This window comes from Copadichromis virginalis, linkage group LG1 (genome assembly GCF_057382275.1).
Source record: "Copadichromis virginalis isolate Kocher_CV1m ecotype Utaka linkage group LG1, C_Virginalis_male_GT1.1, whole genome shotgun sequence".
Classification (NCBI taxonomy): Eukaryota; Metazoa; Chordata; class Actinopteri; order Cichliformes; family Cichlidae; genus Copadichromis; species Copadichromis virginalis.
This window is the reverse complement of record NC_140618.1, coordinates 24,418,890-24,698,865: the sequence shown is the minus strand read 5'-3', so window position 1 is coordinate 24,698,865 and position 279,976 is coordinate 24,418,890. Positions and strand designations below refer to the sequence as shown.

At 40.1% G+C, this 279,976-nt stretch overlaps 13 protein-coding genes across 18 annotated transcripts; 3 read left to right on the top strand and 10 right to left on the bottom strand.

Moving 5' to 3' along the window:
• Nucleotides 1–8,683: 8,683 nt before the first annotated feature.
• LOC146718817 (BTB/POZ domain-containing protein KCTD12-like) lies at nucleotides 8,684–10,245 on the bottom strand. Its single transcript, XM_085455982.1, has one exon. It carries the CDS (start codon nucleotides 10,109–10,111, stop codon nucleotides 9,314–9,316), a length of 798 nt encoding a protein of 265 aa, XP_085312108.1. The 5' UTR covers nucleotides 10,112–10,245; the 3' UTR covers nucleotides 8,684–9,313.
• Nucleotides 10,246–17,079: 6,834 nt separating this feature from the next.
• LOC146718816 (uncharacterized) lies at nucleotides 17,080–20,080 on the top strand. Its single transcript, XM_085455996.1, has 6 exons — nucleotides 17,080–17,275; nucleotides 18,274–18,364; nucleotides 18,821–19,065; nucleotides 19,170–19,228; nucleotides 19,356–19,395; nucleotides 19,498–20,080. The coding sequence occupies exons 1-6, from the start codon at nucleotides 17,080–17,082 to the stop codon at nucleotides 19,620–19,622; spliced, it is 756 nt and encodes a 251-aa protein (XP_085312122.1). The 3' UTR covers nucleotides 19,623–20,080.
• A 25,684-nt stretch (nucleotides 20,081–45,764) lies between these two features.
• Nucleotides 45,765–48,274, bottom strand: LOC146718815 (uncharacterized). The gene is made up of 5 exons (XM_085452046.1): nucleotides 48,069–48,274; nucleotides 47,810–47,946; nucleotides 47,394–47,452; nucleotides 47,099–47,159; nucleotides 45,765–46,003 (listed from the first exon to the last, which is right to left on the bottom strand). The coding sequence occupies exons 1-5, from the start codon at nucleotides 48,158–48,160 to the stop codon at nucleotides 45,882–45,884; spliced, it is 471 nt and encodes a 156-aa protein (XP_085308172.1). The 5' UTR covers nucleotides 48,161–48,274; the 3' UTR covers nucleotides 45,765–45,881.
• A 4,275-nt stretch (nucleotides 48,275–52,549) lies between these two features.
• Nucleotides 52,550–78,118, bottom strand: LOC146718812 (uncharacterized). Of its 2 annotated transcripts, none has more exons than XM_085455941.1 (6): nucleotides 77,944–78,118; nucleotides 77,160–77,247; nucleotides 53,690–53,964; nucleotides 53,527–53,585; nucleotides 53,360–53,399; nucleotides 52,550–53,257 (listed from the first exon to the last, which is right to left on the bottom strand). In XM_085455941.1, exons 1-6 carry the CDS (start codon nucleotides 78,104–78,106, stop codon nucleotides 53,133–53,135), a joined length of 750 nt encoding a protein of 249 aa, XP_085312067.1. In that variant the 5' UTR covers nucleotides 78,107–78,118; the 3' UTR covers nucleotides 52,550–53,132. The 2 variants fall into 2 exon arrangements, with proteins under 2 accessions (XP_085312067.1, XP_085312075.1); XM_085455949.1 differs by lacking the exons at nucleotides 77,160–77,247; nucleotides 77,944–78,118 and adding exons at nucleotides 54,421–54,490; nucleotides 55,293–55,444.
• Nucleotides 58,053–61,156, bottom strand: LOC146718814 (uncharacterized). The gene is made up of 3 exons (XM_085455962.1): nucleotides 61,099–61,156; nucleotides 59,364–59,519; nucleotides 58,053–58,937 (listed from the first exon to the last, which is right to left on the bottom strand). The coding sequence occupies exons 2-3, from the start codon at nucleotides 59,487–59,489 to the stop codon at nucleotides 58,704–58,706; spliced, it is 360 nt and encodes a 119-aa protein (XP_085312088.1). The 5' UTR covers nucleotides 59,490–59,519; nucleotides 61,099–61,156; the 3' UTR covers nucleotides 58,053–58,703.
• LOC146718813 (SUN domain-containing protein 3-like) lies at nucleotides 74,892–76,975 on the bottom strand. Its single transcript, XM_085455973.1, has 7 exons — nucleotides 76,840–76,975; nucleotides 76,677–76,735; nucleotides 76,434–76,569; nucleotides 76,220–76,344; nucleotides 75,933–76,106; nucleotides 75,744–75,833; nucleotides 74,892–75,555 (listed from the first exon to the last, which is right to left on the bottom strand). Exons 1-7 carry the CDS (start codon nucleotides 76,856–76,858, stop codon nucleotides 75,445–75,447), a joined length of 714 nt encoding a protein of 237 aa, XP_085312099.1. The 5' UTR covers nucleotides 76,859–76,975; the 3' UTR covers nucleotides 74,892–75,444.
• Nucleotides 78,119–86,952: 8,834 nt separating the features above from the next.
• slc5a7a (solute carrier family 5 member 7a) lies at nucleotides 86,953–94,368 on the bottom strand. Of its 2 annotated transcripts, XM_085455923.1 has the most exons (9): nucleotides 93,362–94,368; nucleotides 92,397–92,622; nucleotides 92,056–92,169; nucleotides 91,594–91,749; nucleotides 91,311–91,459; nucleotides 90,975–91,118; nucleotides 90,170–90,323; nucleotides 89,042–89,259; nucleotides 86,953–88,928 (listed from the first exon to the last, which is right to left on the bottom strand). In XM_085455923.1, exons 2-9 carry the CDS (start codon nucleotides 92,578–92,580, stop codon nucleotides 88,254–88,256), a joined length of 1,794 nt encoding a protein of 597 aa, XP_085312049.1. In that variant the 5' UTR covers nucleotides 92,581–92,622; nucleotides 93,362–94,368; the 3' UTR covers nucleotides 86,953–88,253. The 2 variants fall into 2 exon arrangements, with proteins under 2 accessions (XP_085312049.1, XP_085312057.1); XM_085455931.1 differs by having other exon boundaries at nucleotides 92,397–94,368.
• Nucleotides 94,369–98,091: 3,723 nt separating this feature from the next.
• arl6 (ARF like GTPase 6) lies at nucleotides 98,092–106,816 on the bottom strand. Of its 2 annotated transcripts, none has more exons than XM_085455900.1 (8): nucleotides 106,755–106,816; nucleotides 105,703–105,856; nucleotides 104,928–104,989; nucleotides 104,704–104,772; nucleotides 104,531–104,625; nucleotides 104,211–104,340; nucleotides 103,050–103,105; nucleotides 98,092–99,244 (listed from the first exon to the last, which is right to left on the bottom strand). In XM_085455900.1, exons 2-8 carry the CDS (start codon nucleotides 105,820–105,822, stop codon nucleotides 99,219–99,221), a joined length of 558 nt encoding a protein of 185 aa, XP_085312026.1. In that variant the 5' UTR covers nucleotides 105,823–105,856; nucleotides 106,755–106,816; the 3' UTR covers nucleotides 98,092–99,218. The 2 variants fall into 2 exon arrangements, with proteins under 2 accessions (XP_085312026.1, XP_085312035.1); XM_085455909.1 differs by lacking the exon at nucleotides 106,755–106,816 and adding an exon at nucleotides 106,540–106,669.
• A 1,910-nt stretch (nucleotides 106,817–108,726) lies between these two features.
• On the bottom strand, nucleotides 108,727–195,654 carry LOC146718809 (ephrin type-A receptor 6-like). 2 transcript variants are annotated; one of them, XM_085455887.1, is made up of 20 exons: nucleotides 194,989–195,653; nucleotides 179,120–179,184; nucleotides 152,660–152,788; nucleotides 151,467–151,616; nucleotides 151,224–151,385; nucleotides 150,895–151,123; nucleotides 134,093–134,248; nucleotides 133,102–133,452; nucleotides 123,174–123,298; nucleotides 122,670–122,832; nucleotides 120,455–120,560; nucleotides 117,438–117,508; nucleotides 113,793–113,918; nucleotides 113,029–113,214; nucleotides 112,865–112,926; nucleotides 112,559–112,768; nucleotides 112,311–112,460; nucleotides 111,959–112,152; nucleotides 111,235–111,384; nucleotides 108,728–109,559 (listed from the first exon to the last, which is right to left on the bottom strand). In XM_085455887.1, exons 1-20 carry the CDS (start codon nucleotides 195,065–195,067, stop codon nucleotides 109,445–109,447), a joined length of 2,979 nt encoding a protein of 992 aa, XP_085312013.1. In that variant the 5' UTR covers nucleotides 195,068–195,653; the 3' UTR covers nucleotides 108,728–109,444. The 2 variants fall into 2 exon arrangements, with proteins under 2 accessions (XP_085312004.1, XP_085312013.1); XM_085455878.1 differs by having other exon boundaries at nucleotides 108,727–109,559; nucleotides 112,865–113,214; nucleotides 194,989–195,654.
• A 38,429-nt stretch (nucleotides 195,655–234,083) lies between these two features.
• Nucleotides 234,084–240,505, bottom strand: nsun3 (NOP2/Sun RNA methyltransferase 3). Its single transcript, XM_085455853.1, has 6 exons — nucleotides 240,079–240,505; nucleotides 239,101–239,204; nucleotides 238,502–239,019; nucleotides 238,067–238,221; nucleotides 237,282–237,403; nucleotides 234,084–236,423 (listed from the first exon to the last, which is right to left on the bottom strand). Exons 1-6 carry the CDS (start codon nucleotides 240,238–240,240, stop codon nucleotides 236,090–236,092), a joined length of 1,395 nt encoding a protein of 464 aa, XP_085311979.1. The 5' UTR covers nucleotides 240,241–240,505; the 3' UTR covers nucleotides 234,084–236,089.
• Nucleotides 240,506–241,113: 608 nt separating this feature from the next.
• Nucleotides 241,114–243,819, bottom strand: LOC146718807 (ATP synthase F(0) complex subunit C3, mitochondrial-like). 2 transcript variants are annotated; one of them, XM_085455831.1, is made up of 5 exons: nucleotides 243,736–243,819; nucleotides 243,356–243,448; nucleotides 242,837–242,908; nucleotides 241,897–242,096; nucleotides 241,114–241,462 (listed from the first exon to the last, which is right to left on the bottom strand). In XM_085455831.1, the coding sequence occupies exons 2-5, from the start codon at nucleotides 243,392–243,394 to the stop codon at nucleotides 241,348–241,350; spliced, it is 426 nt and encodes a 141-aa protein (XP_085311957.1). In that variant the 5' UTR covers nucleotides 243,395–243,448; nucleotides 243,736–243,819; the 3' UTR covers nucleotides 241,114–241,347. The 2 variants fall into 2 exon arrangements, with proteins under 2 accessions (XP_085311957.1, XP_085311966.1); XM_085455840.1 differs by lacking the exon at nucleotides 243,736–243,819 and adding an exon at nucleotides 243,594–243,698.
• Nucleotides 243,820–246,240: 2,421 nt separating this feature from the next.
• Nucleotides 246,241–249,297, top strand: rrad (Ras-related associated with diabetes). Its single transcript, XM_085455820.1, has 5 exons — nucleotides 246,241–246,344; nucleotides 246,623–247,013; nucleotides 247,627–247,700; nucleotides 247,824–248,028; nucleotides 248,350–249,297. The coding sequence occupies exons 2-5, from the start codon at nucleotides 246,641–246,643 to the stop codon at nucleotides 248,625–248,627; spliced, it is 930 nt and encodes a 309-aa protein (XP_085311946.1). The 5' UTR covers nucleotides 246,241–246,344; nucleotides 246,623–246,640; the 3' UTR covers nucleotides 248,628–249,297.
• A 786-nt stretch (nucleotides 249,298–250,083) lies between these two features.
• cdh16 (cadherin 16, KSP-cadherin) lies at nucleotides 250,084–275,297 on the top strand. Its single transcript, XM_085451945.1, has 17 exons — nucleotides 250,084–250,128; nucleotides 250,226–250,324; nucleotides 252,040–252,174; nucleotides 252,438–252,567; nucleotides 253,202–253,360; nucleotides 255,225–255,421; nucleotides 259,198–259,323; nucleotides 261,355–261,505; nucleotides 262,490–262,702; nucleotides 263,106–263,182; nucleotides 264,759–264,950; nucleotides 269,266–269,507; nucleotides 269,585–269,715; nucleotides 269,907–270,146; nucleotides 272,184–272,300; nucleotides 274,296–274,412; nucleotides 274,599–275,297. Exons 1-17 carry the CDS (start codon nucleotides 250,084–250,086, stop codon nucleotides 274,697–274,699), a joined length of 2,472 nt encoding a protein of 823 aa, XP_085308071.1. The 3' UTR covers nucleotides 274,700–275,297.
• Nucleotides 275,298–279,976: the final 4,679 nt, after the last annotated feature.

Here is a 279,976-nt window from a genome sequence, read left to right as displayed (position 1 = left end):
TTTTTTTCCCCTTTTTGCCATGATGTTTGGAGCGTCAAATAAGCAAAACCTGTGAGGCTTTAACAAAAGGCCGCATTCAGTCACCAGTGTAGCAGGTACCAGGAAGAATTCTGGACCACAAGTAGACAGCTGAATGATGTGGAATTATTTTTAAACTAAAAAGCTTTTATGTTTTTAAATCTGACAAATCTTTAAGTGGCCATAATTAACCTAAGGATGCATGATGGGAAAAATCTGCTGAACATCACTATAGTGTATGACAAGGGCTACAGCTGCAGTTTTTCTTTCTTAAAAACAGGATTTCAGAGTGGCCAAGTGGAAAATCGTGACCCTGGTCTTTGTCAAGAAATCTTAAGAATTCTTAAGGCTTATTGCTTCCTTTGGGTAAAGGGAAAGTACCTCGAGATGTCCTAAGGCTGTTATTTATGGTACTAATTTAAAATTGCTTCTGCCGATGGTTTCGGAGGACAGGGTTTTTCATGCAAAACTCTTCCCACAAAATTTCAGAGTGCTTATTTGTTCAGCTGGACACATTTAATCATAGCGTGCAGACTACTACTACTCTCTTTGTTAGATTGGCATCTTCTTCCCACACAGTTTTGTACTCAAATTCCCCGTCTGACAAATATACAAAACTATCCCAAGGCATAGGACCAGAAGAAATGGGGTCATTTGTTTTCATCTCTGCAAATGGTAAAGTTAAAAGACCATCGCTTAATCTCTGAGCTTTGTGATGTTTTACAACACAAAAACTGGTCTTTCTGAGATATAGCACCTGTCTCATAACTGCTGATGTTTTTATAATAACACAGCAAACAGCTTGACAGTTAAACATTGCCAGCCTGCTGCACTGAACAGCCAGTGTTTGTGCAATCTCACAGGAAAGATGCTGACACGAGGAAATTTAAGCTACAAATATGCCACAAAACCACCTCCTTGTCTACATGCAGATCATCTGTTACACTATGACCCCATATTTGGCTGCCTATCTGGGCAACACAGGAAGCACCCAGGAGGAAGAAGTGGGCGGGCCGACGCCTTGCAGATATTGAAGCATCCTATGAGTGAAGCGTGCTGTAACATTATCCCAACCGACAGGCACAGAAATCAAGCTAAACAGATGGCCTCCAGGCTGATCTGGAATCTGTTTTGACAATCCTCATTTCATCTCTGATCATGACTGTTTTTCAGCTGTGATTCTAGTACATTTATTCAGATGATGAACATTTATGAAGGTTACATTTCCTCGCATGTAATTAAGGACCGTCATAAAATTTTTGGTTTCATACTTTTTTTAAACTGCACTTAAGATTTAAGAACAGTTGTTCTTAAAGCTAAATGCTACTATACTTATGGCAATCCTCTGCTGATGCTGAGCATGTATTGCTTGTGCTGTATTTACAATACAAACCTGGCAACCTACCAAAGGCTGCGTTATTCAATTAATTTAATCAAAGTACGTCAAAGTAGTGGAAAAATTCTTGTATGTTGATTTAAAAAAAAAAAAAGGTCTGGGAATCATCCCCTGGTTACCATAAACATGTAATTTTCATGGCAGGCTTTTTATTATTAATGACCAAGTTCACTTTGGACTGAAGTGTTGGTCGAACCGGCAGGCACACACTTCACAAAGAGGATGAACGAGCTAATACTTTCTGAAAATATATATCGGTGCATTTAAATAAAGCAGAATATCATGAAAAGGCAGAAATATTTCAAGCCTTTTATTTTAATTTTGACAATTGTGGCTTATACAATGGGGAGAGACCACAGTCACCAAGAACACCATTGGTAACACACTATCAGTAATGGACTGAAATCTTGCAGCACCCACAAGGTCCCCAGACTTCAGTCCTATAGGAAATCTGTGGAGGGAGCTGACACTTTGAGTAGGGAAGTGTTTTCTCTGGTTCAATAGTGGCTCCGTATGTGACAATATGGAGCCAGGAATGTGACAGTTGCAGCTCCTTTCCTGTCCGTGCCTGCTCTTGCTGCACTAGCAGTCCTTGTGAAGATCTTCCAAGTTTTTCAGTCAACTCTTCTTAACAATCCTCCCAAGGTTGCAGTCATTCCTCTCATTTTCCCTTCCAGTCAACTTTAGTAATATAGCACTCTGACAGCCAGCCAGCTTTGCTTGCATGTACTGAACTAGACTGAAATATGTACAATAGTACAAAACCAGCCTGTAAATAGAAAGATTGATATGAGCCAAGTGAAACACCCAGGAATCCCCTCAGAATCAGTTACTGACAGGAAAAAATTTTTTTGTTGAAACACATTACACCAAGTAAAAAAATAAATAAAAAAGCACTATCTTGCAACTGAAATGGCGGCATAAAGGTTTAAATTAAAGTGACCTTTGTAAAAGTCTTAGACACACTGAGAATAAGACAGTTCAGTGATGGACTTTGAATCAGCTCCTTTCACGTCTTGCCCTTTCCAATAGCCCCTGAGAGAGAGGGAGGGAGAGGGGAGCTGCACTTCTTGTGAAAGGAAACACACTGCAGCAACAGCAGGGGAGGAGGATGCTCCCTCTCTTCCTCTCTATACCCTGCAGCTGATTGATGCTGGCAGCCTTTTACCTTTTAGTTTACCGGCACAGTGCAAGGCTCAGCTTTGTCACTGGGAGCTGCACCAATCTCCGGTCTGCTGCTGGGTGCTGAGAGCAGCTCAGCGGAGACTGGCGACATTTACTCCCCCCGCCACACTCCCAAAAAAAGAACTCAGAGCAGATGAGGAGAAAAAGCTTTGTAGTCAGAGATAGGGGGGTAATGTCCTTGAAGACACATAACATGGCCACTAGAGGATCACAGATTTTAATCTCTCTGTCTGTAGCTATACCTGGCTTTTATCCTCCTCCAGACTCTCGATTTGATGAAGGCCAGCTTCCATGTTACCTAGCTGCAGTTTTGAGTTGTGTTTGTCACCCGAGTGCACCTAGAGAAGCGTCTGTAATTGCTTATAACCAAGAGACATTAAAGCCATTCTTAGCTTTTTGCATATTTGTCACAATAAAATGTTTCAGATCATCAAACACATTTTAATATTGGGGAAAGATAACACGAGTAAAGGAAAAAGTTATTCAAACCTACCACAGTCTCAAAAATTACTTTGTCACATATTAAACCCTGTTGTTTTTGTCTAATATTAAAACTTGTTTGATGATGTGAAACATGTAGGTGTGACAAATGTGAGAAATCAACACTAAACAAAACTACAAAACTAGGAAGGGGAGCAGCGCACTTCTGTTGCTCCACTCGTTCAAGTTGACAAATGAAATAGTTTTAAATGGCCTCTTGCACATCATAGCTGGCTGTAAAACAATTCAAGCAGTTTAGGAAAGAAGAGAAAACGGGCTTTATGGGGATGTTTATCACATTAGAACAAAGCATTCAGATTATCATATGATAGCATAACTTTGGACTACAGCAGGGGTGTAATTTCCAGCGGGTTTAGGGGGGTTATGACTTTACTCCTTTCAGGTATTACCAGCAAAATAGTTGCATGTTTAATCATCTGGGAATTTACCCAGATTTATTTATTTATTTAGACAGAGATCTTGACTCCCACAATGTTCAGCACAAAGTTACGCTGATGGACTATCGGAGAATTCCGATTGTTCCTGACAGATGAGAATTATTTTGTAATTTTACAGCCAAATGTACAACAAGTCCAGCAAAAAAGTTCGTTGGAGTTTTTGTGTAATTGTTTTTTTTTTTTTTTTAAACATTATTATTATTGTGTTACCGTGCTCATATTTGCATCTAATGCCATAGAAGAACAAAAGCTTGTCTCCAGGTTCCATAAGTACATCTTACTGCTGGGAGTTCGTAAGCTGAAATAGGCTTATGTCAGGCTTGTAGAGTCAGAGCCGAGTTCTGACTGGAATGTATTATTCCTTTCATTTCCTGCATGTTACCTTTCTTGTGGTGTATCTGAAATTTATAGTGTACTTGAGCACAAACATGTACTGCCCAGCTAATCTATCACAACTGAAGAGAAAATCGGTTAAAAAAACCCCCAAAAAAACCCAAGCTGCAATCCAAATGTCGCATTGTAAAACTGCACGACAGTACAAAATGAAAGATATCAGTATTAAATTGTTGTGGATTAGAGTTGCGCAATTCGAGAGCGTAGTACAGCTTTCAGATGATGGATTGTGGCAGTGTTTTATTGCTTCTGCCACACTACTGCTCCGGGGAGGGATTTGTGAAAAGGAGTGTTTGTTTTCCTATGAAAGCACCAGCGTACTAACAGAAAAGTTCACTTATACATATACGTATAATGAAACACAACTGCACGTAGAGAGAGCCAAATTCTAAATGTTGGGGATTTAAGGAATGCGAGGACCTTAAATTGATTCATTCCTTAGTAACACAAACACTTAATGGTGTTAATTATGCTGTTAGGGGGTTAGCAAACACTAAATGTCTGTAGTGAAGCAAGACTCTGCTGATCTGTTACATTAGCCATCAGTGATGGAAAGCCTCCTTAGGCTTATTCAAACAGTCAAGTATTTATTCTACTACCAAGATTAGTGAAGAGATTAAATGGCTAAGATAAAGTTGCAGAAAAAGTGGAGCTTAAGTTGTTTGCTCAACTGCTGTTTCTAAAGTCAAGAATGGAATTAAAACTTTTAAATAAATTACAACTTTTAAATAAACATGGTTAAGGAGTCTTGGATTTCATGCACACTCATGTAGCAGGTTTGGATTAAGACTACTGTCAGACTAAAGGAAAAATCCAATGGAGAACACCACTGAAAAACAGTGTCATACTAGACTTGTCCCCCTGTGGCTATGACAAAAAAAAACTTGCATACAAACTTTTTGAGTATGGAAATAAACTAGTTTGTTATTGTTTATAGGTCCAAGGTGGTATGTATCTTAAGAAAAAAGAAGAGGATTGCCTCATGCTGAACTGGCTACTTTTAATCTGAGTTAAAAATGGCCTACACCGCTTTATGTAGTTATATAGCTATGCTGTGACCTTGAACTGCATGGGTGGATGGAGGTTTTGACCTTTATACCATTACAAATGCTGAATTTGTTTTGTGACTCACTGTGGACTTTTGGGTCAACAGTGCCTTGCTCAAAATAAGCACTTTTAAAGGGCACTGACCCATCCTAAGGACTATGGAATTAAGCAGTGTTTTTCTGGGTAATTGCCCTTGACTATGTGTTTTGCAGCTGAGAAGGAACTATGTCATAAATTGCCCAAGTTTATAATTGAACTGTTTATAAATGAACTTGCAGGGTCTCTATGTTGCTGTTTAATATATTTGCTTTTTTTTTTTTAGGGTAAATTAATAAGAAAAGTTCTATTCAATATCAGTCAGTTCACCTGCAGGAGACCATAAAAGGAGTTCTTCGTACTGACAAACACACTTACCTGTAGATGTGTTGAGGGAGGATGACAGTATCAAATTGACTTTTGTTAAGCTACAGCCACAGCTGAACAAGATGTTTAACTAATTAACCAGTTATTTATTTGTGAAACCTGCAGCTACAGAAACTTAAGTAAAACAGTCGATATGTTTGTTTTAATTAAGTTATTGTGAGCAAAGCTAACAGTTCTCCTTTCTTTCCATTTCTACTCTGTGCTAAGCTAACCTGTTGCAGGCGTTAGCTTCACGTTTAAAACCGGCCACTTTATTAGGCACTAGCACCAAGTTGGACTCCATGTTTCCTCCAGAACTGTCTTATTTCTTCATGGCATAGATTTAACAAGGTGTTGGAACCATTCCTTAGCACCTTCCTCATTTTGGTCCATGTTAACATGATAGCATCACACAGTTGCTACAGATTTAGCAGCTGTGATATTTCATTCCAGCACATCCTCAAAATCCTCTATTGGACTGAGATTTGGTGACTATGGAGGCCATCTGAGTACAGCAAACTCACTGTTATGTTCAAGAAAGCAGTTTGAGACTATTTAAGCTTTGTGACACGGTACAGCCATCATGCTACATCCCTTTATCACTGCAGTGTATGGTGATAAACAGATGACCATGGTCAGCAGGAATAGGTTATCTTTTTAGACCATTTTCTGAAAACCCCTGATGTTCAGTTTGAACTTCACCAGGTCGTCCTGACCGTGTCTGCATACCCAAATGCACTGAGTTGCTACCATGTGATTGGCTGATTAGATATTTGTGTTAACAAGCAGTTGAATGGGTGTACCTTTCAAAGTAATATTAAAAAGTCTAAGACAGAAAAATACAGTTAGACGATAGAAAACTAATTGATGTCAAACACCTGGTATAGTAATATAGATCTTGTAATACATCAGTATATGAACAGAATATGTCCATTCTGCAAACAGTTTTGTTTGTTTGTTTCAGAGATGTGGTCACATATTTATGCAGATCTGTTGCTTTTCTTTTTATTGCTATTGTCAAAATGTCTTAAGGATTGTGGAGCATTTTGCAGTGTGCTGGTTTTTAGTAGTGGCCATGCTACTTGTTTCAACCTTCAGAAAATAAATGCAGAAAAATTATATGATTACTTCTTCCTGTTGTTTAATGGGGTTTTCTTTTGTTATTGTTAAATGAAAAATCATTTAGGTTTAATGTTACATTTCTCATTTAGGTATTACTTTAGCATGAGCTTAAGCGCCTATAATATATGTCACAGTATTGATATATATAAAAGCAACAGAGCAGCCGTTAATGTGAAAACTAGCAGCGAAGGAGCTCTAAAATAAACGTTTCAGATAACACAGAGAATGAAAGGAAAATAGTCTTACACGCACCTGAGGGCGATCATTTTTTATACAAGTTCTCACACCAGATCTAAACAAAGACAAACACAGCTTGAATTAATAATTTATGTGTTGTTCTCTCTGTGCGAGCAGTGTGATGTGTCTATATCAGAGGAGCTGAAAGCAGTATTAAAGACGAGCAGGTCACAGCGAGCTAGAAGTAGACACTGTGATAAAGTGTGAAAGATTTAGCACATAGAGGCTGATATGAAAAAAAGCCAGCATGCCTGTTGTATCTCCAGCTCCTCAAATTGGCTAATTTGGCTGGCTTCTCCCTCCTGCGCCGTGTGTATTCATGAGTGTGCGTGCACATTTTTAGCGTGTGGTGACCAAGTTTTCTTACTGAGACAAATTAGTGTGCGTCGAGGGAAATGTGTTTTGGAGGTGTTTTATCACCAAGGACACAGACCACACACACACACACACACAGAACGAGAGTTCAGTAACAGAAATAATTGTTAGGCAAAGAAACTCGCCATTGTCTCAGAACATAAAAAGATGGCTTAAATTCAAGTCTTTTGAATGTGTGTGTGTGTGTGCGTACGTGCTTTCACTCTTTCATATGATTTCAGTCCAAAGCAGAGGATGTAATTTGCCTCTCAGAGCATTTTTCAAGCATATTGTTTCTGCATAATAACAAATTTAAGGGCAGACATGTGGGTCTGATTATCCTAAGCTGTGTGTTTGTTTCATTTTGCTTGAGGACAGTGAGTCCTACGTCCTGTTTCTGGGGATAGCACCAGAGGAAGAGTCGCGGTCTATCCTTCCCTTTTCCTGTCCAGATGGCAGCATCAGCTGACGACAGATACGAGCTTTCTTGTCAATCCTTAGAGCTCTTATGAAGCTTCTTGGTTGCAGAATAGTGCGTGGGAGGTTGGAGAAGCGAGAGTGTGTGTTTATGAAAGAGAGAGAATTTGTGCCTATTTGTGTTAATGTATATTTGCTTAGGGAGATTTAAGGAACAAACCCATTATAAGGTACAGTTTCCGATGTTTGTGGGCATCTGACAGATGATTCGCTTTGCTGTTTTTTCCTTTTTTAGTACATTTGTATTCAAGTACACTCTCATACAGCCCACACAATGATTTTTTTGTATTAGACTGGATCCTGGGATAGCTTGGATTTGTGCCTCAGGATCCCACAAGGGAACAGACATTTGATTACTGTACTTGTCAGCCAAACAGAACCACCCCCCACCTCCCCCATCCTGCCTAGGGGAGATAACAGACCTCATCTGTGTTGGAAAGGACGCTGTGGTCTGCCTGATCAGCGAACAAGCTCTCGTTCTGGTTCATTCACATTTAGCAAAACTAAACACTAAAGGAGAAGCCAGGGAGCTGAAATCTTAAACATAGAGTAAATTATTTATAGAGGTGTGCTTGACGGACCTCTTTAAAAATGAGAATGTGGCATCATTCGATTGGGCTGAAATTGCGTTTTGTTTGCATAAATCAGATAACTCATAATGGGGTTTGAAATCAAGACACCATCTTTGTATTTTAGCACATCTCGCGTGTTCGGTGATGTCAGCCTTTTCCAGGAAACACGACTCGGAGGGAGATTGCGTCTGATATTCTGCAGTGTGCAACAGCTCATCGCTCTCTTCTCCATTTAGTGACCTTTGAAAGTGTGCTTTGTTCACGTCACATTTAATGTTAATAACAATACTGCTGCAACCTTATTCGGGTCCGGTTTTCATCAAACCTCTTGTATCAGGCTACCGAGGTCAGCACCCGCTCAGCAGGGGAGGTGTGTTTGGTCTTTGATGTGCCCACACTTGTAAAAGTATTCGCAAGTAATGTTATAGATGATTAGGATGCTGGATAAAATTATCAATTTATTTTGATACTGTGGATCCGATGAGAAAGAAACCTTGGTTGGAAGACGTAATACACTTAAGTTAACAGGATGAGGAGTTCAATCTTGTTACACTGTCAGACTTTATTGGATGCACCAGAGAAAACATCTACAGCAATGTATGCACAGTCAGTCTGAAGGAATTCAGCATAACCAGTAAAAACAAAAACCCCATGAAAGGAATTCACTGTCAATGCACGAAATAGACATGAGAGTTACAGGAAGAACACAAGAAGAGGTGCATTAGAGTATTTACAGCGCATGTGCATGGTTAAGGTGTTCAGCAGTATAGCCTAGTAGCGAGAATATATCAGCCCAGATCACTAAAGATGAGAAAAAACAGGAGCTCCTAACATGTCTGCAGTCCCATGGAGCAATTTATGACATTTACTTAAGAACAACGCAGGCTTTGTGAAAATCAGGAAGGCCAAACTGGAGCATAAAAATACCCTAACCAAGACCCAGGGCCATCAGAAAGGTCGCTGTCTTTGTTTGTTAAGCAGCCAGCAAAGAAAATAGCAGAAAGTTCATTCTAGCTGCACCCTGACCCAACTGCACAGAGCAGAGAGCCACAGAAACAGAGAACACAGAAACCGAAGTTGACAAATCGACAGTTTTTGGATGGAAATGAAACTACTGTAACCTTGTAACCTATTCATTTCTCCCCGGGTCAACCGTACGCACTCCTGCCAGTTCACCGGGAGAAGATATACTCGGTGTAGCTGGTCCACAGCTTGTCCTCTCCGGGGTCATTACTGCCGTATGAGCAGGTCCCGGTGGAGTTACAGGCCACCATGTGGAAACCAGCCTCGGCCAGCCGGTCAAACGCCTGCTCCAGAAAGTTGTACTTGAGGTAATACCTGGAGGTGTACTTGTCAGGTGGTCTGTCCGGGTCGCGGCTTTCGTTCAGGGTTTCCCCAAACACCTCCTTAGCCAGCGAAATTTTGCTGCACACGGTTATTCTGGCCACCCTGCGGAACTTGGCGTCCGCCTGGATGTCTCTCCCGATGGTGTAGCTGCCTCTGTAGCCGATGGTTATGTAGCCGGAAGTGGCTCCGGGGGACCGCAGGGTTCGGTCCGAGGAAGAAGAGGTGACCGGGCTGCAGAGCTCAGCCTCCTCCGGCTCCCCGCTGTCCTCCGTGTACGAGCTGTCTTTGCTCACCGTCGCCAGGCGCCTCGACAGCTCGGGCAGCTGGAAAAAGTCCGCTTCTTTCTGCAGCCTCCGCCTCTCTTTGAAAAACTCCGGCAGGGAAAGCTCGGAGTCCCGTAGATAATCCAAAATGTACCGGAAGAGAAAGCCGTCCCGGTCGAAGAAGAAGCGGCCCTTGCTGTCTTTCGGCAGGGCGGCCGGGGAGCTCTGAGTGAACTTGGTCCACAAGAGAGAGTTGGGCACCGCAGTGAGAGTTTCAAGACGGGTCACATACACCTGGCCGCCCACGTTTAGCTCCACTATCTCAGGAAAAGTTGAACTTTGGCTGTCGGTTAGTGCCATCTCTCTCACTCTCTCCCCCTTCTGTCTCTCTCAGTCTGTCTGTGTCGCTTTTAGGCGACCTAACAAGGAAGGATAGTTGGGGAGTATCCTCACTGTACAGAAATGTTTATATTGGTTTGGCTGTGTGGGAGGAGAAGGAAAAGGATGGCCAACAGAGACATTAACTGTTCGGCGGAAAGCTCTGAAAAAACAGAATGCTGCTTTTAAGGTCTGCATGTAAGCCTCGACTTCCTAGATTCATATCTATCTGTGATATTCTAGCAGGGGTGCAAAGTGACACAGTTTATTTGTTTAACACCGATCTTAATCTCTGAAGCAACAAGTTTTTTTTTCTTCTATTTTCTACTTGTTCTTTGTTTAACTGGGAGCGAATGACTTGAGATAAACCCTTTTTGCAAGTGTTTTCCACCCAAGATAAGCAACAAGAAGTCAAGAAGCAGAGTAAAATACAGAAATCTCCTAGAGTGTATAAAGATCAGTATAGTCATCTTTTAAACCCCCTACTGGCCTGTAGGCTTGCATTCTGAAGCCTCGATTTTAGCACCGAGGCAGATTCGATTTGTTGAAGCCAAGCCTGGCTGTATTTGAAAGAAAGCGTAAAGCATACTAACAGTTAACATTGGAAGGCTTGATTTGCTGCAAGTGTGCATGGTACAGGCTCAGACTTGCCAGCTGTTGCAAAGTAACACCAAAGCTGCAGTACAGACTTCTTAGACTGTCTGTTAGCACAAATTAGTATATTTGACATATTTAGTTACAATACATAAAAAATAAATAATAATAACAAGCCCAAAGGCAGCAAAATGAAAAACACAGTGAAGCAGTCCAGTTGAGTCCAGCACTTGTCAGTGGCAAGGGCTCCAATAATGCAAATTTTAAGCCTTAATGCAACTCAGACCTTGATACTGTTATCTGAGGTAGAGAATTTGGCACAGAGACTTAAAAGTGCAATTTGTACCAGGCTGTAAACATGTGTATTTGGCTCTAAAGTTTGCTGTTTTAACATAAAAGTCTGCAGGGACTGCCTTTTTTGAGTTTTTTTTTTAAAGTAAGTAAGTAAGTTTTATTTATATAGCAACTTTCAAGACAAAGATCACAAAGTGCTTTATAAAAAAAAAAACTGAGTTTTTGGCGCTTTCACACGGTTATTTTTTTAACCCTTGAAGGGGTAGTGATAATCAGGAAAAACTCTACACCCTTCCACCCCCACCCCGTCAGTGTGATTGGACTATAACACTGTTAATCTTACGATGCCCAACACCGTTGGATGAGAGCATGGGTAGGGCCAGTATGAATGGAAATGAGTACATCAACTCAGCAGTACTTTGTGCATAGTTTAATTATTTCTGTTTTGCTACTTTCTGCTTTTACACCCTTATGCCCCCCTTATTTATTTTAAAGCTTTAGTCGCTTATTCTTTTTGCACATTAATTGCATGATTACAGATCAATCAATCGCATATAGCACCATTTAAGATAAAAAGTGTCATTCTGTATAATGAGTGTGTTTACGTTAAGTACTTTAAATCTATTTTGAATGTACAACTTGTGCATTATTAAGCTACTTAAGTAGAATTGTACATTTTATGTTTCAAGTATAAGTCTAAATACTATTTCCACTTTGCAGAATAATAATCCATCTTATTTCTTATGAAATATTCTGATTTGCTACTCCCTCACCCCCATTTCTGTTGCTTCTTCCATGCCGCCCAATTTAAAAAAGTCTGGAAGCACCCCTGCCTTCAGCTTGTATCGCTGATTTTACAACTGATCCCAAGCAGAGAAAGCAGCATATTTAGATGCTTGTTTAACTTCCAGTAGACCTGTAAAACGGTGTACGCTAATCATCTTTCAAACATAAAAGGGAAGCAATATTTTTTTTAAAAACCCTTTTATTTTATTAACGCTACGCAAACAAAATATTATGTCTTACAAGATTTGCCTTAGGCATCGTGCAGGTGAATGAATGGTGAATGTTGTGATCACCTGCTCTAATGCCTTTGCAGCTCACACACTGCTTTAAGTATTGTAAGTTAAAAATGTTTTGATATCTCTGACAACATTCAGAAAGGCCAGGATAAAACTTATTTTTATATGTGCAAGCAGTATGCTTAGCTGGGACCGCATGCTCCAGTGGTTTTCATACCCCATCATTGAGAACCAGCAGCAGACAAGTTGTTTTTATGAACAAGTTATTATGACATCTACAACAGCCCTCTGACTCCATTATGTTTACATGGAGCTCAACAGTATTAATAACACTTTATTTAATCTGTCACATAAAGTAAGTGGCATGATTACAAAAAGCTACGATAACTGTAAACAGTTTGACCCGAGGCTTCTGCCCAAGCACTTGTTTTTCCTGTTTTTTGCTTATTAATGGCCTCTTGTTGGCCTCTGCAGAGGGTCCCGGTGATGTGGAAGACATCATGCCTCGTCCCTGTACCAAAGACGCCCCGTCCCAGTGGCCCCCAGGATTACAGGCCCGTGGCACTGACCTCCCACATCATGAAGACCCTGGAAAGGCTCATCCTGGACCAGCTGCGACCCATAGTAAGACCACATCTGGATCCCCTTCAGTTCGCTTATCAGCCTCGTCTCGGAACAGAGGACGCCATCATCTACCTGCTCAATCGTGTCTACACCCATCTGGACCAGCCGGCGAGCACTGTGAGGGTCATGTTTTTTGACTTTTCCAGTGCTTTCAACACCATCAGGCCGACCCTCCTGGGTGATAAGTTAGCAGCGATGCAGGTGGATGCTTCTCTGGTGTCCTGGATTGTTGATTACCTGACAGGAAGACCACAATATGTACGTCTCCCACAGTGTGTGTCTGACAAGGTGATTAGCAACACAGGGGCACCACAGGGGACTGTCCTCTCCCCCTTCCTCTTCACCCTCTACACCACAGACTTCAGCCACTGCACAGAGACCTGCCATCTTCAGAAGTTTTCTGATGACTCTGCGGTGGTTGGATGCATCAGCAGGGATGATGAGACAGAGTACCGGGCTGTGGTCGACTCCTTTGTCACGTGGTGTGAGCAGAATCATCTGCAGCTCAACGTGGCAAAGACCAAGGAACTGATCGTGGACTTCAGGAAGACCAGGAAACACTTGACCCCTGTTTCAATCCAGGGGGTCAGTGTTGACATTGTGGAGGACTATAAATACCTTGGAGTACACATTGACAATAAACTGGACTGGGCTAAAAACACCACAGCACTTTACAGGAAGGGCCAGAGTCGTCTCTATTTTTTGAGGCGACTGAGGTCCTTCAACATCTGCCAGAAAATGCTGAGGATTTTCTATGAGTCTGTGGTGGCCAGTGCGATCCTCTATGCTGTTGCATGCTGGGGGAGCAGGCTGAGGGTCGCAGATGCCAACAGACTTAATAAACTGATCCGTAAGGCCAGCAATGTTGTGGGGATGGAGCTGGACTCCCTCAAGGTGGTGTCGGAGAGGCGGATGCTGTCCAAGATAAAGACAATGTTGGATAACACCTCCCACCCACTCCATGACATGTTGGTCAGTCACAGGAGCTCGTTCAGTGAGAGACTGAGATTACCGAAAAGCACCACTGAACGACACAGGAAATCATTCCTGCCTGTGGCCATCTCCCTGTACAACGCATCCACTTAACACACTGTTTGCTGCTACAACTACACATGTTTCTTTTCCAAATATTTATTTATAAGTGACTTATGTATGTATGTATGTATATATATGTATATATTGTACTATTCTTAGTTAGTGTATTGTCTGTCTTGTCTTAATGTTGGTTTAAAGTGGAGCACTGTAACAAAAAATAATTTCCCCCAGGGATCAATAAAGTATTCTGATTCTGATTCTGATTCTGATTCTGATTTGTTGATGTTGGCTCAAAAGCTGCACTCACAAAATAAGTTCAACAGCTTTTGTAGTTTCATAAGAGCTGGATTCATCTGCAGGAAGCCTATGTAATGTAACTTTAATATATTTAAATATGTCTTGTAATTATTATATGTAAATTTGATGTTTAAAAAATATGATTTCATTAAAAGCATTGTTCAAATGAGTGGTGCTTGTGGCTGTAGTTTGTAGATTTCTTGTCATAGAAGAACTTTCTCCTCTGGACTCTGCAGAATTTAAAGTTATCTACAGACCTCCCCAGTTAAGAAATTGAAGCAAAACAGGAAAGGTCTACATTGATGAACGATCCTTGAATTGGTTCCAAAATGAGACAGTTTATTTGTGCCTGGGGTCTTGGTGTGTTCACTACCAGACTAAAAGTAGAATTAAGCAGGAATTCAATATAAATGATGTACCAACATAAGCCCAAACGCTGCACTGATTTCAGCTTAGGACCAAAGACCTCTTTGATGTAGTCTCGAAGCATGCCGAAGGCTGTATCCATATTTCAGTCCACCCTCCATTATTACTTCAGAGGACGACCACTGACACTATTGCACATAGTCTTAGAAGAAGATGTAATTGGTCTGTTATCTCAGATAATGAATTTTGTTTGACACACAAACTGTTCATAGGAGAGACTGCTGATTCAGATCAACCTGTGCTGCTGAAAAGAACCGTTGTCATAAAGTTTCTTGGGAATAAGCAACATCTGAGAGAGAGCACAAAGATTCAGAAATATGATGCACATAATGTACAGTATCAAGACCAGTTGAGATAATGTTGCACTAAATTTTGTTTTACATAAATGTTATGTAGCATGAAACATAGATTTCAGGTTTTCATACATGAAAACATGAAATTCTACCATCAGCTTTCTAAACAAACTACTACTTTTGAATACAGCTCTCTAAGTGTCCGGCTCTTGCTGCTGAGAGCACATGAGCTTTTCTGGCTCTTAAAGTTCTTGATTTTACAGGAAAAGCTTCATTTTGTCACCCTACTTTCTCTAAAGCCAGTTTCAAACTCTGGACTAGAGTGACATCTAGTGGACAGTTAGAGAAGAAGCGGTTCATCTTGATTTTCTTGCTCATTGTAGCTGTGGGGTTAAGCAAAATGGGTTCAAGGTGTTTAGATGCAGTTACATCAGCAGTTATTACGTCTTTCTACCATCTTTGTCCTGTTAGACCCACATGTCCAAAATCAGATTTTTATTCTAACACCATAAAGAAGGATTGAGGAATGTGCCTAATTAGATGACGCGATTAATTCTTCCATTTTCTTCTGCTATTGCAATTCAGGGCCAACACAGAACCATTCACAAATTAACATTAATTCCAGTAACCGCATGTCTTTGGACTGTGGACCCTGGAGTACAAAGAATATGCTTACCACACGGAAATGCTCTGGCTAGATGGTGGATTTGACCCAGGACGTTCTTGCTGTGAGGTAATAATGCTAAACACCATGCTTTAGTGGTGACTGGGTGGTAGGGTAATCATCTTTAATATAAGTACCCTAAATATTTGAACAAATATAACCACATTTTATGAAAAGAACAATATTTATTAATATTTGAAACACACTTAACTTGGGACACAGGAATGATTGTAGAAAAGTTTTCTTCAACAACTGCAATACACATGTATATTTTCAAAAGGTGACATCTCTGGCCCCTTTCTGGCCCCGACACAGTTGACTACAACACTTTCTTCTGGATTAAGCATCTCATATTCTCTTATTCATCTCTTATTCTGTGTTTCTCTTCATCCACCAGGATTGATTTTCAGTACTGGAGGGCTGAAAATGGACTTTCCCACCCCGTTCATGAGTGAGGTATGAAAAACATATGAAGCTAATTTTGTTAAGCACAGTGTTATTGTGAATTGCCCCTACTTAAAATGAATTCAATTGGGCTGAATTAAATTTCTTTAAAACATAACAACATCGTCCCCTTCAGAAAGCCAGCATGATTGTAGCTAAAAGAGCCTGCAATCACCATCTCTCCCCTTGTTTAGGGTTTGGCTATGTGACAGGATTGCATGTTTGTGTATTGAAGAGGTTTGCTATCATCTGGCTGACACTTTTGAATTTGTTGAAATCTCTGACCCTTTCCTCAATCATATTAACAGTGATTCAACATAATCTGTAACCCATTTGACTACACTTTGTGTTTATGTGAAACTACACCTCTGCCAGATACTGATTCCTTCCTGGACTTGTTCCCCATATCTTCTGGGCTCAGTGAACTCCCTGTCTAACTTCACACAGAAGATTATTTGCTTTAGACTCTAGCATTTCTCTTGAACTTTTGATTTGGACTGACTAAGCAGTCTTTCTCTTTGCTTAGATGTTGTTGTTTTTTCACCCTTTGTCTGCTGTGATTTTATGGTAATTTGAAACATAAAATCTTATAACTAAACAGGGAGAACCATGAGAAAAAGTGTTTTTTAAGAGTAATCTGGCAAAGAGGATAGCAGAAATTGCAACAATAAAGATGTTTTAGATGGCCTAAAAGAAGTAACGTATTTTACCAAAATAAATAAGACATTACAGGCTCTGTAACGGATCCGCGACCCGGGTCCGGATCGGAGTCCACTTGCACAGCGAGTTTGGAACAGATCATGACTGGACCCGATTTGGATCGGTCGCTTCCCAGCTCATCTAGCCCGGATCCTTTGGATCCGTTGTTGATTATAAGCTAGAATGATGCCCGCTAATGTTTGGCTCGAGTCTCCTAAAACCACGCTTTCCCTCTGAGAAACAGTTTCATTACACTTTAATACCGTATTTAAATGACCGTGGTCTTCCCTCATTCTCATATACGTCACAATTTTCTCACAGCAAAATCAAACAAATTAGTGACAGTGAATATGGAAAAGTTTCCTTCATTCACTGCAACACACCTTTGCACATGGGCTCGTGAGCGCATGTGTTGTGCTGTATGAATTTTGACAATATGATGCGGTGTTTATAAAGGGACTGAGAAGGAAAGGTAAATTTCGAGCAAATTTCATTAAAAAAAGACAAAACAGATCTACGCTCACACCTTTGCGCGTGCGCACACGAAGTGCTGCTCTTATGGAACGCGCGTGCGTCATATTCGATTTGTGCATGTGTCTGTTTGTAACGTCGCTGAAAAAGCTGCGGTTTGAAATTTTTCTTCTGCACCTAAATTTTCTGGTTCAGATGAGTTCAGTGAGAAGCGCTAAACGTCCAAATTTACGGAAAAGCACACTTAGCGATTCAGTTTCTTCAACTTTCGTTTTAAGTGAAGGTAAGTGCAATCTTTAGACTAAAAATCAGCAAGTACAAAAACAGAGTATGTTTTGGCTTCACATCTTACTTTTAATATATGTGTTTCAAATCTAAACATTTTAAAAATGATATCCAGTTGATTATGTCAGAAAAGCACTTTTTAGTAGCTACATTCTACTGTAAAGGTGATTTTACTGCTTACCTGTTAGACGCAGCTTGTCTGATAAAAATTGATTTCCTTTTGTATATTAACTATAAAAACAAAGAGTTTTTAATTCTTAAAGACCCTTTTATACGATTTTAGGCCAAATTCTATATTAACTATAATAAATATCTATCTATCTATCTATCTATCTATCTATCTATCTATCTATCTATAAACAATGAGTTTTTAGTTCTAGTGTGAATGTCTCTAAAGACTTTGACAGGATTTTGGGCCAAATTCTATATTAACTATAATAAATATCTATCTATCTATCTATCTATCTATCTATCTATCTATCTATCTATCTATCTATCTATCTATCTATCTATCTATCTATCTATCTATAAACAATGAGTTTTTAGTTCTAGTGTGAATGTCTCTAAAGACTTTGACAGGATTTTGGGCCAAATTCATTTAGTTGCTTTGAGTCTTTCTTTACTGCTGTGGTGATTTCCTCTTTTTCTGAATTTTAACAGCTACATTGTGAACAAACAAACTGACATGTGAAAGAGATTTTTTTGCAAGAAAATGTTGTGATCTGTTGCTATGATATGAATCATAACAATATCACGCTTTGTTTTTGAAGACACTGGGAAAATAAAATTCTGTATTAAGAGCGGATTTCATAAATGGGTGTGATTCAAATATTATTCTGTTCATTAAAAAGAACAAGCTGGCACCGTGAAGTTTATATCTAAGAGAATCTGCACTGATTTGCTTCTGATGGAAACATGCTCAAATCATAGTTATGAAGTCTGATAAGCTTTGTGTTAGAGACTCACTTAACCCCATGTTTCCCTTTCATTTTACAGCCATGTTGAGAAGAAGCCAAAGACTTCAGTCTAATGGCTATTACGGCAGCCAAGGAGAGCCGTTAATCTCCTACAAGGAGACTTTACACAGGTTAGTGCTGGTCTACATGTTCTTTGTTGTCATCCACTGACATAAATGGTAAATGGTAAATGGCCTGTATTTATATAGCGCTTTACTAGTCCCTAAGGACCCCAAAGTGCTTTACATATCCACTCATCCACCCATTCACACACTGGTGATGGCAGCTACATTGTAGCCACAGCCACCCTGAGGCGCACTGACAGAGGCGAGGCTGCCGGACACTGGCGCCACCGGGCCCTCTGACCACCACCAGTAGGCAACGGGTGAAGTGTTTTGCCCAAGGACACAACGACCGAGACTGTCCAAGCCGGGGCTCGAACCGGCAACCTTCCGATTACAAGGCGAACTCCCAACTCTTGAGCCACGATCGACATAGATGCATGTTTTGTAATCATAATCCATTTGTTCCTCCATGTACATTTTTTCTTACATGATTTTGTTTTTTCTATTCTGAATTTTTAAAAGGCGACAGCCCCGTCCAGTCCCTGACAATAACGACCAAGACACAGTTGAATACAACACTGATGACTGTGACACTGTGGACTACAACTACGATGACTGTGACACTGTGGACTACAACTACGATGACTGTGACACTGTGGACTACACCACTGATGATTTTATTGACTACAGTAGTGGCAGCAGCAGAGGTCTCTTTAGAGCCATCAAGGCATTGGGACTTTTGGTCCTCATGCTGGCCTTGTGTTTTGGTGAATGATCTCCTTCCACAAACAATTACAGTCTTTCTAGTACTATGTGCTTTTCTTCTGGATTAAGCTTCTCTTCTTATTCTGTGTTTCTCTTCATACACCAGGATTGATTTTCAGTATTAGAGGGCTGAAAATGGACTTTTCCACCCCGTTCATGAGTGAGGTATGAAAAACATATGAGGCTCATAATATGAAATGTACTTTTTTGCTGAAAATTTATTTAGATAATGCCAGTTTAATATTGTCATAAAGCTGTTACGTAAACGTAAATGGTCTCTTCTCAATTGTAGTACTCGGTGGACAGGCAGGTACAAGACATTCAGGATACCCGTGAGTACACTCTACCATTAGACACATGCACATAGACTTTTCTTACTTTGCTATCTGTATATCCTCCCTCATAATAATCACCATCTTTTTTTTGTCTCTCAGGACCACAGTGTAGATTTCATCCGCTACATCACGCTGCATCTACTGAACAAGTGGGGCAATTGCGAGGATTCGTGTCTACGCAGCTTTCGAGTTCAAAGAAAGCTGGCACAACCAAATTCCCATGAAACCATCTTTAAAAGAAAAGAGAGGAAAAATGTGAAAGTGAATCAGGCTGCAACACATATTTAAATATTGTATAAGGGAAAAAATGTCCATTTAACCCATTTTTTTCCTCAAGCGAATGTCCATCCTACCAGGTAAGACATGTCTGATTAAGATGTTTGCAGTCTGATTCACCTCACCCCCAACCAGCCGTGGCAGAGGGCTTGCCCCTCCCTGAGTCTGGCTCTGCCAGAGGTTTCTTCCTGTTAAAAGGGAGTTTTTCCTCTCCACTGTTGCCAAGTGCTTGCTCAAAGGGGATCATCTGATTGTTGGGGTTTTTCTTCTCTTATATTGTAGGGTTTTTACTCTACATATACAGTGCTGGACTGAATTAAATTTCTTGTAAAACATAAAAATTCTCTAAATTGTCTCCACTGGAAATTTAGAGATATTTTTAAAACAACACGAATAAAATTTTAAGAAGAAGAAATTTTTCATGTCTTTTGGTATTCTTAATTGTCAGTGTATATTAAACAAGCGTGATAAGGCCGGGGTCTTTCTGTGTGGAGTTTGCATGTTCTCCCCGTGTCTGCGTGGGTTCCCTCCGGGTACTCCGGCTTCCTCCCACCGTCCAAAGACATGCAGTTTGTGGGGATAGGTTAATTGGATAATCCAAATTGCCACTAGGTGTGAATGTGCGAGTGAATGTGAGTATGAATGGTTGTCTGTCCTTGTGTGTTAGCCCTGCGACAGACTGGCGACCTGTCCAGGGTGTACCCCGCCCCTCGCCCCATGACAGCTGGGATTGGCTCCAGTACCCCCCACGACCCTGAAAGGGATAAGCGGTAGCAAATGGATGGATGGATGAATTTTGCAGATTTCACTGGAAATTTTTATTTAATAACCCCAAATTTGGACTTATTGATAACAGAAACAAGCTTCTACACTCATTTTATTTAGTTCTGTTAATTTCAAAACAAAGCTTCTTTTCCTTTTTCTTGACTAATGGTGTCACCTCCTGTAAGTTGGCATGACTTTTGAGTCATATGTATAAATTCTAAATGAGTGAAAGTCAGGGACTGGGCCAGATCGGACGGTCTGAGGCAGCTTTGTTCTGGTCTCCACCTCTGTGTGGAGCTGCTTCCTTTAGCTCATCCACTCACATCTGCAGGTAGTTTGAAATCAAGAGGCTGTGCATTTAGGAGCTGTGGTGATAGATCTCCACCAGTTTGTATTCCTGCCATGGTAGTAAATGGGCTCTGTCTCTTGTCTTCATTTCTCTGCGTTTACTCTTTAGTAACTTTTGTATATTATCTTCTCTGTAGAACTACACACCTGCTACTATATAACTCATCTGGAAATCTTACCTCTCCCGTCTCAAAGAAGACCCACCCAGCTCCCCCTCTTCCCAGCAGCACTTTGAAAACAAATACTGAAAACACGAATCCCACCATCTGGCTCTGTTTTTGGGGCTCAGTAACAGTCGAATCATGGCACTGAAAATTCTTTTTTAATGGTATCCGTCATGTTCTCTAGGAAGTGGTTGGAGAGCTCAACCTCACAGCTGTGTAAACTTTCATGTGCTCTTTTACTAAAAACACTTAAAGTGCTTTACACAACTTGCCTCATTCACCCAGAAGATCCATTAGAGCTGATTGAGGAGGATCAGGGTGCAGAAGTAAGCTTGAGAGAAGGTGAGAAAGAAAAGACACAACCAACATGAGCACAGGGACAAACTAGGGTCACACACAACTTTATACAAGTAAAGACACACATACATGTACAGTAGTGCAAAGAATATTATGTAAAGCCGCTCGACAATAGTGGAAAGTATACCAATAAAGTGTATCAATATGAGTCAAAGTGTGCGTCTGCAGTTCAGCATCAACAAATAAAGTTAACAGGAGTTCATGTGACTAGTTCACATGACATAGAAATCAGCTTTTAAACAGAGTGCAGTTATGGGTTTCTTCAAATATTAACTAGGTGACAATAAATGTCCTAAAACCAAAATTAATTTGCAGGTGACAGACTAACAATTTAAAGACTGAGCTGGCACGTTGAAGCTCCAAAGACACACCCACAGATCCACCAATTAAACTGTAAACAAGACATAATCATTTTTTAAAGAAAAAAACTTAAATGAAATTAAACATGAATTGTTTTTGAAGTTTTTCAAAAAAAAAAAAAATCCATGTTATGCAAAAACATGCAGGCAGAAAATGCATTACTTCAAAGATCAATGAGGAGAGAAGCAGAGGCCCCGACTTCTGAATCAAAACAACAACACATGCAGATGTTTGACATCAACGCCAACTACAGAAGTGACTTAACAGCAGTGAATCTTTGCACTCTGATGTAGTAAATAACCGGATGCTTGGACGTGATCACTAATCTTACCACACTCTTACCACACATTTACAGATGATTAAATACACAACTTCCTAACCACAGAAATCTGTGTGAGGTGGCATACATGAGATAGTGGCTTCAGTCTTTCCTACTTGCTGTTTTTGTTACAGTGAAGGAGACACAGGGATGATGCCTTTGTTGTTTTGTCATAGATGATGTGAAGGTAATCATTTTCATCAAGGCCTCATTCTTAGAACAGATTGCAAATGGTAAAGATGAATTACACTGGACTCACTGTTTCTTATACGAAGTAATTTTGATTATTAATTACATTATTGATTAACAACTGACTGAAAATCAGTATCAGATAATTAAAGGTATTTACAGGTTTATCTGACTTTTATACATCACATACACAGCTTCAGCCAAAGTGCCCACTAGAGGGCACACTTGTTCAAAAGTCTACAAATATTCTAAATCACAAAACTAATGAGTCATAATTCTGGTTTGTTTTTTTCAGATGTCAAACAAATCCAGATGCAACCTGAGAAGGGAACATGAAAGAGCCTGTGCATCAATCATCCAGGGATGAGGGAAATCTCAGATGGTTGATTCTGTTCATCATTACATTTATCACTGAGACATAACTTTCATCATACTGGTTACTTAACAGCCTTTTGGAAATGATTTTCATACTTTCATGTTACAGTAAAAAAGAAATAATCCCCCCTTTTGTTGTAGATGCGTAGTATTAGATGGTGGGCTCAAGCCTGAAGCTATCAAATTGAAGAGGTGGAGGTGGAAGGACGTCTGGTTGGTGTACTACAACCCTCCTAGCCGCCTGTGGATGCTGGGAGGAGACAGCACTGTCTTATGAAGCCAAGTCAACCAGTGATACATGCAAACTTGTATCCTGGTGATAATTGGAGAGATGTCTGCCAATAAGTCTTTTGTGCAATATGAGAACATCTGAATAAGCAGCTCCCCCTACAGCCTCCTGTAAGGTATACACCTTTAAAGAATATACTCTCATATTTCAGAGTTTAAGAACAATTTCAACCAAACAATAATCAAACACATAGAGAGGAAGAAACAGAGAAACACAGGAAACCCTAACCACCATGTTTGGAGGATCAGACTCTTTTGTTTTTGCTTTTTTCTTCAGTAATCAGACATATCATACTGCAATGTGTGCATACATGTACACAGAATAGCGTGAATGAAATGAAACCATAACAGTAGTATTTAACTAAAACTTCTAAAGTACCCTATATTAAATAATATTAACGCTGTGTTTTTCATGTACTTTAAAATGAAAATAATGTTTAATGTCAGTTTTAGCACATATTCGTACATGAACATGGCCGTTGTCGTCTTCTTCTTCTCTCATTCTCTCTCTGTCTTCTCTCCTGACGATTTCCTCCTCTTTTTCCTTATTTCAGCACCTCCCGACAGTACCACAGTCCCACTCTTGGATGAGAGCTTAAACAACAATGAAGTAGGACAAAGGAAGCTTTTATCACAAAAAAGTACATTTGGGATGTGTCCACTAATAAAAGGCACCTTTTTCTTGTTAAAAACAAAAGTGAGAAATAAACTAATAATGCAGGTAAAACAGAAATATTTCCTGGATTTTTGCTTCTATGGTAGTGAGGTGCAGCAGGGTGTGTACTGATGAGGGCAGCCTGACTCCTTCATTTAAATTTGGTTAGACTTTGACGTCATATTGTGAGTTGCTAACCTCTGGATTAGCTCACATGTCATCACACAGAAGATCTCAGAAACTGTAATGTCAATGTCAATGTTTTCATCCTGAATTGACTGAATAAAAATGGCAGTTTTATAAAAGTTACACATCCCCATTTTTGCCGTTTCCTGTCTTGGCTGCTTCATTCATGTTGGAAATATCATATCCACTAGCAAGCTGACTCTGAGGGAGACCATCAGCCTCAGCAGTGAAGGGCAGAAAGGTGCATGTGGAATACACATTACAGTATATCTCTATGTTTTGATAATAGTTTTTCAACATCTAATATTTGAGATAATTCTGATCTTTTTGTCATTAATCTCTTGGATGAGCCCCCAACTGTGCATGGCCCCCTGGGCAAGTGTCCAGCATGCCCTTTGGGTGATCCAGCCCAGCCTGGATAGCAAAATGACTCTGGACCGGTGCTGTACCAAAAAGTGATTGTCTGTTCATATTTATTCTACTGTAAAAGACTTGTTGGTATAGAATATATGAAACATATGTCAAATGTTTCCTCATGAATGATATCATCCCTTCTATCCCTTTGAAGAAGTGAGGCTCCATAAATGCTAAAGAGGTAAGTATTATTTCTCAGTTGCAATGAATAGAAAATAAACTGTAGAAAAATAAACAGAAGAAAGAAGAAGAGAAATAACAATTTAACATAAACCAGTGACACACTCCAGGGTAGGGCTGGGCTATATCATACCGTTCTCGATAATACCGGTGTAATGTTGGGCAATGATAAGAAAATGAAATATCGTGATAGAATATGGGTAAAACGCGCATGCACAGTGCCTTTGTTTACATACGCACATGGCGGCGACGCGGAATGAGAAGAGCGAAAGTAGATCGTTGAATGAAATTGGTTCGGAAAAATGCTGCAACTTCAGTGGTGTGGAACTGATTTAGCTTTCGTCCGTCAGATACACAACAAAACACTATTTTTGGTAGCGCATGCTAGCGGGCTGTCGTTATTACCGTGTTTTTTGGAAAATACGGCACACTTAAAATCAATCCTTTGATTTTTCTGAAAATCGACAGTGCCCCTTATAATCCTGTGTGCCCTATGTATGAATTCTGGTTGTGTTTACTGACCTCGAAACGATTGTATGTGGTACACGGCGCTCGAAAATCTGTCAAATGTTTTAGTACGGCTTTGCTAAGCTACGAAGCCGCACCGCTTGATGGATTGTCGGAGCATTACGGCTATCGTAGGCAGGAGCCTTGCGGAGGCTGAAAATGGCCGAAACGCCCGATGAATCCAAGGTCCACTACTGACGATATGATAATCTAGATCAGATCTCTAATCCCTAAACCTATCCAAGGAAGAAAAAATGACAGATTAGCCTGGGTAAAAGACTGAAAGTTGAGGCACACAACGATGTGTGCTGCTGGGAAAGTTTCTGGGCTACCTTTCCTCATAACAGCCATCCCTCAAGCGTCTCTCCATTTAAATCGATGCATTATCAGGGACTGTAACATCTAGTCCTTTTTACTGAATCAGCAAACATCATTCCTGTCACAAGGCAGAAGCTGCAACCACCTTTTGCCAAAGTTACATATCTTATATTCATCCAGTTAAAAAGTGTCATTGACATTAAAAAGTGTTTTTTAAGAGTGATCTGGCCAAAAGCAGGGCTCTAGTACGGTGTACGTTTTAGGACATCGTCAGGTCTCAGGAAAAAAGTTGTCAGGCATCAATCTCAGACGAAAAAATGTCAGGTCTCAGACTCAGACGAAAAAATGTCAGGACTCAGACTCAGACGAAAAAATGTCAGGTCTCAGAACACGAGCTATCAGACAGAGAGAAAATCTTCCTGCAGGTGGCTCCATGACATTTTTTCGTCTGAAACCTGACATTTTTTCGTCTGAGACTGATACCTGACAACTTTTTTCCTGAAACCCAACGATGTCCTAAAATGTACACCGTAGCGGTGACGCTAATCAGAAGGCTGGACCGTCCAATTTCCCCAGCCGTTTACTTCCGGCCTACCCGACCTTCTGAGGACCCGGCCCACGTAGATCGTGTAGGAATGTTTAGCTTATTTTAGAGTTTAGAAATGTTAACATAGAATGTAGAACTATTGTAGAGACATTGACACTGCCCTCTATGTAATAAAGGCCTCATTGTGTTGTGAACTTAGGAGTAGATTGTAGGAGACCCCTCCCCCACTTGAACTGTGAAAGTAAAACAGAGAGGAGTTAATGCTGAGTGGAAATTCCCCAGAGAATGTTTGGGTGGGGGTCTCAACATTTGTAACTGGATAACTGTGGTCTGGAAGGGAGATGGGCATGACCTGTTTATTTTCAAACCGTGCATATTGTTTAAAGCCTAAATTATCTGTTCACTAAGTTGAACGTATCGCAGTGTAAATTCACTCAGTATGTTAAAGAAACGGTGTGTGATCCGTCTTAGTTATTAGGAAAAAGTGGCGGTGTGTGATCCGTCCCCGTGCGTTAAAGCAGGAAACGTGTGTTACTATTAGTTAGAAAGCGGGGTTTAAGGCCTCGTCGCCGGCTGAGGGCTGTGTGCGCTCCGAGTTTGGCAACTCCACCCTTGGTCGGACGCGTCCTTGGGATTTGCCGAGGTGGTGACCTGGGCACTGGGGGCGCCCTAAATAACTAAAGCTAGGTGTTGGATCCTAGTCACGGTTGATAACCTGCATGAGAGTGGGGGCAAGTTGCTTTGTTAGTGAGAGAACGACTGCTTGGCTCGTCCCACTGACTGCAGTGTGTGTAGACTGTGTAGTTGTGTGAAAGCGCCGTTAGAGTCGGCGTCTCGTCTGAAGTACGGGAGTCAATTAAAGTAACAAAAAGAATTTGTGTCTAAAAGTGTGTGTTTGTGGTGTGCAGAAATTGCAGCAGGAGGGCGTGTCGCGAATTGTTGCAAACTGTGAAGTCAATTGGGGGGTTTAATTTGGTTTTATTTTTTATGGGGAAGAGAAACTGCGGTATCCAGTCCGTGGCGCAGTTTGAATAATTCGTGAGGCAAATGTGGCGCGATCTGAAGATCGTGAGCCTAATTGTCCTAGTTAGGTTGAGGTGTATAAAAGTGGACGGCACCTGCTCTGTGTGCTGATCAGGGCGTTGTCCTGAATCAGCAGAAGTGTCTCGCAGAATGTTTGAATGGGACTGCGGGTTCACACATGGAACGAACGAAGAGTAAAATGTGCGTGTGTGTGAGAGAGAAAGAAAAGGTGGGGGCGAGTGACCAGCCTGTGAGTGTGTGTGAATTGCTTGATGACAAAAAGGGAGACAAAGTAGATTAGTTGATTTTCTGTGAAAAATAATAGTTAAGAAATCGTAGTGATCAAATAGGAGAAAATGAACTAAAGTAATTAAAAAATAAACAGTGGATTAGTGTTAAAGTAATGATAAATAAATTGATAAAATTAACAGTGACATTTAAAGGTGATTAAGTACTCAAGGATGAATGGAGAATTTGATTGCTGACTGTATGAGAGCTGTTGGGGTGAAAGGAAGATGAGGTTGGAGGAGTGAGTTAACAGGTTAATGTGTGGGTGTAAAACAATGGGGTAATAAAAAAAGAGAAAGAAAATCATGAAAACAAAGAAAATAAAAAGTTTGGAAGTGTGAGTGGGAAATTGTCTCCAACTGGGGGAAGCAGTGATGCAACAGGTCACCTTCTTCCCCTGCTGGACACAAAAGAAAACATAATTTGGAGTGTTGTGGATGAAAATAATTATTAACAACATCAAGAAGATTTTTGTGTTTGCGGTTAAGAACAAATAAAAATTTCATTTTTGGGGTTTAAAGTCAGAGTTTAAAACAAAATAAGTAGAGATGTGTTGCTTTAGGAGTGATGAAAACATATGCAGTCACAGTGAATAATGAAAGTCTCTCAGTCTGTCGATTACAGGTGGGGAACGGACCTGGATCAATTCTCCATGGGCAGCAGTCGGAAGAAAATTATAGGTTAAAATCATTAGAAAAAATAGAAACACCCAGCCAGAATTTATTGGCTGAATTGTTTTGCAGCTTCCCGTCCTCATCCTGAACAAGCAAGCTCCAAGGAAGCTGATCTCTCCCTGAAGACACCGAGTGCAGTTCCAGAAGCATAAGCATGAACATCAACAGTGGACAGAAGTCCAAGAGACAATACCAGAGTTCTGAGCAGAGAGGTCCAGCAGCGCTGTGGGCAAACGGCATCAGAAAGAGAAGAACCACCATCTAGATTGGATGGATGGAGATGCGTTTCCAGCAAGCTGCAACCTCACTGTGTGCGAAGGACTTTTGAGAAGACTGTCTGAGTTTGACACTTGCCATGTTTGGAGCAAGATGGCAATGAAAGAGACGGTGGGACAAAGAGAGACACGGGACAAAGCTGAAAAAAACTGACTGCCATTGGACTGAAAAGTGGGAGAGAAGAAAAGGAGCAGAAGAGGGCTGAGGCTGCTGTTTTAGTGTGGGCAATCAAATTGGGTTAAGGAATCCGGGGAGACAAACGACTGCCTGGAAGTGGAGGATTGACACAGTGTCCAGACCACCACAAAAGGGGGAGGAAGACAAGCACTGAGGTATGCAAGTGTACTGTTAGAAAAATGGAAAGGTGACACCACACATGCAGATAATATGCACCAGAGATAACAAAAAATCATACACAAAGTGTTACACATTAAAAGAGGGTATTTGTAGAAGGGGTTGACAACACTCAGCGTGGTTGCCTATGGTAACCTGCAAGCATTTGTGGTTTAGCTGTGCCTGACTATGACAGTTTTTCATTTAGATGTTTCTGAAACAAAATTTGGAGTGAACGGAGTTTTGTTTCAGAAAAAAGGGGGAAGGTACATAAAAGGATACATAAAAACAGAAAATGTATTAACCCGACTAACACACAGACACACACACATGTAATGAAGATCAAACACAATTTTAAGTAGGCAATACTGTTACCATCATCCTGTCTGGTTTATTGAGTGGGTTGAGAACTGATACATAGACGACTGAATTAGTATTATTTTGGGGAACATGATAGCAGGGGTGAACAGAATCCTGCAGCCAGAGTTTAAATGAGTGAAACTAGCAGATTTTTTGTTTTTGTTTTGTTTTGTTTTGTTTTGTTTTTTGTTTTTGTTTCTGAAGTATGGGGAAGGTTTTACCATGGCACCAAGTTTTACATTTGGTGTTTTCTCACCTATAAGAGAAAGAATATTCTGTGACAAGTCTTAAGACCGGGCTTCTGTATTTTTTCTTTTTCTTTTGTTTTTCAGTTTTATTTATCATTTTTCATTTTATTTTTATTTTTTGAACAGTGCACTGATTTCTGTTTGTGAATTTCTTTTCTTTAAGCAGATCTGCACATCGGGAATTAAAAGTGCTACACGTCATTGGGAAAATTGTTGCAAGTGAGTTTCTCCACATTAAAATGGGCTCTGGAGAAAGCCACTTATTTGGGACAATTAGAAAATGAGAGTCCCTCCCTAAAAAGGATTCAGCGAAGTAATCCGATCTAAAGTTTTTCTTTTTCTTTTTGAAATGACGTCATTTTGCTGAGAGTGGAAACTAAATGCGACGACAGGTTCCACTATCAGCAAAGAAAGAAAGAATGGATGAATGAATGAATGGAAATAAAAACAAACTGACTGACTGGTAAAAGCTGACAAGACTTGACCACGACTCAAGGTTAACCTCCACCTAGACAGGATAAAAGGGTGGATGAATTTATGTGTTTCTTTTACAGGAGCAGAAAGATGACAGCAACATCTGAGGTTGCATGACGATTTAACTTTTAAATGCCATTTTCTATGTTTGTGAATCTACCAGGGGTGTGTTGCTCACAGAAGTTACTGTGAGAAAGTGTGTACACACCTGCGCAGCGCTAACATTTGCATTCTTTTTTCTACAGCATTACAGTTCTTTATGTGATTTGATGATGTGATTTCTAACAGAACAATTGGTTGGTGTTTGTTTCTCTACTACAGGTTATGAGTTGGTGATGCTGTTACACTGTGTTGTTGGGAAAATGTTGAAGGTTACTTTGACGATGTGAATAACGTGAGAAATTTCCTGTGTTGAAACCAGTGTCATTCTTTTTACAGCAGGCTTAATTTTATGGTCTTTTACGGCACCTCTGGAATGTGGATGGCCGACGCCTGCCCACCAGGATAATCCATGTGTGCTCCTAATGTTTGTTTTCCTAAGAGTGCATGTAGAGGATTCAGCAGAAAACAGACAAGTGACATGAGAAAACAAATAAGGGATGCAGTGTTTATGGAATAGTTGAATATGGGCTCATTAGCCTGCCACTATTGAACTCATAGTGATAAAATGGGTGGAGTGACATTGTTTAAGGAAAGTCACAGATTAAATTGTGGAATAAATTGGGATGATTCATGATTTGGGACAAATTATGGTAATAATAGTGATTTAATGATTGGAGAAAACCTGCACATGATACTTGTCTGTTATGCTGAGTACGTTATCACTCTCATGATCTATAGTTGGTTGCAAATGTGAAGTTTGATTTAACAGATTTGTGTTCCAGGTTAAACAAGTTAAACAAGCTTAACATGTCACTGCTGATTAATGTTTTTACACAGGGTTACAGGTTGGAGTATGGCTGCTCCAAGTGGGAAACCCTGGAGATTGTTTTAGAGAGAATGTGCAACATTCTTGTGCATGGCTCATTGGGGAGTTGACACATGGTGAAAGCCATGTGGCAAGAGGAGTGTTATTTTTAATCTGTAGATGTCGTGAGGTGCCATGACGAGAAGGAGTGGCTGAGAGGATCGTCCACAAGATGAGAGCTGAGGCCAGGAGAGAGGCTTCAGGAGGATCAGAGATCATCTTCAGCACAGCAGACATCGCACACAGAGCTGTGCTACTGAGCTTCCAGGAGATCAAGAGGAGACTTCCCACAGTAAAATCTTAAATAAAATGAGAGATTCAATGTTGACGCTGAGGAAGACAACTAAGGTGTACGACGTGCTCTGCCTTAAATCTTCAGCAGCGTTGGAACATGAGAACCTGAGGGATGGAGAGAGCGTGCCAAGCTCCAAAAGTGACAGCGCAGCGGAAGTCCAGCGATAGAATTGTGATTCTGTGTGAGGCACAAATACTAGGAGACTGGGAAATAGTTGACACCACTTTTCCCAAGGATGAAGATCACCTGAAGTGTGTCACTTTGCCATGCAGATTTGATGCTCTGCAGAGAAGCCTTCTGTGAGGGAGAGATGTAAACAGACGAGCCTTTTATCTACATTTAACTCATGTCAACTTCTCTAGGCTGGTTGAGGGGGAATTGGAGAGAAACAGTAGTGTTAGGTGTGACTGTGGTTATTGTAACTGTGATTTTTCTTATAAGTGAATTGCCCAGAGACAGACCTGAATCCATTCCAGCGACTCCACCATCACAGGCCACGGTGAAGCGAACCAAACGTAGTGAAACAGGTAAATCAGATGAGTGTTTTGATTATTATGGCGGTGTAGAGTTGGACTACGTTAAAGGGTCCACAATCTCGTATACATTTAATCTTTGTGCTGTCATTAAATGCAAGGGCTTGCTGAACAGTTGAGTCCAACATCTTTAATGGCAGTACAAAATCAGATGGCGTTAGATATGTTGTTGGGAGAAAAAGGGGGCGTTTGCGTGATGTTTGGGGATATGTATTGTACTTTCATTCCAAATAACAGTTCCCGACGGCTCTGTGACCCGAGTTCTGGAAGGCCTAAAGATGTTGTCCACCACAATGTATGAGCATTCGGGATTAGATGACCTGCTGGAAGTGTGGATGACCTCTGTCTTTGGGCAATGGAAAGATTTCATTATGTTAATTATGGTTTCTTTGTTTGTTTTTATTGCAGTATTAGTGACATGTGGGTGTTGTTGTGTGCCTTGTATCAGAGCCTTGTTCGTAAGACTCATCAATCGTGCTGTGGGAGAATCTGATACAAAGGCAGACACCATGATGCCACTTTTGGGAAATGGGGAGTCACAGTATGAAAACATTATGGTGAGCGATTTAGTTTAGTTTTATCTGCCATAGGGCAGATAAAAAGGGAGATTTGTAGGAATGTTTAGCTTATTTTAGAGTTTAGAAATGTGTTAACATAGAATGTAGAACTATTGTAGAGACACTGACACTGCCCTCAATGTAATAAAGGCCTCATTGTGTTGTGAACTTAGGAGTAGATTGCAGGAGACCCCTCCCCCACTTGAACTGTGAAAGTAAAACAGAGAGGAGTTAATGCTGAGTGGAAATTCCCCAGAGAATGTTTGGGTGGGGGTCTCAACATTTGTAACTGGATAACTGTGGTCTGGAAGGGAGATGGGTTTTATGACCTAGGGAGTTACCTACACCCACAGTGTTTTAACTGTCACGCACACACATCCACACGCACACTCACTCATGTGCACACACATACACACAGGTATGCGTACACAGTCACACACGAGCACTCACATAGACACGCAGGAATGCGCACATGTAGGCATTCATGTGCTCGTGCACATAGACACAGACAGAGTTTGCAGCACACCGTGGGGGGTTTTATGATGGGGACGCCTCTATAAAGCTGGCTGTAGAGGGACACACCGGCCTCGTCTTCCCTTCTAGAAGTGCATGCTTAAATGAAGATGAATAAAGATGAATAAAGGTTTTGTGAAATGACTACTGAGTTCCGGTGCCGTCTCTGGATGCCTCGACGAATAAAAGAACCGGGGTAAAACTGATTTCTTAACAATCGCGAAGGCCGGGTCCTCAGGAGGATGCAGCCCATGAATTTGGACACAATCATAGTTTCTTTCCACTGTGTTCCTGTTAGAGATGGACCGATCCGATATTACGTATCGGTATCGGTCCGATACTGACCTAAATTACTGGAGCGGATGTCGGAGATAAATAAAAAATGTAATCCGATCCATTAAATATCAAAAAAGCACCTCACAAAACTTGCGACACGGCGTAACTCGGCTCATAACCGTAGCACTCAGAGCAGTGTGCTCACGTGATAGAGCGGCTGTGTGTATTTGGAGCCTTGCTACCAAACTCAGAGGAAGTTATCCCAGAGAGAAGTTAAGCAAGTGTGTAAGTTCATCTCTGAATGTTTGTAAAGCATTCCCACGTTAAGCTTATATGGAGCGACTGCCTCTTCTCTCTCTCTCTCCCTCCCTCTTCTGCTGCTACTTCAATCATGAAACTGCTTAATGATCAGCTGATCGACTTTTCTGTCACGACTCCCGTTTCTCTTGTTTGTTTTTGGCCCACTTTGCACCAGAAAGAGGAAACCAGCGACTGAATAACAGCAGCACGTTTAACCTTGATAAGCTGTTGTTAGAATTTATTTAATATTACTTTCTACACCAGGATCCTTTTCTACGTAGCTGACGGCTGGTAACTGTGCAGGGGCGGATCTAGCAAAGTTTAGCCAGGGGGGCGATAAGGCATTAACAGGGAAAAGGGGGCACAAAGACATACTTTTCTTTTTTATTCTCATTTAAAATGTCTAGCTTTTAATAAATAATTATCTGAATCTGACACCCAAAATTTTAATCTGATGTAAAATGTATAGAAGTCAATTACTGTATATAGTAACTATTAAGTCTAATATACCCTAGCAAGCTATAGTACTTTTTCCTTTGGGAAGGGACGATCTGTGCAGTCTGCAATTCTGTAGAAGAAAGATGTTGAATCTATTTAATTATTCTTGAAAAACAATTGATTTCTGTACATTTTCTTTTCACACTGCATCAAATTAAAGTTGATTACTTCGATTAAGCATCATGAGGTGGAGGGTGGGGGGGTGGTTCGCATACTTTTTTTTTTTTGCTGGGAGTTGCAAGTTAGGTTGCTTAATATTTCTGCTAAGTACTCTTTAAAATACCAGAATAGGGAGGATGGAGTAGGTTTAAGTTTATTAGATTGATCAGTTTTGCTGAACTATGAAATATTTTGGGTGCAGTGTATTTTTCATATACAGGTATAACTGAATAGCTTTAGTGTTGTTGTTTATTTAAACTTGAGTATGAACTTATACAAAATGCAGCAAGATATTAAAAAACAGTTTTATTGATTAAAAAACACACTATATCGGATTCATATCAGTATCGGCAGATATCCAAATTTATGATATTGGTATCGGACATAAAAAGTGGTATCGTGCCATCTCTAGTTGCTGTTAATGATAAACTACAAATTTACTCTAAATGACTATTGAATATCGATATTTTAATGTGAGAATCGATTCTAGAACATAAATAATTGGTATTGGAGGAATCAATATTTCAGGATCCATCCGCACATCACTAGTTGGGAGCCGAAAGGTCCTTTTTACGGTGGCCCCTAGAGACAAAGCACGTACAAACTCCAAAACACAACGAAAGTGCTCCAGGACGCTAGGGGCAGTGTTGAGCTTGATTTGCAAAATAAACGGCAAGTTTGTCTGTATGGGACGGTCTAGTCTTCCCAGGTTGCCTAGCAACCATGATACTAACCGCTGGAAACGTGTCATACAGCTTTGTTTGACAGAAATGAAGGAGAACATATTTTGTTCATTTGTTTGTTAAAACATGATTTTTGGGCTTCATTTCTGGACTGAACAGTCATTTAAGATTAGTTAGTAAATAACAATTAGCTAATGTTGTTCATGAGACTAAAGTCATATCACTTTGGTAATGTAAATATAATATGGCCAATATTATAGTTATTATATTAATCATTATTAGCTATTACAGCAGTGAACATGGACTCTGTGTCAAATACTGAGCTTCAGTACAGATTCAAGTTGCAGCTATTTATATGTCTTATCACCTTAAATCTTCACTCAAAGACAAGTATCTTTGACAGTGCATATATAGGTGTATCATATATAAGAGACAAATGTTGTTCCTTCAGTATGTTGGCATTACTAAATTTGGCTCATTGCTTACATATATTTATAAAAAGAAAATGTACAAGCTGTGATAACTGTTTCTGATAAAATGAAGAGTAGACTGATATATTAAATATTCCTTTATTGGGTGAGAAAATCAGACCATGTCATAACTGCTTTAAGTCTATACAGAATAGATATCAGAGCCTTAAACAGGCTGGCTTCTGCTAAATGGGTCAAACTGGGCAGAAAGTCTACAAACACATAACATCCTTATAGAATATGATGTAACACTATAGATCAACTTACCTCAGAATATATAAAGCATATAAACAATTACAGCAATATGATGCAACAAACACAGCAGTGCTACTAATCAAAAATACTCAAAGCTTCATAGAACTGAAACAAACATTTATTTTTAGGTCCATTCTGCTGCTGATACATACTTTAGGTTTCTGAATATTAAACTTGTTGCTGCCTTTCATAGTGTGTAACTTGAAGGCCCTGAGTACTTTCTCCCACACTGAAAACACTGGAATGATAATATTATTTGAAAATTACCTAATAAGACTGATTCAGGACAGACAATTAGGTATTTTAAACTTTTCTAGCAGTCCTTCACAAACAGGGAACAGTCTGTCTATTCTCTCCATCTGTCAGCTGCTGCTGGCTCTTCCTCCTCCTCTTCCTCACACACTGCTGAGTTTGTCCTGGTGGATCATCAGGGGTGCAAAGCCTCACAGATGATGTGCAGCAGTGGGTCCCTCAGTCTGTCCTCACTCTGGACACTTGCAGTTGTCACACATGGAAATCAAATGTGTGATAAGCTGCAGGATTCAAACTAGAGATGGACCGATCCGATATTACGTATCGGTATCGGTCCGATACTGACCTAAATTACTGGATCGGATATCGGAGAAAAATAAAAAATGTAATCCGATCCATTAAATATCACGAAAGCACCTCACAAAACTTGCAACACGCCGTAACTCACCTCAGAACGTTAGCACGTCGGAGCAGTATGCATCACGTGATAGAGCGGCTGTGGCATGCGGGACCTGTCGGTGGTCTGGATAGCATTTGGAGCTTCGCTAGCAACCCGGCATTTCATCTCCGACAAAGTTATCCCCGAGAGAAGTAAAGCAAGTGTGTAAGTCCATCTCTGAATGTTTGTAAAGCATTCCTGCGTTAAGCTTAACAAGCGACTGCTTCTTCTTGCTGCTACTTCAATCATGAAACTGCTTAATGATCAGCTGATCGGCTTTTCTGTCGCGAGTCCGTGTCTCTTGTTTGCTTTTGGCCCACTTTGCACCAGAAAGAGGAAACCAGCGGCTGAACAACAGCAGCACGTTTAAGCTTGATAAGCTGTTGTTAGAATGTATTTAATATTACTTTCTACTCGAGGATCTTTTTCTATGCAGCTGACGGCTGGTAACTGAGCAGGGGCGGATCTAGCAAAGTTTAGCCAGGGGGGCCGATAGGGCATGAACAGGGAAAAGGGGGCACAAAGACATACTTTTCTTTCTTATTCTCATTTAAAATGTCTAATAAATAAAAGCTGTTAATAAATAATTATCTGACACCCAAAGTTTTAATTTGATGTAAAATGAATAGAAGTCAATTACTGTATATAGTAACTATTAAGTCTAATATATATATATATACCCTAGTAAGCTATAGCACTTTTTCCTTTGGGAAGGTACCATGTGTGCAGTCTGCAATTTTGTTGAAGAAAGATGTTGAATCTATTTAATATTTCTTGAAAAATAATTGATTTCTGTGCATTTTTTTTTAACACTGCATCAAATTAAGGTTGATTACGTCGATTAAGCATCATGAGGTGGAGCGTGAGGGGTGGTTCCCTATTTTTTATTTATTTATTTTTGTTGCTGGGAGTTGGAACCCTATTAGTTAGATTGCTTAATATTTACGCTAAGTACTCTTTAAAATACCAGAATAGGGAGGATGGTGTAGGTTTAAGTTTATTAGATTGATCAGTATTGCTGAACTATGAAACATTTTTTTTTGCATACAGGTATAACAGAATAGCTTTAGTGTAGTTGTTGTTTTAAACTTGAGTATGAACTTATACAAAATGCAGCAAGATATTTAAAAAAACAGTTTTGTTGATTAAAAAACACTATATCGGATTCATATCGGTATCGGCAGATATCCAAATTTATGATATTGGTATCGGACATAAAAAAGTGGTATCGTGCCATCTCTAATTCAAACACAAGTGTAAGTTATACAGTGGGGCAAAAAAGTATTTAGTCAGCCACCGATTGTGCAAGTTCCCCCACTTAAAATGATGACAGAGGTCAGTAATTTGCACCAGAGGTACACTTCAACTGTGAGAGAAAGAATGTGAAAGAAAAATCCATGAATTCACATGGTAGGATTTGTAAAGAATTTATTCGTAAATTAGGGTGGAAAATAAGTATTTGGTCACCTCAAACAAGGAAAATCTCTGGCTCTCACAGACCTGTAACGTCTTCTGTAAGAAGCTTTTCTGTCCCCCACTCGTTACCTGTATGAATGGCACCTGTTTGAACCCATCATCTGTATAAAAGACACCTGTCCACAGCCTCAAACAGTCAGACTCCAAACTCCGCCATGGCCAAGACCATGTGAATTCATGGATTTTTTTTTCACATTGTGTCTCTCACAGTTGAAGTGTACCTCTGGTGCAAATTACTGACCTCTGTCATCATTTTAAGTGGGGGAACTTGCACAATCGGTGGCTGACTACATACTTTTTTGCCCCACTGTAAATACATGTTTATACTTTTATTCCACAATCAGAGAGAAAGAAACAGAGAGTGAGTGCAGGACAGACAGACAGGTGACAGTCTCAGGTGTATACACTGCTACAAAACAGCACAAGAGAATTCAGTGTTTGTGTTATTATGAAACAAGAAGAGTTCCCAGATGGTACAGTGGACACATGTGTGACTGCTGTGATTAAAGCATCTTTCTTTCAGCTTAACGAGTGAACCATCAGCTCATTCAAACACACGTTAAAGTCCGTTTGGCTCGACACCACCGAACAGAGGCAGCAATATAATATAGCTAACATTAACAGTGCAGTGAATCCTGCTTGTGCTGTGATATTCAGGACTGCAAACCGAGCAGCATCACTGAATTTTAGCTTGTTGTGTTTGTGGATATATGACTGACTTTAATTATCCATAAAATCATCAGATTCTCTGTAAGATTAAAGTCAACTATTGAACGGCATATATTTTTGAAGTAAAGGCTTTAAAACCAAGTTAGTACAAACATCGCTAAAGTCACATAACTTTCCCGACATGTGGCCAACAGTAATGTTTTAATGTTCTTCATTATAAAAACATTTGCGCATAAATAAGTGACATAATATTCAGTACTTACTTCTGAAAGTTTACTCTTCGGCGGCTCCGCTTCCGACGTTTTTTTCGGCAAAATTATCCACACCACCGCCGGGCTATGAAATCTGCGATATGTTGGGCCATGAAGGCTACACCAACCCATCCTTAAAATTCAGGGAAATTAAGGACGCATTTGAGGGCCGTATTTCGAGCAGCCTTTGAATTGGGACAGCCTTCGTCGTGTCACTGTGACGTAATTGGCCTTAAAATGCGGCCTTTAAGGCTGCAGACAGTCTACCACAATGTTATCTTTTATGTGATTCCTGTTTTACTTGACTGTATGTCTAAAATGTGATAAATAAAGTTAAAAAAAAGAAAAAAAAGGCTGCAGACAGTCCAAATCCAGTCATTGGTACTTCCTGGCTTATGTAGTTACTAGGTAACAAAAGCTCAACACTGCCCCTAGCGTCCTGGAGCACTTCCGTTGTGTTTTGGAATTTGCATGTGTTTTGGGGTTTGCAAGTGTTTTGGAGTTTGCAAGTGTTTTGGAGTTTGTACGTGCTTTGTCTCTAGGGGCCACCGTACCTTTTAGATCTTTCAGCTCCCATCACTAGCAGCATGGCCCTTTCTCAATTCTAAGTACGCGAGGACATACTCGTGTTCTCGGTGAGACTGGACTTGCCGAGACTGCACGGGAGTACCGACTTGCCGAGAACACGAGCACGGCCTTGCAATTTGTACAATTGGAACACCAGCGTACTTGATGATGTCACACATCTGGAGTTTTTACTGCCGTCCCCTTTTAATTTAACTGTGAGTAATATGTTATGAAGCTTAACTTTAATCACAGCCTAACCGATTTACTCAGGAACAAATAAAACACTGAAATAAACCAAAGTTAACATTTAGAAGTTATCTAATTTACTTATATATCATGTTTAACCTCAGTACCGAAATATCTATTAATAAAAATAGTGTACATGTATGCCTTAATAAAAACAAGCAAGTGAGATGTTAGAATGCTTTTATTTTTAATTTTAGTGGACACTCAATACAATAGACAGCTGCTGAGGTTTGGGGTTTGCTTAACCTTAGTAGCAAAAAGACCGTGGGGGTTGAAAACGATGTGCCAGGAGTCCGCTGTTCTCGCCGGCTTTAGTGATCCTCGACCTCGCTGTCTGCTATGGAGCTGGCGGGTCACAGATGTCTCCGAAAACATCGGAACACGTTTGGAAATTAGGGCTGCCACGATTAGTCGACTAGTCACGATTACGTTGACTATTAATATCGTCGACGACTAATTTAATAGTCGACGCGTCGTTTGAAGCTTTGTAAGATCACAAAAGACGCAGGAATAAGTAGTAGGATTTAAGAGTGTAATAACGGACTGAAACAGAAGATGGCAGCACTGCATGTACAAGGATGCCAGCTGCCGTTAAACCCCGAAGAAGAAGAAGTAGCTCTGTCCCAGAATTCATAGCGCAGTTTCCAACAATGGCGGCAGCTAGTTAGTTTTAATATTACTCTTATTACTCTTTCTGGGTCACAAAATAAACGTTTAACATATTTTCAGGCGAGAATTTAGCTGTGTAAACCTCAAATATCTGCTCAGTTTATCAAGACACCACATATTTTCAAAAGCGCTCTGACGTTTTCGGAGACGTCTGTTACCCACTAGCTCGATAGCTAGCCGGGAGCAAGGCTCACTAGAGCCGGTGAGAACACTGGACTCCCGGCAAATCGTTTTGTTTTCAAACCCACCGCCGTCTTTCGGTACTCAGGTTAAACATATATAAGTCACTTAGATAACTTAAAAATGTTATTGTTTGGCTTTTTTTTTTGTATTTTATTTTTTTAAGTTATAGTTTTTACACAGCTGAATAAACGTCAACCAGACAACTGATTATCAGAAGTGTGAGATACTCGAGAATATACTCCGGTGTCCCGTTATATTTTAGATAGCAAGGAGTTTATTAAACTTCACCGAAACAATCTGCAAATGTCATTAAAATTTAATCAACTGTCATCTGGTCTTTATTTTTAGTTAGCACATACCTTAAACACTTAAAGCTGTAAGCTAATGATAGTTATATAAGAGCAGATGCATGCTGGTGCAATAAGCTGTACGTTTTACGTTTTACAAAATTCCAGAATCTCAGGTGAAACGTCACAAAATTTTGACAACCACCAAACATTTAAAACAGTAAATGAGAGCAGGTACAAGGATTCTGCACAGAGACGTAAACACAAAGCGCTGACCTGCGGATCAGAATCAGCCTTTCTCACCCGACGGCACGGACACGGTTGGGGCTGAAAGTCGACAGCTCGCTGATTCTAATGTTTCGGCAGGTCCGCGCTTTGTGTTTACGCCCTTTTTGTGCTGATTCTAAAGCTGTTAGTTTGATCTCTCTCCAAACAATATTGACCGAACCAGCAGCAAAAGAAGATCCAAACTAAGCTTCACATAAACATCGTCATGAATTCCCTCTTACTTTTGCTGTTTTGCTTCCACCACAATAAAATCACACTTCATGCACAGCTCTCTCTCTCTTTCTCAGTGCATTTCAAGAACAGTTTCCAGTCTATCCCTGAAATCTGTTTTCTTCATTATTCGCTTGCTTGTTACGCACAAGACTACCATTGTTTACAGCGCTGTCGGCCGATGTTTTTTTTTTCCTTTTACTTACTTCTGAAAAGAAAACCTAATTTCTGCCGTTCAATAGGCTTCTGAACAAATTTAAACTTTTTAAAATTATACAAAATGGAAAACGCTTAGCCGTGTCTCTAATAAAACCGCTGTAACTTCAGAGGTAATGTTCATAAATTGATTAATGGTTTTCTTTCGTTTTTGATGTACTGCAGAATATTTTTATAAAATCCCAGGCCAGGAAAATCACCTTCATGTTTTTCTGTGTTTTATCTTCAGCTACGTTGACACAAAGGCATCTGCTGTGATGCTCACACCTTTGATAAAGTCTGGAAAGTGTCAGCTTCCTTTTTATAGATACAAAAATATGTAAATTTACTGATCTGAATTATAATATTTCTGACTGTCTGAGGCAAAATTTCCCAGATTCAAATCAAATTGAATCGAATTGAATCAAATGGAATCGTGGATCGAATCGATTCAGGACCTTGTGAATCTGAATCGAATCGATTCTAGAAATCAGTGACCATACCCAGCCTTAACGAGAACGCAAGTACGCATATTGAGAAAGGGGCCCTTTCTCAATTCTAAGTACGCGAGTACATACTCACGTTCTCGGTGACACCGGACTTGCGGAGACCGCACGCGAGCACGGACTCGCGATTTGTACAATTGGAACACCAGCGTAATGGATGATGTCACAGGTCCGGAGTTTTTACTGCTGCTTTAGTGGACACTCAATACAATAGACAGCTGCTGGGGTTTGGGGTTTGTTTAACCTGAGTAGCGAAAAGACCACGGGGGTGTTGAAAACGATGTGCCAGGAGTCCGTTGTTCTCGCCGGCTCTAACTCCTCAACCTCGCTTTCTGCTATGGAGCTGGCAGGTCACAGACGTCTCCGAAAACTTCGGAGCGCGTTTGGAAATATATGATATCTTGATAAATCGAGCAGATATTTGAAGTTTACACAGCTACTTTCTCGCTTGAAAATAACTTAAAAGTTTATTTTGTGACCCAGAAAGAGTAATATTTAAACGTTTTTAGTCCCACTCGTCAGCCATTGCCGCGTTTGAGTTTTGGACGAAATGCATTCTGGGATATTTAGCTGTACCAAGTCCACACAAGTCACCACCGATGCATGCTCGATAAAACGGGTGGAGTGAGAACACATCCGGGACTTTTGTGCGTTCTCGGCTTGATGCGTACTTCGAATTGGAACAGTACTTGGTCTCCGACTGATGACGTATCACGAGTACACGAGAACGCAAGTACACACAAGTACGCATATTGAGACAGGGCCAGGGCCCCAGTCTACATGCGGTGTCTCACTGAATAAAGCCCCACTACAACAGTGACATGTGGAACCTTATTATTACAAAAAAAATTAATAAATTCACATAATAAAAAAAAAAACAAAACGATATACAATGCATTTTTGATAATGTTCACTGTGACTCACTCAGTACATTATATCTCAGCTACAGAAGCACAGACCCTATTTACTAACATTTTACATTAAATCCTTCTGTCAGGTTGCACTGGCCAAGCAGAGTCTTAAATAAGAAAGGAGGGTATGAGCACCGCTGGACTGCACCCAGGACCAAACCGAAGTTGCTGGCTGCAATTCTCCTCTTGTGATATACTGAACTTTTATAAACAAAGACAAATTAAGAGACACAGTTAACTAAAATTTCTTGCTTAACACCTAACAGACTTAATTTCTGTCACGGTCCGGGGCAGCGGCCGTGTGGAGAGTGGAAGGAGGACTCAAAGCGCAGCACTCATTCAGGTGTGAGGGTGATTTATTGATAATAACAAACATAAAGAGGAGATGGCAAAACAGAACTACGGATGAACTAAACTGGGTGAAACTACACAAAGGAGTGGCAAACCTGAACACGAAGGGAGAGCACGCAGAGGATTTCACAGGGTAGATGCAGAGTACGCAGGGTAACACAGAGGATGAACACAGGTAGGAACACAGACGACACGACGAGGAGCAGAGGAAATCACACGCTATAAATACACAAAGAGACACTGGGAAATCACACACAGATGGGGGAAACAGCTGGACCTGATTAACCTGACGAGACAGGGGAACACTAACACCAGGGACCAACAGAGGGAGCACAAACCCAGAACCCAGTGTCTAAAATCCCAAACACAAACCATCCCAAAACAGCCATGAATAATAATGAAAGTAATAACAATAAGTACATAAACATAAAGTCACTGAGTCATGGTCGCAGGACCATGACAGTACCCCCCCCCCCTCAAGGGCTGGCCCCCGACAGCCACAGAAACACACCACCAGATCCGGGCGGGCGGCAGGGGGCCCAGGACGGAGGGACCGGACCACGACCACGGACGGAGGCCCCAGAGTCCCAAAACAAAGATGAACACAAAACCCACAGGGGAGCAGAGTCCAAAGCACAGTTCAGGAGGCCGTCCACGAAGAAGGCAGCGGCGGCGCGTAAAGAGTTCAGGAGGCCGGCCGTGCGGAAGGCAACGGCGGCGCGTAAAGAGTTCAGGAGGCCGGCCGTGCGGAAGGCAGCGGCGGCCACACAGGCGATGGCGGTCCGGGGGCCGGCCGTGCGGAAGGCAACGGCGGCCAGTCAGGCGACGGCGCTCGGCCAGTAGCCTAGCCAGCGGTCCAGAAAACGGCCGTTTAGCTCCAGACCCAAACGAGGCTGGGCCAGGCGAGGCTGAGGGCACGGAAGCCGGGACCGCAGCAGGCGGAGATGATGATGCAGACACGAAGGCTGGACCAGGCGAGGGTGCAGACACGAAGGCTGGACCAGGCGAGGGTGCAGACACGAAGGCTGGACCAGGCGAGGGTGCAGACACGGAGGCTGGACCAGGCGAGGGTGCAGACACGGAGGCTGGACCAGGCGAGGGTGCAGACACGGAGGCTGGACCAGGCGAGGATGCAGACACGGAGGCTGGACCAGACGATGGAGACACGGAGGCTGGACCAGACGATGCTGATGATGCTGATGATGGACCAGACGATGCTGATGATGCTGATGATGGACCAGACGAAGATGAAGCTGAAGCTGGACCAGACGAAGATGAAGTCGGACCAGACGAAGATGAAGATGAAGCCGGGCCAGGCGAAGATGAAGATGAAGCTGGGCTAGGCGAAGCAGACGCTGAAGCTGGGCCAGGTGAGGATGAAGCTGGACCAGAACCAGGCGAGGCTGAAGCTTCAGGCTGAGGCGTGGCAGTAGCAGGTGGTAGCGCTGCAGGTGATGATACTGCAGGAGGCGGCGCTGCAGCCACAGGTGGAGAAGCAGCCACAGGTGGAGAAGCAGCCACAGGTGGCCGGACGGGATCCTCGGGCCCCCCAGCAGGCGAAGCAGGAGGCTGGACGGGCTCCTCGGGCCCCCCAGCGAAAACAGCCGCAGAACCAGTGGGCACCGGGGCCCCCGGCACACATGAAACAAAGCCAGTAGGCACGTGGGCCTCTGGCACACATGAAACAAAACCAGCAGGCACGTGGGCCTCTGGCACACATGAAACAAAACCAGTAGGCACGTGGGCCTCTGGCACACATGAAACAAAACCAGTAGGCACGTGGGCCTCTGGCACATGTGAAACAAAACCAGTAGGCACGTGGGCCTCTGGCACACATACGGAGGGCTGCAGCTGCGCAGAGCACTGACCCTGCTCAGGCAGTGACAGCCCGGTGCAGTTCACAGCTGGCATCTTGGCCACCAGGGGTCCAGAGTAAGCTGAGGGCAGCAACCCCGCCTCTGGGGAAGCCCCGGAGTGAGTAACAGTCACTAATGTTGCCAGCTGTTGAGGAACAGGTCCGTAATGTAACAGTTTGTCTCCCTGCTCAGAAACGGCGGTGGAAAAACAGTGTGAAAATTGTGGCTTAAGGGAGGCTAATGGTTGAGCTACAGACTGGGAAGCTTGTGGCTGGACACAGAACTGAGCCGGAGAATGGTGATAGAGTCCTGGCTCAGAAGGAGCGGCAGAGAAACAGTCTCTCGGTTTCACAGAGGGTCTGTACACGCCCACTTGCGAAGGGTCCGTTACCACGAAGGTGGGTAAGCGATCCGAACAGTCTCCCATCCCGCTCTGGATAGCCCCAGAAAACAGAGTCTCGGAATCTGGGGAAGCCAGAACATGTCGCTCGCTCACCGCCTCGGACTGCTCGGAAGTAAAAGCAGACGGGGGGTGAAGACCGAGGTCCAGAAGGAGGAACTCCCGCTCCCACGAACAAAGCGAGCCCAGAAGCCATGGGAGACCGGTCACCAGACGCTGTAGCCGCCTCTCTACAGCGCGCTGGGACGTGCCACCCGGGCTTTCCAGCCACAGGTCGATCAGCTCCTGTGTGGCATCGATGAGATTTTCCCGTAGTTCCCTGGATGGATTAAGCGCTGCTGGGTCCATGTTGTGGTCGCGTTGTACTGTCACGGTCCGGGGCAGCGGCCGTGTGGAGAGTGGAAGGAGGACTCAAAGCGCAGCACTCATTCAGGTGTGAGGGTGATTTATTGATAATAACAAACATAAAGAGGAGATGGCAAAACAGAACTACGGATGAACTAAACTGGGTGAAACTACACAAAGGAGTGGCAAACCTGAACACGAAGGGAGAACAGCAGGGAGAGCACGCAGAGGATTTCACAGGGTAGATGCAGAGTACGCAGAGTACGCAGGGTAACACAGAGGATGAACACAGGTAGGAACACAGACGACGCGACGAGGAGCAGAGGAAATCACACGCTATAAATACACAAAGAGACACTGGGAAATCACACACAGATGGGGGAAACAGCTGGACCTGATTAACCTGACGAGACAGGGGAACACTAACACCAGGGACCAACAGAGGGAGCACAAACCCAGAACCCAGTGTCTAAAATCCCAAACACAAACCATCCCAAAACAGCCATGAATAATAATGAAAGTAATAACAATAAGTACATAAACATAAAGTCACTGAGTCATGGTCGCAGGACCATGACAATTTCAAGGCACTTTCTTACTTCAATGCATTCTTCGTTTGCCCAACTGTTGCTTCCTTGACCTGTTTCTCCTCTTCCTTAGACACAGCCAGTGATGCCAGTAAATAATTAGCCTTGTCTTCTGCTTGGGCAAATCGCAGGTTCCTTAGCACTCCATCAAATGTCTTTGTTGGTAGAGTCAAGATTTAAAGCAAAAGGATTTTAAAGGTTTTAATGGGACCAAGCAAACTTGACCACAGAGTAGACAAAGTCGAGTGTAGAGTACACAAAATACATATAAAATTAAAGTGGGGACAGTGGAGGCAAACACAATGATCTGTAGTTTACAGGAGTTTACATAACTGTATAATTTATACCATGTGTTAAAGTAAATATCAAATTCCCTGAGGGCCTTCTGGACTCAAAATCCACCCCATCCCTGTAAAACGCTGAAGTTTTGAGAGAGATGCCATTGCCCATTCTTTGTCCTCCTGGGTGACAGGTCTTTTGATTCCAGCTGAAATAAAATAAAACAAAAAATACTTTTAATAAGTAGTAATTTTAAGATCAGATACTATCGAGCATTTATATAGGACTCTTCACTTAAAGAACACTTTAAATTTTTTGATGTTCACTACATGTGTGTCTCAATATTAAACACAATGCTTTAAGTAAAATTAAGAGAATAATTAGAACAAAGAGTGAATTTTAAATGAATAACTGACCTTGTGTTGTTGATGGTGTCATGTCAGACACTCTCTTGGCAGTAATTTCTTCTGCTTAGGATAATTTCACGCTCTTCTATACACATTCCACATCAGTGCCATACACATTCTTCTCCACCCAAATCAACAATGCAGCCATATGATGGCACTTATCTTTGCCAATCGGGCACTCCCAGGAGCTGAACCTCATTGACTGACCCTCAACATGCACGTACATTGAAAGAAAGTTAATGCTTACCCTAAACATTCTAACAAACACTTGCAGTGCTGCTGTGTGTACTGGCACCACTGTAGCTAGTCACCTGGCAGATAGATAATCTCAACTAGGCTAACATAACTAACTCTCCAAAAAACTCTGTTATGGAGATTTTCAATTTTGTTTACTTCCACTGTTTTAGCAGTGTTGTATGTGCGTGTGTGCGTTTTATTAAATACATTAGCCGGTACAAAATATATCATGTCAGCTGGCTAGCTTACTTCTAACTCACCTCAACCTTATAAATCTTCCTTTTCATGGATGCCTGGATACTACCCTTTATAATACTGCCTGGGAGAACAGTTACACTGACCACTTTATATCATGGCCTGGATCTGGGGACCCAGGACTTATGTCTTTTTGTACTTACCTCGGGCTGGCGATCCTCATGGGTCGTCCTCCTCGGGAGGTCCTTATAAATATGTTTATTTTCCGTGTGTAGTGTTTTGTTGTTTTCTCTGCTTACCCCCTTTCTGTGTGTGTGCTTATTTGTGTTTATGCTTCCGGATGTTTTGGATCTAATACAATTATTTCAATATGTTTTGGAGTCTGATTCACTTTCACATTTTTCCTCTCTTTTCTTTTATACATAAGGAATGAACTCGGAAGCTGTACAGACAAGAATACTCACGATTGCCCCAGTTGTTCAACACATGCAGTGTGATGGAGTGGATGACATCTACTTTGTGGTCCTGAGAGACAAAAAAAACAAGATGGGTTAGTCGGACAAAAGTTTTTTAACTCTTGAAAGGATGGTAAATTTAGGAATACTGTGATTACTATGAGGGAGGATATACAGATAGCAGCGGGTGCTAATCTCGAAGTACTCTGGATTGAAAAGTCTATTTAATAATAATATATAATAAAACGGCATTATCTGAGTAATTTTCATGGAATATATTATGAGCTTAATATGTTTTTTATACCTCACTCATGAACAGGGTGGAAAAGTCCATTTTCAGCCCTCCAATACTGAAAATCAATCCTGGTGGATGAAGAGAAACACAGAATAAGAAGAGAAGCTTAATCCTGAAGAAAAGCACGTAGTACTACCACAAGGCCAGCAGGAGGACCAAAAGTCCCAATGCGTTCATGGCTCTAAAGCAGGGGTGCCCAATCCCGGTCCTCGAGAGCTACCGTCCTGCAGCTTTTAGATGCATCCTTGTTCCCACACACCCGAATCAAATGAATGGCTTGTTATCAGGCCTTTGCCAAACATGATGCCATGCTGAAGAGGTAATCAAACCATTTGATTCAGCTGTGTTGGAGTAGGGATGCATCTAAAAGCTGCAGGATAGTAGCTCTCGAGGACTGGGATTGGGCAGCCCTGCTCTAAAGAGACCTCTGTTGCTGTCACTACTGTAGTCAACAAAATCATCAGTGTTGTAGTCCACAGTGTCACGGTCATCAGTGTTGTATTCAACTGTGTCTTGGTCAATATTGTCAGGGACTGGACGGGGCCGTCGCCTTTTGGAAACTCTGCACAGAAAAAACAAAATCATGTAAGAAAAAATCTACATGGAAGAACAAATGGATTATGATTACAAAACATGCATCTATGTCAGTGGATGACAACAAAGAACATGTAGACCAGCACTAACCTGTGTAAAGTCTCCTTGTAGGAGATTAAGGGCTCTCCTTGGCAACCATAATAGCCGTTAGGACACTCGAGCCAAACATTAGCGGGCATCATTCTAGCTTATAATCAACAGCGGATCCGGTTCGGATGAGCTGGGAAACGACTGGATCCAAATCAAGTTCCAGACTCGCTGTGCAAGTGGACTCCGATCCGGACCTGGTTCGCGGATCTGTTAAAGAAGACATTACAGGCTCTTTATTTTGGTAATACACATTAGTCCTTCTATGCCAACTAAAATATCTTTATTGTTATATTTGTTGCCATTTCTGCTATCCTCTTGCAGGACTCTAGAGTGCGACCAATTTGGTCGCAAATGCGACCAAATTTTTCACTGGTGTGACTAAAAAAAATATTTGGTTGCACCAACTGTTTGGGTAACAAAAAAACAAAAAAAATTTATGCAACTCTCCGTGTGGTCAACAACAGACACACATTATGCCCCTCTCATGGACCAAACCAATCAGAGATAGTCAAGGGCGGGACCTCTCTATTTGGCCGTGGTCCAGTTGAAAGTGCAGATGGATAGAGGGAGGTGAGTAGCTTTAAATATAACTGTGTTTTGTCAGAAACGCCAGCTTCTCAGATTAAAGCTCACAAAACTATTTCAACAACCACCAAACAGCAAATGAGAGCAGGTACACGGATTCCACACAAAGACGTAAACACAGAGTGGACCCGACGCATCAGAATCAGCTTTGTCTTTCTCGGCATTCTCACCCGACGGCCCGTAGACGGACACGCTGTCGGAGCTCACCGATTCTGATGCATCGGGTCCGCTCTGTGTTTACGTCTTTGTGTGGAATCCGTGTACCTGCTCTCATTTGCTGTTTGGTGGTTGTTGAAATAGTTTTGCGCTGATTCTGAGCTGCAGGTTTTGTCTCTATCCAACCAAAATTTGCAGAGCCAGCAGCAAAACAAGCAGCAAACTGCGCTTCACATTTGATAAACATCGTCATGAATTCCCTCTGACTTTTGCTGTTTTGCTTCCACCACGATAAAAATCACACCTAATGCACAGCTCTCTCTCTCTCTCTTTGTACTTCAAGAACAGTTTCCCGTCTCAAATCTCTGTTTTCTGCATTATTCATTCTCTTATTACCCACCAGTCTACCGTTGTTTACAGCGCTGTCGGCCACTGTCGTTTTCTTTTCTTTTTCTTTTTTCACTTAAATGACCTTGGACAGGAAAGCCTAATTTCTGCTGTTCAATACTGAAGAGATTTAAACTTTTTAAAATTATGCAAAATTACAGAATATTTCAGAATATTTTTAAGGTTATCTGCTATAAAAAGCCAGGCCAGAAAAATCTCCTTCATGTTTTTCTGTGTTTTATTCTCAGTTACTTTGACACAAAGGCATCTGCTGTGATGTTCACAATTCTGATGAAGTCACACATGTATCAGTACTGATAAATGATCAGAATTATAATATTTCTGACTGTCTGAGGCTAAATTGAATCGAATCGGGACTTTGAGAACCGGAATCAAATGGATTATAGAAATCAGTGATGATACCCAGCCCTAGTGAGCAGCCTAGGCCCGACAGAAGTGGATGTAGCTGTGAGTAACAAGAAAAGATGAAAAGAACTATTGATAACTTTTTTGTTAAGTTAAGGCCTGATCCGTCTGAAATTCATAGCCAGTGCTCTGACACGGTGCAGTCAGTCTTTGAATGCTGAAAAAGCACAGTGTATCCAGAAAACACATTATATGCTGCAATAAATGCACTGTCCAAGTGTCCCCTCTCCCCACTGCCTTTCAGCAGCATGCAACAGCAAACAGGTTGTCAGAGGAGGCCGAGATGATGATTAAGTTTAACATTTTCTACAATATTGACAAAACACTTAAAGCACAAGATTGTTAGTTAATAATTTAGAAATGAATATTGTCTGTATGGACTGCAACTTCCCCCCCCAAAAAGTGCACATGTAAAACTGCGGTGTTAAGCAATGCGGTTGAAAAATTTGAGTGCGCCTAACTTTTGTGCCGGTGCGCCCCATGGAGAAAAGTTAGTCTAGAGCCCTGCTCTTGGCCAGATCACTCTTAAAAAACACTTTTTAATGTCAATGACACTTTTTAACTGGGTGAATATAAGATATGTAAGTTTGGCAAAAGGTGATTGCAGCTTCTGCCTTGTGACAGGAATGATGTTTGCTGATTCAGTAAAAAGGACTAGATGTTACAGTCCCTGATAATGCATCGATTTAAATGGAGAGCCTCTTGAGGGATGGCTGTTATGAGGAAAGGTAGCCCAGAAACTTTCCCAGCAGCACACATCGTTGTGTGCCTCAACTTTCAGTCTTTTACCCAGGCTAATCTGTCATTTTTTCTTCCTTGGTTAGGTTTAGGGATTAGAGATCTGATCTAGATTATCATATCGTCAGTAGTGGACCTTGGATTCATCGGGCGTTTCGGCCATTTTCAGCCTCCGCAAGGCTCCTGCCTACGATAGCCGTAATGCTCCGACAATCCATCAAGCGGTGCGGCTTCGTAGCTTAGCAAAGTCGTACTGAAACATTTGACAGATCGAGCGCCGTGTACCACATACAATCGTTTCGAGGTCAGTAAACACAACCAGAATTTATACATAGGGCACACAGGATTATAAGGGGCACTATTTTTTTTTCTTTAAAAAATGTTACAAAAACACACCTGCTGTTCTTTTTTCAGGTAGAGTGCTCTGATGTGGCAGATTGAATGAAGCAATTACTACTGTGAGTCACACTGTTAGTAATAGTTGTGACCATTTTTGCTCTTCCTTCCTGTTGTATTAGATTTAAACGTTGGTGTAAACAACTTTAACAACAGCTTCAAAAACATCTGTGTCACAGACATGTTATAACAAGGACTTTATTTTCTTTTGAAACAGTGAACAATTAACGCTGATCATATCTTGTTTGCAGTTTAATTGGTGGATCTGTGGGTGACATTTATTGTCACCTAGTTAATATTTGAAGAAACCCATAACTGCACTCTGTTTAAAAGCTGATTTCTATGTCATGTGAACTAGTCACATGAACTCCTGTTAACTTTATTTGTTGATGCTGAACTGCAGACGCACACTTTGACTCATATTGATACACTTTATTGGTATACTTTCCACTATTGTCGAGCGGCTTTACATAATATTCTTTGCACTACTGTACATGTATGTGTGTCTTTACTTGTATAAAGTTGTGTGTGACCCTAGTTTGTCCCTGTGCTCATGTTGGTTGTGTCTTTTCTTTCTCACCTTCTCTCAAGCTTACTTCTGCACCCTGATGCTCCTCAATCAGCTCTAATGGATCTTCTGGGTGAATGAGGCAAGTTGTGTAAAGCACTTTAAGTGTTTTTAGTAGAAGAGCACATGAAAGTTTACACAGCTGTGAGGTTGAGCTCTCCAACCACTTCCTAGAGAACATGACGGATACCATTAAAAAAAAAATTTCAGTGCCATGATTCGACTGTTACTGAGCCCCAAAAACAGAGCCAGATGGTGGGATTCGTGTTTTCAGTATTTGTTTTCAAAGTGCTGCTGGGAAGAGGGGGAGCTGGGTGGGTCTTCTTTGAGACGGGAGAGGTAAGATTTCCAGATGAGTTATATAGTAGCAGGTGTGTAGTTCTACAGAGAAGATAATATACAAAAGTTACTAAAGAGTAAACGCAGAGAAATGAAGACAAGAGACAGAGCCCATTTACTACCATGGCAGGAATACAAACTGGTGGAGATCTATCACCACAGCTCCTAAATGCACAGCCTCTTGATTTCAAACTACCTGCAGATGTGAGTGGATGAGCTAAAGGAAGCAACTCCACACAGAGGTGGAGACCAGAACAAAGCTGCCTCAGACCGTCCGATCTGGCCCAGTCCCTGACTTTCACTCATTTAGAATTTATACATATGACTCAAAAGTCATGCCAACTTACAGGAGGTGACACCATTAGTCAAGAAAAAGGAAAAGAAGCTTTGTTTTGAAATTAACAGAACTAAATAAAATGAGTGTAGAAGCTTGTTTCTGTTATCAATAAGTCCAAATTTGGGGTTATTAAATAAAAATTTCCAGTGAAATCTGCAAAATTCATCCATCCATCCATTTGCTACCGCTTATCCCTTTCAGGGTCGTGGGGGGTACTGGAGCCAATCCCAGCTGTCATGGGGCGAGGGGCGGGGTACACCCTGGACAGGTCGCCAGTCTGTCGCAGGGCTAACACACAAGGACAGACAACCATTCATACTCACATTCACTCGCACATTCACACCTAGTGGCAATTTGGATTATCCAATTAACTTATCCCCACAAACTGCATGTCTTTGGACGGTGGGAGGAAGCCGGAGTACCCGGAGGGAACCCACGCAGACACGGGGAGAACATGCAAACTCCACACAGAAAGACCCCGGCCTTATCACGCTTGTTTAATATACACTGACAATTAAGAATACCAAAAGACATGAAAAATTTCTTCTTCTTAAAATTTTATTCGTGTTGTTTTAAAAATATCTCTAAATTTCCAGTGGAGACAATTTAGAGAATTTTTATGTTTTACAAGAAATTTAATTCAGTCCAAATGAGTTCCAATTGAGGGCCAATTCACAATAACACAGTGCTTAACAAAGTTAGTTGAACATCACCTAATGTAAGAATTTGGGGTGTTCTTATTTCTATGACAGGTGATGTAATAAATTTGTTAAGCACTGTATATGTAGAGTAAAAACCCTACAATATAAGAGAAGAAAAACCCCAACAATCAGATGATCCCCTTTGAGCAAGCACTTGGCAACAGTGGAGAGGAAAAACTCCCTTTTAACAGGAAGAAACCTCTGGCAGAGCCAGACTCAGGGAGGGGCAAGCCCTCTGCCACGGCTGGTTGGGGGTGAGGTGAATCAGACTGCAAACATCTTAATCAGACATGTCTTACCTGGTAGGATGGACATTCGCTTGAGGAAAAAAATGGGTTAAATGGACATTTTTTCCCTTATACAATATTTAAATATGTGTTGCAGCCTGATTCACTTTCACATTTTTCCTCTCTTTTCTTTTAAAGATGGTTTCATGGGAATTTGGTTGTGCCAGCTTTCTTTGAACTCGAAAGCTGCGTAGACACGAATCCTCGCAATTGCCCCACTTGTTCAGTAGATGCAGCGTGATGTAGCGGATGAAATCTACACTGTGGTCCTGAGAGACAAAAAAAAGATGGTGATTATTATGAGGGAGGATATACAGATAGCAAAGTAAGAAAAGTCTATGTGCATGTGTCTAATGGTAGAGTGTACTCACGGGTATCCTGAATGTCTTGTACCTGCCTGTCCACCGAGTACTACAATTGAGAAGAGACCATTTACGTTTACGTAACAGCTTTATGACAATATTAAACTGGCATTATCTAAATAAATTTTCAGCAAAAAAGTACATTTCATATTATGAGCCTCATATGTTTTTCATACCTCACTCATGAACGGGGTGGAAAAGTCCATTTTCAGCCCTCTAATACTGAAAATCAATCCTGGTGTATGAAGAGAAACACAGAATAAGAAGAGAAGCTTAATCCAGAAGAAAAGCACATAGTACTAGAAAGACTGTAATTGTTTGTGGAAGGAGATCATTTACCAAAACACAAGGCCAGCATGAGGACCAAAAGTCCCAATGCCTTGATGGCTCTAAAGAGACCTCTGCTGCTGCCACTACTGTAGTCAATAAAATCATCAGTGGTGTAGTCCACAGTGTCACGGTCATCATAGTTGTAGTCCACAGTGTCACAGTCATCATAGTTGTAGTCCACAGTGTCACAGTCATCGTAGTTGTAGTCCACAGTGTCACAGTCATCAGTGTTGTATTCAACTGTGTCTTGGTCGTTATTGTCAGGGACTGGACGGGGCTGTCGCCTTTTAAAAATTCAGAATAGAAAAAACAAAATCATGTAAGAAAAAATGTACATGGAGGAACAAATGGATTATGATTACAAAACATGCATCTATGTCGATCGTGGCTCAAGAGTTGGGAGTTCGCCTTGTAATCGGAAGGTTGCCGGTTCGAGCCCCGGCTTGGACAGTCTCGGTCGTTGTGTCCTTGGGCAAAACACTTCACCCGTTGCCTACTGGTGGTGGTCAGAGGGCCCGGTGGCGCCAGTGTCCGGCAGCCTCGCCTCTGTCAGTGCGCCCCAGGGTGGCTGTGGCTACAATGTAGCTGCCATCACCAGTGTGTGAATGGGTGGATGACTGGATATGTAAAGCGCTTTGGGGTCCTTAGGGACTAGTAAAGCGCTATATAAATACAGGCCATTTACCATTTACCATTTATGTCAGTGGATGACAACAAAGAACATGTAGACCAGCACTAACCTGTGTAAAGTCTCTCCTTGGCTGCCGTAATAGCCATTAGACTGAAGTCTTTGGCTTCTTCTCAACATGGCTGTAAAATGAAAGGGAAACATGGGGTTAAGTGAGTCTCTAACACAAAGCTTATCAGACTTCATAACTATGATTTGAGCATGTTTCCATCAGAAGCAAATCAGTGCAGATTCTCTTAGATATAAACTTCATGGTGCCAGCTTGTTCTTTTTAATGAACAGAATAATATTTGAATCACACCCATTTATGAAATCCGCTCTTAATACAGAATTTTATTTTCCCAGTGTCTTCAAAAACAAAGCGTGATATTGTTATGATTCATATCATAGCAACAGATCACAACATTTTCTTGCAAAAAAATCTCTTTCACATGTCAGTTTGTTTGTTCACAATGTAGCTGTTAAAATTCAGAAAAAGAGGAAATCACCACAGCAGTAAAGAAAGACTCAAAGCAACTAAATGAATTTGGCCCAAAATCCTGTCAAAGTCTTTAGAGACATTCACACTAGAACTAAAAACTCATTGTTTATAGATAGATAGATAGATATTTATTTATTATAGTTAATATAGAATTTGGCCTAAAATCGTATAAAAGGGTCTTTAAGAATTAAAAACTCTTTGTTTTTATAGTTAATATACAAAAGGAAATCAATTTTTATCAGACAAGCTGCGTCTAACAGGTAAGCAGTAAAATCACCTTTACAGTAGAATGTAGCTACTAAAAAGTGCTTTTCTGACATAATCAACTGGATATCATTTTTAAAATGTTCAGATTTGAAACACATATATTAAAAGTAAGATGTGAAGCCAAAACATACTCTGTTTTTGTACTTGTTGATTTTTAGTCTAAAGATTGCACTTACCTTCACTTAAAACTAAAGTTGAAGAAACTGAATCGCTAAGTGTGCTTTTCCGTAAATTTGGACGTTTAGCGCTTCTCACTGAACTCATCTGAACTAGTGATGGGTCGTTCGCGAACGAAATGGCTCTTAGAGCCGGCTCTTTGACGTGAACGACGCGAGCCGGCTCCTTATCGCGAGCCGTCACGTGTGTTTTTTTTTTTTTTCTTTCTCTCACCCTCTCTCTCGCACTTTTTTTCTGCTTCACTCAGCATGCCAGCCTTGTGCTTTACGCTGGGCAGAGGGGGGAGGGGCAGTAGTTAAACTCAGTAGCACAGGAACAGATCCAGAGGGGGAGAGAGAGAAAGAGAGCCAGGGACAACAACGTCACATTAGAAAGGTATAGTAATCATCCACAACTATTTTCAGTTGCAGATGATAAAGGATTCAGAAAGTTTATTCATGCAGGTCCATTTGACAGAGAATGTGCATGTTTCTTTTTGTTTTCATATTTTAATTTATATTTAATTGTGTTGTGGTTTGCAGTGTTTTGTGTTGTTTCACTTTAAATTTGTAAAAGGAAAAAGCTGAAAATTTAAATAGTTAAAAGTTGAAATGTGAATAGTTGATTTTTGTATTATATGATTTATTTATTACATTTTATGTGGAGTGAATAAATAAAAGTATTTTTACGGTGGCCCCTAGAGATAAAGCACATACAAACTTCAAATCACGTACAAACTCGGAAGCATGTACAAACTCCAAAACACGTAAAAACTCTAAAACACGTAAAAACACGTACAAACTCCAAAACACGTAAAAACTCCAAAACACGTAAAAACTCAGAAGCACATAAAAACTCAAAACACGTACAAAAGACAACAGAAGTGCTCCAGGATGCTGGGGGCAGTGTTGAACTTTTGTTACCGAGTGGCTACACAAGCCAGCAAGTACCAATGACTGGATTTGTTGTGTGGTAGTAACAGGTAAATGAACATTTTTTTTAAAATTATTTGAATATATATGAGTGCCTGTGTATAAATACACAAACAATACACACATGCTTTCAATTGTGTAATTTAAGTGATCTAGTAGCTCTGCTTTGGAAGTTCAGTTCATGCTAGAAATGTGTCTTGGAGTTTGTACGTGTTTTGTCTCTAGGGACCACCGCATATATTTATATATAAACATATATAAATAAAACCACTTTTTTTACGTTAGTAATTCCTTTTGTGCATAATTTTATAATACTGTTAATAATAAATAAATTAAAGCAACAAAACAACCTGAAGAGCCGGTTCGGAGCCGAAAGAGCCGGCTCTTTTTAGTGAGCCGAACCGAAAGAGCCGGTTATCTAAAAAGAGCCGGAAATCCCATCACCAATCTGAAACAGAAAATTTAGGTGCAGAAGAAAAATTTCAAACCGCAGCTTTTTCAGTGACGTTACAAACAGACACATGCACAAATCGAATATAACGCATGCGCGTTCCATAAGAGCAGCACTTCGTGTGCGCACGCGCAAAGGTGTGAGCGTAGATCTGTTTTGTTTTTTTTAAATGAAATTTGCTCGAAATTTACCTTTCCTTCTCAGTCCCTTTATAAACACCGCATCATATTGTCAAAATTCATATAGCATATATCTTAATGTCACGGACCGGCTCTGGAGGACTCAGGGGTCCGAGAGCAGTGTCGTCTACTGTTCTGTCCACATTTGTATGTAGAGTGTGTGTGTGTGTGTGCGCGTGTGTCTGCTTCTCTCTCTCTCCCCGGTCCTCGGGGCTGTTGACGGAAGCGCGCGTCGTGGGAGAGGCGTGTCCGGGCGACTGTCGTCATCGGGAGTCCCTCTTCGCTGTTGCTGGCCCACCTGCAGCTGATTACCTGACCAGCTGGTGGTAATCATCCCTCCCGGCTAGGAAGAGGTATTTAACCTGGACTCGCGGCGACAGTCGACGTGGGATTATTACTCCTGACCGGTATAGTCTGTGCTAGGCGTGTGGCTAATTGTGGATTGTCCTTCTTCCTCCAGGAAAGTCGGGCGAAGAAGCGAGTTGGGGAGCACACACACTAAGGGAGCTACAGCACGGGACGCACTGGGAGCAAGGGATGAGCACCATTGGCAAATTGCATCTCTGAGTTAATTGTTGGACTAACCCGTCTATTCACTTTATTTAAAGTGCACTGTGGCATCGCAGAGTCCTGCGTTTTGGGTCCTACTTTCCTCATCCCCATGGTCTGCCAGCCAGAGCGTGACAATTAAATAAAAATTTCCAGTGAAATCTGCTAATTGAGTAAGTTAAAAAACAAGATGCAATATGCTCAATGGTCTACCTCAGGGGTCAGCAACCGCACCCAAAGAGCCAGTTGGACGCGATTTCCACGCAAAAGAAAATACTGGGAGCCGCAAATACTTTGACATCTAAAATGAAGATAAGTCTACACTGAAAAAAATAATCAGTGGGATAGAAGTGGTTATAGAAACCACTTGTTTATCAGACATGAACTTTTTGTGTTAATTGTATTGGACTACTATGTGTTATATTGACAAGATTATTTTATGGTAAGCTTATTTTATAACAAATTTATAATATATAATATATAATCTAATATATAATTGAGTGTTCAATATATAAAACTACATTAAGGCTGATTTTTCTGTATGTACTGTACACTTTCTCTCAATCAAAGAAATAAGCAAAACATTTTTGAACAATGACCTGTATTTTTGAAAATACTACACAGTTGTAACAATAGACTTTCAATTCAGGCTTCCAAAATATACATGAGTCATATTTGTACAATGCATCTCTTGAAAAACATTCCACAACATTCCTCAAAGTTACCTGCTGTAACCTGAATTCAACCTTGTGGGGCCTTATGACATCGCGCTTATGTAAAAAATAGTTTTTTAAATGTAAGAGCCATAAGGTAATATGGCAACAGGGGTGTAATTATTAAAATGACACAAAGAAGAGACTTAAAATATCATTATAACCCACAGGCACAAAACCAAGAGACCTAAACTGATTAGTATTGGCTTGCTTCTATCATTAAACATCACAATCACTAGACGATGCAATCTGTTTGTAGTGGTGCACCTTGGGAAAAAAATTGCAAACTGGTGAAATTGGTGCAAGGCACCATTTCCATTGAGAAAAATGGAAATTCAAAGTTAGAATTTTTTTTTAAAAGAGCCATGGCTTGAAAAGTGAAAACTGCAGTAATAAAGGCCCCAAGTTGAAAAGTGCCAGAAAAATAAGTTTCACTATGTACTGCAACTTTACCAGTGCTGGCTTAAAACAAAGGATGGTACATATTCGAAGAGGTAAACATGTTGTTCCCACATCATAACTGGAAAACTGTTCAATCGTACAGTCTGGTCCTGAAAACCTGGGCCTTCTTTGAAAGGCTGTTCCTTTTGAGCTCCATAACCAGTTTCTATAATACCTCAAAGGTATACTTTTCCAGTGGGTAGGTGAGGTTCAAAGTGTACATTAGTCCAAACAGCATTGCAGCTGCTAGGGTATAGTTATCCAAATCCTGCCAGACTCTCTGGCCTTCAAGGACTATCCTGATGTCCTCAGGGCTGCCATTGGCATCTCTTGACTTTATGATGTAAATTCCCATGGTTGTTTCCTTATTAGATCGTTGAATAATGGCTTCATCTGTGGCCTAGAAAATGCAGAATTCCAAAATTTAATTAAACAGAACACTGGTTAAAGAACATTATACCAAATCTTATTTTAATCTGTGTCACTATTCCAAAAAATATTAACATTAACACATTAGGTGAAAAAAAAAATGGATTCATTACAGCATGTGATTTGAGTCCTCAGAATGCTTAAAAAGGTAATGCATGAAGTGAAATCTCCATGCAAAGAAGCAGAATACTGTCAGAGCATAGAGAGGTGTTCAACTATGAACTCCACACATAGTTCTAATGCAGGTAAAGGAAAAAAACAAACAAAAAACGCACCCATGGTAAATTGTGAAAATCCCAGGTGATTTTCAACATACTCCGGCATAGAGTGACAAGCAGCATTTTGTTAAAATTATTATTTTCCCTAAAGTGTATACACAAATTAATTTTTTTCTTACCTGGGCCGTGGGCTCCAGAATGTTCTGAAGTCTTCTTCCTATTTGTCCTCCTCGCCTTTTGAAGACCTTTATTAGTTTGTCAGATAGCACATCTATCTGCGAGAGTAATATGGACTGCAGTGGCATGGTGGTAATGCGCTTAAACTCTGCATTTATCTAAAAAGAGAAGTTGTCACATAAAAATGCTGTCAAAATCTCAAATCTCACAAGGTTACATCCACACAAAGTTGTTATTTTTTGTCATATTACTATTTATTAGCTATGGGTCCCATGTTGCTGAGCAGTTCCATAGTTGCCCTTACTTCCATACCACCCAAAGCCTGTTTGCAACCACAGCAGTTGCCTCCTTCTGGCCATTTTGCAGTTCTGCCAAATGACCCATAAACTACATCTATTATTGTCATATACACATCAAGGTCTTTCATTAATACTTAGTTAAATTAGTTAATTTGACCTTTCCAGAAAATTTACCTTACAGAATGTGAGATAACATATGCAAATCTTCACTAGTAAATAAAATAATGTTATTAAAACATTAACTGTAACACCTCTACATAACAGCGCTAGAGAATTGTTCTGAAGCAACACCAATCTGCCCTTCAGCAAGGATAAGCATCATATATCGATACAGAAAAAATAAATTTAACATATTTATACTGTCATTATTTTTATCTCTTTAAGCCCTCCTCTCAGTCTCTCTATAAATCAGTTAAAATAATTTGTTGGGTTTTTGTGTGTCTGTAACATGTTATCAGTACATTACATTCACTGCCCCAGAACATGAAATAAAGCCCCACGTCACGCAGTTCCTCTCCTAATGAGTACTGCATAGGTGTCATGCCCTAAATAAACCCACTTTAGTGAAGACACCCCCCCAACACACACAGAGCACACCCCATGGCAAACTAGCTTATTTAACTGTTTAACTAAAACATTTTAGGTACAACCAGTTAACTAAATGGACACAAGTTTGTTAGTCTGTATTCACTGAGAAAAAACAAGCGAATGTGACTGGGCACACATTGAAAAAAAGATAATGCACATTAGCGGGGGGTGGAGTTTCAACAGAAAACATAACTATTTTCTGTTATTTTGATATGACTGGTTTTAAAAGACTGAACATCCTTCTAAAACAAGTGAAAGGCGTGAGACTTAATTATGTTTAGACCAAAAATATAAATGATTCATGTTGGATATATTTACTGTGTTTTTACTAATTTAACAACCTCATCATTGCATTAGTCGCTTTATGCTATAGCATTGCGCTTACATTAGCTTGAAGCTCAAGGCCGTCATTTTATTTAATTTCTTTTTCTGGGCTTACAAACAGGACACACAACATTTAGATAACCATTACACTGAATCTTGGGTCTGTGTTGAGTCTTCCAGCTGCTGACTACAGAAGCTAGATTGACCTTTCAGCATGTTTATAGCGGCTGTGGCTATGTGCTGGTAATATTACCGTGTGTGAGCAGTCACATTGGCAGCAGACATGTTTCAACAAACTAGTCATATACAAACAATATTAACTCACATTATATATGTTAATTACTAATTTGCTTATCGCATAATTTCGGTTACCATTAGCTAACTGGAGCTAGCTAACATTGGCCTTTCATGGTTTTCGATAAACAGCCCACATACCTGTAAAATAACAACACCCCAGTAAAAGTCCACATATATAAAGGGTCTACACTCTTTCTCACTGGTGTGTTAGCTTTAAAATCTTATTTACCTTCAAGTGTAAAACTCCAGATGGTAGTAGATTTTCCAAAGCGAGAGACAAAAATGGCGGACAGTGCAGCCGATTTTTCCTTTCCAGGGGGCGGAGCTTGAGGATAAAACACGACTAACTTGTTTCTTTTCAACATGATTTGTTCTAAAAGAATGAATATTCTTAAAGAATATGTGAAAATTAAAAGACAAAAATATGTTTAGATGTGAAATTTAAATTTGTCATGCTGGATATATGAAGTAATTCTATGCAAATTCAACAACCACCCTATTGCATTTTTTTCAGTGTATATATTGCTTTTTTGTCTTTATGCTTTGTGTGAACTAAAGTGTGTTGCTCATGAAATCCATGAACTGCTACAGAGAAAATGTAATTTTCTCTATATTTCTGTCATTGTAGCCGCTAAGACTGGTGGACCTAAATTTTCCCCACCACGTCTGTTCACATACAAGAGGAAGGGGAGTGAGCGGGTCAGCGCTCAGGGCACAGAAACTTAGCTGGCTTCAAACACCATTTATTTCCATAAAAGAAACTCAGCCAGAGTCACAAATACAAGATAAAATTACCCGTATACAATAAAAAAAAAAACTAAAAAAAAGTGTTGCAACCTGCTAAAAACCCTGCCGGCAGAACTAACTATACACTATTAAAACAAGGCTAAAACATGTTTTCCATATGCTAAAATTACCCTCCCACAGTCCCATAATCCCACAGTCCAGCCACACATGGGCGAATGGTCCTTATCTTTTTTTTTTTTTTTTTTAAGAACTTTATTTAGAACAATAACAATGACAATCTCAAAGAGACAAGCGACATATTAAAACAATCAGAACAGAATCACATCTCCTATACACCACAATGAAATCGACAATAACTAAAAGTAAACATATATACACACACACATATATTTGCATATACACATGTATACATACACATTTATATTCACACATCTACATAATAATAATATAAAAAGATGAATAACCAATACAAAAATAAATAAGAATAAAAAAAGAATGAAAAACAAGGAACAGAAATAAAGAAGACAAGGGGGATCATAAAATCTCTAAAAGTGAGGTTCCATAAACAAGACATATAACTTAAATAAGGGGCTAAGAAAAATCAAACTCCTCTAAAAATCTATGCAATTTGATTGCTTGGGGCTTATTTATCAGCTTAAGAGATTTACGGAACAGGGAGAGGTCGTTTTTAAGAGCAGGCCATGAAGGGGGGGATTTAGCATATCGGCATTTATGTATGTAATACTTTGTTAACTAAAAAACTCACTATTTTTGTCCATAAGGATTACTCCAATTTGAATATTTTGAAAAGACCAAAAATCAATATATCCATACTGGGACAATATTAGGACATGGAGAGATTTCCATAAATTCTGGATTGTCACACATCCATAGAACATGTGCTCTGTTGTTTCCGAAGTTGTTTTACAAATATAACAGTTGTCTAACACAAATTTAAATCTGTCTCTCATAAATTCATTGGAGGGGTAAATATTTTTTGTAGTCCTAAAATGGACTTCTTTAAATTTGGGGGGAATTGGAAATGTTAAATATTTGGTTCTGATCAACGAGATCTCAGATTTGTTATAATCTTTAAAGACGAGTGAATGTTTTGTCCTACCTGGATATAAGGTGTTAACCAAATACCTCCTCAAAAACTGATTATTGCATTTTCCATTAACCAAGTCAAGACCATCTAGTTTAACTTTATGCAAATTTGGAGTCTGTATATTTGAAAAATTGTTCTTTACCGTATTTACAAGGACTGTTGGGATATTCTGTGAAACCTTTTTATAGAGCTCGAACGAGCAACTCATGTCATATTTCTCATTAAGCCTGTTTAATTCAAGTATATCTCCATTTTCATCCATTATATGTGTCACAGACCAAATTTGTTTTGTCATCCATTCTTCCACAAACATAGATTTCCCCCGATTCAATATCACCCTATTATTCCACAATGGAACATTGTGGGGACTAAAGTTATGTTTAAACATTAATTTCCAATTTAACAGAACTTGTTGATGAAATTTGGAAAGTTTTATGGGTAGTTTAGAAATTTCAAAATCACATACTAAAAGGAATTGGATCCCCCCCAACTTTGTTGAAAATAAGAGATGGTATCAAGAACCAGATCTCATTATCATTTTTCAAGAAAGATCGTAGCCAATTAATCTTTAAAATGCCATTCATTATTTCAAAATCGATTGCTTTTAAACCCCCCTCTTCATAATCTTTTATCAAGTCCCTGTTACTAACATAATGATGTTTATTTTTCCATATGAAATTAAAATTCACCTTATTGATGTCTTTTATAATTCTTGGTGGGATGGCTAGGGAATAAGCTGGATAGATTAATCTGGACAAAGATTCAACCTTGGTCAACATTATCCTGCCAAACAACGTTAAATCTCTCTGTAGCCAATGGTTTAGAGTTTTTTTGCATTTGTCAATTGTATTCTGAATATTTTTTTCCTCACTATCAGCCATGCATTTAGTTATCCAGATTCCAAGATATTTGATTTCATTTTTGACAGGTATATCATACAAAGAAGAGTGAGAACAATTGTGGATACTCATGAGTTCACATTTGTCCAGGTTCAGGCGTAGTCCAGAAGCATCAGAAAAGATCTTTATTGTATCTAAGGCCAATGGAATTTGTTCTTTATTTTTTAGAAAGACTGTTGTATCATCGGCAAGCTGACTTATTATTAATTTGTGATTATTTATGTCTAATCCTTTGATGTTTGAGTTTATGACAGTAATAGCAAGTAATTCAGTGGCTACAATGAATAAAAGAGGTGAGATGCTGCAGCCCTGCCTGATACCTCTCTCCACCCTGAACCTGGGACATGTGCCTTCTAAAAGAGAAACACAACTATTAATATCAGTATACAACATAGTGATCATATCCAGAAATGCATCACCAAACCCAAAATGTTTAAATGTCTTAATAATAAAAGTGTGTTCAATAGAATCAAATGCTTTATGGAAGTCCAAGAACAACATAAAACCATCATCCTTAATTAGGTAATTGTAATCGATGAGGTCCAAAACCAAGCGGATATTATTTCGGATCAACCGTCCTTTGAGAAATCCTGATTGTGTTGGGCTAATTATTTCAGAAATACCTGTTTTTAGTCTTGTGGCTAAAACTTTTGTAAAAACTTTGTAGTCTGTATTTAAAAGTGTTATAGGTCTTAGATTAATTAGTTTTTTCTTATCTTTCCCCGGTTTTGGAATTAATTTTATAACTCCCTGTTTCATTGTTGTCATAAGCTCCTTATGATTTATACATTCATTTATTGCACTGAATAATAGTAATTTTAGGTCTTCCCAAAAGTGCTTATAGAAATTAGTTGTTATACCATCTGGTCCCGGTGAACGATCAGATGCCATGCTCTTAATAGCAAAATCAAATTCTTCTATAGTCAGGTCTTCATCACAAATTTCTCTAAAATTATCATCAATTACTGGAATCCAATTACTGATTTTGTCAAAGAAGGAGGTGACATTTTGTTCTGAGTATGAAGACTTATAAAGGTTACTGTAAAAAGTAAATACTTCATTTGAAATGCGTTTAGGGTCTGTACATTCCTCTCCGTCGATTATTAGGTTACATATTGAGTTATATTCTTGTCTACGTTTTTCTAGATTGCAAAAATAGGCAGTGTTCTTTTCACCCTCTTCTATCCACTTGGCTTTGGATCGCAAATAAGCAGCCTTGGCTCTATAAAGGTACATTTCGTCCAACTTAGATTGTAAATTATAAATTTTTCCTTTTTCTTCCCCAGTCCAATTCAATTTGGCATACAGATTCATAAGTTCTTTCACTACATTTGATTCCTCTTCTTTTCTTTGTCTGTTTAACTTTTTACCGAATGCAATTAAGGTTTTTCTGATTCTAAATTTAAGATATTCCCATTTGAGTATCGGTGTATTGATGGCTTCATCATTCTGGACATCTAAAATTCATTTTTTAATAGAATTACAATACTCCTCATTTCTCAGCATCTGACAATTAAATTTCCAATAATCCTTAAATGTGTTGTTTTGGTCTTTGCTTTGTAGTCTCAGAATAATGGCGCAATGGTCACTTAAGGGACTGTTAGAAATGACTGTTTCCTTAACATATTGTAAAATTGAGTTGGATACCAACCAATAATCAATACGTGACCTGCTTTGACCATTAGGTTTGTGCCAGGTGAATTGTTTTACATCTTCGTTTAACACTCTCCATACATCTATTAATTTATTATCATTAGCAAATTTTTCAAATATTGGGTTTTTATGTTCTCTTGAAAACTTTGAAGGCCATCTATCCAACCATTCATCAGGAGTCACATTGAAATCACCTCCAACTACTATATAATCATTAGGGAATTTGGTATAAAGTTCCTTTATAACTGTAGAAATTTGATGCAGCAGGTTCTTATTCTCTTGATCATTGTTGTATCCATAAACATTAACCAAAATAATCAGAGTATTATCAGTATTTAACACACAGGCAACCCAATGTCCATTTTTGTCTGCCATGTTGCACAAAAACCTACCAGGACATCTGTTGAAACAAATAGCAACCCCAGCCGACCTGTTTGTACCATGACTAAAAAAAATTTTATCTCCCCATTGTTGTGACCAAAATTTCACATCAGATTCCTCAGAATGAGTTTCCTGGAGAAAAAAACAATTTGCCTGTTGCCCCTTGCAGAACAGAAAAACAGCTTTGCGCTTAATTGAGTCTTTAAGTCCCCTTGTGTTAAAGGAAAAAAAAGAAATATTAGTTTTTAATTGGAACACGGAACACATGAACAGCTTTAAAGAGGAAGTTTAGGAGATGGAGTAGGAAAATCTTGAGGTAAAAGTCCCATCATCCGAAATGTTCCACTGTATATTCCTTTCGTAGTCAGATGTCAGCCCGTACCTGGAGTCTCTACCCTGATGCGTTTGCCTTCTATGAAACCAAAAGGGCCCCTGAAGCCTGCAGCCTTGCCTTCCTTCCGTGCCTGGTCGATTTTTGGCCACAATGCTTGTCTGGATCTCCAGTCCTCTGGGGTCAGGTCTTCAGCAAAGCGGATGCCTTCTTCTTTGCACACGGGAGAAGCCTTTGTTCGCCTCCAGATGTCATCTCTCACGGCACGTCTCACAAACAGAATAATGATTTGTCGATGCTTATTCTCCACTGCTCTTCCCACTCTGTGGACAACATCAACTGCTTCTTCCATCTTCGTCTTTAGGTCCGGAGCAATCCTTCCTAGAAGTTCCACCACTTCTTCTCTGATATTTTCATTTGTTTTCTCCTTTTTCCCTTTGATACGAAGACACCATCTTCTTTTGTATCTTTCCTGGCTCAATACACGATCCTTAATATCGTCATTATCTTTTTTGATTGATTCCATCTCTTTTTCCAGGTGTTTTATTTTCTTTTTGCATTCTTGCAGCTCCTCTGAATTAAACTGCACTGATTTAGCGATGGAAGCCAGCATGGCGCTATGTTGTTGAATTTGTTTGCTAACTTCGTCCATGCGGTCATCAACACGTTTTCCAAGACTCTCAATAGCTTTCAGTATAGTGTCAGTGGATGTGTTGGAGTCATTATCACTAGCCGTACCTTTTGCTTTTTTCTCCATATGTGGTTTCTCAGGAGTATTATCAGGGGTTGTTAACAGTCTGTCCCTCTTGTTGCTGCTGGAATTAGCAGTTTCCATCGGAGCTGGGTAGTCATGCTCGCTGTTTCTCTGGGTTGTAAAAGGGAGGTTTTTCACTGCCGGAGGTTTCGTGTTGTTGGTTTTCTTCATGTTCGGGCTGAAACGTCGTCAATATAGCTCAAAGGAGTGGATTTTATAACTTCAAGATTAAAACATCGGGACTTTAGTGAGGAGTTCAGACGGATGCGACTGCTCAGTTCGCCATCTTGCCCGCCCCCCCGAATGGTCCTTATCTGAAAGGGACAGGAGAGGAACTTCTCTTCCGGTATGATAATAATAATCAAAGTGTTTTTATTGAGTTTTCAGAAAGCATATCATTCATACAGAAAAGCTCGAACTCAAGTCCTACCGCACAGTGTAAGACAAAACTATACCCAGACAGAGGAAGAAAAGAAAAGGGGAAAAAAAAAAAAAAAAAAAAGGGGGGGGGGGGGGGGGGAGTTGCCAGTTATGGAGTGGAAGGAAACTCATCTTCAAAATAGGAAATGAAAGGCTGCCAGACCTTAAAGAATTTCTTGGTGTTGCCCTGTATAGTAAATCTTAGATGTTCTAATTTGAGGTGTGCCATCACCTCCTCCACCCAGCGTTTATGGGATGGCGGTGTTGCCTTTATCCAGTTAAGTAGAATCAATCTCCTAGCCAGCAATGAGGCGAATGCTATTGCCTTCCTCTGAGAGGCTGTTAGTTGAGTTTCCCTCGGTGCCACACCAAAGATGGCTGTCAGAGGCATTGGTTCCATATCCTTATTAGAAATGAATGAGAATGTTCTAAAGATGTTAGCCCAAAAGTCTTTCAGCCTGGAACAAGACCAGAACATGTGGCATAAGTTGGCTGGTACCTGTTTACATCTGGGGCAGGTCGGATCGGCCCCCTGGTACATTCTTGCCAGTTTCTCCCTTGACAAATGCAGTCTGTGCAACACCTTGAACTGTATCAATCCGTGTCTCACACATATAGAAGCAGAGTGTACTAGATCTACAGCCCCCCCCCAGTCAACCTCTGAAATGTCCAGCCCCAATTCTTCCTCCCATTTCCGTCTTACATTGTCCAGGGAGGGGGAAGCCACATTCTGAATATGTGTATATAGCGTGGAGATTGTCCCCTTAGCAGTCGGATCTGTGTCCATCAACTCGTCTATCCATCCGCTTTGTGGAAGCTCGAGGGAGGGGCTGAATGACTTTTTCACAAAGTCCCGAACCTGGAAATATCTAAAGTAATTAGTCTTGGAGGAGATTCCATAGTCCTTTTCCAGTTGAGCAGCAGATATAAAAGTACCATTTTTAAAAAGATGTTTGACACATTCCACCCCAGCTCTATGCCATTCCCTAAAGGCTGTTCCCCCGAGGGCTGGGGGAAACAAGTGATTTCCATAGATGGGAGCAGACAGGAGGGCGGTTCTGTTTTTAAAATGTGATCTGAATTGAGTCCAAATTTTCAGAGAATGAGATACCACCGGGTTGTTTGTGTAAAGATGTTTGCTCAAGGGTAGAGGAGCGCAGACCAGGGAGCGCAGGGACACTGGACTAGAGACATACCTTTCCATATGAACCCATATTGGGGTTTCATCCTCATCCAACTCTTTGACCCAAAATAACAACTTATGTATATTAGCAGCAAAATAGTAGTGCATATAGTTCGGCAGAGCCAGACCTCCCTCTTCTTTCTGTCTCTCAAGAAACTCCCGTCTTATCCTGGGGATAGTTTTTTTCCAAATAAAGGCAGACGTACATTTGTTCAATTCCTTAAAAAATGATTTAGGAATGAAAATCGGTATCGTCTGAAATAAATAGAGGAGCCGCGGCAGTATAATCATTTTAACAGAATTTACCTTCCCTGCTAATGATAAGGGGAGCGACGCCCACCTTTCCATATCTAATTTCGCTTTGTCCAGTGCAACTTTAAAGTTATAGTCCAGTAAATTTTTATACTTACTAGTTACATTAACAGCTAAATATGCGAATCTATCCTTATGTATTGCAAAGGGATAGGCCCGGAAAGAAAGTTTCCTCGCCTGTTTATTAATGGGGAAAAGAACACTTTTGTCTAAATTAATTTTATAGCCCGACACCCTCCCAAAATCTTTGATAATACCAAGGGCCACCGGGATACTAGTGGCAGGGTTTGACAGAAAAAGGAGGAGATCGTCAGCATACAAGGACAGCCTATGGTTTTGTGTCCCCCTTTGTATCCCTACCAATTCAGCAGCCTGTCTCAGCATCATCGCAAGGGGTTCAATTGCCACATCAAAGAGCAGGGGTGACAAAGGGCACCCCTGTCTTGTTCCCCGGAATAGAGAGAAGGGTTCAGGTACGATATTATTCGTTCTCACCATAGCCTGGGGGCTCGAATAAATTATTTTAATCCATGAGTAAAATGTTGGACCAAAGCCGAATCTTTCGAGGGCCGTAAATAGATAGTAATACTCTATTCGATCAAAGGCTTTGTGGGCATCTAAGGATATCACAATCTCTGGCATAATGTTATCTTCAGCAGTATATACTACATTGAACAGACGGCGGAGATTGCTGGAGAGTTGTCTACCTGCAACAAACCCTGTCTGATCAGGATGTATTATCTTACTTATGACAAGCTCAATTCTAGCTGCCAGTACCTTGGTCAGTATTTTATAATCACATCCAAGTAAACTTACTGGGCGATATGACTCACATTTAAGTGGGTCCTTATTCTTCTTAAGGAGCACAGAGATCAAGGCCTGTGACATTGTTTGGGGCAGAGCTTTTTTATCAAGAACTTCCTTAAATACTCTGCAAAGTAAGGGAATCAGTGCGGGAGCAAATGTCCTATAAAACTCACTTGGGTACCCATCAGGGCCCGGCGCTTTTCCTGTCTTCATACCCCGAATTGCTTTGTCTATCTCCATGACAGATAAGGGTTCCTCTAACCTATCTCTATCTGCTGCCTCTAGTGGTGGTATTTCAAGGTTTTCAAAAAAATTCTTCACTCGGTCCCTATCATTTATTTCTGAGGTACACAAGTCCTCATAAAAAGATTTAAATTGATTGTTAATCCCCTTCTGATCTGTAATTTTATTACCCACATTGTCTCCTATCTCTACTATCATACCAGCAGCTGCTGATTGTTTCAGCTGGTAGCTCAGGAGTTTGCCGGCGCGCTCACCATGCTCATAGAGATCTTGTCTCGACCTAAGGTATAAATCCTCCTCGCGCTGACTTGTCAGAATGTCATATTCGGTCTGGAGCAAAATCCTTTTTCTATGCAGCTCCTCAGATGGAGTCATAGAATTTGCCCGGTCAACTTCTTTTATTGCTGTCATTAATTCTGTGGTACGTTTCATTCTTCTTTTCCTTTCACCAGCACTGTATGAAATAATTTGTCCGCGTACGTACGCTTTTAATGATTCCCATAAAATGCCACTGCTTATATCAGGAGTATCATTAAGATCCAAGAAAAAAACTATTTGCGAATTGATGAATTCTTTAAAATCATCATCAGCCAACAATCTACTATTAAGACGCCACATCCTCTGAGGTGGTGTATAGTCAGGGAATTTAAGTTTCAGTGTGACTGGGCTATGGTCAGATAGTACTATACCAGGGTATTCTACATGCATTACCATTGGGGTCAATTTCTTGTCTAACAAAAGATAGTCGATTCTAGTATAAGTTTGGTGTGGCAGGGAATAAAAGGAGTACTGTCTAACAGTTGGATTTGCATATCTCCATGGATCGAATATACCATATGCTTCACAAAAGGAGTTAACGCATTGAGCAGATTTACTTAGCACACCGGGTGTTGGGCTAGAGCGGTCCAGAGTTAAATCTAGGACACAATTCAAGTCTCCCCCCAAAATCAAATTATGTGTGTCCAAGTTAGGTAGTAACGAAAACAAATCCTTAAAAAATTGAACATTATCCCAATTGGGTGCGTATATATTTGCCAACACTACTGGCATATTGAATAATTTCCCAGCTACAATAACATATCGACCGTGTTTGTCTTTTATGGCGGTTGTTTCTATGAATTGTACATTCCTGTGTATAAGGATGGCCACTCCTCGACTCTTACTCCGCTCCCTGGTCTCTTAAATATGAAAAGATTTTACTCCGTTTAGCCGGTTTGTTGATCGCCCTTACGTTCCAGCTAATCAAGTTCGTGCCCATTCCGCTCACAGCCATGTCCGGTGCCATGCCAGGAGTCCACAGCCCAACATGTCCACTACGCTCCCATGTCGTCCACCATCTGGATCACACCCTGAAGGTCTGGCAGCAAAAACAGAAAAAATAAAGGGACGGTGTCTGGGAAAAAATGGGGAAACAACACACACACATACACAAGTAACACAACACATTGCATATATGAATACGAACCCAAACACAGTGCTCATTAACAAGCACCCTCGTGGCCAACCGGTCCACCATCTCCTACACACCAAGCCCACCGTGTGTGGCTCCGTGCAAAATATCCCATGGTTCTAAAAATATAATATCACCCTCTAAGCTACCCACCTCCTAAAAAGAGGGGGGAGGGGAAAAAAAACAAAAAAAAACAGTCGGGGGGAACTTGTAGCAAAAAGATCCTTGAAAATAAAATCCAGTAATACAAAAATAACATGTAAGTAGTATAAAGCAATTTCTTAAACAAAATATTCAAATATAAAACAAGATGAGGTGGTACTTCACCAATATTGCAAAATCCAATCACCAATATCTTTCCTGAGACATTTAAGTCCTTACACCAGTGTAGCCCTTATACGTAGCCAAGCTCAGACCAGCCCATATGTTTCACCCGGGAGTCAGCGTCTTCTTGATGAACTCCATGGCGTCTTTTGGGGTCTCGAAGGTTTTCGTTTGTCCCCCTTCTGGTGTAATCACCAGCGTTGCCGGATAACGGAGCCCATATCTGACCCCCCCGTAGGTACGCAGGAGGCTCCTTGCTTCTTTGAAGGCTGCTCTCTTGTTGTTTACTTCCTGGGTGTAGTCTGGGAAGATATGAATTCGTCCACTCCGACCTTCCGGCGTTCTCTCCATTTCCCTCGCCTTCCTCAGTATCTCCTCCTTCTCTATATAGTAGTGGCATCTCACCACGAACGCTCTCGGTGGAGCCCCGGCTCCGTCTCGTCTCGCGCCGAGTGTTCGGTGTGCTCGGTCAAGCGTCGGTGTCACCGATAGCCCCAGTTTTTCTTTCAGCAGTCCAGCTATGAACTCCGACGGCGTCTTGCCCGTCTCAGCCCCTTCTCTTACCCCCACGATGCGTATGTTGTTGCGTCGTGATCTCGCCTCGAGATCTTCACTATGTCTCCTCAGCGTCAGCATCTCCTTCTCCAATTCTTTCAATTTCGTCTCCATGCTGGTTATACTGTCAGACTGGTCGTTCAGCGTGTCATCCACTTCTTTTTTCCGCGCTTCCATCTTGTTAGCCAGACTGACGGACGTCTCGCTTATCAGTCTCAACTCCTCACGTAGCAACTCAAACTGAGCTTTAGTGTTATCTTCCACACTCTTAGCCCACTTTTCCATCTTGGCTTTTGACTCTTTTCTTCCTTTTTCTATTTCCTCCTTGCATCACATGATCTCGGTTTTTGTCTCCTCTCAGTATTTTGTAATCTCAGCATTTGTTTTTTTGATCTCGGACATCATGTCTTGAGCCCACTGAGGCATGTTGTCGGCGCGTGCTGGGTTAGCAGTGGCCTTGCTAGCTGCGGCGGCAGTGTTGCTATCCGCATGCAACTTTTCTACGCCGGCACGGGTCTGTCGGTTGGACATTTTCGGTCATAAATTGCCCCATGAGCACCCTCATTCACTCCACAGCACGAATCGTATTAACCGAGCTTCCTCAAAATGGTAACAAACTGGCGATATCACTATTTTGACTACTTTTACACGGAGCCTCCGCACGCACGTCTTCACACGGCAAAGCACATCCGGAAGTCCCCCCTCTTCCGGTATGATAAAACTCGCCAGCAGCAGACCAGGGAGGAGGCTCCTATCGCAGACCTGTCTCATCCGGACAGCGCGTCGCCGCACAGTCCCGCCCTACTCCACACCTGAACACGGCCTCCCTCGTCTCACCGTCAGATGCAGGCAGAAGGGCATCCCTGCCCTGTTGTGCATTGCGGCCATCACCACCCACTGTTGCCGTTGGGACTGGATCGCCGAACGACTCGCGGCACCCCACAGTCAGGCAGCAGTTCGTTCCACACACGTGCGGGCTTGCACGCGTTCCTATTTCTCCTGCTCACCCTTCGTGCGTCGCTCCTTTTTTCCTGTCTCTGCGCTTACTATCCCCTTTAACAGGTCAACCTGGCGGCTGATAGGCCACCTTGGGGAACGCCCCCACCTCACAGGTGCCTACAATTGTCTGTTTAGTCCACAGTGGATTAAAGGGACATGGTACAACATTAACACACATAATATAAATATGAGGATAAAACCATGCAGTATAAATATCAATAAACAAACATGCAATATAAATATCACAATAAAATCATGCAAATAAAATCAACACTATGTACCAATACACAGATTGATAAAACATAAAAACACAAATTTCCACTGTGTGACATCATGACATGAATAAAATTGTAATTTTATTTAAATAAAATTTTTATTTTATTTATGTAATTAACACATTTTGAACTCTTAACGAAATATAACAAAAGGAAAGAACCCAGTTGAACTAAAATGATCCATGTAGCAAACAAAAACTGTTGTGAGCTGCCACCCTTATATCGTCGTTGGGCTTTTGGAGCCTTGACCTGACTTTTAAAAAATAATTGGAAAAAAAGCACTATGCTGCTAAAAATTAAAAAACAGATATTTGCAAAATTCTGCGTAAATATGTATTTCACCTGGTTAATGTGTGTGGCGGGGCGTGGTCTGCAGCGCTGCTGCAGGAGAGGCGGACGCACCTGAGCGGCACCCGCAATCACGCCTGGCCGCCTTAACGTCTGTGCCATTTATGCTGTTTTGTTGTTGTTGGTGTACGTCGGGCTGTGAGCTGAAAAGCTACAGCCGGCTGTACAGCAACTGTGTGTGAAAAGTGGTCAATAACGAGATGCTGAAAAACATGTTCATGGAAACATCGTGGAGTCTGCCGTGGTATGTTTACAATGGGACTTCTGCTCCTGAACCTCTGTGCACAGCGTCTGCAAATCGGGGCTGTACGAAGTCACTTTCATCTTTACGCAGGACTGTAAGCTGTCGTCTGTGAGGCGCAGCGGTGTTTGTTTTTAACATAATTCACGGTGGAGAATAGCTGCTGACATAATGTGGATCCGAAGATCCATAATTGGCCTACCTGGGGTTGAAAGTCTGGATAAATGCATGGCGTTTAGGCGGGTACACCGGCTTCCGCGAGTGTGACGCTTATTTTGAGTGATCAAAAAATAAAAGAATATAATTTTATGTTTGTATTTCAATATCACAATAATCTTCCAATTTAGAACTACAAGTTAAAAAAGAACTAACATGAATAAAATACACTTCAGCTAATTACTTAAAAAAACAAAAACAAATTTATTTTCCCAAGCCACATGGAGCCGCACTAAAAGGACTAAAGAGCCGCATGAGGCTCCGGAGCCGCAGGTTGCCGACCACTGGTCTATCTGGTGTCCCAACTACAAACACGTGGTTAAACCTGAAGTTACCTCACTGTAGGTTTGCTTATAATAATCAGTCCGCTGTAACTGTATGCCAGGCGTTTATTAGCAGCCAACATGAACGTTGTACACTCGTAACAGGAAGTACACATAACCCCCAGAGAGAACCACAGCGACACCTGCTGGAACTCTCCGTAACAGCAGCAACAGGAGGCAGTATGGACAACCATAACATTGCTGTTATCTACACTCACTAAACCTCAAAGCCTACATCACAGTGAAGGCTTTTCATATCACAGCACATGCAACATGGACTTTACTTTCTTTACTTTTGGGAGTTTAAATGTTCATTTTCAAAATTTAAATCCTCTGGCCATAGTGTTATCACGCTTGTTTAATATACTCTTACAATTAAGAATACCAAAAGACATGAAAAATATTTTCTTAAAATTTTATTCTTGTTATTTTAAAAATATCTCTAAATTTCCAGTGGAGACAATTTAGAGAATTTTTATGTTTTACAAGAAATTTAATTCAGTCCAAATGAGTTCCAATTGAGGGCCAATTCACAATAACACAGTGCTTAACAAAGTTAGTTGAACATCACCTAATGTAAGAATTTGGGGTGTTCTTATTTCTATGACAGGTGATGTAATAAATTTGTTAAGCACTGTATATGTAGAGTAAAAACCCTACAATATAAGAGAAGAAAAACCCCAACAATCAGATGATCCCCTTTGAGCAAGCACTTGGCAACAGTGGAGAGGAAAAACTCCCTTTTAACAGGAAGAAACCTCTGGCAGAGCCAGGCTCAGGGAGGGGCAAGCCCTCTGCCACGGCTGGTTGGGGGTGAGGTGAATCAGACTGTAAACATCTTAATCAGACATGTCTTACCTGGTAGGATGGACATTCGCTGGAGGGAAAAAATGGGTTAAATTGAAAATTTTTTCCAAGTACAATTATTTAAATATGTGTTGCAGTCTGATTCACTTTCACATTTTTCCTCTCTTTTCTTTTATAGATGGAGTTCGTGGGAAGCTAGTTATGCCAGCTTTCCATGAACTCGGAACTTGTACAGACAGGAATACTCACGATTGCCCCAGTTGTTCAACACATGCAGCGTAATGAAGCGAATGACGTCTACTTTGTCGTCCTGAGAGACAAAACAAAAACCAGATGGGTTAGTTGCATAATAGTTTTCTTGACTCTTGAAAGGATGGTAAATTTAGGAATACTGTGATTATTATGAGGGAGGATATACAGATAGCAAGGGGAGCTAACCTCTAAGTACTCTGGATAGAAAAGTCTATGTGCATGTGTATAATGGCACAGTGTACTCACGGGTATCCTGAATGTTTGGAGTGGATCTCCATTTTCATCATAGACGAATGTTCCCAGGTGGACACCACTGTCGTCTAATGCTCTCTTTCCCTGAAAAGACAGAAATAAATACAGATAAAGTTGTTCTCTATATACACATATGTAAAATGCAACAGTTGAACAGTGGTGCAGTGGAAATCTGTGACTTACAAACACTGAAAACATCCTGGGAGCACTGGAGACCTTTCCAGATGGTGACACCATCTTAGAAATGTGACCCAGTGTCACATGACTGATGGCGATGCTGTGTGACAGCTTAATTGTTAAATGTCCCTGGGAACCCGCAAAACTCCAACACACTGCTGGGAGCATGGGTGCTCGACCCTACAGAGAAAAGGAAACAAAAACAGAGTTCAGTTTGGACCGCTAGTGTTTGACTATTAAATCATGCAGATGTGTGAGATAGTATCTTGTTTTTTTGTGAAAGTAGATTATACCTGAATAACGACTCTTGAGCTTACACAGGGTGGTTTTGCGGGTATCAATGTAAGCCCCCACAGCTTCAATCCACCCTGTTCTGAAAGGTAGGATGCTGAAGACTGTTCTTTAACAATCTTTGCTCCTGTAGACAAAAACACAGAGTGAGAAAGGAATCGCAAAACAACAACAAAGAAATTCTTACGTGAATTCTGATCCGATTTCATGTCTTACCCAGTTCCTCCAGAGCAAAGTTGGGCATCCTGTCCCCAACTGGAAGAAGGAAGTCAATTCTTTTTCTTAAGTCCATTAACTCCCTTTGCAGCTCTTGTACCTTCCTTTCCACCTGTTCATGTCTATTCATTAAGTACTGCAAATGAGAAGAACCATTCGTGTTATAATATATATATATAATAATAAACTGTCATCCGATTAATTTTCAGGGAATATATTATGAGCTTCATATGTTTTTTATACCTCACTCATGAACGGGGTGGAAAAGTCCATTTTCAGCCCTCCAATACTGAAAATCAATCCTGGTGCATGAAGAGAAACACAGAATAAAAAGAGAAGCTTAATCCAGAAGAAAAGCACATAGTACTAGAAAGACTGTAATTGTTTGTGGAAGGAGATCATTTACCAAAACACAAGGCCAGCATGAGGACCAAAAGTCCCAATGCCTTGATGGCTCTAAAGAGACCTCTGCTGCTGCCACTACTGTAGTCAATAAAATCATCAGTGGTGTAGTCCACAGTGTCACAGTCAACAGTGTTGTATTCAACTGTGTCTTGGTCAATATTGTCAGGGATTGGACGGGGCCGTCGCCTTTTGGAAACTCTGCACAGAAAAAACAAAATCATGTAAGAAAAAATGTACATGGAAGAATAAAATGGATTATGATTACAAAACCTGCATCTATGTCAGTGGATGACAACAAAGAACATTTAGACCAGCACTAACCTGTGTAAAGTCTCCTTGTAGGAGATTAACGGCTCTCCTTGGCCGTAATAGCCGTTAGACTGAAGTCTTTGGCTTCTTCTCAACATGGCTGTAAAATGAAAGGGAAACATGGGGTTAAGTGAGTCTCTAACACAAAGCTTATCAGACTTCATAACTATGATTTGAGCATGTTTCCATCAGAAGCAACTCTGTGCAAATCAGTGCAGATTCTCTTAGGTATAAACTTCACGGTGCCAGCTTGTTTTGTTTTTAATGAACAGAATTATATTTGAATCACACCCATATATGAAATGCGCTCTTAATACAGAATTTTATTTTTCCAGCGTCATATTGTTATGATTCATATCATAGCAACAGATCACAACATTTTCTTGTTTTTCTTGCAAAAAATCTCTTTCAAATGTCAGTTTGTTTGTTCACAATGTAGTTTTTAAAATTCAGAAAAAGAGGAAATCACCACAGCGGTAAAGAAAAGCTCAAAGCAACTAAATGAATTTGGCCCAAAATCCTATCAAAAGGTTTTAAGAATTAAAAACTTTTTGTTTTTATAGTTAATATACAAAAGGAAATCAATTTTTATCAGACAAGCTGCGTCTAACAGGTAAGCAGTAAAATCACCTTTACAGTAGAATGTAGCTACTAAAAAGTGCTTTTCTGACATAATCAACTGGATATCATTTTTAAAATGTTTAGATTTGAAACACATATATTAAAAGTAAGATGTGAAGCCAAAACATACTCTGTTTTTGTACTTGCTGATTTTTAGTCTAAAGATTGCACTTACCTTCACTTAAAACGAAAGTTGAAGAAACTGAATCGCTAAGTGTGCTTTTCCGTAAATTTGGACGTTTAGCGCTTCTCACTGAACTCATCTGAACCAGAAAATTTAGGTGCAGAAGAAAAATTTCAAACCGCAGCTTTTTCAGCGACGTTACAAACAGACACATGCACAAATCGAATATGACGCACGCGCGTTCCATAAGAGCAGCACTTCGTGTGCGCACGCGCAAAGGTGTGAGCGTAGATCTGTTTTGTTTTTTTTTAATGAAATTTGCTCGAAATTTACCTTTCCTTCTCAGTCCCTTTATAAACACCGCATCATATTGTCAAAATTCATACAGCACAACACATGCGCTCACGAGCCCATGTGCAAAGGTGTGTTGCAGTGAATGAAGGAAACTTTTCCGTATTCACTGTCACTAATTTGTTTGATTTTGCTGTGAGAAAATTGTGACGTATATGAGAATGAGGGAAGACCACGGTCATTTAAATACGGTATTAAAGTGTAATGAAACTGTTTCTCAGAGGGAAAGCGTGGTTTTAGGAGACTCGAGCCAAACATTAGCGGGCATCATTCTAGCTTATAATCAACAACGGATCCAAAGGATCCGGGCTAGATGAGCTGGGAAGCGACCGATCCAAATCGGGTCCAGTCATGATCTGTTCCCAACTCGCTGTGCAAGTGGACTCCGATCCGGACCCGGGTCGCGGATCCGTTACAGAGCCTGTAATGTCTTATTTATTTTGGTAAAATACGTTACTTCTTTTAGGCCATCTAAAACATCTTTATTGTTGCAATTTCTGCTATCCTCTTTGCCAGATTACTCTTAAAAAACACTTTTTCTCATGGTTCTCCCTGTTTAGTTATAAGATTTTATGTTTCAAATTACCATAAAATCACAGCAGACAAAGGGTGAAAAAACAACAACATCTAAGCAAAGAGAAAGACTGCTTAGTCAGTCCAAATCAAAAGTTCAAGAGAAATGCTAGAGTCTAAAGCAAATAATCTTCTGTGTGAAGTTAGACAGGGAGTTCACTGAGCCCAGAAGATATGGGGAACAAGTCCAGGAAGGAATCAGTATCCGGCAGAGGTGTAGTTTCACATAAACACAAAGTGCAGTCAAATGGGTTACAGATTATGTTGAATCACTGTTAATATGATTGAGGAAAGGGTCAGAGATTTCAACAAATTCAAAAGTGTCAGCCAGATGATAGCGAACCTCTTCAATACACAAACGTGCAATCCTGTCACATAGCCAAACCCTAAACAAGGGGAGAGATGGTGATTGCAGGCTCTTTTAGCTACAATCATGCTGGCTTTCTGAAGGGGACGATGTTGTTATGTTTTAAAGAAATTTAATTCAGCCCAATTGAATTCATTTTAAGTAGGGGCAATTCACAATAACACTGTGCTTAACAAAATTAGCTTCATATGTTTTTCATACCTCACTCATGAACGGGGTGGGAAAGTCCATTTTCAGCCCTCCAGTACTGAAAATCAATCCTGGTGGATGAAGAGAAACACAGAATAAGAGATGAATAAGAGAATATGAGATGCTTAATCCAGAAGAAAGTGTTGTAGTCAACTGTGTCGGGGCCAGAAAGGGGCCAGAGATGTCACCTTTTGAAAATATACATGTGTATTGCAGTTGTTGAAGAAAACTTTTCTACAATCATTCCTGTGTCCCAAGTTAAGTGTGTTTCAAATATTAATAAATATTGTTCTTTTCATAAAATGTGGTTATATTTGTTCAAATATTTAGGGTTTCTCAGAGGTTTCTCAGAGTGTGATTTTAGGAGACTCGAGCCAAACATTAGCGGGCATCATCTAGCTTATAATCAACAACGGATCCAAAGGATCCGGGCTAGATGAGTTGGGAAGCGACCGATCCAAATCGATCCAAAGGTTGCCGGTTCGAGCCCCGGCTCCGACAGTCTCGGTCGTTGTGTCTTTGGGCAAGACACTTCACCTACCACGTACTGGTGATGGCCAGAGGGGCCGATGGTGCGATATGGCAGCCTCGCTTCTGTCAGTCTGCCCCAGGGCAGCTATGGCTAACTGTAGCTTGCCTGAGTGAATGAATAGTGGAATTGTAAAGTGCTTTGAGGGTCTTGAATAGCGCTATATAAATGCAATCCATTATTATTATTTAAACCAACTGTTAAGTATTATTATTCATATTGCCGCATTCATTGACCTTGTTTATAGGTAATTTCATTGTTTAATCACGTTAAAATGTTCCTAATTTAATGTTTAAAAGCACTTGAAAATCCCATGTAAAATTAGGGCAACAAACTGTATTGTCATTACTGAAAATAGCCGTATTTTTATGAGAAAGTTATTTTCTGGTATTTTCTGGTATTATTTTGGCACCCCAGCTGCCGGAATATTACTGTTTTTTTGTTCAAAGAGTCATTTACACCAGATTAAATATGAATCCACAATCATTTTTTGGTACAACACCGGTCCAGAGACATTTTGCCATCCAGGCTTGGCTGGATCATCCCAAGGGCATGCTGGACACTTGCCCAGGGGACCATGCACTGTTGGGGGCTCATCCAAGAGATTAATGACAAAAAGATCAGAATTATCTTAAATATTAGATGTTGAAAAACTATTATCAAAACATAGAGATATAATTTTTTTCTTAACACTTACATAATTGGTAGAATACCGTAATGTGTATTCCACATGCACCTTTCTGCCCTTCACTGCTGAGGCTGATGGTCTCACTCAGAGTCAGCTTGCTAGTGGATATGATATTTCCAACATGAATGAAGCAGCCAAGACAGGAAACGGCAAAAATGGGGATGTGTAACTTTTATAAAACTGCCATTTTTATTCAATCAATTCAGGATGAAAACATTAACATTGACGTTAAAGTTGTTGAGATCTTCAGTGCAATGACATGCGAGCTAATCCAGAGGTTAGCAACTCACAATATGACCTTTAAAGCTTATTCAGATGTCCTCATATTGCACAAAAGACTTATTGGCAGACATCTCTCCAATTATCACCAGGATACAAGTTTGCATGTATCACTGGTTGACTTGGCTTCATAAGACAGTGCTGTCTTCTCCCAGCATCCACAGGCGGCTAGGAGGGTTGTAGTACACCAACCAGACGTCCTTCCACCTCCACCTCTTCAATTTGATAGCTTCAGGCTTGAGCCCACCATCTAATACTACGCATCTACAACAAAAGGGGGGATTATTTCTTTTTTACTGTAACATGAAAGTATGAAAATCATTTCCAAAAGGCTGTTAAGTAACCAGTATGCTGAAAGTTATGTCTCAGTGATAAATGTAATGATGAACAGAATCAACCATCTGAGATTTCCCTCATCCCTGGATGATTGATGCACAGGCTCTTTCATGTTCCCTTCTCAGGTTGCATCTGGATTTGTTTGACATCTGACAAAAACAAACCAGAATTATGACTCATTAGTTTTGTGATTTAGAATATTTGTAGACTTTTGAACAAGTGTGCCCTCTAGTGGGCACTTTGGCTGAAGCTGTGTATGTGATGTATAAAAGTCAGATAAACCTGTAAATACCTTTAATTATCTGATACTGATTTTCAGTCAGTTGTTAATCAATAATGTAACTAATAATCAAAATTACTTCGTATAAGAAACAGTGAGTCCAGTGTAATTCATCTTTACCATTTGCAATCTGTTCTAAGAATGAGGCCTTGATGAAAATGATTACCTTCACATCATCTATGACAAAACAACAAAGGCATCATCCCTGTGTCTCGATCTTTGAAGTAATGCATTTTCTAATTCATTAGCATACAATGTTTCTAATGCATTAAACAATTTTAACAACTGCTTCAAAAACATCTGTGTCACTGACATGTTATAACAAGGACTTTATTTTCTTTTGAAACAGTGAACAATTAACGCTGATCGTGTCTTGTTTACAGTTTAATTGGTGGATCTGTGGGTGTGTCTTTGGAACTTCAACGTGCCAGCTCAGTCTTTAAATGGTTAGTTTGTCACCTGCAAATTAATTTTGGTTTTAGGACATTTATTGTCACCTAGTTAATATTTGAAGAAACCCATAACTGCACTCTGTTTAAAAGCTGATTTCTATGTCATGTGAACTAGTCACATGAACTCCTGTTAACTTCATTTGTTGATGTTGAACTGCAGACGCACACTTTGACTCATATCGATACACTTTATTGGTATACTTTCCACTATTGTCGAGCGGTTTTACATAATATTCTTTGTACTACTGTACATGTATGTGTGTCTTTACTTGTGTAGAGTTACTTGTGGCTCCAGTTGTCCTCGTGCTCATGTTGGTTATGTCTTTTCTCCGTCTCACCTTCTCTCAAGCTTACTTCTGCACCCTGATGCTCCTCAATCAGCTCTAATGGATCTTCTGGCTCAGATTCAGCTCGAGCACTGATTGTGATACTAAAGACACTCCAATACGCATGCATAAAGCACACGTAGGCCAGGGCGGAGCTGCGGGCAGATATACGTCACGATGAGCTCAGAGGTAGGATGACCCTTTCCTTCTTTCTTTGTCCTTTGTTTCGTCTCCTATGCTGCACCATTTCTGAACCACAGTGTTACTTTACTGCTTTGTATTGAATTTAATCAAATACAATCCCAATAATTATCTAATAAAACAATAGTTCATCTTGTTAAGCTACTTAAAATACCACTAAATCATAGCTGTAGTTAAAATTACAGGACAGCTGAACTGAATTTTTATCTAAAATGTGGCGTCTTTAGTCCTGGGTCACCCACCCCCATCCCCACTCAGGCTCTTGTGTGTTTAAGTGTGTATATGAAAGGTTCACATCAGTCCTTTCCACCCTCTGCGTCTTCATTCAAAGAGTGCACACGTCCCTTGGGGCTAATGTGTTTTTTTTAATGTTTGTGTGTGTGTGTGGAGTGTATGGCCACGACATTATTCTCATCACTGACTTTCTATGGGAGGAAAAAATGATGGTCCAGCCAGCACACCCGTTCCTTCCTGTCTTTAGAAAAGAGATGGGCTGAAGGCGAACCTGCTGTGAAGCAGAGCAGCCATCAGGAGATCAACAAGACATGTAGAGAAATAAAGATACTACAGACGCATCAGCATTGTACAGCTTGCTCAATTTTCCAAACTAACTTTGTCAAAGAAAAAGGTCCAACTCACATTTTTCTCAGGACACAATATTAAAATATACATTGTACATACATTGTATGCTTCATATGAGGGTGGCTGTCGATCCCCAACTTCTCCAGTCTACATATTGATGTATCCCTGGGGAAGATACTGAACCATGACAAGGCGATTAGGTACAGACATTAAAAAAAAAAATTAGTTGAATGTGTGTGATTGGGTTAATAAGTACCATGGTTATCAATACATCTGAACAAGAAAATATATGACTGCAAATTTGAAAGGACTGCCAAGAATGTGAGACAAATGTTCATTTTGAAGGCACCTGTTCACCAGGATCGACAAAGATGTCTTTGATTAAGAGAAGAAAAGTGGAATATTTCAGCCAGTTTTGGGTTACCCACCAGCAAAATGTTGTCAAATGTAGTCAAACCACATGTAAACTTAGCAGTATATTCAACCAAAACAAGCAAAAATGTAAAACTAATCATCATGTTGCACTTGTTTTTCTTTTCTTTCGTTGTTTTTTTGTCTCTACACACTGACCATGGTGCATCGGAACAATTTGATTCTCATTGATCGAGTAGAGCTGATGGCTCTCCCCTACTTGTAAAATCTGGATTTAAGCAAGTCTGTCAGCCACAGCTAGAATTCCATATTGCTGAAGCTGATTCGTGGCTCTGACTCATTAAGAATTAGTAGGTTTGCTGATTGCAGAGCATTTGTCTCATTCCTGCGGTGAGCTCTAGACAGTCTACCTGCAGCCAGCACGAATGGAACAAAGCTGCTTGTATAATTAAGTTCTCCTGGCTGATTCGATTAGAGCAGCCATTGCATTCATTTTGCTGCAGATGTTCCTCAGCTGCTTGGAGAGACTAATGGAGGAGATGGACAGATATATGGGAAACAATTAGACGTGACATTATTGTACGGTGTGTTTGTGTACACATCTGTTCATACATTGGAAAAAAAGCATCATGTTTGTACCTAAAAGCAGAAAAAGCATTATTTTTATTTCTTTATTTCAATTTGCATTACTACATCACACACACAGCACCACATTTGTCCTCAAATGGACATCGCTTGTTTGTCTTATCCCCTCCTCCCATGTTTCAATTAGCTCCCTTGTGATTAAATTAGGGGACATTACTTAAGAAGGACATAAATAGCAGACATGATAATGGTGCATGAGCCTTAGATAAGATATGAGCTTGTGTCACATTGTGTGCAGAGGAGATAGAGAATGCATGTCCAGATTTCATCAAAGGTTTCCTCCACAGTGTGCATTTTATATTATTACTTCACTTTGTATATCGGTGTATTTGACCATCACTGAGCAGGATGATGCACAGGGGACTCCCCCCCCTAAAAATAAATAAATAAATAAAAAAAATAAAAATGTTTTTTATAATACCAGATAATAAAAAACACATTTCTTTGAGGTATCAAGCATTTTAGCTGCTTTCTAGTCTGTGTTTCAGCACCAAGACAGGGTTAAGTGATTGGGGCTTGGAGCTTTACTAAAATAAGATTTCTCCTTATTAGATAGAGTCTTAATAAATGAGCAAAGGGCTTTTGAGATTGCCTTCACAGTGCCACGGCTCCAGATGATGAGGCTAGCTTGTATTCAGTTTTTATTAACTTGTAAAAATAGTTTAAAATGTGATTTAATCACTTCAGGGTTATTTGAATTTGTCTTCAAAAGTGGGTATCCTAAAATGCAATTCACTTCCTTCTTTGCCATAACATAGTTTTAAAAATATAAAAGTCTTAAAGTGAAAATTCCTTTGGCTTGATTATTTGCTGCATTACTGTTAGAAATACTCTGCCAGATAGTGTTTGTTTAATGTTAATGTTGTAATGTTTATATTTTTACTGTACGTTATTCTTGTGGCGCCGTGGCTTTACGTGTGTTGATGCGCTTTGTTGTGAGCTGTTTTGGTGTCACAGTATTGTTGTTGGTTGCTGGAAGCTCAGTCTCTTTCAGAGCTTTAAAAAAATAAATAATAACCAATCCTCACAGCAAATGGCATTTTCCAGCAAGCAGTTTGATACCTGAACAGCTACCTTACCTCGAGTCTGCTCTTTAAATTTATGCCCGACTGCAGCACGTGAGATGTGTATCTGAATGTGCCGTCTGTAATCTCATCTCCTTGTGTCCACATTCAGGGAAAGCGGGACCTTGATTCCAAGAATTCCTGCTTGTCTCTTCAGGTTGGTCTGGGAAAATGAGCTCACTAAGAAATCAGAGAAGACAGCTGAAGCAGATAAAGTGCAGTGAAGGAAAAGTGTCTTAAGACTTTTATAAATGAAAGAAATTTCCACCGGCTGCTGTTGGTAAGACCGACATAAAGAATGTTGGGGTCTCAGTACAGTAAGTGTTACTTGGGAGAAATTTAATAACAAGTCACATCACTAGACTACAGTGAGATTTGAAAACCTCTAATTAAAAAAACAACAAAAAAAACCCCTTTTTACTCCCCCAAAAATTATTGATCCCGTTTAGGGAATTCTTTGTTTGCTGGTCTCCTTTTGAGATCTAAGTGCATATTTTAACAACATCCCTTCGTAGAAGAACAGATGAAAAGAAACAATTAAAAAAAACATTAGAATTTCACGATGAAAACAAAGACCAAACTATCAATGACGCCTGCAAAGACATCCCAGGAGACTCTAAATATATCTAGTGCTTATGAATCAACAAATCTGTTTTGGTTTGTGTCCAAATTCTCTCCAGATGACAGTCCTCTGCAGAAAACCCTCCCCCAACAATCTCCTCCTCCCGTAAAGGCCTGGATAAATGGATTGACTTTTGGACAAGTGACAGTTCCCCCCCCCCATAATTGTTAATTATCATGAGTGCTCTCTGAGGTACTTTCTATGAATGGAGATGGAACTCGCTCTCTTTCTCCACCCTCTGTTCTCTTTATGGGATTGCTCCAAGTCCTCAAGGACGTCAAGAAAGGACACTGATAATGTAGGGAGGCGGTGTGGCGGATGGGTGGGGCACCTGCGTCATTCCTGCGCTATTCCGGAGCTGGTGAATTTTATGGCATCGGACGCCATTAAGGTACACCACCCAAGTCTTATCTGCCCCGCCTGATCACGAGCAAGTCTGCCCACCCTCGGATGGCTCCTCCCTGAGTCCAGATGACAGAGAGTCCAGCACTTAAAGTAATGTAAATAACCAGAGAGGAGAGCTATTTTAAGATGCCATCTTTCACTGTGGACAAGGAGGGGAACAAAGATGCAAGCCAAGCGATTGTAATTTCAGTCACGTTTTTGGACGTTTTCTTGTTCCTCAGTCTGCCATCCAGCTAGCTGAAGGGCCTAACAAACAACAACACGTCTGGAGAAGCAAATTCATGTTCAGCCTGTCCCTGCATGAAAGAAAGTCTACATGTCAAAATAACTGACAGCGGGGGGGTCGCAAGTGGTTAGCTCGCCAGAATATAAGGAAATGATTACAATTGGCTGTAATACTCTAAAATAACAGAAGAAATAGATATCTGAGGCTTTTTCTGGTCTTTGTTCCTTCTTTTTGTAAATTATAGGTTATTTTTTTCTAATTTAGTGTGAGTGAATAATAATCCTTTTGGTTGAACCCCTGCAATATGAGTCACAGCAATCACATGCCATTAAGGTTGGAAACCACTACCATAAAACCCCCACAACAAGACCTCATCCCTGAAAGCTCACGGTTCTCTGTGCGTTTCGTTCCCGACTGAATAAAACAGAGAAAGCAGCTAAAAGAAATATATAAAGAAATATAGAAATGGACGTGCTTAATGGAAATATGACAACTTCAAATATTCAGTATTGAAGATCATTAAAAAAACAGACAAGAAAGAAGTGAAGTGACAATTTTCTCTTCTTATAAAAATTATTTTTATATATTTTTATAATTTGCTTTTTTTATTGTTTCAATTTTTTATGACATCAAAAATAAATAAACATCCTTCCTATCGTATATGAATAATTTTAACCAGCATTATTTGTCATCCTTGATTTTTTTCTCCACTCTTGTATGTACATAAAGATACACATCACAGAGAAAATAATCTGTACACTGCTGACAACAAGCAAACAACAGATCCGTCTGAACCTGCCACCACATTGTTCTGCAACTCTTTGCAAATCATGAATAAAAGCTAGAAGTACACTATTGGATATAATCCGATTTTTTTTTTCTGTTTTTTTCTTTTTTGGTAGAGGTTACATTCATATTCAAGTCTTAGTTCACTGCAGTCTCACCGGCATCAGAGCTGTGGAAACGAGAGCATCTGTTTTACCGAGCTTCATTAAGGCAGCTGATTACAAGATCATTTTAAACACTAGTTTACATACTTTAAAACAGTGTCTACACCTGACATTAAAGAGAATATTAGCTAATGCTTCAAGTCTGCTACCATCACTACTGCTTGTATATTTTCTACACGGCGTGGCACGTGATTCGTGCCTTTCTTGATTCACAGTAATTATGAGTATAGGTTCATTGATCTATAACGAACATGAGAGACGTGACTTCCTGTCTGTCTTTATGTGGAATTGTGTGAGAACTAATTTATATATGAAAACCCAGTTTAATAAAAGAGAAAATCATATCCATCATCTCCTTTTGCTGATCTGTTTCAGTTACTCTCACAGGCGGCGCTCTGTAATCATTTCCGTACAGCTGTTAAGGTGTGTGTGTGTGTGTGTTATTGCTTTCATCTGATTTGTACATTGAGTCTAAACAGTGGTTGTGCTGTCAGTCTGTGTTGTACTTCTGATTGAATATTTCACCCTCTTTTGCTCTGTGTGAACAGTAGCATCTTTCAGCAAGTGAGTGCCTTTCTTGTTATCGATGGAAAATTAATAATCAATTAAAAAGTCTCTAAACACAGTTTTCACCAAACCAGTTAATAAAAAGAATGAATATATAGTAGAAACAGCTATTGATAAATACTCTGAGTGTATGTATGTATGTAGGCGTGTTTGCTTTACTTCACAGAAAGACCGCTTCATGTCTTGACAATCAGCAAGCTGCTACACTATATATCCTGGCACGTAGCTGTTATCCAGTCAGGCGGGGTGCTGTATTTGTAGTCCCGTAAGACGATGTTTCTTTGCTGTCTTTTGATTCTCTGTCAGTTCAGTCAATTGCTCACTTTTTGTTTATTTAATTTTCTTCATTTTACTGCGTCATTCTTCCTCGTGGTGGGAGGAGTCAGGGCTGGACTCTTCCTCTTCCTCCTCTACTGTTTCTGTTGGCAACGTATCACGGCGTGTAAAGGCAGCCGCCAAGGTCACACTCAGCCGCGGTTTCATGGGCGCCATCTCCGACAGCCCGATGGCGTTGCCACGAGTCACAAGCGTAGTTTTATCCATGATCTCTCCGCTGTGCTTGGACACCACGGCATCAAGAAAGTCGTATTTGTGTGAAATCTTGCCACTCTCAAACAGGTACTTTGCCAGGTATGAGACAGCAACGTTACCCAGAAAGGAGGCCAGCATCGATACGGTCTTGAAGGGGAACTTTTGGACAACGATTTCTTCCAGTTCTCCGGTTATATGGTGCTTCCGCTGCTCAGTCATCCAGCCGGGGTAGTAAATGAAGGGAGGAAGCTGCAGGTAGGGCTCACCTCCGCCTATACGCAGCACCATACCAAACAGATATGCAGCTACTGAGCCGTAAGTGTTGGTTCCTTTGACAAAGAGCACACTGAGCAGCTGGGGGAAGATGATGACGTAAACCAGATCTGAGCTCAGGTACCAGAGGCCGTAAACCGTGCCGGTTACCAGGGCCATCAAGGTGGCAAGACCACCGAATACAAAGATAGTGATACGCATCACCCACACAATTTCACGGTCAGATGCCTAAGCAGAAAGATAGAAGCGAAAAATACACGTCAAGATGAATTTTATTTAAACTTAAAGAGAAAACTGTTAGTGCATAATTACATGTGTCCAAGGACCAGACATGCACTTACTGACTGTCTGAAGGCAAGCTGGTAGATGTTCCTTGCAAACATGGAGCTTGCTGAAAGGATGGAGGAGTCTGCAGACGACATGACGGCTGCAGAAACTGCTCCCAGGCCAAAAAAGGAGACAAATGGAGGGCAAAGGTGTTGGAGGACAATGGGTAATATCATATCTGCTTCAGTTTTGTTTTTAGGGGGAATGGCACCGTAGGATGTCTGGTTCCAGTCTGAGGACGGCAAAATAAACATTTTAAAAGACATCCGTGATGAACAGAAGTGCAAAATACACCCACTAATATCTATAAATCTATACAAGCACATTCATGCAGAGAAATTCATAATTCTGCACCAACGAAATTCAACCAAATAAACAGAGAAACATTAAAGCCATAGCTGGACATGCACAACATGTTAAATATTAAATATATTTGCACTGGAGAATCACATTTGTTCTTTTAAATTTCTTGCTTCTGCAAATAATAGATATAAATAATATATATTTTAGTACAGGACAAAACAGAGCAACATCACCTGTTCACTGAGGAATCTGAAGCCAGAAAAAAATCTGAAGATCAAACTACTAATTCGGTCCCTTGCCTTCCTCTAATGTAATATTTACACAACCAGCATGGTTATTAAACTGATTGCTGTTTCATTATGGATGAGGCGAACCAGCTGCTATTTACCAGGTTCTCTCAGATCTAAGGGCAACATGGATCCATCCAGAGCAGTCCCAAACAAACACACACACACACACACACACACACACACACACACACACACACACACACAAACAGACATAGAATGACACCTTCTTCTGGCTTTATACACAACATAGAAGTACTTCACAAAAGACATGAAAAGAATATAAGATAGCAGCATCAGGTACTTGGCATCTATGGCTAAGTACTGGGAGGCAAACCCATGGCACACTTTGGCTGAAACACACTCATTGTTGAATCCAACCTTCGTTTTTCATCTGAAGGTTCTTGTATAGATGTGACACTATTGTGAAGTATCAACACCTGCCACAGTATTCAGGACAGCACTTCCACTTTACCATGATGACAGAAGACAGAGCTGCTGACCCTCATCATACATACATATATGAATACACCATACATTATTGTCTCTAACCTGTGGAGGCCCCGATGGCCCCGATGAGAACGGAGGGCACAGCCATGACGAGGCACCCGAAAGCAGCCAGAAAGGAAAGGACCTGGGCGTACGTAGCCGAAGAGGCTGACAGGACTCTCTGGAAATACACTTGCCAAGGTATTCCTCCTAACATCTGCAGCACAGTTCAAATCAAGTGAATAGCACTCACGGTCAATATAATCTCATTTATTATAACCCCAAATCATAAATCTGTACAACAAGCAAAATCCTCTAATCAAAAAGATTTTTAACTGGGGGGGATAAGAAAGTTATTAAAAGCACAAGATGAGGTCATGATTGAAGGAGAAAAATACTTTTAATCATTTGCATTTAATTTGTGTTTGCATAAAAACATTTAAAAAAAACCAAACTGTGCTATAAAGTAAAACCACATTACAGTCAACTATTACAGCTTCACAGCAGCTGCCGGTAAGCGGAAGATTCATTTTGAGAGTCTAATACATTTTATTGCTGCAACAAGCAGTTATTACTATGGCAAATTCACTTTTAGATGATTTATCAGAGTAATCAGCTGGCAGAATTTGTCTCCAAAATAAAAGAAGAAACTAATACAAATGTAAATCAGTGGTTACTATAGTTCACCGATTTTAAATGCCTCTGATTGGCAGCATTCACTATTTTCAGCTCATTTCAGTCATTTTGGAGTATTTGATCAACAAATCGTCTCACAATTTAATTTATCCATCTAATTAGTGTCAGTATTTTTCCAGGGTAATAAAGCAGTGAGATAAAACATGAGATCAACAGCTCGTGGTTACAGTACCAAGAGGCAGAAGTTGTCAATCCAGACCCAAGTGTCCCCCTTCTGGACGCTGCCTATCCAGGGTGACTGGTACAAGTGCTTCACGGCAGTAACAGTGATGTCTGACACCGCAGGGTTGATCAAAGCAAAAGGGACACTGATCCACTGCAGACAAGAAAAACAAGTATCGATGGAAAAGAAGATGAGAAGAGAGAGACGCTGCATACAAGAAAATCCAAATAAAAGAGGGTTCTTAAAAAAATATATAGAGGTGAAGCAGTATATATTTGCATGTTTTTTGTTACACTACCATATATTAATGAGGGTGATTTAATTTTCAGATTGGCGTGAACCTACCAGACCAACAAAGATACAAAACAGCTGCACAACATCTGTGTAGGCCACAGAGTAAAGTCCTCCAACCAGGGTGTAAAAGATTGCAATAAGCGCAGAGATGACCACGGACATCTTAATGTTGATGTCCACGATGACACTCAGAGTGGCACCTGAGATCGTGAAGAGATGAACAGATTGAAAGGATGTTATGATCACTGCAGCATCATGAAGTCAAATGATGAAGCTTGACTTCACTGACCACACCGATCGCTTATCTTGTACTGATTACAACAGTAAAATTTACCGAGGGCTGATAAGATGGCGGCAGACCAGAAAATCTCGCCCATGAGAGCAGGTATGAAGAGAAGGCCTCCCATTCGTTTCCCGTACAGCTGCTGGAACGGGTCCAACATAGTGACGTAACCTCGTGAGCGCATGGGCTTAGCAAAAAAGAGACCACCTGGTACAAAGGGTGCACACATTACATATTATGTCCACAGCCCCTGGCAGAAAAAAACAACAAACAAACAAAAAAGCAAACCTAAAGAGTCCCCCTCAGACTCTTTAGCAGAATAATACTTGTAGAGGTCTGATTAGCACCCAGTAAGTAAGAGCATTAAAGTGCTGCTTTGTTTAAATGTAAATGGGTAGAAAGATATCAGATCTGTGTCCAAATTGCCCCAAATCCTTTCTCAAGCAATATAATATCTCAGAAGCAATATAAAATCAGCAATTTGCATTATTTTAAACACAAAGAAACACTCACCCAGAACTAGACTGAGTGCATATCCAAATGGGGCTTGAGCCCAAGCCAAGCCATAATCTGGAAGATACACATACTCTGCAGTGCCATTGATGTACCCTCCTCCAACCCAGGTCGCTGGAAATTTTGCACATACACGCATCAGATTAAAGCTTCCAATATGAATTATAACGAGCAAAAATCTGAACACAAACTTGGCCAAAGTGAAATACATTTACAGAACTAATTAAAACAATCAGAAAATATTAATTTAAGCTCATTCCACTTATTAAAAGAAGAAAGTGTCTTTAAAAAAGACACCAATCTCCTTTGTGTCACTTAGTTATAACAAGTTAAAACCTCACCTGTCATGGTGAATCCACCCACAAATAATCCAATATCTCTCCCTCCGACCATGATGGTTTCGCTGCGGTCGGTGCCCTCCGCCTCTCCGGAGTGCTTGTTCTTCCATGCCGCCCAGATGCCGACGAACAGGATCAGCAGATAAAAGACCGCGATAGCCACAAGCCCCTCTACATGGATGGTCATCGTCGCAGCGGTCTTCCGCTAGGAACGGGAAGGCATCAAGACCTGTGTGGAGTCAAAGTAAAAAAAAAAAAGAAGTAATTATTTGGCTTTTATTTCCGACTTTTGGACAAGAAAGTGACAGAAGCAACATGTTGAATTGTTAGGTTGGTTTGAAATAAATGTATAAAAAATAAACATCTTTCTATGCTCGATTTGATGTAATGACTACTTTAACTTTTAAAATGGTAAATTACTTTTTATTCCCTGTTGCCGATACAGAAGCAAATTTCATGTGCTTTTCTACCTTTACAAACAAAAGAAAAAAAATCGAGGTAAAGATTAACCACAAAAACCTCTTTATAAAAATATGTTTTTTGGCTATTTTGGGGTAAAATCATCTCCACATTATCGCGTAAGATGAAAATGTATTGAAAATAAATACCATGTTTTCTTGGTACGGTTTATCAAAATAACATGATACAGCCCAAGGTGCATGTTGCCTTGTTGGGGAAAAAACATAGAAACGATTCTTTAAATAAAAAATAAACCAAACAAATTGTTCAGAATTCATTTTAAAAATGGTCAGCGGTCCTATGGTAATAGACTTTGGTCTGTCCTTTTCTTTGTCTGTCTCCTGTAATGAATCATGTACGTAAAATTCAATTTACGCACAGAGCGCATGAAAAAAAATCATTACCCATTTTTGACACGTTAAAAAAAACAAGAAAGCGTCCTGTGCAAAAAGCTATTTGCTAAATGCTTCTAAAAATGTAGGAAAACTTGAAAAACATGCAGAACTTACCTGAAGTATTTTTAGAGTCATGTGCTGGGGCACTTAAGGGTAACGGAGCGCGTAACAGACTTTTTCTGAAGACCCTCGACCTTCCGCCGCACAGTGAGGAACAGTCAAATTGAACTGTTGGTGGAGGTCTCCCGGGTGACTTACTGAGGCTTATAAAAGGGGGCAGGTGCCGTTAGAGAACTGAAACCTACGTCAGAGAAACCAAACGTCCCTCTTAATGAGCACCTTGTATTGAAACGCGTCACAGTGTAATGGCTGATGTGAGTGGTGGGAGGGCGGAAGAGATTCCTTTACGCCAAAAGGAGGATGGACGGACATCGTTCACTTTTTAAAGAAGCTCAATAGCCTGACATGAATTTGAATGCGGCGTTTTTACGCACCAAATAATCAATATGTTGTGGGGGAGTTTCAAGCTTCCAGTGGCTCCTGCTCTTCCAAACTCAAGTGATTGATAGTCACTTGACTGCGCAGCCACACTTCACGGCCTTTTGTCCGACGTCCTCTCCTCGTCTCACAATCGCAAACAGCTTTGCTCCGCGCAAGTTTTGAGCGTCGAGGACGTAGAAAGCTTGTCCGAATGTCCTTGCAGGCGAAAAATTATAAAGAGACAAATATCTGTAAATAAAAAATTACTTTAAATATATATCACTCAAATTTTTAATTCCTAAAACCTTCTTGAAGACACTCTCATCTTGGACCTATTAGAACTCGTTTAAGTGTGTCTGCCACTTGCCCTTCAGGATATACTTGAGCTGTGACCACTTAATGGCTTCCTCTGCACGAGCTCGTTTAATCTGGACCTCTTGCCAAAACGGAGGCATCCAATTAGGATGGATCCTGGAGAGCAGCGGAGAGATTTAACGATACGCTCTGACTGGCGAGCACACACATACACACGCGCGCGTATAAGTACAACTGATATCTGATAGAGGGCTGTGGTTTTTACCAAGACAAAAGCTTGTTTTAACTGCTACCCATGTACAGCGCCCTCTTTGGGAAAGACAACATTCTCGTTTCAGCACCAAGGACAGTGGACAATATTCTAACCGCTCAGACTGCGTGAGAATCTGATATGTATGATTGCTACTTCCTTTTAATTATCATAAAGTTAATATTTATATCAGCTGTTATTCCATGATTTCTCTTTGAGCTCTTTTATTTCATTTGATTAAATCATACGGTCAACAAAACAGAGTTAGACATTAGTAATATGACTTTGGAACTTACCCAGTCTAAGAGTAACAAGGGAGTCTAACATGGCTTTTCAATATACGGTTAATTCTGCAAAACACAGTCAAATACGGTTTGTTTAAAGGCCAAATTACGGCGACAATATATCACAGGAGCATGTGAAAAGCTGAGTACTTGTATGATGGCTGAATTAAAAGTATGTTTTTTTTGTTGACATCTAACTTGATTCTAATCAATATTGATGCCAAAAGCTAAAACATCCGGCAGACAGCTGGAAAGCTTTCTAACGACATGTTTCACAGATGGCTGGGACACAACCCCGATACATTTTCAAGCTAAACACTGAAGCTAAGACTCTACATTTTGTTTAATGGTTGAAGTCTCATTACATACACATTCCTAATAATATTGTTACCTAAAACAGATCAGGTGTGATATATAGCATAATAAGAGCAAGCCTAATAATTGTCATGAATGAATGTTTATGTTTAAAGAAAGTAAATTGGTCAGGGCCCAAGGAGTGGAGGTTTAATGAGCAGCTGTTGCTGGCAGAGCTCAAGATGTCTGAGAGGAAAATCAAGCGCTAAGGAAGTCAAAGATTCACAGAGATGTGTAGAGAGGATTTTCCATATGAAACATCCATCAATTTCCAAAACATGAAACAATTTTTTTCTCCACAAAATGCATTCTTTGAAAGTTAGCACATAGATACAAAAGATAATAAAAAAATAAATAAACAGAGCTTCTGTGAGACACACAGCTTGTTGGGAGGATCTAAGAAGTCTGAGTTTGAATCATAGTCTGGTGAATAAGAAACTTGATCTCTCAGGGAACATCTGCTTGTTTAGAAAATATGCAGGCCTTTGGAGAATTTGAAGAGTTGACCAAACTTATAAAAATAAACAGTCAAGGTTAAAAATAAGTATTCTATCTTCCATTTCTAAGGTTTATCAGAACTTGACAAAATCCTGTCCTTAACCAGGTCTTGAAACAAGATTAATACAACCTGAGATGAACATGACATATTACATATTATTATTTATTAAGTGTGCGCGCCTCTATGCAAGCAGAGGTTTGACAGTCTGTAAAGTCGCAATAAAGTTGCACAGAAAACGATAACATCAAGTTATTCTGCTACACGTGGTTCTACAAGCTGAGTCAGTGTGTATTTAGTTGTTGACACGCTGCTTTTGCTTCATTTTTGCCAAATTAAAAAATTAGATGGTGTAAAAAGTCATGTTTTATAAGTCATCTGCAGTTGTATTTAAATAATTATATTGTGATTATTTTTAATTTTATGTGCCGATACATGAAACCTTAAAATTGAAGGTAGTGCACTTTTTTTAACCATCACTATATTTTTTTTTTTTTTTTTTTTTTTTTTTTTTTTTTTTTTTTTTTAAATGACATCAGAAACAGCAGTATGCGACATTACGTGATGGCAGAGCTTCAGTTCATCCTTTGTCATTTTTTTTTTTTTTTTTTTTTTTTTTTTTTTTTTTTTTAATAAATAGGACAGGGGGAATGAATGAGAGAGAGAGGGGGAGAGAAAGAAAGAAAACCCAAGGGGAGAAGAGACGGTGAGAAGGGGGGGGAAGAGAGACAAAAAAAAAAAAAAAAACTCCTGGGTCACCTGTATGGAGAAAAAACAAACAAACAAACAAACAAACAAACAGAGGAGACAGCAAACAACAAAGAGCAACATAATAATAGAGAAAGCAAAGCACCATCACAATAAACTAGCTAGTCATAGATATCAGTATTTACTAAGTAATAAACGATATTGTGCAGCACGCAAGATAGACAGCGCACAGTGTGCTTTGAGGCAGCAGCCAAGAAAGCTTTAGTCCGCGTCTGTGAATACCCATGTGTGCATACCTGTGTGGATCAGCATGCTTGCATTCCAAAGGTTTCTCCATGTAATGATCTGCTAGGGAGTGTGGGGGGGCCACAGCCCCGTCCTCCAGGGTGTGAAGCGGGTATGGAGGAGATCAAAACTCCAGACATCCAGAGGCCCCCAGAACACAAGAGACCATGGAAGACCAACAGAGGGGCAGCCGCGCCACTGTCCCAGTAAGAGCTGAGGAGAGTCCCAGATGAGGGCTCACTCAGCAGCCGCGGAGCAGAAGCCAGGGGGGGTTGCAGTGACGCGCCCGTGAGCTCCGCCGGCCCCCAGCTGCGCCTGAGTGACCGAGCCCTAGGCCGAGAGGCCGGGGGCACCCCACCTCCAAAGGGGCCCGAGCGAGCCCCAGGCCCCAGGCCCCGACAAGCGGCCGCCAAGGAGTGAGCCGGTGTGTACCCGGACGCCCACCCCCAGACACAGAGAACCACCAACACACCGACACCTGAGGGAGTCCGCCACCGGCAGGGGAAGTGGTGGTGGGTGGAGATAGGCCTCCAAACCTTGGAGGGCCTGAGGTGTCCCCAGAGAGGTGGCGTCTGATACCCAACCTGACATATAGACACAGACATACAGGCACACACAGACACAAACATCCATTCCCACCCTCATGCTCTCATATGCACTCACTCCACACTCAACCAACGTGGAGACAGACATAAAGAGACGCTGTACACACAATCACACTCCCCAAGCGTACCCTACAAACCGGGTCTAGGTACCCTTGCCCCTGGAGGGGGGAATTGCACCCAGACCCAGGTGGTGTTACCCTTTTCCCTGCGGTGGGGAGAGGCAGACCACCCCGACTCCGCAGCAGCAGGGAGGCCCCACACCCCAGACCGCAGTCGGACGGCCAACTCCTCCTACTAGCCCCCCCGCTCCAGCAGGCCGCAGAGAATGGGGGTGGGAGAAGACTCCAAACCTCCCTCCACCCGCTCATTGTAGTGTTGATGCATATGTGTTCTAAGGTGCAATTAAAACCCAGGAGGGCATGGAGCTACCTGCCAAGGAGCAGCAGGTAAGCGCATGGTCCTTCCTGCTAGCCCTCAATGACTAAGTGTCACTATAAAGTAGCAATTCAATGTAATGTCCTTACAGCTAACATGAACCAGTACTCAGTGTCTGTGGAGACTAAGTGGGCTGAAAGTTACACATACACCAACTCTGTGCAGTGAAAAACATCACTGGTCATAGATTATTAAGCTCCTGATGTCAACAAGCTTGTTTCAGCTTGCTGTCCTTTTCTGTAAGCTAAAGTGATCAAATGAGGTCTGTTCTGCTTGCTTCATATCAAAACTGTCTGTGATGTTTTCTGTTATTTATTTACAACTCACAGGATTAAATTTGCATTCACATTCACAGCTGTTTGATATTGTCAACCACAGAAAGCTTACAATTCCTTTCATTTCTTTCATTGGATAATGCAAAGAATATTTTCTGCAGTACGTAACACCTGTATAATTACAATTTATAGAGGAAAAGCAGAACTCCAGACTGTGCAGTGAACAAAACAATATTTGGGATTTGTACCCTGAAAGCACCCAAAACACTGAAAATGATTCATTTTTAATTTAAAGCTCAATTAGGGGATGGATCCTGACAAACACACCCACAAACCCCCAAAAATGCAACCACACAGTCAGATCTGTACTTGTTTTTAATGCAAGCTTTCAGCCAGCTAAAGCACAGGACAAAAAGCTTGGGTTCTTGACTTGGTGCAGACTGAGCAGATGTTTTGTTTAGCTGGTCTGCCTTCTGATCACAAGTACCATCAGTCAATTCTAAGAAGCACAATGTTTGATACATTTTCCTTTCAGCAATGAAATAAGGCAAAAAAAGGAAAACGTTAAAATACTTTCAAACAAACATTACAGGCTAGCATTACAATCGTGTATGAAAATCATTTTACAGCTCGGTAACTGATCTCTAGACCCTACAGTTACTGTTACCCATGAACAAAAATACACACGACTTATTTTACAATTTTGTCACTTCGACTACAACTGGAACAATGGTTATCAAACACAAAGCAGAGCTGCATGTGATGTTAGCTGCAATAAGGTAACAGCTGTTGCTGTTTTCTTTTAATGCGGCAGTGAAATGGCCCTCTATGCAAACTTGAAAAAAGGCGACACACTGGAATACGTGAAAATATTTGGTATTAACGACACAAACAGCAGAAGATTTGCCTATGCTGAAGATATATATGAGAGCAATAGATTGAAATGTATCCTCAGTGGCCCTGAGAAACACAAAAAGTTGAAAATAAGAGAGCATTTGGCATATGTCAGAGGTGGGAAAAAAAATCTTTCACTTATTTCCCAAAATTGTTTGACTTTTAGAAATTTGTGTGATATATGGAGGCTCTCAAAAAGCGTCCATAAAATTTCAGAGCACAGCATTTATCTCCTGCTGTAATGGCGCAGTGGAAATGAATCGTGAGTCAGTGGGGAAAAGGACACAATAAGGGATGAGATAAATGGAAACAGACTTCTTCAGTGAGAGAATGCTTTAAATATTATTTTTCCTTTCAAAACGTCCATGAGGAATTTTAAACATGAGCACTTTGCCATGTCTTCAGTCACAGATTTCTCACTGACCTTTTCCTCACAGTCAATTCATTCTTTACATTTTTTTACTGATACCAAGTTTTTTCGACTGACAAAAATACATTAATGAAAAAAAACAAAAACCCATTCTAAACATTGAATTTTGGTACAAATAAAAGACTAGACTGCGACTTCTGGCCGATGCCCCTTCACGCCCTCATGTTCGCATTGTTTTGATTTGATCTGGAAAAAAGTGAGACGTATGGTTAAGAAGGAATATACAGCACAGGTTTCATTTATGCACTGCTATCACTTATGATGCAGGAAACCAGAATACTGACCAAGTCGTCTGTGGAGAAAATGGCATATGCTGCAGTAACATTGATTCTATGAACCTTCTGACTCCACGTTAAACTGACGACTCGATAATTAAGCGATAATGGTCAGAGCAGAGCATTCCTTTATGAATCTGACATCATTATTAAGGATATAGGAAAGGGTACACATCTAGGCATGGTTCACTGTTACACCCAAATAATCCTATTCTCCACTAACCAAGGCACACTGACAGTAAATCAGTAAGGTAGAACTAATTTTGAATAAAATCTACTAGACAGCATAACAATAAGACAACACAGCATTTAGTACTCACTGCATAATTTGATCTATGGCAGGATTTTAGCGAGAGCATTAAATGTTAAAAAAAAGAAAAATAATATGACGATGCAGAACACACTGTGCTTTGCTCAATGACATAAAACACATGACCATTCTGATATGCTGAACAAAAAGATATTTGAAAATTTTCCAAAAAAGGCATGAAAAAATAAGATTATCAACTAGTCGTGTGAACAAGACAGTTTTCTTAGGACTGTATGCAGTCATGTGAAGAACTAAGGCTACGTTCACACTGCAGGTCTTAATGCTCAATTCCGATTTTTTGATCAAATCCGATTTTTTGTCTGCTTCTTCACACTACAAATAAAATGTGACAGTAAACGCGCTCTAGTGTGAACCCTCAAAGCGGCCCGCATGCGCTAAAGAAGACGTCACACAAAATGCGCTCTGTTTAGACCCAGACCAAACAGTATTGTTTGACTGTTTTGGACTTTATGTTTCCCAATTTTGCTTTAAATTATAAGGTTATTTTGTTATTTAGATATGGCCTAATAATTATCCTTATTGCTGTTTTAGAGAGGAGCGGTGCTTCAAAGGATAGTTGCAGATTTCTGTAAGAATCTGCAGATTATACAGTACAAATAAAATGTTCACGTTTCTCCAACGTTGTTTTTCCAACAGTTTCACTGACATCTACACTGGATGGCCAGGAAGTGTTCACGATGTCTTCTCTGGAGCTGATAATTGGCGTCTGTCTTGTGTCAGTGATGTAAAAGACGAATTTAATGCGACATGACCGTTCAAACAGCAGTCGCTTTCTGAAACATCAGACATGTATCGGATTCAGTACCACATACAAAAGTGACCCAGATCGGATTTGAAAATATCGGATTTGTGCCGTTCACACTGTCATACTGTCATGGTCCCTGTGCCTCCCCGGCCAGCCCAGTGTGGCCACAAGTGTTTGTTGTTTTTCTCTCGCTCTCTCTCTCTCCTACCTGTCTGCCTGGGCGGAGCTCTGATTGGGCTCCTGCCCTTGGCCCACGCACCTGCAGCTGATCTCAAGCGAATTGCAGTTCTCTGGCTTTTAAGGCTGGGGCTCTGAGCTATTCGTCGCTGGAATATTGAGTAACTCTCGTTAGTATTGCCTGGCTTCCTTGCGATTCTACTGTTCCCGTGTTTGCCTTCGACTTACCCTCGTCTGTGTAAACAGGTTTACCTGGATCAGCCCTTTTGTGACCCCTGGACCCCGTGAGTAGGAAAGTGAGCTGAGCTGCTTGTGTGGAGACTGTTTGGACGAGGAGCAGAGCGAGTGCGAAGAAGTGTGTCTCCCCAGCCTATTGATCCCCGGGACCCTGGTGTTTCCCCCCTCCCTTCACGTGTATATAGCGCACCAGTGTGATTAATAAAGTGTCGTTGAACTGTGCTACCTCAGTCTGCGCCTGAGTCCGTTCCACCCCCGTGACACATACCATGATTGGATATGGGTTGCATAGGGTCAAAAAAGTCAGATTTGATGCGCCTTCACCTGCAGTGTGAACGCAGCCTAAGTGCACCCTTACTGCTTCCGTTAGAATTAAGAGGATAAGAGGCAGCCTGGTGCTGCTATCAAATACACTTGATTAATTGATGATCAGCAAGTGCGAGCACCACTATAAACACAGAAGTTTTTGGCAGTTGTTGTGCGTTAACAGCAGTGGATCTCCCAGTAAATTCACACAAAGGTCAGAGTTACATCTCAGATGCTACAGGCCTTAGTATACTAAATGTTAAAGTTCAACAGTAAAATTTGAAAAAGACTGAACAAGTATGGATTCCTTAGAAGGGTTCCCAGGAAAAAGCCTATTCTGTCTAAATAGAAAATTGCAAACTTCTGGAACAATGTCCTTTGGACATATCAGTCCAGAATAGAGGTGTTTGGCAATAATGCACAGCGCAATGTTTGCTGAAAACCAAAACACAGCATATTAGCACAAAAACCTCATACCAACTTTCAAGCACGGTGATGATGATTTAGGCTGGTTATGCAGCTACGATACCTTGGCACCTGGCAGTCACTAAGTTGACCATGAACGCCTCTCTATATCAAAGTTTACAGAGGAAACCATCTGTAAAAAAACTAAAGCTTGGCTGAAATTGCATCATGCAGCAAGACAATAATCCCAAGCACAGCAGCAAATCTACAACAGAACGGCTGAAAAAGAAAAGAATCTATTGAGACCTTAAGAGAGCTGTGCATAAAATGCAAGCAAACCTCAATGAACCAAAACAACACTGTAAAGAAGAGTGAACCAAAAGTGGACTGGAATTTCCTCCTTCATGTGAAAGGCCGATAAAGTCATAAAGAAAAGGTTTACTTCAAGTTACTCCTGCTAAGCGTAGTTTTACACGTGGCTGAATTATGGGGTTACCATATTTTTCAGACCATAAGGTGCACCAGATTATAAGGTGTATTAAGTGAAACAAAACAGTCTGATAAGTCAAACTTTATTCAACTCATTCTTCTTGCTTCCTCCACTTCGGTACGGCCTGTATTATTAATATACTGCAACAACATGCTCTATTCCCATGTTGTTGCAGTATATTAATAACCGACTTTATATTGTGGATGGATTATCTCAGTTGTTCTCCTGACTGAAGTTCGGTCCGTTTACAGCATCCTGCCATGCGACTGCATTTGTCTCTAACCATCAGGAACGTTCTTGTTAACTTTTATCAAGTGGAAAAAGTTAGCATTCATCCTCCAGCTTCACTGTGTTTATGTTATGCAAACCTAGCTGTGTCGCTAGCGATCACGTAGCACATCATTATAAACCAGCTAGTTCAACTTTAGTAACAACTACAGAAGTCACTGCTGTTTAGTTTTCTGTCTTCATTTATGTTGGAAGTGATAGCAGAGCTGTACGTTTTAATTTTTTTCAGAAATCTCTCAGTCAGAACATGCTATATCATATTTAGGTGGAAACTAGCAAGCTAACTTCCTGTTAACTTCCATCTCCGTTAAAATATAATAAATTCTGTTTTCATGGATGCCTAGATGTTAAACTTAATTGTTACACCTGGTAAAGCAATAACACTGATCATTTTATTAAAGATGAAAGAATTTAGACAGTTTTTAATGCCGCAGTGATCGTTTGACCTTGGGGACCTGAAGCGGAGTTTGGACCCTGATTACTCCGCAATGCTCCCGACTTCGGTACTGTACTGTACTGTTGGTTTTTGAGAAAATTAAAGGATTTTAAGTGCGCCTTATAGACAGAAAAATACGCCTGTTAAAAAAAAACAAAAAAACTAACTGTATAAATCTTGAAAGTCATTTAAAATGTATGTAATATGTACTCTAATGGTAAACAGTGAACTACACTGTGAGATGAACTCACTAGTGGATGTCCACTTTCCCCATTTTCATGTATATTCATTCCTACTATACCTTGTAACCAGTCGACTCCCTCCTGTAAACCGTCTCCTGTCAGAGCATTGGTGGCACTGAAAAATATCAAAATACACACTGATAAAAGCACAAAGCAGAAAACCTTCAAGTGACTGCTTTGCCAAATCCACATCCTTAATACTGAGGGTGCAAAGGCAAATCGAAAGAAATCCATTAACCACTGTGTAACAAATCCCTATTTAGGGTTTTTTTGTCAGTCTTGTGATTTAACATGGGATACTCTTAGTATGCTTAGCTGTGTGTGGTGTCACTTGCACAGAACATGGAATTAATTTCTTTCTTCCATGTTTAGATTTAACAATGTGCACCAAGTGACACTGTATAATTCATAATATATGAAGATAACACATATAATAAGATGTATAATATATCTTATCTGCAACCAGCATAAAAAAAGGAATAAAATCGCAGAAGGTTCCGTATATTTTTTGTTCTGGTGAAGGATAAAAAAATATTCATTTTCATTGTCAAGTGTTAACGAGCTTGTGTCAATCAATAGAGTAATTTAGTCTCAGGTCACTGAAGTAAATGTTCTAGTGTAACAGTGAAGAGATAGAAATATTTTTGCTGGGTTAATATGACATCTTGTGGCAGATGGCAGATTTATCCTGTCTTCCTCCCATCATCCTAACTGGTTACTTCCTGTTAAAGGGGAGTTTTTCCTTCCCACTGTCGCCAAAGTGCTTGCTGATAGGGGGTCAAATGATTGTTGGGTTTTTCTCTGTATGTATTATTGTAGGTTTTACCTTACAATACAAAGCGCCTTGAGGCGAGTGTTGTTGTGATTTAGTGCTGTATAAATAAAACTGAACTGAAAAATAGATGTTCATCAGAACTATTTCCAGTCATACAATATAAATATCCCAGTATTAATATCCTGGACTTCCGCCGAGAGGAAGTGATCAGTACAGTTTGGGCATCTTAGTTCAATATGATCGTACACCAGACAATAACAAAAAACAAACTTGCATGCTGTGTAATAAAACTTGTTCTGCCCTTGAAATGGACTTTCGTATAATGTGATGCATCAGGAAAACCGCGAATGGTGCTGGTATGCTCACATCAGACTGCAGTGTAGCTGTTGTGTCTATAATAACTACACTGCTTCAATGGCAATGACATAAAAGTAAAAGCTCGTACCAGATGTGCCAGGGTTTGTCTTTGATGTTCTCCAAACACAGCAGCTGTGAGACCTTAACTGAAGTCAGAGCATCCCTCATATCCATCTTATTAGCAAAGAACAGAATGGGGATCCTCCGGTGTTTAATATCTGCAAGGAGAGAGAGATTAAAGTTTCAGAGTTGTGCTGTTAATTAGAAATGTTATTAGCTTCAAATAAATGAACAATATTTTGAAACTAAATTTAAAAAGGCAATTAAAAAAAAGAAACCTTTAAACCTGATTTAATTTTACACAAAATAAATATGTGAACAAGTGGCTAAAAAAAAAAAAATCCTTACCAGGATGATTTAGTAATGTGTCCAGTTCTTCTTTGGCCACTACCATCCTCAGTTTGTCTGCGCTATCAATGACAAATATGATAGCCTGGCCTTCCCTGGGAAGAGATGAGAGATATTAATTAACGTATATCAAAACAAAAATCTTGCAAAGGCTGTTTTGGGATCACACTCACTTGTAGTAATGTTCCCAAAGGTTTCTGTATCTGCCTTGACCTGACATGTCAAACACTGTGAAAGAAAGACTAGAAGAAGAGAAGAAAATCACATGTGTATGAAGTTTATGTAAATAACGAGACAAGCAATAAAATATATTAATCTGTAACAGATGTTCAATAATGTAAAGGATGACAATACTTTATTACTGGGTTTCAATTCAATATTAAACCACAGCAGCTACCTGGATGTCTTGAACTTCTCTATGCTGAAGCCAATTGTTGGGACAATATCTTGTACCTGGGCCTGAAAAAGAAGGGCACCATGTTCTCATTAGCAGCTTCAGGTGGGGAAAACACAGTATTTAGTAGTAGCAACATTCCCTCTACAGTACTGTCTTTTTCTCATTGTATTGGCTACATCTCACCCTATCCTTGACATCCTCCTCTGTCATACCAACCCCCTGCACGCCCCCCTTCACTACATCTACAAATCTTCTCTGTGGTTTTTCACTTTTCCTCCTGCCTGGCAACTCCACATTCAACATCCTCTTTCCAGTATATCCACTATCCCTCTTCTGCACAAGTCCAAAGCATGTCAGACTTGCCTTCCTAACTTTGTCTCCGAACCGCTTGACCTGTACTGTCCCTCTGATGTAGTCACCCTAACCCTAACCCATCTTTAGCTGTGCCTCCTGTCTTTTTGTCAGTACCCCCGTCTCCAAACCATATATCATAGCAAGTCTGACTACCAGTGTGTGAATGTGTGTGTGAATGGGTGGATGACTGGTTGTGTAAAGCGCTTTGGGGTCCTTAGGAACTAGTAAAGCGCTATACAAATACAGGCCATTTACCATTTACCATCTTCTAAACCTTTCGTTTTACTATTGCTGGTATCCTTCTGTCATAAATCACCCCTGACACCCATCTCCACCCCTTACACCCCACCTTCACCTTTCTCATCAGCGTTATCAACATAAAGATGAGTGATGCAACATCTCTTGTATTAGAAAGACTTACATTCGAGGGCTTCAGTCTGTTGATGATGGTGGTTTTTCCACTGTTGTCCAGACCGAGACACAGCACGTTCACCTCCTTCTTTAAGCCCAGCCAACCCGCCAACTTGTCAAACAACCCCATTGGCTACTCAGCAACCATCAGCTGTCTTTATGACCTTCAAGTAACATAACATAAACACAGAAAGATTTAGAATACAGCAATACTTTACAGCAAGTGCTGGAGATTATACAGGGTACTTCACGTGTCCTGGAAAATTCACAACATGAGGACCTGCAACTCTAAAGAAGCTGTGGTCACGCACTGATCACCCACCTGTTGCTAATCACATGCAATGGCTATCAGAAACAAGTCAGTCCTAGGAACCCTTTTAAATGTTATACTTTAGCCTGGTGACCCCGAATGTAATCACACGGTAACTGGGCTGTGCGACATAATGTTATCTGTTGTTGTTCGATAACATTAAGCCACTTCTACAAAAATAATGAGTAATCTAGACTTTATGGGAATGGGAACGTGTCCTGTGTGGGAAACGTTTCATATTTCATTGCTAGCATAGTTACAGTACTCATCGTTAGCTCTGAGATCACCAAAGGGACAGCGAAAACTGAACAAGTTCACATTTCTGCTGCATAATTAGCATTCACACTCAAGTTGCTGCAATAACAGATGGACGGCATAACGCCAAGAAATAGCGTTTGTGTTTATGCCTCGCCAAACCCAACAACATTTAACCTTGTTATCGTTAGCCTCAGCTAACGTGCTTAGTGGGCTCTAGAATATAATTATCAGTCGCTACTGCTACTTCGTTAATCTCTTGTTGTTACTGAAGCTAGTTACCCTTAGCCAACCTCTTTCCACAAGCTTTACATCAGCGAGCCCTCGTAACGCGGTAGGCTTTTAAAGCCTAGTGCGGTACTCGATATTTAAATGAACAGTCTCAGCCATCAAGGCAATATAGTTCATCGTTGAGTTACCACGACAGCTAGTGATGCTTTAGCTATGGTTAGCTTGTATTATCCTGTGCTAAAGTGTATATTGAAGATGTACTTTACCTGTAATTTTCGCTTGAGTGCCTACGTTCGAGTCGCCCTTCCCTTTACTTCACTTTACTTAATATTAAGCAGCCGGGTTTTAGGCACGCAAGGTGTGTCAAACATAAGGCCTAGAAGGCAGATTCACCCCGGCAAAGACTGAAATCAGGCCCACTGGAAGGCTTTGGAAAATGTGAAGATTTTTGAACTGTATTTTACTGTATATATGTTTTACAGCTTTCTCTATTGATATGGACCTCCCCCACTGCCATTCACACTACACTAAAGTAGTGAAGTAATCGATAAAATTCCAAAAAGACAAAAAAATAAATAAATATCAAATGATTAAAAATACCTTGATTTTTAAATATATTATACATTATGGCTATTGTAAATACAGAACCGTCTGGGGAATGAGCTTTTTCTGTATTTTTACACATTTATCATGTAAAGAAAACTAATACTGCTGGAAATGTACTTCTTTTGCTTCTGTTTAAATATTTCAGGGTTTAAATGTTTAGTTGACTGTCTTTACATGGACAGAAAGGGGAGTTTCATTGGGCCAGCCCACTTAAAGATCAAAGTGGGCTGTATGTGACCCCGATTAAAAAGGTGTTTGACACCCCTGCTCATGTTCATACTGATCTTTACTGACAGTATCCACTTTCCAAAACAAGTTATTCTATTATCTAGAATAAGGGAACGAAACACACCAAAAACACAATCAAAGTAAATACAACCATGAAACAATTAATCTGAAATTATCATAAACAAGAAACATTTTTAAAAGTGAAGCAATAGTCTGTTGTTTGTCTTAATTAATCTACTGATGTCTTATAAGCAAGACATTACTAACATACTGAGAACCAAACTACTTTTATGTTAACCTTCACTGTCCAAAATATTGTGTAACTACATATTTTCACTGTTAAGTGCAAATCCCTGTAGACAGTTCTGATATAAAATAATGACTGTAAGCCATAAAAAAACAACATTTCTCACAGAATCTAAAACTGTCTACATACTGAACACCTACTTTGGCCAGACATGGCTTTCACCTAGCACCTTTGATAAGCACCCATGTGACAAACTCACCTGACAGTGACACAGAAAATGTGTCAGTCTTCTGAGTGACAATTAAGATAACTTGTTTTTGAGTGAGAGATGGCATCTATGGACATCTGTGTGTGTGTGCGTGTGTGTGTCTGAAATTGGCTCCCTTGCCACTTCATTAGGTATACCTGTTCACCTGCTTGTTAAGGCAAATATCTTCTCAGCTAGTCACAGAGCAGGAACTCAGTACAGGTGAATAAGACCTGCTGAGGTTCACACTGAGCATCAGGAAAAAAGATGATTTAAGTGAAGCATGATTTGGCATGGTTTTTGGTGCCAGACATGCTGGCCTGTGTATTTCAGAAACTGTTGATTTTCCTGCCCAGTCATCTCTAGAGTTTACAAAGAACCGTCAATAATACGGAAAACACCCAGTGATCCAGCCAGTTCTTCGGGCTGAAATGCCTTCCTGATGCCAGAAGAGAATGGGCACACTGTTTTGACCAGCTGGGAAGGCAATAGTAACTCAGATAACCACTCATTGCAACCAAGGTATGTAGATGAGCATTTCTGAACACACAAAACATCAAAACTTTGAAGCAGATGGGCTACAGCAGCACAAGACCATACCTTTTGTTACTCCTGTCAGCTGAGAGCAGAAAACGGAGGCTACAGTTCAGAAAAGCACCACTGAGACTACAGTTCACCAAAAGCAGAAAGTTTTTATAGATGTTAACTGGATTGATTAGTCTTGATTTCTGTTGCAACATGATAGAGTCCAAATTGATGTAAATAGCATCCTGTTTTGCATCAGCTATTCAGAAAACTTCTATTCCATATATCAAAATGTTTCCAACACCTTGTTGACTTAAGGTGTAATCCTGTACTGGCAAAGTGTACCTAATGAAATGTGTGGCGTATGTAGAGATTGAGGCCAGGGGTGGTTAAAGTCTGAGAGAAAACTAAGTATTAAAATAGGGTTGTTTATTCAGGAACCAACATACTGGATAAAACATACAATTTTCACAAGACTTTTTGTACAAGACATACTGCATCATCATGAAGAGAGAACATACATTTCTATAAAATCTTTTGACATTCAGCGGTCTTCAGTTCAAAAAACATGATTGTATTTTACCATCCGGTCAATCTTTATTCTTTTAAGTGAAGTGTTTCATAAACCAGCTGGAAAGGTAGTTATTAAAGTCACACACTGTACCACACATCACCAAATGATTTCTCCTGTCCTCATCTTCTCTGGTCATGAGGTAAGAAACTTTAGACCATTCAAAGTCAATACAAACCATTGGATTGTCACTTGGAAAGAGAAGAGGTATTGGTGAACACTTGAATAGACACTAGAGAAAAGAAGTCCTAAATTCAAGTGAATGCTAGTATTTGCTGAGATAATAAAGAGACCGCATTTGGCCAACGCCAGAGGTTGGTTGTTGTGGAGGCTGTATTGATAATGATCCAGATGATGATGTGTGTGCTAACTAGACCACATGTGGTCTAGCAGCAGACCGCTCTCATACGAGCAGCATGTGGTACCTGCTACACCTAAGAGTCTGGTGTTTTGTGCAATTAGTTGAATGACGATGCCAAGGAACTTGTTTCCAGCTCAGTTTGTACACACAGTCTGACTCTGTGCAATGGGCTCACACTTGAAAGCCACTCTGCTGAATGTGGTGAAGCTGCAGGCGAAGGGACTGTATGCTGCTTATGATTCTCCTCTGATGGCCAATCAAACAGACTCCAATACGTCTGATTTCACTGAAGAAAGAGGAGAGAAGAGATAAGAACAGCAAACCTACTTTCTACAACAAGGAAAACACAAAACTGTAACAAGCAAAAAGTTGACGGTGTTAACAATGACCACATTTAACGTGAAAGCACAATAGTGGCAGTGTTGTAGTTTATGTTACACAGTCAGCATATGTGAATAAAACTTGGCTTACAGTACTGTGTAAAAGTCTTGAGCCAACATTTCTTAATAATTTACATCCAAGGAGGCAAACGTCATTGTAATTTTTAAAGTGGTCTTGAGCAATAGTTCTCCAAAGCTCGTCTTTGGACTGGCTGCTTTATCACTCATTTTCAGTGAAGTCCTTTATTTTTTAAGGTGGTTTACACTGACAAATTGTACAAACATAAAAAAGCACCTGAATTAGTGTTGTGTTACTACCTGTATGTCGCAAAAACAAATAATTTGTTACAGTTTCTTTAGTTCAGTCTAAAAATTGTCAATGACAACACAGTTTGTCAAACATGAGCTTTTTTTGTACCAAAAAGATGATTCCCAAAGTGCTATTAGCTGAAAACCTGGCATATCTTTGCATAATATGCAGTGTGTTCTTAACAAATTAGAGGAAATTGGATAAGTGGAGTACAAAAGAAGAAGTAAAGGGCTTAAAAAAAACCCTCTACACAGTAGATGAACACTATCTGAAAGTAAATTTCTTAAGAATCAGCAAAAAGAAATTCAGCAAAGACAAGCAAAGAAGTGGTCTCAAATGAGGATGCCTGTCAAGAAGCATTCTTAACAAAGGGAAAGGAGGAGAAAAGCCTGAGGTATCAGTGTCAGTAGGTCTGATTGAGTGATGAATCCACATTTGAAGTTTTTGGTCAAACCAGCATCAGTATCTATGAAGGAGGTCAGAGAGGCACAACAGTAAGTGTGTACAACCCTGTGTAAAACATGGTGGAACCTGTGTCATGGTTTCTGGGTGCATTTCAGTCAGTGGTGTTGGGGATGTTTTCAAATGAAATCATGAAAACAGAAAATGCCATCCAGAAAATATCCGATTGACAACAGTTTCATTTTCCGCATGGCAATGATTCCAATCACACTGCCAATGAAGTAAAAGCATTCCTGGAAAGAAAAACACATAATGGATGGATTGGCCTCCCCAGAGACCAGACTTTAACATTATTGAAGCAGTGTGGGATCGTCTTTATAGAAAACAGAACAAAAGGCAGCCAACATCTAAAGACGAGCTTTGAAAGTCCTTAAAAAACCTGGAGAACTGTTCCTGAAGACTACTTAAAGAACTTACAAGTAAGCTTACCTAAGAGAGTTCAGGTTGTGTTGAAGAATAGGTAAGGTAGTCATACCAATATGACTTCCAAGTTTTTTTTTAAAAACTTTACATACTACATATTCCAATAATTCCCTATACCGATTTCCTGTTTTCCTAGCAAATTTAAGACTTTTAGCACAGTATTGCAGTTCAAGTTTCTTGACCGTGCTGTGGTTAAACCAGCAGGCACACACAGCATAAAAAATAGGATATTTAAAAAACAGCTGCACAGCACTGGACAAAACTCAATAGTTGAATCGTGTTTTTTTACAGTGTCAATATTTCCTGCTTGTTTTATGCAACTTAGTTTCCTTTTAGTGTACGTTTTGATAGTGTAACTGCTCTCTGTATAATTTGGCTCTGCTCACTCTATGCTCATGATTGAAATAGAATCCAGCGTCGTGTATCCTGCTGCAAGAAAGTTGTTCTTATACTGGCTCATTTTGATGGAGTCGAGCCAGTCGCCGATAGAGATGAAAAGAGGGTAATCTGGCATGTCGTCTGGGGAGTCAGCGAAACTGATATGGCAAAGAGAAAAACACAGGAAATATTCTTTGAATAAACAGTTTAGATGCATAAGAATTACCAGTCAATCAAAATTATACCTTTACCTACCTATTCTTTTCTGATAGTTTCCTTCAGGTTCAACATTTTTATTGGTTTATGATGTGATGCACTGGGACGCTACAGTAATATGCAATACATGTCAAACCTCATAATTTTAGTAGTGTAATTATGTAGCTATAATTCTTAGACATTCCTTTCTGTGTAGTTAAATGCACCCATTCTGCATCCTGAATGTTTATGCTGAAATGCTTTTAACCGTGGTTATATGTGTCCTCATACTTTTGTGTATGTTTTTTTAAATGCATGCATAGTCATATATGCCATCATGATTGCATGTATTTTTTTCGATGTTTTTTATGTAAAGCAACATGCTATAGTCGTAACTGTACTCAAGACCAGGAAAAATGAATTTGCCTTATTTTCAGTGCAGAACAGCTCCATATTTTCCAGATTCTACACTATCTTAGTGTCTGTATATACTGTATATAAACAATGGAAACAGTCTCTGCGTTATCCGATACTTACCTCTGAACATCATTGGCTAGATTCAGCAGCCCACTGGGATTAATTATGAGTTTGTCGAGGAACGACAGCACATCACTGAAGTGTGGGCGCTGGCTGTATTCCTTTTGCCAGCAGTGTAGCATGAGCTGATGCAGCGTCACAGGACAGCCCATTGGTGCTGGTAGACGATAGCCTTCTTCAATAGATAAAATGACCTGAGATGAATGTCAGTAAACATACTGTTGAATCTCAAATAAAACAATGATTCATTCATTTGTTTAAAGAGTTACACTCCTCATACAAGAGACAGAATTGCAAGAAATTGAATGAAGTGTTGACTATACTGAGGAGTTTAGAGCGAAAAGCAACTTACGTCTTGATTGGACATCTCCCAGTAGGGCCTCTCTCCATATGACATCACTTCCCACATGACAATGCCATAGCTCCATACATCACTAGCTGAGGAAAACTTTCCATAAGCAATTGCCTCTGGTGCTGTCCAGCGTATTGGTATCTTTCCTCCCTAACGCAAAATAGAAACACAGGATCCTCTTGTTAGGGCGATATTCAGACTTCAGTATCATTATTGATGCTGTAAAATCTTCCAGGAGCTGCACTCACTGTAGCTGTGTAGGCTGCTTCGGTGTCATCTTCAAGAACTCTGGACATGCCAAAATCGGAGACCTTACACACCAAGCTTTCATCAACCAAGATGTTGCGAGCAGCTAGGTCTCGGTGAACATAACCCATTTCTGAAAGATAGGTCATACCAACTGCGATGCCCCGCAGCATGCCAACCAGCTGGAGCACTGTGAACTGACCATCACGTGCCTGAGGTGGTATTAAGACAGAGAGGGTACAAACAGCGTGTGAAGAAGACAATCTTCAGGAATGCACCATACCAGTGTGAACATGCATTCCCCTTACCCGGAGGAAAGAGTCCAGTGCTCCATTTTCCATGTACTCCACCACAATCATTATTGGTCTGCCTGAGGAAAAGGAGAAGGACTTGATTTGACAGCTCAACGGAAAGAAAAGAGACCAACTGCAAAAATGCAAGAAATGGAAGTCAAGCTGTGTAAAGAGCTTACTCTTAGTGACCACTCCCTCCAGCCTGATGATGTTGGGGTTGTTAAACTGCCCCATGATCGAGGCCTCACGCAAAAAGTCTCGTCTCTGTTGGTCCATATAACCACCCTTAAGGGTCTTTATTGCCACAGAGATGTCCATCCTGCCTGGTACACGCAAACGGCCACTGCAGACTTCTCCAAATTCACCTACAGAACACAGTAGATTTCCTTTCACTTACATAATAAAACATATTCAAAGTAAAAACTAGAAAACAGATTAAATGCTGGGTATTGTTCCTGAATCCTTACTCTAAAGTGAAAACGACAGACGAAATAAAAATGAACATGACTCAGATAGACATGCAGCCTAATCACTGGAGGAGATATATGAAATTCATCACCACTAGGCCTACTGCACAGTTAGTTGTCTGACATATTTAAAACCATGCAACTGCACATGGGTTCCACCAGATGGAGCTCATATTACAGAAACCCCTGAGAAGGGGGCACCTTCATAATTACTCAGGGGTTTATAAGCCGACACAATCTGTTCAAATTAATGAACCATCAAACTCCATTATTCAAAGCCTGCAGTGTTAGCATCTCTAAGGTCCAATACTAATATGCTTCAGCATTTCTTTTTATATAGCAGACAAACATTACTGGCAAGTTTTGCAAATGCCTATGTATCACTTTCTTGGAAAAAACACCCGGGTTGAAGTCCGATTTCATCCGTTTCATCCGATGAATTATCACGACTTACTGATTTGTATTAGTTCTTTTACCTGCGCCTATCACCCTCTCGATGCATATGTAAGAGGGGTTTATCTCTTTGGCAAATTCCTCCACAGCCTGAGTGGGGTCTTCATATGTATCTGGATCCACATAGGTCTTTATTCCAGAAAATGGGACTAGAAGAGAAACAGACAATATAATGTATTCTTTTATGTATATTGTGGAGTAGCACATAAAAGTTAGAAATGAGGTTGAACTGCTTTAATACATGAGTACAAGTTGGATAAAGTTCTTACACATTTCTCCACAACAAGGACACACAACCAGACAGAGAGAACAGTGTTAAACACATGTGCTCAGAAGAGATTGTGAAAGGGTTTTTAAACACAAACTGAACTAAAGATGAATTCTGCCCAGGGAAAAAAAATGATAATTTTTATTGATTGAGTGAATGATTGATTTTTACACATAAGGTATGGAAATTCTCATATCTAACATTATCTAATCAGGTCCAGGAGGGTATAAAAGATCTCTTAACTTTGTCTCAGAGTGAGACGTTGAATGATAGGTTATTTGATTATGAAACAGATATTAGTTTTATCAACCACAGTGCATATTTTGTTAATCTATTCAAAACCTGAAGCATTTGCAAGCATAAAGTCATTATCTGGCTTCTCTAAGCCTGCAGGACATTCTGTTATACTGAAGCCAGACTGTGCAAGAGAAGGTGATTCTTTATTCAACTGTGTTAGTCCATAATTGGTCGACTATTTGCTTCTCTTATATTGTGAGGTTTTTCTGTTATTTTGTCAAGGGATGGAAAAGGGGGCAGAAAAAGAGAAAGAAAGAGCTGGGAAAAAAAATCCCCAGAGCAGTATAAAAAGACATTACAGACAGTTAGAATTCTGCATCTTCCTCTCTGGCTGAGGCTGGGGATGCTGCTGCAGTGGTGTGCATTATTACTGGCACGAATGATAACTGTACACCTCAAGCAGATGAGCTTGGGACTAAATGTACTTTATAGCTGCGTCAGCTTGTGTTGTGGAAGCTTGAAGGCTTCGTCTACCCACCTCTGTCTCCAGGGTGTCTAAGCTCAGCTCTATAATAGAACAAGCCTTTTCTACCAGTTTGTTGAGCCTGGTGGCATCCCCCCACCTGGGTGATGGCTCCCAAGCACACACGAGCAAAGAACAAATAGCACAGAAAAAACTGGTGCGACTCATATAGATTTCATTCTACTGGATAGAAAGAAATGACTCATAAAAGTACATATGTATCAGCAAGGCCATTGTTACTGTTTGGCATAAAGTAAAATTAGACTCGTTCTTAAATAAGCTGCTGAAAAAAATCTCTGTCCAACTTCCAGCACCATCAAGGAAAAGACTCGGAGAGCAGTATTAGGACAGCAGATGACTGAAATAATTATCAAATGTGGACACAAGCACCAAAATATGAGTGTTTGTTCCTCTGCAAAATCCCATTAGCCACTTAAATTTTCAAAATGTTCCAATTTGGCCATCCTTTGCATTTTATGAAACAACATTTTTCACTACAGAATGTCATATAACTGATCAATTTTGGAAGTTTTACACTTAATTTTGAATTATTTTAACAAGTCAGATGTGTTACTTGAAAACTTCCTCAGAGCTGGTTTGTTTGAAGTAAAACAAGATAACTGCAGATACACATAATATGTTACATGCTGCTCCAGTGGTCCAGTAACAGTGCTGTCCAGCTTGACGGATTACCCTTTTACTCATACATACAACTAGATTCAGATATTTAACATTCATCTGGTGCCAATGAGTGAATTTTATGAATTCAGTGCATGAAGGCTTCTTTACCCTTGGCTCAGCTCTCTCACACTGGCGCACTCTGTCATCAACGTTTTTAACGGCTTATTTTTTCACCGGCTAACACAGAGAGATAATCATGTACCGCCACACCAGCAGACGCTTTAGAATCACCCGATAACCTGACAAGCATGTCCTTGGATTGGTTCCGGCCTGGAACCCTCATGCTGTGAGGTGACTGGCGGCACCACAGCGGTGTTGTACTGAGTAAGTCCTGTAACTAATCTGACTGTCGTAAGTTCATTAGTGTTTTATCCTTTCCCAGTTTAGTCTATGGTAAACTGACTGCAATTATTAGAGTGCTTTATTACTCTCACCTAACACTCAAAGTACGGCATGAGCTCCATCCATAAATGCATTTTTAACATTAACATGCAAACCTAGATGGATGCTTCAGAGGATTCAGAACAAACACGCAGTATTAATCACAGTAAGTAAGTGATCATAAAAGAGTATATGTACCAATTTTAGTTCTCATATCACCTGTAAACAATTTCCCTGTAATTTCATTTACCTGCTGCACTATAGAGAAGAACCAGATTAGTTACCTGCACACAAACAGTAGCAGTGCACACTTAGAGATGGGCCTTGTGTCCAAAGGACAAGAAAATGGGTTGGGTTGGCATGTTACAATATTTTCCTCACAGTCTTTAATGCTCTTCTCGATCAATAAAAAAAAGCCCCAATCAAACACACACAGGTAAAATTGTTAGATTTGTGTCGAGAGCCAAACTTGTTTCCCTGCAGGCCTCAAATCGGATCCTACAAGAGCTCTCACTGAATTGCCTAAGTAAAACACAGGGCACAATAATACGTCCTCCCTATGGGGCAATCTATAACCCTGTTTTTATCTGTAATTGTAGCACCACTGTAATTATTAACTGGAACAGCAAGTTTTGTCAAAAAACCAATAGTGGGTTTCTGGCAAACTGTGAGTGATTTAGCACAGAAAATAGGCCCAATCTGTGTGACAAAAGCCCAAACATAGTGAGAGGGGACTTGAAATGGATTTTTAAGAGTCAAAATCTCACCAATAGCATGCTCAATGGTGAGCGAGACAGAGGGATTTCTTTTTGTATTTTGTAAGACGATGCAATGTGTGTGTTTACTCAAAGTATTAAAACGACAAAAACAAGGAACATTGGCGCTGCAGGTTAATCTTCTGCTTTCTGGATTACTGACTGACATTAGAGTTTTAAAAATATATTTTAAAGTCCACATATGTGTATACCTGAATTTGTAGTTATTGGTGCAGGACATTTTAACTGTAAAAAACTTCTTTTAATAAGTACAGTTAACCTAATATTTGCCCTATATTGGCTGGATACCTGACTCTTACCTGAATATAAATTTAAAAATAACATTGCTTTTTAAGATTACTTGCAGTTTTCATTTTTTTGCCTTAATCAGTTCTTTTAAAAGGCTATTTGGCTTTGATCTTTTTTCATTGCACACTAACATTCGCCTAATGTAGGTTTGAACAAGCTCCAAATCCAAATCAATCCACCCTATCTACCAGCATGTGGATGGACTGTAATGAACCAGTGTCTTTAAATGCATCCTTTTGGTCTTATTTTGTTTTTGAGCCATAACAGGAATTACAAAGAATTGAACTGTAATAACTGAGTTTCATTCAACAGAAAATAAGAGAGTCCATAAATTCTGCTCATGACAATATAAAAAATGCATAATGCATAAGAATTGCTGCTCTAAGGCAAACAGTGACCACGCTTTGTATAACTTCTTGCAAAACTAAAGTCCTGGGAATTACAACAAATGTTGTCGCACTCATCTTACCTGTGTGAAATCCCACATTAAATACAGACACACACAGACACCCACCGTGTCCACTGTGAAAGCGTGTCCTCCTCTTCTCCTCAGATTTCATCCGAGCTTTGATGTACCCCTGACACCTGCACATGTAAGACACATTAACACAACAGTTAAAGATCTGAATGAAAATGCTAAATGAAGGTAAATTAGTTTTCATTATCAACATGAAGCATGACTATTTTTTCTTTTTTGCCATTTGGCTTCTCTCTGTGATCCCACATAATCTGCCTTTTGGTTTACAAAAAAATTCTATTTGAAAACCGACATTATGCCATTATGTTCTTTTCTATCGCTCGTTTTAAGAGCAATTTTTGCTCTTTCCTTGATTTAGATCTTTTTTTCTTCTTCTTTTCTTCCGTTTTAGTATTCAGATCCCCACATGTTCAAACTTTCAAGGCTCCACAGATTCGGACTCAATTGACAATCAAGCACTTGTATTAAGCAAAAAGAACAATTTAGATCCTCTTTGCAAAAACTACCCAAGAAGAAGACTGCTCTTTAAAAATGTCATCATAGGATTGCATTTTTCTGAAATGTTGCACTTTATTTACACACTTTACAAGTCACTTACACAAGATAATACTTTATTGATATTTGGGTGCAGGTAAACCTGGTTCAAAGACAATGAGATAATGAATTCACACACTGCGACTCTTCTGGATTGGTATTGTTCACACCTCACACATAAAAAAGCTGCAACTATATATGAAAATCATCTCTGCAGAACAGTATAACAGGTTTAAAGCAGACACCTGGTTACCTCTGCAAAATTTTTATTGCCAGTTACAGTTCTGCAAATTGTCCAGAAAAATGGGGAATAGGTGGATGAGTTTACTGACAAATATATAGGAATACAGTCTATAATAAGAAATCTTAGATTTTATGATTCTAAAAAGCTTGAAAATGAATATTTGGTATGACCACCTTTATTCTTCAACACAGCCTGAACTTTCTTGTAATTTCTTTACGTCGTCTTCAGGAGTAGCTCTTTGGGCATCTGGAAGGACATTGAAAGCTCTACTTTGGATGCTGGCTGTCTTTTGTTCTGTTCAAAATGTTCAGTACTGTTGAGGTCTGGACTCTGGAAAGGTAAATCCATGATTGATAATGTTTCATTCTGTGTGTGTGTGTTTTTTTTTAAATCCGGGTATGCTTTTACTGGATTTCTGCTGAGGCTTCAGTTAACAGTAAATGGATCAACCGAAGGGCCAGATGCATCTCTATGGTCACGTGTCAGGTCTGTGCCGGATTTTATTTTTCATATTTCTTAAGGACTTTCAGATATTATTGACCTGCTGTAGTTTTCTATTAAAGGGTTTTGAGGAAGTGCCAGGAAATGCCAAGTTTTCAACTAACAGTCTTTGCAAAAATACATTGTTATGCCTTTCAAACTGTGTTAACGTTGACATTCTTCAAAGATTCAATAAAATAAAAAGATACTGGCAGCCGCCACTGCTGACCTCTTGGCCTCCTAGTCAATGTACATGTTGTCTAAGTATAAAAATCCTAGTTTATCTTCCTCTTGAGTTATTGCATTCAGAAAATTTTCAGAAAAGTTGACCTCTGACCTTGGTCTTGAGGTCACTGAAATTCAAACTTGTCTGAGACTTTTAGTAGATGGACCCATGGTATGAATTTAAAAAACCTGTTTCCTTCTTCTCACCCACCAGCCTGCCCAGTCGGGTGATGACAATGATGCATCAGTGTTTTACAGCTGAAGGGTAAAAATGAGAACAAATAATGAGTTTTTGTGACAGAATAACAAAAGTAGTTAAGAAAAAATCTAAGATTGGTTCTTTGCTAAGTTTTCTGTTATATGTAGACAACCATGGTTCATCTCTTGAGTCAGGTGACTTTTTCCTTGAATGACTCATAGGTCAGTGTTAAGTGGCCTATCCCTCAAGCTCCTAATAAATACACCTATAGCAGGGCTGGGGAACTCCAGGTCTCAAGGGCCGGATGCAAGTAACATCCTGGGTCAACACACCTGATCAGTTCATTACCAGCCCTCTGTCGAACTTCAAGACATGTTGAGGAGGTAATGTAGGCATTTGAATCAGCTTTGTTGGATCACGGACACATCTAAAACCTGCAGGACAACGGCGCTCGAGGCCTGGAGTTCCCCACCCCTGACCTATAGCATCAATTTGAAAATATTACATCATCTTGTTCTTGAGTTATTGCATTCACAAGATCTGCAGAGAACTTGACCTATGACCCTCTGACCATTAAACCTACTATTATTAGATGCACCTATAGTGTCAATTTGAAACAACAATAATTTCCAAACATTACTCTGGAAATGCTCAGGTACAAGGAATGAATTGAAAATGAGTAAAAAAGCAGCGAGTGTCCAAAGAGACTTTCAGGATGTCTGGAGAACTATTGCTCACCAGCACTTTAAAAAATTACAAGCCAGTCTGGATTCTTGGCAAAAAAGAAACACTGTATTTACTGTATATACCTTAACTACATTTCAGGTGCAAACAAAGATAAAAGTAAACAAAGTAACAATGTTGGTGGCTCATTTCCCATACAGAGTCATTTTAACATAGATAGTGATGTCATCCTTTTTTCAGCTTTTTTGTAGACTGGAGTTTAGATATGTTCAGCTTAATGTAATGTTTGCAAATTGTGTAATCAAAGATTATCATTCGGTTTGTATCACAATTAAGTCAGAATCCAGACAGAGTATCCACACTTTCTGGCCATTTTTCATTGTTTATTAATAAGTGCCACTAATGGTAAAAACGCTGTGAACCAGAGGCAGACTGAAGACAAATTTGTGAGCCAACCTGGGGAGGTTAATGGAATGAAGAAAACTGCTGGTACATGCATTACATGCTGAGTAATTAGGCAGAAAATTGGTTCAGCCATTTGTAAAATAAGGGTGTCTGCTTGGTGGCAAAAAAGGAGTCCATTAACAGACTTCTGGTTGTGGCCTCACTCTGGAGATTATGAGAGAAAAAGGTGTGTGTGTGTGTTTCTGTGTGCGTGTGCACACAAAAAAACAGGGGATGTCTTACCGTCCAGTGATTAAAAGGAAGAGGGTAAGGATGACCAAAAGCGAAAAACCTCCTACAGATGCTGTGACAACCACCAGAACTTGACCCTGATCAGCAATATCAGGATCTGAGGAAAGTGAGAACAAAGTGACGGTGAAAACGGCGGAAAGATCATTCATCTGAATATTAAGAACTCTCCCTCCCAGACTTGATACCAGAGGAAGGACAAACTGCTTTGCGACACAAAATGTACTGAAAAGACCGACTGTGGTTTCTCTGTTACTAATTTAAAACAGTATCCATGTTTATACCCAATGAAAAGAAACGATCCAGGCATTTTGTAAGTTTCCTCTGTAAAAGATTAGTTGTCTCTCCTGAAATGAAAAGCCTATTTAAAGTTATTGTTGCGATTTGAATTGATTGGCTTCTGTTTTGACATTTGATTTGTTCTGACTAGGTTATTATAATCTTAATCTAAAAGAGTGAGATGTGCATGATGCGGCTGGATTGCAAGAAATTCATCATATTAGATGGAAAATTCAGCTGTACATTGAAATTATTATTATTATTTTTTTATCAATTGCATGTGAGTGACAGTCATTGATATTTATTTCTCCATGAATGTCTTAAATGCACTTTCCAGGACTCAGTGCGGTCCTGTGAAAAAACTAAGTACACTCTTTCGTAGGATTTAAGAGGGTAAGCAGCTGTCAGATGCTGCTAAGAAAATGCACTTTAAGTAGGGGTCACCAGGAGGAGTAGTCACCTCCATAAAAGGAGAAGTTTAGGCATTTTGCAGGTTTGGAGCATTCAGGTGAGTTAACATAATGTCACAATCTTCCAAAGAGTGAACATCCCAGACAGTCAGCCCAAGGTCAGAGTGCGCAATGTCAAAGGAATTGTGAAATCCTAAGGACTACATCTCAGATGCTACAGGTCTCAGTTGTCATGTTAGATGTTAAAGTTTAGGACATTACAATCAGAAAAAGACTGAACAAGTGTATCATGTTTGAAAGGGATGACAAGAAAAAGTTTCTTCTCCCTAATAGGTTTGCAAAGCTGCATCCAAACATACTACAAGGCTTCTGGAACAAAGTCCTTTTGACAGACAAGACCAGGGTGGAGATGTTTGGCCATAATGCACAGCATCATGTTTGAAGACAATCCAACAGACCATGGCATGGTGGTGGAGGGGTGAAGATTTGCGCTAGTTGCAAAGCCACATAACCTGGCCGTCTAGCAGTCATCAAACAAATTCCTCTGTATAACATCACATTCTTGCAACAGGGCAATGATCTCAAGCACATCAGCAAATCTGGGGCCTTAACAGAGCTGTGCAAAAATGAATGCTTGCAAACCTCAATGAACTAAAACAACATTGCAAAGAAGAGTGTGCACAATATGAGAGACTGATAAAATCACACAGAAAACAATTAGTTCAAGTTACTGGTGCTATAGGTGGTTCTACAAGCTACTGAATCATGACGAGTACTTATTTTTTCACAGGACTGCACAGGAAACAAAAAACTGTTTAATCACATCTGCCTTTAAACAAAATTTCTCTTGCACTGCAAAATAACATCCTTTTTTTTTCCGGTGTTCGTCTTGCATCCATTGTCAGTATCAGCTTGGTGATATATATTTGGTTAATAATAAGAAGTAGCAGGAGACAGGGACATTTCCTTTACTGACATGTAAATGTTTCATTTCACATATATTAAACATTTACTTGTGGATAACTTTTCTTACATTTCTCCAACAGTTATTGTAAAATTAAAGTATACGTGAACTGTGCGACTTATGAGTTGCACTATATAATGTCAACAGACTTATATCAAATTCACTCTTATAGTGAAATGTGAGAATATTCAAGTGAATATGTACACATTCATCATCTAAAGGGTGCCATACATGCTTAAGCAGACCATCAGAACTGGGAACTTATGGAAGCTTATAAGCACTTAAATAAATGGCTCACACCTCAATAAGCCCTGATGAGTTTCAGTGACTCGTAGCAAAGAATGATCATAAAACGTCTCCAAGGATTATATAGAGTTGGTAATCGACAGTGATGGCTCAACATCTGTGGCTTTCCAACTCCCTTTCTCTCTTGTGCATTGTTTTAAAACATACTCCAAATCCATCTGGAACAACAAATCTGCCTGATTATCAGTGCCGTTCCTCCCTAGCACATACAAACCACAACTCCCAAGTGCCCCATCCCTTGCAATCATACCCTCAGCTGCTGTTGTAAACTCAAAGTTGGGGCTGTATGCTGTGTAGCCAGCAGCAGTGCGAGCGCGCACATGGAAAACATAAACAGTCGAGGGTCTGAGGCCTGTCACCACAACACTGGGGGCTTTGGTCCGTGTTGATGAGTAGCTCAGCTGCTCTTGCTCCTAGAAAAGCAGAAACAGATTGCCAAACATGATAAACAAAGCCACATTATGGCACAAGAGATAAACGTGTTTTTGCATAAACCCATTATCACAGCAATGTCTTAACAGAAGACATCATTTCTGTCCTATTAACTATCAGAGCAGATGGTGAACAAAGCAGGGATAATGACACATTATGGATGCTCTACACTTATGTTTGGCTTTCTCAATTATTCACTGTGGTGCATTCTAGAGCAACGGCAATAAAAAACGCTTTTGCCACAAAGAGAATTACACATTGTACATAAACATAGTCTGAGAGAAGAAGAAGAACGTCATTCAATATGACAAAAAGGGTTTACCTTCTCATAATATTTCACTTCATAATCCACTATGTCTGAGGGTGGCTTTTCCACTTCTGACCAGGAGAGGGCGATGCTGTTTTGAGAGGCCCAGTCCTTCCTGACTACACCCACCAGAGCAGGACCTGAGGGTAAAGTGAAAGAGTGCAGGGTTTTGAGTCAGCTGTGATAAGAAAGCTGTGAGAACAACAGCGCTTCAAAGCTTGAAAATGATGTATTTTTACATGACTGGCATTTCTTGATAAGAAGTGTCTGTATCCATCACCGTGTTTCTACAATCAACAAAAAATACTTGACTTATTTGACTGACTTTCTTCCAATTGGTTGGCTTATTGAAAAGTGTCTTTATCAAAAGGGTGAACCTGTAAACACATTAACACTTTGGGAAGCATAAGCAAGCAAAAAAACACAATAAACAATATGTTTCTAGCACATCTGGGGGACCGAGAGTCGCCTGGCCAAGAAGCCCAGTAGACTGAGGAAACAAGTGATCCAGGCCATTTCCTGCTCTAGCCTCTGTGGTGAACTCTGAAGTATATTCACTGAATTTAGAGTCGGTACTGCAAAAGGGATTTCACAAGTGTCTTCAGTCATCAGAGAAAAGATGTAAGCATCAAAGAACCAGTTATACGGCTGCAATTGCAAATGAAAAGCTAAATAAACATCTGAAGCTGAACTTATGTAGTTTGTAGTAGACAATCTCAGGTAAAATAGCTGTTGTGAAATATCACAAGTAGGGCAGAGAAATGCATTCGGCATCACAGGAATACCCAAGATAAAAGTAAGACAGGGAAAAAACATTGATTTTGAAACATTTTATTGTCCAGCTACTGTGTAATGTTCAGTCTCAGAGAGACATTTTTGTCACAGAAACCACTAGACCTACACCAACTGTTTATCATGTTTGTCATTATTGCTGAGTTTTGGGGGAATATTTTACACAAGGCTGCTGAGGACATCATAAAATCACCTAGCAGAGAGTCAAATATTTACCATCAATTATTCATAAAGCCTCTGCTTCAACACAATATGATTTGGCAAACTAACAGATCCAGTCCCCCCTGTTGCTGTGCGTGCTGTTTGAGAGATCATTGTTGGAATACAAATTCAGGAGCAGATTGATGTCATAAATTGTCCTCATGCTCAGAGAAGCAGATAACCTATTCTATACCGAAGTCCACAGACTGGATGCGGCACTTCACAAAAAGGTGACATGTCCCTATAGCGAGTCGGATGCATTGGGGTGCAGAGGCAACTCTTACATCTTGTTAAGAAGCCAAAACGTTCTAGCAGGAGCTCAGCCCAGACACAACGCTTCACAGTCCAGCGGCTCAACCACTTGTATTTATTTTTGCAAAAAGAAAAATGGTGCACACATGAAACATGGTGTTTGATGCTGACTCCTGCAAAAATGCACACTCTGGGTGACAAATATGCAACATGCACACATCTTCAGACTCAAAGTGGTTTAAAAATGTATTTCTGTGTGAGACTGTAACTTCAGATGACTGTATTCTTCTGTGATACAGATACTCCAAAATATATCCATGTCAGAAATTTTTAAAATATAATGTTGTTATAATATAATCTTGTTATAAAGACGCCATAAAGCTAAAACTATCATAAAACTAAAGAAATGGGGGTCCACACAAAAAAATCACCTGCCAGCTGGTGGAATCTTTTCTGTGACATTTTAATCAGGTAAATGTGTGACTGTAAAAATGCATTTAAACGAGAGTTGTCTGCGTAAATGTCGAGGTTGCAATTGAGAAAGATGTTTTTCAGTTGGCTTTAGTGTAATTGAGCAGATCTTTACTATATGCATAACCCACTTAGGGGATAAAACTTTGTGAGCATCGTGTTACTAGAAGGGATTTCTGTTTGCAGCATACTGTACTGTATAAATTTATGCCTTTACTGTGTGAGAGAACTTGAGCTCGATTTTTAAATTTTTTTTTTTTCTCTAAATCTCTAGAAACCTTCTGCGCACTTATGGAAGAAGTTATTTTAGGTTCGGCACAAATCAGTCTGCTGCTCAGACACCTTCTGCTATGGATGAGTGACTCAAAGAGAACAATTATGGTCATTACAGTTTAATCACAAGTCACAAGGCAAACGATAATTGACGATTGAGCTTACTCTATAAGCTCTAGTTGGTTTATTGGCAACATGCAAAAATAGGTTAACCCTCAACTTCAAATGCTCAAAGAAATAAAGAAAGGACATGGGGGAAGAAGAGGGAGAGGGAGAGAGAGAGCAAGTGAGCAGGAAAAGCTGTAAAGAAATCCCATGGGGTTGCATCTCCCCAGCATCTGAGCATATAAATAGAAGTCAGTCTTATTCCCAGAGCAAAGGAGGATGAAAACTGAAGAGAATCCACTGGAGGAAAAAGGAGAAACAGCGAAGTAAGAGAGAGAGAATCTTCTGAATCAGGACACAACATGCATGGATTCAGCATGTGAGAACTTTGTGTGACCTGTTGTTTTTGCCTTACAAAAAGAAATCATTATGATGAAGGCAGTAACAGAGCTAAATCTTTGTTTTTTTGTCTGTTTCTTGTTTCAGGCGGATCAACAGTAAGACATCTGCGGTATGGCGTAAAATCAAAAATCGACTGCCAGAGAAAAGAGCATGGAACAGACAGGACTTCTAATGTACAGTAATTCGAAGCTTTGCAAAGCTTTGCACAGGACTCTGTGCAGTCCTGTGCAAAACTAAGAGCACCCTTACTGCTTCCATAAGAATTCACAGGGTAAGTAGCTAATGTGAGCACCTCTATAGCAGCAGACGTTTTAGCAGTTTCTCTGGTTTGAAGCATTTCATTGTGTTAACACAATCCCAGGAGGGAATGTCCAAGCAAATTCATGCCAAGTTCAGACTGTGCAATGCTCAGAGAAACCGCAAAGAAACCGAAGAGATACATCTTAGACTCTACAGGCCTTTGTTAGCATGTTAATGGCTAAATTTCATGAGACTACAATAAAAAAGAATCCCACAAAAGAATAAGCTTGCTCTGTTTGGAAGGGCTGCAAGGTTTGCAAAGTTGCATCTGATTTAACCACAAGACTTCTGGAAAAATATCCTTTTAACAGATGAGACCAAAGTGGGGATGTTTGGCAGTAATGCACACTGGTGCATTTTGGCCAATCACGACATATCAGCACAAACTACTGATGCCAATTGTCAAGCACGGGGGTGGAGAAGTGATGATTTGGGCTTGTTTTGCAGCAACAGAACCTGGGCACCTTGAGGTCATTTGACCATGAACTCCTTTGTACGCCCAAGTACTCTAGAGTCAAATGTGAATCTGTCTGACAGCTAAAGTTTAGCCCAAACTGGGTGATGTAACAGGACAATGATCCCAAGCACAGCAGCAAAACTACAACAGAATGACTGAAATAGAAGAGAACTGAATAGTGAATCAAGGCGGTGCAATGGCCCAGTCAAACGTTAACCTGACTGAAGTGCTGCGGTGGAAACCCAAGAGAGCTGTGCATAAATGTTGAAGTGAAAAGTGGACCTACCCTCCTCCACATTGATGTGAAAGACTGATAGAGTCACACAGAAAATGATTACTTTTAGTTATTGGTGCTAAAGGTGGATCTACAAGGTACTGAATGATGGGGTGTGATTAGTTTTTCACAGGACTGCATAAAATCCTATGAAAAATTCATTTTTCATGTCTTCAACATTCTTTCCACGCTCCTTAAAAAAAAGGTAAATTAAACTATTGATTGATATTAGCGTTTTAACACCTCTGATATAGGTGCCGTAAAATTTGGTGAAACAGTCTCATTCTTGGTGAAAAGCTCCACTGAAATCAAATTTTGAATGAATTTATAGCATTTTTATTGACATTATGCCCTTTGGAAAATTTGTCAGCTATAGTCAGATAGAATTGTTTTAACCACCACTGAAAGCTGTTAGTGATTTCTTATTAATAAGTAATCTTCGGGATTTAAAAACTACTATGATGAAGACAAGTCATTCAGTCTGGAATGAACTAAACAACAATGTGCAAAAATCTTAGGTGACTTCATAATTTAAACCAGAAGTTATTTGATTTCAATTATTTCAGCAAAGGTTCAGTGCATCATTCAATCTCACATTCTGATAACGGTTTGATTCAATTTGATATATAATTCAATACAAGTGATTCTTCTGTGCTGTGATTCTGCAGTCTAAATTTTGACAGGCTTAACAGATAACATGTTCCGCCTCTGCTCGGCTTTCTTTTTTTAAGTACGGTTTACTATTAACCCAGAGTGGGTCTATATTTGTGGCTGTCCACAAATATTGTAGGTGGACATTTTTAATCTGTGCACCGAACACCTTACACAAATATGCAGTGACTTTCTGTGTGCCTCCTCGCAGAATACTGCAGTGAACTTTGTGGGAGGCATCTTCAGTGAGAAATCCTCTGCTGAGCATCAACTACAGCAAGCTCAGAGCAGAGTGCAGTTCACGCTACATAAATACAGAGATCATCGTGCTCGCTCTGCAACGCATTGCTGCCTTTAGAGGTGAGAGGACAACAGCTGATGACTTTGACCTGTGCAGTGAAACCAACTATGGAGCAGAGAATGCAAAAATAGTCATTGAGATGAGCAACTGAGACACCATGACATTGAAAAAATACCCCTCAGAACAACAGTGTGACAATTAATTAACCAAATATCTCCACAATATCTCATCTGAGTCAATGAAAACTATTCTATTTAAAGATAAAGTGGCACCTTAACCAGGCATTTAACTTTTCAAGGTTAAATAAGCACCCTAGGAACTGAGAAGAGAAACGATTACTAATTCTGATTAATAGCTTTAACATATTAGCAGCATAATGAGTCATTAATAAACAATTTACCAATGATGGAAGGGTAACAGAAAATATATTGCTACTTTCCTCTCACTACATAATCCAGTTAATTTTTTCATTCTGCTTTTAATTGTCTATTATTCCATAATTGCCATAATATCACAATCAATTATTCGAATCACCTTGCAGCATCTGTCTTAACTGGTAATGAGACTGTCCATCCACAGTCTCGCTCCCCCCCCCCCCCCCCCCCCAAAAAAAAAGCTTAAGCAGACAGCATTTTTCATTCCATGATCATCCCACCTTAGTTGAATTTATTTTAAACCTATGCAGCGGTTTGAAGAGTTTAACATGATTTTCAATTTTTCTTTTTTAAACATCATCAAAAAAGAGCTTCCTGGAATATTTTTCCTTAATGCATAGCTAACTCATGCATACACCGACAGCCCCTTTGTTAGTTACAAAGTAACCAACATGGCAGCAACTCAGCACATTTAGGTGTGAAGACATGGTCATGACGACCTTTTGAAGTTCAAACTGAGCATCAGAATGAAGAAAGGCGGTAAAGTATCTTTTATCTTTGGCATGGTTGTTGGTGCCAGATGGGCTGCATGAGTGTTTCAGAAACTGCTGATGTGATGGGATTTTCCCACACAAGTGTTTACAGAGAAGAACCATTTAAAGAGAAAACATCCAGTGAGCAGCAGTTGTCTGGACCAAAATGACTTGCTGATGCCAGAGGTCAGATGAGACTCATCGGACTGCTTTGAACTGATAGGAAACAGTAACAGTAACATGCAACAGAAACCAAATAACCAGTTGTTATAAGCATATGGTCATGTCTGAATGGAAAAGACGCTGAATCTTGAGGCAGATGGGCTACAGCAGCAGAAGACCATGCAGCATGCCACTCCTGTCAATTACGAACATGAAACCGAGGCTTCAATTCACACCGGCTCACCAAAAATTAGAAGAAAGGAAAACTGTTGCCTGGCCTGGTGTATCCATTTCTGCTGTGACAATTAGATGGTACAGTAAGGATTTGGTATAAACTTTGACAAAACATAAATACATCCTGCCTTGTATCAGAAGCTTAGGCTGCTGGTGGTGTAATGGTGTGGGGGATATTTTCTTGGTGTACCGTGTAATGTTGCTGACCGTGTCCTCATCATGAATACACAGCTGACAAATCTCAAGCTAAAAATAGACCAAAAATCCCAGAGGATCACCTTCCAGCACCTTATTGAATATAAACCATGAAGAATTAAGGCACTTCTGAAGGCAAAAGCACTTCCAACACACTATTATTAAGGGGACCCTACTAAAGTGGCTTATATTAAATGTCACATGTTCATTTAAATTTGCATAAAAAACTCCATGTGATGCTGAGAATCAGCTGCTGACTCAAGCAAACGTGTCATTGCACAGATTCAATAATTCAATCTTTTAGTGAATATATTTCTTATTTTTAAAACTTTACCCATTTGTCATGTAAAATATGCAGAACAGGATCACTTTTATTTATCCAAACCACAACAAAGAAGCTGCTGTAATCTCCGTAACAGAGCTACGGTGTATGTGTTGTATCAATCAACAATCAAAGAAAAGTGAGTATTTCTGGTTTCTTTTCAGAGGAGTAATATAACAAAATGCAGATGAAATAACAGGAACGAGCTGAGGAAATGACCAGCACACCATGTGTGGGTGATACATGCGTGCAAATGTCTTATTTGTATGAATTTGCTTGCCTGCTTGTTTGTGTGTGTGTTTCTGGCTCTCTCTCTGTGTGCGTGTGTGTGTGTGTGTGTACAGTATGTCTACTGAGGAAAGGCAGTTTGACAAGTTAATCCACTCTAAACATCCTAATGGGAACATCCCCACAGGCTGCTTCTCTTCTGCTATGGAGATTATTTTTGCATTCCAACTTCCTCCCACTGGGCTTGCTGCCTTTGCCAGAGAGATGGGTGCCAGGCATGACACATACACACCTGACATCTGGTTTGCATGGTATGATGACAGCCCATCAGCACACATTTCAGTTTGTAAAAATAAAAACCTCGACACATTATTTCTCCCTGTATACTAAAGAGAATTATGAGGAATGACTGCGAAGTATTTTCTTAATGAGCAGGAGCATAAATATAATCTTATAACTGTCTGGACTCCTTGTTGTCACTTCATCATTAATGCTGCTTCATTCTCACTGCGTCTCACTGCTTTTGACACAGCAAGCCAGCGAATTCTACACATGGGCACAGGTTTTAAAATTTTAATCTGGATCACAATTTGAAGAGTCACCCTAATGAGCTGGTTGATTGGCCGGCTCACCACTTTGGTCCAGACTGAACAGGCTCAACAAGTATTGAACAGACTACTGTAAAATGTGGAATTTGGTACAGGCATTTCCCAGGAAATGAATCCTCCTGACTTTGGTGATAATTGGACTTGAGATGTTAAAAATAATGATGCATAATTTTTTAACAGGTTTAGATTTTTTCCTAAGCCTACTTTTAAAAAATGAAAAATGAGGAGAATTAATTAAATTACTACTTTACTTTCTGTTTTATTAAATTGAAATCATGATGCGCATGATCACTATTATATAATATAAAGATTAGCCAATTTATCAATTAAAAGAACATTATTGGTCAAGATTTTGACAATTCATGAATCATTTAAATGGTTAAAGAGTGATTTGGGGGCCATAGGCCAAAAAAATTCATAATAACCTTTCAGCATATTCAAGTAGTCTGTTATCTATGAATGTTTAAATATACTATTTTACACAATTGCTGAATTCTACTTCCATTCATACATCAGGCTGCCTACGTATCACACATACAGGACCTGCTTGGCCATGGAAACCCATGAAGCGCCCAGCACCAGAGGAGGTTTGGAGCTCTGCAGTTATTGAGTCAGCAGAGCGTTGGTGACTTTTATGCTTTGTCTTTCAGATTTCCAACCATTGCAGTTCTAGGTTATTTTTCACAGCCAAATATGAATAAGTGTTTTCTTAGAGGTGACCCTGAGCTGCACTACACTGCAAGCATTTCACTAGAGTAAAAATTACAGCGTGTGAATCTGAAAAGTTACATGCCCACACCAGTGATTACGTCTGTTCGGACTCTTTGTCATTAAAAAAAGATCAGAGTTCAGAACGTTAAGGACATGGTTCGGCCAGCAGTGATGGTGATGTTTAACCCAGCAGAGGCTGCGACCGGTCAAACCAGCTGTCACTAATTATCAGTTCAAAGAGTAATGAGAGACTAAACACGACGGGCCTTCTGTTGGTTTTTGCAGTCTGTTCTTTGCAGACAAGAGTTTATGAAATAAAAGCTTCTCTTTGCACCACCGCTGTGCAACCAAGAGCATTTCTTCTTTCTCAGAAGCAACGGTGTCATCAACTCTTGATTGCATCGCTTTAGTTTAAGGAGTCACACTCTTCCATTTTCATAACTTATCATTTATTTAAGCTCATCAGTTTGATAGTTTTGGTGCAAAGTCATCAGTATTTTGATCAAGCAGTTCATGAATAATGAGTTGTGAAATATTTAGAGGGCTTTAGCGTTTACTTGAGTTCATTAGATACATATTTAATCAACATTTGGGTAAACATTAAATACATTTAATCAACATTCGGGCAAATATTGTGCCGGAGTGTCAATGTGAGCGACCACGGGAAAGGGATCAGCCTTCAAAAGATTCTTACATCCAGTTATATGTTGTTTACATTTCCCAAGCTTCAAATATCTTCATCATTCACTCTTCTCGGTTTAAATACTTAAATAAATGTCAAAGCAGTATTACAACAATGACAACTATGATTTAGCACAGACACTCACAGCTCCTCACTGTCTCGTTTGAGCTGCTGATAACTGAGATCACTGAGTACGACTCTAGTTCTCATCAGGATTTAATCTCAATACAAACTTCATACGCATGCTGAAAGGGGAGGAAACGTGCACATACATCCCAGCATAATTTATTAATCCACCTGCTTCCCTTCCTTCATCTCAACCTTCTCCATCAATTATTTCACTACTATTCCCGACCTTGAAGTTTAAGGTTAAAGCTGAATTTCAGGTCTCTTATTTTTTACTAATTCAAGCCTGAGACGATGTTCCTTTGTGAACTTGTAGATCTAGTTGACCCCGGGTCTGCTGGGTTTCACTAATTAGGAATAGGTTCAGGTCACACTGACTCTGTCAGCAATTCAAAGGTCAGGAGTGCGTTCCATTTATTGACGCATTAAGCTGGAGGGAGAGATGGAGACTTAAGAGGTCTCAGGGTCCCCAGGAAAGAGGAAAGTAAATCCCCTTCCTCATTACTGTAATGAATAACCTAAACTGCAATGCAAAAAACAATATTCATGAAGTATGAATTAGTTCCTGTCTAACCACAGTGTATTATTGGTCAAGAATAATTACAATTATGTAAATGTAATGGGGATTGACATTTAACTCAAAAAATGAGAAAATTACAGTGAGCAGCAGGGGTTAGCTCTGCTGCTTCACAGCAAGAAGGTCCTGGGTTTGAATACACTGGTCATCCTGAGGCCTGGTTTAAAACTTCTTCCTGTGCCTGTGTGGGTTTTTTTCCGGTACCCCAGCTTTCTCTCACTGTACAGAGACATTGTTAGGTTAACTGGTGATTCTAAATTGACGATAGTTGTGAATCTGAGTGTGAATGGGTGTCCGTCTCTCTGTGTTAGCCCTGTGACAGACTGGTGGCCAGTCCAAAGCGTACTCTGCCTTTTACCCCTGAGAAGGTCATGAAAGCTGAAGGCTCTGCCTCCCATTCTACTTTTAAATACACAGAAGAATCACGAGTAAGCCTGCAGTCTGGGAGTGAAGGGCTCTATTGGAGTGATACGGTAGTATGAGGTCTTTAAGATAAGATGATTATAATCCATCATCAATTCTGTTTAATCTCTTATGAAATTATTAATAAATTCATCAATATGCTTTCTCGTTAAATAAACTGTATTAATACAGATCCTATTTGCAGGTAGGGTTACATCTGCCTGCTATTATTACCACCACCATTTTAAAAAAGCAAAACAACCAGAACTGGAAAACAAAACGAAAGACCGCCTGAGTGAACAGGACTTACCAGCTTGGTGTGTCGTGACGGTCACATTTGCCAGCGAGCGTGCAGTCATACCCAGCCCAGAGACCCCGTTCACAGCCTCAACGTGGAAGGTGTAGCTAGCGAGCATTGCAAAGTCCAGTATTGCTACAGAGGTGCCAGTAATGCCGAGTGGCCGTGGGATAAAGTGCAGGTCAGGCTCGCACGGCTCACACTGTGTCACAGCACCGCTGCTGTCACTCCCACCACAGCGCTGGCACAGTATGTTGTAAGTGATGTCCTTTCTGCCTCCTGTATCACTGGGAGGCATCCACTGCAAGAAGAGAGCTGTGTCATTGATGAGTGAGACCAGGTTCCTGGGAGCTGATGGAGGCCCTGAAAGAGAGAAGAAAAGTATTTAGAGACAGACATTTTTTTTTTTTTTTTGGCGACTGCACTTGCCACTTTTTGAGATGGATATTCTCCAGGACACTTATGCGACCTTGAATATGAAGCAATGGTTGGCACATGATCACCATAATCTGACAAGTTTGCACGCTGAGCATATTTTTATTCCTTAGCATGTGTGTTCAGTGTGTAGGTACAGCAAGTGTGTGGGTGGTTGGCTTTCAACATTTCCGGCTTCATTCCAGCAACTTGTGTCAATTTCCCGGCTAAAATTTCAGGGTTTTTTTTTCAGTTTTCACACCTGTACAATAAAAAAAAATCTGAGCTGTTTGAGTGTATCTTCAAATATCTGCATGTAGGCGTGTGAGAGGATAGCTCTCAGAGTGTAAGAGTGTTTCATTCCAGCATGATACTTGTCAGTTTCATCGATACACCGCTCAGAAATGTCCAAACTTGGTGAGCAGAAATTTAAATGTGACTCAATCACACTGTTAAAACTTAAACAGCAAAACGAAACTAAAAAAATAAATAAAACCAGAAACGATGGGGTGAATGTTGGCACAGCAGTCACAAAATTGGATTTCTGCAAGCAGGAAAGAGACGAAAGGTTTTGTAGCTTTCTACTAACTTGTACAAGCCATAGTAGTGGGGTCTTTGAGAGCCCTGTAGAAGCCTTTATCACAGTGACAGATGGTGGCCGCCTGGTCATGGCTAGAGCTGTGTAGAGGACACTTGGAGCATTTAGTGTTTCCAGCATACGCCTTGAAGGAGCCAGGCTTGCAAGCTGGAGAAAAAAGAGATGCAAAGGGTGAGTGCTCCTTATGCAACTGCATTTCCATCAGCGCACATACTCTTAATCGAAACTCCAGCTGCTTCGCTCCTCACCTGTGGTCTGACCTTATTTCCCGAGGTACTATCTGTCACCTTCTTATTAGCTCACTAAGCCACATGTCCTGTAAAGTGGCCCTTCTAAGAAATGGCACACACCTGTAAAGCCATTTCTTTTTTACAGAATAGAGAATCACAAAATCACACAACCCACATGGTGAGCTTACAAGGTTTATTAGGCCACCTGTCATAAAAACAAGAAAACGCAAGCGTTCTAGAAATCTGTCAAAGACTAAACTAACCAAATAAATATGTTATTATTTATCAGGCAAATAAACTGAATTCATGTCATGATTCAACTGAATCAGTACTTCAAGTAAATAACAACAACAACAACAACAACAACAATAATAATAATAATAATAACAATGTTTAATACATTTTTATAAATCTAGATATATTTGGTAATTGCCAGTACTGTTAATTTAGGGCAGCCATGACAAACCTTACATTGGGCAGTGGTCTAATAAATTTGTTAAGCACTGTATACGACAATATGTTGTTTAAAAACACATTAGCACACAAAGTAAAACACATGCTGATACAGTCCATTCATCTATTATCTTAATCACAATGTTACAAGAGGCTGGAGCTTATCCCAGCGGAAAATGGGCTAAAGGTGAGTCGTAATTATGTCTTCAGACTGTGAGAAGACACAGAAAAATCCAGACACATGTCCTATCCGTGATTAACCTTAGCACATTAATCCAGATATTATTCTGAATGTTTTTCATGCAACACAGTGGCTGATGGTGAACAGTACTCCTGGCAAATGAAGATGAGAGTTACCGTAGGTAGACGTTTGTTAGATGACTGGATATCAGAGAAATATTTCAAAACTAAACAATGCAAGAACACCATGCACTCACTGTGCTGTTTACACTAAATTCTGACTCCACCATCTGAATGTTACAACTCAAACTGAGACTCATCAGACTAGGCAACATTTTTTCAATCTACCGTTGTCCGGTTTTGTCAGTGTGAATTGTAGCCTCAGTTTTCTGTTCTTAGGTAACAGCAGTGGCATCCAGTGTGGACTTCTGCTGCTGCTGACCATCTGCTTCAAATTTGACGTATCGTGTGGTCAGAGATGCTTTTCTGCTCACCTCAGTTATACTGAGAGGTTATTTGAGTTACTCTTGCCTTTATCTGACCTCTGACATCAGCAAGGCTTTTTCATCAGCTACTACTCACTATTTTCTCTTTTTTAAACTATTCCCTATGAAAACTCCAGAGACTGGGAAAATCCCAGTAGATTAGTAGCTTTTGAAATGTTCAGACCAACTCATCTGGCACCAACAATCATGTCACACTCAAAGTCACTTAAATAATAATTCTTCCACACTGTCATGACCATGTTTATATACTTAAATGCGCTGACTTCCTGAGATGATATTTTCCTTAACTTTCAGTTGAACAGGTGTACCTAACAAAGTGGCCAGTGACCATATTTTTTGCTTAAGTCCTTCAAATTGACAAAAAAGGAGTAGTAGCTAAAGGCTAAATAACGATTTTTGGCAGCAATTTGTTTTAATCAGCAGGTTTAACCCAGTTTAAGGTCACTTTGTAGTCTTGCAAGTAGGTAAAAGAGGAGCGATTAACATACGAATAATTCATTATTAAAATGTTAATACAACCTGCTTCCTGCTGAAATCTCAATCCACTTACACAGTCCATTCTGCTGACCGGGTATTTGCAGTTTTCCATCCTTAGACTGTTTCACTTTACCTCCAGTGTTACTTGCCCATTTCTTTCTTTCCATCAACTCACACAACTCTCCTTTCCTTATCTTTTCAATTTTTCTCTCCCCCCCAACTGTTATACTCTGCAACAATTTTCACCTATTCTTGTTTTTCATCTTTATTCCAATGTATTTTTTTCTTTTCCCATCTCTCGTCTTCTTCGTCGCTCTTTTTCCTCGAGGCTTATCAGAAGATGGAAAAACCACTGCAGATTGCCTCCTTTTCCCCTGACTTATCTTGGCACAGAAGAATAAAGCATTAATAGTGCAGTTATTTAATATTCTGGGAATTTGTGGATGATTTTATTGCCATTTTATTGCAGTTGAGTTGAGTGATTTTTTTTCTTTCTTTCGTGAGAATATATATACTTGTGGGTGGAATAATAATTAAAGAAATAGGAAATACTGTATATATACACTGAGAAATTCAATCAAGCCAGAAGGTTTATATAATTTCAGCTTCATTTTAATATCTTCATATATTTTCTGTAAGTAAGCAAAAATACATAGTAGTTAACTGACTTTATTTTTCCGTAATCACATCATCTTCATATATTGCCTAATGCATTAATGCCTCCATTGAAATACACTACCACTTTAAATTCTCTATTGACGCTAGCCTTTTTTTATCATAAGCGTGATAAATGATGTCCTGCTGTGACACAGTCCCCAGCACTGTACAAAGGATGACTGATGGAGGATTATTACTGTTTGAAATCAATTATATTCAATTATTTTTGTGTGTGTATATAGTAATGCTAAGATATAATGTTTCATGAAAGTCATTTTTGCAGTGACACCAAATCTGTTCGTGCAGTTTCTCCAGGATCTACATACATCAGCTTTTCAATACTCAAGAGAGTACTGCATGACTGAGAAAGAAACTTCCTCCCTCAAGCTGGATTGCTGCTACTTTAGTCAACCTAGTGATGGAAACTTTCTCACTGATATTATTACACTAGATAAGACAGGAAAAACTGCAGTCTGTCACATAATCTTGGAAAATTAATGTAAAGAGAAGATAACTTGGACTATTTTAAATACACCTCCCCCGTCCTGTTCACCGAACGGAGAAACTGATCTAACTAAACACTAATCTTCAGAGTGGTATTTTTTTGTGAGTGTGGGATAAAATTCATTTCTTCTTCCAAAGAAAACTGAAATTGTATCATAGTATCCCTGCCAGTGTAAGCCTGGCAGGGATACCATGCCAGAGTTGGTACCTCTGCCAAGTCTGGCATGTAAAATAGTAGAACTAGCATAGAAAATAGCCACTTTTATGAGTATATAACATAAATGTTTATCAAAACACCCCAGACACACTACAACTTGACATTTTCTGCTCAAACAACCCTGTGCCAAGTGTGGAGTCTTTCAAGTTCCTGTTCACTATTATCTCTCAGCTCCGGAAGTGGGAGCCCAACACCAACTCTATTCAAAAAGTCCCAACAGTTGACGTCCTTTCAGCTGAGGAAGGATGGCCTATCATAGGAGCTACTGATCAAGTTCTACACTGCGGTCATCAAGTCTGTCGTGCGCAGTCTGCTTCAGACACAAAACAGGTTAGTATGACTACCTACCTAGTACTACTAGCGCTACTATAAACTCTAAAGAATGTAGAGAAAATAACTGGCGTCCCCTTGTCCAGCCTCCAGAACTCCTCAAGAACCAGTGAGCAGGCAGCAAACATGATCAGAAATTCCTCACACTCTGGACACAACTTTTTCAACTCTTCCCCTCCGGCAGGTGTGACAGATCCACCTACACCAGAACAACCAGACTCAGAAACAGCTTCCTTCCCACTGCCATTATCCTCATAAACAACTAAGTTGTACCTATGCCAAGTATTTATTATTAGGTAGTCTAGGTAGTTATTGCATTCTGCTCTGAATCTACAATGACTGTGTTCTACAACAGTTCTACATGTACACAACATTATATTTCACACATAATGCATAATCGTTGTGCTGCACCAGTCTACTTCCTTACGCATGTGTTTGTCTTATATTTTATCTGTTTGTGGTTGGCAGTAAGCCTACTCTGTGTATAATGAATCCATATATAACATATATTGTTTAGACTTTTCTAAACACCCAGTTGCTGGTAATCAGATGAACTCGATTAATTGATCAACGGCGAGTGTGAGCAACTCTAGAAAGCTTTGAAAGTTTGCTGACTTGGAGCATTCAGGTGTGTATTAACACAATGCCACAATCTTCCCAGGAGTGGATGAGAATTTAGCCACAAAGTCAGACCATGCAATTCTTAGAGAAACTACCAAGAAGAGCTACATCTAAGACTCTGAATGCCTCAGTTAGCATGTTAAAGTTCATGACAGTATAACAAAAACTAAGACTAAACAAGTGAGGCCTGTTTGTTAGAGTTGCCAAGACAAAGCATCTTCTATCTACAAAGAACATGGCTTAGGTTTGCAAACTGCAAGACCTCTGGTACAATGTCCTTTGGGAGTGGAGATGTTTAGCTATATTGCAAAATATAAGAAAGCTGTGCCTAAACAAACGTCCACTAATCTCAAAGAAGTGAAGCAACATTGTGAAGAAGAGTGGTCCAGAATTCCTCTACAATGATGTGAAAGAATGAGACATACAGAACATTATTAAAGTTATTGCTGGTTCTATTCAATTAGGGCATATTTAGTTTTTCACAGGACTGTATATAGTGGAAACACCATCAACTGAAGTGTCCTTGTATGTGTAACACCCTTGGTTAAAACAAATCTGATTGTGATCTGATCTGTGAAGGACAGTTTTTAAATCAACTTATAATTTTCCCATTTGAATCGCCAGGTAACAAAAAGATCAGTCACTACAGTGGGGCAAAAAAGTATTTAGTCAGCCACCAATTGTGCAAGTTCCCCCACTTAAAGTGATGACAGAGGTCAGTAATTTGCACCAGAGGTACACTTCAACTGTGAGAGACAGAATGTGAGAAAAAAATCCATGAATCCACATGGTAGGATTTGTAAAGAATTTATTTGTAAATTAGGGTGGAAAATAAGTATTTGGTCACCTCAAACAAGGAAAATCTCTGGCTCTCACAGACCTGTAACGTCTTCTGTAAGAAGCTTTTCTGTCCCCCACTCGTTACCTGTATGAATGGCACCTGTTTGAACTCATCATCTGTATAAAAGACACCTGTCCACAGCCTCAAACAGTCAGACTCCAAACTCCGCCATGGCCAAGACCAAAGAGCTTTCGAAGGACACCAGGAAAAGTATTGTAGACCTGCACCAGACTGGGAAGAGTGAATCTACAATAGGCAAGCACCTTGGTGTGAAAAAATCAACTGTGGGAGCAATCATCAGAAAATGGAAGACATACAAGACCACTGATAATCTCCCTCGATCTGGGGCTCCACGCAAGATCTCATCCCGTGGGGTCAAAATGATCATGAGAACGGTGAGCAAAGATCCCAGAACCACACGGGGGGACCTGGTGAATGACCTGCAGAGAGCTGGGACCAAAGTAACAAAGGTCACCATCAGTAACACACTACAACGGCAGGGAATCAAATCCCGCAGTGCCAGACGTGTTCCGCTGCTGAAGCCAGTGCATGTCCAGGCCCGTCTGAAGTTTGCCAGAGAGCACATGGATGATACAGCAGAGGATTGGGAGAATGTCATGTGGTCAGATGAAACCAAAGTAGAACTTTTTGGTATAAACTCAACTCGTCGTGTTTGGAGGAAGAAGAATACTGAGTTGCATCCCAAGAACACCATACCTACTGTGAAGCATGGGGGTGGAAATATCATGCTATGGGGCTGTTTTTCTGCCAAGGGGACAGGACGACTGATCCGTGTTAAGGACAGAATGAATGGGGCCATGTATCGTGAGATTTTGAGCCAAAACCTCCTTCCATCAGTGAGAACTTTGAAGATGAAACGAGGCTGGGTCTTCCAACATGACAATGATCCAAAACACACCGCCCGGGCAACAAAGGAGTGGCTCCGTAAGAAGCATTTGAAAGTCCTGGAGTGGCCTAGCCAGTCTCCAGACCTCAACCCCATAGAAAATCTGTGGCAGGAGTTGAAAGTCCGTGTTGCTCGGCGACAGCCCCAAAACACCACTGCTCTCGAGAAGATCTGCATGGAGGTATGGGCCAAAATACCAGCTGCTGTGTGTGCAAACCTGGTAAAGACCTATAGTAAACGTTTGACCTCTGTTATTGCCAACAAAGGTTATGTTACAAAGTATTGAGTTGTATTTTTGTTATTGACCAAATACTTATTTTCCACCCTAATTTACGAATAAATTCTTTACAAATCCTACCATGTGGATTCATGGATTTTTTTTTCACATTCTGTCTCTCACAGTTGAAGTGTACCTCTGGTGCAAATTACTGACCTCTGTCATCATTTTAAGTGGGGGAACTTGCACAATCGGTGGCTGACTAAATACTTTTTTGCCCCACTGTATGTGGACATAAAAACATGAGGTGAGATGGTAAGCACAACTACCAAGGTGCATTTGAGTAAGATCACATAGTTTGAACTTTACTTACATAAGCTGCTATATAACCTGCCTCTAACAGGCATAGAGCTGCCGAGAGTGAGGATCTGCTACTTTCTCCCCATTCTGCATACATATTATATATATATGACACTGCAGGGCTACTGAGTCCTGCTATTTTGTTGCTATTTTTCCCCTCTATGACTTCAAGCAAATTCCAAGAAAAATACCTTGCAACTCAATAACTGAATTCTCCAATGAAGAAAGCTGCAGAAAAGTCAATAATTATGTTGCTTTTGAATATATTTTACTACTTTGAGGATTTACTTTGGAATCAATCCAAGAACTGAGAGAGGAAAAGTGCTGTGCAGCTATCTTGCCACGTACTGTAATTTGACCAACAGTGAATGATGCAAACTTTAAAAAATGATAACCATTAAACCAAATCCTCTCCTGATTAACAAAACTGATTGTCGTTTTCATTCTAATAGATTTTTTCTTGAAACCAGGTCATCAAATGTTACTATATTTCTTTAAGTAGCAATGTTGAAAGCTTTTCATTAAACTTTGAATGACAGGTGATGCATAGTTAAGCAAAAATACTATGTAACAAAGGAAGAGGCGGGAAAAAACTCTATGGATAAATAGGTGGAAAGAAATGAGCATAAATTTGGATGTAAAGAGGATGAGATGAAAGATTGACATCCAGACGGAAATCCTTGCCAAAATCACATTGCTGCTTAGGTCCTAATGAGAAGAGTAATTTGTCACCCAGCTTCAATTTTTGAGGCACCTTCATCTGGATATTACCTTCTCTCCATGCAGAGGTCCTGCCAAAGGCAACAAACACACTGATTCATTTGAAATTCCAGCTGCTCCCTGCTTTCTAGTATAAGCTAGGAAGATCACCACCAAAAAGCAATTACAATACTCATACTGATATTTCTGTCCAAAAGTCAGAAAAAACATTCCAAACACACACACACACACACACACACACACACACACACACACACACACACACACACACACATAAAGTAATGCTATTTGTTTGCTACCACTTTTTGGGGGGATTTTGTCATGTAATCTTCCTTCATGTCATGTATTTTTATTAAAAGGAATAATATGCTTCTTTTTCCCCCATTTAACAGTACATTCTCACATTTATTGGCCACTTTATGCTTCAGCAGGAAATCTATGTCGTAACCTACAAAGTAATAGCAAACCCCTCTGAACCCCACACGGTAGCCTGACGTGCACCTCCAGAGAAATGTAATAATGTTGGATCAACGCAGCACACAAGCGTTGTGATTGGCCTCTTCAGATCAGAGAGAATAACAATCATCAGGTCAGTATAAAGAATAATAATAACACATCAACAGAAAGACTCAGAAATGTTAGCATTTCAGAGGATAGTTGAAACTATCGCAATGGACACGAGGGAAGGTACAAAGAAGTGTAAAAACTAGAGAGACAGAAGAAGAACAACAAAAAATAACCCCAAAATAAAAAACTGGCCAAAACAAAGAGCGGGAACCCACGGGAGAAAAAAGCTTTGCCCAAAAGAACATTTGGCTACACTCTCTACGGGACTATCCTGCACAATCAAAAATTACACTGAAGGGAGACTATGGGCTCAAATTGTGGTCATAAATATTTTGTACTTGTAAATCAGGATTTGTATGTGTAAAAAGAATTTGTGTGTCTGTAAAAAGATTTATGTGTGGACTCAGCCAAAAAATACATGTTAAACTCAAGTTTCAAGTTACAAGTACGAATTTGACCCCATTTTTCTTCCTTTCATCTGATTGGCCAATGTCATGTCAATCACAAATTTAACTATCCAATCAGAGAACACATGGGTTTGGCTGTCGGAGGGGCGCTTTTTTGAACTGCAGGTCCTTGAAGGGTAATACAGTTTGAAGCTGGAGGATCTCTATATAAATATCCGATAGAAGCTAGGTCCCCTAACTTTCAGCAGCTGCTGAAAGGATAAAGTTGTGGTATATCAGTGGTTAGAAATACCATTATTACTTTAGGATTAGTTTAACACAAAGTCAGGGTTGACCCGGGACCATGACTGTGAGTCACAGTGCGCAGCATAAAGGTCCTTTCACATCAGACGCAGCATGTGCTGCTAACGCTAACTGCTAACTAAAAGCCAAGGATCCAGAATTTGTTGCGCTGGGGTTTTGCAGCAGCTCTACCTGTACTAGATGCACCTGCTCCTTGTCGTTTCTATCTCTGACTTTATGTCCTCTGCAAGAGTTTCTGTTTTTTTTTTTATCTTCAAATGTTCAATAAAAACATGCATCACTAATTCATAACGAAGAAAGCTTTGTAACTATCCCCACTAGTGAAGACTGTCATTTCCACAACATAGCCCCCCCCCAGCACTGTTGGGTGAGTAAGCATGGGTGATATTAGGCTACTGAGGTTTCTCACATTACATCATGCACAACAAAAGTTGTCAGCCATTTTGGATATGATACAGCTACTGGTTACTAGGGAGATCTGTATTCCCCAACTGGTTGGCAATGGTTCCTGGAGGATGCTGGCTTTACTGGATCAAATAGGTTGCAAAGAAAGTTACTTTTGTTGGTAGCAGATTTCCATGGTTACCTGTAGTTTCATGTTTTAATTTTTGTCTGTAAATTTGAGAAAGTGCTCACAAATTGGAAACAGGCAAGGTTCAAAGTAAAACTTGTGCCTCACTGCTGTAGCCAACATGTTTCAAAGTGCACAAATTTTACGCTGAAGGGAAACTATCCCTGTTTCCTGTTTCAGTTGCACTTTTCACAGTTTTGAGAGCAGCTGGGCTGTGTTTGTAGACATGTCCGTCACTTCAATTCAAACTATGACCGCACCAATATGCTAGCGACCACAGCAATGACAAAGCCTTGTTTTTTGTACCAGTTTTTTGCCAGCTGGGGAAAATACATTTTAGCAACAGGTGGTTGCCAGGAGGTCACCGACTGGTCTCTTATACAGTGGGGCAAAAAAGTATTTAGTCAGCCACCGATTGTGCAAGTTCCCCCACCTAAAATGATGACAGAGGTCAGTAATTTGCACTAGAGGTACACTTCAACTGTGAGAGACAGAATGTGAAAAAAAAATCCATGAATTCACATGGTAGGATTTGTAAGGAATTTATTCGTAAATTAGGGTGGAAAATAAGTATTTGGTCACCTCAAACAAGGAAAATCTCTGGCTCTCACAGACCTGTAACGTCTTCTGTAAGAAGCTTTTCTGTCCCCCACTCGTTACCTGTATGAATGGCACCTGTTTGAACTCATCATCTGTATAAAAGACACCTGTCCACAGCCTCAAACAGTCAGACTCCAAACGCCGCCATGGCCAAGACCAAAGAGCTTTCGAAGGACACCAGGAAAAGTATTGTAGACCTGCACCAGACTGGGAAGAATGAATCTACAATAGGCAAGCACCTTGGTGTGAAAAAATCAACTGTGGGAGCAATCATCAGAAAATGGAAGACATACAAGACCACTGATAATCTCCCTCGATCTGGGGCTCCACGCAAGATCTCATCCCGTGGGGTCAAAATGATCATGAGAACGGTGAGCAAAGATCCCAGAACCACACGGGGGGACCTGGTGAATGACCTGCAGAGAGCTGGGACCAAAGTAACAAAGGTCACCATCAGTAACACACTACAACGGCAGGGAATCAAATCCCGCAGTGCCAGACGTGTTCCGCTGCTGAAGCCAGTGCATGTCCAGGCCCGTCTGAAGTTTGCCAGAGAGCACATGGATGATACAGCAGAGGATTGGGAGAATGTCATGTGGTCAGATGAAACCAAAGTAGAACTTCTTGGTATAAACTCAACTCGTCGTGTTTGGAGGAAGAAGAATACTGAGTTGCATCCCAAGAACACCATACCTACTGTGAAGCATGGGGGTGGAAACATCATGCTATGGGGCTGTTTTTCTGCCAAGGGGACAGGACGACTGATCCGTGTTAAGGACAGAATGAATGGGGCCATGTATCGTGAGATTTTGAGCCAAAACCTCCTTCCATCAGTGAGAACTTTGAAGATGAAACGAGGCTGGGTCTTCCAACATGACAATGATCCAAAACACACCGCCCGGGCAACAAAGGAGTGGCTCCGTAAGAAGCATTTGAAAGTCCTGGAGTGGCCTAGCCAGTCTCCAGACCTCAACCCCATAGAAAATCTGTGGCGGGAGTTGAAAGTCCGTGTTGCTCGGCGACAGCCCCAAAACATCACTGCTCTCGAGAAGATCTGCATGGAGGAATGGGCCAAAATACCAGCTACTGTGTGTGCAAACCTGGTAAAGACCTATAGTAAACGTTTGACCTCTGTTATTGCCAACAAAGGTTATGTTACAAAGTATTGAGTTGTATTTTTGTTATTGACCAAATACTTATTTTCCACCCTAATTTACGAATAAATTCTTTACAAATCCTACCATGTGGATTCATGGATTTGTTTTTCACATTCTGTCTCTCACAGTTGAAGTGTACCTCTGGTGCAAATTACTGACCTCTGTCATCATTTTAGGTGGGGGAACTTGCACAATCGGTGGCTGACTAAATACTTTTTTGCCCCACTGTACTTACCTGAATACCTGCTTGACCTGCTCTTATGCCAACTGCTGTTGAAAGCTTGCTAGCAGTGGAGCTCCAAGTACTGCAACCCTAAATCTGAAGAAAGATGAGAGGATCGCCAATTCCTGTTTGCACTTACCTGAAGAAACTTACAGTACCTGAGTATTATTCCACTTGGAAAATCTGTGTCTGAATGTTAAATTCCAGAGTAACAACTTACCTGAAAATACTTCCCTGATCAGAATCCCAGCTTGAAGACTAACCTCTGATCATTCACTGTTGTTATTTCTTCCTGACTTCTTTTCATTAAAACTGTTTCGACTGTGTCCTGCATTTGAATCCTTTGGGTGAAAGCTTGACAACTGGCTCCATAAAAATTCCCAAAATAATGGCCGCTGTCCCCACAGGCTATCATCAGATGATAGCTGAGGATCCTAAAGTGCCATTCGTTTTGCTGCTGGTCTGCTGAAATTACTGCTAATAAGGACAGTAAGTAAAACCAAACATTGAGCTGGAAGCTGCTGACATACAGATTTAAGATAAGGTGAAATTCAACATTAGGTGATAGCTCTCTGTGGTTTCATTGCTACAATGAATTATACATCTTGATTCGTTCCATAAAACATTGATAAGAGAAGCTATCCACAGTTATTCAAAACACATCAACTGTTGAAGTTTCAGCAGGTAACCTACTGTAGCTTGGTGAAGTGCAACATCTGCACACTTGCAGGAATGTAATGACGTACCAACCAAGAGATTTTGAGTTGTTTGGATGTGTGGGGTTGGAAGTTTTCTCTTGGCTTTACGTTGTCAGAAACAGATGGAGCTGAAGAGTATGTTTACCCTGGACTCTCAGCTTTGATATGCAGATAGGAAGTTCACAGAGAATGAGTGATGCTCTCGTCTGCGCTGCGTTACAGGCCAGAGTAAACACAGTCCTTAATGGACAGAAGAGGGGCACAAACACTCAGACACACCTAAGAGATGTATCGATTCCTCATTTCCTATTCCATTTTACTCAAATTTAAAGGTCACAACTTCAGGCTGGAAGTCATCAGTGAGCAACCTACTGTCAAAGCCTGTAGCTCTGTGGCATGGTCAGGGTAAGTGGCAAAAGACAGAAAGCAACAAAAATAGAGACTAAGCAACTTCAGCTTGTTGCTCCTAAATTGCTTCATTTGCATTTTTACCATTAACTTTATTTAAAAAGAGGAAAACTGTGCTGGATTAGGTGGAGTTTAATTAAAAAATGCAATGCATTTTTAAGAAAATTAAGAAGATTTTGCTGAAACCATAATATTTTCATTTCTCAGCTTCTGAGACTTATCACTTATCCTACTGGTGGGTTTCTGGTTTCGTCTGCATATCGACTCTGATTCACATGAAATCTGAAAAGACATCTCTATTAGCTTCACCCACAATTCACTGCCTCTTTATGAATATGCTGCTGTGACGAAAGGATGTGGAACAAATAGCATTAGCACTATGATGTTGCCTTATCTAGGTCATGATATAACCAGCCTATCTCTGAGTAATCCTCTTGTGGCTGACAACGAATGAAAGGAATAGAATAATAAGACACTCGATTGAGATGTCAGAACAGTCTGGCAGAATGCTATTGGGGTGGAAAGCAGCTTTTGATAAGCGCTGATGCCTTTGTTTAGGCAGCTGGGAGGGAAAGATGGACGTGTTAGTGCAGAGCTCTGCTTATATTTGGGAGGCTGGGGCTTTCCCTTTTCTCTCTCTCTCTCTCTCTCTCGCCCTCGCTCTCTCTCTCTCCCCCTCTCTCTCCCTCTTTTGCTCTTTCCCCATGCTGCCTCTCAGACAGCTTTGATCACAGTACCCTTTGAAGCAGTGTTCCAAAATGAAAACGAGGAGAAAGCAGAAGTCATCGCAAGTTCATGCCTAAACTTCCTGCAACTCCAAGCAAAGTGCACATCTTCATTACTGCATATGCTCTGACGGACCTATGGAAATTATTGATGGGGGGTTGGAGGGGTGATTGGTCATAAATCATTAATTATCATGCCATTATGCGTTGTTTCTACTCATCACCACTTTAAACCCTAACGGTAAGTTCGCTGACGCTCTCGCTGTTTCAGATTTCCACAGTAGACCATCCCTGATAGAAATAACCTGACGTTTCTGACCACAGCAACAACCGCAGCAAAGAAAAAAGCAACACTGGTTTCCTTCACTAGGGACCCTACAGTAGATGCGTGAGTCTAAGAGGAACACCCATTTTGGGAAATGCACTTGTTTTCCTTCAGACAATCTGATAATAAGATCAATATTCGTTTCATGTTCATGCATCCGCTGCAGAGATGGGAAAAGGCCCAGTCGAAGCAAAGACAACACACAGGAGGGTACTGCTTTTGGTAAATGCTCAGCCTGCCTCTTTCTTTTTGTTTGATTTATAGATGTAGTACTTACTCGATTAGCTGATCACAAAAAAACCTGATCAAATATTTTACTAATTGATTTTACTAATTGAAGTTAAATTTTGAAATATTCCACAGTTACAGCCCGCAAAAGTTATTAACAACTGAAATTGAATTAGTTATTTTATTAATCATTTAATTAATTTTTAAGATGTTGTTGTTATATGTTGAAGCTTTTTTTTATGCCAACGATGCTTTTGATTGCAGGATGTAACCACATATGAGTATTCAGTGACTGCGTCATAGCCTTCATCTACAATCGCATTAATTAACCTTAATGTCACCATTGTTGTTGCTTAAGTATTATGTGCATGCAGCCGTGTATGCTAAAGCTGATGTTGCTGCTAAAGAAATCACAGGAAAAACACTTCATTAGTTACAGCTTGCTAGTCCATGGTTGCAGCTTTTTGCCTTCAGAACTAGTTCTTCACAGCACAGATTCAACAAGGTACTGGAAACAGTCCTCAGAGATCAGTGTCTATAGTAACATGATAGCATCACACAGTTGCTGCAGATTTGGCAGATACAAATCTCTCTTTATACCATATCCCAAAGGTGCTCTATTAAATTTAGAGCTGGTTGACTGTGGAGGCCAATGCATGTTACTGAGTCAACTCAATAACATGCATTTGTTATGTGTGACATGGCACATAATCCTTCTGGAGTCAGCTATCAGAAGATGGGTACACTGTGGTCATAAAGGGATGGACACTGTCCGATTGACTGTGGTGTTTAAACTATGCTCAGATGGGCAGGATACAAGACAGGATACATCCATGCGTTCATGGATCTATGATATTTGATGTATTTAGCTATCCAACTGTTGCAGCAGAAATCAAAACTCATGAGACCAGGTGTGGTTTCTCCAGTCTTCTACTGTCTAATTTTGGTACACCTGCATGAACTGTAGCCTCTGTTTCCTGTTCTTAGTTCATCAGAGTGGCACCTGGTGAGACCTTCTGCAGCTGGAGCCCATCTGCTTCAAGGTTCAACAAGTTGCTCTTCTGCTTACCTTGATTTTAACAAGTGGTCATTTGAGTTACTGCTGCACTCCTATCAGCTCAAAGCAGTCTGGCCATTATCCCTCAACATCCCAGCCCAAAGAACTGCTGCTCATTAGATATTTTCTCTTTTTGAAACCCTTTCCTGTAAACCCTCAAGACTGTTTGTGGAAAAATCCCAGCAGATCTGCAATTTCTGATGTACACAAATGCCCATCTGGAACCAGCAACCAGGTTCAAAGTTCCTTAAATCACCTTTCTTCTTCATTCTGGTGTTTGGTTTGAACTTCAGCAGGTCGCCTTGGCCATGTCTACATGCCTTAACGCACTGACTTGCTGCCAAGTGATTGGCTGATTAGATATTCGCATTAAGAAATAATTGAGTAGGTATACCTATTAAAGTGGCTGGTGAGTGCGTTTCATCACTATTCTTCTTTCACAGTTCTTTCATATCTCTGGATAGTTAATTTGATTTGTTAAATTTATAAACAGCATTTGTCAGTTTAGGTTTATTAGAGTGAGGATCAGACATTGTGATAAAACACGCTAACACAGACATCTTTTTCAACTGCCAAGTGGGTTGAGTACATTTGAGAGAAGCAACTACTGGCAGCCAGAGGGGATGAAAAAGGAGAGCAGAGATGGAGAACATATAAAAGGGACACCATGAGAGTACTGCTCCTAAGCTGGCGTCTCATCTGGAATCTCTCCTGACAGGCTTCTGTGTTGTTTAACTTGAGATGATTGAGAGCGAGCGAGAGAGAAAAGATAAATAAAAGGAAGATAAAAGAGAAGAAGATAAAAAGAAAAAAAAAATTACACCCGAGGAGCAAATAAAGGCGATATTAGAGCCTATCCTACATATCAGCTGTACTAATGACTGCTGGAGTTCTCTCTGTAATGCTCTGAGTAACTACATCACCACAGGGTTACTACATGAATTTCACCCCAATCAGCTGTAAGTCTATAAAATATAGTAAGGAACACGGAGTGCTCTTCAATTGTAATCATGCACTGTGGCTCAATTTAGCTCCTGCCATAATTACAAGTAAGTCTGAGTCTTGTAATGAAAGGGAAGGTTGAAGAAAGGTTTAGCAAAAACTAGGTGTGAGCTAAATTAGCTGTGAAACTAACAAATGAAGGCAATTAGCCAGCTAGCCCTCCATCATTGTCTAATTGAGAGAGCAGGCCAAAGACCATCTGAAACAAGTAAACAGTTTCTTTAAGTCCTTTGTAATCTGTTCAGTGGATCACATTTAGGTTATTTTGATTGGACTAATTATTCTTCCCAGTTAAATTTACCCTTCATTCAAATTTGTGTTGTACAGTTATTTCATTTTTAACCTTAATTTATATTTTATTGCTTCTTAGTTAAATTTAACCTTTTTAATTTTTCATATTTATTTCCTATCTTATTCATAGCCTTTTCCTTTTTTGTTTTCTTTAGGTCACGAGCAGTTGTCCAAGCATTTCACTACATATCGTACTGTGTATGACTGTGTACGTGACAAATAAAATTTGAATTTGAATTTGAATTTGAAGCATCCTAACAAGAAGCTTCTGTACATTTTTAGGTATCAAAGGGCAAAAAATCAGACCTAAATACCAGAAATCCACAAACGGTTTCATTTTACAAGAAATTACTTTCCCATTTCAGCCACATAATTGACAGAGTCCAGAGAGGGATCTCATGAGAGCCAAAGTAATGATTCCGAAAACTCTGAAGTGATACACACAATCCCTTCCTATTTGCATTGTTTGTGATCACGTAGCAGAAAAGGATGGCAACGAAGGAAAGTGAGAGTGTGAGTTGAAATGGTGAAATAAAAGAAGAGAGAAAGAATGGGGAGTGAAGCGAAGAGTAAACAAAGTGGACAAGAGAGACGAGACGATGATGAGGGGGAGGCGGGGCTGAAAAGGGATGAAGAGAAATGGGGATGGAAAGGATCAGACAAGGATGCAGGATCTTAGAACGAGAGGAGGGAATATCAGTCCTGTAAAGTCAAACTCTTGCAGATGACTGGGAGGCCCTGGAGATCTGTGAGCATGACGCATCCTCTCCTCTCCTCTCCTCTCCTCTCCTCTCCTCTCCTCTCCTCTCCTCTTCTCTTCTCTTTGCTTTTTTAGCACACTGTTAGCATACCATACTTCTCTAAAATGAGTGCAGACAGGAACACACACAAATTCCCAGAGGGTTCCCAGAGGAACCCACCCGAGGGATTAATAAAGTTCTATCTTATCTTATCTTATCTTATCTTAAATGCACACACACACTCAGAGATACATCTCGGGCTGCTTCTCACCTTGGCAGTAGCCGTCCATTTCCTCGTGGCCAATACTACAGACACAGCGGCCCAGTGGTACCAGCCAGTCTCCATCAGCACCACAGTACAATTTGGGCGTGTCCCTCTCTTCTGCGTTCTCCACACACGAACCTCTCACTTCCACCAAAGAGGATGAGTCCATTTGTGGCACTGTTTCAGGAAACGCGGCCAAGTTTCTTAAAGTTGAGGGGCACCGTTTGTAGAAGACCTTATGTGAAAGAGGAAAACACAGTGTTCAGGTTAAAGAAGTAATACTGAGTTTATGCCCAGTCTATGCGAGACTGAGTCATGCAACCCTGTTCACTGACCTTTACAGACACAAGAGCAATACAAGCTCCCACATCTTGGAAGGCCAGGTAGAATCCCTTCTGTGTGATGGGGCCCACTTCCCTGACCTCGGTGTTAAGTCGAAGGACACGATCTCCAAGATCGGTCTGTGTAAAGCTTTCATCCGCTGCTATGGTGTCCACCTTAAACCAAACACACGCTTTACTCACGTAAAGTCACACAATGACAGTTCTGTCACATGACAAGAATAAAAACATGACAACCTTAGCATAGTCAGTAGGCCGGAAACGTGTGCTGTCGGGGAGCGGCCCGTCTGTCTGCAGGTAAAAGAGATTGAAGGTTTCCTTACAAGTACCAGAAACCCAAGGGATGGAGTTGCAGTCTCTCAGTGTAAAGCGCAGCTCCACATATACCTGAGGTAAAACATAGATTAAACAATTACGTCAGTATTATAACCATCAATAATTTCATACAAGTGTGTTTATGTTAAGCCCTTTATTTAACAAAACGAAGCCCATTTCACAAGCTCTCTTCAAATCACCGTAACTCCGTTTTTTCTTCTACAGACAAAATTTAAATGGTTTTGGGAAGAAGAGAGGACACACTTTAAGGGGATATTGTACAAGCAAAAATGCAAACATAATAGGACTCTATTAGCACATACGAAAAAAAAAAAAATCTCCTTCCCCATAAGAAACACGAAGATTATTGCTTTATACTTTCAAATTGTGCTTCATTTGACTATTTTTATTACTCTCTAAGTATTTTTTAGATCAACATATCCACTAAAATCTTGCATAATTTTTAAGTTAATACTGATGCACAGCCATGCTAACAAACTTGTTTTTATGAGCGACACCGAGCAAGGTAAGAACAGTTCAGCATGTTTCTCCATTTGTTGTGCAGTAGCCGTGCCTCAAGGGTGGAGAAGCCGAGTGAGCGCAGGCCGCTGTGGTGGCTTGACAATGGTGTTAGTCTTGCCCATGGCAATGATTGGCTAATCATTACTCCTCCCCTGAAGCTCAGTGGACAGATCGTTCTTCTATCAAGAAGCCACTATTTCAAGTCACGATGCCAGACGGCTCAGTCCCCTCGAGCGAGCGAGTGCATTGATTTAACAGTCTGTATGCGGGCAATTCTCAGTCTACAAAAAGAGGTAAATGTGAAACTTGGTGCAGCAACATAGTTGTGTTTCCCACCAGCCAATGTGCACAGAAGGCATCTTACTATATCTTTGTTACAATAGACTCTGTGTTGACTGTAATAGAAATCGGTCCTAAGCAAAGTGTCAGGTTCTTATAGCTATTTGTCTGTATTTCCCGGTAGGTTATACAGAAGACTGAACTTCCTCCAGGGAGTGTGACTCTTTCTCAACCTGGGGGCAATGTCAAAACCACAAACAAAGATTTCTATTCAAGTGTTTGTCTTTGCACAAGTTTTGTGATGTAGTCCTGACCCTCTGTGCAGCTTGTCGCTGGATCCACCCAGACCGCAGCCAGTTGTTCTGGTTTGGCTCCATTACATGGCAAACCTGGAAGGTGTGTATAGGTCTGTTCTGTTCATCCATCTCTGTGATAGCATCCCACTGATTAAAACAAAAAAAAAGGATAAAGTTATTATGTGCAATGTGTCACGACACTTTAACTCTATCATTTGCAAAATAAAACTAGTATTTTTGTTAGAAAATTAATATTCTGGTGTATACATAAAACAAAGTATTCAAGCTACATTCATAAGACCTGTGTCTGTTCTGGGTAATCAAAAGAATCTCTTTAAACCTGTTTTATTCATACTCAAAGCCAAATAAAATCTTTCTTTCATATTTTTAGTACTTTTCCACCTTTATTATGACAGAAACAGAGGGGAGAGATGACAGGAAAGTGAGAGCAGAGGGAAGACATGCGGCAAATGTCCCAGGGCAGACTTGAACCCGCGCTGCTGCGTTAGCCTCATGTCGTATGGGTCGCTTGCTTAACCCGGTGAGCTAAAAGATACCCTAAAGCAAAACAATTTGTTTATACCACACACACAGTCAAAATAAAACATAAACACATTCATGACACAATCGTCTTTGGATTTTATCAGTCACACTGAGACATGACAGGACATTACAGACTCTAAATTTAACTGTAAAATCAAAGGCAACATGCAATTCATTTGATAAGGTCAGCATCAGGTCAAAGCCAGGACACAGGGCAGACTTTGCTGTCATCCTCCTCAAAGAGAGTGCCCTACACTTCCTTCTTGTGCACCATGCTGAGCTGAGGACATGTTTGAAAGATAAAAGGCTGACACTTGTTGGTGCCTTCAAAACTGAAACTGTCTTTAGCACCTCTGTGTTTCTGTATTTCGCTGCCTTGTTTTAAAGGACCTGTTATCTTCTCTGTATTTCCTGATAATGGTGGCCACAGAGCATCTGCTGAGATTGGATTGTAGTCTTTGTCCCGATTCCCTCGTTGTCATTCCACCAACTAGGACCTGGTCTGTCACAGCTACTTAAATTTCCTCTGAAATTACCGGCCTTCCTTTTTTCTTCATCCACCGCCTCACCTCCCCCACCTCTCAGATTTGTTTCCATCCATAGCTGGCATCCATAACTTTTAACTTTTATCAGGACTTACCATTGCCACTTGTGGTTACCATCACGCATCATACGTACAATACATCACTGTTAAATGTGTTTTACAGATGTTTTTTGGGGGGGAAATGAGTCAATGACTTGTTAACTATAAATTGTTTAAGGCTTTGAGTGATTTAATAAATTGGTTAAGGACACTGAGCATTTGGTTTTGAAAAGGGGATTTAGTGTTTTACAAAATCAGAAAAACTGTAAACCATCAGTAATTTGTGGATTAGTGAGGATTAGCTGATATGGATATGGGTATGGACTATATTGGTATAGCAACATATTAGCATCAAATGTGCTAAAATGGAGATTATATTAGGATATTATAATAAACACACTCATGAATGATCTAGTTTCTGAGCTGCTTTGTATAATGTATATAAGCCTTCGTTGCTTGTAGTGAAACTTAATCTGTATAGAAACATGACATTTGAGAGACACAAATTCTCTCACCAATGTTTTCAAGCTGTTGCATCAGCCAGGCTCTCATTTGTCTGCTCCGCTTTAACGGTGTGATGATCAGAGCTTCAAAAGCCCTAACATTTATTGACAGATCCTCTTTCTCACAACTCCTGTGGCATTACATGGGCAGCTGTGATTGTGCCAGATGCACAGCTGGACATGTAGTTATAACTCAAGAACATGAGACACACTGAAGACATGCCAGTGCTTTGACTTGAGTCTGAAACTTACAGCATGTAAATCATTATTTCTATTGTATGAATGGTGATAAGACATTCTGTAAATGACTTTGCTAAAAGAAAATAATTTATTTTCTGTGACTAAAAGTCAAAAGGTCAAATTGTCATGATCCTGGGTCTGCGACCATGACAGTAATTTGTGTTTTCCTGAGACTATTAGTGATTATTAGTGGACTGAGGTTTAAGATATGTATTTCCTTATGCTTCTGAGTTTGCTTAGTTCTCTGCTCCTTGTTCAGTTGAGTCAGTTCCCTTTCATATCTAGTCTGTCTCTGTCTTGTCCCTATGTTTCCGTGTCTCTTTCGCTGTCTCTTGCTCTCTCTTGCCTCCGTCATATCACTGTGAATCAGTGTTAGTGATTTCCTGTTTTATTGTGATAGTCACTTATCCGGTGTGCATCGTGTTCAGTTTTTCTTCCCTTGTGTCATTAGTCAGACTTGGATCATCTGTGTTCCCTGGTGTGTTTAATCTCCCTGACTTCCTTGTGTGTATTTAAGTCCTCAGTTTCCTTAATTCTTTGTCCCCGTTGTTGTCGTCTTATCCCCTCTGATTGTGTGAGCCGTCTGTTTGGAGTTTTCCCTGTCACCCGATTTAGCATTCCTGACTTCCTGCTTTACAGTAAATTGCTTTATGATCTGTAAACTAAGCAATAAAGCTGCTCTTTAGTTCAGACCTGCTTCTGAATGTTGGATTACTGAACTTAGAAAAGATCAAGCGGGTGCAGAGTCTGCATTGCTTACAGAGATGGGTGGTGTTTGTTCCTGTTCCTCTTTCCTAAATTCCTCACATACAATGTCTTAAATAATCAAGCCCCACCTTATCTTAGCGACCTCATAGCACTGTATCACCCCAAAGATGCAGTTGGCTCTCAGACTGCTGGTTTACTTGTGGTTCCTAGAAGTTTTAAAAGTAGAATGGGAGGCAGAGTCTTCAGCTTTCACGCCCCCTTTTCTGTGGAACCAGTTTCTAGTTTCTAGATCTAGCTTCTAGATTCAGGAGACAAACACCTTCTTTACTGTTAAGATTAGACTTAAAACTTTCCTTTTTGATTAAGCATATAGTTAGGACTGATCAGGTACCCCAAATCCTCCCTTAGTTATGTTGCAATAGGACTAGGCTGCTGGGAACTTCCTATGATGCTTCTTCACTTGGGTTTTTCAGTCTTCACATGCGTATATAGCACATGCTTCCATCCCCCCGTCTCTCTCCCTTCACCCCAAACCGCTCAGCCTTTCCCTGAGCCTAGTTCTGCTGAAGGTCTTTTCCTGTTAAATTTTTTTCCCCTTCCCACTGTCGCCAATTGCTTGCTCATGGGAGGTTATTTGATTGTTGGGGCTTTCTCTGTATTATTGTAGGGTCTCTACCTCAAAATACCAAGCGCCTTGATGTCACTGCAGTGTTACAGAAACCAAACTTAATAGCATTTTCATCAATTCAATCAGTTGTAAATTTTCATAACTAAATTTATCTGAGATTCTCTCAAAAGTATAGCTAATAATATAATGTGTAACTGTGTAACAGAAGTACCGTAATGTAGCTACTTCTTATAGTCTAGATCAGGGGTCGGCAACCTGCGGCTCCGGAGCCGCATGCGGCTCTTTTGTCCTTATACTGCGGCTCCGGGTGGTTTGGGAAAAAAATTAGAAGTATTTAGCTGAAGTGTATTTTATTTGTGTTTAGTTCTTTTTTTAACTTGTAGTTCTAAATTGGAAGATTATTGTGATTTTGAAATATAAAAATAAAATTATACATTATTATTTTTTCATCGCTCAAAATAAGCGTCACACTCGCGGAAGCCGGTGTACCCGCCGAAACACCGTGCATTTATCGAGACTTTCGAACCCAGGTAGGCCAGTTATGGATCTTTGGATCCACATTATGTCAGCAGCTGTTCTCCACCATGAACTATGTTAAAAACAAACACCGCTCACGCCTCACAGACGACAGCTTACAGTTCTGCGTAAAGATGAAAGTGACTTCGTACAGCCCCGATTTGCAGACGCTGTGCACAGAGGTTCAGGACCAGAAGTCCCATTGTAAACATACCACGGCAGACTCGACGATGTTTGCATGAACATGCTTTATAGCATCTCTTTATTGACCACTTTTCACACACGGTTGCTGTACGCATACAGCCGGCTGTAGCTTTGCAGCTCACAGCCCGACACATACCAACACCAGCATAAATGGCACAGACGTTAAGGCGGCGAGGCGTGATTGCGGGTGCCGCTAAGGGTGGCGGCTCACAACAGTTTTTGTTTGCTGGATCATTTTAGTTCAGCTGGGTGTCTTTCCTTTTGTTATATTTCTTTAAGAGTTCAAAATGTGTTAATTACATAAATAAAATGTAATTTTCTCTGTAGCACTTCATGGATTTCATAAGCAACACAGCTTAGTTGCTCTGTGGATTCTTTTAAAAAGCAGTTAAAAACTTTTCTTTTCAAACAAGCCTTTTGTTGATCTACATATTTTATATTCTTTACATTATTTACATTTGATCTTTTACATTGTGTATAATATCTATTGATTGTATTGTTTATTTTAATATTTGTGTACAACGCTTTGTGACTGCCTGTCTGTGAAAAGCACTTAATAAATAAACTTTACTTACTTACTTTAGTTGTTCACACAAAGAATAAAAGTAAAAAAAACAATATATACAGTGTTATCTTCATTTTAGATTTCAAAAAGTATTTGCGGCTCCCAGTGTTTTCTTTTGCGTGGAAACCGGGTCCAAGTGGCTCTTTGGGTGTAAAAGGTTGCAGACCCCTGGTCCAGATATTTTGCAAGCAAATGGAAAATAGGTGCAGTTATTTGGAATAGTTTTCCAGGCTTCTTGAAGGACATTCAACGCTCTTTATTTGGATTTTGCCCTTTGTTCTGTTTTCCTTCAATGATGTTGAGGTCTGGGCTCTCAGGAGCATAGTCCTGAGTTTCTTTTGCTGCTTTGGCAGTTTGTTTTGATTGTCTGTCATTGGCAGACAAACCTTTTTCTAGACGGTGAATCAAAATCTGATGGTACATTTCCTCATTCATAATTCCATCATTTTTGACAACATCCCCAAAACCACTGGCACATTGTACACATTCAGTGTTGTAGCCCTCTCCCGAACTCCCCCATACAAACATCAGAACCCTAAGAACCCAGGAACATTTTGCACTGCACTGCGTTTCAGATCTGCACTGTTGAACATTATCTCTGTCTTCTTTCTGTCTCTATCTTTTACACTTGTCTGTTTCATAAAATGTATTCATGGCACAGACAAAAACCAATACAAAGGTGAAGCGTTTGACAAGCCTCATCTTAGCACTGTATTAAAGACTTTCTGTTAACAATACCTTACTGTGGGTCCTATCAGAAGGGAGACAAAAACAAGCGGCTTTATGCATGCCTTATGGAATAGTGGGGACTTTACTGTATCTCCTAGATAAGAGAAAATGCATATATATGCGAGAGTTGAAGAATTCTACAAAATAGGGCATTTCATGTTGGCCAGATACAATGGTTCTGGATTGGAAATAGAGGCTTTGCAGAAATCCCTGAATTTGGACAGCACTTCTACACAGATTTCGACTGCAAGGGAGTCACTATCCAATAAGCCTCACTCTGGAAGCCTCCTCTGCCACTTCTTCAAAGGGTGGCGGGGCTGAAGCTTCCTCCATGATTGCACACTATTATTTCCAGGTCACAGACCAGAGCGTGGAGATCGTGAGAAAGCCCAAGTGTCTACACTGAAAACACTCTGTGGCTGGTTATTGATTTCACACTTCGCCATTATGTAAAACTGTATCTGTGACATCCACAAAATGGGGTGTTCAAAAAGAAAAAAGAAGTAATATGCAGTGCTCCTGTGTTGAGAATTTGATATGCATACATTTTAAAACACACTCACACATATCCACACACACAGGCAAGTCACAGATTAAGTGTTCTCAAATATAAATAATTAAACAACACTTTAACCTTGACTGGAGTGTGCAGAAGCAATTAATCTTCTATTAATTAAGCCATCTGTTCTAGGATGCCCTCTGGACCCAGTGGAGGTGGTGAGTGACAGGAGAATGGCGGCTAAGCTGTCATCCCTGTTGGACAACGTCTCCCACCCCATGCAGCAGACTGTGACAGCACTGAGCAGCTCCTTCAGTGGGAGACTGCGGCACCCACGGTGTGGGACGGAGAGATTTCGCAGGTCTTTCCTCCCCACTGCTGTCAGACTCCACAACAAAGACTTTAACTGAACAAACACACACATCCACACATGTGCAATAACACTAAGTGCAATAATCTTTTCTGGCATCGTTGTATTTTTACTCAGTTGTATATAGCATTCGTATTCTATTTTTATCTTATTGTATATTTTTATTCTATTTTATTCTACTGTATATAGTATATTATTTTATTCTATTCTGTACAGCTGTGTACTGTATTTATTCTTATTGTATTCTAATTTTTGCGTCATAACTTTTGCACTGTCCACTTCCTGCTGTGACAAAACAAATTTCCCACGTGTGGGACTAATAAAGGTTATCTTATCTTATCTTATCTTATCTTATCTAAATAAGCTCTATGTGACACTCATGGGCCAAACGATTAATCAATCATATTCACTCCCTCTTTCATTTGGACCTCTGGCCTCCCAAATATGTTGTGCTTGTTTGATTGATTGATTGATTGATTGAATCTTTATTTTGAACATGTTGAAAAAGTATAAAAAAAAATAGAATTAAAAGAGACAAATGAACAAAGCAAACAAAAGGAAAACGAGCAACCACAACTCCAAATAACGTCCATGTTCAAAAAGGAGCAGGAAGAAGCATAAGCTTATTTAATCCCACCCCTTTTCCACTATCTAGTATCAATAGACTACAGAAATACCTCCTTGCAATTACATTATATGTTATGTGTAATTTTTTTTTTTTTTTTTTTTTTTAAATATATACACATATATGTTTCTATCTATCCATACATACGTATATACACACATACGCACATATACACATTTTCAATAACCCCATTAACACCTCAAGGATACACAGCCTACAATTATATATATATATCCATACCAACAAACCCGTGCATGCGCACACACATGAAAATATTAGACAAGAACACCCTATCAAATCTCTACCTTTTCCCTGTACCCTGTAAAAACCATATCCTTAAACCGCTTTTTAAACTGCGCCATGCTTGGACATTGCTTCATATCTTTACTTAGTCTGTTCCACAGCTTCACTCCACACACAGAGATGCAAAAACTTTTTAATGTTGTACGGATACGAGGATGTTTTAAATTTAATTCCCCCCTCAAATTGTATCCCCGTTCCCTTTTAGAAAACATTTTTAGAATATTGTCAGGAAGCAGGTTATTTATTGCTTTATATATAATTTGTGCTGTGAGAAAATGAACCAGATCTGTGAATTTTAGAATTTTTGATTTTAAGAATAGTGGATTTGTATGATCTCTGTAACCAGTTTTATGGATTATCCTTATGGCCCTTTTTTGTAATATAAAGATTGATGATAGCGAACATTTGTAAGTATTGCCCCAAACCTCTGCACAGTAATTCAAATACGGTGCAATCAGGGAACAATAGAGAATGTGGAGTGATTTGTGGTCCAGAATGTGTTTTACTTTACTCAAGATTGAGACACTTCTTGAAATTTTGTTATGTATATGATTTATATGAGACTTCCAGTTTAATTTATCATCTATAATCACACCAAGAAACTTATGTTCAAGTACTCTTTCAATTTCCACACCATCTACATGAATCTGCACTTGTGCATTTCTAAGGGAATTCCCAAATAAGATAATTTTAGTTTTACTTAGATTTAGCGATAGTTTGTTCCTGTTAAACCATTTTTTAATTTTGCACATTTCTGAAGTAATTGTATCCAGCAGCTCCTTTAGATTCCCCCCAGAACAAAAAATATTTGTGTCATCTGCAAATAATACTAATTTTAATATATCAGATGCCTTACAAATATCATTTATATAAATAATAAATAATTTTGGACCCAGTACAGAGCCTTGTGGAACACCACAAGCAATGTCCAAGCATGATGAGGAATGGACACCCAGCTTCACAAATTGTTTCCGGTCACTTAAATAATTTTTCACCCATTGCAGTACAACCCCCCTAATCCCATACCGTTCCAGTTTATTAATTAATATGTCATGATTGATTGTGTCGAATGCTTTCTTGAGATCCAGAAATACTCCAGCTGCATACTGTTTCTGATCTATAGCATTCGTAATCTCCTCAATTGATTCGATTAATGCCAGAGATGTTGATCTTTTTGATCTGAATCCATATTGACTGTCAGAGAGTAATTTATATTTATCTAAGAATTTGTCTAATCGTTTATTAAACAGGTTTTCTAGGATTTTGGAGAATTGTGGTAGTAAAGAAACAGGCCTGTAATTTGTGAAGTGGCGTCTATCCCCGGTTTTATACAGCGGCACAACTTTAGCTATTTTCATTTTGTTTGGCACTTTTCCCGTCTGAAATGATAAGTTGCAAATATATGTTAGAGGTCCTACAATTCCTTCAATGACCTTCTTGACGATTTTCATGTCAATATCATTACAATCAGTGGATGTTTTATATTTACACATGTGTACAATGTCAATTATTTCTTTTTCCTCCACTGATGTGAGGAACATTGAGTTAGGGTTCCTATCAATCAGGTTTTCACTACAGTCTACTGATGGCAGTGACTCAGGAATTTGTTCTGCCAGTTTTGGTCCAATATTTACAAAATAATGATTAAAGCTGTTGACCTTATCAGCAGTGTTTTCCATAATATTGCCATTATCGATAAAGTATTGTGGATAACTTTGTTGTCCAGAATTATTTTTAATGATACCGTTTAAAACATCCCATATTCCTTTCATATTATGTTTATTGTTGTTCAATATTTTACTATAATACTCCTTTCTACATACACGTATAATATTGGTCAACTTATTTTTGTATTTTTTATATTTATTTTCAGCATCTTTTGTTCTTTGTTTTAGGTATTCCCTATAGAGTGTATTTTTCTTTTTACATGCATTTTGTAAACCCTTAGTGAGCCATGGTCTATCGGAATATTTGTGCTTTCTGTTGTATTTTATTGTTGGACAGTTTTTATCGTACAACTCCATGAATATTCTTAAAAATATGCCATATGCAATATCAATATCAGCTTCTTTGTACACATTGTCCCAGTCCTGATTTAATAGATCGTTCTTAAATGCAGTCATCGTTTCTTCCGTCCTTACACGTCTGTATCTCAGTTGTTCTTCATGCTGATTTTTCTTATAATTAGTGTCATAAACTGCAAAAACTGGTAGGTGATCACTGATGTCATTAATTAATAATCCGCTCACAATGTTGTTTTCCATATTGTTAGTGAAAATATTGTCAAGTAAGGTGGCACAATGTGGTGTAATTCTGCTAGGCCTGGTTATTTTAGGATGTAAACTCAAACTGTACATAGTGTTTAGGAATTCGTCGCTCATTTTATGCTTTTTTGGATTCAACAGGTCAATATTAAAATCACCACAGATAAACATAACTTTTTGATTTGTTTTAGAGAATATTTCCTCTATGAAGTCATTAAATACTTGAATACTAGAGCCAGGTGTTCTATATATACAGCTAATTATTACATTTTTTTCTTTTTCCTTATAAATTTCAATTGTTATACATTCTAGTAAATTATCAATTACAGTTGTCATACTTTCTACCACCTTGTAGTTTAGGTTTTTATCCACATACACAGCTACTCCCCCTCCACTCTTGTTCCTTCTATTTACAAAATTCACTTCATATCCCTCCAGTCCAAAGTCCATTCCTTTCTCCGCATTGATCCATGTTTCAGAAATGGCAATAATTCCAAATGGATTTGTCAACTCATTTAGATATTCCTTTATATTGTTGAAGTTGGCATACAGACTTCTGCTATTAAAATGGATTATTGATAATTTATTTTCCGTGTTGATGGTGTGCTTAAACTGTTCATCAGTGAAGTAGCAGCAGTTACAGCTGATGTTGTAGAAGAAATTATTTTCCGGGTCTATATCCTTTTCTAAGTCTAGAACATTATGGTCTGTGTATCGAAATGTTCTCAGTTCCAGATTATCATAAAGAGAATTCCAATGAGTTATGTTGATATTGTTGCCGGATGCAGATGAAGTTCTTTTGGACTGTGCCATGTGTTGTGTTGTGTGTCACGTCACATGTGTATTCATACCTCCAGAATAAGTTGACCTCAGTATTTGTCCAGCTCTTCCATATTTCTGATGACCAACACTTTGGCTTGTTCCGGTGTTCCATTGAGTTTAATGAATACTTTGCAGTTGGTGGTCCATGTATTTTGAATTTTTCCCTGTTTCTTCAAGTAACGTGCTTTCCTGGCAATGTCCGCATTTCTTTTTATCAGATGTTCGTTCATGAAGACATCGGATCCTTTCAGTTTCTTTCCTTGTTTTAACAGTGCTGTTTTCTGTTTTCTGTTTGCAAATCTCACAATGATGGCTGGTTTGTCACTGTCATTTTTTCGGGGTAGAGGGTGGCAAGCCTCAATGTTGTTATAATCCACTTCCACACCTTTGGACCATAGAAAGGTAACCACTTGATGCTCCGTGGAGTTGACATCTTCCTCTCCTGGCCCTCCTACATTGTCAGTGGCGACCGCCCGGGCGTATGACCGGGGTTTGATGCGAAGCCCCGTGATGATAACATCGTTCATCCGGGTGTACTGCTCCAAATCCGCCACTCTGTTCTCCAGGTACGCCAGCCGCCGATCCTTCTCGGCGTTCTGGATGCGGAGAGCCTTAACTTCCTCGACCAGGTCCAGGATGGCTTTCTGCTGCAGTTTGACAGTAGAAATCTCCTCTGTCATAAACTCCAGCGACTTCTTAATATCGTCTCCTTCCTCGGCTGACAGAACTTTTTTCGGGCCCATGCTGAGAGACGCTCTTGTAGCTTTGCCGTGACGACCGGCTAGCTAGTTGATGCTAGCGTCCTTCCTCTCACTCACCGCTGAATGCCAATCTACCCTGATCTTCTTGTTAACACTGAGATCGCAGATACACGCAGAGGAAATTAGTTTCTCTCATTAAGTACGGAGGAGACAAGATCCCTTATTCACCCTACTGAATCAGGGCTCTGCCCACCGGAGATGCCAGCAAGTGCACTGTCACTGAATGTTGTCCAGTGGCCAGGTAGGACTCACTTCCTTGGTTGCTTATACACTTGTAATTTTATAAGGGGACTCTGAGGTAATATTAAGATGTTTAATGATGCACAGACATACCCTGTTTGTTACGTTTGCATGAATATGACCTAAAAAATAAAAAATAAATGTATTTACTCAGGAAAAATCCAAAATTCACACATTTCCAGTAATGCTTCGACTGCATCCAGTTGCAAGGCCTCTGCAGGACTTATGCCACATGCCACTGAATCAGTCACTTAAAAGATTTTGAGCAGACGTAAAGACAAAGTCGGGGAAGTTTCTTCACCATACACGGTGCTCTGTATATCCTCATTACATTGCCCTCCTTACAAAGCTTAAAACAGAAACTGAGTATCTTATTACAAGAAGCAGACTTTCTGGTTTGCATAAGATCAGCATTAAGTAATTGGAGTTCCATTATGCATACAAACGAGAGAAAATGGTGATTTGTCACTCCGTGTGCCTCAGTGTTCTAAAATGCACCCTTGGGATGTGGCATGGTTCAGTGCAGGGAAAACAAAAATGCAAACCCTGAGTTTGAAAGATGAGCTGCAACCCACGCTCTCCGAGGCAATCAGATATGCACCTACTAATCGCTCTGCCTATTAGTCCAAAGCTTAGCAGACTGTGGAATGCAGAAAGTAGGTTTTGTGTACAAAGTGTAGATCTAATTAATGTACCGAACTCATAGTAATGCTGCAGTGTGAGGGAGCAATACAACAATTGCCTCATAAAAATGCTCGCTGCTGGCTTAGTAGTGAGGCGGACCATACAATGAAATACTGATACTTAGTTTGGGGCTACGGCATTTGATTTCATTAAAAATGCTCTCGCTTAATATGAAATACAACTGAAATCACATTTATTGTCATCACATCGAGCTTGATGCTAAAAGACCTGCAACTATTACACATGTGGCTGACTTTTAGTCCTCCAGATACACCTTCTCCAACTCCAGCGCCTTCAATCTGCATACAGATAGTTATCAGAAGGACAGAGGAGGATGGAAAACACCATGTAATACTTCATCACTATTTATAGCAAGAATCGCAGTACCTGTTCAGGCTTGAGACAGACAGGCGCATAGCACCTGCTCAGTTTACATGAATTTAGTATGGTGGCCATATCAATGTATTCAAGAGTTTTGGGGTTGTGGTTGATGTACCTTTAGAAATAGTTCTGCTCAATTACATCCATAGGAATTAATAATGTTTATCGGGACTGTGCAGCTGAACAGCTCATAATGTTTTAAAATGTTCTTGCTATCAATTCTCTTAAAATTAACAAATATAAAAATATGCAGTGCTGTGAAAAAGATTTAGACAAAGATTACCTGAGTGATTCACAATATCATCACATAAAGATCCAGTTTTTAAATGATGATATGTTTTTTTAAAGAGAAAACAAGCAGTTCAACTTGGATGTTGTCGGTGCAGGTGTTTGAACGCAACATTTTATTGATGATACTTTATCTGAATGAGGACACCTCAGTGAGGACAGCCGTGCAGGTCAGTTTAGCTGCACAGTTTGTGCATGTACACGGATCAGCCACAATAAAACCAAAGGCATGTGAAGTGAATAGCCAAGAAACCCTGGGTAATAGCATTCATGTTGATGTTACCTTAACTTGTACAACCTAAAAATTACTGCAAACTCAGCATACTACCCATTTCCATGTTACTCACCGACGGTTTTGGCCTGCCCAGCAGGATGGTATTCAGGACTGGCTCAAGGAACATCAGTAAGTGAGAATGCTATCCAGCCTCCAAACTCCCCATATCTGAGCAATGGAGTCTCCACCCCACCATCCAAAATGCCCACAGGATGTGCTGCTGTTAAACGCAGTCTCAGGCACCTACTAGCACCACCCCAGGGGTTCCAACTGCTGGGAGCTGTTTTTGTGAGAGCTTCTGTGCACAACATGAATCAGTGGGTGAGGCTGGGGCTTGGTGTATATCCCAATATATCCTTTCCAAAGCCTGTCCGGACGATGCCTGACGAACTATTCCTATTTTTTCGGTTAAGTAGTGTTCGCTTCCTGCTTTGACACACCAATGATGCATTACGACACACTTTAGCTCTCGCTGCAACTGCTTGAGAAGTAGTTGAAAAACAATTTGATTTTGCAGCGATGTTCAGAATGGAAAACTTGCTACGTTGGGTTTTTTCTTTCTTTCTTTCTTTTTTTTGCTTCCAGCAGTTTATCTACTGAGCTCTTGACAGAAATTTGACAGCTTGCTTCAGATGGAACTTTTGCCTTGCAGATACAAACATCATCTTTCAAATCAGCTGATGGTTGGACAAAGACCAGGCTTACATGCATGAGAAAAAAGTTTTCTTTTTTACAAATGGTGGAGTGAACCTCACCTTTGGCAGCATATTTTTTTTAGAGCCAACTAAGTCGTTAAGCACTTAATTAAGCTGGAAAATTAAACATTCGTTGCAGATTTATTTCTATTTAATGTCCTCAATTAGAAGTAGATCTGGACCTTTCCTTGCCAACATATGGCTTATGTAATTATTTAAGTCAGTGATGGCAAACTTTGTGAGAAAACAGAGTGTACAAAGTCATAAAAGCAGTGGAACAAGAAGTTAATGCTGACAAAACCTCTTGAATCACTGGAGAAACGAACAACAAACAAGGAAGTTTTACCACTTCCTTGGGTAAAACTGTTCCAGCTTCTCATTAATACAAGTATCTAATCAGTGAACCAAATAGCAGCAACTCAGTGTCTGAGGTTTAAATCAAACATCAGGGTGAGGAAGAAATGTGATTTAAGTGACTTTGAACATGGTTGTTGGTGCCAGATGGACTGGTTTGAGTAATGGTTGACCTACTGGTGGCAGGTCTTTGCTTCGACCTGTAACGGTAACTCAGATAACCAAATGTTACAACCAAGGTATGCAGAAAAGCATCTCTGAATGAACAACATGTCAAATCTTAAAGCAGATTTGCTACAGCAGTACACAGAAACCTGACACTGCAATTCATATGGGCAGTTCACAAACTTAGACAACAGAAGATTGGTCTGATAGGTATTGATTTCTGCTGCAACATTTGGAAGGTAAGGTTAGAATTTAGCATAAACAATATGCAAGAAGAGATCTATCTTGCCTTATATCAACAGTTCAGACTGTTGTTGGGGTAATGGTGTGCGGGATATTTTCTTGGCACACTTTGAACCCCTCAGTACCAACTGACAACCGTCTCTTCATGATCATCAGCTACAGTGTGTCCATCTTCTGATGTCTGCTTCCATATCACAAAGTTCAAATCACCTCAAAATGGTTTCTCGAACATGACAATGAGCTCACTGTACTCAAATAGCCTCTGCTGTCCTAGGATTTATACCTAAAGCCCTCTTCTGCACACAATTTGATGGTACATGCTGAAAATGATTCAACATCAATTATTGACTCACTTCGGGCCATTTTATTGCCAAAACAAAAAATGTATATTTCAGACACCCCTTCTCCAAGATATTTTTAGTTACCTAGAGGCAATGTTGTGCAACAATAGTAAAAAACAAAACAAAACATAATAATAGAGAAAATAATTAACTCATGTATCATAACTCAACTATGCAAGAGCAATAAAAACATCAGAAAAACTTCCAAACATCTCAAAAGATTATGAAACAAAGATCTGAAAAACATTTGAAACATATTTACATATCTGTAAATATCTACACAGAGGTGCACATTACACTTTGTACGCATCACTTTGGTGTATCTGTGCACCCAGGTACCCTACATCTTCCCTTGTTTGACTCCATTTTACTCATATAGTGCAAAATCACAACCTTTATTGCCTCAAGGTGCTTTATATTGTGAGGTAAAGACCCTAAAAAAATAAAGAGAAAACCCCAAGGAAGAAACTTCCAGCAGAACCAGGGTCAGGGAGGGGTGGCCATCTGCCCCGACCGATTGGGTTGTCATATTTTGTTGGCCAGAGTGATGCATTGTCCAAGAGGAGATCTTGATTTGAAATGGGAGCTGTGGGCCTGCTTCTTCTTCTTCTTCTTCTTCTCATACTTTCGAGATATACCACCATTGGTTCGCCCTCTCTTCTTGTTTTCTTTTTTGGACTTTTACAGACAATTTGGAATTTGGGACCATGTTTTCACTTGCGTCTACATCTGGAAGCTTCCCAATGTAAATCCCAAAATTGTGTTGAATGCCTGATCTTTTTGTGATTCGGCGCTATATAATTAAATTAGAATAGAACAGAATTGAACTGAATTGTTCCAGCAACATGTGAAATGTGCACAAGTACATGACATTCTCCCACAGGAAATATCCCTCATCGCACCATATTGCCCTGTCAGAAACCTTCATAAAACCTGAGAAAAAACCCTTTCTACAATTTCATATGGTCACTTATTTACAGTATTTTTTATTTACAGGTCAATTACAAAATATTCTTACGTTCTTGTCAAACCATGTGGTCATGTGACCATGCGTCAGAAAAGGATGCCCCACCATCAAATGATGCTCGATAGTGACTCCCACAACTTCCACTGCACTGAAATTTGATGCTTTTTCAAACACTCTTGGCATAGTTTAAGTTCATATGTACTGAGCACAAGTCTTTAAAATCTCTTTTCCCAGGGCAACACTGTGCTGTAGAGGAGTAATAAAGTGAATGCAACTTATAGCAGTATTTCAGATGCTCTAAACATCTTTTCTTTTTGATAAGAACAAGTTTATTGATCTTTGGCCACCTTACCAGACTTTTAGACAGAATTCTGTCATAGTCATGGGTCCCTGTGTTTTGAGTTTTAGAAAGTTTATAGTTCCTTTGGGGTTTTATTCTTTAGTTCTTGTTACTTTTGAATTCTTGGTTCTGTCTACATCTTCAGTATTGATTTACATTTAATTCTTTGTGTTTCAGTCTAGTGTATCCCCCCAGTACCCTTGTTAAGTCTTTGCCCCCCACCCCCATTTGTTACTTCCTGCTTTATTTTGGTACTCCTTTGTCTCTTGTGCTTTGTTGAACTTTATTTCCTCCTTGTCTCGTTACCTAGATTCTCTTAACCTGTGTTTCATTTCGCCCCAGCTGTGTTCATTTCTTCTAATTGCTCTCTTGTGTATATATATAGAGGTGTCTTTCTCTCAGTCCTTCTCACAGTGTCTTATTTTACTTCTGTATGTTTTTGCTGCCAAAATTGTTAGAGTCTTTTATGTTGTGATGTTTTTAGTCGGGTTTTTTGACTTTTCTGTCAGTTTAAATAAAGGCATCTTTTCAGTTTATCCTGTTGCCTTAATATTCCACATTTGGGTCCTCCTCCATGACAGCTACACTAAGAATAATACAGAAACAAACTGAAAATGTATCTACAGTGTAGGCTTTTGTTTTTTCTTTGTTTTTTCTTTTTTTTTCTTCCCTTTCTTTATTCAAATCAGGCAACAAAGTATATATCTCCTTTACATTGACATAGTTTTTTTTTTCCTCCCATTTTCCCCTTTTCCCTTCCGCTCCCCTCTTTTTCCCCTTCCCTTCCTTCCTCTCCCCATCCTTTTTACATAAAATATAATTACCATTATATAAACAATCATAAACAATCATATCTATGTCTATACATACACATTTATTATCCCAAATAAGTATATTCAAAGGAGGGAGAGAGGGGAAAAAAAAAAACAAAACAACAACAAAAAAAACCCCCAAAACAAATGAATCCCCCCCCCCCCAAAAAAAAGAGAAAAAAAAAGAAAAAGAAAAGGAAAGAAAAAAAACAACAACACCTGCGTAGGCCCATAGGCTTTTGAAATGCCTCCACTAGGGTGAGTATTTATTCCTTCATTTTTTCCACAATATTTCTGTATATCTGTTTCAAAGTTAAAAAGACAGAAGGATACTAAATAATGAATAAATAAAGGACAACTATTTGAGTCACTGCAGAGAAGAAACCAATTGGGTACAACCAAAAAAAAGTTTATAAAAGAACAGAAAGACAAAAAAAATTAAAGGTAATGGAAGAATTTGAGAAACTCAAGGGCAGACAAGTGGGAAGCAAATTGTGAAACTACCTGATAAGAGAGACATAAGACTGCATACGGGAACTAATAGGCGGGAACTATTAGGAAATTAGAGGTGGGAATAAGACGAGGAGAGGAAGTGTAAAAAAAAAAAAAACTACACAAATAAATAAAACAAAAAGTAACTTAAAGACAGGGAGCCCCAGAATGTAGAGACAAAGGAAAGTTAGCAGAAACAGTGTAAATTATTATTATTATTTTTTAAAAAGTATAAAAAAACCCCCGAAATCATAAGAAATCCAAAGAAGCCGATTTTAACCAAATATGAAAACCAAAAATAATACATAACCTGCAGTTATCCCAGCTTTAGCCAGCATAGGCAATGGCTGCACCATGGAAGAAAGTACAGAACTGATTTAAACTTCTGGCTGGGTTTGTATCTTGGACTCAAGCATCTAAATGCCCCCGAGGATTTTTCTTTCTTTTGTTTTTTTTGCCAGTGCAAATAATGAGTCACTTTTGGCCATTTTCACTTCAGCTCACTTCCAAGGATATTTTGATATTGGCAGCTGTGATGACTGGCATCATATTCTCTCCAAATAAAGGAGCAGGTTAGCTGGTATTCCTTAGCTGTTAACAAGGAAAGATAATTTAATGATTGTCAAGATGGGGCAGCAGTTTTTGGTTATCACATGCAATGTTTTTATTTTTGGAAAACCATCCATGTTTTAGTAACACATCAACAGGAATTTATGTAATTAGTGCACAAAGTCAGAAATAAAAGTTAATCTGGAGTTTCCCTTAAGGTGAAAATCAGAGAATAAATAGTTCATGTTCATAGGTGCTGAAACATTAAGATAAATGACACGTGCACACATGCGCACACCTAACGACACTGCACAGACAGATAGCATTGTATTAAAAACAACGGAGGCGGCACTCAACCTGGCTAAGAGATTTGAGGTTTTGATTAAAACAAGGCAATTTGTCATTGTCAGACTAAAGGGAAGGGAGAGAGTGGTGTTATGAAAATGTCATTAAATCTCTGTAGTTTTGATGAATTATTGATTTGATATGAATCTAGGTGGTGGAGTTTTGCTGTGTTTTTGTTCAACCAATTAATGGCATTGCTGGTCCCCATAGCAAAAACGCTGTTTAGGCTGCGTGCAAGGGAGGAGAAGCTTTTTCAATATTGGTATTTGGCCCTGAAAATATCTCAGCCTTTTGCTGCTATTTATTGGTTTTGCTCGAAAGGATTTATTACACTTTTAATAATAGCCTGAAAGCACAAACAGCCCCCACCCCACAACCACTTTGTGTCTTGAATTAGACACGAAGTCATGAAAAAATTATTGTTGCTGCTGATGGTTGCTCAGTCCCCGATGAAATATTTGTAAGAATGAAATCTACAGCAGCGCTTCTCCTTCAGGCTCAGACCTAAAAGAATCATATACTGCAATTAAATTAATTTAATCTCTAGATATTGTAATGGCTTGTTTGAATCTGTATTCATTGCATATAAATGTTGTCGCATATGTTCTATAAACAACAAAAGCCGAGAAAACCAGACTCTGTTAAATTAAGATCTCTGGGCTTCAGGAGGTTGGTTAATTGCATCTTCAGTATTTCACAAATGGTCTCAGCTTCAAAGTGCTGTTTTACTAAATTCAAATGTATTATTTTATAGTAGATAAATGTGGTTTAATAATCAACATACGTGAGAGAATTAGATACACATAACAAACGTGAACAATGCAGTGCTCACACTCCCTGGACACTTCATTGGATATGCCAAACTGTTATTGGGTAAGATCCCCTTTTGCCCTTTAGAACTGCTTTAATTCTTCACGACACAGATTCAACAAGGTGCTGGAATCATTCCTCAGAGATTTTTGTCCATGTTGACATGACAGCATCACACAGTTGCTGCAGATTTGTCAGCAACACATCCATGATGCAAATCTTTCATTCTATCGTTTTCCAGTCTGCTCTGCTGGATTGAGAGCTGGTGACTGTGGAACACAGTGAACTCATTGTCATGTTCATAAAAACCAGTCTGAGATGATTAGAGCTTTGTGACATGGTGTTTTATCCTGCTGGAAGCCACTTTTAGAAAAATGATAAACAATACTCAGGCAGCCTGTGGCATTTAAACAATGCTCAGTTGGTGCTAAGGGACCCTAAGTGTGCCAAGTAAATATCCTCCACAGCTTTACAACATCGCCATCAGCCTGAATTGTATGATGCAAGGCAGAGTGGCTCCATGCTTTTGTGATGTTTAAGCCAAAATCTGACACAACTACCTGAATGTGCCTCCAAAAATGGTCTTCTGCTGGTGTAGCCCATCTTCTTTAAGGTTTATTTTATTGTGCAGAGAACAGAGATGGTATTCTGCATATAACAATTGGTTATTCTAGTTACTGTTACCTTCCTATCAACTTGAAGCAGTCTTGCTTCTCCTCTGACCTCTGAGCCAGAAAACTGCTGCTCACTGAATATTTTCTCTTTTTCTGGCCATTCGCTGTAAACCCTGGAGATGGTTGTGTGGGGAAATCCCAGTAGATTAGCAGTTTCTGAAATACTCAGACAGCCTGTCTAGCACCAGCAACCATGCCATGTACAAAGTCACTTAAATCTTTCTTCCCCATTGTGATGCTCAGTTTGAACTTCAGCACGTCATCTTGACTATCGCTTCATGCCTAAATTTTAATGAACGCGATATGATTGGCTGATTAGATATTTGCTTAAACCATTTGAGCAGCAGGTGTACCTAATTAATATCTAATTGCGTAAATAAATTAAATCAAAGGAAGAGTGGACTTCTACATGTTTACTTACTCATAGTTACGAGGTATAAATAATAATGTTATATATGAAGCTTTAATAGTGTAATACTTTAGTATTTAGTCTTTAGCAGCTGTCCTGTGATTTTTAACTGCACGAAGACACCAATTTATTTATTAATTTGAAGTTTGTCTTTTCATTTATTTGATAAATCAAGAGAGTTTGGTACGAAGTGGAAGTGGGTCAGAGGAGAGCTGCTCTTTGACCATGTATTTGAGAATGGACATCTACTTTTCAGCAGACCTGTACTTATTTCTTGATAGACTGGCTCACGATGCACCTGCTCTTAAGTTATGTTGTACAAGACATCTAAACAGCTATAGGGAAATTATAGGGTCCTTATATTTTTTTGATGCTGAAACACGTTTCGCATTTTAGCTCTAACTTAAATGTATTTGTTGTGTTGCTAACTGCATCAACAGTTGGGGAAATAAAGCTATTTTTATATGCAGTCTCTCTTTTTTTATAGGCAGTGTAATTGGATAGCTGACTCAAAAGCTGTTTCTCAGACAGGTGCTAACTGTTCCTTCATCGGTTGAGCATAAATTAAGCCGTTAAGAGGTCTGTAGATGATTCAAAGTGTTTATTTGTTCTGAGAGGTGTTTCTGTTAATCAACATGTGGTCAGAGGAGACCTCAGTGCAAAGCAGAACAATGTGGAGTGGCCAAATTAGCAATTTAGCATATTTTGAGGGGAAAAAAAATATGGGTGATCAGAGCAACATAAAAAGACAGCAACAGAAAAAAAACAGTGATGATCACAGGATCTTTTCAATGGTATGTACGCCATTATTCAAGTCTGTCATAAAGGAAATACAGAAAGTTCACTAAACTAATGACTACTTTCCAAAAAGACAAAAGCTGAAAATAGGGGAGCTGTTTGATAATGGCTATAATTCCTTAGCCTCTCCAACTGAAACTGAGAGTCTGCACTTTAAACTTTTAAATTATGCCTGCGTTCAATAATATATAGACCGAACTGCACTAAGTTTATTTCTTTAAATTCACTGAAGGTACTTTGAGTTATCTGATTAAAGGGTTACACTTCCAGTTTTGAGTGAAACTGCTTTTTCCCTGTGGAAGCTTCTTTGAATAGAAGCAAATGAATGCGATGTAATGATATTCCTGTATCGCTTAAGTCGCAGATGTGCACACCCACACAGTAATCAGAAATCCTGAGGATGGATCAGATTTCTGTGCGTAACAGTATCCCTGTTTCTTTTTGAGAAAACTGGTACACACATTCTGCTTTCTCCAAACCAGCTCAGACGTGTGAAATGAGCACAGCGAGTTTTGAAAAGCTGCCGACAGAAACGGCTGCTGTGTTTGCATCAACCATACTGCTGATGCAAACACAGCTCTCATGTCTACTGATTTTCTTTAAAGTGTGTTGATTTTTCCGTCCCAGCAGCAAAATTCACACATAATATTTATTATTAGTATTATCATTACTACTAATAATGGCTAGACAGCCTTCAGAAGTCTGGAAATCATATTGTCTGGATTTGCCAGGATTTTTTTAAATGAGGTGTTACAGATTTATTATTCAAAAAGCAGAATTGCAGAAAAAAAGAGTACTTAGATTTTTTTATTTAAATAATTATTGTATTAAAAATGCACAGATTGTATAATTAAAATATATTTAAAGTACATGAAGTCAGAGGTGGGACCAAGTCATTGTCTTGCAAGTCTCAAGTAAGTCTCAAGTCTTTATCCTCAAGTCTCAAGTCAAGTCTCAAGTAATGTCAGGCAAGTCAGAGTCGAGTCTCAAGTCACTGGTGTAAAAGTCCGAGTCAAGTCACAAGTCTGAAACTTTGAATTTCAAGTCCTTTCGAGTCTTTAAAAAAAATAAAACGAAAAAATAATGTTGCAGTTATGCTAAATGTAAATATTAGACCATGTAATTTTAAAATCTGTGTTTTTCTCAACACATGACAAAATAGTGAACTTAGAAAATATACACAAATTGTGAAATTGCACCTCTTTAAAAAATGCAGCTCAATTAAACCTAGCTCCAAGAATAATTTTCACCGACAGTTCTGAGATACGCTGCATGTTATTCTTGGATGCGGTTGTAGGACCAGCTTTAAAATCGCATGACAAAAATATCATACACATTAAAAAAAACTGTATCACCAACGTAGCCTGGAAAACATTTGCTAGTTAGATGAAGTCAGCTATCTCATCTTAGCATATTTATTTCAATTCAATTCAATTCAATTCAATTCAATTCAATCTTAATTGGCAGACTTCATGTCCATAAAAACAAGACCAAAAAAAAAAAAAAAAAAAAAAAAAAAAACACACACACACAACACTCCCCCCCCCAACACAAGGTATACACCATTAAATATATATATGTATATAAATAAGTATCTAAAACATTTGTAAAAATATAAAACCATAATATACATAAAACACAATTACTTAAAATAAATCAATAAATACAAAAACACTTTAACCAGTGCTTTCTGAGACTGGATGAGTAACGGGAACCACTCACTGTCGGATCTGTGAGTGCTAAAATTATACTGTTACTCGAACCATCCAGTCGTTCTCTAAAATTGAACATTAGCTTCCTTAAAAGTGCTTTAAAAGTCCAAACACCCACAGCTACAAACATCTGGCTGGCACTACCACTTCTAGGTATCCTGCAAAGGATTCTCATCGCATCATTATATGCAACATGCAGCTTCTGCATGCTACATTGTTTGTAGGATGACCACAAGGGGGCAGTATATAGCGGTGTGCAATACGCTTTAAACAAAGCCACTTTAACTGGAAGTGAACAAAAGCTGAATTTGCGTGCAATAGTATTTGCCTGCACATAGAGCTTACACCGTTGTCTGTATATGTCATCATCATCATTCATTTGCTCAGTAATAAAGTGACCGAGGTATTTCACCTTTTTATGAACTTCAAGAGTTTTTTTGTGCCAGTTTAAACAAAGGGAAATTTAGCTGTTTATCCTGCTTGGTTCTACATATCAAAACAGCACTTTTAGCAGCATTGTACTCAATGTCATATTGCACACCATATTCAGTACAGACATTAAGAAGATCCTGTAACCCAGCACTGCTTGGACTAAAAACAACCAGGTCATCTGCATACATAAGATGATTTATCAGTGCTTTACCTAATATACACCCAGTGTTACAGGCTCTCAGTTGTATGGACAAATCATCAACATACAAATTAAATAAAATTGGAGACAAAATCCCACCCCGTCTAACACCATTGCTGACACCAAAGGGGGCAGAAATACTGCTTCCCCATTTAACCTGCATGTTCTGATGAGCGTACCAGTAAGAGAGAATCCTCACGATGTACTGAGGAACTCCCCATCTCTTCATTTTATCAAAAAGTTTTCTGTGGTTCACTCGATCAAAAGCCTTAGAGGCATCAATGAAAGACATGAGGACAGATGAATTTTTAGCCCTGTACAAACTGACTATTTCCTTGAGTGCATATATGCACATGTCAGTGCCGTGCTTTGAAGCCAAACTGATTATCCAGAGAAGAGATGAACACACTAACTCTGTCAAACAAGATTCTTTCTAACACCTTAGATAAAATACTGGCTAGTGCAATTGGCCTGTAATTATCCAAGCAGCTCACTTTTGCAGCTTTGTCCTTCATAACTGGTACCAGTAAAATACACAGCATTGAGTCTGGTAATATGCCATGAATCATAAACCCAGTGAAACAGAGTGCAAAAAGAGGAGCTAGCCTTACACTAGCATGTTTTAAATGTTCTGCAGTGATGTGATCCAAACCAGAGGATTTATTATCAGACAACCTATGAATGGCTTCATATACTTCATGTGTTCTTACACTTATTGTGTCATTACTCATGTCAAGATTGTCCTCATATGGTTCACTTTTTATACAGTTAAACAACGCACTGTAATGCTGTCTCCATAATGCTGCAATGTTATCTGCCCCAGAAACACCTTCAACAGTTGATGGTAGAAATGGTTTACAGTTATTAAGAGCTTTCACCTCTTTCCAAAAATCTGCCGTATTATTACACAGCATTTTCCTGGCCAAAGAATCTGCTCTTAGCATTTGCTCATTTTTAGTTATAAAGCGAACAGCGTACTTATATCTGGCATTCGCACATTTTTTCTGTTCAAATTCTGGGCCTTGTTTAGGTCTTCCAGCCATGGCCCAACATTTATAAGCTATGCGAGCTTCATCATGGTACATGGATGGATACATGTTCTTTCCAGCCAGGTCTGATGTTAGGTTTCTTATGCTTATATTGTTTATCAAGCAGTGTGCCACTTTTATACAGAGCAGTCACTATATCATCATACATGGAGCAGAGTAAATGTTTATGCACAGCATTCTTACAGTTGACATCTTTGCACAAAATAGCTTCTTTATTTATATGCATATTAATAATCATACGGTTCTTGGAGTGAGTGCATACACTCATGAAGTTTAGTAACTTCCGGTCACTGCAACAAGCCCAGGTACAGTTTACCGACGGATGGGTACAGGACCTTGAAATGCACCGTGTAGAACGAAAGACCATCGTACGTATCATAAGTTTACCAATCTCACAAATCGTCTTCATAAATACACATTCCTTAACCGTTTATTAATATAACCTTTGAGCTCAACGGTAATTAATTAGTAGTGGAAATAATTTCTGGTAGCATCACAGAAATGTAGCAGTGACAACAATACTGTATGCTGTAATCGTACTGGGCAATTAGTGATACAAAAAAACCTGTTTTATCCTGTGAATAAACGTATATGTTTTTGTCAATGTACCATAATAACATAAGCGAAACGCAATATTGTGTCAGGACAATTCACTATTTATGCACAATAAATAAAGGAGCATAGCGCCACAATTTCTGTTCAGCGCCAGACTTGCTTGTAACCTATATCACCAATTATGTTATGAAAATGACGTATTAACTACTAAAAACACTGACCTTCGTGTAAATGCTTGGAGCAGACTAACCTGTGAGCTGGAGTGTTCTGGGACGTTATATTTGATCTTTGAATGGCTGCAATCCAGGCCGTCTTTGTTACTTCGGAAACATGGCTCGAACAATTTCTCTTCAACGACGTAATCCGATAACAACCGATCTCTTTACCCGTCGGCTTCCCGTGGCTCTCATGCGACCGGCTATTGCAGTTAATAATACAACAGCTTCTTGACATTTTTGTGTTTCTTTTTATCGCTGTATAACTGATTTTAATTGAAAGCCTGCGTGCGCTAGTACCGCTTGCCACGAGTTCCCAGAATCCTTTGCGGTTCTACCCGTGAATGACGTCACATTTTCAATCTCTATATAATATGCGTGTTAAATTTTATATTTGGGGTAAAATATCAAGTCTTTTCAAGTAAACCGGTTCAAGTCCAATTCAAGTCCCAAGTCATTGGTGTAAAAGTCCAAGTCAAGTCACAAGTCTTAGAACATTTTTTCAAGTCAAGTCTAAAGTCATAAAATTAATGACTCGAGTCTGACTCGAGTCCAAGTCATGTGACTCGAGTCCACACCTCTGCATGAAGTAAACATGCTCCTTTTCAGAATCATATACATGATATCATTGGAGCATCATTTTTGATTAAATACGTTAAAGAGTGAACATCTCTTTAATGTTGCAGCTGTTGATGATTTTAATTGCTGATTGGTAGGTAGCTTGATCTATAACTATGCAATTAATCTTAAAAAAACAACAACAACAAAAGCAAAAGGAAGCATAACATGTGAATGTTTTTTTGTTTTTTTTTAAAAAAGAGCATGTACATTAAACAAGTACTTAAGTAAATGTATTCAGTTACATTCTTACTGCTTCTACCCATGCTCTCATCTAATGTCGTTGGGGGACTAACAAAGGTCTAGTCCGGTGGTTTTAGTGTAATGGGTTCATCCGCATAAATGTCAGAGCCATGGTTTGCAGCACAATATCGCACTTTAATGAGATTATCAGTGTTGTACACTTCACCTGTCAGTGGTTTTAATGTTGTAGCTGTGTGTGTATGTCCAGTACACCCTTCTCATATAGGTGGTGTACTGTGCGCTCCTGCATGACATCTGCCACACGGCTGACCTGCGAGCTACGCTGTCACTTGCTGTCCACCTCCAATCCACTTGTTGCCTCTGAGTCAACCTTCCTCTAGGGGCAAACTTAGCATATGTTCTTAACCCCTGCTGTGCTGTGTTTTGTGCTCCCACAAGTCACCATATCATTCTTCAGTGGATGTCACATTGCTCTAACTGCTGTCAGGAAGGCTGCCGTATAAAACACGCCGCCTGATGCCCACAGGATTTTTTTTAATAAGACACAAGAACTTGTCTCCTGTCTTCATTTGACTCAAATGCAAGAAAATCTAGTCTGCTGTGGCTCAAGTTTTCGATTTTGGACAAGAGAGGTTCAAATTGTAGCCATCATTGGTCTACCATGTAAAAAAAAAAAGGGGGGGGGGGGGGGGGGTATCAGAAGTTTTTTTTGATCAATAAAACCTTAAACAGTTAATAGCCTTAATTCAAGAAATACCAGGGTCACTCACCCCATTGACAGGATAAGTCTTCCAGTCCAGTTCTCCCAGTACCGTTGTGGTGTCCAACAGAACCACTAGATAGGGCAGAGTGGTGGAAAAAAAAGAAAAGGTCTCGTAAAATGAAGGAGAAAAGTTAGAAGTGAAAGAACAACAGCATAGATGCAAAGAATGACAGGATAGAGCAAAAAGAGTAAGAGAGCGAGTGTGTGAGAGAGGTTGGATGGTGAATTTAAAAAGAAGAGAAATGGAGGTGACAAAACAGGAAGAGAGCAGACAATAGTTATCAAGCTGTCAATGAGGAGCTGACAGAAGTGTAAGGCCCTTATCAAATTCAACCACCTATGAAATAACAGCTCTTAGGAAAGTCCAGCGCAACACCAACACAAATCTGCTCTCTACCTCGCTGAAGTCTGGAAAAATTAGTACTCTCCTTCTCAGAGGTCAGAGCCAAAGAGGAATAAAGGGGACAGGTGGAAGTATTATCAAACTTTATTTAACTCAACAAATCAATAATTAAGATTAAAATTGTAATAGTTAAAAAACTACTTCAAGAGATATATGGTCAGTGTGGGATCATTTATGAATTGTTCAGTAACATGTTATAACATTTTCCTACTGCATTACGTTTTAAGTGTGATGATCTACTAAACGGGACAGGCAAAAAAAAAAAAAAAAAAGAATTCTTAAAAATGTCGAAGAAGCTCCTTTAAGCAATTACTTTGATGTTCCTCCACCTATAAGAAATGACAGAAGGAGTCCGAACCACAAAAGAAGCACGTATTCTCGGAAAAGTGGTTGCAGGAGGTGAGCTGGCTTCAAACAAATGATGAATGCACAGAGATGTGGTGCAGAATGTGCCGTGAAAATCCCACTCTAGCGGACAAAAACAGTGCCTTTTATATGTACGCAAACGCACGTTGCAACTTCTTATCTGGTGCGCGTCTTTTATTTTGACAGCGAATGCGCACCTGCGGACCACTTATGTGCACCCCTGTTTATTAAAGCCCTCAGAGCTCAGCTGCTGGGTCGCTCTCCTCGTTGTGACATGTTTTTGATGCTTTCCAGTTTGGTTTTGTACACCAAACAACATTGCATACACCAGGGATGTCAAACATTTTACACTGTGGGCCACATACTTTGATGTTAAGTGGGCCAGACGAGTGAAACTCACCTTTGTGTCGGTGCAACAATGTTTAACGACACATTTATTCCCTGAGATATCTTATTGGGAGTGAAAGAAGTGCAATTTCAACAGCATGTCAGTTTGTCTACATGATAAAGACATGTTCCTGTAATAAATGGAAAACATCTGTCAGCATGACTCTTTGGGCGGAAACAATAAGAAATTACTGTGTAAAATTAGTTCTATTAGCTCATTGGACAGACTGTCCTGTAATCATAAGTAAACAGCCTGTTTTTTTTTTCTTTTTCTTTTTTTGGTTTGTTGGTTTTACTGTGGATTCATTGTAAAAAGAAATAAAAAAAAATAAAATAATTTCAAAACATTCTCAAGTAAATAGTGAAAAAACAGGAACTTTTATGCCATTTACTTGTTCATCTGTTGGTTTTTGTAGTATAACTGAGTTTGAGGGAGGTCTTTATCTGTCAAATGCTGTAAAACTTACAACAATACAGTCAAAAGTCCAAAACTTTTTATCATCCTTGTTCCAAAGCCCTCCAGTGGGCTGGATTGGGGTCTTTGCTGGGATACTGACCCTCAAGCCTTATGTGTGACACTCCTGGCACACACCATTTCTCCACCCATGGACTCATGTGGACTACTGATTGCTGATTACACAGGTCCTTTCTCTTTTTAATTAATTTAAAATACTTTTTTTCCTAAAATGGCATTCCCGCCTTTGTAGTGTATGGATTAGTGTCCTCTTCATGCACCTCCTTGTAAAAACAAAAAAAAACAAAAAAAGAAAACGCAGAATTTGTGTATAAGTTGTGAACATGTTAAAAATCTGAAGAGTTTTGGTGCTTGATAAGGCAAGTGGCGAGATCCCCGTGATTTCACGCTGAAAGGCACTCACATTCCCTTCACAGTGTGCTTCCATACTTCCAATTGGGTGCCCATTAATTTCTTCTTTGGCAATATTTGACAACGTTCACAGGTGTAATGTATTCAGTGATGGTGACCCATGGCAGCACGGAGAGCTCTTGCTATAAAAAATAGCACGGTAAAACAGAAACAACATTTTATCTCATTTCTGCAAGTCTTTACAACAGTTCTCCCCCTCCAGTCAAGAGCATTAATCAATGAAATCCCATCTATGGCTGTGACATCATCTCTGTGAGTGCACAGTCACAGCGCCTACCCACAGGCGCACTCACTCTCTATTGTGAGTGAAAAAGAAAGAGATAAAGCCCACCTCCGACACAGTGTGTTTGTTCATTTAGCTGTGATCACATGCAAAAATGTTAGCAGTATGACGTCAGGTCAGTCCCTTTGCTCCTTTGCACATCCATTATGGAGTCACGCCAAGAGTTTATGCTCTAATAGCTAATCTGACTCAGCGACCATTTGAAAAGACAAAAGCACGGAGCAGTCTGATTTCAGCATTAGTGTTAGTGGTGGTGTTTTTGCATGAGCATGTTAACAACAGTTTATTTGTGTGAATCCACGGCTGCATTGTGTATACAAATGTAGCAATCCCTCGCTGTCTGCACTCTGGTCACGGCTCAGGCATGAAGAGAGCCATTATCTGGCCCTTGCTAAGCCCCCTGAGCCAATTTGATATGATGAATGTGCAATTTCCTTTGTCTCCACACAGCCAGTTAATTACAATCTCTATCAATAAAGTATGTCCCACTTCAGTGGTCGACATTATAGACCAAAGAGTCACATCTTCAGACGACCTGTCACTCTAGTGTACGGTGGACTTTGCCAAATCTGGACTAATTTAATGGGGTTGTGACTGTTTTGAGAACAAGTTAGATAACCAGAGTAGATACACTTTGAGGGAGACTTAATGAACCACTTTAGTATTTACAGAGACTTCATTTAGCCTTGATTCCCAGCTGGTAATTAAGGTCTGAATTATAATAAGGTGGCCTTGCCTCTGTTCAAAAGGAGGACATAGAGAGATGTAGGGAGGGAGCCTGTGAGACAGACCAAGGGAGACAGAAAGATATTGATTTGGACCAAATTAGAAGAGTCTTTGATGATCATGAGCAATGTTCCACGGCACGTTTGGCAGCACAAAATTTTCCAGTAACTCCCTTCTCTGTCCCAAAAAGTTGATTCTGTTCAGCTGGACGCAGCGTTTTCAGTGGGAGAAAAGTTTCGTCACTCATCCAAGTGACTTCTTCAGGCTCAGCTGACTGCAGTCCCTTCTCTGTCTGTCTCTCCTTCTGTTACACATATACATAAAGCCAAGCGCACACACAAACATACATGCATAGCAATGTGGGAATGAAACTATTAACTTCCACAACTATCTTTTGAGCCAGGAAATAATGGTCCAAGACCACAGTGGAGGCAATTTGATACACCGTTTTTGTTTTTCACGCAAGCACAATTACACTGGTAATCACTTATCAGGAGTCCAAATCACATTAGTTTTGTCTGTGCATTGCTTTAGAAGCATAATAACCTGAAGCTGGTTTTTTTTTTTGTTTTTTTTTAAAAAGGTTCTGCACTATCGGATTATTGCAGAGGCACACTTTGGGAGATGTACGGTGTGGCTCTGCAAAGCTTTTGGGACAAATCTCACTGCAACATAATGAAAGGGTTTGATGGCTTACAAGAGCTGTCCCTATTTGAAGGCAGGCTGTTTTGAATATGTTCTGTAATTTTAACCATTACGTTGATTGGTTACATTTCCTTTCATCGGCCAATGAAACCTTTGCAACTGGAACTGCCATTCCTGTAGCCAGCTATTCATACCAAGGTAAAGGGCTGTATATCATCAGACAGGACATTCAACAATATTCTCCTTCTGAAATCAGAAACATGCTCTAATATTTCTGTATGCTGTAACGCTTTTTTATGCCATAGCAGATGGTCTGAACGGGATCAAAGGTGTGATCGGGGACTTCTGCTTCTAACAGTAAAACAATATCCTGTGTAATGATCTCCCGTGTCCTTCCTTTACCCGAGACACGTTGGGTGTCTGCACATTACAGGAGTTATGTTGCAGGCTGTTTCATATCAGAGGTTTCCTGCGGAGTTCAGAAGTGCCATGGGGCTGTTTTTCCGAGAGTCGGTCCTTGTTTTAAAAAGGCGATGTGATGCACATTCCTTTCAGTGGTTTCCCAGTCTTTCACTAATCTACAGGTGACAGTAACGCAACAAGACACGACTAATGATGACAAAGGCAGGGGAGAAGAACACTTCAAGCTCATGAATTTTTGAAAGAGGTTTTGCAATTGCTTGATAAGTAAGGAAATACGCATTTACCATTTTCTCACTTAACTGTCTGCACCTTCCTTTGAAGATTTCCATTTACAAGAATATCATCCTACACTTTTATGTTGTAAAGAACTAAAGAACCTCTGTTGCTTAGCCTTCTTTGACCTCTGATTCTTGTTGTCTAGTAAGTGCACAGACCAGAAGGGTTTGGTTTTTTGTTTTGTTTTTGAAAGCCTAATGCAGAGACAAACTGTGTTTTAAGTAGTAGTTTGCAGAATATGTCTGTGCATATATGCATGCGTGCATATGTGTGTGCGCGTGCGTGTGTGTGTGTGTGTGTACTCGCAGGTGGTTCATTAACACTATCTAGACACTGAGTATTCAGGATCCCTAAATATTTTAGGATATGTATATAAGGTATGAGGATAAGGATACTCCACAAGGCTGAGCTCCACCAGGGTGACAGACAGTTCTATAAGGACCCCTGGCTTTTTTTTTTAAGTTTCCTGGATGTGGTTAGAGAAAGCCACTGGGAAAAAAATGAATCATTATTTTCTATGAGATGATAATAAAAGTGGACAGCAGCATCTAATTCATCTGACTCTGAGCACAGATGATGCAGGTTCCTGAAAAAGTCATTCCAGCGTCTGTCTAAATGTTACTGCTGATCAGATGAAATGATCCCATAGAAAGGACGACGTGTCAGATACCTGCTTCGTAAAATACAAAGCAGATCAGTGGATAAAGAAAAAAAGTTTTTAATTTGGTGAATATTTCATTGGCAGTAATTGTACCAGATGCTAGTTTCAATAAATGATTTGAGTACGAGCCATTTATCAAGGAAGAACATTTGCTTTGTTCTTTGAGAATTTTTGCATTTTTATTTTGATTGATCAGAGGAAAAAAAGGGCAAAAAAATGAACTCAAACTCCTGGACTCACTGTCTAATCATAGTTTAACAGGTAAACACAATGTTTGCCTGTCACACCGTGGATCTCTTCACAAGCTGAAATCATGGCTCCGTTGCAGCTTGACCTTGTGGCCTCTTCTTGTTATGTTAGGTTTAACACTTGTTTGAAAGCTTTTAATCTGCTCTGTTTACGGACAACGAAATTCTATACAATTCAATGTTTTTGTACATTTTTTATAAAGTGCCCCGAGGCAGCTGCTGCTGTGACTTGGCATTAAAAAAATATAATGTAATTGAATTGAACTAAACTGAAAATCATGCCTCACAGTAAAATAAATAGAATGTAGAAGTATACATAATCTTAAAAAGAAGCAGCAGTGACAATATTAGAAAGTTTTTACTACTTGTACTGTGCGATGTGCAGTGTGTACATGTGTGTAATCGCCTACAGTGGAGTCGGTGCTTTCACAAGGACATGTGTGATGGAGGCATGGAGCTCTGTAGATGAGCTGCTCCTCAGTCTTTTAGGTGGTTTGTGTTGACCTTCATCCACCACACAGCAGAGGTTCATACAGGAAGTGGGTTGAATGTTTTTAGTGCCACAAATTGTGTTTATGTCTGGGGGGTCTGGTTCACCTTCACCGTGCAATTATTGTTGTTGTGTTATTCTATTTACTCCATTTTATTCTATTTGTTATTTTAATGCTGGCCTTGGAAACAGATTCAGTTCTTTCATTTTTTTAACATGTTGAATGACCACCTAATGATCTGTCGAATTCCTTATGATCATCAGCTGGACAAATGCTGCACTACATAGTGGCACAGCTGGTAGAATGGTTGTGATGCTGAGATTGTTCAGCTCAGGGCAGTAGGCTGTCTCCCCTATAAGCACCACTACTGTGTTTCCAACTAACTTTATAATGGCACGAATGGGGTTACAGTCATGGGTCAAACGTTTGGAGAGCATTGGGCTCAACATTAACCCTGTGAAGTACCCTTTACTTAGAATAGAGTGAAAGAGGTTGGTCAGAGACAAAGTTTATGATGCAGGTTTTTGCAGTTTGCTGACCAATTTCTGAAGAATGATGGTGTTTGATGCAGCTCTCTGAAGTCCACTGACATAACGGTTTCATCTTTTAGTTGAGGATGAGATGAGAGGTAGGCAAAGTTATACGTATCTAGCTTAGTGGTAGAAGATGCTTCTGATTTGTGACAGGGCATGCTTCTCGAGAGATTGATTGATTGATTGATTGATTGATTGATTGATTGATTGATTGATTGATAATACTTGTGAGATGTTCCTCACCTGGCATTAAGACCAATGTTGGGTCCTCATAGGGTGGGGTATTCAGTTGAGGAGACTTGCTGGTCTGGTCTGTCAAATGGGGAAAGAACTGAAAAGTGTCAGACAGCTTGCAGTCATCACTGGGTGGTCTTTTTGTCCATCAGTTTATACTTAAAACCTTTCCATATGCTGTGGGATGGTTTGTTGTAAAAATAGTTCACAATGTGATCGGCTAAGAGGTGTTTTTATGTTAACACATTTTCTGTGCAAAAGTTTATGTAACTAGGGACTTAACCAGCATGTACCTCTAGGCCTGATTCTTCTGCAAACAAATCCCACTCTGTGTTATCAAAATTGTGCTGCAGCACTGAGGTGGCTTCCCCAGGCTGTACTTGTACTGTCCTGATAGCTGTTTTTTTGTTTTTGTTTTTTTGTTTTTTTTTGGGGGGGGGGGGGGGGGGGGTTGTGTTGTTTCATTACACTTAAGCTGGAGTCAGACTTAGGGAAATGTGGTCTAGATGTAAATAAGACATTTTAATGTAATTTGAGTAGAATAGACTTTGGGTCTTGTTCCCTCTTGTTGGAAAGTTGACATTTCAGTGGATAACCGGCTTAAGATCTGGTTCAAGTCCCTGTCAGCTCATCATTACTACCATCATATAGCTTTTTTGGTGTTAGCTTAGCATTACCATGCAGAGGAATACTGCCATGGCTGTCACCGTCATGAATTCATCCGAGAGAAAAAATGTTCTGCAACTAAACAACTCCCAGTCCAGGCAGCTGTGTTTTTCACTGTTCCTCGGGTCCCTCATCTGGTCTGCTCTGTAAACAAAACTAGCATCTAGCTCTATGGCTGCATCACTTTTGTAATGACTGTCACACTGTGCATCATTATTCTCAGTCGCATCTCATTCTTGTTTACAATCCAACAGGAACTACAAGGAGCAGGCTCAGAAGCGCCGGTTTAAACAGGTTCACCCAATCATGGGTATTATATGTCCCCCACGGCACATCTGGCCCTTTGGTTGTCCCTGACCATCCATGTGAGGTCAATGGAAAATTAGGATTCCCATGTAAATAAGTATAAATCATTCAGTTTGTCCCATTTGAACCATCAAATACTCTTTGATAAACTCCTCCTCACAGAATTGCTCACTTCATTGCTTTGTTCTGAAGGTGAATTTACATATGTTTATGCAAGCAAATGCAGCTTCAGTATAAATGCATTGTAACAGATGTTTATAGAAGTTGTGAGATTGCTAATCCTGAAAGATGTCAGCTCACATTTAAAAAAAGAAAAAAAAAGAAGAACAAGAAGAAGAAAGATTGATACAGAATGTAGAATTTTAAACAAGACATGGACTTATTTGTAAAGACAGAGGTAAAGCTGTGTGCTTAGTTAGTTCGTAAACAGCAGATTGCTGTGTTTAACGATTACAACTTGAATCACCATTAAGAGACTAAACACGAAGAGAAAAGTGGGAATCTCAATCTTTTTTAGCAAATCTGCAGAAGCAACAAGAACTTTTTACTAAGCTTTACACATCTAGGGATGGAGCAGTCAAGTCCAGATTTGTCATTTTCTACAAAATCCCCAAAAAACATCTCTTAGGGAGTTTCTCAAAGTGTGTTTGTTAGATTCTGATGCACTAATATGCTGAAAAAGGATGCATTCGAGAGTATGGCTCTTTCCTGGTGAACCAATAATAACAACAATTATTATAAGGACAGAGGACATTGCAGGAATTTTGGAGTTTGAAGGCCTTTACTTACAGGATAAGTAATATCTGTGTGAATATTCCATTATTACTTCATTAAAAATATTTTTCAGGCTCAACTATTCTTAATTCAGCCGTTCCCTCTGACTGTGTGGTTTCGTAGGATGAATATGCACTTTTCATTTCTTTGAACCAAGCTAAATATTTTTGCATGTGAATAAACAGATCTTACCAATCAGACCACTGCATTTGACAAGTGTAGCTCAAAGTGTGCCTCAAAGACACACCAGTACTGAATACACAATCATATAGAAATAGTAAAATAATACTATTTTACCTCAGACACACAGCTAGACACTGCTCCAGGTCAATCGGCTCTCCAAAATTATTTCTCTGCTCCCTCAAATGTGGTCCCAGCTGTGTTAACAAGAGCTAAATCTGCTCCACAGACATACTGAAATATGTACGAATGCAGTCGGGGTACAGCTTAAACTCCTGGACCAAACCATGAAATTCTTCCTGCTGCTGCCTTCTCTTGAGAACTGTGTGAACCCAAAATCTCTGTTTCACCCTTTTCTTGTTTAGAAACATCAGGACCAGCTCATCATGGCTTGATGTTGACTTTATTTTTTTCATAAATTTTTGTCTTAGGATGAATTTTCAGCAAAAATGCAATAAGTTCAGTGTGTATATACGTCATCTGACAAGTTCACATCTGAAAAATGTTAAATTGCCCATCACTTTTATGCAATAGTGTCTAATGGCCTTTAGTTAACCTTGAATATCTATGACACACAACGTATGTATCTTTGTACTTGGGAAAGTGAAAGAGTGTGAGAATATGAAGGAGCTAGCACAGTTAAAGTGGACCCTCTGTCTCTTTAGCAGTAAATAGTTCTTTGTTGTTAGGCTAGCTGCACTTGAATGGAAAATCTAGCTGTTAGCCGTAATGTTCGGGATTGTTAAGCACTTTATAATTGAGAACGGTGTCTTTTTGAGTCACTGGACTGATAAGCTGGAGTGAGACACAATCACAGCTGATCCAGTCCAAACATCCATCAGCATGTCTGCAGGAAAAAAAGAAAATCTCCAAATTGGAATCTCCTTTTCTCAAATTTGGACTTTGCTTTTCCTCACTTCTAATATGACGTAATCCAGTCAGTGACATGTGACATGGAAAAAAATGTCTCCAAAAAGTGTGGTATCTCTTCCTCAGAGCCTCTGTTTTTTGGGGGGGATGTTTTTGTCCATCGCACACATCGACCTATTTTTCCTGCTAATATGCTGATTCCATTCATGATCATGCTTTGGTAAGAAACACAGTATGTCTGTGGTGTGATGTGTAGTAACCTGTTATGTTATAAACTGCTTGGATGTGCTTAGGGAAAAAAAGAGAATATTCTATTTCATAAAATAGTGCTGATCCCATCAGCTGATTGCGCCGCTCAGTATACCCGGCCAGAGGAGGAGAAATCAGAGTTTCTGACTTGAGTTTGTCCTGTGAACCACTCGAGTCACCTAACTCAAACAGACCCTCCTCCACACAATCTTCATTCATAAAGTGCTTTGAAAAGGGAAACATTAGAGCTAACAGGTGTTGGAAACAAGTGTTTCAGTGCAGCTAGCCAAACAACAAAGAGTCACTTACTGCTAAAAGAGAGACAGTGAAAGTTGATATCCTCGGTATATCCTCGGTTTCTTAACATAAAGCTCATTGTTACATCCAATACAAAAGTGATCCCCTTACAGTGTTGGGTAAGTTACATTAAATTAGTAACTTAGTTACATTACTAGTTACTTCTATCAAAAGTAACTCAGTTACTTCAAGTTACTCGTTACTTTCAGAGTAACTAGTTACTAGGGAAAGTAACTTTGGTTTTACTCAGAATTCTCTTGTTAATGTGTTGCTTCTGTAACTGGATACCCAGCAAGATTGCCAGTCTTCTAGCTTGCTTACTTGCCACAAGTGCACTGTGCCACCTACCAATAGAAAGGGAAAAATAATGTGCACATTTCCACGAGAGAAATCCCACACCTGATTCTATCCTAGCCTGCTTTTTACATCCAACACAAAAACTGCAGTCGTGGTGCTTTCGATTGTACTCAGAACTCGGAAATTCTGCCTTTCGAATAGGAAGATGTAGGTAACACCAGACTGCAGATGAGCTGCATACAGAGCTGGACTGGGACAAAAAAATCATCCCGGGCATTTTGACTAGAGACCGGCCCACCATTATAGGAAAAATCATAAAGCCTTTGAATGAAAATAAACACTGTTGTGACAGTGATGTACACTGTTCTGATGGTATATATGTATCAATCTATCAATGATGCTCAATCTATCATCTGTCAGCTACTTAGAAAAGGATCCTGGGGTTATTTGTCTCTCAGAAACAGTTCATAACTTCCCTTCAACTCATTCATGTCACCTAAAAGGTAAACCTGTTTCTCCATCACAGCTCTGATGATTCAGTAAGGACATCTCCTGGTTTCATCTTCATGTTTCCCTCTGACCAGATATACAAACCGACATCATGACCAGCAGGTTTACAGCTGTGGCTCCAGCAAACATCAGCTGATACTAGAAATTAATATTAAATAAATTCTAACAACAGCTGATCAAGCTTAAAAGTGCTGCTGTTGTTTACCGCGACATCTGCTGGTTTCCTCTTTCTGGCGCAAAGTGGGCGATAAATAAACAAGAGAGAAAAGCCGATCAGCTGATCATTGATCAGTTTCATGATTGAAGTAGAAACAGGAGAGGGAAGGGAGAGAATGAGAGAGAAGAGGCAGCTGTGCAGCAAAGACACAGAATAACTCCAGCTTTGTGTCTTTTTCATTGTAGCTGAAGTCCGGGACAAACTGTTTTCCTTTTCACCTCAATACGAAACGCGTAATATTTTCTCTGAATACGAGACGATTCCGTTTTTTACGGGACGGTTGGCAACTCTAATAATTAACATTATGAACAAAATAAAGTTCAACATCAGTAACATAGCACCCACCCAGCTGTATAGAAACTCCGTCATGCTAGCTAGCACGCAGTACGAAAAAGTTAGCATAACGAAAATAAACTCCACCTAAACTTGGTTCATATCTGACCCAGATGGACTGCAGGTTATAACTTCTTACCTGAAGTTCAGTTCACCTGATACTCGGACCAGCGGCCGCTTCGCGTCTCTCCTCTTGCCTCCCTTTTCCTTCATCCACCTGCTGGCCTCCACCACTTGCTAATGTTATTGAATCTGTGGAAGCTCTGCGATAGCCACCACACGAAGTAACGAATAACAAGCCTATCTAAATCCCAGTAACGAGTAACGCGTTCCCGGTTTTGGCATAATAACTAGTTACCGTGCTCGTTACCACAATAATAACGTAGTTACTGTAACGCGTTACTTAATAACGCGTTAGTCCCAACACTGTTCCCTTACAATGCGATCTAGTTTAGTTCCTTTGTTTTTCCTTGAATTATTAGTTCTGTTATTATTTAGGTAACATAAACTAATGTAAGTCTATTGATTGCAGCCAAACAACCAACCCAGTGATGTCAAGTTCTGTACTGACACAAGATGGTACTAAATATGTTCTAAAAACTTTCACGTTCAACATTTATTTCTTAAATTCAGCTTCACAGACAATTGAAATCCATGTAAGTTTTTGATAGCAGGGCTCCTTGGTGTAAATTAGCCTCTGTACACGAAGCATTTCATGTCCTCTTTAAAGAGTATATGGCAGGGACTGATTTCTCAATGGATGCAACATCACGCTTGGCTAGGTTATGAAATAGACAGCCATCAGTTTTAACACCTGCCAGTTTGTCCCGAGTCTGACTGGGAACAATGCTGCACTGTTAAAGCAAGTGCAAAATAAAAGTGTCTGAGATTATCCCAGAGCTCTAATTCATATTATTTCATTTTAATATACATCAGGAGACGTTGTGTAAATCAGTGCTAAAAATTAGCCATGTTGTTTAACTAAATTAGTTAACTTCCCCAATGCGAAAGCACTGAGTTATATATAATTTATTTCACATTTGGAGGAGTATGAGAATGCACATGGTGACATAGGCTACCACACAGCTGTCAGTTTCCTCAGCCTTGGCAAATTCCTAAAAGGAGTTGAAATTCTCGGGTTTGTGAAAGGAAAGGTAAAGTTTTTGATGTTATCGCGCTTCCATATCAACCTCAGACATCGAACCTGACTTTAATCCCTTGTTCATACCCAAAACAGACTGAATTTGTCTCACATAGAAAACAAGACTGAGAAAGATGACGTAATTAATTAAAAGAGTAACACTTTGTATGAAGGTAAAAATATTTGAAATTCAGCAAGAACTTGCACAATTGTTTTTGTTGTGCATGTTGATTAAATGGTGATAGAATGTGTGTGTTTTGCCTCTGCCTAGTTCATATTTTAATTGGCTAATTGTAATATTTATTCTCATCAGTAATAGTTTATAAAGAGATCAAATTAATATTACTATTAGGCAGAATTGAGTTCAGCTTATTTGTGCAGCCCTACAAAACAGTTCCAGTTTTTCATGTGGCCCCTTGAGGAAAATTAATTTCCCACCCCTCGGTTACCCTAGCCCACTTCCTGCACTTTTCTTCGTGGTCGTGCCACTTCATTAGTGGGACAGTTATTCCTGTGGAGAATGGTGTGCACAACATCTTAAGCAGGATAAAAACTGCGTCAAATACAAGATCCACGTCATAGTCCCTGATAGATAGTAGAAAGATGGTAATCGACGCATATGTAACGAAGGCTGCTATTTTGTTAATGAACAATAGATTAAGAGAACTGAAAACGTGAGGGTGACAGCAGAAGAGAGCTGAACACCTGCATCTGCACAAGCCACCATTACAGTTCTCTTCACTTTACCCATTTTTTAATCTGTTCTATGGACCCCTTTGTGGGAAAGGGCACAGATGGTGAACACACACATTTTCTTTTTTTTTATTGTTAATTGTCATTAGAATAATTATTCTCATGTTTTAATTAAAGCATGCATGACTATGCAGACTTATCTGTGATAACACTACATAACAGTGCACCAACTATTTATCTACCCTTCATGTGGACCTCAATGAAGTATAACAGGAATGACAACTTGTCTGTGTTATGTGCAACTCTCCTAGTATAATTCTAACCAAACGACCTCAGGGAAACAGACACCTGTTTGGAGCTTCCAGTCTTCCCAGTGGATACCTGGGAAAAGAGTTCCTGTTCCATCCACAGGTTGTATGTTAAAAAAATTAATAAACCTAGATTTTTGTTAGATAAAAGCAGACAAATACAATCCCAATAAAATCTTTTACTCTCTGCATGGAGTGTTTACCTGACAAATGTAATTTGCCAGTAGAAGTCAGACTACAAAGAGAAACAGAAAGCTTCTGGTGAAAATCCTATCCTTTAGAGATTCTGCATGTTCACCTGCATTCATTTGTCGTAGAAATGAGCCTATAAGCAGGCTATATGGGCTTAGGTTTAGCAGTTTGTCATGTAGTAAAGTGTCATGCAGTCTGAAAGACTGCAGACTGATTCTACTTCATGTACCAGATGAGCAATTTTAATTTAAGTCAGCAGGGGACATGTGAGTCTGGGATCCACTTCTTCTCAACACTTCCATGGCTGAACTGCTGTCCACAGGAATCTAATAAAAGCAAGACTCTAGACTCTAAACCGAAACTGACAAAAGAAAGACTCCAAGGAATGAATTAGATACTTTACTGGAAACACAAACATGTCAGGCTCAATTGCTTACAAACTACACTTATTTAAGGTTACTCACAAGTTGGAGAGCCTCTCATTAGCTAAGAACAAGCCTAACCTATTATGTTACAAAAGAGCCTTGTTCTGACCAGCACATCAACTGTGTAGTTTTGCACCACAGTGTGGATGTCTGTGCTGAATTCCCACTCCTATACATTATAATGCAAAAAATGCTGCTTCCATATTATCGCCTATTCTTGTGAGAACGCTGACTTTACAGAAATGCCGTATAAGAGCCTCGTCTAAAAGGTTCTCTTTTGACAATAAGCAGATTGAAATCATTTATGAACAATTAAGTTTAAACGGTAATTTACCACTCCCTTTAACAATCTTCAATATACTTTATAGAAAACAAATATGTTTTATGACTCAATTAAAACCCCCACAGACACTATCTTCTGACTCTCATTTTCTTTTTTTCTATGAGGGCATAAACATGTGATTCACATTCAGAAAACTCACTCAGACACATTGCACCATCTAACATAGATTAGCTTGTTCACACTACATTTTAAGCACCTCACGATGTCATTTTTTCAAGTTTCCCCTGTGTGCATCCCCTCTTCTTTAAGCCTGTCACCACCACAGGCAGACAGACATCCTGTGGGGGAAAATGAGTGTGCGCCCACACACACACAGACACACACACTCCCACAAAAGACAGAAAAATGTAGTGAAGGAGACTTTGACATTTGGCTAGCGAAGCTCCTGTCATCTTTGAAAACGTGTATCCTACACATTAAACATTCAGGAAGGAATATTAAACTGACCTCTTTGCAAACGTGCAAAGAGGAAGATGTCAAGAACAGATTGCATTAGGGCAACCATTTACCCATGTGACTTGCAAGCACAACGAAGGAGAAATAACACTATTATTTCCTGTCTTTCTCAAACATATGCAACTGCACACTGATGTCAGCATGACTTGAAAATGAATCCTGAAATATGGAGAGCTATTCTGATGAAGCTACTGTCAACCACTGGCCCAGCATAATAAGATTCACCTGCCTTAGAGGAATCCTCTTCGCAATATAAGGGGCTGCCATTTACAGTAGCACTGAGTGGTTCCTATAGCTGTGGTGATGTTTCTGTGCACTTGGAGGTGAATAAGATGTCATTTTGGCTCAAAGAGCTTCAGCCTGTAGACCAAGCATTCACACCATGGAGCAGACAGCCTCCATGGTGTGAATCTTTTTTTTTGTTGTTGTTTTTTGCAGTTGAACTCTCGGTGTGTTGTGTATTATGAAACTGAAATGCATGTGCAGTGCTGATTCTTTTTAAACCTGTGCCTTTCCACTGAAATGACTGTATGTTGAGTGTTTAAAAAATTTCACATTAACAATAGTATAATTTTAAGTCAAATGATCTGAAAAACTTCCTGACTTAATGTTGCCTTTGGATGATGTGTGCTGTAAGCAATACAGGATCATTAATTAGGACAAAACACAAACGTATTGAAACCAAGACTGACATCTATGGGTCCGGCCGACAAAATGAAAATCTCAGATGCATTTTCAGGCTGCAAATGCAGAGTGCACTTTGAAATCCGTCAAACGCTAATGTTGTTGTTATTGTTTGACAAATGCCGGGAAGCTGCATAAGAGAGAAAATTCCACAAATCACAAATAAAAAGCAAATCCGTCAGGCTTTAATGGGTGAACAAATTATTAACTTGTTTCGTTAAATATTCATCATGCACGTGTTCTCAAATGTTGAAAAAGGCTGTACTTTGCGTTTTGCGTGTGAGCGTGCGTGTTGTGTTTTTGTTTGAGGAGACTAATTTGGTGCATCCACCCTTGTTCTAAGTGTGTGGTCATTGTGACGCCCTTTACTCACCTTGATTTGAGGTTCCCGGGTCCGACAGGATACTTTTAAGCAGGAACAAAAACACGCAGTATTTCCCACGGGAGCTCATCGTTGAGTCAGACAAGTGCGCTCAGAAGTGAAACGTTGCACAGACTCCTAAACAGATCTCCTCGCTGAAAAGGTAAGGTTTGTATCATAAAGGAGGATAGTGAAAGCCCCCCCAGTATCCAGATTCAGGAGGTCACGGTCGCATCCACGGGAGTTCGTTCTTTCTCTCTCTCTCTCTCTCTCTCTCTCTCTCTAGGCACGCATACCGGACACCTCCGTGTGAGCACGGGCAGACGAGAGATGTACACCGCCAGTCTTTGTGCGCAAAACCCCGACAACTTAAGCTGCAGTAACTTAAATGATAACAATACTTAATTCGATGAGTATTGATCTGTGAACCTCAAAACACGCACAGGGTAACGTTTGCAAGCGCACAAAACGACAAAAGTGTCCAAAAGCGAAGTTCCGACGATTGTGTGCGTGGCAAAGTCAGTGGGCAGCGCTTGTTAGTCAGTGTTTTCATCCCCAACCGAGAGAAGAAAAAGGGAACAATCCCGAACGACTCACTTGCAGCCGGTGCATCCCCTGTTGTGTTTCTGTATCACTGCGTGTATCTCGCGCTCCCTCTCCCTCCTCTCAGGATAGGAGGGATGCTCTGGCGCAGGCTGAGGAGCTGTTTTTTTTTGTACCACAACCAGACATTCAGCTGCCAAGTCCTTGCAAGCAAATAAAACTTGTTCTTGTTGATGTGTGACCTCATTTCTCACTTTACATCATGTAAAATGCGTCATTTCCATCGGCTTCTGCTGTGGTATTGATTCCATGGGACGTTAGGGGATATAGAGGGAAATATGAAGCCATTATTAGACTAGTGTATCAATTCTGTGCTGTGATGTAGGTTATACCTGCATTGGATTATGTTGTTGGAATAGTAATGTGTCTGGGGCAGTTTCTATTTATGGTGGCAGGGAGGAAGGAAAGCAGACAGATATGGTTTAAGTTAATACAGAGTATGATGGACTGAATGTGCACTCAAACAGACACACACATAGATCTTGCAGTGGGTGTCTTAATAGAAATGAACCAAATTAATGATTTACAGTTACACTGTAAGCTCTGGATAAAACATGTGTAGAGAAGACCTTCATCTCGATTCCAAAGACCCATCCTGATTAATGGCCTGTGAGCCTCAAGCTGTAACACAATAGTGGAAACAACTGTTAGAGTCTGCAGACAGAGGGATGATATAATCACCGTATGGACTCCAGAGTTACAGGTCAGGTGAGGGAGAGTAAATGTGCTCCAATCTGGGGCCTTTTAGTGGAGTTTGCATATTCTCCCTGTATGATTTTTCTAGGTACTCCACCTTCCCGTCACGGTCCAAAGACATGCATGCCGTTAGATTAACTGGCAGTTCTAAACTGACTATGAGTGTGAATGGTTGTCTGTCTCTCGATGTTAGCTCTGCGATAGTTTGACAACCTGTCCATGATTACTGAGACTAACTTTGGTAAATCTAATTGTTATAACCCAAAGCAACTTGAATGCTTTTTTTTGTTAGTTTTTTTTAAATCAAGTTGTTTATCAGGAAAAAGGGCAACTGAATGAATCCTGAATGGAGAACATCTGCTGTCAGTGGCTTCTTGTTTAAGAGAATGCATTTACTTTTAATTAAAGTTCTAGATAATTTAGCCAATTTTAAGTAGACAAAAAATATTAACTTTCAAAATCAACTTTTTTAGATTCCCTTTCTTTAACTTTGTTTTTATAACAAATATAGAGCTCATTGGTTCTTTGGCTATGACTCAAGTGGTTACCTAGTGTAACATCACCTGCTTCTTTCGGCACTAACGATACAGTGGTGCTGTACACAGCAGCCTTTCTTGGTTCGTTATAAAGTGTAATGTACATAATATGGACACTGCCAGTCAACAGAGTTTAAGCCTTCTGATAATGTTGCTGCAGGTCTCTGGGAGTCGTGTCAGCCTCCTTGACAACAACCACATAAAAATGATGGAAACACCCCTGAATCTCACAGACAGTGAAACCTGAAAATGACCATATTTTACAATATATTTTAAAAAGAGAAAAAGAAAAAAAGTAAAGTATTTGCACTTGTTTTCAGCGTTATGTTTTTCTCTTGTATCCTCCATTTGAACTGCTGTTTGAAAGACTAGTGGCTATTGATCCTAACGGTCAATTTTAAGCCATTTACTTCCCGCAGAGGGAATTGAATGTAACTGCTTTCCATATTTTCATGATTCTATTTTTGCTCTATAAGCAAACGGAGTGAGTGCATTTTTCCTACAAAAATTTTTTCTCAAAGAATGAGTCCTCATTAAAATCATCCATTTCCCAGAAATTTAGTGCAGATATTCAATATTTCCTAACGATTGCAGTTGTCACTGTTACAGGCATGTTTGCGACTGCGAATTTAGATGTCACAGTGAGTGGAGGTTTAATCTATAAACTATGTTGTCTGACATCGGTATGCAGGCACCAGAGGAGTGAGACATCAAGCATAAAGGGGAGTACACACAGGAATAGACTAGCGCTGATGTAGCCACCAGAGACCCTGAGATGTCAATGACATTTGGAGACATGTGGCAACGACAGGTGAAATAACTGCTTCTGAAGTGACGTTGATGACTAGATATTGTTGACTGACAGATGACGGAGTGTCCACTGGTGACTTGTTTTCTACTAAAAAGTGATGGGCAGAGAGGGAATCGCTTTATATAAGGATGGGGCTTTATGAACCTAAAGAACTATTTAAACTATTATTTTATCAGTTCATACCTTTACATTTGATGATATCTAGCAACAACCCTGTCAAGTTTGACATTGATCATATGAATGAAGTGCAAACAACATTCATGCACATACGGGGAATTCGTAGATTTATTATATTATACATAAATGGTATAAATACCAAATGAATGTGTGCAAAGGCAAATTATCTCAGCAAATGTCACTGTTGTGATTGTTTTAATTACATTGGCTTGTTGCCTTTTGTAACAGCAGCATCATTAATGCCTCTCAACTTTACCTTTTACCTGCCGCACATGGTTTTAGTGTGTTAACTTTAAAAATAGCACACAACCAATTCAACCTTGAATCGAAAGCACAGCTGTGGCTTTACACTAAAGCACCTGCCAAATGAAGAAGTGTGAATAGAAAGAAATAGTACTTGGCTGTTGTTGTACAGCAGGTGATTTTTAAAAGTAAAAGTCATGATAACTTTAATCAAGCAAACCCATGTCTCTTGATTACTGCCGACGGACCCTCGTAGCATAACCACTGAGGGTCACAGCAGCGGAAAAAGCACCTGCTATTTTAATTCATGGGGATCTAACTGGCAAAATGTTATGAATATCCATCATATCGTTGCTGAGATACTGTATTACCATCTAAATGGCTGACTTTATTACCCATAGCTGTGACAGCATAGCTAAAAACTGTAAATCACTAGTGTGTGGCCAGTGCAGTTTTGCAGAAATTTTAGTTCTTGTTTTGACAATGCTCCACCTGTGTGTTAATTTTCATGAATATCAGCCAACTACAGGGTCCACAATAACAACAAGCAGCACTGGCATCACCTTTGCCTCGGGACTCACCTTGTTGGGGAAATAACATTTTATGAAATAAAGGCTGAAAATGGCTAAAAGTTCTTGGTTTGTTTTTTAGTAAAATTACTGTGATTAACTCAAAGTAGACATTACTCAGTCACAAGAACAAATACCACAAAAAGGATAGCAGTGTGGTGTAGTGATTCCTCAAAGTCACAAAGTGAGCAGAGTGGTTGTGAATAGAGCAGCTTTAACAGTGAGAAGTCTTTCAAGATCCCAGGACAGAATGACCTGTGAAAGAATAAACCCTCATTAAGTCCTGGATAGGGATTATCACTCTTCAGCTGCAGACTGACTGGGACCATTAAGAGCTTTAGAGCATCATTTCCCGCAATCCATTTACTCTTACACATCTCCTCTGCTGTAGGACACCACACATTGTGCTGTGTGATTATTCCTAATGTTGTCTGCCTGTCAGGCTACATTTTTGTTTGTCTTCTACTTTTAGAGTACCCATTCCTCCTCTCCAACTCTCCTCCTTTAGCCTTCGTTCTGTCTTGTCACACTCTTCCGCCTTTCCTCTCTGTGTTTTATTCTCTCTCCCTTCAGCCTTGTTGTTCATTCCCTCTGCCTCCCTCACCATGTCCTCTGTTTTTCCCCTTTCTCCTCCCTTCCACAAACAACCCACTCCTTCCCTTCAGATCTTGTGCTGTTTTACCGAGCCACCTACGCCCGCACTTCTTCCCCTCCGTCCATCTCATTCTGTTATGTGTGACCTCTCTCTCTCTCTCCCTCTCTCTCTCTCTCTCTCGCTCTTTCTCTATCCTTCTTTTCCTCTCATTCTCCCACTCCCTCATTCTCTCCCCTCCTCCCGTCTTCCTCTCTCTGAATATTTTATGATTTGGTGGCACAGTGCTGAGGTGAGGAGCCTTCCTATGTCTAGAGCTTGCACAGCACAAATATTTACTCCTCAAGCCGAGCTTAGTTGAGTGTTAGGACAGTCTAACACTGTGTGTGTGTTTGTGTGTGCATGTGTGTGTGTGAGAGAGAGAGAGTTTGCCTTATAAGTAACAGTTATTACATGTGACATTGGCCCCAGAGGGGGAAGAAGGTCTTTGGTTTCATCCTTCTCTGATCTTACTGCTTCATTGCACAACTCTGAAGTGTTGCTAGATAGATAGATAGATAGATAGATAGATAGATAGATAGATAGATAGATAGATAGATAGATAGATAGATAGATAGATAGACAGGCAGGAAGATAGATGGACAGACAGACAGGCAGGAAGATAGATGGACAGACAGACAGAAGTTGGATAACACTGGGACAGGAGAAAGGAGGAAAAGAGGATGAAATGAATAAAAGCAGCAGATAACGTGTTAGAGAGTGGGGAATATCACGTTAGCTGCGCATTGACAAATGTCTGTTCTGTTTTGGCTGGCGAGAATGGAGCTCAATTGCAGGTCTGGAAGAACATCAAAACACAATTAAGAGCTGACATGGAACTGGTCATGCAGAAGAGTGAGGACAGGGGAAGAAGAAGAAGTGGAGCTAGGGGAAGGAGGAGGAGCACTCAGCAAAGAGAAATGACAAGCTATCCTGATGTACGGGAAGCAGACGCAGAAACAGAGAGACAACACTCTTTTATTGGCTATGATTAGGAGAAAAAAGTTGCTCGGAAATTGATTGTGGTGCAGGTGTGAATGTGTGCGTAAATGCTTTAAAGGTTAAGTTTCTTACTTGTTCATCATACAAATGAACAATTTTTGTGTACTGGAAATATGATTTAGAAAGACAAATTTAATTTCCCCCTAACTGGATTTGAAATTACAATGCATAAACTTCTCTAAAGTCAGTGTGCAGACTGAAGAAATAATGGCATATTAAATCCAAATGAATACAGTTAGGTCATCCATGGGTAATCCATGGGTTCCTTACAGGCCGGATTTCAGCCTCTGATTCCCCCCGAAAAAGTAAATAGATGGAAATGCACTGTCACGTTGTGTAACTTTATTCCAGAGTTCAACAACTGTGTGACAGACAGTTGCACATGCATTTGTGATCCCCACAAAATGAATTGTATAGTAACTTTGCTAATCCCAGACTCTTCCATTCAACAGCATTACAGACAAACAGCTACAATTAAGCTTCAGCTGATACCATGTTGTGCTAATAACATGGTATCAGGTCTGCTGAATGTAGCACAGCTGTGTCTCAGACCATTTAGTAATAGATTGTTATTGGCCCTCAGTCCACTTATTGTCAATTAGTAAAAGTTAAAGTTGGTGCTTGAAGGCAGGTGGCCAGTAGTTTATTATAAAAACATGCACCAGGAGGAAAAAACTAATCCCAGGATGGAAAATAAACAATCTCTCAATTAGAGCTGGGCGATATGAGATTTTTTCATATCACGATATGTTTTTTTCATTTCAGGCGATAACGATATATATCACGATATAAGCCAAATAACTATATTTGTAAGATTTAAATGTGCCGTTGCTCACAAGTAAAATGTGAAATAATCAGCAGCTTGTTTTTATTTAAATATTTATTTCCCATAATAAGTTCAACAGGGTAGATGTACTTAAGGAACATGAGACTTTTTCAGATAAATAAAGGCAAATATTGCAAACTACACAAAAGGCAGCCACTAAAGCGTTTAAGTTTCAAAATAGAACAAACGAAACAGACTAAATTGTCAATTCCACTTAGAAACAAAATATTAATTCTAAAAATAAATCTTAGTTTGTTTTACAGAAGAACAGACAAAACTGACTAACTTTTGTCAATATCAAATAAACTGAGAACTAAAAGGAAATTCTCAATCTCTCCTTGTTGTATAGCTGAGCTTTTCAAACAGTTTTAACAGTTACTTTAGTCTGACAAAAGCCGAATGACGAATTAGCGCTTCCAGTCAGAGACGGAGGCTACGTCCACACGTACACGGGTATTTTTGAAAACGGAGATTTTCCGTTTTCGTGTGACGCATGCACCAGTTTATTGTATTTCCAGACTTGCTTTCGGCACAATTTACAGTGCACGCTACTCTGTTTTTTGTCAGACTTGAAATAGCCGAAATACCTTCACCCTACGGAACTTCTTTGGCTCTTCCGTTCGACAATCTCTCCGGCATTGGAACCATCATCTGTTTTCTCTTTGGTCACGCTCGGTTGATTTTTCTAGTCGGCACACTCATTTCCTCCATTACGCGCTGGCTCCATTACCCGCTGGCTGCTTCCCAAACAAACACACGTGCGGCTTGGCACTTGTGCTGTACGTAACAAGTCACGCGACGTGACGCTGCGGCTGTGATTGGTTCGGCTCTGCGCTACTTAATTTGGATTGGCTGACCTTTTTTTTTTTTAAGAGGACAAGAGCGGCGAGGTCTATCGCGATAGCTTAATTTCTCTATCGAGTAAAAGTTATATCGCGATACATATCGTTATCGTTCTATCGCCCAGCTCTACTCTCAATTCTGCATTTCTGTAACCTGTGCATAAACCGAAATGTCAAGAAAGTGATTCGATTGTTTTATTATTTATTTATTCTTTTAAATTTATTCTTTATTTCATCAGATCACGCCAAGGCCGTGTCACCTCTCTACACATTGTTTTGAATGCACCTCAGTCTTTTTATAGATCATGAATTTAATTATGTCGGAACAAAATGTTCTTCATTTTGAGTCACAGCCCTTTCTGTTACATTTTCCATTAACATTTATTCCTTTCGAAAATTTTAATTATTATGAAGTGGCTGTATTGCAAAACTTAAAATATTATCTACACCTGCAAGTCCAAGAACTTACAAATTATAAAACCATCAGACATATCCAACTTTTAACATTACACTTTAGTGGACTGTTTAACTATAACTATTAACCAACATTTTAGCGAGTTACCGCTGCTAATAAACAGCTCTGCGCTGAAAGAAAGGGGGTTATGAAAATAAAGTCATGTGTACGTTAAGTTTAATTTCCATTCTCGGCTCATTCTGCCCTTTTGCAGGCTTGTAATGTTTGATAAATCTCACTTCCCCTTAGGGGGGAAGTTTCATTTTAGTCAAAAGCAGAAAGGTCACAATTAACATCTTGTTCATGTTTGTGTGATCCTGGGAAAATAATTATAACTGTGAAAATAAATAGATACGGTACAGATAACATACATTCAGCCCTGTCAAAGACATGCAAAACAGGACACTCTTCACATCAGTCACCATCGCCACATCGCCAAAGAAGAAATATCACAAAGTTTGCGCAGACGAGTGTTAATAAAGTTGGCTACACTGAGTCTGACCTTAACTTCTCTAAGATATTGAATAACACTGTGACAGCATTAAGAGTCAGTAGAAGCAGAGGCTTTATCTTTATTGTGTGAGGGGATATAATTACTATTTTTGTTTTGTTTTGTTTGTTTTTTTAATCAGAGTTTCTAAGCCTTTATTTTATGTCAGGTTAAACACTGGATAAAACTAATTAATTGGGGTAATAACGATATCTGGTTTGGTTATAATTCTGTTGGTTTTCTTTTTTATAATTTTTTAACAAAAATGGATCTTATATCTCCGCATAAGCAAGGAAAAAACCCTTGAAAATGGAGCGCTGTGTATCAGGTAGCGAACATAAAGCACTTAAATGAAAATCAACTTCAACAAGCAAATCATCTGAAAGATCTAAGAGAATTTGTTAAAACAAAAAGAAATGCTTCATTTTAGTCTTGTGTGGGTTGCTCAGAGTTTTGATTAAAGGTGTGGGTGGAAGTGGTAGAATTACAGTATCCTTAAAAAACGTGGACAAATGCAGGGCAAAGGAGACATGGCAGGCCTGAAAACTATGTACAGCAGATGAACGGTAAAATTCAGCAAAGCCCTGACAGAGGACCTGAGAGATCAATCTGTCCCTTCAAATCCAGATCCGATCCATCTACTGTTTACTGAAGCCTCATCAGAAATGGTCTTAGTGGAAGGGGGAGAAAAGGGAGAAAAGACTGAGATATGCTAAATTACACAGGCACTGAAGTGGAAGTGGCAACAGGTCTTATGTAGTGATGAATTACGGAATAAACAGGATAAATGAATACTAAGTTAAATTAATGAAAACATCTATGTTAACTTGACCACTTTGAGATCTCGAACAGTGCATCCAGCATGCAATCTTTATATTTTATACTCTGAAAACTTTCAAATTTGTCAACTAAAAAAAAAAAAGACCTTTCTTTGGTTTAGAGCTCACAAAATTTTCAATTTCCTTTCAAATACGTGTTACATATTCAGCTCAGCATCTCAGGAGTAAAGAGAAGGTGAGATATCAAACATCTAGAGGACATCACATAAACTGCAATGTTCCCCCTCTCGCTGCCTACTGAGCTAATTTCCTTTGTTCTTAAGCTCAAAAAGGCTTTTAGTCGATGCTTGACCACATTTGAGCACCTACGAACACCTGTTGTTACACGATCGATGTTGGTGGCAGGAGGGGAAGCCCAGATTTGTGGTTTAGGAATTGGATTGAAGCTGTGTCTAAGAGGCCCAGTGGGATGCAGAATCCTCTGAGTGATTAAAGGATGTGAAAGGCTTCATGCCCTTCAAAAGTATTTGATAGCTACAGGTTTGCACACACTATTCTTCAATATAGCAGACAGCACAAAAACTGAACTCTGAACAGAAGTCATCTGTGTTAAAATTGTCAGACTGAAAGCAATTTTCCAGGATGGCCTGCAGCTTGCATGTTCCTTTGTAACACTGTCTGTTTATTCAAGCCCAAATAGCACTATTGGATAAATTGTTAATAGCTTGACATCTATGAAAAGCTCCTTCGCTGGCTCATTCTCTCTTTCTCTCTCTTTTAGGATTAAGCTCAGGCCCTGTTTGAGCCAGTGGGACCCATGTATCAGTCCTCCAGGGGGATACTGCAAAGAAGTGTCATCAGGCTTGTGCCTTCTTGCTGACCAGAGAGAAAAGTACCATAGTGTGGAGGTAAACACAGACGACACGAGAGCTTTCGATAAACACTGCTCGTTTATTACTCATCACCACAGAACTGAACACTTTCCCTCCAAAACACAGCAACAACACTTTCTGAGAACTGGGTGTGAGTGGAGCCCTCCAGTGGTCCACCACACATGCCCCCCCCCGAACACCCAGTAGGGTCATCCCCTAGTCCAGAACCCTTGCTTTAATTAAACGTCCAGAACAGCTGAACTGGGGAGGTGGAGAGCTGGCGGAGGGGAAACGAGCCTGAGGGCCAGGCTGGCACGGGCGGTCAGGAAAAATTGAAGATAGCTCGGGCCCCGCCAGGTGGGGGGCGCTTCCAGAGGAAGAAGCAGGGTTGTCCAGTCCAGTGGAAGGCGGGCGGCCACGGCGGAGGGCCTGAGCCGGCACCACCTGGTCATCCAGAAGCACATGTGCTGGTTTAAGTCTGTCAATAGAAACAGCCTCCTGCCAACCCCCAAAATCCAAAAGGAAATGCTTCCGGCCCGGTTGAATAACCCGAAAGGGGCCGTCATACAGTGGACGCAGCGGAGGCCTATGAGCGTCATGCCTGACAAAAACAAACTGCGAAGAGTCCAACGACCTCGGAACAAAGGTGTCAGGGAGCGAAGCATGGGGGTGGGCTCTCAGGCAAGAATTCCCTGGGGACCCAGAGGGGCTGACCAAGGACAAGTTCAGCCAGGGAAACCCCAAGGTCTTCTTTAACCGCACAGCGAAACCCCAGTAAAGCCCATGGAAGGCGGTCAACCCAGTTGCCATCTGTGAGAGAAGCACGGAACGCGGCCTTAAGCGACCGGTGGAAACGTTCGCACATCCCGTTGGCCTGCGGGTGGTACGCAGTGGTGCGGTGGACCTTGACCCCCAGGCCGTCAGCCATGGCAGACCAAAGCTCGGAAACGAACTGGGGGCCCCTGTCTGAGGTAATGTCGGCGGGGGGACCGAAACGCGAAACCCACGTTGACAAAAATGCCCTGGCCACTGCTGCTGCTGTAGTGGACGCCAGAGGCACTGCCTCAGGCCAGCGGGTTGTGCGGTCCACTACAGTCAAAAGGTGCGTGAAACCTTGTGACTGCGGCAGAGGACCAACCAGATCCACATGCACATGATCAAAACGCCTCCCTGGAACGCGGAAGGATTCGAGGGGCGCCTGTGTGTGCCTATGGATCTTAGCGCGTTGGCATGGGATGCACGCGGCTGCCCAGTCTTTCACCGATTTACGAAGGCCCGGCCAAACGAACCTAGAGCTGACCAGCTTGACCGAGGCTCGGACGCCTGGATGAGAGAGGGCGTGTACGGAGTCGAAAACGCGACGACGCCATGAAAGGGGAACTACAGGGCGTGGACGGCTGGTGGAAACATCGCAAAGCAGGCTAGGCCCGCCGTTCCACATGGGTCTGTCCTCCAGTACAAGGCCCGTTTGCGCAGACCGAAGGGCAAGGACGTCCGGGTCGGCCTGTTGGTCAGCGGCCATAGCCTCAAAGTCTATGCCAACATAAACAGGAGAAACCAGCACGCGGGATAGACAGTCAGCCACGCAGTTGGACTTACCAGCCACGTGCTGAATGTCCATTGTGAACTCGGAAATGGCTGCCAACTGGCGCTGCTGGCGCCCGCTCCACGGATCAGAGACCTTGGACATCGCGAATGTCAAAGGTTTATGATCGACGTACGCGGTGAAGCTCCGACCCTCGAGAAAAAAACGAAAATGCCGGGTGGCGAGGTGTAAGGCCAGCAACTCCCTGTCAAAAACGCTATATTTGCGCTCACTGTCTCTAAGCGTGCGACTAAAAAAAGCGAGCGGTTGCCAGACACCGGAGACCCGCTGTTCTAACACTGCGCCCACTGCCACGTCCGACGCGTCGGAGGTCAACGCAATCTCCACCGACGGAAACGGGTGGGCCAGCAGGTCTTGGCCCCAGAAAATGCCTGGATGCGTTCAGGGAGCCAATCAATCGGGTCCTTAGCTGTTTTACCCTTCAAGGCAGCATAGAGAGGCTGCAGCAGGTGCGCAGCTCTGGGGAGAAAGCGGTTGTAGAAATTGACCATCCCCAAGAACTCCTGCAGCGCTTTAACGGACGCAGGACGCGGAAAAGCCGAAACGGCCCGGACCTTGTCTGGCAACGGAACCACACCGTCAGCGGAAATGCGGTGGCCCAAGAAATCCAGAACCGGCAAGCCGAACTGGCACTTGGAGGGGTTGACGATCAGGCCGTGTGCCGCCAAGCGCTGGAAAACCTGATGCAGATGGGACGCGTGCTGACTCTCAGAGCAGCTGGCCACCAATATATCGTCAAGGTACACGAAGACGAAAGGCAGCCCGCGCAAAACAGAGTCCATCAACCGCTGAAAAGTCTGGGCGGCGCCTTTCAGGCCGAATGGCATGCGCAAAAATTCAAACAGGCCGAAAGGGGTAATAACGGCAGTTTTGGGGATGTCTTCGGCGCGCACGGGAACCTGGTGATACCCCAGCACCAAGTCAATTTTAGAAAAAATCGAGGTGCCGGCGAGGTGGGCGGAAAAATCCTGGATGTGGGGAATGGGGTAACGGTCATTCTCCGTGACGTTATTCAAACGGCGAAAATCCCCACACGGCCGCCACCGACCGTCTGACTTGGGCACCATGTGTAGCGGAGAAGGCCAGGCACTATTCGAGTGCTGCACTATGCCGAGGCGCTCCATTGCGACAAACTCTTCCTGAGCGACGGAGAGTTTTGCGGGGTCGAGGCGGCGCGCGCGTGCGAACACCGGGGGACCGACCGTCGGAATATAATGTTCAACCCCGTGCTTCGTTGCCGTGTTCAAGAAATTAGGAACAGTCAGTGAAGGGAACTCCAAGAGCAAACGCTGAAAAACATTCCCTGAAGTCACTAAATTAGCCCGATTCAGGGGCTCGATGGCGCGAGTGAAACAGGGCATTGAAGAAAAAGACAGTGCATCGATTAAGCGTCTGTTAGCGACATCGACCAGCACTCTGTGGGCACAAAGAAAATCAGCGCCCAAAATAGGTACAGAGCTAGCGGCAACAACAAAGGTCCATTGGAAATCCCGACCATGAAAACAAACAGTCACGAACCTTTCCCCGAACGTTGCGATGGGAGAGCCATTAGCTGCAATAAGCTGCGGTCTGCAGCCTGCTGCTAAACTGTCGGCTCTGGACGGGGGAAGGACCAGGAAACGTCTCCCAGAGCGCAAGTCTTCTATGAAGAGCAGTTTTTCTTTGTCGCCAGCGGTCGCGGCCGCTACAGCGCGCTGGCAGGGTCCATGTCCCAGGGTCGGAATAGCGCAAGGCGGCAGGCAGCGGTGCGCTCTGGCGCCAAAACGCTGATGGTAGAAACAGAGGTCCCGTCCGTGGTGTCGCTGTGCCGCGATCTTTGCCGTCAGCGAAGGATCGGGTACGTCGTGGCAGGTCAGCGGGGAAGTGGAAGGCGGCGCCGGCGAGGCTGGAACTAGGTGGTGATCGTGGAAAGTGCGGGTAGCCAGGAGAATACGATCCGCGTCCTCAGCCAGGGAGCGATAATCCTTCGTGCCCAGAAGCGGAGAGTTGGTGAGGCCGGCTCTCACGGCTGCCGGCAGCTGTCGGAGGAAGATGTGGGCGAAGAGGAATCCCCCATCGTCCGGTCCGAGAAAGGATAGCATATGCTCTATCAGTTCGAGAGCCGTACCGCCACCCAGGCCTGAGAGGGAGAGGAGCTTCTCGGCTCGCTCTGCGTCGGTGAGGGCATAGTGCCGAAGAAGCAGCTCCTTAAGGGCGGCGTACTTCCCTCGGGTGGGTGGGTCCCGGAGGAGAGTCAACGCACGACGGGTGGCTAGCGGGTCGAGAGAAGCCACCACATGGTGATATTTCGTGTCGTCAGCCGAGATGCCACGAAGGGCGAACTGAGCCTCGACGTGCACGAACCACGACGGGGGATCGTGAAGCCAAAAGTACGGCAGCTTGAGCGCCACAGCAAACGTAGCTGCAACCGGAGACAGAGAGCTGGCGGCTGCTGATGCATCCAGAGCGGAGTCGGCGCCACCATCGGACTGCAGCATGTTCGAGTCAGGGGTCACCAATGTGGAGGTAAACACAGACGACACGAGAGCTCTCAATAAACACTGCTCGTTTATTACTCATCACCACAGAACTGAACACTTTCCCTCCAAAACACAGCAACAACACTTCCTGAGAACTGGGTGTGAGTGGAGCCCTCCAGTGGTCCACCACAATAGTACCATTAATTTTTTTGGACTTGAGAGTGATGTTACGACTCTGTGATTGGGGAACTGTCGAAGGCTTCGGCCCACCTGGATAAGCTGTTTAGAAAATGGATGGATGGATTTTGTCTCTTCTTCTGAGTTCTCAGTTATTTTTAGTAGATACATGATGCCTGGGTTGGACCCCCTTTTGCCTTTAGAGCTGTCTTCCTCATGGCACAGATTCAACAAGGAGCTGGAAACATTCCTCAGAGGTTTTGGTCCATATTGACATGACAGCATCACACAGTTGCTGCAGATTTGTTAGCTGCACATCCATCATGAGGATCTCCCATTTTATCCCAAAGGTGCTCTTTTGTTGCCATCATCCATATCCTTCAGGGTTCAATTTTTTTCAACACCAGAGATACCTGTCTGCAGGCTTTTGTTATAACGAGTGCTAATTTGAGTTACTGGTTCCTTCCAGTCAACTTGAAGCAGTCAGTCCATCATCCTCTGGCATCAACGGGGGATTTTTACCTTGAAAACTTCTGTTCAATGGATACTTTCTCATTTTCGGACCATTCACTGTAAACCCTAGAGATGGTTTTGTGCGAAAATATCAGTAGATCAACAGAACTAAAATACTCAGACCAGCCAGTCTGTCACTAACAACATGTCACTTTCAGAGTCACGTAAATCTAATTGCTTCCCCATTTTGATGTTCATTTTGAACTTTAGCAGGTTGGATATTTGTGTTAACAACCAGCTGTATGTGATATATTACTGTCAGATGTTTGCTGCTGTTTGGTTGCCACTTTGGTTCAAATCTCTAACAAGTATTGAGTGTATAGCTATGAAATTTTAGACAGATATTCATAATTTATAGCATAGCAACCTTAATGAATTTAATGAACCTCTGACTCTTCTAGTAAGCGGTGCAAATTCGTATTTATCCTAAGAAGAATCCCAGCATCTACTTTATGGATGGGCAATTATGGCTCACAGAAGGATGACTCATACAGGGTTTATTGATCTTCTAACATGTAATGCAGCATTAACATGAGCTTTGCGATTGTGGTTCTGAGTACTTTGTGCATAAAGATCAGCTAGCAGCTCTTAGTATTGTTTAAAAAATGCCTTCATTTTCATCATACTTGTTCAGTTTTTCTTGTATAGTCTAACATATAAGAGTTTGCCCTCCTCTCACCTTCCTTACATTCATCTTTTGGCTCACTGGTTGCAATAAAGGTTGGCAGCTCTTTTGACCCGCTGTCTCTTTTTGCTTCCTGCCAGCTATTTCTTTTCCGCTTTATCTTCCACCTCATTACCTTTTAGTTAACATGATTAACCTTACTTGTCTGCAATTTGTCTTTAACAAGTGTCATACATTGTACCATGCCTGAGTAAAGATTCAGAATATAACATTTGCAGTGATATCCAGTTATTTTCTCCAGCTGGACTTTTTTGTAATGTTCATGAAACATATGCATCCGACAAAGCAGAGAAAAAAATGTTTCACTGCACTGCAATACATCCTCACTTTATGTTGAAGACTGAGATTTTTATATTATGCTCATTAATTAGGTGTTAATTGGGCAAAATGCAAATCCAACACATTTTGTGTATCAGACTAAATGTGTTGGATTTGAATAATTGGACTAGGCTGCCTTTGGCAAAGCAAAACAATAACTTTATACTGGTTAAGCAATATACACTGAAGATACACTTTATTAGGTATACCTGCAACTCAGTGGATTTAGGCAAGTAGATACGGCCAAGATAATGCGCTGAAGTTCTAACCAAGACACTTGACATGACAAGGTCTAACTCACATTTCCCATTCTCTTACTAAAAGCATGCTGGGAAAACCTGAATTGCATTTCTGACAGTGAGTTCATTAAGTGAGTACAGTATGCAAAATGATGGATGGGTGATGTGGAACGCTAACGTGTATCTATTAAAACTACAGCTGGAACTTCTTTAATAATTTAATCCCTCTAATTTTCGGATTATTGATGGGCAAAGGAGTGGACAAAACATGGCCAGGAAAAAGGATTGAAGGGAATTTAAATGGTAGAAGAAGATAAAAGATTTATGTTATCATTTAATTGGGAAAGGAACAACTAGGAAAAAGAAATAAGACCATTTCTCAAAACTATAAACCTGATTTTTGCTTCAGACATCCTGATGTCGTAGTTGCTTCACAATTTTGTAACATTTTTTTTCTTTCAGAGGTAAACTAATCTGCTTCTGACTGTAAAAGCAGTCGTGATGCATCTGCCACCTTTTTAAAAGTGTAATTTTTCTTTCTTGTGTGTAAATATCTTACTTTTGAAAATGTTGCCCTCTGCGTTAAAAGAGATATTCTGAGGGTTTGTAATTGGTGTAGGTCATGCTGGAGAGGAGCTAATTTGACACACAAGTCTAGGAAAGTGATTATACACTGCTTCACAGTGTGACTAAAATCTCCAAGCACCTTTTAATAATAAATTTATTATTCATGATGATAATTGAACTACTTCTGTAGAACCATTTAGTCACCTGCATTATTCATTTAAACTTGCTGTGCATAATGAATGTGGCAAAGCAGCAACAACAGAAAAGGCTGTCTGTGTCTGTTTTCAATCTTGGACCGCTAGTTCCCGAAAGGCTTTCACACTTACGCTTCTTGTTGCTTGTTGGCACATTTTTGCTGACTTAAATTAAGAAATAATCAAATTTCTGATTGTGCCAGTTCAGGACGTAGTTTGAAAGGGTGACAACTTCTTGATTATTGATTAGGCACTTGTTACATGTCTAATTTAATAAAACACGTCTACATTGGTGTACACAGTCCATGATATGCGCTCTACCTCTTTGTACGCAAGAACATTAATTTCTGGTGCACAGTGCAGTTCAGCTAATGTTCAGCTATGATTGTCATTATTGGCCCAATTACTTAGAGTCTCATGGTGCTTTATTTTAACAAGGAAACAGTCCCCATGGATAATATGAAAGGAGCAGTTGTGCTAGGCAGGTTACCTTTGAAATATCAGGGCTGTTTTTGGATTCGAGCCTTTACTGCGTTGGCTGGGACTCTCAAGGTTTTAATGCAAGGCTTTGCCCAATGCTTTTTGGATTTTGGACTGACATCACTCCCAAATAAGTACTATATATATATATATATGTGTATATATATATATGTTGCCCACTTATGCCTTCTTCTTCCAGTAGCCCACTTCTCATCAGTTTGTCCTGGTTCCTCAACGCCTGATGTTAATCCAGGCAACGTCCGAATTGGTATGGCTTAATTTTTCTGTCTCTCACTCATACCCAAGGTAGGCTTGGTTAGCATGGGGGGTTATAGAAATCCTACCAGTGGCTGGACAAAGCTGGACTGAAAGACAGCACAGAGACACTAATCATGACAGCACAGGAACATGCTCTAAGTACAAGATCCATAGAGGCTGGGGTCTGTCTCACCAGGTGCAGGCTCCGTAAACACGTCCCTGAGACACTCATGCCTTCTGGCAGCGCGATCCCCTTCTTTTCTTACCATCCGCTTATTCAGTCTGAATGACATTCTGATGTCTTTGCTGTATATCATGTTGAAACAGATAAGTTACACCAGTAAAAGACCAAAGTTGGAGTGACTCCTGTTAGCTAAGAAAATGAATGTGAAGCAATGATTCATTCAGGCAGGAGAATGGAAAAATGTTGTCTGGTCTGATGAGTCTCGATTTTGGCCGTAACACCAAGATGGCAGAGACCGAATTTAACGTAAACTACATAAAAGCATGGCCCCATCCTGCCATGGTGAGGGGATATTTTCTTGGCACATTGTTCAAGTTCACATTTATTTATATAGCACTTTTAAAACAACAGCTGTTGACCAAAGTACTGTACAATAAAACGGACAAGGCAATAAACATAAAAAACAGAATAGTGTTTTAGAAGAGTATAAAATCATAAAAAGAATAATAGTAACAAACTCACGATGAATCAAAAGCCAGAGAATAAAAATGGGTCTTTAGACGACATTTAAAAGTATCCAGTGTTGGGGAGGATCGGGTATGCAAAGGCAATGTATTTCAAAGTTTGGGGGTAGTCACAGCAAATGCCCCGTCTCCTCTGTGTTTTAATCTGGACCTAGGGATAACCAAAAGCATTTGGTCTGCAGACCTTAAGGATCTTGGAGGAGAATATCAGGTTAGGAGATCAGCAAGATATGTAGGGGCTAGTCCATGCAACGACTTAAAAACATGTGTTAGGATCTTAAAGTCAATTCGAAAGCTGACTGGCAGCCAGTATAGTGAAGCAAGTACAGGAGATATATGATCTTGCTTGCATGTGCCAGTTAGGAGCCGGGCTGCAGTGTTTTGAACTAGCTGCAGTCGGCCAATTGATGAAGAGGTGACACCAGAGTAGAGACTATTACAGAAGTCAAGGCGAGGTGAGATGAAGGCATGGATCGCTTTCTCAAAATCTCTGAAATAGAGAAAAGGCTTAACTTTTGTAATTAGGCGAAGGTGAAAGAAACTGGTTTTGATTATATTATTTATCTGTTTAGCAAATGTTAAATTGTTGTCAAAAATCACCTCTAAATTTCTTGCAAATGGTTTTTTATAATTTTCTAAGGGGCCAAAGTCATAATGGTCAGAAGGACCAGTTTTCTGTTCATTTAGATTTAGAAAATTTAGAGCCATCCATGCCTTTACATCTTCTAGACAATCAAACAGTCCCTTCAGAGGAGTCACAGTTTTTCATTTTAGTGGAAGGTAAATCTGAGAATCATCTGCGTAACAGTGAAAATAAATTCCATATTTTTTAAAAATAGATCCCAACGGGAGCATATAAATTGACAAAAGGACTGGACCAAAGATAGAGCCCTGGGAACCCCGCAAAAAAGGGTTGTCTTTAGAGAAAGTCTGTAAAAGTATTAGATAAGTAGGATTTAAACCATTCCAAAGCAAACCCTTTAATTCTGGCACATTGTTGTAGTCGAGAGATAAGAATCCTGTGATCTACTGTGTCAAAAGCAGCACTGAGGTCTAATAATATTAAAATAGCAGAATCTCCCAAGTTGGTAAAAGTTAAAAGGTCATTAGAAACTTTTAAAAGAGTGGTTTCAGTGCTGTGGTACGTTTTAAAACCAGATTGGAATAGTTCACCAATGTTGTGTTGGTCTAAAAAGGTCTGGAGCTGCAGAAGGACAATTTTGTCCAGAACTTTTGACGAAAAGGACAATTTAGAGATTGGGTGGTAATTTGATAGAACTGTTGAGTCCAGATTCTGCTTTTCAAGGATGGGTTCCACCACAGCATGTTTAAAATCAAAGGGAACAGACCCAGACTTAAGACTGCTATTGACAACAGAAAGCAGACATGTACCAACAGTGTCAAAAACATATTTCAGTACCTAGGTGGAATGATATCCAGGGTACATTTTGAAGGTCTCAAGTTTCTGTCTACTTTGTTAAGTAATGAAAGTGATACTGGCTCGAAGTGATCAAAAACAGCCAAGGTTGGTGTATAAACACCTGGGTCAGAAATGGGAGGAATAATGTGGGATCTAATATCTACAATTTTATTAATGAAGAATTTCATTAGATTCTCACTTGTTATGTTCACTGCTATATGAGGATCAGCGGTGGGAGGATTAAGAACTGAGTTTGTAATACCAAATAAAATCCGAGGTTTATGACAGTTGTTGGACACGATCTTGGAAAAGTATTTTGTTTTAGCTGCTCTTACAGCTTTCTGGTAACTTGACAGGGATTCTCTAAGTGCTTCAAACGACACTTGGAGACGGTCCTTTTTCCACTTTCTTTCTGCTTTTCTACATGCCCGTCTGCATTCCCTGGTGTCATTATTTAACCCTTGTATGGTGTTCGGGTCTGTGAGACCCGTGTTCAGTTTTTTTCAAAAGAAAAATTAAACAATTAATTATTTTTTCACGTGTAAATGTGTTGTGTCTTTCCACTCACTCCACTTGATTATAACTGATTTATTTATAACATTTTATATAAAAGAAAAACGAGAAGCACATTAATTCATAAATGTGATCTAACAAAGGTAAAGGGAAAAAATTAACCATGTTTGCTGTTCATATGTCTTGTAATTGGGATGAAGTAAACATCTGTTGAGTAATTTAACATAAAATTGTTTGATAGTGTTAATTTGGAAAGCCAAAACTCTAGAGGGTCCACCAGACCCATGAACACTGGCTGAGTAACAAAAATACGAACACCACACAAGGGTTAACCACAGTTGCGTTTTAGGTTTTACAAGGTACAAGGAGCAATGGAATCCAGTATTTCCAGACAAGCTGAGTTGAACAGGGAAAGCAGACAATCAGTGGTCGAATGAGTGGTACTGTTAGTAGGTAATGCCTGATTTAGATTTTTGTAGGAACGGGCGAAGCGATCTGCATCCGAATTGATCGTACGAGATCGGAGTTTGTGCACAACAGATCTACCAGGCTGACCCAAAAAGGGAAACTCAAATAGGACAGGTATGTGGTCTGAAAAATTTATGTTTTACAGATTTCAGTGTCAATGAGTAAGAGAGTACAAGATCCAGGGTATGACCGTGTTCGTGAGTTGAGCCTTAGACTGACTGAACAAGAACAAGTTCAGAGAACGGGCTCAACTCACCCAAGTTCAGCCAAGTTTCGGTTACCAGGAGAAAGTCCAAATTCCGAGTGGTGAAAAAATCATTCAAAATGAAGATTTTGTTGGCTAGTGATCTAACGTTAACCAGGGCCAGTTTACCTAGCGTGGAATGCCCCGCTGGCCGGGATGATCGGCATAGGGGGAGAAGGTTTTGATTATCCACTCCCGCTCTGCGAAGACGTGGGGACGGATGCCGAGGGTGCTGGATATTAAGATGTGGAGTCACCGTTATAATCCAACGGGGAGCCGATTCAAGGGAGCTCCAGGAGATAAACCATTTGTTGTCTGGGGCAAGGTTCTTAAGAAGAATACAAGGATTAGTCATCGGAAATATCACCATGCATGCCGCCACACAATTTATGAATTTGACCAGTATTCCGGCTCATTTCCCTCGCCTTCTGTGGTGTTTCTTCCTGAGGGGAAGGCTAGGTGGATAGCGGCGGAGAAACAAAGTTATGGTTTCTACCACAGGTGGAACACGGAAATCCTCACATCCTGGGGGCTTTCGGTACTGTTCCTCGACAGTGGCATGGATGTTTAACAGCGATTTGAAGTCGTAGACCCGAAGAGAAGGGCAGTATTAAAGAAAACATAAATTAACAGAGCTAGTAGAAACAGTACAGGTAGCAGCTGATGGCTGTGGTCCTCTCAGTACAATATAAGTATCATTTAAACACCACAGCCTACCTGACTATTGTTGTTGATCATGTCCATCCCTTTGTCCATCCCCCCCACGGTGTACCCATCTTCCAATGGCTGCTTGCAGGATAATAATGCACTAAGTCACAAAGCTCAAATCATGTTAAACTGGTTTATTGATTATGACAATCAGATGGCCTCCATAGTTACCAGGAACAATGGAACAATATGGATCATATTAATCTTTATATATTAGAAACTATGATTTTGTTAAGTCCATTCAACTTTAGAAATCCACTTTATTACTGTTTCCTGGATGTTACAGTTGATTATAACATTTTGGAGAACAGCTACGCTTAATATTAGTTATTCAGAACATGGTGATATTTGTGCCTCATATAACAACCAGTCTTTAAGCAAGGGATGCCTTTGTGACTAATAATCAAATGACAGAGCTACACATGGGGATATGCGTATTAGATGAGGATTAGAAAAGAAAATCACTTGGATGTAAGTTTTTTCTTTATATTTCACTACCTACTTGTTACTGGTACTTGCTGTTGTGATATTTTGATACCATGGTAGCATTTACAGGATATTGTTTTATACAGGAAAACTGTTACTCAATAAGGCCCATCTACTAGTTGTTTTTCTCTTTCTCTGTGACCCAAGAATTAATGTGTAAGACTCACAGGCTGGTACCCCAAGGTCGAAAACACCACAGAGATGAGACCACTTCCTTACTCCCATCCTCCCTTTTTCTTTATCTCCTGGAAAAGGCTCGTTAAAGGCTAGGTGGTTTGTTTCAGAATTCACTAATGAAAGAACTCTGTATTTTATGTCTAGGAGTGTATTTTGCTGGGATGATCATAAATTATAGCTGAACTGATAAACTACACACAGGATACTTCTTTGCTCACAAGGCAGGAAGACGTTTCCTTATTTAGTCTGTACCGGTTTGAACTGGGAAAGCTGACACACGAACCTTTTTTCCTCTATATAAACTGCTGTGTATCAAATAAACCTTTGAGTCGATTTGGGAAGACAACCTGAAGCAGTCTGTGTTTCCTTGTTCTCCCAAGCTGCTCCCGACGTCGTAACTAACCCAGCTGAATGGCATACCTGAGTGTTACTTTAAATAATTAGGAATCTTAGAAGGAAAGGACAGAACTCTGCTTATCGCTCACGCCACGGAGGAAACCCGGGACGGCAATTTCCTTCACTTGGTATTAACTTGGGAAACTCATATTATGGTTAAACATATTAGGCTTTACAGCAATGGGATTACTAAATGGTCACCTAAGAGATTTTTCACTGAGGTTAATTTGATGTGCCACAAAAGGAACAGTTATGAATGATTCAATTACCAATGTCTAAATTCCATTTTCCTACTTACATTTAATTATTCTGGTAGCGTTTTTGCTGGCTCGCTGTCACAAGGTACAGCTTAATGGAGGCTTTTCTGCTGTGACTAGTCAAAACATTTCCAGGGAGTATGTGCACCATTTACATTACATTGATTGTAATGAGACAAAAATCCACTAAAACTCCTATAGTTTCAGTAACCTTTATGACTCAACATTAAATGAGTTTATAATTTTAATTTTTTTGTTATTTTACATTGATACAATCACAACCTACAACTTGTTTGTTGCATTTAAAGTATTGTCATTGCTTATGGTTACCAGTTGAATTAATACAGCTGAAGAGTCTATACATCCGTAGTCCACTGACATTCTCACTGTGCTTATTGTTTGCATCTGTGAGGTAGACCAGTTAGCAGGCTTGCCATAGAGTTTGGTGACATTAAAACAATCTAATCTAATTTGCTTATTTGTATTATTGTTAGTCAGTTTCATAGAAAAGTAGATAAAATAGAGCCTACAACAGTTGTTGCTGGCCAAGAGGCAGGGTACAGCCACAGCAGAAGTTTACAAGTCTGACTAATAAACCACACTCACATTCAAACCAGGCCAATTTAGAGTCATGACGTAAGATAAGATAAGATAAGATGACCTTTATTAGTCCCACAGGTGGGAAATTTGTTTTGTTACAGCCAAAGTGCAAAGTTATGTAGCAGAAATTAGAAGACACTGGAATGGAATAAAATAAAATACTATATACAATAGAATAAAATAGAATAATATAGAATAGAATAGAATAGAATTCAACTTTATTGTCATTGCACATGCACAGGTACAGGGCAACGAAATGCAGTTTGCATCCATCCAGAAGTGCTTTAGTGATATAGGTATATTACAATATATATTAGCAATAGTATAGATATGTAAGTATATTACAGAAATGGGTCTATTATGGTATGTTATAATGTACACGGTATGAAGTATGTTGTGAATATTCTATAACTAAGTATGTACAGGCTGTAGTGAGTACAAGCTATGTACAGGCTATGAACAGGATATAAATATGAAAAACTATACAGAATATGAAATAAATAACTTTACAGAAATCTGAGATATACAGCTATACAGAAATGGGAACTATGCAAGTTGTAAACAGTTGTAGGATTAAAGATTATTGAATGTACAGAATGATTATTTACACAGAGCTATACAGTAGTGCAGTTAAGATAAGTGAGATATAATTCCTACAGAGGCTATATAAAGTGCTAGTGGTTGTGAGTGGTGGTTCAGTCCATGTTATTATTGTGTTTGAGGGTACAGTTGTCCATTGTGGGGGTGTGTATGTTCAGTCCATGAGTTTAACGTGGGTCAGATGTCAGGAGGCAGAGTTCAGGAGTCTGACAGCTGTGGGGAAGAAGCTGTTCCGGTACCTGGTGGTCTTAGTCCGGAGGCTCCTGTGGCGCCTCCCAGAGGGCAGGAGGGTGAAGAGTCCATGTGATGGGTGACTGGGGTCTTTGATGATTTTCCCAGCCCTTTTCAGACACCGCTTCCTGTAGATGTCTTTTATGGCAGGAAGTGGTGCTCCGGCGATGCGCTGGGCAGTTTTCACGACCCTCTGCAACGCCTTCCGGTCCGAGGCAGAGCAGTTCCCGTACCAGACTGTTATACAGTTGGTCAGGATGCTCTCGATGGTGCAGCGATAGAAGTTCACCAGGATGTCTGAGGACAGGTGGTTCTTCCTCAGAGTCCTCAAGAAGAAGAGGCGCTGGTGAGCCTTCTTGACCAGCTTGGAGCAGTTGGTCGTCCAGGTGAGATCCTCGGAGATGTGGACTCCCAGGAACTTGAAGCTGCTCACACGCTCCACAGCCGTCCCCTTAATGTGGATGGGTGGATGTGGGTCAGCATTCCTCCTGTAGTCCACGATGAGCTCCTTGGTCTTCTCGGTGTTAAGCAGCAGGTTGTTTGTGTCGCACCACTCAGCCAGACAATCCACCTCCTCCCTGTAGGCGGCCTCATCGTTGTCACTGATGAGGCCAATCACCGTGGTGTCATCTGCAAACTTAATGATGGTGTTGGAACCATCAGTATATAATATATACAACAGAATAAAATAGAATACAAATGCTATATACAACTGAGTAAGAAAATACAAAAGTACAACTTTGTCAGAAAAAAGAATTGCACTTATAGCAGTCTTATTGCACACGTGTGGGTCTGTGTGTGTTTGATCAGTTGAAGTCTTTGTTGTAGAGTCTGACAGTGGGGAGGAAAGACCTGCGAAATCTCTCCATCCCACATTGTGGGTTCCGCAGCCTGCCACTGAAGGAGCTGCTCAGTGCTGTCAGTCTCCTGCATGGGGTGGGAAATGTTGCCCAACAGGGATTCTCCTGTCACTCACCACCTCCACTGAGTCCAGAGGGCATCCTAGGACAGAGCTGACCCTTCGGATCAGCCTGTTCAGTCTCTTCCTTTCCCCGGCAGAGATGTTGCCACCCCAGCAGACCACACCATAAAAGATGGCTGAGGCCACCACAGAGTCATAGAAGGTCTTCAGGAGAGGGCCCATGCAGAGGAACCCAAAGATACCCCACGCAAGAACAGGGAGAACTTACAAAATCCATATAGCAATGCCCGAGCCAGTGTCTAATAATAACTATTAAATCCCTCATGACTATTTTCAAGAAGAACAACTTATAATTAAAGTAATTCCACTGTGAATTGAACATGGATAAATGTGAAAATTACCTCAGTAATTCAAACCACCCATGTGCTTGGATTCCAAACAGTGGACAAGCTGACAAAATTCATTTTTGTGGAACTCTTTGGTAAAGGTTAAGAAATGATTGTGCTTTTGAATTAACTACAATGATTAAAAGTGTATCTAAAGTTACCGTGGCCTCTCCATGGTTTTAAAGCAGATCACTCCCTGACATTAACGAAAGGCGGGGAGGGGTGGGGGGTTGTATTTCATGACATGAAAAAGGAAGGATACAAAGGAATCGGTATCACTACAGGATGTTTTCTCCCTCTTGCATGTATAGGGATTTGTGAGTATTTATGCAGCCGCTAGTGTTTACGTTGTGCTCACTACAATAATGGTAAACACTTTTGGATTCTCCTCCATCTCTTTTCCACAGGGTGAGCGGTTTTCAAAATGTATGTTATAGGTCTTGAGTGCTGAGTGCACTTGTAGGTTTCACAAGAACATCAAAACACAATCAAGTCGTGTGGATCCCCGAGGCTCGGGGCTGGGAGCTAGCACTTAGGGAAAGAAGGGATTAAGGCTGGAGTAAAGGAGGGACTTCAGAAACAGGGAGATGAAGATATAAAGGGAAGCAGAAGGATGTGCACTTAGGAAAATAGATGAATGAAAAGCTTTGGACAAATGACTTTCCACCATGACTTCCATACTGTTCAAACCAGGTGATCTTTAAATACAAAGCCTAGATGATATTACATTGTTCATATTAGTTTTTATAGGAGGTAGAGTTTATGACTAATTGATTCCCTCATACATTCATTCAGACGTTTTTACCCTCCTCCTTCATTAAGCACTGAGTTCACTGAATCGATCCAAAGCTCAGCTCCAACCCAGAAACCTCTTAAATTACTGGTGTCACAATTCACTACTGAGCTGAGTGAACTCTGACAGCCAGAGAGGGGGATTAAGGGAAAATTAAAAGACTTTTTTTTACTCTCTTTTCTCTTTTTCTTTTTTATGGTCAAGAAATCCTACTTCATTTTGTTCACTTTTGAAGCCTGAGTGTGAGGAATGGTAATTGAGCCATCACTCCATGAAAGAGAGAAAGATGAATAGACAGCAGAGAGGGAGAGCGAGAAGGGAGAAAAAGTGACATGAAGTAAAACTGTCTCACGGAGTGAGATGAAAGGAATCAAACTGATGTTCCGTAAATTTTCTTAATTTGAACCTGTAAAATTAGCAACAAATTTCCCGCTAACTGATTTTTTTTTCATTATGTGTTCACTCTCTTGAAAGCTTGCGTGGTGCAAAGGTTAGGCAATTAGACACTGTCCAGCTGAGGAAAAAAACATAACAAATTTAGGGTTGTGTATTATTTGGATTATTTTGGAGTAAATCTATTTAGAATCTTAAATTCAGGCTTAGAGGTTGGACATTATATTTAGGATACATTTTGAAAACATGGATGTTTGTTTGCTTAGTAAAGGTTATAAATTTGAATCCTAGGTAACTTACTTTTTGAGTTATTGCCTTCACGAGATTTTCAGAAAATCCAAGAGTTTTCTGTTTGGAGTTTGCATGTTTTCCCTGTGTGCGTGGCTTCTCTCCGGGTAATCCAGCTTCCTTCCACAGACTGATTCTAAATTAACCAGAGGTGTGAATGTAAGTGGGTGGTGGTGTACTCTGCCTCTCGTCCTATGATAGTTGGAATAGGTCCCAGCCCTCCCGTGACCCTGATAAGGAAAAGTGGGAGAGGATGGATGGATAGATTTAAGTCATATTTCTATTTCTATACAGCAGTAAAACATGTAGTTGGAAGACATTACCTTGAGACTGTAATAAACAAAATTCTATGGATATTTTAGGCTAAAACAGTTAATCCATTATAGGAAAATAATCGTCAGAAACTGTTTTTAAAAATAGAACAAAAGCATCATCTTTATCATGCTGCACAGTCATCTGATGCCACACTAAGATCTCAAATGTTTGTTTTTCCCAACCTGCACATTACTTTGGTGGTCTTGATTTTAATCCACACTTCTTCGCCTTGTTTGTTTCCTGTTATATTTGACTAACCCTGCATAAAAAAGAAGTTTCATCACAGTTTGTCAGGGTATAATATTAACATATAAATAACCTTGACTCGCAGCTCTCTTTTCCAAACCAAGAGACACAATAATAAAAATCCAGAATACAAAGAAAAGAAAAATGCTTTACAAACAAGAGAGACACGTAAAAACTATTTTGCATTATAATGCATCAAGGAGTTCAGTATATATGCTCATGCTGATTCACATACAGCTGTGAATAATAACAGTCTTGTAAAAGAAAGTTTTCACAGGACTATGTAATCCAGTGAAAAGTGAAGCACGCCCTTACAGCCTTCCATAGGAATTAATAGTAGAACTATAATTCAAGTAATTAAATGATCTTGATTAAATGATCATCAGCAAGTGTGAGCATCTTTATGAAAACAGAGGTCTTCACTCTACAGGCCTGTGTTAGCATGTTAAATGTTCAATTTTAAGAGACTATAATTGGAAGGTTTGCCAGGAGAAAGCCTCTCCTCTTTAAAACAAACATGGCGGCACAAATTCGGGTTACAATGATGCATTAAAACAAACAACAAGACTTCAAAAACAATGTCCCTTTGACAGATGAGCATGGATGTGCTTGGTCATAGTACACAGTGCTATATTTGACACATACCAAACACAGCAAAGGCTGATAATCTGGACTTGTTTCAATACCACAAGACCTGGGCACCCTGCAGTCATTGAGTGGACCAAGAACTTTTCTATATATCAAAGTAGTCTACAGTCACATGTGAAGTCATCTGTCTGACAACTTCCTTACCCATAGTATAACACTCAAGTTACACTTTAGCACCAAAGGTGCCAGGTTGACTCACATTTAAATTGAGTCACGCAACAGGACAATGATCCCAAGTACAGCAGCGAATCTACAACTCAGTGACTGAAAAAGAAAAGAATCAAAGTGTGGCACTAGTTCAGTCAAAGTCCATACCTCTACCTGGCTTAAATATTGTGTCAGGACCGTCAGAGAGCTGTGTATAAATTCAATTTAATTTTATTTATACAGTGCCAAATCACAACAACAGTCTGCTCAAGGCGCTTTATATTGCAAAAGTCTGAAGCAAGCACTTTGGCGACACTGGGAAGGAAAAACTACCTTTTAACAGGAAGAAACCTCCGACAGAACCAGGCTCAGGGAGATGCTGCTATCTGCCGCAAACGGTTGGGGTGAGAGAAGGAAGACAGGATAAAAAAGATGCTGTGGAAGAGAGCCAGAGATTAATAACAAGTATGAATAAACCAGCAAATGAATGACGCAAACCTCAATGAACTCGTCCCATCAGTTTAAAAATGAGGCACTCTGGCCAAGTGCTTGCTCATAGTCGGTCGTCTGATTGTTGAGGTTTTCTCTCTACTATTGTATGGTCTTTATCCTAAAATATCAAACGCCTTGAGGCAACTATTGTAGGAATTTGGTGGTGTATGAATAAAAATGGATTGAATCGAATGAATGAATCATAGAGTGTACTTGATTTTTCATGTGGCTGTATTTAGTTCGGCATATTTGAGCAATCTTAAAGCAATTTTAGACGCAGAATTTATTTATTTCTGTCACATTATTTTGTCCTCTAGATTTTAATCCGTAGTTTTTACTAAAAAAAAGACTTAACTGACTGAAAAGAACTTTCATCTTAGTTTCTCAGCTTATAATATTAACATATAAATAACCTTCACTCACAGTTCTCCCATCCAAACTTAAAGATACCAAAATAGAGACCACTTAATAAACAAGAGAAGCACACAAAAACAGCTTTGCTTTTTAATGCATCAAAGAGTACAGGGTACAGATTCACACAAGGCTGTGAAGAACTATATGCAGCTTACATCAGATCCTGTGATGCATGTGCACACATGCATGCAGAACTTGAACCTATATGAATAGCACCTGCAGTCAGCTGATGACACGCTTTACAGATGTGCGTTCTCTACCTCATCAGGCAGTTTGTTTACATGAGCAACATTTTTGAGTGTGTCACTTGTGGTTTCTGACACCATAAAGTAAAAGAGTGCACCAAATTAATTGTGACGATTCATGTCACTGGACAAGAAGATTCAAACTGAATACATGTGAATTCAGCTTACCTTATAGCAACAGCACCTTATCCCAGCAGTCAATGGGTAAGGAAGGTGCCAGGTTTTGACAAAAAAGAAAAGTGCGCAGAGTATTAAATTTATTTGATTCTTTAAAAAAACGCTCCCCATCATAGCCCAACAGTGAATCATTGAGTACTTGTTTTTTAATTAACAGGGAAACACTTGCTACTTTGAGCACATTTGTATGCAGCATCATATTTAAATGTATTATTGTTTTGGTCAGGTTTAACTTTTTTGTTTATATGCAGGGTAAAACTGTCAGCCTGGCTGGGCATCTTTCATTGTAATGCCAGTTCTCCAAACCTGCAGCTCTTCAAACTTCTTTGCATTGTTTTTTATTTTTTGGGGTGACACTGGGAAAGCAATCTCAGCACCCACAACCATCGATATTTATCTTAATTATACCTGTTTACTGCCGCAGAGAAATGTGTATCTTCACATTTCTCTTACAACAGTAACGATTTTAAAATTTAAGGCAATAGAATGATGCAATGATGCCCCGATGATTCAAAGTTTAGGCTGATTTCAATCCGGATTTACATCTGCTCACAAGATAGACAATTACAAAATCAATCTTCATACGTTCCTGACAGTTTTTCCATTTCAGCGTCATTATATTTTCACAGACTTTTATCGTATCCATCTCTAATATGCAGCAAAATCATTATTAGCTTCATATTACAATCGGCCTGTGTGAGCTGTGTATTATCTGTGGAGACAAACAACAGGCTATGGTTTGTTTTGTTTGCCACTGATATGGACGTTGATATGAAGTGTTATTGCTGTCACCACATTTATATCAGCTGATGGGAATTTCAGACCTTTTTGTGCCTCATTTACATTTACCTTATTCCTCTCCATCACACACACACAAACTATACTTGTGATTACAGGTGTCCAGGTCCTGTTATTAGGCAGTGTGGTGTGGGGAGATGATGTCTCAGTAGACCCCCTGCAAAAGACAGAGCAAGAGTTAGGACATTAATAGGCTGAGAAAAGCCATGCAGCATCACTGTCTACCTGTGTGCTAGGACTGGCAAGATCAAAGGCTGACTCTGAGAGAGAGAGGAGGGGGTAGAGAAAGACAGCCAGAATACACAGACACAGAGGAAGGGAGAGGAAAAAGTCATCCAGTGACAAGGAGACAGAGAGAATAGCGAGTTCTGAAAGCACAGAAGGGACAGGAAGGCAGGTAAAGAAAAAATCGACAGGGAGGATAAATAGAAGACATTCCCTTCTGCCACCTGCCTTATTGCTGACTTCAGTTTATGCGCCGCATTGGCCTCCATGTCACCTTCTGCATTTTGTGAATCTTGTGAAACCCTTGAAACAAGACGGGCGCTGAACTTGTCTGGTCAGCACACTGACTACTGAGTTGTGCTAATTGGGGGAAAAAAGCCTGCAGTGATCATGTTTTCCTCAAAGAACGATGTAGGACTACATTTCTACAGAGATGGAAAAAACATATATGGCATGTGAGTAACAAAAAGAGCCATAGATCACTGTAATTACACTCACGCTACCTAATATGGTTAAGCTACACATAGAAAGCCATAACGAGGTTTTACACAGGTCCATAAGATTTTGGATTTTAGTTTTGCCTCTGTGTTCCACTACTGCGGTGCTCAAATCAAACAATCAAGTTTATTAACTTTCATGCATGAGAATCTACAGTACAAGGATATTTTCAAACAAATACTGTACTGTATCTTTTAATCACTTTAAAACGATCAGCATTCTCTCTGCAAACCTCAGCTGAATCCAACGCCCTGACTGAAATCATTAAGAACTGTGGTCTATCAACACCTCTAAAAACAGGCTGAAAATTTTGTGAAAGAGAGCCAGACTTGTAAACACTGATGTCTGTTTTTTCTTGTTTGGGGCTTATAGGTATGTGGATGTATTGTGTGTTTTGTGCTTGACTTTTTACATGACATTTTTGTGATATGCTGTATATAAGAGGCAAGGGGACTGCAGACGTAAAATAGCTCTGGTACAATGGAAATGTCAGTATTTATGTTAATATTGTACATGGCCTCTTTTCAATGAAAACTGAAAAAAGGTGAAAAAAGTACAATTAAAGTACAATCTTAACTTTCAAACTTAAATGCTTTAATAAAACTATTCCATTAACTATTGACCATTATAGCCAGTTATAGTGGCTATAATGGTATAGGCTCATATATAACTGGATAATTTACTGACAAGCACTTCCTTGTCAGGTGAACCCTGTTTCCTCAGTATTTCCTGATAAAATTAAGGACATGTTTAGGCTGAAAAAATATGAACCTATAAGGAAAATAGCAAAAATTTCAGGAGAGGCCAAATCAGAAATGTGGAAAACAGTTGGTTAAACTCAAGAACAGGAAGGTGTGATGTACAAGTGCAACAAGTTTAATGGTGACTGCTGATCGAAGTAGCAGGATGAATTGTGACATTGCGACGAGATCACACTTTCTGCTCAGATTCAGACTAAAGCTGCAAAACTGATCACACAGAGCTTCACAGTGCAAATGAATAATGATCCAAAGCATATTTCAAAAACAGCCCAAGTGTTTCTCAAAGGAAAGAAATGAAACATTCATAAATGTCACCTGATCTCAAACCAGTACATGGACCTAACTGTAAACAATACTAGTATTTTCTATAATCACATAATCGTACATATATAATGCCTGATTAGAAAGTGAAAACATTTCTGTTCCACCAAGTTCCCATTAAGCAATTAATAGACTCTACTGAGGACATCTGGAAAGAAAATTGAAAGAAGCAGGAGGGAAAGAGAGAGAAAGAGAGCCAGGGACAACAACGTCACATTAGAAAGGTATAGTAATCATCCACAACTATTTTCAGTTGTGGATGATAAAGGATTCAGAAAGTTTATTCATGCAGGCCCATATGACAGAGAATATGCATCTTCTTTTTGTTTTCATATTTTAATTTATATTTAATTGTGTTGTGGTTTGCAGTGTTTTGTGTTGTTTCACTTTAAATTTGTTTAAAAGGAAAAAGCTGAAAATTTAAATAGTTAAAAGTTGAAATGTAAATAGTTGGTTTTTGTATTATATGATTTATTTGTTACATTTTATGTGGAGTGAATAAATAAAAGTATATTTACGGTACCCTAGAGACAAATCACGTAAAAACTCCAAAACACGTACCAAACACAACAGAAGTGCTCCAGGATGCTAGGCCCAGCGTTGAGCTTTTGTTACCTAGAGGCTACACAAGCCAGCAAGTACCAACGACCGGATTTGGTGTGTGGTAGTAGCAGGTAAATGAACATTTTTTTAATTATTTGAATATATGTGAGTGCTTGTGTATAAATACACAAACAATACACACATGCTTTCAATTGTGTAATTTAAGTGATCAAGGTAGCTCTGTTTTGGAAGTTCAGTTCATGCTAGAAATGTGCTTTGGAGTTTGCACGTGCTTTGTCTCTAGGGGCCACCATATATATTTATGTATAAACATCCAATCTAAGCGTTTTAAAGGTAGGCTCCAGGAAGGCTCCATTATTCCTGAATTACCTCAAACTACTCTGCAAAAATATGTTCTTTATGGCAGTGTCACCTATTCGATCCTTTAAATACCCTCACCCCCTAAAGTTTTCCTTTATGAACTTTTAAAATCATTGATATGAAGAATATCAGTTTTTAATCAGCTGCTTCATACTTCTCTCATCTGACTTCCATTCCCCTTTGGGTGAAGAATCTATTATTCATGCTTTTCCTTCAGTCAAAGCGTGTCCACTCCAACAAGGTTTGAAGTTGGAAAGTTGAACAGAAGTGAAGTAAAAACGCGACGAGGCATCTCAATCTAGGACACCTTTACCGGATGAACAGTCAGATCTTAGGTATGTGTTCCAAAACTGATTCATCCATCCATCCATTTACTTAACTGCTTACCCAGCTTGGGGCTGTAGCCAATCCCAGCTGACACAGAGCAAAAGGCGGAAGACAGAGTACTCAAAGGTGATCTCAAAGGTGAATACTGATGGATTGAAACAACAGATGTGATTAGCATGAGAATTAAGAGTGTAATTAGCACATCTTGAGTGGGCACAATAAATTTAGGTAAGATTTGTATATAAAAACAGCACACACTAACATGTTTTTTTTAATGTCACTTAAATAGTTAACCATTTTTTGTGGGTATAATAAAGGTCCCACAAAGTCAGCATTTCAGAATATGGACAGGCATTAAGATAAATCCATTAAGTGTACTATTTCTCTACAAGGCAGGGAGCATGTTTCTTAAGTGCTGAATTAGAAAACTAGAATGTGTTAATGAATTGGCATAGATAATTCCCTTGGACCTGTGTTAGACCCAGTCCTTTTAATACCTATGCTCAAACAGGAAAACTAGAGGAATGTGGCTTTTTTATTTTTTTGGTATTGCTCACCATTCTGTTTCTGTAGCCTGACAGAGGGTTCAAAAGTGATTGTGAACCATTCTTAGTAATGTTTAAGTAGTCAGTAGTATCAGTTCACATCTGAAAATGGCATACATTTGTGCCCAGTTCTGACCTGCTTTCCAATTTGCATAGAATTTGTGGATAAGTGATGACTCATTACTTAAAACAGAAAAGACTTTTCTTTCAAATGCCACTTTGCTGAAAGGCTTTCGTTTTATATCTCCAGATCAATTCTGTCTTTTCTTTGGATAAATGAGTGTCTAGGCCAGGGTAATCTGTCCTGCCTTCAGCCTGTTAAGCCTGTTCTTTGTCTTCATGCACAGCTGTTATGGATGTCTCTCCTTCCTCACGGCTGCTGAGGTTCATGAGAGGTCTGAGCAAGGATCAACAAAAAAAACCCAAAACACTCCTCTTGTTGGTATAGTCAGTCAGTGTTGCGGTGCTCTGCTTTTCCAGTTAAACTAAAACTGTGGAAAAGCTTTTAAAAAGTTGGGTCAGGTATGAAATAAACATCTTGCTTTGCAAAATTTTACATTTTGTTCAAGTATTACTTAAACTACTGTATCTATAAACAAGTTTAGCTCTCCTCTAGAGAGTACAGGAGAGTTTAGCTCTCCTCTAGGACACTGATTTTTACTCTCCATTTGAATGTCACTATTATCACCTATTGCTTAGAATATGAAATAAAGCTGGATCGTCTCACTCTCCACTAAATCTCTCCTCCAAAACAACAACATATAAAGTTGCAAGTAGCAATGGCCAAGCAGTTTAGCAGGTGAGAGCAGAAGCTCAATCGGATCATCCAAAAGTGTGCTTGTAAGAACCATAAACTGTATGTCAAAGCTGGACGGAGCATCTGTGTCAATAAATATAAAGCCATTCCAGAAGTTCCTTAAACCTGCATTCTATCTGAAGGCCACCAGATGGCGATAGCTGTGGTTGAAAAAAGCTTTCGGTCTTGACCCCTGTAAGCCCTTTCCTGCTGAGTTTATAGGCTCAATTACCATTTCAGGTCATACTGAATTAAAAATGTATGTCTGTTTTGAGAGTCTTGTCATATTATGTTTTGAAATGGAAGATTTTGCGTGATATGAAGCAGCACACTCATTGGCTAATGTCTTGTCAGTCAAATGTCATCAACCAATGAGTAGCAGCTTCACAGTCAAACCTGCCCTGCCTCATTACTTTTTGTGTTTTTTGGGGGGACGGGTGGGGGGTTTGCTTACCAAACGCCAACAGCAGAAATGAGGCTTAAAAATAGGAGTCACAAATCAGAGGGTCATATTGAGTTAGTTACGTCCATCAAGACATCCAGGACAATTTTGTGGCTTTTTTTTTGTTGCCTTTATTACATTGTGGAACAGTGAAAATGGGGAGAAAAAGATGCAGAAGACACCCAGCTAAGGGCCATGGATTGGACAAACTTAGACTGCTACACTGGCCATATGGCATGTGGTCACCTGCTCACCCACTGAGCGAAATCAACACCCTGGCTTTTTTAAGTTTGCTGACGACACCGTCGTGGTGGGCCTGATCTCTGATAACAACGAGACGGCCTACCTGAAGGAGATTAGGAATCTGGAGAACTGGTGCCAGAGGAACAACCTCCTTCTAAACGTCAGTAAGACAAAGGAGCTGATAGTGGACTTCAGCACTAAGCAGGAGAGGAACTACCAGACCCCCGTCATCAACGAGTGCCCAGTGGAGAGAGTGGACAGCTTCAAATACCTCGGAGTTCACATCACGCAGGACCTGTCATGGTCCTGTCACATCAACACCGTGGTGAAAAAGGCCCAACAGCGTCTCTACCACCTCAGACGCTTGAGAGACTTCCAACTGCCCTCCAAGGTGCTCAGGAACTTTTACTCGTGCACCATAGAGAGCATCCTGGCGGGAAACATCTTAACCTGGTTCGGGAACAGCACCATGCAGGACAGACGAGCTCTACAGAGGGTTGTGCGGTCAGCTGAGCGCACCATCCGCTCCGAGCTCCCTGACCTGCACTCAATCTACAGCAGGCGGTGCTGGACCAAGGCCAGGAAGATCGTGAAGGACCTCAGCCATCCCAACAACAGACTGTTCTCTCTGTTGAGGTCAGGAAAGCGATTCTGCTCCCTGAAGACCAACACAGAGAGACTGAGGAGGAGCTTCTTCCCGCAGGCGATACGGTCTCTCAATCACACCACCACACAGTACTGACCCACACATATGGTTCTTACACACACACTGGACTTTCTGGACTTTGGTTTTGCACAACACTGGTCACTATATTCTTCATTTCCGGTTAATACTTGTACAGCTGCTGTTATTGTGTATATATTTATTTATATTTAGATTTCTTCATACATTCTTATATAGTTCTATATTGTGTATTGTGTATTTTGTTGTACAGTTATTTTATTTTCAACTTTAATTTATATATTTATCTTTATCTTATTCTTCCCAGTTAAATTTACCCTTCATTCTAATTTGTGTTGTACAGTTATTTCATTTTTAACCTTAATTTATATTTTATTCCTTCCTAGTTAAATTTACCCTTTTTAATTTTTCATATTTATTTCCTATCTTATTCATAGCCTTTTCCTTTTTTTCTTTAGGTCACGAGCAGTTGTCCAAGCATTTCACTACATATCGTACTGTGTATGACTGTGTACGTGACAAATAAAATTTGAATTTGAATTTTGAATTTATACCTTTTATAGTCCTGATGAAGATGATAAAACAGGATGTGCTTTACAGCATGCAGCATCCTTCATTTTCTCAGTCAAATCCACCAGCCAAATCGGCACTCGAGACTATGTACTGCACCAAGTTTGGCCTTAATTAAAGAAAGTGATTGCAAGCATCATCTGTGTAAGGTTTGGACTAGATCATGCCAGGGAAAGCTGTGTTTAAACCTTTTTAGGACATCATAGGATTCATCAGAGTCTTTGCAAGGTATCCAATGGTACCTAATTTTTAGAAAAACCAGCCTTAAGTTTTCCAGCTTTGATCTACTGATGGCGCTTAAGTATTTGAGAGACACAAAACATGGTAAAAAAAAAAAAAATCAGCGGGCTCTACCAATGCAGTGTGCAAATGTCAAAACTTTTAAAGATATGGCTCTAGGGGCTGCCATAGAGCCCAGTGGCAGAGGAAGAACAAGGAAGATGTAGAAAGAATTGTATGAAAAGTTAAAACACAGTGAGCTCCCCCTCACCTTCACTGGTCAGCCTCTAAGAGCAGAACACTTTTACTTTTGTTTGTCTTATAGTTTCTTTTGCCTTTGGAGTCTGTGTGTATGACAAACGCTTGTAGATAAAAGAGTGGGAATATCTGTGCTTCCTTCTTTTATCTGGAAGTTGTTTCTGTTGCTTTCACTTTCACTTCTATCCCATTAATTTTCCTCTGGCACTGTCTGTCTGTGCTGACAGTGATGATACCTTGTGTTTCTCCAAGCCAAAAAGTACATAAGGACAAATTTTACTCTATATGCAGTAAGTCTTCAAATAAAACATAACATTTTTGGAAATGTACTGCATTTGGATTACACAATAAGTTGATGAAGTTTGGACATTTTCTTTCTTTTTTTATTGTCTGTGTGTGTGTGTGTGTGTGTGTGTGTGTGTGTGTGTGTGTGTGTGTGTGTGTGTGTACTACTTTGTAGGCTCAAGTCTGCCAGTGTTTGTCTTTTTAGGGGGGAGCCAGTTTGCTCATTTCCTGGCAGGAGTATGTGTGCATGTTTTTTTGTGTTCTGTAATAGAGCCTGATTAAGAAAACATGTGTTTTTAATGCAGATTAACAAAAACCAATCATTGGCTGACCTCAATTTTTCATTCTGTTCAGACATCGCTCCTCAGAGATTAGTCGCGAAACAATCAATCAAAAGCAGCAATCCTGCTCTCCCTTCCATTGATGGAGTATCGGCAGATGATGATGTTTGAAATGAATGATGGATACCCCAAACGGCACTGAATCTATAGACCCAGTTGTTAGCTGTCCGACACGTTCATCGTCAAATCCTTAAGTTAGACATTTATTTGTTTTACAGGGTGTTTCTTCTGGTCACAACCTAATTGGATTTTACAGAAATAATGAATTGGCCTGTTCAAGTCGGTGCTGTAATATAAAGAATATCATATTATAATGTTCTAAGCAAAAAAATAAATTAGTTGCTGACTTCCTTTGCTTGATTGAGTGGGTTTCAGACGTTGTTTGCTGAAAACTGCTTGCTGCACCAAGAAACTGGGTTAATGGCAGCAATGAGACTGAAACATGAGGTAAATTTGTAGATTGTGGTTGTAGCTTTATAGCTTACACATACAGCGTGCTGCTGAAGAGCTTTCAGTTTGATTTGCATGCTATAGCTGGAATTTCAAATCCATTTTTCATCATGTTTCCATCACTTTAAAATGATGATATACATAAAAATTGTAAAAAAAAATAAATAAAGGGGTAACGGAAGTAAGTATTAACTTCATGCCACCATGTCCAAACACAGAGTGACAGAGCTGAGTGTAGCTAGACTAAAAAAAAATGGCTTTCTAGCTTTACAGAGCTCAGACCAGATTAGTCTGCTTCGCTATAGTGTCCTCTGGCATTCGGGACTATCCTATGCTCCACATCTCTCTCTCCTTCATTCTATCTACTGTTCTACAGTTCCTCCTCTAATTTTCCCTCCTCCTCTCTCCTTATTGTCAATGACTAGGGTTTTAATGATTATATCTGGCGGTGTCACAAATTAATTCCTGCCTCTCTGGCAAAAAGCTGTTCCCCACCTGATTATGCAAAGCAGGCCTACATTCTCTCCCTTTGAAGTGGAGGAAAAGCTGCTTAGAGATTCTCCCCTTGAGGAAACACTGCAATATGGGGAGCGTCAACAAACCAGGGTTCACACAAAGGTCAGCAATATGGTTAACCCTAATGAAGCCCCACTTCATCTCCACATCTCACCACTTTTAAGTTGTGCTGATGTTATGGTAGCGTAATGATTCGCTCATATCAAAGACTGGAGCTATTTTTCGAAGACACTCAAAAGTGGAGCAGAAGTAGGGCGGCCAGTATAAATAGCCATATAAATGCACTCAAATAATGCTTGTGTCTATGGCCACACGGAGTAGTCGGATGAAACCGGTGCAACGCTATCTCAGCAATGATGTCTTTGACGGTGTCTCGGAGGGTTGCTCGGAAGCACCGGCCTTATATATTTGATGCTTCCACACATAACTGCCTTTGCAAGAGCTTATTTTGTCACTCCATTATGTGCAGAAAGGTTGGAATATATGACTTTTTGTATATTATTGTCTGTGTTTACTGCCAATACACCTTTTTCTTCTGATCTGAGCAATCACAGGGTGATGAGAAGCTACAAATCTTTCATGAAATTTCTACTTTTCACACAAGAAAAGTCCTCCCAGATAATACATCACTGCAAAATGCAACAGTAACACTAAAGGGGTGTATGACAGCACATATGAGATTATTTCTGGACAGTGCCGTAGAGCAATAGCAGAAATAAACAGAGAAACTGTGTGTTAATTTGATCATTACTGCTCTTCCTGGCTATTAAACAAATCTCTCAGACAGAAAAACTTTAGTTTCTGGTCGAGTCGGCAAACATTTGGACTTGTTTTTGCATTACTTTGACAACATCCAACATTCACATTGAGTATGGGTGTTTAGACAGAAACTTGAAAAATTCTTTGAGGACTTGTGTCAAAAGTAAATAAGGCTTGGAGACGGTGGTGCTTGTCTTCTTATGTCAACTCCCATTCTCTACCATTAAAAGGGAATTTAAAAAGTCGCTTCAAACAGACTAAACTGTGCAGGTGTTTTTAACACAACTCTTACATCATCAGCTCTCTCCATCTTGGTTTCCTTCGCTTGACTGGGTGGCAGCTTCTTTTCTGCCCATACTAATAGGGTTTGTCCACAATCAGAGAGGCTAGGACCACCTGGCCTATGAAAGCCTTAGCCACTCAGTTACTATGTGGTTCTCCGCTTGAGCAGCACAAAACTGCATCTGCCATCTCTTTACAAATTCACTCGCTTACTACACTCACCATTGTTTAAGCTATCATGATTTCGTAATTCCTAAATAAACATTTTCTTAATTGGTATTTATGTGTGCGTGCCTCCCTTGTTGTCATGGCCATGCAGCCCGCTTTGCGACACACGCCTGCACTTCCAAGAAAATAACAGCAGCAGTTCAGACTCAGACACAGACCTGCCAACAGTTTCTGCAATTCTGACAGCTTTGTTCCTCCTGCAGGAAATGTGTGTTGTTGCTTCATTTTTTAATATCTGTCTGAGTGTGTGAGTGCTGTTTGGGTTTGTATTTTCATTTTAGCCAGCAGCTGAGTGGAGAATATTTTCTAAACACGGCGACGTTACAGATTTACAAGCTTTCTGATGTGTGCGCATGTCCTCTGAACCAAGGTGGTCGTCCTTGTTAACCGCAGAATGGAAAGAAGGTGGATTCAGAGGTAAACAATACATTAATGTTTAATATAGAAAAACTCAGTTTGTTTTTATTGTTGCAGCGGTCACTGGGAGGCACTAACTTATTAGCTTTTTAGCTTATACGGTGAATTTTTTGACTGCTGCTAATTTACATATAGTTTCTGCAGCAATATTGCTGCTGACTAAATATAATAAGTCCTGTATTCACTCGTTTCAATGTGCATTGAGTCACTTCCAAGTTAACCATCGCCCTCTGAGGCTGCTAAATGCTTCAATTAGATAATTTTACTGACAAAGAGCTGATGGTGTGAAAACAGTGAAAATGAACCAAAATGATACAGATACAGGGTGGACAAGTAAACAACTGGCTGAAATAAAAAATAAAGCCTTCCTAAGCCTAGGGGGGCAGCAGACCTGTGGAAAAAGAAACTCGTGAGTGATCAGGTGGCTGCTTTCATGCCATTTTCTCTTTATTTCACACAAACTGCCATAAAATACTGCTCACATGTGTTAAGTACTGGAATATTGTCTAAGTTCTGTCTTTGATGCGGATAGCTCGAGGTGAGTTTAACTGATGTGAGCAGCGTTCTATTTTTATTTGCTTAAATCTCCTGCAACACACCCACACACACACAGAGAAGCCAGCAGCTACAAACAACAAAAAACTGTAGCTGCAGCACTTATAGTTTAGCAGATGGTTGGTGTTGCACTGTTAAAACAGGAGCATTTATGACTTTCTTAACCACGTTTGTTTTGACACCGATGTCTTTATATCTGCGTGTCTAAACTACTGCTGCTGCTTATTTCCTCTTGCATAATTGGCACAGGTAGGCACTGTGCGTATTTGCAGTGTTTTTAATCTAAATTTAAATTTTGGTGTTTTGCACAAAGTTATTGTGCAAGTTTAGTTATGCCATTTCACTTTTTGTCCCCGTGCATGGTAAGATTTTATTTCCGTGTTCTAATCCGAGCTAAAAACATGGGTCCCCATGACTTGCCAAGCTGAGGGACCACAAGAATGCCAAGTCTGTGGCGATAAAAGGACACAGAAGCGTCTTGTGTCTTCGGGGTTGCCTCCTGAGTTGTCTGTCCATGTCTGGGGTTAGAGCTGAACGTAAAGTATTTAGATAAAGGAATGGCAATCTCCTCCCACAGGTCTTCAGCTTCAGCCTCAGGAAAGTCCTTCAGCACTGTCTCAACCACAGAAAAGTTCTCAAAGCTGGACAGAGTGCAGGTTGAATAGACCACAGTGCCTCCTGGACACACCGCCAACAGTGCAGACCTGTAATCAGCAGACAAATATTCCACCTTAGACCTCAGCTAGAATTAAATTGCATCAAAGAATATGCTGTAACCATTCAACCAACCAATACACATTTTCACTTTAAAAAACTGTATATGCTGTTTCTATATTGTGCTTGTTGGTGTTATTTGACTGATTTAACTGCAGTCTGATCTGCAAACTACAACTAAAACTGCAACTGCTACAGCTTCCACTTGACTCTCCAAGCTATTTTGAGTTGGAGACCTGAAACAAAGTTTATTTACCATCCAATCTACCTGAAATCTTTTTTTCAGGGAGTTTGTAATTTTACTGACGGTTGGTGCAGTGTTTAGCAAAGTCACCTCTTAGTAAAATGGTCCTTGGTTTGAACACAAGAGACATCTAGGATCTTCCTGTGTGGAGTTTGTGTTCTCTCCGGGTTCTCCGGCTTCCTCTCACGGTCCAAAATCATGCTTCTTATGTTAAGTGTTGATTCTAAATTGACTGTAGATGCCCTATAATAACTGGGACAGGCTCCAGCTGGATAACCGGTTAAGTAATGGATCACTTCCTCCCTGACTGATCCTTTCTCACCTCTCATCTTTCTTGATTATCTAATTACTTATTTAATAACGATGTTCCCACAGCAGTTCTGCTAAATCCAGTTACTCTTCATTTCTTGATCTACAAGTTTAGAACTTATCTCTCATTTGTATTCACTACTGGACTACGGTACCTTCCCTTCATTCCTTCAGTGCATTTTAATTGCGTGCTCATTAGGATAGTGAATGTTTTTTTTCTCAACCTGTAGAGATATTAGAGTACCATAAGGCTAATGCATAAGCAGGAATTTCCAATGTCAGAATGGGTGCTTACCTAAGCAGCTGTGCTTGGAGTGAAGGAAGCCTGGCTCTCTCCTTCAATCTTTGTTCCCCCTGCTGGCTGTTGCACGAATACAGCCAGCTCCTGTCATTAGAACATGGAGCATCAACCAAAACCTACGGCAGCGAGAGAAAGGAATGCGAGTAGTTGGTGCCCATGTCAAAGAGGAAGAGCAAGGGAATAAAAAAATGTAAGGAAAATGAAAAATGCTGCAGGTGTCTAAAATAATCCACATAAATGTCACTTTCCCCACGGCACCTGAGCCATCAACAGACCAATTTTGGTCAGTGGAGGTGGAAGATAAATTTCGCCTAAAAACCAAACCATTACCATTTAAATAAAACTGAATAAAAGACAACAGCTTTGAAGTTTTTACATCTGAACTTTGAACCTTTCAACAAGTTTGTTCTCAGATTTTGGAAATCCCTCAAAAAAGCTCCTCTGCATTTTGTTTGCACTCTATTACCTTTCAGCCTTTTTCCCCTCCTACGGTGCCTTACTCTAACTCTTTTTAGCCCTTTTCCTTTTTTCAATATTGTGTTCCAATATGAGTCACTTTGAGTTCTTTGATTCCTCCCAGCTATTTGTCTGCTTCTTCTTGGCTCCTAGTTTGAATAAACAGTTTTCTTTTTTTTCCTCTCTGCTGAGTTTATTAGTTTCTGTTCAAAGGCTTGCTGTCCTCATTCATTTGTAGCTGTGGCCTTGGAAAATAAGTGTCACCCCATTTTACAGGACAAAATCACATGCTGCCATAAACATGATAGGATTTCTTTGCCAACCTTGTCATATAAACCCGCTTCGCTCTGCCCAAAAGACCGTCCGTCCTGTGCAGACACAATCACTCTGCTTTTTAGTGAGTGAGGCAAAAATGACTCCAGGGTTTTGGCAAGCCAGTCCCGTCTGTGAAGATCTGGTTCATTACAGCAGAGAAGCGCTGGAACACAGCACAGGGCATTATAGTATTCAATGCAAATGGGTTATTCGCAGCAGACAAAAATATTCCTTACAATCATCTGCAGCGACTTAGATGCAAAGTGTGTGTTTAATATTCAAAATAAAAGCCAACAAGTTCTTTTTACCAAGCACACATAATCTGGAAAAAAGGCTACACTGTGAACATCCCTTTACTAATAGAGTAATTCATTTGGGGTTGTTTTAATCCGATTAAGTATAAATAAAATCAAAATAAAGTCTTCTAAAAATGTCTCTTTTACCTGGGCTCGCACTTTGCATTATGGCTAAGGCTTTCCCCCCAGGAGCAGAGCAAAGATCCAGAACCTTTTCGCCATCTTTGACTTGCAAAGCCAGCACTGGAAGCAAGGATGCAGCATTGAGGAGGTAGTACTGCTTCAGCTGGCCAGGCCTGTGAGCCTGAGAGGGAAATCGCAGGGGGGACGGGTGGATGTAGCACTGTAATGAAGGAGGAGGAAAACTGAGGGCGGGTTCTGACTGAGAGTCCTGACCGAGTGCAAAGGAGCTGTTGTCAGACTGGGGATGGGGGTCACCTGGAGAGCCCTTGGAAATGCAGAGAGTTGACAGAGTATCTTTTCCTTCTTGGTATTTAGAATTTAACACCGTGGAGGGACCATTAGAATGCAGCACTGAGACATCTGCTTGTGGCAACAATGTGGAAAAGCCCTGGGCTCGAAGAATCTGTGCAATGCCTGTCACTGCAGTGAAGCGATTGAGCATGATGCCATACTGCCATGACTGAGGGTCCAGCAGCACTTCTCTGAGGGACAGAATTAATCTCAGTTTGGAAAAGGTGGAATTACTGTCCACGTGCATAATGATTACTTCAGGTGAAATTTACCTTGCATATGGCCACAAGTCACCAAGTTCCTCACTGTACTGCTGGTCAAAGTGATCGAGCACTGGTTGACACAAAGTTCTTTGCTTCTTGTGCCTTTTTGTTACCTATTACATGAAGACCAGGCAGAAATAAAATTAGGCAAATCTATACAAAGTAAACTTAAAATCCACTTTAGGCACATTTTCTGCTTAGACGTCGAAAGTCCCACTCAGGTAAAAACTTTTTTAGACCACTATCTCAGGAAACACATCTTAAATAAACACTACATACACTGATAAATGTACAATTTTTAATTTGTTATTCTATTTTCCAGCTCAATAGTTTATGTACAAAAATAACTGATGTACATTCAAGTTTTGCTGATGTTCCCTTTAGGTTATGGAAGAGTGAAGTTACAAAAAAAGAAAAAAGAAGAAGAACTAGGGTCTTATACAGCAGCTACCCCTGGTGGATATCCAGTGTAAAATCAACCCTGGGAGGTTTGACTGTACGTATTACATGTAGATCTGGTCAAATTTATTATCCCAACTAGCCTGATGGGGCTTTGACGTCCATCTTTATTGATACTTTGAATAACTACAAGAATCTGAGTCAACTGGTTTAAATAGCTATGAGTTTTTATTGCAGTAAATACAACAATATTTAAAAACGCGAAAACTAGCATTGCAACTAATAAAAAACATGTTATTAAAACATTTTATTTAACATTAACATTTACAAAAACTAAAATTTTAATTGGGACGAGCAAGCACACTCTGGAAACTGAAACTAGCCTGGGTTAAAAAACAAAACAAAAAAAAACAAAACAAGACGAAATTAAAAAATCTGATTAAAAATAAATAATGAAATACAAAACTATAATAACCACGCTGCTTTTATTCCCCCTGAAAACATGCAAATAATAGATTTTTAAATTTAAATTAAGAATTTTCTATTTTGTTGAAAAAAGTAAAAAGTAATTCCCTGATGTTTGTTTACCTGGTTATTTCGGGGATCCTCTGGATTAAGCTGCTGAGATACATTATCGCGGTCTGTGTGACAGTTACACCAGCGACACCGCCACAAACGTGTCGGCGTTAACTTCTTAGTTTTAAAGCTAGATTTTCTCCAGATACGGCACAACTGCGTTACTGAAAACATTTATTTAGCCCGTCTTATTGATACTGCACAGCTGACACGTCCGAATTTATTTTCGGCAACGTTCAAATCTATTTGACACAAAAAACACAGGCGAACACTAAAAACTAACGAGTACGTTCCTCAAATCCTTCCCCTCACTACAAAAACGGTGCTTTAGTTCCACCTATTAAACCGGAAAACTGTTGTCGTTGGTAAGGGTGTAATAATGGACTCAAACCTGGCGGAGACAGGTTGACTTACAAAATATCCAAGCATTTAAAAAAAAAAACAAAAAAAAAAAAACTTTTGTGTCTACATAACGTACAATGTCAAGGAACCGATTTTAAATGGAAATTTTAGGAACTCTGTTAGCAGCATAATCTAAGGGATTTATCTAGTCTCAGTGAGGGTCGAATTATTTCGTTTCAAATAGACGCAATACAGCAGTTCTACAACCATCTATAACATATGGTGGAGCCTCTGCCATGGTTTGGGGGTTCAGTTTATCCATAGATGTGTGGAATTGAGTCAGATTTTGATCATCTAATTGACTATGACACACACACACAGTAAAAGCATACCTGGATAGAAAAAACAGAATTTGAACACTGTCGATCATGGACTGGCCTCTCCAGAGATCGGACCTCAACATTTTTTGCCTTTGTGTTGTATTTCCATTTAGGTTTAGACATTTCAATAAATCGCTGCACCCATTTCCATGGGCATAATCTAAATAAATAAGCTACATTTGCTTTTAAATCACTTCATTCCACAGCTTGGCATTACAACAGTACGAGTTTCTTTTAAAAGGGAACAGGTCCATGATCCTACCAGGTATCCCCCATTATGTTTATTGAAAGCCCTCCCACCTCCCCTCACAAATGTACAAAAACATTTGAGGAATTAAACATTTTATTTCTGTTACTGGTTGCATGTTTGTTAACAAAAACTGCTGATTAAATATACAACGAGGACACAACAGTCCTTGAAATGTTTTGCCAGAGTTTCATACGTGAATGGATTCAGATCTTTCAAGAACACAAAGATAAACATGATAACCAGCAATCACACAGCTGTTCAAACTGCTTATTCTTGTTAACATTGTGAGTTATCCTTTCACAGCTGGTTTTACATGGCGAACAGAATGAGGAATGCAACCATCAGACAGAAGAGACCCATAGCTTCAGACAGAGCGAAGCCCAGGATGGCGTAAGAAAACAGCTGCTGCTTCAGAGAGGGGTTCCTGTGAAGACAGAGGGGCCAGTGAGATCAAGTAGTGCTGATGCCTAAGAAGTACAGCTAATGAGGCATGTTTAGACCAAAGTTTTCCATGATTGACTTGGCTTAAAGCACAATCAATAATTAGTCAGTGCTAAATAAGTCTTTAATATCTTATTTTCACGAACAAACATTATTCCTCTAACTTCACTTTCCCAGTGATTTTAAGTGATGCCATTTAGAATGAAGTATGCCAAGTATCTTTTGGTTTTATAATTAATCGCCAAATGGCAGAAATCTACTCAGGTCTCCTCTTTCTTTTGTCATTACCTGTTCACTAGGTCACATTATTTTGAGAACTTGGGTATTAAGTAAACAAGACTAAAACGTTCTCTTCTCGACAGTAAAAAAATAAAATAAATGGCCTCATTACTACTACAGGGGACTTGTTAAATTTACCTGGCATATCCAATGATAAGGCTGCCAAACACTGTCCCAATTCCGGCTCCAGATCCAGCGACTCCCACAGTGGCAGCTCCTGCTCCAATGAACTTGGCAGCAGTGTCGATGTCACGGCTCACGGCGCTGGTTTGGAATCCCCGCAATGCCACTTGCTGCTGGGAGACACCGCCGCTCAGTGGTGCCAGAAGCGAAGCAGTCTGAAAAACAACCACCAAAGTATCAAACACAATAATTCCCACACGGTAAAGTTTACTTCTAATGCAAGCATTACTTCTGCTAAAAATTTAGACCCATCAAATAAGACCTCTCTAAAAACTTATTTTAAGATGTACTACATCTAGCTTCTAATCGTACCTCATCACATTATGGCCCATTTTTGTGGGAACATGAAGATTTACCGTTATAAAATTTAGTTACTAGTTATTGAGATTCTCATTTAACTTTAATAACCCCCACATGGAGTTTTCCCCATTTGAAGATTATTATAGTTGTATATTTATAACAGAAATACACAGATGCACAGTGTGTAGGGTTGCAAAAACAAAATGGAAGACGTTTCATACACTCTCGTTCTGTTTGTTCTTTCATAACAATGAATTAGTCATTTTTGCTTTGGCTCTGACCACAGACAGCATGTTAAATCTACCCGATTACGATATGTGGCCATAATTCCACAGTTAACAATTCAATATACAGTTCAGCCTGCAGAAATGTTTCTTTGGGATAATGTGAGCAGGGTGGCACTATTTGTTGGTAATAAAAACAATCAATGTGCTTCTTTGTTAGAAGATATCAAATCTATACAACTACTGCTACTACTACCATTTAACTTAAAATAAAACAAATCTGTATTTTACCTTTTCTATTTTTTGCACAGTGTTAATATAGAAAATGACAAATGTCACTTGATGAATGGTGTGCTCTGCGGGAAACTCACCTCTGCTCTCCTGCCGTCTGACACTACTGCTGCTGAGAGCGGTCTGTACAGCGCCCTGGATCCAGCACGGACCTGTGTTAGAGGGGGGAAATTGTTTTGACATGATTCGCCATAATTTATGCTAGAACAGCATTAGAAAGACCTACATCAGCTGCAGTGACAAAGCTTTTACATATATATAACACTACAAGTCAATAACAGAGACCCATTAAAATGTTTCTCTTGATTGTCTTTTCAAGCCTTACATGGAATACGTTATATCCTTTAGATTAAGTTTGTGGACTTGGAGGAAATGATGGAAAACCAAAACAGTGAGCTTCCTCCTGATTAGAAGCTAGGACGTCCTTGTAGGTATGAGCATTAGCTAACTTTAGCAGAGGGTCAAAGACTGCTTCGCAGGCAGTGTTAGCAGCCTACTTTATAATAATTTACAATGACGGAAGTGCAGCTAACAATACTCAATCAGTAAACAGGCGCAGTTTAGCAATTATCAGTTTTCATTCATTCAATCAAACTGACCAGAGAGGGCGTGGAGACGAACTTAGAGCAGGCATACATTACGATGGGACGTTCTGGTCAGGTCACCCACAGCAGCTGGAGTTTATCCGAAGTCTACAGATAAAAACACATGAAACACAAAAAACCAAAGCGTTAGCTATTTGACACTGCGCCTTTTGCTAAACAACCAAGTACAAAGTCTGCAAAAATCAGGTAGACACGCAATTAAGGTCAAGAGGAGAAAAAAACCGCACAATACCGCTAAAGGCAAGTTAGCTGAAAATCAGACGAGCTACACGACGCTGTGAATAATAGACTACAAAAATACGGAGCAACAAAGAACACTTAAGAGCATATATTTAATTCAAACCCAGTTTCTGACAGAGGAGGCTAGCACTCACCGGTTTGCAGTAGAGGTCGAACGCACGAGAGGCTTGCGCATGTGCAGTGTCACATTTATTGGTTGGTTTCCGGTGTCATGGGAAAAAAGTGATTTCCGGTATCTGCCAAATTGATCACCGGCATTAAAACTTTTGTAAATGACTTGTTGGCGTATAATCTGTCAAATATGTCTCAAATATATCTCTCATGATTTATATCAATGCATTTTCGTCCAGAAGAAAATTCTTGTTACATGGTAGAAACTGCAATTACTTTTTGGCAAAGTGACTTTATGTACTGACCTGAATAAATGTCACTCACATAAAAAAAAGCAAAAAAAAATTTTTTCAAGTGAGATCAGGCTGAGAAATATGATCCGGCTGCAGAAATTGCACCAAACGTAAGATAAGAGTTCTATAAATATATTTTAAGTCGCCAAAAGTACTTGGTTGATGCTAATGTAGATTAAAAAAAAACGCAGAGTCATTAAGATAACAAAACTGGTAATTCATGTATCTTATAACTCTTTCGTAAATCGTGGTGGATACAGTATACTTACCAATATAAGCAACTGACAGACAATTGACATGAAAAACACAGGAATATCAGAAATCACCTCAGAAGGAAGCATTATAAAAACTTTCTGTCAAATCCAAAGTTCTGTACTGTTTTTACTGAAATTTATTTATTTATTTATTTATTTTACTAATGTTTATTCAGTTACTAAATCTATGCATCTTATATGGCTTTATTTTTTATACAAATTCGTTGTATTTGTGTTATGGCCAATAGATGGCGACATGATGTCTCATCTGAGAAAGGCATGTGTCACATTTGCTGTACATGTTATTTACACATTTTGGGTTGCTGATTTAAAAAATAATGTCAGTTTTTCTTTCTCATTTTGTTGTTTCACAAGTGGCAATTAGAAACACGATCCAGATATTTTTATTATTATATTTTTCTATATCTTTGAATGTTTCACTACATCCAGTGATGGAGGCTGTTCCTTGTCTGTACAAATGCCAGTCTAAAAGGTGTCCTACTTAAAAGCGGCAATTACTCTGCATCCGTGGGAACTGTTCATTCTGTCCAGTTAACAGAAATACATGAGAATATGGAAATTGTGTTGGAGAAGCTGAAATATGATGAGAACAAGCTGGACTTAATTTTTAAAAACTAAGTATTTGTGACTAACTGTATGTGATTTTTTTCCATTTGTGTTTTAAACATCATTCAGTTACATAATATCAGCTATTTTCTGGAAAAGAGTATAAATCCAGGGTGGTGTAGTGATGGTTTGTTTTTTCAGGGTGGTGTGAACTAAACTATACTTGATTATGTAATGTTGAAAGATTTAGTTTCTTTAATAGTGAAACAGTGGAAAAATGCAAACATCAGCAGAAGTAATACTTAAGTAATACTTAAGTCACACTCATTGTGCAGTATTATAATATTAAACACCTGGCACACTATAGTCGAGTTCAAAAGGTTCAACTGTAATGCCTGCACGTAGCCACAAGAGGGCAGAAACGCACCATTCAGAGTTTACAATATCCACTTGAACGTGACACTTAACAATATCACTACCAGCCGTGCCGTCATGCTGTTGGCCTGATATTCAGCCAAATAATTATGCAGAATATGCTGGATCCATATTTAGCATATCAATACATCCAGACGTGAAATATAGAAAACTAAGGCTTTCTGTGTTTCTCCTTTAGCACTAGAAATAGTCTCCACACACACCATTTAAAGCCTTTTGCACAGTCAAACAGTATAACCAGAATAACGGATAAAGATTAGACCTGGCTGCTTAAGAGGAGGCGTCTACAAATTCAAGGACGGTTTTGATGATTGCATCATTTATTTCATCGTGGAAAGACCAAGGTGGTGGGATATATGGAGTATAATCCACCACCTACAGTGTATTAAAATTTTATGCATTTATAGCACCGTTTAAAAATGCTCCGAAAATTTAATTTAAATGTGGTTGTATGAAGCCCTTGTCTAATTACAAATATTTAGCTTTTTATAGAAAGTATGTATTATATTATATTATATTATATTATATTATATTATATTATAACAACATATCATTCTCATGATATTACATACATGTAGCATTGACCACCGCGCTGTGGCCACTGCTCATAGATCAGATCAGTTGGATCCAGACAACACATTTCGTTAAGATAATTTAGTGTGTGAACCTGAACACACTTGCATCGTGACGATGTGAGGCTATAACATCCCACCTAGAACCATCTCCTAGATATATATCAAATATTTATACTCCAGCTTTAAGTGGGTTTCCCCTCTTCAAAGTCTCGAGACTTCTCTGGCCGCCCCCTCAGAAGTAAGCTCCATTTGAGGATGCGGAAGGGAGATTCCTCAGCTCTTCCAATCATACACCCCCTCCGCAGCATGATGTTACCGTTACGCACCACTACAATAAACGGAGACGCGAGTCTCCGGGGCGAATCCCTACTACGTCACTCTACTCCTGTATAAATAACCCGAGCAGCGACTCTGATCAGACTCGAGCAAAAACCGCTTTTCGGCTACAGCAACTTTTTATACCAAGGATTACTGGATTGCCTTCGTTGGATTTAATTTTCAGCACCGAGTAAGTGTTTTTAAGGGGCCGCTGGGGAGAGATTTCAAGCTTTGGTTAGATTTTGACCTTTTTTGTGAATAAACATGTGGGCAGGTCAGGTCGACCATTTTTATATATATTTACTTTAAATGTGGGATAACAGCTTTTATTTTACAATATGACTTACAATGGTAAACATATTTGTAAAATGATCTCCCACTGTATTTCTGTGCAGATCTTGATAGCGCTTCTTTCTTTAAATGTGGCTGAAATGATCGCAAATTTACGCATGGCACATCTATCCACAGATCCTCGATAGAAGCACAATGACTTTGAACAAGGGTGACAAATTGAGGAACATGGACAAGAGGAGAGGAAGCGTGCCCTTCCCAATGAATTTACCCAATCTACACAGGAGAAGCATGCCCGTGGACGACCGCGACCTGCGCGCCACGACGCCACAGACGGGACAGACCGACGAGCTGTCCAATTTACTGCGGTGCACGTCCTACTCCCCAAGCGAGCAGCACCGTGGCAGCTACGCCTCAGACTCCTCCGACTCGGTGATCTCCACCAGCAGCGAAGCGGACTCCCAGGTGTACAAAGTGGTTCTCCTCGGGGAGCACGGTGTCGGCAAGTCCAGCCTGGCGCGCGTCTTTGGAGGAGTTGAGGATGCTAGTCACGACTGCGATGAAGCAGGTAAATGGTGATGCTGGGGATGAGTCATCAACCATAGCAACCCACACTCTCAGACACACACAATGAAGATGTTTCATTGTCTGTGAAGATATGTAATAAATGGGCATGCCAACGGCTGCTTTATTTAATTTTATACAATACTGAACAAACACTAAAATATATAGAAGGACGGTTATAACATATTTTAAAGTAATATTACTTTTTAAGTGCACTATTACAATTTACATCACCACACTTATTTCCAGTAGATTTAAAACAAATGCTGCAGTTTTTTAAATTACAGAAAGGCTGCACTAAAGCTGTACAATTCAGTATTATATGAGGACTGTGCATGCATTGATTATTGCTATTTCCACATACAGTGCGGCACCAGCTGTCAGAAGCACACCCAATAGCACTATGTGAAGGGAACCTACAAAAGGCCAGTGATGGCGTGATCACAAACTGTGATCTGGTTTAATGAGTAGACTCAGAAAGAAAAAAAAGTGCCAAAAATCAGAGTGGAAAAAAAAATAGCAGCAACACACTTTGACAGCAAACACGATTGCTCAGATAAAAGACACTTTGCTCTCCCTGCCAGTGTGTAACACAATATTTATTTTTCCTCCCTTAGGAAACACTTACGATAGATCTATGTTGGTGGATGAAGAAGAGGCATCCATCGTGTTGTATGACATCTGGGAACAGGTGAGACTTATATATTATTAATGAAGTGTTTGTCCATTTGCATTGATTCAGGGATTTTGAAATTGTAAAAGGTGCATTCAGCCATGTATGATGTTAAATTTAGTCTCTGTTTCTTTCCTGAAGGATAACAGCCAGTGGTTGAAGGACCAGTGCATGAGAATGGGAGACGCCTACATCATTGTGTATTCAGTGACAGACAAATCAAGCTTTGAGAAGGCATCGGAGCTCCGCATTCAGCTGCGCCGTGCCAGACAGTCAGAGAACATTCCCATAATCCTTGTGGGCAACAAGAGTGACCTGGTGCGGTCCAGAGAGGTGTCCGTAGATGGTAAGTGAGATTAATAAACTCGATCTTAAAATGTGCAGTCAGGGGAGATAGATTTGAATCCACTTGACTAAAGCCTAGCTTGAGGCATTTCAAGACAGAATCTGACAGATGGTTGAGCTTCACTGATTTTGCTAGGGTCAATCCACTTTTCACAGCTGACTGCTCAGGTTGATTCAGGTTCCTCTGCAGCTCAAGCAATCTGCCAGAGATTTGCCGCTTTCATGACTTAGGGCTAATTCGTCATCTCTAAGCTTACAGTTTTCCATTTCAGTGTGAACTTTCTCAGGGTTTTAATCTTCTTTCCTGTGTTCTGCATTACAGAAGGAAGTGCCTGTGCAGTGGTATTCGACTGCAAGTTTATCGAGACGTCTGCATCACTTCACCACAATGTGCAGGACCTGTTTGAGGGCATCGTCAGACAGATCCGTTTGAGAAAAGACAGCAAGGAGGAGAACGCCCGGCGCATGGCCAACTGCAGACGCAGAGAGAGCATCGGCAAGAAGGCTAAAAGGTTTTTGGGTCGCATGGTCGCACGCAAGAACAAGAAAATGGCTTTCAGGCAGAAGTCAAAGTCCTGCCATGACCTAACAGTTCTCTGAGTGACAGATGGGACAGAAGGACAATTTTTTCCCCCTTGGCCTCTGAAGACCAGATGCTGTGTGTTTTAACACTAACCCAAAAGGACTAACAGAACTGTACTGAAATATATTTTTGTTTTCTAGACATCAACCAAAAGCAAAAAGAAGCTATTGTTAATGAAATGACTGATGTTGTTTGAGTTATATCATGGTGATAACCTGCATTTATTTTATTGTCTGCCTTAAACACATTGTCATCAGTATGTATGAAAAAAAAAATCCACAAAGGCTTGTTATTTCTATGTGCTGCGAAATTGCCTTGCGGTTAGGTTAATGTTGTGCCCTTTAACTAAATGGGTAGGGGGTGGGGGGTGATGTATATACTAATATTTGAGTCACGCTGAAGGCAACATACATCTCATTGTATTGTAAGACAAGGCAAAGGATAATGATGATAGGTATTCTGGAGTCATATTTTACTTGAAGTGTGGTACGCAGGTTCGTGCCTCGGCAGAGTTACTGAGGACTATTCAAAACATCTGTTATTCTATGTTTTTTTTCCCATAACGCTGAATTCAGGTTGTGAATGTCTGAGTAAAGCAATAAGTTATACTAGTCTTGTGAATTTTGACATGATTTGAAAATTCTTTTTACGTTGAGTTCCTTTTTCAATAAAATATAAAAAACAATCCATAAACTGCCTTCTGTCTTTAATCCCAAGGCACCGAGGCATTCAGCGCAACGCAGCAGAAATTGAGTAAATGTGGACGTACATCCTCATCAATATTCATTTGATCTTATCGGTGCAATGGAACCTCACTGGTCACTGGTTTTGCAGGAAGGAAAACAGGCAGTTAAGCATGTTCCTCGCAAAGTGTTAACCATTAATCCACCAAAAGGAGTACAAGTGCTCAGTTTTTCCACCCAATTTAAACTCCTCTCACACCTCTCAGAGGGAGCACACGCATCATTTGGAGAAGGTAAGATGAAACATTTTTGTTTAGAGAATAGAGTTTGTTTATTAATTTTCTTTATTAATTGCATGTTCCTATCGTAATTACTGTCGAGCTACAGTATACCCACAGCTTATCTTTTGTACTTTGGAGGCTTTAATTGCAGCTAGAGGAGTTTGTAAGTGATTACCATGACCATAATTCAGAGTGATTGGGTACTGCTACACAGCTACAAGATATTTGTCAGGCATTAATGATGAAATACGCTTTGTTTTTAGATTAACCTAAAAAGAAATTTACTTTTGCTTTCCAATCAAAAGTGTCTTTCTTGTTGTCCACTGTGTGGGCTCAAATGTGGCATTTAGTGGTTTCATAGGTGGTTGTGCATTTGAGTGCACGCTGTTGCTCATTTAAAAACTGCGAAATCCTCTCGTAAGTGGTGCCTCTTTAACAAAGTGTTTGTCGTGCTAAGACCAGTTGGTCTGAAATGCTATTATACATTTATCCCGTTTGCAAGGGGGAACATGGCCGAGAGAGGAGCTACACCAATGCTCTTCACAGCTCTCATAGTAAGCAGATTTTTTTGTATTACATTAACCTTTCATACTAAGATAACATTATTGCATGAACCTTTAGCTGCTACCAAGACAATATTTTGTTTCACAGTGGGCAGTACTTTATACATCTGCACCATGTGCTGGGACGAATGTTAAAATTGGTGTCCCTGAAAACTACGATGGTATTTTCCCATGGTATCTAACCAAGGTAAGGCACTTAAAACTTCTTGTACTTCTTGTGCTCATTTTCCAAGAAAGCAGATGTGTTTCTCTAAACGTAACCTTTTTAATCATGGCGATTAGGTAATTATATATCTAAGCAGAAATACAAGCTGATTTGATTTCAAATGCACTTTAGTAAGAATTCTGTGTTGTAAGCGTGACCTTTCACTATTTAAAAGTCAGAAATGCAAAATTTAATCAAGATTTAACATTTAAAATCATCATTCGGTAATCAGTAACATGTTGAAAAATAAACTGATAGAAAAGGAAATTATGCTGCAAACCAAAGCTGGATCTGTGTGTTTTCCTGCACTCAGACCTGAAAGTGTATAAACCTGGTAATTGGCATGTTCACAATGCTTGTCAGGTGTCAGCCTCAGTCTCTGCATATAGTCCATCTGGGTGGCAGACAGGATGTTTAATTCATACTTGTCAGTCAGACCTCCTCTGGGTTATGCAACAGCATGAATGTTGGCATTTTATTGGGCTGGACTGTGGTGTCGTCACGTCTTGTATGAAACATAGGAATATATTTAGGCTTTGATGTCAGTCTGGGTGTCATTTTGACTCACACACAAATAGCCTGTTAATGGCCACAATGGAGGATAATAACCCCACTTTGTGTTATAAATGGAATAGACATAATAATTGCTTCACATTCGTTTAAGGCAAAAACCTTTTCATGAAGTTGCGTTCGTCAGAGAGGGCTAAACTCGCAGATTACTGTAAATACGCAGTTTCAGCGTCTGCTCTAAAGTAGATTTTTCAGACGCTGCTATATTTTTTCTTCAAAGCATCCATGAGCGTCCTCTCATTAAGCACTGCAACATTGTATGGATTTTTTGTAATCAAGTAATTTCGTCATTGGGGAAGTTGAATGGCAGGAGGCTGGTAAATAGAAATTCTGAAGCATATTTTACTGTCAATAAAACACTTATAAAAGCTCAAACAAATCAGCCTGTTGGTCCATTCCTGCTTTGGTAATGCCCTTTCATCCACCCAGAAGACCTCAAAATAAATCGTAAATGCAGTGAAGGATGATGTGAGAGCTGGGACGGGGTGAGATGGAGGCAGATGATCTGTTGTGGTGGCCCCTGAAGGGAGGTGTCTAAAGAAGGCGAAGAAGAAGTAAAGATGTCTTACTCAGTCTAACTCAAACTCTATCTTATTCAAACATAAGTACACTTTGTGGCTCTTTTGGGGCTATTTTAAGCAGATTAGCACACTTTTAACTAACAAAGTGAATAAAGAGAGACAAACGCGTAGCCTCCAGATGAAGACATCGGATTTAGATTCAACTTTGAGAATTTCCTTTATCTTTTATTCAAGTATTTGAATGTTATTTTTTTCACAAGAAGCCCAAAGGAATGTTGCTGCTTGTTGGCAAACCACAGCTCTGCTTTCTCATAAGGCACATGGAACAAATGGTGGTCAGCTATTGTGGGAGCTCAATTATTGTCTCTTAGTGAACACGGCAGAGAGTAAAAAAAGCTCAATTTTAACAAACTTACCAGAAAAGGATAAAACGTGAAGAGCAGATTATCGCTTGCACTTTAATCATGCTGCATTTGTTGCAATGTCATCTAGTTTAAATGCAGGTGCATCTGTGTAGTTGCTTGTAGTGCATGTTTTTTCATTAACCATTAACCAGGATGACAAACTGATTGTTTTCATGCATACTTTTTGTCTTCATCCCCACAGCTTCAAAGCCTGCCATCTAATTATAGTGACCTGGTGGTAACAGGAGATGATGAGGGCATATTTGGAGTCGATGCTCAGTTTCTGTACGCCCTAAAACCACTGGACAGGGAAAAGCAGCCATCTTACTCTCTGAAGGTATAAAAACATTTCTTTTCTGATCATAGTGCACCGAAAGCAATTTTCAGTCATGTTTCGGCTAATGAATGACTTTCTCCAATGTGCCATACAGATAGTTCACATAGAAAATAAATTTTTATACTCTTGTTCATCATCTTGTTCATAATGATCACGTGCTGTTGTTCAAAGCAGTTTGGGGCTGCTAAACGATTCGCATGAACAGGGTGGACGCGGGCTCCAGCGTGTGTTTCTTACAGAACATGTTTGTGTTTGCATCACAGGTGTCCTTCAGAACGTCAGTGCATCATCAGAGCTTCAATGTTGAAGTGTGTGTCATCGACAAGAATGACAACGTGCCTACGTTCATAGAGGAGAGCATGAGAGGCAGCGTGCAGCTCGGGCTTCTCAAGGGTACGAGAACCTTGCACTCAGATGTGAACGTATTACACAGCCAATTTAAGGCTGGGTTACATTCGTCAGTCCTGATTTATGAAATATGCTGAATGTCGTCAACAGTGAAAAAACATGCCTCATATCTCCGTGGAAACGGCAGTTTAACCTTAACATCAGTATAAATAGATTTAATAACGTTGCAAACAGCATCATTTCAATCACACACACACAAAAAGACTTTGTCATGGGTTTTGGTGATCACATTTATTTGATACAAAGGCCCCAGTGTATTCCATCTGAAGTCCTTTCGATATACACAGGGTCTAGCTCATAGTATTAACTCAATTATGTTTTTATGTATTTCTCATTTAAGAAAACCATGATGGTACATACACCTTTGTGTTGATCAGCTTTCTGTTTGAATTTCCCACAAAGGTCAACTCACTGAAGCTAATTCTGTTACTGTTTTACTCTGTCTGTGCAGACTAGGCATTTTGTAGAGTTTTCATCTTTTAACTTTTAAGATTTGCTGTTACACAACCCATGTTTTTGTTCTTTTGCCTTCACATCAGCATGTTTTCTTGGTATAGTTAGGATGGAAATTGAGACATTTTGTCCCACTCTTTAATTCTGTGTCACCCGTATCTCTCAGGAATACCATTCATGCAAGTGGAAGCGCTAGATCGCGATGACCGCAACAGTCCCCACGCTGATCTGCGCTTCAGCCTGATGGAACAAACACCCAGGATTCCCTCCAGCCAAATGTTCTCCATCCATGCCGTCTCTGGGGAGGTTTCACTCACTGAGGAAGGTCAGTCTCAACCAGCCGCTGAAAGGAAATAGTCAAGATAATTTTGTGGGGAGTGTTTTATCCATAAAGGGAATCTTCAACATATATTTTCCCAACAAATCAGCGTGGAGGGTCACCTAGAGTGCAGCGTTACAATGTAGGTTTAACTTTCTGCAATTTGAGAGGCCAACTCTTTACATTTATTAAAAATTGCTTTCTTATTTCTTAGGAGCTTATCATGTAGACAGTTTGTCCTCTTGAATGATGAAATGGCATGCAGTGAATTCTAATGGACCGGATGCTCCTCTACCTCATTCATTCATCCCGTTGCTCCATTCAGCAATGAAATCAGATGCACTAGCAGTCACGCATGCCAAAGCAACAAAAGGAAGCAGCTCTGTGTTGGTATGCTGTGGGTCATGAGCAGTTCTTTTCTTTACTTTCACTTCATTTCACAAGGCCACAAAACCATTACACAACCTTACTGTTTTCTGTTAAGGCTTTAGAGACCCTTAATCTGGCTTTTCAGTTTTTGCTTGCATCTTGAAACAGAGAGGGAAACATGCTCACCATCATCAATGTCGAGCATTCTTGACTTGATTTGCAGTCATAAACAGGTTTATCTTCACCATCATGCACAAGACTTGCACTGATTGGTCTACTATGTTGCCAGCAATTGTCTAGATTTCATGTGCATGCATAGTTTTTGCTTGAAAAAAAAATCCAGATATTGACTATGGCAAACTATTTTTATATCTCTTTGACAGTGAACCTCATTATTATCTTCTTCATTGTCACAATGGAATCTAAATTGTAGCCCATGTATGAGCTGCTGTGAGCTCTTTTCTGCAGATATCAACACTGAAACGATGCACTTCAGTCCACCAGTGATTTAGCATCCAAGTGTCCAATAACCTTTAAACATCTAGTGTGTGTAAACGTTTCTAAAACACAATTCTTTTATTTAAATAAGTGATTTAAATAATTCCATATTAAAATCAAAAAGTAAATTCTCTGTAATATCTCATTTATTTCCACATGAATGTGCTTAAGTAAAGGAAATCTGTTATTGTCCAAATATGTTGTCTGCAAGAGCACAATACTCACACCAAGTAATCCTTTTCCCCCATAAAACAAAACAAAGAATATCAGGAAATATTTTTATTATTGATATTTTCCTGAAAAAGCTGTTGGTGGTCAGTTTCTAATCATAGAGGCAGACATATGTACAGAACCTTTAAAACACTTCTGAGAAACGCAAGTTGAAGTTGTTAAAACAGGATCAAAATGTGAACATAATGAAAAGTCTTGGAAAAGCCTGACATCACAAAAAAGCCAGTAATGTATAAATATTTGATACAAAAGTATTACAATAACATTATTCAGTGATATCGCTTCTAGTCCAGCGGACACACATGCGAGAAATTCTTGTGTGCCAGTGCTATTTCTGTAGCTTTGGAATTGCCCTTTGCTACGATTTGGCAGGAGCTGGATGACTTTCACACTTGCCAGTCCTTTCTGGCCCACGCTGCTGATGATTTCCACAAGATGAGCAGCAGTGAAAATTGCCTCCTTGATTTTTGCACCTTTTCTTTAGGCTACCTGGTCACAATTACACTTCAAGTCAGCTGTTTATGTTATTTTGCTTCCATTTAACAAAGAAATTGCAAAAGAACGGATAGAAGGAGCACTCAGACATGTGAGGACATGTTAATGCTTTGATTATTGGAGTGTCTTTATGTTATTATGGTGTGTTTGCTTGTTTAGCTTTCAGGACTTTTGCCTTTTTGCACTCTGGAAAGTAAAACATATGTTCCAATAAAGTGCTGTCTTGTAGAAAGTCTTGTAGGCTTTCTTGTATAATTTATGCCTCTGTCACCACCAGGAGCCTCTACTCTGGACCCAGAGATGTGTGGTCGTTACAAGCTCTCAGTGATGGTGAAGGATATGGCTGGGAGGGCAGATGCCTTCTTCTCCGCTGGCATTGTTACTGTTGAGGTGACAGGAAACACCTGGGCATCACCTGACCCTGTACGGCTTCAGGAAAATCTTCCGGGCCCTTACCCCATACCCATCTCACAGGTCAGACAGCAAAACACCAAAAAGATTGTATTGACTCAGCAACAGTTCAACACAAATGCACCATGTTAGCACTGTATGCACCATCTAAAGTAAAGCCCTTTGTACATGATTTAAAAAAAAAAAAACAATTAAATGGTGCGGCATTATTAATGTAGTAAAAAGATGTTATCATGTTGCAATCAAGCAAACGCTGTCAGTAGTGTGGTCTGAGTAAAGTGGCCTCACATTGCTTGTTGCTGTTTTTAGTATTTCCTTCTAAGTGACCAAATACTAAATTATTGAGGCTGTTCAAATGCCATGGATCCTTTCAGGCCACCTCCTGACTGAGTCACTTTAACTCCCATATTTACTCACTCACTGCTGCCCGCCCACAAACCTACCATCACTCTGAGGGGTATTACACAAATCTTACAGCTTTAAGCCAAAATCTAAACTCAAATACACAGAACATATGGAGTGCAATTTTAATCGTATTGTACGGCTTACTACAAATATTTGAATATCTTGTATAATCTAAAGAAATGTCCAGTTCAATAGAAAGTCATTCCTATTATTTTTTGGCACATTTCTCTTCTTCTTGCTGCTGTGATGTAACCTTAAAAACTACTGTGTAAGTATTTCTATCCAACTGAGACTTATTGTAAATTGAATATCTTTGAGTTTTAACACCTTTAGTTGTCCACAACAAAATATCCAAAGCCATCAGCTTGTAAAGAGACATTTGTGATTTCATGACATTTCTGATTAAATTAAGTAAATACTAATTAAAAAGCAATGGAAGATGAATTGATAAAGAAATCTAAGTGTTGCAGCCTCACAAAGGAGTGTTGAAATCAAAAGTAAACTTTGGTGATTGCATGAAGATATGAGTACGATTTCATGTCTGAAACTTGAAATACCATGGAAAATTTTTGATTGCCATCTTTTCTTCAAAAAAAGCCAACAATCCCACAGAGCCGGTCCCTTTTTCACACTGGATTAACTCCAAAAAGCATCTCATGGTATCTATGTAATTTCTATTTATAGGTTGGTGTCTGAGCCTGGTCTTTTCTAACCCTTTGCTTTTTATAATGTTGCCATATCTACTACATGTCTATTAATAACTCAATAATGTAACACATGGCAAAAAAATCTGCTTGCGGTGGTAGTTACCCTTTGTCAGGAAATCTTTTAAATCTACACCTGCATTTAAAAAAAAAACTAATCTTAGTTATTCACTTCCGAGAACTGTGGAAACAATGGGGCCTGCAGAGCTGAATATAAAGCTCAATCAAATTGTGAGAATCGCTTTGGCCAGCAGGTACACCGCAATACCTCCCCCTCCTCTGGTTTTCTCCCACCTCCCCCTCACACTCGCCCTCAGTCTCTCTTCTCTCCTGTTCCAACGTCCCCTGCCACCCACAGAAAATGTGTGGATTCACAAGCGTGGGCTGATTTGATTTCTTTTTTGTCATATTTTCAAAAGCCAGTTCAAATCAGCTGCAAAGTCTACAGTTTTATCTTAAAGGTTTAGTAGTTATTTATAATGTAATACTCCGGCTCGGTGACCTTTTTATTATTTAATATCAACACATAGCATCTGTGTCTCTATATGTAAACAAGGCTGTCTGGAAATCTCTCAATGAGCAGATTTCCTGTGTGTTTCTCTTTTAATTCCTAATGAAAAATGTGTTAGTAGAGTGTGAAATGAGCCCTCTTGTTTCTTTACTGAATCATCTACGTGAACAGTAACTAAAATCACACAAAACCGGATTAGATTAACATGGTGTTTAGTTGGGGGAAGCCTTATTGCGCCCACGCGGTGTTCTAATACTGCTGTGCTCAGTAGGTGGTGGGGCTAACTGCTGTTATGACACATACATAGAGAATCGTGTCCAAGAACCCACTCTATACATCCCACCTCCCCTACTGTCTCAGATAAATGAAGCAGTCATGTCGGCATCTACTCAACTGTGACAAATCTTGTGTTTTACATGCTGACACCGTCCTTGGTGTGACAGATGCCGAAATCAACCTGCTGCTGTGGGCCACGTGTAATTTGTGTGCAGCCATGAGCCATGAGTTGTAGACAGACTGCTGGCCCTGTGCGGGCCCAGAACAGTTTCAGCTCTGGCCCAGGTGTCAGCCTAATGTGTACCTTAATCAAGCCATGTAATAACAACATGTGCCAGAACATGCAAAACTGTGCAAAAGTAACATGACTCCGTTCAGACAGTGAACGGACTGATTCTTATATAGCGCTTTTCTAGTCTCCCACGAAAAGTGCTCTATACAACATGCCACAGTCACCAGTCACACACTTTCTCTTAACTGAGTGCTTCCTAACTACATTCATACACATTCACACTCTTGACATACAGACTGAAGGAGCCAGGGATCGAACCACTAACCTTCCAATCAGTAGGTGACCTGCTCTACCTCCTGAGCTACAGCCAGCTACTATAGTAGTATAGTATTGCAACATGGCATTTGGGTCTTCTAACTAAAACAGGAAAATAGGAACATAAATAGTGCCATCATTGCCAGACCTGACGCACATCTGGTTGACATACACTCTGCCAGCTTGAAGCCCAGATCCGGGCCAGACCTGTTTTCTATGGGCCTGGGCCACATAAACCAAACCACAATTGAGCCAGATATGGCATGCCATCACATAAACAGTGCCATCTATGCCAGGCCTGGCCCATATCTGGATGACATCCGTCTTATCATGCCAGAAGTCAGCCAGCAGTGCCGGCTTGATACCAGATCCGAGCCAGACCTGGTTGCTATGTGGGAAGGTGGCCGTACCAAATATTGATTCATAGCTTGGTTTTGCATTATTTACTGAATTTCAATGTTTGCACATTTCAAGAAATCACTGCAACTATTTTGCATTTTTGTATATAAAACATCAAGGAATGAGGGGTGTCTCAAGACTTTTGCACAACACTTATCTTCTGTCAGCTTATTAAATAATGAGAAACTAGCTTCAGCTTTATTATTATAACATTGCCTGATTTGGGAGGTTTACTTGACGTTATTCAAGTACTGATTAGCATCATGCCCCAAGTGCTGCCAAGAGGCGCACAGCCACTCTTGACCAAGCTCAAACACAAGATATCACAGAGACAGCACGTGCTTGGAAAACTGAAACATGGATGGAGGCAAAACAGATGATTTCATAGATGATTTGTATATAACTCTATACAAAAGAGTCAGTGCTCATCAATCACATGTCTTTAAAGTTGCAAGGTCTCAAAGCACACAATAACACTGAAAGGCGGCCAGCTGTGTGAAGTGGCTTTGTGTATACAGAAGCATTGCACATGGGCAGTTATATCCAAAACAAGGGACGAGTGTCTGACAGTGAGCTGAGGAGATGCACATGCCCTGGGTTTGCATCAGCTGTGATACAACTGGGCTCTTGTCCTTGTTGGGTGCTGTTTGATTGCTACTAGGGCCCTTTCGGCCCATCTGCACAGCCCTCTGTTAGGGGGTTGTAAAGCAGAGTGGAAAATCCCCTTCAGCCTTCATCGTTAGTTTTGGCTGTGCTCTCTGTTCCCCATCAGTGTCAGCGCATTTAACTGGCTCCGTATCATATAAACAAATGGTAGCTTAGCTCGGTATTTATACATCTTACACGCTCGGTCGCAAAGCTTTCTATGTTTACAGTTTTTCGCTCAATTTTCCTGCTACGCCCAGATAAGAAACCATATTGGCGTTTAATTCACTTGCAGATATGTAAAACTGAATACTCATAAAATGTTTGTATACATTTGTCTGTGCTAATTTAGGTCAAATGGAGTGGCAGTCAGGCAGAGTATGGTCTGGAGGGGGAGTTTCCAGAGATGCTCTTCACCATCAGCAGAGAAGGAGTCATTTATCTCAATGCCCCGCTGGACAGAGAGACACAAGACCAGGTCTGTACTTTGAGCCAAACATCTCCAGCACCTCATAATAAATGACATTTCACGATTAGAGTCAAAAATTCCTCTATTAAAGATTGAGCCCTTTATTTCAATTTCTGAACCCACAGTACGTGAAAACTTTGATATCAAAGATGATGTGTGTTTGTCAGCTGATGTGTTTATAAAGACTGCCCTGATTTAAAAACTCTTCATACAGGTGCATTTCATTTATGTTTAAACTAGCAGGATGATGTGATTCATTCACAAGTATTTTCACCATCTGATGACAAAATTATTAATTCAAAAGCTGAACAATGAGAAGTGCCAGGCTTATTGTCCCTAAAAGGGTTCTTATGTTGTTCATTGGAAGAAAGTCCCTGTTTTTAATTAACTCTCCTATTACTTACAACTTAATGGCTTTTTTATTGTAGGAACCCTGGTACACATTACTTCAGCAAAGCTGAGCACTGAGTCACAGCCTAATTACAAACCAAAACCTGAAAAGTGCTCTATTCATTAAACATATTCTGCCTGTGACAAGAGGATTGTTGTATAATGGCTTTAAAGATCGCGAATCTAAAACTCTTCATTGCAAATCTGTCTCACTTTAGATCAAAGGAAAGATCATCCTTTGTATCAGGATTACAAATTAAAGTCCATGTGTTTGCATTTTGCTCTCAAGCTTTGCAGACAACCTAAACTCCTGTGAGCTTTGAATGACTCAGTGAGCAGAATATTCTGGCACAGATGCACCAAAGAAAAGCACAGAAAGACTGAGCTACAATTGGGTGATGTGATTATTGTTAAAACGCAGTGTTCTAGCACATTACCCTGTCTTTTTCTTCACTGACCTTTCAGTGGAAGTTTGAAAATGATAATGAAAGTTTAAACTGGTGTCTCATGGGTTTAATACAGTCTCTCACAAACAGGAAGCTCAAACTGATATGATGACTTCCCCTTATATTTATTCAAGACTTTTTTTTACACGTTTTTTAAGGTTATATATATTAAAGTATTTACGGAAAACCAACAAGGCTTTGAAAAAACGTAAAATTTTGTTTGGTGTACTGCTACCACTGGTAAAATAAGTTAGAAAAGATACATTTGTATATTTGATTTTAAGAGTTGTGAAAAGTGCTTAAGAACCACAAAATGCCAGAAGACTCTTAATCTGAATACAACTTTGCGCTATTATTTAATAGTAAATAGTATTTTCTTCATTTTTGTCACTAAGTTGTTGAAATCTATTCTACATACTTTTATACATACTAAATACCATTCAGGAATTGCAGTGTGCAGTTTTTTTTTTATCAGTGTGTGCTACAATATGGGACTTTGCACAAATGCTGAACATTTAATATTTATCTAGCCAATACTTAAGACATTTTTGAATGAATCTGTCCCAAATTCCATATTCTGGTTCATTTTGATGATAAGAAAGATCAGTGAAAATTTCATGTTTTTGTCTTTAAAAGTTTTTGAGATATTCATGTTGAAACATTGTTTCCAAAACAGTCTGAAAGTGAAAGAATTTTTCAAAAAAAAACAAAAAGCTAGTTGAATGAGAATCAGAATCATCTTTTATTTGTGCACGCAGACATTGAATGTGACTTCAGTTCCCTTTGCTTTCTTCAAGCAAGAAAAAAAAATTCATAGCACTCATTGTATATGTTCACTGGACCATAACATTCTTACACAAATCTGAAATGGTTGAGCTGGAAATGTGCAAAAATTGGCTGATATGAGATGAGACAGAAACTAGGAAACCAGAATCTCAACAAAATCCGTGAGTATAACCAGGATCAAAAAGTAAATGTTTACTCGTATTGCAGAAATGTATCCTATCATGCTCTGCACAGAGGAAGACTTTACAGTCGTTAGTAGTCTACTGGGCATGTAATCCCTTTTTTTTGGTCTGCTGCTAGAAAGTTGATGGGAGCGTGGGTTGCGTGACTCGTAACCCACAGTGTTAAGGGTACCACATGTGACCAGATATTTCCCTCTCTGCTTTTTCTTCTTTTTTCACCTTTTCTGCTTACTTAGTTTCATATCAGCATTGTGGTTGAGCGTCCCGACGGCAGGGAGATTGCCAAACCTGTGGAGCTGAGGGTGATGGTGGGTGACGCTAATGATAACAGGCCCACATTTCCACAGGCACAGTACCATACTGTGGTGAAAGAACTGGCTGCTCGAGGTAACATATAGGTTTTGGATGATTTTTTTTGTTTGTTTGTTTGTTTTCACTCATGCAAGTCCTACTAATCAGATTACAGTGGAATATTTAGATACTGCATCACACAGGCTGTGTGCTTTGAGACCACACACCAAGGAAGAACAATACTATTTCTTTGGCCAAAATACAATCTTGCATGTAAAACATCTTTAAAAGAAACTCGTCTTACAAATTATGATGATAATAAAGCAACACAGTGAATTTGAATAGTCATTTTCTAGAATTATTTTATACTGTTTCACAGCTTAGTGCAAAAACACAGCCTGGATGCAATGTTGTTGTGATGAAAGGGTGGAGAGCGCCAGATACATTTTGTGAAAGCAGATTGGGATCTTTGCCAGGACACAGGGGAAGCACCAACACCCCTCCTGTGCTCCTAAAAAGCACACGGTGGGTTGTAACGTATCAGGTCCTTGGCATAAAAGCTTTTGTTGGTGCTTTAAAACATTCTGATTCGGGGAAATGAATTACACAGGGCAATCTGTTAATCTAAATGGAATCACTGAGTGAGGATTATATGAGAAAGCTATTGTTGTACTCTCTCCCTATTTTAAATCAGTGTGCTGTGAGACTTGTCATTTTAGCTTCTCTTGTTATTACTTGACAAAAGAGTTAAAAGAGAGAAAAGGAGAAGTCAAACTTGAAAAAGATTTGAAATTTGCCAAAGAAAAAGAGCATGTACATAATAATGTATATATTGTATATGCATTATACATATTTTTTAAACATAAAATGTAAAGATAATTTTCAAAATGGTCAAATGGTCAAATTCTATTTGTGGTTAAAAAAACAAAACAAAACAAACATGGATTTTTTTGTTTCATTTTTTTTTACATTTTTTAAACAGTGTAGAAAACCCTTTTTTATAGAGCTAACTGAAAATATCTTCTGATGATAAATCAGAAAGCCTCCTCCTCCTCTTTATTCATATATTTTTTCCTGCAGGGACAGAAATCCTGACAGTGCAAGCGGCTGATAATGATGACCCTAAGACAGACAATGTACGAATCTTCTACCGCTTAGTCGGACAAATTCCAGAGAGTCCTCGTGCCCTCTTCAGAGTGGACCGTGACTCAGGGGTCATCTCGGTCCAAGCGGATAGTATGGAGGGCACGGCACCGCAGTACACTCTAACCATCACTGCTGAGGATGCCAAAGGTGACTATGTATAAGGCAAAATACAACCTTAGCTATAACGCAATTTTCATGAAAAGGTGGTGTTTATCTTGTACTTTAGGGAGTTAAAGAGAGGCAGTATAGCAGTGATACAAACAGGTGCATCAGAGACAATTATATATAAAACATTTCATCTTTCATAATGACTATAATAGGCAAAAGTTAATTACTTTTGTGAGCAAGTGTGTCAGTAGCCTCCCTTGAGATTTCCAGGAGATGTATATATGTTAGCCTCTAGGGTGACAGATGATGTGATCTGCATGACTCATGGACTCAGGGTGTGACGAAGGCTAACATGAGGTACTTGCTGTTCCTTCAGCATTCTTAATTTGTGAGAAGGGCTGACCTGAGTCACTAACAGAAGCTGTGATCCTGTCCCTGGCAGGTCTGAACAGTTCCTGCACTGTGGTTGTGACGGTGCAGGATGAGAATAACAACCCACCAGTGTTCTCCCAACACGAGGTACGAGAACACGTGTTCAAACAGTTACTTGCGCACAGAGATTAGGACGCCTTTCACGCATTGATCTGTTTGGGGCAATATAAACAATAGCTTTGGAAAAATAGCAGGCTAAACATCATCTGTGGATTTTGGACTGTGAACGCGCTTCGCAGGTCACTGATCTAATTTTCCTGGCGGGGAACTAGATATGATACTAATCTCAGGCTTATATAGATGGCATTATGTTATTGGAAGACTTTTATTTGGCTCTCTGTACTCCAAGTGGACAGTGTTTTTAGAGTTTAATCTGATAAAGCTTTCTTTAGAGACAAATTTCCACTCATTTATTTATAGGTCAATCTACAGCAGGCTACATCACGATTACACAGCTCCATCCAGTGTCGTTAACATGGCAGAAATTGTATAAGAAGCAGTGTTATCTTAGCCATTACAATCTCACAGAAAGTTCTGTGAGGATGGCATCATAAATAATGCAGCTCCAGGCCCACTGTGTAATTGGCCAGTGGTTTTCTATGAAAGAAGGTTTAATTTTGGTCAAGGACAGAAACCAATCGACTGCAGAGCTTTGACATCAATGTCCAGATCAATCAAAGATTTGACATAACACCTGACACCGTGTTATTCTTTACATCCACGCCCAGTGTAATGGACACTTAGGGATTTTAATCAAACAGCTTTCAAACATTGTTGGATGATCATTACAATGCTGTTAAAAACAAATGCACACTTGCTTAGATAATCGCTACCACAGACACACAAACACAGAGGTGGAAAATGCTCTTGAACAGGTCACGCCTGAGTAGTGCAGCTTTTTCCATGGCAGTGCAGCCCTATAGGAGGTGATGTGGGAGGTGAGTGGTGACAGGACTGGGTTCAGCAACCCTGTGGATGGGGCAGCCAGATCACAGGCATGGTTGCTTCTCTAGAGGACATCCAGGAGTGGCAGATTAAACGGCTGTCTAAACACAGAGAGGTTCACAAATAAAGGTCAGCTCACACCAGGGGGGCAAGAGGGGGCAAATGTATATTGTCACATGCAGTCACCCATCGTCTCAATAGAAAATTGGGCAATCGGTCATCACTGGCATTTATTGGTGACCGCACAATCTTAACATCAACAACTTGCTGGCAAAAGCTGCAGTGGCCTTGACAAGAAATAAATAATCATTATCATTATTTAGCATTCGCTGGGGCTGTTATTGCAAAGCCAGATTCATTTATGTAACACCAATTCACAACAACTGGTGCCTCAATACTAGAGAAAAAAAACCCAACAATCTGTATGTCCCTCATGATTTCCCGTCGTCACCCCCTTCGTTGCGCCCCTGTCAAAGTTCTGTTTTTGGTGTGCCACCATATTTTTATATGGCCGCCCCTATAAAACTATTCTAGAGGCACTCCTGCAGGGGAGGTTTTCCTTAAAGAGGGTCAGGTCAGTGAAAACTAGTGTGAGCTGAGACATTTGAGATCTGCTTTTTTTTAAAAATGCAAAATGCTTCCATACACTTTTTCACTTTTTTAAAAGATAGTCTTTTTCTTCTTAGTGATCATTCACTCTGTGTTTTCTCGCCATCAGTACGGACCCTTTCACATCCCAGAGGATGCCCTGGTGGGTACAACAGTGACAGCTGTGCTGGCGAGGGATGCAGATGTTCGAGGTGGAGACAGCTGGCAGGTGGACTACCGTTTAGAGTCTGGAGATGAAGAGGACGTCTTTTCATTAGTGACAGATAAGCAGACCAATGAGGTCACACTTGTCCTGTCGAAGGTGAACAACACCAACTACACTGAAGCTCTACACTCATACATTTGACTACCAAGATCAGCTAAAAACATGATATAAGGTCCATCAGTCTGAATGAAACTCCTTTTTTTTTATTTTTCTGTTTTGAGAGGAGAGACAATACAAAGATCATTTCCTCTTAGGGACACAGATATTAATGCCAAGGACAATTTTTGGCATAGCTGCTTGTATCTGTCCTTGCAGCATGTGCATGTCCTAAGAGATTATTCACTCACAGTCACAGAAAACTAACCTCATTTTATAAATGCATGATTTTAATATCACCCTATGTAGATATTATGCATTGAAAGACAGTTGGAAAAGGATTTTCAGAAATGTCAAAATTCTAGTCCTGCATGCCTATAATAAAAAGAGTCCTGCACGACATTGGCGTAATCTCTCCTGTCCCCAGGGTGCATCACCCTTCACCTGCCTCCTATAATCCTACAGGGCATTTTAGGGAGGCATGTGGTGTCTGTGTGTGTCTATACTCTAATGGTCTGCACTCTGTGAGTGGCCAGGCAGGCGACAGTCTATTATTTTCAACCTCTTGTGGGAGTTGATGAATGTGATTGAACTGTGAGCTGCACAGGCCCCTCTGAGATAAAGCAGAGCATTTCCAAAAGCTAAAAATGGATCTCGATCTATTATTTCAGTTTAACAGACAATGGCTTGTTTTCAAAAGTGATGTCATGCAGTTTAAATTCCTGTCTCTATGAGTAGCTCTTACGTTGACCTTGTGAGATATCACTATAGCGAACGCTGCATCACCAGAAAGGATACTGTAGATTAGTTAGCTTACCGTAGTAAAAATTAAAGCTTAAATCTTCCACAAGTAAAGCCCCAGTGGATTAAAATGCACTTAAGCAAATCCTTTAATTCACCAGATTACAGGGTGAGGTCAGCACTAGAAAGCAGAGCGATTTCATTATTAGAAATTGCAAAGCCAAATGAATAATTAGATTATGTGAGCAGATACTAATGGCATTTTACCACACAGGCTGGAGAGTGAACGAACTAAACAAAAGGGATGGGATCAAATCAGTGTGGAAAAAATTGGTGACATCGCATTGAATTAAAAAATGAATCATAAAAAGTCTGTAAAAGAAACTGGAACTTCTGTTGAAATTAACGTGAGACTGGGCTATCAGAGGTTTGAGTTATTGGTTTCATAAATATATACGCTCACTGGCCACATCATTAGCTAATACCTGGTTGGACCTTCTTTGACCTTCAGGATTGTCTTAATTCTTCACGACAAAGATTCAACAAGGCACTGAAAGCATTCCTTAAGTATGATTTTGGTTCATATTGACATGACAGCATCACACAGTTGCAGCAAATTTGTTGGTACTGCATCCATGATGTAAGATCTGGTGACTGTGGGGGCCAATTGAGTAAAGGGAAGTCGACGCTATGTTCAAGAAACCAGTGGCCATAAAAGGGCAAACATTTTCAGCAGCGATACTCAGGTAGGCTGTAGCACTGAAGTACTAAGGGGCCCAAATTGTGCCAAGAAAATATCACCACACACCATTACATCACCACCGGCAGCCTGAACTGTTGATACAAAATAGGATGGAGCCATGCTTTCATGTTCATGTTCAGTCGAATGGTACAGCAGAAACCCAAACTCATCAGACCAGGCAATGTTTTCTCATTTTCTACAGCATATCCAGTTGAGCCTGTGGGGATTGTAGCCTCAGTTTCCTCGTCTCAGCTGACACAGTTGGCATTCACTGTGATCTGCTGCTGTAGCCCATCTGCTTCAAGGTTTAACAAAATACTCTTCCGTATACCTTGGTTATAACGAGTGGGTATCTGAGTTACTCTTGTCTTCCTATCAGCTCAAAACAGTTTGCCCATTTTTTTCTGACCTCTGGCATCAACAAGTCATTTTCACTCAGAGAGCTCACTGGATTTTTCTCTTTTCCAGACCATTCCCTGTAAACATTACAGTTGGTCGCATGGGAAAATCCCAGTAGATCCGCAGCTACTGGTTTACTCAGACCAGCCCATCTTACACCAACAATCATGCCACATTCAAAGTCACTAAACTGCCTTTCTTTCCCATTCCGATGCTCAGTTTGAACTTCAGCAGGTCGTCTTAACTATGTCTACATGCTCAAATGCACTGAGTTGCTGCAAAGTTTTTGGTTGATTTATTTCTGTGAATGAGCAGTTGGACAGACGTCTCTATTAGGTGTACCTAGTAAAGTGACCGGGCATTGTATAGGTATGTATGTGTGCAAAACAGTTCATTCTGACCAGCCTCACTATTTTTCTTACACCAAGAGAGACTAAAAATCTATCTCGCTATCTGCATAGCATCAAAACTATCTAGTAAACATTGTTATCCCTTCAAGAGTTTAGCCTGTAAAGACAGAAGAAATAAACGGATGTGTAAATGTGTAGTTAAATGGTGATACCCATCACGTTTTGAAGAGAGATACACTACTGTTGCTTTTACAGTTTTATGTATATCAATATGTGTATCAAATTATTACAAATACACAAATGTGGTAGACATTGATGTTTTTATGAAACATATGAGGATATTTATTTTGGTGGTGTTTAAATATTGTGTATTACTGTAATTTAAGCTAATAACTATTTACAGCAAGAACATGATGCTACTGTAAAGGCACTTAATTCAAAAAAGAGTAGCATCATCAGGTGAGTAACGCCAGGGTCCATACACATGCTCTCATGCGCTGACACACACTGAGCAGTTTGGTGTGTCACTTCCAGTTAACAGCAGTACTCATCTATTCTCCAAGGTGTGCGTTTTTTTTCTCCCTGGTAACAAAGACACGTGTACTCAGCAGGATGATGTCAGGCAGTGCCAGTTTGCCGATGTCTTGTTTTATGGGGAAAAAAGAAAACATGTTTACTGGCAAATCCTGACAACAAAAACAAGCTTCAGGGCAGGATTCAAAAGATTACACCGAATGAAATCAGTTGTGCCCAGTTGTAATAAAGACTGAGGGATGGGATTCGTTTTTCCTTCAGCTGGGTTGTTTTGCCTCTAAAATCTGTAAAATCACAGTCTTTTCCCATCTTTTCATCATCCCACTGTGAAACTATTTTTTGAATCCTACAATCAGAGTCAGAAGGTTCAAGTTACTATTTTAGTGCACAGATTATGGTAATCCTATCACTGTGAAACTGCTACTTCCAATATTTGGACCTATAAATAGCACATGCTGTCACCCCAGAGGATAAAACAAAGTTGTTAATATTCATGGCTAGGTTTTTTGGTTTTTTTTAAATTATTATTAAATTAATTTTATCCCCTTTCATAAATTTAGAGAATGAAAGTCTTAACTTCAACAATAAAGCAGTGTGTTCAGTTTATAATGTACTATCTTTTCCACTGTCATGCCCTAGTTGACAGCATCATGGAAAATCTTTCACTGGTGGCTCACTGAATCAATTGTTTTTTTTTCCCTCTGTATCTACACTGTCTAGAAATATAGTAACACTGCCAGTAAATCCAGTTTCCTTGGGCCTAAGATAAGGGGACTAGACACACAAGGGGGGTGTACTGTGTCCCTCTCCTGCTGGCAAAAAGGACATGCTGTTTTTTGACTCTCTGTTTAGTGTGGTTACACTTGAACCTTCAAAAATAAATCTACTTTTATCTCATTTAGGCTCATATGAAAGAGTAATGTAGGGCACAGCATCAGCAGTGCCTGTTTTAACTCAAGGACCAACCTGGAACTGAAAAAAAACCCCACTTAATACTTTTAAAATATATCAATGCCTGCGTCACACCATACGACACTTAGGCCTGGCTCCAGCACCCCCAGCGACCCTGAACTGGATAAGCTGAAGAAAAGCAGAAGAAAATGGATGGATGAACGGCATGTAGCTTATTAAACAGAAAAGTTATTATAAAAGTGACTGAGAAACTTGGGCTTGAGTGACGCAGCTGCAGTGAACAAACACCTTAACAGAGAGTCCTCGTTACTGATTTGTTTCATGTAAATCAATACAGAAAAGGATAGACCACACAAATATGTCTATCCCTTGCATTTACCTGTATTGCTGCCATGCTTCATCCAGTAATCAATATTCTTGATTTCTTTCTTAATGATCTGAAATTGGCTTTCCGCTCACTCTGAATGTGATTGTGTTTATTGCTTTCTCTTTCTGTGAAGTTTTGCTTACGCAGTACTTTGCAAATTCTGCTTCTTCTATTGTGTAGGTAGTTGTCTAATGCAATGTTGTGAGTTAAATTAAGTAATACTTAAATAACACTTTGTGAAACTTGTTGTGTGCACGCATCTTTTCACAGGTGTTGGACTTTGAGCGCGAGAGTGAGTACATTCTCGTGCTCAGTGCCCAGAATCCAGTTGCCTTAGTCCGTGGCCGGTACGGCCCCGCATCCACAGCAACGGTCTCCATTTATGTTGACGATGTGAACGAGGGTCCGATCTTGTCTCAAAGCCATTATGAGGTGACTGTGAGAGAAGGGGAAGAACCAGGACGGGTTATTGCCACCATCCGAGGTTACGACCCCGATTCTCACCCAATAAGGTAACTAATTTAAGCTGGGAGGGGTGTGAAATTCCATGTTTTCAATTTTACAGAGCTATGGATGTTTCCTGGTACAGATATTCTCTTCAAGGGGACACCAAGAAATACTTTTCAATTGGGAAGTATTCTGGTGAGCTAAAGACTGTGCAGGCCTTGGACAGGGAGGAGAACAGCACGTACACCATGGAGGTCATTGCAGTGGATGGACGTAAGATCATTTCCATCATTGAGTATGCAACACAATGGTTTGATTAAAGGCAGACTCAGTTTCCAAGGCATAGATATAGTCAATTATTTTTTTCTTTAAGGCTTACTTCATGTCTGGGGAAACCTGATGTTCATATGTTAAAAAGTCTAGTGTACAACAGTTTGGTTTTTTAGCATCTTTTTACATCTTAGGAAACTCCTCCCTGTCTGCGTCCACCCTGGTGACTGTCTATATCCTGGATGTGAATGACAACAGTCCAGTGCTGGTAGGAGATTACTCCTGGAAGTACCTGTGTACACCTCGCTTAGAGGACCAAGCTTTGGTGCTTGCATCACGGGACAGTGATGGACCGCAGCATGGAGGACGACTTAATTTCTCCCTCCGCAGCGATGTCACAGTTCGACGTAACTGGAAGCTAACACCTATTAATGGTAGGGTGAACACAAACTGTGTAAAGGTCCAGTCAACGCACAGCATACAATGTGATTCACAGTGAAAAGACAGGCGGAATAAATAATGTACTACTGCTAGAAGAAACTCCCCTAAGCGGCTTCTGATAAATTGTATGTAACCAAAAATACTCAAAAAAATTTAAATAGTTTTTTTCTACCTTCCAAACTTGGACTGAAAGTTGTTCTGTTATCTTTTTTTTTCAGAAAGGTGAAGTCAGATGATTTTAGTTGCCAACATGGTCTGAAAGTGAGCCAGAGTGGATGTAACAGTGAGCTCAAATAGGCCCACAAATCATAACTGAAAAGAGTCTTCACTAAGTGAAATGAATCACCACTAAACCCCCTTTCCAAAAGTAACAAGTCAGATTACCAGCCTTGAAAAAGCTCTATCTAGTAACAGTAGACGATGTGAGCCAAAGCTGCTGACCTGAGTTCTGTAACATGGAAAAATTAGACCCTATCAGGCAGTTTGTGAAGGTGTACGTGAATGGTGTGTCTTTCTTGTCTGTGTAAATTGATAATCTGCTCTGATTAATGTCGAGCATAAGGAAGTTAATTTGTTGGAGAGGACAAGTTATTGCCTTCCAGCCAAATGGATCTTGTGAAGGGGATAAATCGAATTTTGAATACAGCCAGTGGACATCTAATTTTCCACAGTGTGCCAAATGTTTTGCATTATTTTTCTTACATGAATCAAAATCAGTGAATTGCCATCAAGAGTAGAGATGTGCAAAATGCCCTGATTTATCTCCAGTCTTATATGAGATGCTAGGTATAATATATTATAATTATCCTTTTTTTTTGTAACTGCTTGTGTTGTGCTCACTGAATACAAACTATTTACTGCAATGACGTCTGTCATTAAGTCATTCACACAGCTCAACCGCTTCCCTCTCAGTTTTTTTTTAGCCTTTTCACTCCCCTGTTCCTGTTGGTATTGATTGAGCCCAGCTGTAATTATATCTTGTCTGTAATTTCTTTCACGTCACCGCTGGTTTCCTGCCAACTAATGGAGCCTAAAATAGGAATTTCCCAGAATGCTTTGCACCTGGTCATAGTCAGTAATGGTTTTAGCAATAAATGTGTGCTTTTGTCTGTCTGATTTTGCAGCAAACTTGTCTATTTTTTTTATTTTCTTTTAAATTACAATTACATCAACCTCCAGTGAATGAAAGAGCAGATCTGTGTGTGCATGAGTAGTACAGCCATTCATCTCAAGTCTTTTGGGAAGCTGAGTGACAGTTCTTTTCACCGAAGACATTCAGTTAATCAAACGGCATGTTCATGTTCCTTTTTCGCATGCTCTTAATGGCTGTTCATAGCTGTAAGGGGAAATGCTTTTTCATCACAAGCTTTCAGAATAGCTCTGGTCGGGGTAGGTGGCTGGTCACACTTCGAACTTATAAAATGTCACGTCAGATTTGACACAGTGCAGGCAGAGGATAAATAGATCGACATTAACAGCCTCTGCAGAGGTGCTGCACAGGTCATGTTTCCCTACCTGACAAATGGAACATGAAGGGGGATGATGCTAAGGTGCAATCGGACAGTTTAAGACTATCAGATAAGAGTTCAAACAGCTTGATAATATGCTTCTCTTTACAGGACAGGGTTCTTACGTCATGCAGCCAGGCTTGTGTTTTAGCCTGATTTACAGAGATAAGATAAAGAGTCACAGGCTCCAGACCACTCCATACAGAGCCCCATCAGAGTCTTTCTGCTTGCTCTTTATTCATACAGTTGTATGGATGTGTTTGGCCTGGGTTTTTCTTCCTTCGGTTATTAGAACTTAAAAAGTACTTGTATACTTGTTGTATGTGATCATTTTTTTCATAAAAATAGTTGTTGTTGACCACTTTTGGATGCAACAGAAAAATAAGGCTTTTAAATTGAACAGATTTTCACAGCTGACAAGTACCAGGTTCATTTGTTATTTTGTTAAGTCATCATAAATGTGATGTATAAAACAGTCTCTATCACTTTTCTGCACCAACTAACAAGTGTTTTGTCCTTCAGATACTCACACCAACCTGTCCTTAAATATCCCATACCTGCCCCCTGATGTCTACATCGTGCCCTTCACCATCTCTGACAGCAGCTCTCCTCCCAGGAGCACCTTCATACACTTGCCAGGTAATGCTGACACCTCTGCTGATAAGCTAAAGCGAGTACATAGAGGTTCTGGGACAAGAGTGCTGGAACAATCAATAGAGATCAACCCCAGTGTGCCAGCTTGTCCTAGCGCTGCTCTTGTTTATTAATGATGCAATGGTGCTTTACAAATGATTTTTCCAGGCTCGTGATTACACAGCTCTCTTAAGATTGTGTTCTGCCTAATATAACCATTCTGACATTTCATAACACAGCATCACACATCTTGCACACTGGTTAGGATAAACTACAGTCACATGAAAAAGAAATTTTTCACATGAGCCTATGCAGTACTGTGGAAAGCTAAGTACATCTCCATAGTGCTGCTACTCAAATGCACTTAACTGATCATCAACACATCTGCGCACCGTTATAAAAGCACAGGTTTTGCCTGCTTGCTGGTCTGGAGAGATTACATGTGTGTTAATACAATGACACACACGTACCAGCAAATTCCTCCCATGGTCAGACTGTGCAACGTTATGAGAAACTCCAAAAAAACGCAAGAGCTAAAACTCTTCTAAATATTGATGTTCATGACAGTACAATTCTCTTATCTCTAAAAAGAACATAGCTCAGCTTATGTTTGCAGCACTTCGTTTGAGTAAACTCCAAGACTTATGGAACTGTGTACTTTGGAGAAATGAGCCCAAAGTGAAGCTGTTTGGCCATAATACACAGTGCCACATTTGGTAAACACTAAGTACAGCATATCAGCACAAACATCTCATACCAGCTGTCTAGCAAAGTGGTGGAGGGATGATGATGTCAAGGCTCAGACTCAGACCTGGACTCAAACAGAAAGGTAAAAGTTCAGCAGGATTATTGCTGGTTTCCAAGTAAACAGGGATTTATGCAAGGTAGTTATGTCTGAGTTGAGCTGGTGGAGGGGCAAACAAAGATAGCCACAGATTTCTCCTCGTGGGTAAAAACCACTCGAGGCTCATCACAGGGAGTCTCAGGACTGGGAGCATCTGCACAAGGGACGACCAAAAGAGTCAAACACCATGGTAAGCGCAATGATTTGGCAATGACTGAGGGATTTCTTCAGCCTTGAGTATTAGGAAAGCAACAGCCAGTTGCATACAGAGGAGGGAAGCACGGCAGAGCCTCCCCTCTAAAACAAACTGATAGAGTTAAGCCATACACACAATACACACAGAAAGGAGAGAGAGGGAGAAAAAACAGGACACAACAGAGAGGAAATGGCAGGTTGGCAGAGGAGGACCAGGGGATTCACAACAGATGAAGCATTCTAGGGTCATATGTGACTAAAACTTGGTCACAAGACAGTGATCCCAAGCACTTGTCTTGTGACCCAAGTCCAGACTGTAACCCAACTGAAATAGTGTACATAATATGTGTAGCAATGCGAGAGACTGTTAAAGTCATACAGAAAATGGTTATTTCAAGTTATTGCTGCTGTGATTCTACAAGCTGTTGAATAATTTCTTTCCCCACAGGACTACATGGAGACCTGTGAAATCTTTCTTTTTCACACACAATATAACTGGAGAAGAAAATTTGGTTTATAATGGGTTGTTTTGAAATTATCAAGTGACTCCAAAACTTTATGCTCCTCACAAGCAACTAGATAAATTTACTGCATCTTCAATATGTGCTAACATAGTTCTTTTCTTTCTCAAATGGCCAGTCAGCCTTTAAATATGATAGGTCGGGATTAGGAACTTGAGTAATGGTTGCTGAAAATGAGCCTTTAAATCCCTATGAAGATATTACATTAATACACCTGCACTATTTTTAATGAATGCCATATGTGATTCCTTGCTTGATATTTGACTATCTAAATCCACTGGTTATAACATCCAGTATTTGTATTTATAGTAAAAACGTTATGCATAACCTAAATTTTGTCAAGGAATCACAAGACGACACATCAATCCTGAATCAAACCCTGTTTTGATGTGTTAAAAATCCCTGATTTGTGAGTTGTGTGTTTGCTATCTCTCCTGTTAGTGACTGTGTGCCCCTGCAATGTCAGAGGAAACTGCAAAATGGCTGCCAAGCAGCTGGAGGGCATGCCAACTATACAGTCTGCAGTCGGCATTTTGCTTGGCACCTTTGCAGTCATAGGTAAGCAGGACAAAAGCTGTTTGATTACTATTAAAGTCTATTTAAAAATAAGTGGGAATGTAATATATGCCTTATTATAAAATCTAGAAAAGTAGGATTTAATCATCTTTGAGAGGTCTTGGAGTTGCATCTAAATTAGCAATAAAACTGTGATGTAAATGCAGTGTTGATTTTTTGCCCTTCCAGGAGTGATCCTCATTGTTGTATTTGTGAGACTGTCCTACCAGAACCCCAAAGAGCCAAGCAAGACTAACCAGGAGAGAGTTCCCCTTAAGATGTCAATCTAACTACACTGTATTGTCCTACTTATGGGACAAACATGACAATCTTGTTTCAGGGCAATAAATTCATTACGTGACCGTGAATGTCTTTAAAATGAATGTACACTTCACTTGCAGTTTTAAGTTCATATGTATGCAAACTATGTTTTAGTTTAGTCTAGAGCTCTGATGTATGTTACGTGCTTAGGTCTGTGCTTGCACATGATGTGAGTTTATCTTCTAAGTTTGTCTGTCTTTTGTTATTGCTGTAGAGCGGTTAATATCTCTTAAAATGGTGCCCAGTTACTGTAACAAGAAAAGTTACTAATTGTGCTGGAAAATCTCTCTAAAACATAAGAAGTAAAAGATAATGTTACATGAAAGAGTAACATTTTTCTAAAAGGGATTATTTTGTAACATTGATCTTACGCTTTTGTAATTTGTAACACGTTACTCATTATGTTAAACACATCTGATCATAAAACTATGATGCCATTTCTTTGAATCTTATAAAAAAAATTGCTGGAAATACAAAAGTGTGGGGAAAGTGTGCCTCTCAATGCTGACATGTGATTTTATGTTACTTAACACATGAGTAGAAATAAAAAATGTTTTAAGTGCTGTATATCTGCATAATTTATTTACACCCCAATCCAGAATGCAATCATTTGCAGATCTTATAAATACAACTTTTATTCACAATACCACAAAGAAAACATAACAAATCTTTAAACTGAGACTTTTTACTATTGCATGAAAAATATTAGCTCATTTTGAATTTGATGGCAGCAACATGTCTCAAAAATGTTGGGGCAGGACAATGAAAGTCTGCAAAAAGAGTGTAAATACGTAACTAAAAAGCAAAAACAGCAATCAGTTACATGATTGGGCATTTCAGAGAGGCAAAAAACTGCATCTACAAATTGTGGAACAATTTCAGAATAATGTTCCTCAATGTAAAATTGTGATGACACTGAACATCTCATCATATCTACTGTACATAACATCATCAAAAGATTTAAATATTCTGGAAAATTCTCTGTGTGCAAACAACAAGGCTGAAAATCAGCATTGGATGCCTGTTATCCTTGTGCCCTTAGGCAACACAGCATTAAAAATAGGCGTGATTCTGTCATGGCAATAACTGCATGGGCTCAGGAACAACAGTTCAGTGTACCATCCAGAAAGGCAGTTGAAGCTCCATCATGCAAAGAAGAAGCCATATGTGATCATGATCCATAAACACCTTTGAGCCAAAGCACATTTAAAATGGGATGAAGCAGAGTGGAAAGCTATCGGATGAATCTGACCACAGAACAGTGAATTTATTAAATTAATGGAATTCTAAAATGAAAATTCTTTTTCCAGTTCAATTCATTTTTATTCATACAGCACCAAATCACAACAACATTCCCCTAAAGCAGACCCTACAGTAATACATACAGACAAAATAACCCCTATGATCAAGCACTTTGGCAATAGTCCAAAGGAAAAACTCCCTTTTAACAGGAAAAAACCTGCAGCAGAACCAGTCTCAGGGAGGGGTGGACCTGTGTCGCGACCAGCTGGGTTGAGAACATGGATACCACATCCTCTAGACCAGGGGTGGGAGACTCCAGGCCTCAAGGGCCGGTGTCCTGCAGGTTTTAGGTATCACCCTGGGTCAACACACCTGAATCAAACGATTCATCCATTTCCAGGCCTATGGAAAACTTCATGACATGTTGAGCAGGTAATTTAGCCATTTAAATCAGCTGTGTTGGCTCAAGGACACATCTAAAACCTGCAGGACATCGGCCCTCGAGGCCTGCTCTAGACTAAAGAACAGAGGGAGCACCTGGCTTGTTAACAGTGCTTAGTTCAAAAGTCTGCGTGGGTGTAACTACGGAACAGGAAGTTTGCACATCTGGAGAGGCACCATCTTAGCACCATTTTAGAGGAACATGTGCCCTCATCCAGAAGACGTCTTTTTTCAGAGACAATCTTGTTACATTACTTGTTATATTACAGCAAGACAACGCTAGACAACCCGATAAACAACAGGGCTTTGTAATAGAAGACTCTAGGACAGGGGTGGGCAATCTCAGTCCACGAGGGCCCGTGTCCCTGCAGGTTTTAGATCTCACCTTGGGTCAACACACCTGAATCACATGATTAGTTCGTTACCAGGCCTCTGGAGAACTTCAGGACACGTTGAGGAGCTAATTTAGCCATTTAAATCGGCTGTGTTGGTTCGAGGACACATCTAAAACCTGTAGGGACACCGGCCCTCGTGGACTGAGATTGCCCACCCCTGCTCTAGGAGCTGAACTGGCCCACCTGCAGGCCAGACCTTTTACCAACTGAAAAAAAAAAATACCGCAAAGAAAAAAGAAAATCAAGCAAAGGACCGTTAAGCAGTTAGAGTCCGATATCACACAAAAATCAGACAACATTTGTCTCTAAAAAGTTGAGCAACTGCTCACCTCATCAGTTCCTAGATTTTTATTTACAATTTCCACAGTGTCCCAAGTTTTTTGCAGTTAGGATTGTATGTATTTAGCTCTATTAGTATGATATTATATTATTCACATATACGAGCCTCTTATACCTGAATGAATCATCAGCCAGTTCCTGTGGCAACATACTGTCTTCCAAGTTATAAACCAAACCACTTTTCATCTCATGAGACAGCCTAAATTTGACCTGTGACTGTAACTGCATTAGCAGCATGCTCCAGTTTCTGTAATTGAGGCTTTTCAAATGCTGACCTAGACGAACAAACCGGCAAGCAAAGCTATATTCAGACCATAGTGCTGCTATGAATAGCTCAGCAAGGTCCACTGTATGACATTCATGCAGGAGAGTCCAGTGAAGTCACCCAGCTTTCATTCACAAAAGACAAAGCTTTACATCTTTAAAAAGATGCTGCACTGCTTATTTAGACGTGACCAAATATTCCATCAAACTGATTAAGAACTGCATTATTAATCTTGTGAGTCACTTTCAGCTGGAAAATATATATGTTTTAGGTACACATACCTGAAAATACAGTTATTTTCTCACTAAATGAAATGTGTATATTGGAATTTAAAAATGACAGATAGAAAATAAAAATGGAATACACATTTCTACAGTAGCAGTTGTTTTCGTTTTAAATTTGTTTCCCAGGTTAGATGGTAGACTATTGTGAACTAAATTGCACACATTTAGTATTCTGGGCATCATGAAATTTAAAGACAATACAGCAACAATAGAAAAAAAACTTGATAATAAATCCAAAAATTACATATTCTCCATCAAAACACGAGTATAAAAACTGAATGCTCGCCTAACTAAACATTTTCAATGTGCACTGACTCACCAGATACACAGACGATGCTTACGATGGCCTACGCACACACTGCGCGTTTATATTAGTCTGTTTATATCTCTGGCTAACTGTTCCAATCAAAGCAAGCTCAAAGTTAAAAAAGAAAACAAAAAACTGACAACCACCCTGAGGCAGATGAGAAAGAAGTGGGGTAGGGATTAGCTTGTGACATGGGGTCAAACGTTAGGTGGTAATAGCCTTCAACTTTAGCCTTGATGTGTTCCCGTAAATCTTCAGATGTCAGGGATGGCTCAGCTGGATGATTTGGAGTGCAAGGCCACGGAAAGATGTGGGGTGAGATTTCAAATTACTTCAAGCAATCTTGGGAAACGAGAGATAACTCACTGCATACAAACAGACAGGAAAGCACAGAAAGAGTGCAGAGCAGTGGACGGTTTTCCCCAAGTGGCTGGCCGGTTTTCCATTGCTCAGTTACCGACACAGTCGAGTGTTTTTCCTAATCCCTCCTCCCTCTGGTCTGAGTTTCCCCACAGCTTTGGCTATTTTAAGCTTGTTTTAAGATCACTGTAGTTCACTTTGGATCCAAACTTAACAGTTTCCCCATCTGTAGCTGTTAGACATGCTATGTGTGTATTAGTCTTCTATTATTATAATTTTGATGCAATATGTTTGTGCTCTTGCTGAAGAGGTCTTTGTGAAGAGGCTTCACATATTGGCTACAAACAAACACCTCTGCAGTTAGGCTAAGGTTAGTTAATTAATTAGAAATCTGTCATCTCATTATTTTAGCGTTACTGCCACAGTTTTACGCTTTTAGTTAGCTCTGACAGTCTGATGGGGGAGCTAGGTGCTTAAGAGCCCTCTATTTCCCACAGCCAAACATCTCATGAGAGATCCTTCTTTTATGAGAAGGAGACAAACACAAGTCCAAGTACAACTATTCCTGCAACAAATACACACAACTAGGCATAACCACTATCAGCTGTTCTTGTGGACTCTTCCTTTGAAGCTTCAAGTTTGGCAATTTGGCTTTCACCATCTCATTTTTTTCTTTTCTATTATGGTTCTGCAGCCAAAAAAAAGAAAAAAACAGAGGACACTGCAGGCTCAAAGGCAACTCATCAAACACAAGGTTGCTAAACCTCAAATTAGACCCTGATTTATTGTCTTTATTTTATGCTGCACAATACAATAATTTACAAATTAACATGATACTGTAGTAAGGCATGAAACTAACAACTGAAACTAAACTGTCTAATCAGCTAGTTAATTTAAAAAGGTTTTGTTGTTGTTGTTTTCTTTATAATGTGCAGACAGAGCAGTCGCCCTCTGCTGGACACTAAGAAAGAATGCAGGTTTCACACATTTCCGCACTGGCTTTAGTTTCTCTCAGGCTTGGGCAATATAGCCCCCAAAAATGACTTCACCATATTTCAAAAATATTAGGGTTGACTATATTGCTAACGATATAGAATAGAATAAAAAAATACTGAACAATGTTTTATTGATGCTTTCAGATTGCAGGCAGCAGCATTCATAAGTCTAACCTGAGTATTTTGCATCCTTCTTTTCCAGACAGCATCTGTCACTGATGGCATTTACTAATACAAAGTGTGAATCTGTTGAAAAAAGGTGCCAGCACCATTACAGTGAAGTAGCAGTGACACAGCATGAAAGTAGCCTAGGTGTTTTCCCCAGAAATTTAAAATAATAGTATAACATCAATGCTTAACACTTTAACCAAAGTAACTTAACTTATTTCTACCTGGGTTGTTGTATTTTGGGTCGAGTTTTTTAACCAGTGGAGCTTTGTTTACTGTTGGGCCGCAGGTTGTCGAAATAGTTCCTTTGATTACCAGGAGCTATTACCTTTACCATGTCTGACATCTTGCTCTTGCTCTCAGACATGTCTGAGCTTGTGTAGTGCACATCCGGGAACATAAGCATGGCGTTGCTATAGCAATGCCAAAGGATACTTTTTTCACAGAATA

What these genes read in the sequence shown, in the direction of transcription:
- LOC146718807 (XM_085455831.1), bottom strand. Translation starts at nt 243,394, where the DNA reads ATGTATGCCTGCTCTAAGTTCGTCTCCACGCCCTCTCTG. An exon ending in TCGTCTCCACGCCCTCTCTG is followed by an intron (nt 242,909 to 243,355) that starts GTCAGTTTGATT and finishes CCTCTAACACAG; the next exon opens with GTCCGTGCTGGATCCAGGGC. An exon ending in CTTATCATTGGATATGCCAG is followed by an intron (nt 241,463 to 241,896) that starts GTAAATTTAACA and finishes CTGTCTTCACAG; the next exon opens with GAACCCCTCTCTGAAGCAGC.
- nsun3 (XM_085455853.1), bottom strand. Translation starts at nt 240,240, where the DNA reads ATGTTTTCAGTAACGCAGTTGTGCCGTATCTGGAGAAAATCTAGCTTT. An exon ending in GACTTGTGGCCATATGCAAG is followed by an intron (nt 239,020 to 239,100) that starts GTAAATTTCACC and finishes TCTGTCCCTCAG; the next exon opens with AGAAGTGCTGCTGGACCCTC. An exon ending in CTCCAAGCACAGCTGCTTAG is followed by an intron (nt 236,424 to 237,281) that starts GTAAGCACCCAT and finishes TGCTGATTACAG; the next exon opens with GTCTGCACTGTTGGCGGTGT.
- rrad (XM_085455820.1), top strand. Translation starts at nt 246,641, where the DNA reads ATGACTTTGAACAAGGGTGACAAATTGAGGAACATGGACAAGAGGAGA. An exon ending in TCACGACTGCGATGAAGCAG is followed by an intron (nt 247,014 to 247,626) that starts GTAAATGGTGAT and finishes TTCCTCCCTTAG; the next exon opens with GAAACACTTACGATAGATCT. An exon ending in CAGAGAGGTGTCCGTAGATG is followed by an intron (nt 248,029 to 248,349) that starts GTAAGTGAGATT and finishes TCTGCATTACAG; the next exon opens with AAGGAAGTGCCTGTGCAGTG.
- LOC146718815 (XM_085452046.1), bottom strand. Translation starts at nt 48,160, where the DNA reads ATGATGCCCGCTAATGTTTGGCTCGAGTGTCCTAACGGCTATTATGGT. An exon ending in CAGTAGTGACAGCAACAGAG is followed by an intron (nt 47,453 to 47,809) that starts GTCTCTTTAGAG and finishes TTCATCCACCAG; the next exon opens with GATTGATTTTCAGTATTGGA. An exon ending in GTTGAACAACTGGGGCAATC is followed by an intron (nt 46,004 to 47,098) that starts GTGAGTATTCTT and finishes ATTTTATTTCAG; the next exon opens with CTGGAATCAAAAGACCTGTC.
- LOC146718817 (XM_085455982.1), bottom strand. Translation starts at nt 10,111, where the DNA reads ATGGCACTAACCGACAGCCAAAGTTCAACTTTTCCTGAGATAGTGGAG.
- slc5a7a (XM_085455931.1), bottom strand. Translation starts at nt 92,580, where the DNA reads ATGACCATCCATGTAGAGGGGCTTGTGGCTATCGCGGTCTTTTATCTG. An exon ending in GGGTGGATTCACCATGACAG is followed by an intron (nt 92,170 to 92,396) that starts GTGAGGTTTTAA and finishes CAAAATTTCCAG; the next exon opens with CGACCTGGGTTGGAGGAGGG. An exon ending in TTGACAACTTCTGCCTCTTG is followed by an intron (nt 90,324 to 90,974) that starts GTACTGTAACCA and finishes ACTGTGCTGCAG; the next exon opens with ATGTTAGGAGGAATACCTTG.
- LOC146718814 (XM_085455962.1), bottom strand. Translation starts at nt 59,489, where the DNA reads ATGCCACTGCAGTCCATATTACTCTCGCAGATAGATGTGCTATCTGAC. An exon ending in TTCTGGAGCCCACGGCCCAG is followed by an intron (nt 58,938 to 59,363) that starts GTAAGAAAAAAA and finishes TGCATTTTCTAG; the next exon opens with GCCACAGATGAAGCCATTAT.
- LOC146718812 (XM_085455941.1), bottom strand. Translation starts at nt 78,106, where the DNA reads ATGTGTCTGTTTGTAACGTCGCTGAAAAAGCTGCGGTTTGAAATTTTT. An exon ending in CCACCCCGTTCATGAGTGAG is followed by an intron (nt 53,400 to 53,526) that starts GTATGAAAAACA and finishes TCTCAATTGTAG; the next exon opens with TACTCGGTGGACAGGCAGGT. An exon ending in ACAAGACATTCAGGATACCC is followed by an intron (nt 53,258 to 53,359) that starts GTGAGTACACTC and finishes TTTGTCTCTCAG; the next exon opens with GACCACAGTGTAGATTTCAT.
- LOC146718809 (XM_085455878.1), bottom strand. Translation starts at nt 195,067, where the DNA reads ATGAGCTCCCGTGGGAAATACTGCGTGTTTTTGTTCCTGCTTAAAAGT. An exon ending in GGCCTACTGACTATGCTAAG is followed by an intron (nt 151,386 to 151,466) that starts GTTGTCATGTTT and finishes GTTTGGTTTAAG; the next exon opens with GTGGACACCATAGCAGCGGA. An exon ending in ACGCTTTCACAGTGGACACG is followed by an intron (nt 113,919 to 117,437) that starts GTGGGTGTCTGT and finishes TTTCTCTTCTAG; the next exon opens with TCCCATTTTCTGGAATAAAG.
- arl6 (XM_085455900.1), bottom strand. Translation starts at nt 105,822, where the DNA reads ATGGGGTTGTTTGACAAGTTGGCGGGTTGGCTGGGCTTAAAGAAGGAG. An exon ending in CTTTGGGAACATTACTACAA is followed by an intron (nt 104,626 to 104,703) that starts GTGAGTGTGATC and finishes ATCTCTTCCCAG; the next exon opens with GGAAGGCCAGGCTATCATAT. An exon ending in GACAAACCCTGGCACATCTG is followed by an intron (nt 103,106 to 104,210) that starts GTACGAGCTTTT and finishes GATATTTTTCAG; the next exon opens with TGCCACCAATGCTCTGACAG.
- cdh16 (XM_085451945.1), top strand. Translation starts at nt 250,084, where the DNA reads ATGGCCGAGAGAGGAGCTACACCAATGCTCTTCACAGCTCTCATA. An exon ending in GCAGCTCGGGCTTCTCAAGG is followed by an intron (nt 252,568 to 253,201) that starts GTACGAGAACCT and finishes CGTATCTCTCAG; the next exon opens with GAATACCATTCATGCAAGTG. An exon ending in CACCTTCATACACTTGCCAG is followed by an intron (nt 272,301 to 274,295) that starts GTAATGCTGACA and finishes CTCTCCTGTTAG; the next exon opens with TGACTGTGTGCCCCTGCAAT.
- LOC146718813 (XM_085455973.1), bottom strand. An exon ending in CTTTGCTCTGGAGGAACTGG is followed by an intron (nt 76,345 to 76,433) that starts GTAAGACATGAA and finishes TTTTGTCTACAG; the next exon opens with GAGCAAAGATTGTTAAAGAA. An exon ending in CCAGGATGTTTTCAGTGTTT is followed by an intron (nt 75,834 to 75,932) that starts GTAAGTCACAGA and finishes CTGTCTTTTCAG; the next exon opens with GGAAAGAGAGCATTAGACGA.
- LOC146718816 (XM_085455996.1), top strand. Translation starts at nt 17,080, where the DNA reads ATGGAACGCGCGTGCGTCATATTCGATTTGTGCATGTGTCTGTTTGTA. An exon ending in CATGCTGGCCTTGTGTTTTG is followed by an intron (nt 19,066 to 19,169) that starts GTGAATGATCTC and finishes TTCATACACCAG; the next exon opens with GATTGATTTTCAGTATTAGA. An exon ending in CCACCCCGTTCATGAGTGAG is followed by an intron (nt 19,229 to 19,355) that starts GTATGAAAAACA and finishes TCTCAATTGTAG; the next exon opens with TACTCGGTGGACAGGCAGGT.